This window comes from Salminus brasiliensis, chromosome 1 (genome assembly GCF_030463535.1).
Source record: "Salminus brasiliensis chromosome 1, fSalBra1.hap2, whole genome shotgun sequence".
Lineage (NCBI taxonomy): Eukaryota > Metazoa > Chordata > Actinopteri > Characiformes > Bryconidae > Salminus > Salminus brasiliensis.
Window position 1 is genome coordinate 65854012 of NC_132878.1, and position 288358 is coordinate 66142369.

Below are 288358 nucleotides of genomic sequence, written 5' to 3' on the forward strand. Positions count from 1 at the left end.
CCTCACTATTTGTCTGCACCACAATACCTATGGTCAAGTCGCTGACCACTTGTTGCTAAGTAGCAGCATCTTTGCTTCATTTTACTTTTTTAAGCAGATGAAACTGCTAACAACTCAGTATATATTTGCATTAATCTTCAGGATTACTGGACTTATTTCCTAAAGAATTAAAACTAAATTAGTCTCATGGAAAAGAGTTACACCTCAACACAATTAGAAGAGACCCAATACTCACCGTTACACATGCGTACCAATACACAGAGTTTTCCTTCAGCACAAACCAGTATTTCTTCCATTTATGCCCCAGGAAGCCCCTGTTCTCTCTCTTTTTGTACAGCCAGCCCTGACAGTCCACCTGTCCAAGGTCCTTCACAGACACCCTTCTCCGACTCATCGCAACATTTTCTACAGGACATGAGAACACATGTATGAGTATTTATATCTATACCCAATATATTTAAGTATACACTATATATTGAAGCTGTCATGCAAAAATTGTATCTCTACTTTAAAAAAACACTGAAGAAAAAAAACTAACAAACAGCCATTAAAAGAGGAGAAAACATTTTTGAAAAACAGTACTTTAGGAGTACTTTCCACTGTTTATTTGGATTCAAATATTTGGAGTTTTTGGTATTTGGAGTGTATAGCGCTTTTTACAACTGGCTTTGTCACAAAGCAGCTTTACAGGCATCCAGTAATTCAACAAATCATAAAACAAACATAAAGACAGAGGTGACCATGGCAAGGAAAAACTCCCTTTGGGCTGGAGGAAGAAACCTTGGGAGGAACCAAGACTCACGAGGGGAACCCATCCTCCTCTGGTCAGAACTATGTATAAATTATTGATTAAAAGACAGAATAATGCACAAAAATCTAGAACATCAAAGGTTCACCATTGTGTTTACAATATGAGGTCTCCCACGATCACAACACACAGCAATATCATTTAAATATCGCAATATAACTGGCGTTTAAGCGTGTAGGGTTTGATGTGCTTACCTTGACACCTCACACTGGGAAAGTCTTGCAGAGGAATCTCGAGTTGAGGAGAGAGGAGAGTAAAGGCAAACAGACTTTAAAACAGAGCAACACAGCCATCAGCCCACACAACTCACACACAGACAAGCACAATGGCATCGACTGCAGTTCAAGAGCGCACACACCACAAATACACACACACTTCCCCTCCCACAAGTCACACACATACACACACGCATGCATATGCACCCACAAAGTGTCAAAGCTGCAGCCATTCTGGACCCTCAAACGTACACCCCTAACCCCTGCCATCTAATGTAGCTGAGCAGCTATGGAAGCTCATGTACACTTTAGCAGTGAGCACAGTGCCAATTAGTGTAAGCTTCCATTACACCCATAGCTCCAGTGCAAAACTAAAAAAGCCTCAGACACCAAACACGTCTTAACTGACAGACTGACTGCATTTGGGGTAAAGAGTACATTTCCAACAAACTACCGCCCATTTTAGACATTATTAGGTGAAAGTCTTAACTGCACTAGCAGATTATTTATCAAGCACTGCGTGATGAGTAACACTGCCTACATTTAAGATACGTGACTGTAAACACTCACAGACTGCTCCATGTTGGTTTCTACTGGAGAAGCAGAAGGAGAAGTAAGCAGGTCCTGCAAAGGAGAGGTGAAGAATGTGTTTAGGGACACAGACAGTTCACCCCTATGCAATAGAAAAAAATGGAAAATACTATGCATCATATTTACCAATATGATTTTAATATATGTACATTTTTACACTATTCAGCTTATTTAGCAGAATTCTCCAATACTGTGGTTTGCACATAAATGAGGGCATAGGGGTGTCAGTAATACAATCAGTAGCTATAGGGGAGTTTGGTAAAAGTCAAGGTTTCTTCACCTACACAGGGAAATCTGCATGCATGGGTGAATATATTCAACAACTTTCCAAAATATTTGCTTTTATACAATCCATACATACTGCAATATACAGAAAAAGTATTATATATGTATTCTATGTGCATTCAGGTTCAGAAACGTTGTTGGTGTGCCTTTCAGTCTCAATGAGCAACATCTGAATAAAAAATGGTACCATAAAACAGAAAGAAAAGCTTCAGTGAAATAACAGTCAGTGTATTGGAGGAGAATATATTGGAATATCTGGTTTTGGGGTAAAGGCAGTGCGATGTAGGCTTTTAAATCACCCCGAGGATGCGAGGGACTGTAGGCCTCACTGAGCTGCTAGCTAGCAATACAACTTCACAGTTTGGGGAGTAACGGCATTGCTTGTTGATCCAGTAAAAGACATAAATGACTGAGATTACCTGCAACCAGCATTGGAATAAGTGCAGCTTCCAAGTTGTGTATAAAATCGCTCTCAAAAGCACTTTGGTGGTGGACATACTGAGTGACACAAATATACCTAGCTAGCTACTCCCTTTCATTCAGCCCTTCAGCCCTACAACTCTTCATCCAGGCCTCCGGAGGCTGGGTCAAAGGACAACCGCTGCTAACCTAAAGAGCTTTACGTCATTCATCTAATTATTATTGCAGATTTACAATATTTGAGACAACCCTCAGAAAAAGCCGGTCTACAAATTCATGTATTGGACCTGGCTTTTACTCGATCCTTTTATTTGATACTTCCACCGATCTTACACTGTACACTTAAAGAGCTTCACCTGTTCTCCCACTAGGGGCCACTGTTTCCTAAAATGACCATAAAATGCTTTTAAAAGTTCATATATATTAAAACAACAACAACAACAATAATAATAACAATAATAAACAATATATATATATTATTACAAGTTGTGTTTTGTACATTTATGTAGTTTAGTTCTTTTTTCTGATCTTCTTAAAACACAATCTGCAGGACTGCAGACCATCCTTTTCCACAAATAAACCACATTACATTTTATAGATTTTCAAAAAACTCCTGAACTTTACTTTAAGTTCATAATTATCCATCATGCACTGAACTCATCATGTATTCATCATGTATTATTTTATCATATGCATATGTAGCTTTCCATGCCTTCATGATGATTATAATGAAATATTTGTTTATTTATTTAAATATGTTAATGATTTATACCTTTAAGATAGTCCTAAGATAAGATAAGATAGTCCTTTATTAGTCCCGCAGTGGGGAAATTCCCAGTGTAACAGCAGAAAGGGATAGCAAGACACTCAGTTACAAAAATTTGGATAAATAATTTACACTATATACATAATATAAATAAGAATTAAAAATTAAAAGAGCAATAACAATATTATTTACAGCAAAAGACTCTTAATTGCACATGGGGGGGGGGGGTATTGCACATAGTATTCCCTGAACATGAACATGTGTGTGTAGAAAGATGGCAGATGCCACCACTGTGTCGAAGAACGTCCTCAGGAGTGCTCCCTGCACTCCAAAGGACCTCAATCTCCTCAGCAGGTAGAGTCTGCTCTGGCCTTTCTTGTAGAGTGCAGCAGTGTTGACTGACCAGTCCAGTTTGTTGTTCAGATGAACACCCAGGTATTTATAAGAGTCCACACTCTCGATGTTCATACCCTGGATGTTCACTGATGGAGGGGGGTGTCTGCACCTGCGGAAATCCACCACCAGTTCTTTGGTCTTTCCCTTTAAACCTGACTGTCCATGTGTGTGCATTACAACCTATAGGTTTAAACCTATATAGATAGTGTAAGCATAAGTCTAAGCATCTCTGCCCTTACAGATATACTGTAGACAGTTTTCCAGAAACATAATATTTAATTTAATTCTTTTACAATAATTATTAATAATGATGTGTTGACCACATGTGGGCAGTTGGTTAGTTGGTTAGTAAATTAAAATAAAGTGTATATGTTTGAATTTATTTTGTCAAAACAAATGATCTATTCATGATCATGTTTTAGGCTTCTTTATGGTAATGGGTTCCATGATTCAGTCAACAGGTGGTCAAATCTAATTTACCAGGACATGTGTGGATAGGGTGAGAAAGGTGTGAGACGTGCTTCAGTGTGTTCTTTTTATTTGCATAAAGGTACTGCAGCATTCAGTGGGGAATGGGCCCCTTGTTAACATAAGCAATGATATATATATATATATATATATATTACTTTATTAACAAAACACAGTGACGTAAGTCCATTTCCTCTAATTTGTTAGAGCTAAAGCTTTCAGATTATTGCATGTTCAATATTCAAATGAATTCCATATTACACATGCTAAACCCATGTTTACGAGTCGTTGCCTTGGGTCATTAAATCCTTTTCTTTCTTTTTTTTACATAGCAACTCTGAAAGGCACAGCAATCACATAAAAAAGTCTTCTAAACCTCTATCAAATATTTTACACTTTACAAATGCATATCCCTACACATATTCATACGCACACTTATGCACACTCATACATGTTCTGCATAGCTTATAAACTATTGTTTATAGTGTGCACATCTTTAAAATCCCCAGTGGCAAGATGTCTGAGAAATGATGTTTATAATAAACAAACATGCTCAAAAAGTGAAATCATTCCTTTTGGGAATCTGGATCCCATTGATACACAACAGACAACCAGTATTGAAAACATACATAGTAATTTTCCAACACAAATGAAATAACTTACTAATAACAACCGACACAGTCCACTTACACAGACAAGGGGGGAGATGCTTTTGACCTGATTCAGAATCTTTCTCAATGAAAAAGACAAGACTTTTATACAGCATTATTAACACCCCTGTGACTTTCTCTACAGTGAAAACCCTTTTGCAAGCATGTCTGTAACAAACCAGAGAGCAACTGATCTTAAACATAGGCAATAATTCTAATATGTCCCAGTATGAGACTTTTGTGGGATATAATATGATTGCTCCACCTACAGAACTGCGTCTTACACAAGTGTTAATATGTAAAGCTGTTTATCTCGCTAGTAAGAGTTTAAAATGTGAAAATGACAATTAATACTAATTAATAATTAATAATCCAGAGCTCTCCTGGAGCAAGGACAGTATTTCCAGCTCCCAACCAACACCTTAGTTAGAGTAAATCAGGTGAGCTGCTGGTGGAATTAAATAAATCCATACAGTGTCTGGAGTTCACAGAGAAGTCAGCAACCAGACCTGTGTTCTTCTGACCAACAGCACATTCTGACTACTGACCACAGACTTGATGTTTACTTGGGTTAGCAAAGTCATTCAGAGTGGGTTTGGTGTGAGACACTCCATTCTAGAGAAACTGAGCTGTTCACACTGATGGTGAATAGACCTGACATTCATCTAGATGCTCCCTTACAGAGAGTTCTAACGGAGGAAGGTTATGAATATGCTGCACAATGACAAACCACTGTTTTCCCATTGGCCATGGGCCCAAAGCCTTTATTTCAAAGCTATTTGTGGTGAAGAGATATGTGCAGGGTGTTGTAAGGCAAAATTCTATAGTGCTTTGTGGATGTGCCACGTGCAGCTTCAATGGAGGTTTTGGATAGTAAATCAAATGTCTAGATTTGTGTTGTAGTCACGGCGAAGCCTGGTTCCTATCACCACCAGTAAGTTTCTCTACATTTCACACCAAACCCCGATCTGATTGACACATGCATTTTAAAAATGAACGATCTGAATCATTCATGAAAAAGAATTCATTTAATCTAATGCTTAAAAGAAATGAAGTAAGACCATTTCTAATTATAGGATAGCATAGAAATATTAGACATATTGCCTACATTAAGAATCCATTCACTGACCAAGATATCAGATTTGCAGAGCAAATGCCATCAGGATTTACAGTAGAAGTAAGCTCTCATGGTACGTTCAATTATTAGAAAATAATAATAATAATAACAACAACAACAACAATAATAATACTGTATAGTACAGACGGAAGGCGCTGCATGTGATGGTTGACTGAAGGCACAGTAGCAGCACACACACACACACACACACACACACAAAATGATATCTTGGCAAGTGAAAGCATCTTTAATGTAGTCAATATATCTAATAGTTCTCATAACAGTAACTGCTGTAGGAATATTATTAGATAATATTTCTACATGTTTGCTCATACAATGTGTTATTTCCTTAAAAGCTCTTAGCTTTACTTCTTTTACTCAGTGAGAACTATTAAATGAATTGGCTATACAAAAATAACTCACTCAAAAACGCTATGTAAAAATGACTGGCGACTTCTGATGCTTTCACTTTGCTGAGATGTCATTTAGAGATGTCAGTGTGTGAAGAGTTTGAGCTTAGCAAGCCAGCTGCTGAACAGGGATGACTCTGACGGAGGTCGTTTGGAGCTTTTCGATGTTGGGTTTTTCCTGGCCACTGCTTCCTGGTACGGTATGGTAGCGCTGTTGTGCAGATCAGCATTGATGAAGCACTGACTGCCCCGGATGTGGTCGACCCCCCGGACCAGCCGTTCACCTGGGGGTCTGTACGGGACTGGGAAACATGGGGACTCTTCTGAGATGGTGGGGATTCTTTCATTACTCAGGTAGCGCCGCAATATGTCTTCATCTGAGAAAGTGACAAAATATAATACAGGTTAGTATTATATAGTATGGCCTTTTTTTTTTAAACACTTACTTCCACACATTGTCCACTGTATTAGACACACCTAGTTCCACACCCTGACCATTTTTGACCCCCCTACCTTGTACGTACACTATCTGTTCACTTCACAAGCTCCACCTACATAACTGCTCTGTTTTAGGTGTACACAGAATATAGTCCATTTGTTGTTGCACAGTCTATTAGCCCCCACTGTTAAGTTTTGACCACAATACTGCTGCTGAAAATATATTAAACACTACTAAAACAAATAGCATGACGGCACGCTTTAGCATGTGAACGCACTTTTATATATACATGCCCCATAAAGCAACATTTATGGCCTAACCGACACTGACCCTTGCTGTAATGAGTGATATATAAACAGAGTGCAGGAATGCAGAGCATTAGTGTTATGGGTTTTTCCTCTGAAAAGCTCAGTCTTAGAGCAGGAGACTAGCCATGTTTGCTTTGGCTCAGGTGAAAAACACAGGCAGGTGTTGCTGTTACCTTTTCTTCCGGTCGCCCAAGGCGGACATGGTGAGTGGGATAGGCCCAGACAGGCGTCTGCCGGCATGGACACAGGCCGCGGCTTTCCTGCAGCACACACATACACACACACGGTCATAATCACTCACCTCAGCACTACTCAAACATCTCAGCAATCTCATAAAGTTATCACAAAGCACAGTGATACTGTGCCTGCTTTTTCCCCACACACGTTAAGCAGACAGCATGTAAACATCAGCAAATTCTTATCAGTCCCAGTGCTGGAGGCTCATTCAATAGATATTTGCCTTGTTCACAAGTTCACAAAGAGGTTGAAAATAGATAGACCTGGTATATCGAATTTTGCGTGTTAGAGACAAATCTGGTGTATTAAAGATGGTCCTGGTGTTGTCTGGTCCTAGGAGGGGGACTCCGTCCAGAAAAATGTAAGCCTCCACCAACTGTTTTGCTATGAAAAAACAAATACCTTTTGACTTTGACTCTAACCCTAACCCTTTTGTCATAATTTTGACCACCATGTTTTAATTCCTTCTTATATCCTAATCTGTTCTCTCTGTCTGATGTGTCCAGCTCTTGTTCTGGACTCTTATTCACAATTCTAATGGTCTTTAACAACATAACCTCAGTGTAGTTTGAGACCAGTCTGATAACTTACACATGGCGTTTGCTGAGACTAACTAACTGGTGGGGAATAAACCTCTTGTTTCTTGTAATCTGCATTAGCCTGCAGTGCAAACTTTAGACCAAACATGTCTTGGCTCTTCAACTACATTTCTGTGGATAGGGGATGACTGTAAATCTGCTGTTTGCCTGAAATGATATTTTAACAGTAAAAAGGCTTTTGTGGTCCTGACCTCTAGAGGGCATGCGTTGGCGTAGTCTGGCCTGCGGTATTATGGCCTCTGGTGGGGGGACGGCGATGGCCGGCTGGTTTGTGATGTAGTCAGAGAGGTTAGAGCGCCGTCTCCCTGCCCGGTCCAGAGACGAGTTGGGCGATTCAGGACCTTTTGACCTCATTTTCACACCAGAACATGCACTGGGCTTCACATCTCTGAGGGGAGAGAAATTATTTAGAATAATTAGAAACCGTGGCTTCTGTATCTCTTGACCCATAGTTTGTGTTATCCCTCTTCTAGCCATTCATCAGCAGTCAGTTTCTGACCACAGAGACAATCTTGTAGGGATATTTGTGGGTAGTGGACCTATTTTTAGTCTAGAAATGACACACAGATGTGAGTTAAAACCCAGCTTGATACAGCAAAACACACACACACACACACACACAAACACACAACCATATACTACTATGCCACAAAGGACAATTCCAGCTTTGTTTCCCAGAAGGGTCACCCTGCAGGACAAGTAAAAAGTGAGGGTGTAAGCAGGGGGCCACTCACCGTGGGGCGTATGGCATAGCCGGGGGCGGGGGGATGTACAGGTCTAAAATTGCTGGCTTCTCTTTCCTAACACTGCTCTCAATGGGAGGTTGAGATACCTGGGCAGCGGGAGCATAAGGGCCATTCTGAAACAAAGCAATAACATCTGTTTCAACCGTTTCATCCTGAAACAGAGTTGAGCATTCATGTGATCTAAATGAAATAACAGCCCAATTACAAACAGCAGGACAACAAAAATATCTTTAATATATTAAGCATATCATCACTGTCAGGTAACCTTGTATTTCCATATTCAATCATTTTTGACATACTGTGCAATACTGGCATCAACATTTCATGATGAAAGGACCAATCGAAATGCTTCAAAATCATCTTTTTTACATTTCTTACATTCAAAGTTAAGGTTTTTCCCATCTCCTGTAAAGTTGCCAATTTGGACATTTGTTTTTTTTGCACAACAGTGACAACTAGTTTTAACAACTGCATTATTTATAAACCAGTGGCTTATTGCTCCTCAGGCTGCAGTCCAGAGCTTGACCTTTAGAAATAGATGTGTGGGCAGTAAGTGTGTTAGAAAAACAGTGGACCAAAACTAGCCATAATCAATGGCCTTCTGACATTTAAAGCAGAAACTTAATCAGATTTAAACACACATTCTGACATCACTGAAGTGTAGGTACCAACACACACTCCTATTGTGTTTTTTCCTCATGAGCCTTATGTAGACATGTGATGACAGTGTCAGGTTAGCACAGAAAGTGTGTGTGTGTGCACTGGTTTGTGATCATATGAGATAAAGACAGATGAGTGAGATTGTGTTCTGAGTTTGTGTGAGTCATGTGTGTGTGAAGAGTGCTATTGTTCTTTATTGTGCTGCACCTCCAGAAACCCACCCATTAACACACAGCTTGGGTGGTAGAGGATGTGTCTTTTCATGTCAAATCAATAGAAGGAGATAAGAAAGGCCTAAAAAATGCAATAGTCAGAGCATAAATCACTGTGTAATTCAGTTACACACACTCTGTAAATCAGATTATAGACTAGATTACAACAAGACTGTAGACATGATTCTTTTTTTGGATGACTAGGGTTGTAATGATTCACAAAAGTCATGATTGCATTTGATACATTACAGTGGTGTTTCAATTTGACCCATTTCTGACAGCAGCAAAAGAAAGGACATGCTAACCACAAGCTAATGCTGTTATGGCAGGGCAAGGTTGTAGCACCAAGCTACGGCTAATCAGAATTCAATACTCACATGGTACCAATCGGTCTACTTCAGCACTTCCAAGTATCAAATTCCATGGCATTCATTATGATATTTTAATATGCATGTACTCTGTTTGTCTGTAAGTCAAGTCACATTTTTTAACTTTACATAATCAGTACTTAGTAAAAGACAGAAAAAAAGAAAAAATAAATAACATAAAAAGACATGAAAAATCTAAGATCTAAGACCCCCAGTGAGCAAGCCAACTGTGACAGTGGCAAGGAAAAACTCCCTCAGAGCTGGAGGAATCAACCTTGGAGGAACGAGGACTCACAAAGGGGACCCGACCCATCCTCCTCTGGTCAGAACTATTTATAAATTATTGATAAAAGTTACCAAACCATCTATACTGTTGAACTGCTCTGATCATAATCATAATATAATAATCATGGTGTAGCCTAACTTAATATAGTCATGGCAGTGATGGTCAGAGTAATGAAAGTAATGTTTAGCATCTATAAGCCATTAAATCACTCATTCCAAAACTAGATTGATCCATGGAGGTCTAAATTATATTCCGTATGCATGCTATAAACGTCAGCTTCCCTACGATTAGTCTGCAGTTAGCTATTCATGTTGGTCTTTATTTCTGAGGAACCTACACTTTGTATGTGTAGCTAATATAAAGTACACTACAGCCTCAATGGTTAAGCATGTTAAGCAGTGTTTACCTGCCCAGCAAGGGGTTTCCATCGCAGGTTCTTTAACGGAGCAGGTGTGAAACTGCAGGTTCCTGAAGGCCTCTTCTTCAGAATTAGAACAACACCCCGTGGATCCTCCTTTAGCTTTGCTACTAGGTTTTTCAGCTGCCAGCCCACCTAACATAAAATAAACATATATAAACAGCTGCCCAATGAACACATGAAGCTATTCATGAAGCTTGATTTTTCATGACGCTTGATCTTTGCTCAGGTAGAACTCTGACATTGATGCTACTATCCTTTATACTCAACTGCTCCTGGACTGAACTCTTGGAGAGGATCATTCAGATTTCCACCTGACCAACCAAATTTTTGTGGGTAGGCGAATTGGCGTCTAATGTTTTTCTCTTACACTGGAGCTACAAAGCTAACAAGTAATGTTGGCTTATCCAACCAATTAAGGACACAATTTAGACTCACAATATAGACTCACATGAACTGTTAGAACTTGGATGTAGTTTTGCATGAAGCTGGTAACTGGTAAACATATCTTTAGCTACATTCGCCTGCACCAAAAGTACAACTAGACACCGAACATGGCTGATGGGGTAAGAGAAAGGGGAAGATATACATTTATAGCTAACTATTCCTCTAATCTATAGCTTTACAGAGTCATCAGGCCCTTCTAGTTTAATCTATGATATGATAATAGTGATGAAGAACAAGCCTCTATCTTGAGAAGTGAAAACAACTTAAAACCTTCCATTTTAAACTAGTTTTAAAAAATGTTAAAATATCACACAACCTATATATTGTTTTAAATAATTTTAAATGTTTATTAAAATGCCTGGAAATTTTAGATATATTAGATAGCCTGATCATCCTCAGAGGCTTTTTTCTAGCCTCCAGCACTCACCACTGTCTGCCTGTTGACCTGCACCACCTCGTCTCCTGCATGGATCCGCTGGGTCCTGTCTGCTGGTGACTGCACAGTGCAAAGAAAGAAAGAGAGAGAGAAAGAAAGAGACAAAGCATTATGATTAGAGCTGTTCAAAAAGGGATAAGACTGAGTTTGGTGCATTTTGGCAATTCTGCAGAGCCCAGCAACAAAAGCACATTTTCAGCTTTGAGTTATATTGTATAGCTATAATACTTAATGATTTCTCTCCAAATTCTATGTCATTTTTTAAGGGCAATGTCTATCAGCAGGTCAGGCAAGGTGTACACAACACATTAAGAACTCTAGACATTAGAGAATGGAGGCTCTGTGACAACTCCTAATAGTCATTCTGACAATTTGTAATCTGACATGCAAAATTTGGTGATCCTGTGACCTTTCACTTTAATTAAATTGTAGATGCCAGCATGTCTACACCGCCAAGGGGCGTGTGTAATCACACGACAGGGGGGCACCAGCTTTAAAACAGTGGGTTTGAAGCAGAATGATTTCACTCACATGTTCTGTGGTTCCTGTGATAACATGTAGCCCATCATAGGTGGACTTAATGTACATTCCCTGTGGAAAAACACACCCAAAAACAAACCGTTAGCTGTGGAATTACTGTTCTGAATTCTGTTAAGCTCAGAAACATGTATTGTGTAGGTCGTCACTCACTAGGCCCTCTCCTGGCTTGATGTTAGTGATGTGGACCTCCTCCAGACAGGCTGTGCGGCTCTTCAAGGGATCAGAGGTCATCCTCATGGTCGTGTCACAGATTCCAGTCAAAACTCGAGCCTGACAGTAATGGAAAAGGTGACAGTTTCCTCAACAATTCATGAACATGTGTTTCTTTGGGTTAGAAAACAACCTAAGAGATTACTTCAGTCTGCAATATATGATTTAACTGAACACATGCAATTTTTGCATCATTTTCACCATTAACATAAACATGAAGCTACACTTCACTCTAATATATCTGACATAGAGATGTGTAGTATCAAATGCATTTGTAGCCAATCCTGGTGCGTTTCTACATCTAACATACTCAGCAGTAGTCTGATGTATAGAAGAATCCGCAAAAGCAAATGAACGTTCAAGCTACATATTCCAAATAAAATCATCAGCCAAGATGTGCCTTACATTTTATGAGGGTAACATGTTATGAAGGCCTATACCTCAGAAATGGATAACGGTTTACTGCATAGCTAAAAACTGTAGAAAGTAGCAACATGAAGATCACTGGGGCAAATGTATGATGGCTTTGACAGGCAGGTGCAGTTATAAAGAATAAAGAATGAAGCAGACAGATGAAAATACTGAATAAATATGTACATTTCTGATGTACAGGATATACAGAAAAAAAAATTTTTTTTTTATATATATATATATATATATATATACAAATTAAATGAATATTTAATATTAAAAACTTTCATTGCTACATTAGCCTCATAGTTCTAGAGCAAAGCTATAGAAGCAAACTTCAGACACCAAACATGTTATGGATCTGGATGAGACTCTTCCTTCCTTTTTCTCATCAACATCTGCCATTAACTGTGATGTGGAAGAAAAGAGCATTCCTAAAATAAGCCTGAATGAAGGTTTGTGTTTGCTGGGCCTCCACAGGCGGAGTTATCTAACCACAGGATGTTCAGGCACTGCCCTGAGAAAAACATCCTACATCCTTCAACACTGATCACACAATAGGGAACGCACATTTCTGTACAGCTTTTCAAGAACAGAAGGCAGATCTGTGCCTTTACTGTGGATAGGAGAGTGTGTTTGTGTCACTGTTATGAATGCAGCCTGGGAAACTTTCCAATGACAGGGGAGGGATGTCCTACTCACCACTTCCAATATCTTCTCCTCCATTTCATACACAGTGCAGTCCTGTAATTAAAGGGAGAGAGTCCTCTTTGAGATGCCACAGCGCTGCATACTTCCCACAAGCGAACAGCGAATGGTAAACACATTAACAAAAAATGCCAAAATACACATAAACAAAATACCAAGAACGAATGTTTGAGGAATGTGAGCCCAATGGAGGCTGACAGTCTTGCGTTTAATAGAACAGTTAAGGAGTTTTTTATTTCAAACTAGAATTGTTCCGCAATCTCAACTAATGCACTTGTTTATGCAGTTTCTGACACTGTAAAACACTCTAGAAATAAACTCTTTAGCGGTATGTTTGACTGTTTTGCAACAGTGAGTCATTACTGAAATATCATTCCTTCTCAGCTTGCAGCTATTATTGCCATAATAATAGCTATTTAACCACACTACTAAAGACAGTTATTATTAGTGGTTTAATAATGAATTACTTCAGTACCTATACTAGTCAGTATCAGCACTGGTCCAGTAATGTCCAAACTCAATGAATTGCATATCGGAAGAAAAAGTATAATCCGATCTTTTACACTAAACTATGATGTAAATGCATGCTCCAGGTCTACATGCCAGACTTTATACCTTACATCAGTGTGACTTACAGTCAGATATCCTAGGGTAAGGATTGTTGCTTGTTATAATCCAGTATGTGTATCTGACTGTAAGTTACACTGATGTAATGTATGAAGTCTGGCATGTAGACTCAACTAATGCATGAAGGTATGAAGTAAATTGCTCATCAAAACATGGTCATATTTGTACAAATATCTAAATTCTGTTCTGTTCGCAATCTCAAATTCAGACATGTTTAAGTAGTCTAGAATCGCCTGAAAATAACAGGTCATGTGTGACTGTCTCTTATCAATTCTTTGGAATTTGTAGGCGAATAAAGTTATGTGAAACTATCAAAAATCCCACTGGGCTTTAATCCCTCTCCAGTAGTCGTAGTAGTCGTCTCTGCAGGGGGCAGAACAAGTGTAGGCCCCAGACCTTTTGTACAGTGGTGGTGAGCTCCAGGCACAGCTGGATGATCCTGTTCTTGGTGGAGGTGAAGTCACTGATGCCCGTCAGAGGAGTCCTGACAGAGGAAGAGAGAGAGAGTGAGAGATGTGATTAAGTCTGACTGGCCTCTCTACGCCACAGAGAGACATTCCTGTCTGAGCTTCTGCTTGTGGAATGTCGTCTCAAGCCCCAGCAAGTAGTGTAGCGCATATATAATGGATCAATCAGTATGTCAGCTGAACATCTGCATTACTTCACTTTTAAAGACTGTTTTGAAAAGGGGAGATTGTGTTTTGACTGCATAGAAAAACAAAATAAAGGCTCAAGCAAATGACATTGAAAAAGACTTGGGGAGCTTGATACTTTAGTAGAAAGGCACATTGTTCTTCCAAATACAGGCCACTTTATTAGAAACACCTACGTTGTGCTTCCACTCACTGCCCACTTTGTTAGAAACACCTATCTTGTCTTTACCCTCACATGGCACTTTATTAGTAACACCTATCTTGTCTTTACACTCACGGGACACTTTATTAGTAACACCTATCTTGTCTTTACATTCACAGGACACTTTATTATAAGCACCTAACTCGTACTTTCCCTTTGTGGCCACTTCTTTAGAAACCTGTTTTTTGCACACATCACTGATAGGTAAAAAAAACAAGTCAAATATAGTGATCTGAAACTGCTGAAGTGCTAAAACACATGGGCTACAGTTTTAACAGTGATGTACCGAAATAAAAATGATAGTAGACCAAAACCAAGAAAACAAGAGATCTTTTTGTTTTTTATTAACACTTTAAAACACTGTTGGGCTTAAACAGCATCCCACATTACCAAGCAGAAGTTGAAGTATTCCTTTTGACATTTGTCAAAAAGTTCTAGTTGTTTAGACATAGCTGATCCATCATCTTTTGTTTTTGCCAACACCAAGGACAGCAGTAATTATGAAACTACTGTCATTCGTATATAGCCATCACTGATGACCAGAGCAGGACAGCAAAATAATATTTTAACCAGTATTTCTGATTGCCCCTAAAAACTATACCCTATAAAACTATAGGTGGAGAAGATTTCTAATAAAACAGACAGTTGGCTAGTACATGTATATTTGAAAGCATAGCCGTTTTGTTCATACCTGTCCAGCCAGGCCAGCATGCTCTTGGCTGTCCCTATAAGCTCCACCACCGCTGTTAGGAACTCATTGGGGGGTTTGCTGGAACTGCTGCTGTCATACGAGGGATTTTTCCTCCTCTCTGACGTGCAGTTGTGCAGGTTATAGGACGCTGCCCTCATCCGGCCAACCAAAGTCTTCAGGTTATCAGTCTCCACCCCATAATTCTGCAAAAAGAGATTCTTATCAGTCATTACAAGAAAATCAAACACATTAATGACTAATCTCGAACTAATCTTACCGCTATCAGCACCTTCACACGCATACCAGACTTATTAAAGTATAAACCCTTTCTTTTGTGAAGTACCTTTCAGCACATATTCCACTCCAGTGCGCATTAGCCGACTAAAGCAAACACGCTCTCTGGGCAGTAACAGTATGTGACAGCAGACTGAGCTACAGGTCATTCTCATGACCCTGCGGCTAAAAACCTCGCCGCATTCCAGCGGACCAGCCAGCGGCCAGGCAGACGCGCGTCTATCACCTGACTTCAAAAGAATTCCAGCGTCCCACCTCCTCCGGCCTGATCAAACTCTGCTTGATAGGCAGCATGAGAAAAGTCAGCAATACATGTTTGTTTTGGACTGGTGTATATATTTATTATTTGGTTACGTTAATGTATTTATATAGTTTATATAGTAATGCTTCTTTTTTATCAGGGAGAACCTGGATGGCCTTTCTCATCTGCTGACTCCTGTTCAGAGGTGTGACGAATCACAAAGTAATTTTGGCTTTTATTTGAAAGTATGTTGTGGTATTTCTTTGTTTGTATTAGTGACTTTTTACTTTGACATGTTCTGTTTGTATTAGTGACTAATTTTAAACTGCTCAGTAAAAGTTGGACAGTAATAGTGGAGTCTGTCATTCTGAGGCTGACCTGCTTGAAGAGTTCTCCTTTTCACACTAAGCCTGTGTCCATATGAGACTCCCACACCTCACACTAATAAAACTCTGCTCTCTGCTGCACCAGAGTGATGTCACTGTAGATGTGGGCCGTGCTCCATGTGTTGCCTTCTGGCTCTCGTGGCTCAGTGTTTACGAATCGTTTTTTTTTTTATGTAAAAAGTAACAGTGGTAGTAAAACTATATTCCACACTACTGTGGTCATGGGTTTGGCCTAGTCTTTATACTAAACTGTAATGGTAATGGTGTTTTACAAATAATAGCCTACATATTACCACAATTAAACTTAATCTGGGACTAATAAACTATATTTTAGATATACACGTCTTGTATGATAGTGTCCTATACAATTATATTATTTTGTATCTGCAGTTTTACTGCCAATCAGATCACTTTCATATATGTTTACTAGCTGTTTTGTTCTTTTTAAAGCTACTAAGCTTTTAAACAAGGCCTTATTAATGAACATTTAAGATGATCATCTAAAAGTAGACCATGCTATTCTCTACACAGTTAACACCCAATGCAAATGTGTGCTGTGTTTTAGGACAGATTTTCTGATATCCCATACAGCATTTATAACTGATTTCAGACCATACCGACACCCATGCATAATATGTCATATCTAATACAAACCTCTGTCTTGTGCTTTTAATCCCTGACCACTTCATGCTGCACACCTACTGTATATGTCCACTTCAAGAGCTGGCGTGTTCCTTTTAATGTCAGATTTGGACAGGTTTGGGTACGGTTTTAAGATACAGTCAGATTCAGACAGAATTTAGTTGGGAAACTCTTGAGGCTGTTCAGACTGCATTCCCAGTCTTGCTGGGGTACAACTCGGCAATGAATAAGGCTTTTGGGCTTTATTTAGTTTTGGGTCGGATCAAAACTTTAGTCTGTTGTCATTCCCACTTTTAGCCCTCGGCTAGCCCATTCATCATAGGTCAGGCTTTAACCACAGGATGCTGTTAACCCAATTTTACGGGTGATTTGGGTGATGGACTATTCTCAGCACTACAGTGACACTGACATGGTAGTGGCAAGAACCCTGAGAACAGAGCTCATCCACTCTTCTCTCCAGACTCTAATGTGAAGCATTTATTATCAGTGCCTCCTCCTAAATGAACTACATGACAGAGGTGTGAATCCAACCCAAGACAGGACGGGTCTGTTAACACACTGCCACACACAGCCTGACTGAGAGCAAACATTCTGCTGTCACTGTTAGGGTATCTGTCTCTAACACACACACAACCATCCACATACAAACACACACACACAAACCATGTAGATGTTCTAAACCGCTTTATCCACAGGCCATTACTCAGAAACATCTGCAGTCAACTACGGGGAACACTGTCATGTAAAGCGATGGAACTTTGGCACCTTATCTTATATGTCGTCAGTTAGTTAAAACTGTGTGTAAAGTTTGCTAATGCTAATGTAGCCTCACACTGTATGACACTGTAGAACAAGAGGAAGAATGCCGGAGTAACTGTACGTGTATTCTCGAAAATGAGTACTTATATGTTCACTCAATTACCTGTCCAAGTTAAGAAGCATATTAGTAATCAGAAATTCATATCAGTGTAATATGACCAGCTATGCTAATGTGTGTTTGTGGAAGGACTGGTATCAATTGCACAATCCAATCATGTCACACACCACCAACAATTTCCCATATATAAACTTAATATATATAATCTTAAAACAACTCAGTGTCAACGCTCTGTACCTAAAACACCAATATGTAGCAGCTTCACCTTCACCAAAATCATCAATGTGATGCTACACTGTAATAGGGAGAATAAAGTCCCTGCCATTGCCATGCCTGGCCTGCGGCTAACTACGCTGTGTAACTTTAATGAAAGTTTTATTTTAAAATCTAAATATGTTAAATCCTGTGATATTACTAATATTACTAAAATTATTAATATTACTGAGACCGTCCACATGCTTTTTTCACTTTCACATGCAGATTTCTGTCTGTGTTCTGGCCTCCCGTCCACATGTAAACACTGTTTTTTGTTAATTGAAAACTGAGCTTTTCAAAAACGCTCTTCAAAATGGAAATTTTTGAAAACTCTCTTTTCAGTGTTGTGTGGATGGAGAAAATGGGGACGCTAATGAATGCATGTTTCTGGCTGAATCTCAAACTCCTCATTAATCCCTATATAGTGAACAGTCTCTCTTCATGAGGTACTGTCGTCCCATACAGGGCCAGCATGCTCATGCAAACGTTTTCATCTCTGAGTGAATGGAAAAAATGGAAAAACGGATTTAAAAATATTCAAATACATGTGAACCGGGTCTAAGTTTATTCAGAAATGCATGTATAAAGCGTGTCACTGCAGGGGTGCTCAAGGCACGAGTAGATTGACTTGCAATAGAGTAAAAGTGAATTACACTGAGGGGGGAAGCCAGGAGCAAAATAATACCCATTCTTGCCTAATGCTGCTTAAAAGAGAGCCTGTAAAACTGCTACGTAAAAGCTGACTGAAATATTATTATTAGTCTTTTACAAGCTTTAAATGTGTGTGTTTAATCTGGAACGACCCAAAAATGTTGCAGTGCAGTTGTTAGTTTAGCACTAACTAGAATCCCCATACTGGTTAGCAACATTAGCCTCATAGCTCCAGTGGACACACCTCAGACACCAGACACATCTCCACTGGTTGACTGCATTTGCTGGTAAAAACTGAGCATGAGTTAAATTTTATCCAAACCATCGCTGTTGTACAAGTGTGTCGAAGCTACATGCAAATAATGGGGTAAGGGCAAAGAGGACCTATTAAATTAGGAATGTAAATCTAGACAGCAGCTGTATGGGGACAGAGAAAGAAGTACTGACCACCAGTCCAGTGCTCACATGAGCAACACAGTGTAACAGGCAGAACAAATCATCTGACTCTAACGGACGGAAACTGCAGGAACAATGGCATGACACGTTTTCCTGCCTTTGCACACTGAACATATACGTGCATGTGTGTGTGTTAGCAGGGTGGGGGGTTTTCTGACAGGTGGGTGGGTCACATCTGTTTCCTGCTCTCCAGGAGATATCTTCCAGAACATTCCTACTGCGGCCTCATTCCCTTCACCCAGAGCATGTAATGTCTATTCCAGCTACATATTACTGCACCCTGTTCATTTCCTCTGCACCTCTGCTGTGTGCCTTCAGCCTTACAGCCACACAAAGATGCCCCGGGGAAATGTAAAGAAAGGTTTGTGGGTAAAAAAATCAATGCATAGCACCCATAAAATACCCCACACGCCATGTAATAGACCATTCCAACTGAACTGAGTACCTTCTGAACTGAGCGTTTTCGTCTGGGCAGGCATAACACAACTTTTTGAAAATGCTGACATCATGCACTGAACTTGCAAGTGGTTGTTGCAAACTAACGCCTGGGTCTACTGTTATATTACACCGTCACATAATAACATATTGCGCTCATATCTGAAAAAATTAATAAAAATTCACCTTCAGTTTCAGAGATGCCAGTGTTACCAAGACAGTGTAAAAACAACTTTCCAATATTTTTAAGTAAAAATGTTCCAGTGCGTAGTATCAGCCAATAAAGACTCGATGTTTGTGTTTCTATTAAAAATACAGCCCCACAGTTTAGCTGCTGCTATTTAATATTAAAATAAAATTACTTCATTTTTAGGAAATAGATTATATAATGAGACTGTAATGTTTTTTGGTGGAAACCTTTTTTTATAAAATGACCGGACCAGATTGGCCCCCATTATGATCCACTCATGTTGTTTATATAATTGTTAAATGATGAACCAGTCCGTAAATAACAACATAATGATTTTGTATGAATCAGCCAATCAAATCCCACACTTTACACTACAGAACCCGGGCTGTGAACCTAATTGAATAGTGCAATAGAGCTATTCTGAACAGCAGTGTATCCTGATATCACTCGTGATTGGTTAATGCAGTGCAACTCCTGCAGTCTTGCAATATAAAGCCCTCTTGTCTGTGCTCCTGTCTATCAGCGCTGAGTTCATTCAGTTCAGCTTTACAATAGAGAGTGGACACTGATAACTCCAGCTAACCGGCTAATGTTCTTCTACAGTGAGCTGATACTGTATGCTATTCATACTGCATACAGTATCTACACAAAGCAGCAGCAAACACTGGCTTACACTCAACACGTCTCTCACACACAAACACACACATCTACACAGATTCAAGTGCCAACCCCCACATTATGCGGAGGGCATGTGGTCCCTTTACAGCTGGAAGAGGAGGAGGTCCAAGGCAAAAGCAGGAAAACAGAGAGAGTGAGAGAGAGAGTCAGCTGACTGGACTTTCTGGGAAGTCCCTTCTTTCCCTTTCTCTTCCAGCCTCCACCTATAATTTAGACTATATACTATAAACACACTATACTGTGTACTCATCCATAATAATAATGACAAATGTACATCAATAACAGTAAGAAGAAATAATATATTGGCAGGAGAAATTGCCTTAATCTTGTCAATATATGTAATTCTTCATATTCTGAACGATGAATGAATGTATTTCTCCATGCTTTTGAGAGAATTGAGATAATATTACAGGTTATAATTGTAAAACTACAAAAATGACAAAATACAAATGCCAGACAACTAAAACGGGGGGCAATTTTAGACCATTTTAATTATTTCAGTTATTGGGCAGTTCAGAGGGGGCATATATATATATAATATGCCCCCTCTGAACTGCCCAATAACTTCTTACATTATACACCTCTTGAATACACCAACATTCCTGATATTATAACCCCCCAAGCATCACAACTTTGTACAGAAATGCGGTTTATAAAACCCTCCAACAGCACATGAGCATCAGTGTACACTTCCACGTTCAGTATAATATAGTAAAATATCATTTATGTTATGCACAAAGGACTTTAGGCCATAACGCAGCACATGATGATAGCTGAACAAGCAAAGCATCTGTCCATAGCCATGGTAATGGCAGCTTTCTCTTTCCACTGGAGAATCCTAGAGAGTCTCATTGTTTCCCCATGTATTTATACCCTCTCTTAGAGCGACACTTTGTAATGAAGTGTTACTGTGGAGGCACTGGACTGGGAAGACCTACTTTCTGATCCTCCGGGGGAAACGTGGCCCTCTGCTTTATGGTGTTTTTTATGTTTTTGTTTACTTTGGTGTGCTGCTTTGTCACTGTACTGCCCTCTTTGTTAAGGGGGCTGCAGGGGGGACCCAGCTTTTTGTGTCCGCACTTGGCGCCCCTGAGATCAGCCAGTAACCACAAAAGCAAGTTTATTTAAGATTAGTTAACAACTCCACATGGTTTGAGTTGTGTGTGTGTGTGTGTGTGTGCTAGTTGGTGGGGTTTAAGCTTGGGGTTTTACTTGTTAGCTACATTAACCTCTTAGCTCTACTACATGTCTTGGCTGATGAATCACATTTTAAATTATCAAGTGTTAAAAGACAAACTAAGCACTAATCATCTTTTCAGCTGTTCCCATTCGTTACCTACAATAACAAATTGTCTGAGATGTCTGATGGTGTGGAAAGGAGTATGTAAAAATATACACAGTGACCTTGTTGTGAAAACAAGTTACATCTGCCTAAGCTACATTTTGGTGAATGCATTCCTGAACTTTTAGTTAAGGAAGACATTTACCACCTTCTACATTCCACTCTAACCAAACCACGGTTCTGATACTGACCAGAGCACAGAGCAGGTCCACAGCCTCCAGGATGAGCTCCTGGTGTCCAATGCGACTCATGGCCAGGTCCTCCAGGTCCTGGTGAGAGATCTTTAGCAGCTGCTCTCCATCAATCTTCTCCTTCTCAAAGTTCGGGATGTACTGCTGGAGACTGTCGTCCAGTCCTGAGAAGCAGAGAGAGAAGGAGAAATCACACAGGGGCTCTTTCAGTGAAAGTGTTGACGGACTTGCCTATTTTGACACTGTTTGAGTTTGAGAGAGCAAACACTGGAGCACTAAGTCAACACAGGGTCTTTACTCAGACCTGACGACTATCTGACGAGTATCTCACAAAGCAGCCCATACAAAAAACACACATAAACATATAAGAGAGTCTCTGTCTCCTAGTGTATGTATTCACAACTTTCATACTCACATTATGTCAAAAAATAAAAAGAATGACACTAATGGAGCATTGCTGTAAGGATTTGATTGTATTGCAGGACTGCATGCTTAACTCAAATCATAAAAGTATGGCTGGAGCACCATCATTCTAGTGTACACAGTTTCACTGCTCCACTCCTCTAGCCCACACCTGCCATTAGGCATGGTGCCAATAGGTTCATGTTGATCTGCTCCAGAGAGTCCTATTGTATTGACTATTGTATACTTCTCAACAGGAACTAGACAAGCTGTCTGTGTCAGCAATATGTGCAACTTAAAGTAGCTGCATGCATTTGGACATACCATATGGCACTTTATTTATTATTATTTTTTTATTTATTAATTAAATTCTAATTAAATTCTAGTTTTCTTGTCTTTGCAAACGACTGTATAATGATGGATTTCTAGTTTAAGTTGAATAGCTATCAAAGTGTAAATACCCTGGAATGTCTTTTCACGTTCCTGATCCAGAAACCCAAACTCATGGCACAACTGTCAGTGTAGTTCACACATATGAAGCTGTTCACACATACCTGCAGAAATACACACATGGCTCATTCATTCCTTGAGTGCTGTTATGCTCCGTTGCTACGTAGATGATTTAACAACTGCTCACTAAGTTGCTCTAAAGGTGCAGAAACAACAACCGTAGTGTTTCCAAACGCTGCTCTTCAACACCATGCTCACACAAAGAGCACACGTGTTCTGTTTGTTTGGCCTGCAGGACGACAGATGGCTGTTGTGTTTCCCAAGCAGAAGTCTTTTACTTACTCCTTCTGTCTTATCTGCCTCTCCTAACTTTAAAATGCTAATCGGCGTAGACCATATTTGATGTCTGTACATTTTGTTTTTGTAATTTATCTTACATTTCTGCTGAGATGTATATGAGAAAGACAATCAAAAACATGGGGAAACATGGGGTGGCAGGAGAGTCCACCAAACTTTTTGTGTGTACATATCTATGTTTACACATGAGTAATGCACCAAATGGAGAGGTAGTAGCCCAAGATTATACAAAGTTGGCCCTAACTGGTGACACATAGTGGAGCCTGGTTCCTGGACCAGTTTTCATTTACGGCATTAATCTGAGTTCCATTAGTGGATTTCCATTAAAAAGTAAAATACATTTTTAACATATATTCGTCAAAGCTGAAATATCTGATATAAAAAAATCAGTTTCAGTTAAAATATATAAAATATTTGCATATTATTATACATATAAGAGAGTCTCTGTCTCCTAGTGTATGTATTCACAACTTTCATACTCACATTATGTCAAAAAATAAAAAGAATGACACTAATGGAGCATTGCTGTAAGGATTTGATTGTATTGCAGGACTGCATGCTTAACTCAAATCATAAAAGTATGGCTGGAGCACCATCATTCTAGTGTACACAGTTTCACTGCTCCACTCCTCTAGCCCACACCTGCCATTAGGCATGGCCCTAACTGTAAAATACATTTTTAACATATATTCGTCAAAGCTGAAATATCTGATATAAAAAAATCAGTTTCAGTTAAAATATATAAAATATTTGTGCATAATTCAGTCATTCCATCATATAGGCAGCTAAACTCAATATTTTAAGTCATAATTTAGAACCTGAAGAAACCAATTTTAAAAATCATAAAAGAAAAACTAAATGGAGCACAAAGCTTTTTTCCTTGGAAGTTAATTAATTTCACGTATGAAAACATACTCACATCATACACATATTAATGTTCTGTCTGCACTGTTCCTATAATGTGTTACTGTGTTATGCTGCTGAATGCAATATTTTCCTATCTATCCATCTATCTATCTAATGTCTTACATTACACAACTGTCAGTTTTCACTGGTAGAATTGAACATGAATGTTCTGATTTTGGTATTTATTTACAGTTAAAACATTTACGTTTCTAAACTATTCTTTATTTACTAAATATTTACCATTTCATTATTACAGTGGAACTCATTTTAAATGCATAAACATCTAAAGACACTGAGCTGCAGACCAAAGACACTGAAATGGAAAGCTTAGAGAAAGTGTTGAGGTCATTTATCTGTCGTATATTCTGTTTACGGCGGTGGGGGGAGGGATCCATGCGTCTTTCTGTCTGCTGCTGCAGTGAGAGCAGAGTGAATGGAGCCTCTTTGTGGGGGGTAGACTCTATTTCTCCTAATCAAAGGCACAGAGAGAGACAGGGGGGTAAGAGGGAGCAAAGGTCAAACGCTGCCAAGCACGGCAACCCCTCTTTCACCCAAAGGACAACAGCTGCATTCTCCATCCTCAGAAAGAGAGAGTTCCCAGCAATAGATCCATTAGAGGCAGTGCAGCCACGCTCTACTGATACTACTCTATTTTCAAACCAGGGTCATTTAAAAGCCTATGTTGGCTAAAACTAATGACCAGAAATATTTATTTAGTCCATTTGTATATCCCATATGTTTCTTTGTAACTCAATAAACATCTACAACTGTCAGTCTAGTAGCCTGTTAGCACTTCACTAGTTCACTACAATGATGTGTGGCTGTTGAGCTAGCCAGAAAGTTTGGCTGGTATTTGTTGTGTTTACCACCAGTGGGAGCCTGGCTTGTTTAGTTTACCCCCACTGGCTTCCCTCAGTTTTTGTACTCCTAACTTTAACCACTAAGTACACTGGCAGGGTGTTGTAGGTGTGAACGATCTAATAAAGAGCAGGTCCATTTGTTAAACTTGCTCCCTCATGTATCGTCTGTGATGGCACTACAACACTGAACCCAAATGGGCTGATCATTTACTTTGTATAAGGCTAGTGAATCTAGGTAGCGTTCTGCAAACACAGCGGCACACAAAATACTACAGAAATTTGACAAGCTTGTTTTTTAGCTTGTTAAAAAAAAGGCTACATTGACTAACATATCACAATTGTTACCTTGTACTGGCCCATTTTAGGTACACGCTGTATTTTACTGGCGCTTTAGCAATGGGCTTTGTTGCCACTTTAGCAGGCCCATTCAGCCTAAGTGAATAGGCCCTTGGTGATTGCTTGTAAGTGTGGCTCTCCTGTCAATTCTCTCTTGAATATGTGACTCCTTCACTGTTAAAAACAGTGAGGTCCACTGGTCTAGAGCTATGGCAGTTAGCTTGCAGGTTTCCATTCCAGCACTTTCATTAGCATGTAAAATCCACTCTCTCTGCACTCGCACTGCAATGTAACTGAGTAACCAGTCCTTTTGTCGGAATGTAAAACCTTGCCAAACGTTCCCACGAGATGAGACTCAAACCCAAATGTGGTTTTTTGTACACCACCTAGCTTAAATCAGCTCGCCGGCTTGGACCGTGCTTCAAAGCCTGAGCATGGCATGAGAAAATGTGGAAGTATGTCTCAGCATCAGTGCTGTCTGCTTGAGAACATTCCCGCAGATGTGATGGCACACAGCTCAAACAGCTCAAACTGCAGCGGCTAAGGCCGACTCGCCACATTAAGCATTAACATAGAGCCCTTAGTGCATGTTAATAGAGCTGGGCAATATGGAAACATTTTATAGCACAATATTTAAAGATATTTCTTTACAATATATGATATTTATAGCAATATTTTATGTAGACAAAATGCACCAACAGCGTAAATGTAAAAAAAAAAACTGCTATCCAAATACTCTCCCATACTGAGTACTGTGGTTTCTACTCAAAATATGCTGCACTCTTTTAAATTAAATAAGACAGATTACACTCTTTGTAATCTGTAACTATAACGTGCAGTAAATCAGTGCTCTAAAAGCATATTGTGTACCACGATAATAAAAATGATCACGATGCGAGAAAATGTTGTCATATTACACAGCTCTACATGTTGCTATCAATCACACAGGTGGGGAGAAACTGAAGAAAGAGTGACTGAAGAAGGTGATTTTGTTTGGCCACGTAAAACCATCCCTAAATCCTACTTGACATGAAACATCTTAGAATATGTCAGCCAAATTAATAACTGAATACATAGTATTTTTTTCAAATTGTAACTTTTGTTGGATTTGGTTACCCTCCTGTCTTGAGCACCATCGTCACAGTATCTTTCAAAGGTGTTGTTATATGATGGAACAACAGGGGTACAGATAGTAACTTTACTCAGTAACCCTGGTGGGGCTCTGTTAAACTTACTGATCAACATCCTCCCCATACTCCCTTTAAACCACATCCAGTTTACTAACAAGTACAAAACATGGGTGTAGCACAACCACCCCACTGTAACAAAAGGCCTCCCAGTCTTCAGTTACAGTTCACTCTTTCCCTCCCTTTCACCACCACCCCCTCCATCCTGAGCTCTCTGTTTCAGAGTATTGGCTTGTTGCCTTTCAGCAGTCAGTAGTCTGGCAATGGGAAGGTTACTGTGTATACAGTCAGTAGCACTGTATCAGGCTTTAGCTCTTGCACCAGCTCTTCAGGGACCTGAGGAATGTTTATTGTTCTCAGGATTTGTCTGAAAATGCTTTAGTGTTGAGTAGAGGCATACTCTTTTTTTTTTTGCTGCGTTATACTCGTACATGAGTGTATTCACATTGTTAATAGTAGAGCTATGATATGATATTTTGTACTGCTTTATTTATATTTGTACTCAACTAAGACCAACTTCATTTTATAAACACTATATTTATTTGTATTTTCTGTCATGTCTCTACTCAGAAAACGACACAGACCAGTATAGATGGTCACCAGCAAAAAAACAGCATTTTGGCTGACCAGCGGGACCAGCACCAGACCAGCATCAAATGAGTAATGCTGGTCTAAACTTTTTTTAGTGTTTGTACGTAGAAAAGGAGATATTTCACAATGATTGAAATATGATGAAAAACTATTTATGTGTCAGTTTTGCAGAAAAAATATTATACAACAAAAATCTGCAACCTGCAAAACAGAAAAGAGTCATAGAGGCAGACTGAATTCTGTTGAATTTCATACAAATAATTAGAGACCTATGTGATAAATTAAGAGGTACTGCAGTAATAATAGCAGTGAATTAAATTACTAGTCCTGAGTCCCAAATTCCAGCGAGTGAAGCTCACTTTTAACCTCTCAAAAAGCTTATGTCCTGCCAGCAGGCCAAAAGTGTTATTACAGACTTCTAATAGCACCACCAGTTTGTCCAGGCATCCCTGTAAGTGGTTAAAAGACTCCACAAACAATATAAAAATACAGAACAAATGTGGCCTGGAAGCAGTCTCAACTAACCCTTGACTAGTCATATTCTTACATTTGCACAAAGGTGGACTTGTGTCCAGTCTGATTGTGAAGAAAGGTTAATCTTGTAGGAGGAGGCTATAACACTTAGCATTTATCCACTAGTTACTAATGAGAGAACTGATCTACATTAAACCCTTGGTACCTTTCCTTCTTTGTTTCTAACAGAATGCAGAAATCAGTTGGAATCCAGCTAATTAAAACGCACCCACTATTACTGCACACATTTATCAAAAATCCACCTGGTCCATCATAATAAACGTATTACTGTTATCTACTGTTATCTATATAAAATGGCTTCTAAACAGGTCTGTACTGAAAAGCCTGACTAAATATTGTTACTGATGCCGTTAAAGCTATACAACCACACCTATATAAACACTACATTCATTAAATACATTACCCAGAACAAATGGTTTAATGCAGTATTTGGACACCAGAACAACAGAATATCCAGCACAGACACTGTTAATCACTACCAACAGAAAGCAAACGACATATACAATATCTAACTGCCAGGCATTTACATTCAAAAACACAATAACAAACAACCCACTGTGCTGAACAATCCCGATCCTTCCTGTGAGACTGACTTTGCTATTTGCTATTTTCTGCATTTGTTAAACACCATGGCATACAGCAAGTAGGAATACACAACACAATAACTGTTAATCTATTGTAAAACTAAAACTCTGAAAAGAATGTGCAATAAGTACTTATAAAACTGTCACATTAAATATATACTCTAATTTAGATGACGCTCTCCTGATATTGTGTTTCTGTATTCTCTTACTGTTTATTGTTATCTCTCTTATTCTGTTTCTCTATGGCCTTCTCATGCTCTCCTCTCTGCTAGTGAAGGAGATTGATGTGATGACCACAGAATGGAAGAACTGTTTGAAATGCTTTTTTTATCGACTTTCTAGCCTGTTCTTGTTCCTCCGGGTCAGAGGGGAGGGGTAATGAGGTAAATATTCCCTCTGTTGATCCCCAGGCTCTGGAATGCTGTCCCCGGCCAAACTCCACTTATTCACAGCTCAGACGGCAGAGCACGTGCCAGAGGTGATGGACTGATCTGGGTCCAGTCCAGCTCAGTAACACCACACTGCTTGCTACTCTCTCTACTACCGCCATGAATTATTCAGTAACTCTTATGAACCATTTGGTAACTACCATGAATTGTTTAAAAAAGGCTGTGTTGCTGCTACACATGAGCTACAGTGTGCATGGCCATTACTACTTGGGCTTCTTGTCCTCCTTTTTAGCTTTTCTATGTAGACAATTAAATATTTTCCCCCTTTTTTGGAAAGAAATGTGCATTTTTTTCACACTCAACCACTGATTTACATAATTTAGTAACCACTATAAATTTCCCAAAGACTTCCAGGATTTATTCAATAACCACTATGTTAATTATTCAGTACCTATTGCAAATTATTTGATAACCACTAAGAATCATTCCTACAATAAATCTTTCACTAACTACTATGAATTATTCTGCAACCACACCAAATAATTCAGTGACTTGAATCATTTTTTCCATAAATTATTCTTTAACCGCTATGAATGATTTAGTAGCTTACTACAGTGAATTACTGTGTAACCACTGAATTATTCAGTGACTTTAATCATTATTTGTTAACCACTATGAACTTTTCAGTCACCAAAATGAATTCTCCGGTAACTACTATAAATTATATACTAACTAACCACAGTAAATTACTATGTAACCACTCTGAATTATTTTGTGACTTTAATTAACTTTTTGGCAACCACTATGAATCATGTGCCCTTTAATATTTTAAGGAGAACTTGTCCCCCTCAGCAATTTACTCTCCAGACTGCTTCTTAAACATTAAATGTTTGTATTATAATTGCTTATGATCATTAAAAAATATGGTCAAGCATATGGTGTGTTTTTGTTTGTGTTGGTTTAGCTGGTCAACTGGCAAGATCAAGCTAATTGGTTTTACACAGCAGGTGGAGCACATTTCCTCATTAAGGAATCACAGCAACAAAAAATGAGCATAAAACACAGTTTTAGTACACTTTTATTATTACAATTTTCTAGCATGACATATGCAGCATAAATTATTATTTGCTCTAAGTTGCGTCCTTCATGCAGTTGTGAAATATTGTGTGGTATATTTTGGCATAAAAGCTGCCAGAATGCTAATCTGTGCTATTTCAGTGTATTTCGCACCATTGGCACCATCATATACACACTGCTTAATATTCAGGATAACACATGTGTAATTGGTCAGCAGTGTGTTCCCCCTCGAAGGTGTAATGAAACCCATGTCACAGCTACTATGTATTCAGTGACTCCCATTAATTATTTGGTAGGCATTATACATTATTCAGCAATTACTCTGAAACTCATGTGTAAGTTCTGTTCTATGGGAGTGAGGAAATGAAGTACGGGCCCACCCACAGTCCCTTCAAGATAAGTTAAGAGAAAGAAGGTTGTAGAGGAGAGAAGAAAGTACAGACAGTAAGAGAATGAAGAAACATACAGTTTAAGAGCAATAGTTTGGACAGAAAGAATTCCCTTCTCCCTCAAAACAGGCTGCCATGTGTGTTCCCTGGTCCAACTCCAGCAGTGACATAACAGCAGCCTGTCTGCTGGATCACACTGAATTGGAGCTGGATGACTGTAATACGTTTGTTCACCTGACAGCCAGGGAAAGGCATTACAATTACAGTTTCCAAGTAAATCCCACCAGCATTTGTAATCCATATTCAACTACAGAAGACTTGGCTAATTTTGATGCATAAAGATTTCTAAAATGCAAATATTGGCAGTAAACTAACTAATTTATTACTGTAGTTAAAAAAAAACAGTCAAATGAATAAAATGCAGATATCTGGAATTGGTCAAAAACGCCACCTCATTTCAGCTTTAAATATCAGACAAATCTAACCCTATTTTTGAAAAAAAAAAAAATGATCAGCCAATACGCATGGTGATTACATTTTATAGTAACAATGCATATTTCTGAGCATATCAAATTCTACTAATTTACTCTATATCAAAAATGATAAAGCAAACCCATCCAAACTTTTTTTGAAAGGTGTAAAAAACGACAGCCTGAACCACTGTGACACACCAGTCTGTGCTAATGACTGAGGTCAACATGAACAGGAGTCCACGATCCCAAAAATGAGCCCTTCACCTATTACTGCAGGACCCTTTAACCCTAGATAAAGCCCACCAGTAAGAACTAATAACTCATCCACCAGCACCTGCTGGAAACAGCTGCAATTCAGGTCTTAATACAGCCCTATTACTGACTGGGCTTTCTATAAGAGTGATTATGTTTAGCTAATGCTAACTTGAGGAACCACTGACAAGTTAAGGGTCATAGTTAAACTCCTCAAACCGAGGAAGAAACTGATTAGTGCTGAAGCTTAGCACATAGCTGCTCTACGCTAACAAAACCGTTTAGTGCTCTGTATAATGTTTATAGCAGATGTATTTGGGGTCAAGTCTTTTTCGGTATTGCTGAAGTCTGCATTAGTATTTTTACGCACTGTTTTGAGTCCAGTGTGGCAGCATCTTTGAGATGGCCTGCTTGTATGGGAACTCTGTAGATGGTGCCGGCCAAGTCGTACTGCCCAGCTGTCATAATCCACATGATAGAAATAAAATCCTGACTGATAGAATTACACCAATACAATGGTAGAACTACACCAAGGATACATGTTACACCACTCCCATTTACTTGGATACACCATACCCAGTGGTATGGTTATGTTACACCAATTTCCATGAGTACACTATACACATTTCTATGGTTACACAACACCTATTTCCATGGTTATGCAACATCTATTCCTATGGTTATGTTACATTAATTTCAATGGTTATGCTGCATCTGTTTCCACGGTTACAGATCACTTATTTCCATAGTTATAATACACACATTTCCATGGTTACACCACACCCACTGGCACAGTTACAACGATTTCCAAGGTTGTGCAACACCCATTTCCATAGTTATGGGATAGCAGTCAATTTGGCCAAATTGAAAAAATAAAAAAAAACCCAAAATTAAATCATTACAATTATTCAGTATTTCAAGCATAATGTACTATACTGTCAGTGTTTTCATGTCAAGTTTCTTAAATCAAGATGTGATTTTTTATTTTTGGGTATTAAATTCTGGGTATTACATATCTATTTTCTTTTTTATTTATTTGATACATCCACACTAATTATTTATAACCGTAGGCTATTCTTTTCTATCTATGTCATAGAATAATTCTTTAAATTTATCTGGAACAAAATGTGGCTTAATATTATTAGAAATAATGAAAAAAGACTTTGAACAGAAATCTATCACAGACAGAAAGCGCCTGCAGCAGCTTTGTAGTTTCATCGTGCATCATCTGTGTTTATGCTCTATGACTGCACCTGTCAGGAGAAACATGTGGAGAAACAAGTCTGCACACGATCACACTCTCACTGCTAACTGTAGCACCCTCAAACACAATCTACTGCCGCTCACACTCTGAGCTGATCTACAACATAGCGTAACATTTGAAGTTTCTCACTGTAGCTTTTCAATGCAGTAATAAAAACACCTGCAATGCTTTAGGAATTGGTGTAGGTTTAGTCAACTTTAATAAATGCATCAATGCATACCCAATAAAATAGTAATGAACCATAAGCATGGAAAGTAGAGTCTTTAGCAGGGATATAAAACAGAACAACAATAAATAAAAATATAATAAAATAAATGTGTATAATGTGTGTTTAAGTGCACAATTTCTGTTTTCTTTATTCTTTGGTCATTAATTATGTCTTCATCTTTTCTACCGTTATTGTGCATTTTCAGACTCAGGGTGTCCTATGAGGATCATTGGTTTTAAGTGACTGTTTCACTGATTATAGCAAGAAACAATTCTGATCTTTAGTTTTATACAAGTTTTTTCCTAAATGCTAAACTACTGTTAAAAGCACAGACTGGAGCTCCAGTGTGTTCTGAAGCTGCATTGCCTGCATATAGTTCACTTGTAAATAAAGCTGGTCTAATTGGAAATAACACAACATTTCAGTGTGTCCAAGTGTCTCCAAACATTAACAGGCAGTGTATGTAGTCATGTATATTCCGTTTATGACTCACTAAAGGGCATGTAATTTATGACCATATGGGTAGTGGTTGGTTTCGGTTGTATTGTTTACTTGTGATTGCTCTCACTTCTCCACTTAACGTGCGTTTACTGCCAGGACCAAAGTTCAGTGAAACTGCATTTGTTTGTCACGTTTCTTTGCTGATAATCCACGGATTACCTAAAGATTTGCTAAATAGTCAAACAACTGGCATTTTCAGGGCTTTTACCCTATATATTTCAAACTGACACACCTGGAGAACACCTTCATCCCCAGGTTCATTTGCACATGAAAAAGAATTTACCATGTATTGGACAATCTAGAGCATTTAAGCATTCCTGTATTTATATTTCTCTTCATTTATTTATCTAGGTATCTATTAGGGGTGTAACAGTACGTGTAAGGAGGCTATGGTTTGGTGCACAGACCAATACAGCACACACAATTAGGGCAAATACGGTCATTTCACTTGCCATGCTAAAATTAGCCAGATTATACCCAGTCCCTTTTATACACTTTCAACACATACAAATCAGATATGATTTTAGCATGGCAGAGTTTTTTAGTCTTTTAGCCAACCTAACAACAGTTGCTATAAAAAAATACACTTCTGAGCAGTGAGCAGTGCATGGAGAGGTCAGTTCATCACGTTTTGTACTTGTTAACTGGATCAAAGGCCCGACTTCACTGGACCCGTGTATCCACTGCTTCACAGTCTAACAGCCTACTTGGAAAGAATGCTGTAATATTGAATGTCCCTGTGTGCAGTCAGACTAGTACTCGGGCTGAGCAGCAGGTGTTGTGTCTGTGTGTGATGTAAGGAGAGAGTATCGATGGCTGTAGAATTTGCTGCGTCAACACAGAGCTGAATAAAACCATGGCTCAGCAGATTAAAACCTGCTGTTTACTAAAGATGTGAGCACACACCATTATTTAGCTGATCTGAGACCAGCCAGATTTCATGCAGTCTGGATGTGTTACAGAGTTTTATTGTGCAATATTTTGTCTACAGGTCTACAGGCATGGCAGTGCCTACTCTCAGCCTCCACATTCAGTTGTGCTATTATTGTCTCATTAGACAATAAAAAAGAGTGTCAAGAAGATCATTATTAGATGTGGGGAAATTAGTGGAGGCACTGATCTGATGGCTTTAATGGGGTCCAGAAGTTTCTTGTTCTCTGCACTGCTCTGAGATCTGTGCAAAAGGTCAGCCCAGTCAGTATAAACACTGCAGGCTGCTGAGCTTTGTGCACTTTGTATTGGGTCAGCTTCATTGTTTGGTGCCTCTGCTGAACACAATGCATTTGTGTTAGGTATGAAGGCGGTGGGAGTAAAGACCACAAACACCACCCTTCATTTATTTAATGTCCAGTCAAAACAGCCATTTTTCAGCGGTAAGAAAAAAGCACAAACATGTTTAACAGAACATTACACTAAAACCTCAACAATTAAATGTAATTACAACTAAATTAAACATAATAGAATGTTTTAGTATTTAGTGCAGCCACTCTTTACCCTCACGTCAGTCTGCATTCTTTTCAGGAGACTCACTTTCTGTGTTTTTGCAGAAATCGGCAGGAGATCCAAAAGTTTAGTCTTTGAAGTCAGAGCACTTGAAGTCCTCTCAAACACCTTCAATAATGCTGGAGTCTGGACGTCTTACTTTGTCCAGTAACAGCTTCTTGATCCTTTCATCATTTTAGACCCACAGTACTGAGTCGTCTTCTCACAGTGGAAGGATGAACATAAACACCTGTGGACGTTTTCAGGTCTGAAGCAAGAGCGGAGCTTGGTTTTCTCCTCAAATACTGTATCTGATGTTAATCTGACGGGGACAATTCTGGTGTTCTACCAGGTCATGCACGGTTGTTAGGGGTCCCATTTTCTCTGTATCTTTGAATCACTTATTGAGCTCCATTTTTCATGTAACATTCTCTGTCCCAGTGCAAGTGTATTATCATCTTATATATCTTATATATACACCTAACAGCACTATTAATGAGTTTTATATAAGGGTTCATGCAGCTGAATGTGCCTCAATGTGGAAACGAGGCTGAGAGACAGGCAGATGCATAAAGTAGAAAAACACCCACAGCACTTTAGGCTGAAGTAAAATCAGATGCTACTACGTTTTCTTTATGGCACTATTTGCACTTAACTGACATGTTTTACACTACAGGCAACTACAACTAAGGGCATATGGCATTTACAGCATGTGACACATTGAGGCCCATGTTGTATTAGCAGCAGTTGAATGCAAACACTACATGAAAGAAACCCTAAACAGGTCACACATGTTCTCTTTTTCTTAATAAACAGGAAATCTAAGCACAAAGGAAAATGAAAGAGAAAAGTCTTGTCTGTCTGAGTCTGTGTTACCGAGGAAATGTTTGGGGACCAACAAATAACAGCAAATTTCATGCAAAATTAGCTTTCTATGTGGAATATCCCAGCAGAGAAGAGCAGGCCAGATTCATAAGGTCATATATACATATAGTCACATGCATAACCTGACCTTTCCTCAGTATGTGGTCCAAATATTTATAAAACTGTAGCTGTTCTGCTGATCTTAGGCCCTATAAGAATGCTGTCTGTAATAGTCTTGTTATGTTTGTAGAAAATGTGTGATCTCCCAGAAAACTCTGCATGACTGACTTAAGTATGTGGTGTGCAAAAGCCTGGACTGGTCAATTCAGCAAGTAAGCAGAAATGTGCTCTAAAAGCAGCAGGAAAAGGCCATATTTAGTGTCCTGTAGAGGGTTTGCTCACTTGTCACTATCCCATTTGGACAGGGAGATCCAAACTCACAACTGTACACAAACAAAGGTATGTTTCTGAAGAGTTTACTGCATGATAGGAAGAGAAAAAAAGTGCATTGGAGGTACATTGTCCCACTGATGCTGAGCCTGTGCTCTGCTCAGAGTGCATTAATGCTTGGCTTGACCAGTGGTATCACTATAATGATCCTATTTACTATCAACTTACCCAGCAATTTACCATCAACAGCAGGGTCAGATGTTTCTTTTTCCCTAAAGATTCCCAAGCAGGTGAAAGTGTTTAAGATTTAAACCACATCTGGGAGAAAGTGTGGTCATAGTACAGCATGTGTAGTTTACACAGCCACTGCTGAGAGCACTGATCTTAAACAATTTAGGGACACCACTCCTTCCACAATTTGGACCCAAAACCAGTAAAACACTGAGAGAAAGTTGACTAGTAAAAGTAGAAGACTCATACCTCTCATCCAGTCCACCACCTGGCTTGGTGTCCACTTTGTTACTGGTTCCATTTTTCTTGTCCCTGACCCAAAACAAGCTGACCACAGACGGATCTACTCCTCGTGTGAGATCTCTTCTGTCATTGTAGGGAAAAACAAGGAGATCTGCGCCGGTGGGCTCCAATATCGGTCCAAGTGTATGTAGCCCACGCTGCAGTCAGAGGAGCTCCGTGCTGGCTGGGCTGACTGAGCACTGTGGAGAAACTGCACGAGTTAGCTGCAGGGCGGATCATGTTACAGCGTCAGGTCAAACTAACTCGGGGGGGTGACCACTCACGCTCACACTGGGCAGCTTCACAATACCCACTCCAGTGGGCAGTTTCTCACAGTCCAGTTTTCTGTCTAATTTCCTCTTTTTTTCGTGTGATGAATACCACCCTATAAGTAAATTAATAAAATATGCATAATAATGAACAAATCAGTTATATTAAGCAATTAATTAATTAATTATTAATGAATCAATGAACTTGATTATGAACTCTACTGCTATGTTCCTGACTTCAGTTCTACTACTGATGGTGGTCTCTCAAAGGAAATAATAAAATAAAAACAATAAAAATCAAATAAATAATTTCAGTGAAATGAAAGGGTTAAACAAAGATGTAAACAAAGTCATTAGAGTGATTTGGTGTAAAACTCTTCCCTGTGGTTGTAAGGGTCGAGGGAAGCTCCCTTACTCAAAGGTATTGCATGAAATGACTAAAAGAACATTTGACTGACTATGAGAAAACATCTGCTGATGTTGAAGGGGTCCATGCTGGGAGTTGTAAGGGAAAATAGTGGCCTAAGAATATGTGCGGTTAACTGTTTCACAGGTTCACTGGTGGTTTTGGATGGTAAATAAAATAGTCATATGTGTGTTGCAGTCATGGTGAGCCCTGGTTCCTGTCAACAGCACTGCTGTAAAGAAATCAGTAGGTTCAGGAGTCAGTAGGTTTCTCTACTGTGAACCATTTCACACCAAACCCCCACTCTGAATGACTGTTTACATCATGCAACAATGTCTTGAAATGTCTTGAAAAAAAAAAAAAAAAAAAGGGGGGGGGGGTCTCTTTTACATCCACACATGTATCACTTTAACTTGGTTTTCACAGTGTAGACATGTTAAAATTAATGCATTTTAATAAAGCCACCCAATAAAACAACTAGGTTTATTTCACAACTTAATTCCTTATAAAGGGATTCAATTAAATAACTTCATATTTTAACAAACACTAGTTTAATAAAGTAGCACGAACCTGGTTTAATAATCTATTTATCTTTAAATTCCTTCTGCTAAAAGCCAAGCAGATGAAAAAATATTTGTGAGTAAACCTCATCCGTCTGTATGTACACAACTATGCATTTATTAAAATGGCCGAGACCCTTCAATATAACTGTGGGTTGGGTAAACATAGCTGAAGTTTCTACCCCATTCTAAGATTCACCTCCAAATCATGCAGCAATGACAAAATGACACTTTTAAAATGTGAAGTAAACAAAAATGCCTTTTTAACTACTACTTATAGCTTTAACTCATTTCAAAGTAGCTGGCTGGTGGGTGTTACAGTTATCTGTTTGCTTGTAGAAGTGTGACTGACGGTTTATGTGAGATTTATATTCTCTGACAGGCAAATTTGGAGGTTCACATGATGACAGGCTGCAGCTATATTTGTGTGCTGGGTGTTACCTTTGAGTTTCCTATGGGAACACATGCAGCAAGAAGAGACACAAGATATGATGTAAACAGGATTAGGGTAGCCTTTGAAAAATGTGAAAATTAAAAATATATAGACATAAATAAATCAGGTTCTGATTACTTTATTAAGCTCATAATCAAGTAAATATAGTCAAGTAAGTAAACCCTTTAGAAGCACAAGGATTTCTGCATTGATCTGGTTGTTATGTAAGTCACAGCTGTAGTCAAACACAATCTAACTAAACTAATAACATACAGTAGGTGTACTCTTCATGTCTTTTATCCACAGTGCAGGCTAGAAAAAGTAAGTCAACCCAAGTAAGAATTTTTATTGACTCCTCTTTGCAAGCATGCATAATCTTTTTTAGATCATGCCACCGAATCACAATAGGGTTGAGGTCAGGATTTAGACTTAATTCTAAAGCACAAAGATTTTCAGTGACAACCATTCTTTAGTTGGGTCATTGTCTTGTTGCATTACCCAGCCTGTATTCAGCTTTAGATCATTGACTGCTGTCTTTACATTCTCCTGTAAAATAAGTTGATACACTTTTGAATTCATTATCGCTCAAGGCGCACAGGTCCTGAGGCAGCAAAGCAGCCCAAAATCATTGGGAATGAGGTTTTGATGTTGGACAGATAAACAAAGACTTTTTAGATTTTAACAGGATGCCAACTCCTAAAGAGAGTAGCATCAGTCCTTAATATTTTTCCATTTGTAGACAATTGGTCTAACTTGGCCTTTTCGTCCTTGCATCTCATCTTTCCTGGAGATTTACAGATTCGTCAGGAACCAGGCTTTATGTCCCTTCCTTTAATAGACAAAGTGCCTGTGAAACCCACAATTCCAATGAACTCTGTAAGAAGTCATTAAGACAGAGTTTCAACGTTTTTCTACCCTGCACTGTGGATATTTACTCAATGTAAGTATCCACATATACGCTATATCAATGTGCGTATGAGTTAGATTGTGTTTGTCTATGACTGAAATAGAAGAAACTGAAGCATTAAAACAAATAATGCTACCTAATCTACTGGGTGCAACTGGGTTCTGTAACCGGAATCTGAGTGTGCCACATTGAAAAAGTCCTACAAATCAATATTGTCCATATTTACACAAATGAAATGCAAATACACATTATTTATAAACAGGTTACTCTGTAAAAGTTTTTTTTTTTACTGAGCAGTGTTGAAGTTGAAGGCCTGCTAAACACTTCATGTTTTATTAAACACTGCCCTCTGCTGGACCACAATGGTAATCAAATGTGAACCTCACAGTCTCTTATGGGAAGTTACTCTAGCGTAAATGTTTTGATCAAGCAGATTAGGTGTATTTATCACATGCATCTTTAATTACTAAGAGGGTTCAACCAAACAGACTAACAGAATAATATTTTTTTCATCAACTAAAAACATTTGTCACTTTCCTGCTAAATCTGCTATGCATATACGAAATATGTGTGGAAATAAACCTAAACTAAAACAAACACCTGACTTATAAGCATGAAGGAAACTGATACCTTTCATTAGTCTGAACTCTGCAGTGCAGCAGAATTTGACCCTAGTAAAAAAAAAGAGATTATACTGTGTATATAATGTTAGAAACAATAGAAAACAACAGCATGAGAGAATCTGAATTGAAATAAATGCATTAAACAATAGGAGACTATGGTGTTTGGATAAGGCAAAATATGTAGCATTAAAACACATTCTGATTTTAAACATCATGACTTTGATTTAATCAGAGCACCCATACGCTGAATTAAGAGGAGATTTCAATGAGATAACATTTACATGTGCATCTTCTGTCTGCTTCTTGTTGCCACACTCTTGCCTGAAAACACTGTAAAACATGGTTTGTCAGTTCAGCCTAAGAAAAGGACTTAATGTGGTAACAAGTAGTTAAAAGTCAACTAAAGTAAATTACATAACATTTCATTTTTTACATAACGGTTCGTTCAAAGTATTTCAATTGCTTGTTACCACATTAAGTCATTTTTCAAGTTAAATTGATGAACCACTTTTTGTTCACAGTGTATTACCACAGATACCACGTATTACCACAAAACATGGAGCATTAAAACACTGCTTCAAAGATAAAAGCTTCCAGCTGCATACACTGCTCTTTGTGACCAGGATGAGGAGCAAGCCTCCACTATCTCTGCATGTTTTGCATTTAATAACACAGTATTTCCACTTTAAACAAATGTCACCTATATCTCAACACACTGATCTTCTCACAGCAGGACTCTGCTGACGGAAGAGTGTATCATGGTAACCATCAATGTATTATGCATCAAGGCCTTTTACAACAGGTATCAGTGCTGAAATGATGGAAAGGAAGCTAAAGGTCATAGAACACCATCACATCAACACCGGCATTAGTAATTAATGCGATTTAACAATTTTTTTTTTTTTTTACAGTTAATGGAGTAAACAGTTTTTATTATAAAAGGGCCCATGAGTACAAATGACCTTAAAACAACAAGCCTATAATAAAATGATGCCTTTAAAGATATCAAATTCAGCAACTACATGATTGCAAAATTATCTTTGAGGGTTCTGTAGTAAAGGCAGTGGTTCTACAGAGACTTAAATAACCATTTGAAATGGAGGTTTATTGTTTTACAAGTCAAGGAACCCCTATAGGAATTCTATATACAACTGCAATATAATATGTTTATAGATTTCTAAATACTTTTCTGGCAAAAGATAAACTAGAAAATGTGTCAGAATGTTTGTGTTGATTTCAAATCCAAAAATCAAATCAAACACTGTTATGTGGCTTATTACACACTAAGGTGTATTAATCTAAGTACAGGGACTTTTGTAGAAACTGGTGGGGATATTTCTTTGGTAATAGAAGTTTGTAATTACACTTTTGGCCCGCAGCCGGTTCATAGGCTTTTTAAAGGGTTAATAAGTGAACAAATTTTTAAAAAAAAAATGCTCATTCACACTTGACCAGGAGTGTCCAAACATGCATACAACTGGTTATAAAAACTGAGCGATGTCCACTTTTATCCCAAACTGTGTAAACATTTCAGAATAAAGGAACATGTTATTACCAACAACTCACTGCAGAGCTCCTAAGAGAATTTTTAAATTAAGTAATTGAGTTTAATAGAGCTTAAGTGTGACATACCTAAATCACGGTGTTACTGTCTACAAATATACAAAAATATAAAAATACTGTCTAATATTTACAAATCCATTACATACACAGATGTGGTTAAATTACAATGTGTAAAATGCAGTATTTTTAAAAAATGTCATGCAAACCCCCACACTGCTGCATAATTAAATCTGCAACTGCTTCAATTTCAGAAAAGATTACATTCAACAATAGTAGTATTTCATAAATTACATATATACTTTCACAAACAATCCTCAGTATTGTAATCAGTCTATTTTTATAGAAATATTATGATTCATTTCAGAGTGATCTAAGTCAGTGGTGAACCTTGAGACTTTCTAACTAAAATCGAAAAAATAAATCTAAGTGAATCTAACCATTGTCCAGTCAGGGATTTACAGTCTTGCTACTGAACAACACATGCATTTGATGTATGCTCTCCAGAGCTCATCTGTGCTTCGCAGATAGCAACCATCCATTCCTGCTGTTCCTCGGCTGAGCCAGCCCGCAAGAAGAAGATCCTTTTACTGTTTTTTGGTGTTATAGTCCAGCCAAAACGCCCATCGTCCTCCAGTGCCTCAACCTGAGCTCCGATCAGGCTGATCATCTTGGCAGCTGCCTAAAAAGGGAATTGTCAGTTAATAGTGAAAAGAGGTGAGTAGATTTGGAATCAATGTTCTCAATCATATGAAACCGATCATGCGGCAGAGGACTGTGAGATGAATATAACTGTAGTCTTCTGCAACAGTCAAATAATCAAAGAATCAGTAGAAAGATATGAAGCAGTAAAAGTGATTCTGCAGGTTCCAAATCTGTACTGCTTTGAGATCAGTCACACAGCCCAAGTTTATCTTATACAGACAGTGGAAAACTCTAACAGTCTAACAGACTTCAGTTCATGTGTTAATAGATTCTGTATGGACTAAGAAGTTCCACTACAGTTTTAGACTTTACTCAGTATATCATTATAAACCATTATAGAACTTGGAGCTTTTACGAGTACTTCCCCATGTGTTGTTTTTAATTGTACATTTTGAAATATAAATATATTTGAAATTGTATATATTATTTTTTTATAAGAGAAATGCAGTTTTCCAATTTAGAATAATTAACAAAACCATATTATCATTTAAAACTATATTCTGCACAGACTGCATTAACATTTCACATCCAGTGGTTTTAACATTTGTTTGGAAACCAAAATAATACAGATGTTGGATGTTTTGTGACCCTTTTTCTGGACCTTTTTACTCTCTACTGAAGAGCAGGTGTTATTTTCAGATTTACAATTACCCCATCTTTCTTAATTAGACTGAAAATCTAGATTATAATCAAAGTATGTTTGTGTAAATAAATAATTGGTCATGTTGAGATTGCAATGACTATAATGCATTGTAATCTTTTCTACTGTATACCATTTTTGTTGCTGCTGAGTGCATAATTTTAACAATCATGCAAGCAATGAATCCTTTCTATTGCTTTTAATTGCGGTCATCTTGTCTTTGGTTTTGGACAAACCTGTAATCTGTAACCTGTAAATAAAGTAATAAAGGTTTCATTCTTCTTGAAACTAGTTTCCCTGGAAAAGAAACCGCTCAACATTTGAGAACATTTCAGATTTTTCCTTATAATGGGTTTCAGTACTGCTGAATGTAAGTATTAATTCATTTTTAGATTGCATGATTATTAGTTTGGCAGGACAGAGAGCTCATAATAATGAGAGACTGGTGCTCCTACATGGTTGTTTAAGTACATCCATCCATGTCCTCATCAGACTGGACCCTTGCTGTCCAGAATTCATCCACAGTGTTTGAGTGTGTCACACTGATCAACTGTATTTTATAGATCGGGAAAGTAGTTGGCACTAATTTGAATTCTTGAGATAATTGATAATATCAGTTATTGGCCCACAGTTTGTAGAGGGGGCGTGGACCCCCCCCCCCCCCCCCCCTTCCGCGTGTTTCCTCCTCCACAGGTTAAACCCACCAGGATCTGAGGGCATAGCAACATAACAACACTGCAGCAAGAGAAATATAAAGATGTTTATATTTGGGGCCTCATAAGTACCCTGTTAAAGAAAGAATTTCATAATAAAGTTGATGTCTACCTAATCAGAGAGTAGCTGCGATGTGCGGATAAGCTGATAAGCCCTGTTAGCTCCGTTAGCTTAACTCTAAGAACCTGTAGGCACCCGCTGCTAGTAACCCCGCGCTAGAGAAGTTACTAGCTAACCTAGTTACCTTCTCGTTTCCGCCGTAGAAAAGTTTGGATTCCTTTATCTGAAACCACGCTGGCCTCCAGCGACGTGTAAAATAAGTTTTCTTGGACAGCCATCCAGTTTTGCCTCCTTCTGCATCCTCTAATCGCTTTTCAGTCGAGCCGTTAGAGGTCGCAGACACTACAGCCATGGCTGTGGTAGGAAACACCGCTTCCCACCTGTTTTCAGGGAGGTCCCGCCCCTTGAGTTGTGATTGGCGTGTAGGTCATAATACTGCACTGCGATTGGCTAGTAGGTCATAGTGCTGTACTGTCATTGGCTAGTAATTTCTACTCAGTCTCATGCTCTTGGGGGATTTGTAATTTTCTGAGTGTATATTTACAACACTTACACCGATTCAGATTTTATCTACAAATGTCTTATACACAATGTTAGCGTTAGAGTTTTAATTGCTATTTATTTATTTATGTATTTATTTATTTAATGTCTGTTCTATCTAGATATTGTGTCCAGTTCTACTCACTATCTGAGACTCCCCCTGTCACAAGGATGCCTCAAGTGCTGGGAGAGTGAAGCCTAGCGTGTACATCCTCCAAGGCACATAAGGCCCCTACCGCAACGCCACCGGACAGATGAACGTGCTTGGAGGAGAAACACTCACGGTCAGTTCTTTTACATCAGTTAACAGACGCCTGCCCTGAGTGATGGGGGAGAGGAAGGACCATTCTACCCCCCAGGGACTCCTGGCCTCCGATGACTGAGACATCACAAGGGATCAAACCTGCAGTCTCCTGATAAGACCATGATTTAGATGGAGCCCTTTAAAGAAGACTTCTTCAGGAATCCTGTTAGTATGTAAAATGATGTTGTGTGCTTGCACTGGACTCTTACCGTTCATTTGGAAAAAGATGATCAGTAAAGTCTTTGGGAAGTTTTTGATTCATTTTAGACATTTACATCACTGTTATCACCTCGCTCAGTAGGAGAAAGAGATGCTGCAGCAAAAACAGAAACCTGTCAGAGAGTGTACACAACCGTGCACAAGTGCATTCATTACAGTATATACACCTCTGCCCTGAGGAAACCATTGTTTTTAATAACATAAACCAGTTTATTGTGGATACATGTTTAAAAATACTATGTGCAATACCCCCCCCCCGTCCCACATGTGCAATTAAGAGTCATTTGCAATAATCTGTAAATAATATTGCTATTGCTTTTTTACTTCTTATATATATTGTGTATATAGTGTAAATTATTTATCTGTACATTTTTGAGTGTCTTGCTATCCCTTTCTGCTGTGACACTGTGGGACTAATAAAAGATTATCTTATCTTAAAAAGTTTCCATTATTATGACAGATCTTTACATCTTCTTAGCTTCAACTAATTTGTAAATAAAAATGATGGTTTAATTAACATATAATCAGAATACATTGTGCTGATCGAATATTGATGCGGATCTCGGTTCAAATAATTAAATAGATAATTACAAAATTTTAATATACACAGTGATTATTAATGTGACAAACGACAAAATGCATTTTAAATATTTCTTCCTTTTTTGGTAAATTGTATATTGTTATGTAAGTATTAATGTGGTCTGGTTATCGTTATATTAATTCATTTAATTTTTTGATATTCCACAAAATTAAATAATGAACTGTTTGTTTATTTTGAAAGTGTATTGTATTATTTATTTATTAATTTATTTATTTATTGTGCTGAGTGTTGTTTTATTTATGCATTCGTTCATTTATTTATTAGTTATTCTATTGAAATATCTGTCTGTAGTCTGTGTTTTTTGGGGGTTTCTTTTGACACAACATAACAACCCGGTTTTGCCGGAAAATAGGTGGGAACGAGGAGAGCTTATTGCGGCTGCGCAAAACAGACTCGCTTAGCTCTGCCTGCTGGGAAATGTAGTTCACTGTAATTCGCCGTCGGAGCGAAAAAACATCTGAACTCACACTCCCAGAAGCGTTTGGTCCGTTTACCACTTTGTACACATTGGTAGCTTCTGAAAGAGGAGGGAGAGCGAGCGAGAGAGAGAGAGAGATAGAGAGAGAGAGAGGCAGAGAGAGAGAGAGAGAGAGAGAGAGAGATAATAGGACACGCATGAACTAAAGTTGTAGCAGCAAGAAGTTGTAAACCCGTTTTTGCCCGCATGCACGGTGCGGAAAGTAAAACCTCAGCTGAAACAGTGAGCGATGCTAAGAGGCTGCTACTGATCCTGACTTTATGAATCGCTGGACGAAATTTGTGAAGACAGAAGAGTGGCCTGTGGAGGAATTCTGCGTATAGAGAAGGAAACCCGCCCTGTGAAGAAGGTAACTAACGAAGAACTGTCTACTTCTTCTCATCAACAGTTAGTGACCTTCTGCTTTCATTATGGAAAAGCTGAACATCTCAGGTTCCTGTAGTTTGTGCGAAAAGCTTTCTTCTGAAACAAGCAGACTGAGATGAGTCCAGATGTGGAGACTGATGTTGTTCCGAGCGGCTCTTTGTAAACGCGTTACAGTCGTTTGAATGGGCTTGTAATGATGGATGGCACTGATTTTATTAGAAGATTTTTATGTTATAAAATATGTATATAGAACTGTTGCATTTTGCATATGTTAATTTATCCTAGGCAGTCTAGCTCTGCCCATTCTTGCTGAAGTTATAAGGAGTATTTCATCCCAGACTGCGTTTTGAATGTTTTTGGGCAGCCAATCAGAACATCGGCTCATTTACATATTTGAATCTTAAAGCCACAGGCTTTATAAGAAATAAAGAGAGGGTTTTAAGTTGCTGTGTAAACATAAAAAAATGACTGTTTTGGTACATAAAACAACAAGAGAACAACAACAAAAAATGATTAATATGAGCTCTTTAACTGTAGCTATACGAGTCATTAATGAGAAACTACATTTATAAAAATGTATTTGTTATTTTTTGCAGCATTCTTTGGCAAGAACTAAATCTAGGATTGTGCCCCTCGACTGGCAGACCTCTGTGATTGGATCACAGCGCACACTTTTGGTAGGAATATTCGCCGCAGAAGGACTCAGGTTTCATAAGCATGTTATGAATCCATCAGGGTGGGAGCATTGCTGGTGCTAACCTGAATTTCATCCAACGGCAAAGTGGAAAAACGACATCACCGACATAAACAAGTGAAAATAGGTGGAACGTTCACACAGGCATGTTAAAAGCAGCCTAACTGCAGCCAGGCTGGTCTGAAGTCATGGAGTAGCACCCTGTGCTATGTCTGTGGAGTTTGGACATGTTTCAGCTCTCATGACCCTTCAGCTGCTGTTCTAGTTTCAACACAAGGAGAAATACGTCGAAAGAGCACAGATGTCTACCTGCAGCAGCTCGTCCCCACCATCTTTTCCGAGAGCGTTCGGCCTGCCCCAGCATCATGCGGCCCCCCTGGGCCCTACGCCGTCTCCCAGTCCGCCTGCCACTCTCTCGAGCCGGCTCTCCAATGGCAGTGTGAGCGCACCCAGCCCAACCAACTCGAGGGGGTCCTTCCATGGTGTTTCCTTTCTTCTGCAGATCGGACTAACCAGGGAAACTGTTAACCTGGACGCCAGCGATGTGTCCCTTTCAGCGGTGAAAGATCTTGTGTGTTCGATAGTCGACCAAAAGGTAATTATACACGATCATGCATGGATGCTGCAGATTGCAGACTACAGTTAGTACTGGGCAAGATGTGTATGAGATACACCTGCTCATCCAGTGCTTCTTCTGAAATCAAGGCTATTAAAGGGAGTGTGTCCCCCTTTGCTGCAGTAACAGCCTCTCCTCTTCTGGGAAGGTTTTAGTGGTGGGCAGTGGTGCAATATGGGTACATTGCTGTGAGCATTCGTTAGGTTGGGAATTGCTTGAGGTGGACAATATTGTGTAAATAACACAAATCACCTTTTTAACTAATAACTTTGAACGGACAAGAAACTGTGAAAACTGTGATACATTAATTTATTTATATATATTTATACAAAACTCTGATACATTTATTCAACATTTCATACTCTACGCTGCACTTAATCCGACTAAACAGAACTGATGATGCTCTCTTTGTAATGCAGTATGAAGTTGCTCTTCACAGCATCCACAGTATGCTCGGAAAAGGAGACTGTGAACGTATTTGGCAGCTCAGCTTAACCCTAGTGTTGACATCATACATTCTTTGCAAAGTATAGGTATTGGCATATCCTTTACACTGGTATGGCACTAAAATCATGCTTATTTGTGGCAGAACATGGAGTCATGGATGTCTTAGTCATATTTTTATGTTAGTCTTTAGCCTAGACAGGCTACTGCGCTGCTACACGTACACAAAGTTGGTACTGATTTTATTCAGTTCTGTTTTTACTATTTTGCACAATGTAGTTCTTATTAAAAGTGAATGAATGTCCCAAAATAATAAGCTGCTGTTTACTTACAAAAATAGGGTTGAAGTTCTTGAAGTCACTAAACACCAAACCAACCATTAATTACTAGAGTATTTATTGGATTACTCTCTACTATCATAAACACCACACCAGCTCATCCCGGAGGTATTGAGTGGAGCTCCATCACTCAGAGAACGCAGTGTCTCATTCTATTGTCAGTTTTAATAGAAAATTAACTAGCGAGACAGGGTGTCTGGATACCTTTGGCTATATAGTGTAGGTCAGAGCGTTATATTCAGGACAACATTTTGTTCCGTGATACAGGATTCAGTATCGTAAAGCACTAGCTATAACCTGTTACCAATATCATTAATAATGGTTTACCAGTTTAATTATCAATTGTTAAATAATGAATGAATAAACCCCCCTCATTAATATTGTAACACAAATGAAAGAGCAGTAACAGGCGTGAATTAATATTTGAGTGCAAGTCACCCTGCATGCAGAGACATCTGTGACGTTTTTCTGTTCATCTCCTCTTACAGGAGATAACAGATAATAAGCAAATACATCTTTATTTAAAACACTCCTCTGTGATTGTGTTATCTGCCTGGGTCAGTGGCTGTTTATCAGTTTAATTTTTTAACCAAAGTCATTTTTCTAGCCATGTGATAGTGTTTCAGTGAAAATAATGTTGGTGTTCATCACAGATTTGTAGACTCGAGGCGTTTTGATGAACTTCAGTTGCTTATAGGAACAGAGCCAAAGAACACTTCAGAAGGTGCCTTAAAAAGGTGTCCAGTGCAGTGCAGTGGTTTGTAAAATGCATAGTGTCATAGTGCACAACTAAGGTGCAGTTGTAGTCAAATTTTAATCAAAAGGAACCTTATTAGATGTGGAAATATGACTTTTTACAAATGATTTATTTATTTATTAAAATTTAACCCCAAAACACTTTTCTGAGCACATCTTGGATATTGTCAGTAGGCAGAGAACACTGACCCAAACTTAATGTTTTATTACAAAGAGAATCAGTTCAGTTCATTTAGAGTATAAAAATACTGACTCTGCTTTTATTGGCTGGTTACAGCCTAGACGGCTGACCAAAGCCACAGATTACAGCCTAGTTCTAACACTATAAAAAAACACTATAATAATCCTCCAGTCTTACCGGATAGTGTTGCTGTCCTCTCATTGTGTCCTCTAAGTGCGATGTGCTGCTGAAGCAAGCTGAAGAGATGGTAGCTGCTTAGCTTTTTGTTAAGCCGGTACTTTGCCTATTGATGTGTGTTTAGCTCCGGGTTGGTAGTCAGCAGAGGTGGTCCAGTTTTTAAGGGAGGGAGCGAACACTAGAGAATAAAAAAAATAGTCGCATCAGCTAACATTTGCTTTTAGCCTAGTGTGGGTCCCCAGTTGCTCCCTTCGGCTTTCGTGCGTTTGAGCAGACTTTGGCCTAGCTTTCGCTAGTGGGCTGGCTGGATGTAAATTCTAGGGATGAAAGTATAATATGTAAAGATTGTAACGAAACAGCTTTGGTGGTTCCGGATATTCTTTTGAAGCAGGAAACATCAGAGGTTAAAGCTATGTCACTATGCCAGGATAAACTCAGTTTAAGGTGGTTAACGTGGTTCTCAAATACATGATGAAGACATTTAGACATTTACTGGACTTAAACACATCCAAATAAATGAACGTCTTGAATGAAGTCCTGGCACAGTAACTGAATAAAGTAACCTACTAAAATATTAACCTGAATATTTTAGAAGGCTAAGCAGCATTTACATGACATATAAACAGCTGCAGAGTTTTTTTTTTGGTGGTGGTGTTGTGTGTTTTGGGGGGGGGGGCAGTTTCAGTTTCTGTTATAAACCAGGTGGTTCAATGAGCGTTTTTTCTGCGTATGTTTTGACACTCCTGGCCCTCTCTGTTGTTTATGGCAGGGCAGGAAAGCATGGAGACCAAACGGAATGATGTCATATGCGGGTCAAAACATGACCTGCATCCTGTGTTGTTGTGCTTGTGCTGCTGCAGGAAAGGGAGAGTCACTGGAATGAAAGTGTTTGGTAATTCTGGCCAGTTTGTGTAATAAATAATGACTTTGGCTTGTGTTTGACCTTGTGAAAAGGAAGGGTCACTCCGTTCAGAAGGGTTGAGCCCTTTTAACATGAAGTGGTCATCAGAGAGAGCTGCAGCCTGATTCCAAAAGGTTACATGGAACTACTGTTGTACCACTGCGGGTATATTATCCTGTTTCTCTGTAAGCATATTGTTATTGCTACACCGCCCAATATGATTCACATATGTGTCAGAAGTATTTCAACACTGAGCTGTTCTTTCTTAACATTTCTTGCTCACATGAGCCATGCATAACCAAAATCTACATTGCCTTTAATATTTTTTGAAAATAATAATTTTTTTCTGAAAATAATTGAAAATGGAGTATTGTAATTGGTTGCGTTATTTAAAATCGACGGAGCTCAAAAACGAGGTGCTTTTTTATTCAGATGTATCACTTAAGCTGACCATTCTGACTGTCATGCTCAAACTATACAAACACACAGCTAACAACACCACATCACACAGTGTAAAGTTGTGCTACTTCAGATTCATTCTGTCTTCATTCAGGATTAAACTGCTACATACAAGCTCACATTAATGGATGTATTTCAATGTGTTTCAACATATTTAATCTAAAACGATAAAAAATTGTTCATGTGTACCAGCATTAGCTTAGCATCTATTAGGGGCGCTACCAGAAATGAGCATTGGGCCATGTTTTGACATTTATGGCCCAAACCGTTGTTTTTCTTAAAATTTAATGCTATATATATATATATATATATATATATATATATATATATATATATATATATATGAATATAAAGAATATGTTTAAAAAAACAAAAAAACAAACCCAATGTAAGCCAATGAGCTACTTGTTGCTATGAAATTTGAATCTGACAGTGACTGTCACTGTGTGACTTTACTGCTTGTTGTTGTTCACATGCTCTGTATAATTAATCCAAATCTCTGAAGTATACAATTGGCCAGTTTTCTAGACATGCTGATGATATCTGCCCAGGAGATTGCATTGCGGTGCGATACTATCAAGATAACGATTACATATAATATCATCCACCCTTATATTGAACCTGTGTATTTTTAGGGTTTTGGCTTTTTCCAGTGTAGTCCATGTACAATGTGTGTGTGTGTGTGGGAGGGAGGGGGCAGTCCCTTAGGTCTACAGGAAGTCAGGGGGAAGTTCCCCTCCCCTGCCGGTCGCCGTTCTGTCCCGTTGGACTCCAGCAGACCTGAATCTGAGTATGCGGAGCGGAGAGGAAGAGGGGAAGAGGAGGTGGGGAACTGTTCAGATCATAGTCGTTTGGTGTGGGACATCTGGGGGGGAAGGCCCGCTTACTCAGCTGGAGGTTTTATTACCTCAGCAGCGGGAGGAAATTTCATATGAAACTCTTTTACTCAGACTCATATTTGAGTGTGATTGTGTACGCACTGCTTCTGGGAACAGTTTGAACAGTGTTAGACTTTGAAATGATTGAAATGCACGAGGTCTGTGTACAGCAATGACAGTTTAATTCCGTGTGACTTCCGTGTGTCAAAAACTGGCGTCAAAGGTTGGCCTTAGTTTTACTGAAGCAGGGGGCGAATATATATATATATATATATATATGCACACCATCTGGCCCTTCAGCTGATCCAAAACACAGCAGCACGACTTGTCTTCAGTGTTCCTAAGCTCAGCCGTGTCACTTTGTCTTCTTCACCTGCTTCCTGTAGCTACACACATCAGATTCAAAACACTGACGCTGACCTACAAAGCCAGAAATGGACCAGAGCCTACTTGACCCACGGTCCTTCAAGAAACGTTGAAGACAGGCACCTACACCTTTTCTCTTATGGCATCAAGGTGCTAGAACCAACTTCCTCTGGATGTCTCACAGCTGTGATTTGCGTGCTGTCTTTAAACTGCAGCAGGAAACTCATGTCTTTCAAGAGCACTAATCTTGCACTTATTGAAGACCTGTGGTTGCACTTAAAGTCATACACTGTCATAGTGTAGTGTATGTATCTAGTTGAGGAGTACTGGCCATCTTTTATAGCTTGGTATCCATGATGACTTAAGCTTAGTCTTTGGACTCTACAGAAGCATCATTGGGTGCACACTACCAGTGCTTTGGGACATGCTTTAGGTCTAGCAGAAACATGCTTGGATGACTATAGCTGACCCTTACTATGCTGGACATCACCTCTTCTATATACATTTGTGGCATTTGGTCTGATGCTTTTAGGTGAATGTAGTGTTAGCAGTCTGGCCCAGTGACTATTATTGGTGTAGCATGGTGTGGTTGTCTGGCTAGAAAATTGAACACCAAACTTCCACACCAGCAACCACCTCCCAACCACTTCCCTCTGGTAGAAGACTCAACACTTTCAAAGCCAGTCCAACTAGACATCTTATTCTCTCGAATACTTGTCAGCAGTCTGTGTACTTGTCTAGCTTGTTTATCACAGTACATGTTGTACATTTCACAAACATGTATCTCCATTTTTGTCTGTTGTTTTAAGTTTCTCCATGGTTTGAACCGTGTAGCTGCTCTGTACACTGTGCACACTGTGTGAAGAATGCTGGATGAATGGAGCAATAGAAATGCTCTAAATTACTTGGAATAAGGTCTTATTCTACCTTAACTTCCATTTAAAGTTAAGAACATGTTAAGTCACCATTTTGGAGATTTCATTGGACAGCAAATCTGTCAATTTCGATTCTTTATACATGTGTCGTAATGACTGAAATTAAGTGATTCAGATTCTGTTTGTTGTGTTTAGTGAATACGTGAGGCTCTGTTTCCCTCACTGACATGCTTCTTGTGCCAGCGTACTGCTGTCACTGATGGCAATATGATAAGCATCAGTAATCTCTCACATGTTCTTGCAACACACTGAAAGGAGAATGTAGGTTTTGTAGTAGCTTGAGGATAAACACTCTGAAACGAGGAGTTCACCCAAAATCCCATCTGATCCCTGTTTTCTAGATGCACCACAGTTTTTAAGGCCAATATATAAAGTTTCAGTATTTTTTGCTTTTTGCCTCATCAGTGACTGTAATAATAAATTATGTAGGATCTATTCATTTATGTGTAGCATGAAGTCCTGCTTTTCTTTCAAAGCTCTACATGTTGCCGTTGTGATTTAGTTCATATGTTTGATTCATAGGTTTCATTTGGTTTCGTAGTTCATGGGTTTTGTAGACGGGGCGAAATAGAGCACGTCAGGATTTTTAATTGGCTCGAGAAAACCAGTTTGCATCAGTGAAACACACCTGCAGTGGGATTTGTTGTAGAATAGCAGTAGCTGGTTAGCTTGTTAGTAACATCAGGTTTGCTGTTGTAGGCTGTGGAAATACTTCATACGAGAGCACAAATCAGAGCTCATTTCCACCAGGACATGAAGATTTCTCTATGGAATGCCTTTGATGTGGCTCCCCGAATATGGTGATAGTGATACTGAAGTAATATGAAAAACATAATTGAGAGTCCATACCATATACATATGTTGAGTAAGATAAAGCAAACCTGGTATAGAGTAGGTGCGTAGAGCTCTTTGAGTGAAAAGCATAAAAAATCTTTTTCCTTGTCCTGTAATGGCAAATAATGTTGCATTAATCATCATCATATAGCACTGAAATTGCATGTGTGTGTAAAACTTAATTACAACAACTTCATTTACTGGAAACCAACAATGGATTTAATGCATTTTGTAACCAAACTCTTCACTCTGGTTTGCTAGCATAAATAAATATAGAAACCTTAGTATGATGTGGTTTAAGATCACCCTGTGTTATTTTGACCAACAGTATTTCCGTTTGCTGGATGACACAAATGCTTTAATTTGTACAGACACCCACAGAAACTCATCAGGAGCATTTGAAGTTGATCGTGTGTACAGTGTATTCACGTAGTGTTAAAGTGAAATGGTGTTACAGAGGTAGTAGTGCTGTGGTTTAATTGTGTTACAGTGGTAGGAGAATATAGTGTTACAGTGTAATTGCGTTACAGAACAAGGAGGATATGTTGTTACAGTGTGTTACAGAACAAGGAGGATGTATTGTTACAGTGTGCTACAGAGGAAGGAGAATGTATTGATACAGTGTAATTTTATTACAGAGGTAGGAGAATGTAGTGTTATAGTGTAATTGTGTTACAGAGATAGGAGAATGTAGTGTTACAGTGTAATTGTATTACAGAGGAAGGAGAATGTATTGTTACAGTGTGTTACAGAGGAAGGAGAATGTATTGATACAGTGTAATTTTATTACAGAGGTAGGAGAATGTAGTGTTACAGTGTAATTGTGTTACAGATGAAGGGGAATGTAGTGTTATAGTGTAATTGTGTTACAGAGATAGGAGAATGTAGTTTTACAGTGTAATTGTATTACAGAGGAAGGAGAATGTATTGTTACAGTGTGTTACAGAGGAAGGAGAATGTATTGTTACAGTGTAATTGTATTACAGAGGTAGAAGAATGTAGTGTTACAGTGCAATTGTATAACAGAGGAAGGATAATATATTGTTACAGTGTGTTACAGAGGTAGGAGAATGTAGTGTTACAGTGTAATTGTATAACAGAGGAAGGATAATGTATTGTTACAGTGTGTTACAGAGGTAGGAGAATGTAGTGTTACAGTGTAATTGTGATACAGATGAAGGGGGATGTGGTGTTACAGTGTAATTGTGTTACAGAGGTAGGAGAATGTAGTGATACAGTGTAATTGTGCTACATGGGTAGGAGAATGTAGTGTTACAGTGTAATTGTGATACAGATGTAGGAGAATGTAGTTTTATAATTTACTGGTTGCAGCTTCCTGTGATAGTATCAAAAAAGACCAGTATTTTAATATTGTTTATGATTACCAAAACATTTATCATGTAGTCTTTCTTCTGACCACCAGGTAAAGTCTAACTGAAACTAGAACAAATGGTATTCCCCTATTTCATACAGCAGTCAAATAAGCCTCTGTGCTCCAGCAGAGAGATTGTGCTGCCTTTACACTTTAAATAAAGCCCTAGGTGTGAGAGAGCACACTGTGTTGGCCTACACATTAATATGCAATACAAGGTCATTACCTGTTTAATGGGTAAACTGCTCTCCTGGAGAGTTTGGAGAGGCTGAAGTCTCATGTGGTTACTGTAGCAGGAAATGTGTGTTCACATCTACATCAGATTGAACACTGTCTGTTCAGTGGAATTCAGTGTCATGTGTTATTAAAGATAGTGTTGAACATAACTGCTGTAGAAGACATATAAGATATATAAAGTATGTTTTGACCCCCTCCCAATCTGATCTGAGTACCATAATGCTATAAAGCAGCAGCTATAAATCCAATCCAATATGTGTATTTTTACAGATAATAAAGCCACATCATTTAGATAAAATAGTGTATTCATAATGTGACTGATTCTGGACTGATTGGTTTAAGGGGTATTTCATAGTCTGTGCTTATGCTCACATCATTTGTGATATGTGCATCGTTGTATAGCCTCTGAACTTTTATGTTTTGAGATACTTATGTGAAAGGACCAGTTTTTATTATCGTAGATTTTCATTTCTTATTCTTTGCCTCTTGAATATGAGGATAGTGACCTGGAGTTGCAAAACAATTAGGATTTCTGGACCGAATCAAAGCTCAGATCTACATTAAGCTCATTGTTTCTCAGGGTGAAAATGGCATTTTCAATTCCTCTCTTGGAGGTCGCTTCCTCTTATTGAGAGTGATAAGTGTTTCTGGAGAAGAATGTGCTCACTGTAGTGTATATGTGGCGTAATGTGTTATGGAGGCCCATGGGTGGAGGAGGCTTCGGTATTATGCGGAGGACGAGGTCGAGACAGGAGACGGCTGGACCAGGCTTCAGGATCTGGGTCACAGCAAAATCACCATTGTTGAGCGAAAGGAATTGTTCAGTGAAAAATCTAATTGATTTCTTCCGACTGTAGTCAACCATCCAATACATGTTTGGTGTCTAAACTTTGCTTTATTAGTTTTGTACTGTAGCTATGAGGCTAATGTAGCTTAAAAACAATGAAAGCCTAAACCCCACCAAGAATCATGGTAATATGTACATACTAATAATAAGACTCATGCTAGCTGCATGTCAAAATCATCGACATTGCTCTCTGATAGACTTGCTTATGTGGTTTCTCACACTGTATGACTCACTGTTATCTGGAAACATGGACAAACATGCATACAAACAGTACCAAACAGTAGTGTTAGAGAGAACACTATGTCACAGAGTACCAGAAACCGGCTATATTCGGATTAAGAATTTTCCGGATTACTGAACGAAGATGAGAGAATTTTTTTGTTTCATTGCTTGTCACCCTGCAGACTAACTAATCTGCCCTTTGCTATAGTTAGAAATCACTGCCACAACATGCCAGTTCTGAGTACTCCAACAACAAAGACCGTTCTGTTAAAGAACAACTACCCCCACCAAGATGGAACATATGTGTGCCTTTGCCAGTGTCTTTCTTAGTAAACTATGAATTAGGCCTGGGATATCGGCCAGGCTAATTCTGAAGTGGTTTAAAACATCATATTGACACATTTCTCCCAGATGTAGCTGATCATCCAACACATGTTTGGTGTCTGAAGGTTGCTTCTTCAGTTGCGCACTGGGGCTTCAAGACAAATGTACTTTGCCTAATTCATTCACACCTGAATCATTACCTCAAACCATGTTGAACTGCAATAGACCTGCTCATGTGATTTTTCATGCTGTATGACACACATTTATCCATAAAAGCAGACAAAAGAGTGTTAGCCGCACTCTCTATGGAGCATGAATTCTGCCTGTAGTTTTATAGATAAATGTGTCACACAGTGTGAACAGCTTTGACCGATCGTTTACATTCGGGGTACATTTCATTCTTTACCTGATTATTCCTTTAGCCAGTATTACCTGAAAACACAGATGTTTGTGTGAGAAATGGTAAGGAAATGCTGATAAGAAACACACACTTTTTATTAATCTGAGGGGTCAAGTCGAAGTGAAAGAGTTTATAAAGGCGAGTGAGAACAGAGGACAACATAGTCTGCAGAGTTAGAAATGTTTTGACTGGTGTCAGTTCAGGCAGATTCTAGCGGTCTGTGGATTCTTGATGCTTTCAAAGATGACCGGTTGTTGCTCTGCGTGCCAATGTGAAACAAGCCCTCTTCACAGTGGAGTTTCTGTCTGTGTGTGTGCGCCTCGGACAAGATACTTTTGTTCTTGCCGATGGCCACGAGGCATAAAGCCACTGGGAAACAGCTTCATTCTGGCTCAGTCCACCCCATGCTCTGCTTTCCTGCTCTCTGCATGACACACGAAAAGACACCCAGTGGCTTATGCAGTTATGAACTGGAATAGGAGTCATAAACTATCATTAATTAGGCAATCAGAGATGTCCCAATGTGCATTTATGTTTGGTTCATATCAAATACATGATATACATGAGTAATAATTGCTTTTAATGAATACTGTTGTCTTTAGAGTTGTCATTAGGAATGATATTAGTAATAAGGTGATCATTTTCGGTTACAGTTAATTGAGTAATCAGGGATTAAGGAATGACCTGGTCAATAACAAATTATGTGGATAATAGGGATGTAATTATACACTAAATTAGATACTACACTGAGATTAGAAACTAGATGGCATGTATACTAGGGATTGCCAAGGAGACTTCTATTTTTTTGCTTAGCCTTTTATTCAAGTAAAAGGTATATTTTGTTATTGCTCAAGTAATTGATTAATGTCAGTCTTTTTTGACATACCCCCAAAGTCATGTACCACAGTCTGGGATTTCCTGCTCTACACATTTTTAATGCGTCACAAATAGAGTGCTTTAATATGTGCCTTGTGTCCACATGTTAATGATAATATAGTAATGTTTGCACCATACACACAGCTCACATATGTTTTCTAGGGTCACACAATTTTTAACTGTATTATATTTTAAGTTAAGTAAGATTTTTGATATTTTGTAGATAAGCCCAAAATCCCCCTAAAATCACAACCCATAGATTTGTAGTTAAAAGCCTAGTCATTTTGAGTGTGAGTGTTTGTACAAAATAAGCCTTCTCTGCCCACTTTACTGTGACAGGCTGTTCCCGTATGCATAGTTTAGATCTCTGACAGTGGTTTCCGTGAAACAGGGCAAATAAGAGAGCCTTTGGAAGGAACTTAATCACATTGTGGCGATACTGTAACTATAACTGTAGATACAGGTTTTTAACTGTGTTTTGTAATTTCACCTTTTAATCCAAAACATTAATAATAACATGCAAATCAGTTATTGGTATTGTGATGTTAAAAGTGATTAGTGTCACAGTAACACATTCTCTCATTCAGAAATGAGGATTACCAGCATGTTTGACAGTTTGTGTGAAATGTGGCATGATTGCACTTGTCCCTGATTTGCGTGTGCTGTTAATTCATAACAGAACACCACCTTGCAAAAACATAACACTTGGACCGACTGATCTCACTGTCAGTAAGAAGCTGAAATGGATTGAATATTGTGTCCAGCATCGTTTATATTTTTGGTGACATAAGCAAGGCGTCAACACATTCTACACAAAAATGAGAGAGGTTTGGATTGAGCGTCCTGACAAACATTACAGCTGCGGTTGAAATACTGTATGCTGTATAATAGGCTATATCCACTATTGTGCAGTGATTTTGAAAGTGGCTCAGCCAGTCAGATGAATAAGATAAACTATGATTTAAAAGAAGAATTGAAGCCACACACTCAACCTTACAGTTTGTGTCAAATGCTGGACTACTTGTGATTCGTTTTCTTTCACTTTTCTTTTGCCATTGTTTTCAACTTTACCAAGCAGTACTTCTGTTTTTGGGGTCTGTAGCTCAGATTTTCGGTCTTTGACGTAGCGTGCCAAAAGCCGCGGAACGCTGGTCATGAATATGCATTAGCTCATTAACATGTGAATATTGATATAATTTTACAGAGAATATGTAAAAATGCTTCAGCAGTAAGAGAGAGTGGCTTGCTGATCAGCACCACAATGATTTTATAAATGGGTCTTCGTTACTGTGCCACATATGTTGCATAGCACATAAGAAAACCGCCTTTCAAAAGGCTTCATTAAAAAAAAAATAATGATTGATTCATTGAGAATGTAAATTTTATTCATTTTGTGTTGAGAAATCGAGTTTCTTGAATGATTCAGCCCTATTGAAGTAGTGAACACTGTTGACTGTTTGTCCCAATTGACTGAAACTGGAGAGAATAGTGTGAGCACACAATTGTAAGTGTGTGCATTAGGCTGGGAAATTCCCTGTAGGCTGTCACACACCAGCTGTTCAAAGTCATTGTTTTGAAGGAAATCATTTAGCATAAATTAAGTAAATGCGCTCAGCTCAGTTTCACGTGTTTACAGGTCGGATGAACTGGTGTTCTTTGTTTTTTAAGGTGTTGTGTGGATTCTTCAGATGCAGACGCCAACCCATGCTTTATGCCTCGAAGCTTGTTTTAATTGCTGTCTTGGACTTGGACTTGGACTTTTTTTGATGTTCTTGGTGTTCCTTCATCGTCTGAGAACACAGTACGTCACTCCTGAAGAATGGGCTGAGTTGATGTTTCATTTAGCAGCTGATTCACTTCTGACCATTCCTGTTCTGGTTCAGTTGCGTTGACTCCTATTGACTATTCCACTTCCTCACGTTAATGTTGAATTAGGTTAATGACAACGTGAATGGCCAGTAAATGGGAAAATCCCAAGGTCAGGAATGTTTATATTAACTTGCTCAGGTAGCTTACAGAAAAATGAAAGTCATTTATGGGAATAAATAGCCAACAAATAACTAATCCACTTAGGTTAGGAAATCTAGTGGTTTATGGGTACAATAGGAAGTGCATTTCTGAGTTTTGGAGCACTAAACGACTGCATGCATCACAATAAAAAAGGACAGATTTAGACTAATTATGGAGAGCCTGTTACCAACAACAGCTACAACTACATAAACAACATAGTAGGAATGAGCTGATTGGATTTTAGCTTATCACACTGTACTATCTTAATGTATTAATCAAGGAGGTCTGGGTCAGCCCCTTATCACCTTCATCATCAGTATGTGAGGAGTGGTTCAGCCATGACTGCTTTTTTCAAGGCTGCCAATCAGAGCTGAGGTCATTTACATGTTTCAGTCTTCATCATTAGACATAGTTACAGAAACAGCCTATGTAATTCTAAGGGATAAAGAGTGGTTAAAACAATGGAAAATGAATCATAAATGCATTTGCTAGATAAAATCATGCATGGAATAAAAGGAGATCAGAAGGAAACATCAAAATCCAATTGTCACAGGCCCTAATTGAATTCAGTAAACTATGTTAATTGCATTAAAACTAATTGTAACTTTTTTATGTTTCACTGTTGTTTATGTGTTCCAACTTCTTTTCCATCATTTGATGCCTTTAATATGAGGCATGTAGCTTGATTTTAACAGCACTTTGTCCAGTAAATATTGCGTAGTCTTGCTGTATATTTCAGCAGTGTTTGCTGAGTGCTACCATAAATGGAGTACCACAGAAACTCCACTATGAAATATCTTCCTATTTTTGAGCCAGTAGGTGTATGATGAGGTCCTGTATGACCAGACAACTCCTCCTCTAGGCTCTTGCTCTTTCAGATTGATTGGTTAGCGTGCTTGGTATTATTTTTGAAGTGTTCTGGGTGCTAACGCTCTGAATTATGTTGTGGTCTGATAACCCTGATTCAGAGTCCGGGTTAGGGCTGGGTAGCCCAGGTATGGCACTGTTGTGTGCTGCACTGGCTCATGACTTTGGCTTTCATTGTGTCTCTTTTTTACCACAGAGTGTAGAGGACCATTATGACCATGTATGGTGGTTGGTGTGGCGCAACAGATAATACCACTACCTGCTAGTGAGCTACCTCACCACGTGGGAGACTGGGGTTCGATTCCCAGTCTGGGTGACTGTGCTGCGCTACACCAATAAGAGTCCTTGGGCAGGACTCCTAACACTACATTGGCAGACCTCTGTAATACGAGTAACCTTGTAAGTTGCTCTGGATAAGAGCGTCAGCTAAATGCCATAAATGTAAATGTAAATGTAAATGTTGAGGACTGCATTGTGTCATGAAACAATATCATCCTCAAATGAAGCAAGGTTTCCGCTGTGCAATCTTGATCGTGAACTAAATGTTCACTAAATGCTTTTTAAAATAGCTTATAAATAATGTTTTATAATACTATATTTATACTTGATGTAGTTTTATGTTGATCTAAATCCAAGACACTTTCAACAAAACAGCCATGCTTTTAATGCGTTGTGTTTCATATATATTGAAGATATACTGTTAATATATTTTGTTGCATTTCTAATCTGTAATATACTGTGTATTTAAATATGTGATGGATAGGGGTGTAAGAACATATTGATTTATTGAAGAATCATGATATGCTTTGTAATACTGTGTCGATTCTCAAAAAACAGTATCAGTATTTAATTAATAGTTTATATTTTGAGTAGTAGTAGACAGTCGTTCATTTAGTGTTTTGTTTAAACCCTGACTGCTAGATAGCAGTGCTGTCTTCAGATCCTGTTGTTCTGTTCAGATTTTATGCACATAGGTGTTTATTTTTTATACTATGACTGTTTTCCTAAAATTACATTTATAAATAATTGCATTATATCATCTTGCTTATAGTATCACATACTAACATATTGCAATTGAATCATGACCCTGTATTGATAATAAATGCTATTAAGAATTCTTTAAGCAATAAACAGTGTTTCAGTGTTGGTAGAGCAGGGCGATTTGGTAGAAATATTATATCATGATATTTAAAGACATTTTCACTTTACACAATATTTATCACAACATTTGATTATGCAGATTAAATTCACCAGTATCTGCGCATTTTAAAAACTGTTAATATGCTCTCGCATATTAAGTACAGTTCAGTTTATTCTTTTTTTTTTTCCATACTCCCTCCAGTTAAACAGGACTAATTACACTCTCAACTATGTACTTATAAATATACGTAGTGTGTCATGATAACATTATCAATTATTATTATTATCAAATATTGTCATAAAGCCCTCCCTATATGTTGGTCTATATATAACTTATATATTGGTGTGTTTCGAATTAGAGATGATGCCATAGATAGCAGATACATCTGTCTGTGTGTGTGTGTTCTTATCAGTATCTGTCTGAGTAAATGAAGCCTATCTGCGTACTGCAAGAGCATATGGGGTTTGGAGTTAACTCAATGTAGCAGCAGCTCACAGTGGTGTGTATCTAGGTAGTCTATGTAGTTTCCTCATGTGATAATGATTTAGAGCTTAAAAGAACATTTATGTTTTTGCCCAAAACATCTAGAAGAACATCTAAAGATTCTCACCATTATCTACTACTATTAGTTATAAAACTAATGTCTAGTGTCTTCCCTGTGATGAACAGCAGGTTTTTCTCAAAATTGGGTTGACAGAATTAAGATGTTAAAATTGAGATCTGGGGGAATTTGCAGTCCAGAGCAACACCTTGAACTCTTCATCATGTTCTTCAACCCATGCTTGATCAATGTGTGTAGTGTGGCAGGACCATTTTCCTACTGAAAAAGTTCACTGCCATCTACAAAAAACCCTGCCACTGCCATGATGTACATTGTCTAGGTACTTGGTGTGGTTTAGATCAAATTGTTGCCAATGTAAATGGCTGGACCCAGAGTTTCCTCGCAGAACACTGCCTCCACTGGCTCCTCTGCTCACCACATGATGTTAAACTCTGATCGGTTTGACTCAGATATATAAAAGCTCTCCAGTAGAACCTTTTCAGTGTCTGCTGCTCCACCCTGTAACAAAAATAAAACTGATGTATAAAAAGCCCTTTCATTTGACTGTGGGTGTGTGCATTACATAAGCCCCTCCTCTTCCCCTCCACATTACTCTTGTTGGGCTGTATGCAGATGCCTTGTTGACAGTGGTGTCCACAAAACATGATACATGGGACCCCTGGACGAGATGAGAGTTGTATATTTGTAGTAATTTTACATTTCAATACTCTCTTTTAGATTTAAACAGCACGGGGGGTGGGGGGGCGGGGTGACAGCAGGGAGTGTGTGTGCTGTATACCCCAATGGCCTGGGGTTGTGGGTTCGATCTGAGAGAAATTATGCCCATTTTAACATTACTTTCTTATGGTTTAAGCTATATAGAAAGTTAGCAAATGGTAATCTTACTCCTTTGTTTGTATGATGATTACTTTTCGCCTGCAACTGTGTGTGTGTGTGTGTTTCCTCCGTGTATTCTGTATTCTATAGTGTAAGAAAATACTAAAATATGGAAGTATTGCCATATTATGTTTTGAAGAACTGTCTTTTCTCACACAGTATAGATTTGATCTGATAAGTAGTTTACATGTAAACTTTTGTTGCAGACAGTGGTTCATTTTGTGGTGTGTTTAAACTCTGATAGATCGAACCCTAGATAGCAGTGTTGTACCTTGTCCTCAGATACCACTTGCATAAATTGGCAAAAACGTCAAATTGGCTATGCTGAACTGCCCCTAGGTGTGAGTGAGCGGGAGTGTGTGGTACCCTGCGAAGGACTGGCATCCTGCCCAGGTGATATTTCTGCCTTGCACCTAATGTTTGTGGGTGGGCTTCTGATCCACCATGATTCTGACCAAGAAGAAGCGCACAAGATGATGGATGGGTGTTTCTATATGTATATATGTTTCTATATGTTTCTAGACGTCCCTTATACCTTAATGTGAAGTAATGTTGGTGTGTTTCTTTGTACTTTATAGTCACTTAGTGGAGTTATTTCTTGTGTGGGTAAACTGGTTCGGATCGTGTGTGTATTTGAACAGGAGCCGCTCAGGCTGTAAAGCTGTAAGCATTTATCTCTGAGTGTTGCGTCTCAGACAGACATGCAACCTCGTCCTGTATGAGGGCAGGAACTTCGGGGGTTTGGGGTCGGTGGGAGTCGTTACAAGGAAAGCTAAAGACACCCAGCTGTGTCTGCTCTCAGATCAGCTTCCTGTTTTTTTCCTCTCACACAAACCCAGAAGGCTGTGGGGGGGTGCAGGAGGCCGAACACGGTGCCGTTTCCGCTGCTGTGAGATCAGCTGTTATTCAACTCCTCAGAATGCTCTCACCTTACGCCTGACAGGAAACACACTACACCCTAAACACGGGGACTCCGCCAGTTCAGTTGAAAAAACAAAACGATGATGAATGAATGCACACTGCCTACTCGTATACTCTACGGTTTTATGGAATTATGTATATGATAATAACTTGCACAGTGTAGATTTAAGCATTATTAGACACCATAATATTTTTGTATTATATGTTTTGTTTATTATTTCCTCATGATATTGCAATACGGTTTGGATAGGAGGACTGTGCTAGAGTGGGGTATAAAAAAATGTAGTGGCTCTTTGGGTGTGTGGAGGGGCGTTTAGAGTTTGCTGTGGAAAAACGAAACGTTGCCTGATAAAGCCGTTTTTATGAATCCGCTGCTTCAGCTTGGGTATATGTGCACTTGACTCCCATCTGATTACGCACAGCTGGAGGTTGTGTGTATGTGTGTGTGTGTGTGTGTGTGTATGTGAGGGTGTGTGGGCGTTTTTTTTTTTTTTTTTTTTTTCTTTTTTCAAAGAGGTTGCTGTAGTGTGTTTCCTCTCTTACCCTTGCAGATGGACGAAGATGCTGTTGCTATTGGATGCAGGTTGAGGATCTGTAAGAACTGAACTAAAAGATACATTGGTCTTTGTCTTAGTCATTAGTCCTATGTAAAAGTGGGCAGTATGGTACAAATTTAATGTTAAGGATGTACAGTCAGGTCTAATACTTGGAAAGCGACACAAATCTTGTGATTTTGCCTCCACCTCCACACCACCACAGTGGATTTGAAATGAAGCGATCAAGATGTAATCGAGGCTACTGAGGCTTTCAGGTACTGAATCCTCTGTAGGGAAGCTTAAGGGCTAACAGAGCTAAACTATGTTTCCTGCTGATGAGGATTTGTCGTCTTCCATGAAAATGTATTTTATCTTCATGGTAATTTGTCATTAAACATATTTCCACTGTTTCTGAACCAAATTAAAATCCGGAAGATCACTTAACATATAGCTAGTACCAGTTAGAGTGGTTAACATCCAGCCAACATCATCTAGATGGGTTAACAATTACCTAACATCAGCTAGAAGAGTTGACATCTAGCTAACATCCGCTAGCGTAGTTCACATCTAGCTTGCTAACTTCAGCGAAAAAGTTGAACATCTAGCTAACATCAGATAGAAGAATTAACACCTAGCTTACCTCAGCTAGAGAAGTTAATATCTAGCTGACATCCAACTAACTTCATCTAGAAGGGTTAACATCTAGGTACCATTAGCTAAAGTAGTTCATGTGTAACTAACATAAGTTACGGTAGTTAACATTGAACTAACGTTATAGCTAGAGTAGTGACTGTGAGCTACCTTGAACGGTTAACCCATTGGGTCAGACCGTTTTATCTGTAATGATGCTTAAGAAACGTCATGCTATATGTGTGTGAAATAAGACTGGGGACTGGCAATCAGCTAGAGAAATGAACATCTATCTAACTTCAGAAAGAAGAATTAACAGCTAGCTTACATTAGCTCAAAGAGTTGATATCTAGTTAACATCAGCTAGAGAAGTTAATATCTAGCTAACATCAACTAGAAGGAATAACATTCAGGTAACATCAGCTAGAAGAGTTGACATCTAACTAACATCAGCTAGAGAAGTTAATATCTAGCTAACATCAGTTAGAGTGATTAACATCTAGCTAACATCAGCTAGAGTAATTCACATCTAGCTTATTAACTTCAGCTAAACAGTTGAACATCTAGCTAATATCAGAGTACGGTACGGTACGGTACATGAATGATAAATAAACCAGCATGATATCAACTGAAACACATTTAATTAGATGTTACAGTTCTACATGTGTTTCATTGAAAATCATTGAAAAAATGATGCTTAAGAAACGTCATGCTATATGTGTGTGAAATAAGACTGGGGACTGGCAATCAGCTAGAGAAATGAACATCTATCTAACTTCAGAAAGAAGAATTAACAGCTAGCTTACATTAGCTCAAAGAGTTGATATCTAGCTAACATCAGCTAGAGAAGTTAATATCTAGCTAACATCAGTTAGTGTGATTAACATCTAGCTAACATCAACTAGAAGGGTTAACATTCAGGTAACATCAGCTAGAAGAGTTGACATCTAGCTAACATCAGCTAGAAAAGTTAACATCTAGCTAACATCAGTTAGTGTGATTAACATCTAGCTAACATCAACTAGAAGGATTAACATTCAGGTAACATCAGCTAGAAGAGTTGACATCTAGCTAACATCAGCTAGAGAAGTTAATATCTAGCTAACATCAGTTAGTGTGATTAACATCTAGCTAACATCAACTAGAAGGGTTAACATTCAGGTAACATCAGCTAGAAGAGTTGACATCTAGCTAACATCAGCTAGAGAAGTTAATATCTAGCTAACATCAGTTAGTGTGATTAACATCTAGCTAACATCAACTAGAAGGAATAACATTCAGGTAACATCAGCTAGAAGAGTTGACATCTAGCTAACATCAGCTAGAAAAGTTAATATCTAGCTAACATCAGTTAGTGTGATTAACATCTAGCTAACATCAACTAGAAGGATTAACATTCAGGTAACATCAGCTAGAAGAGTTGACATCTAGCTAACATCAGCTAGAGAAGTTAATATCTAGCTAACATCAGTTAGTGTGATTAACATCTAGCTAACATCAACTAGAAGGGTTAACATTCAGGTAACATCAGCTAGAAGAGTTGACATCTAGCTAACATCAGCTAGAGTAATTCACATCTAGCTTATTAACTTCAGCTAAACAGTTGAACATCTAGCTAATATCAGAGTATGGTACGGTACGGTACATGAATGATAAATAAACCAGCATGATATCAACTGAAACACATTTAATTAGATGTTACAGTTCTACATGTGTTTCACTCATTTTTAGTAAAAGGTAAAGGCAGCTAAAAACGAATTCTGCATTGTGTTCAGCAGGTAGAAACAGGATGCATATTCATATTCAAGTGTGTTACTCTTACACACACATACACATTTTCATGCCTGCTCACACACTCGACTCTGCCCTGTATCCATTAGCTCGGTTTTAATGCATCAAGCGCTCTCGTGACCGTCAGTGGAGCCTTAGTCAGCGTTAATGGATTTAATGACCCTTTCATTTTTCAACCTGAGCTGAACAGCTCGTTGATTATTATCAAGGACCAGAAACAGAGCCGTTTTTCTTTCCTGCCCAACCACCTCTCGTTTACCTCTTGGAGACCCTCTGTATGTGTGTGTGTGTGTGTGTGCATGCTATCGTTTTGTGAGCATGCTACTACCATGGAAACACAGGCCAAAGATCAGGTGAAGCTTTCCTGGGTTTCCAGGTAGTTAACAAGGCGGCAGGGTGAACTTGGCTCTGTTTGGCCTTTCTGTTTGGATCTATGAGGCTAACGTATCTGACACGACATGGTCATTTCAGTTAGCGAGCAAGAGCTTCCTCACAGCTTGAGTTTTGTCTGTATCTTTGTCAATGCTTACAGACAACGGTGTGTCATACAGTGTCCAATTACTTAGTGTCAGATTACTTTACAACTTGGCACACTTTGAGGATTTGGTGATTTAGGCACGCAATTGTTGGCTGTAAGATTACATTTCATTGTCGCTCCATTTCAAAATGAAGAAGCAAACTTTAGACAGCTTGCTTTGTCTTGTCTTGTCTCGGCTGATCGAATATGTTTGGGGTGAAGTGGAGCTCTGTGTGGGTTGATTTTTGGACCACAGCACAGTTGTGTGTAACTAAATCCATTATCTTCATCTACAGCAGCATCTGTCAAGAAGAGTGGATCTACTAGTGCCAGCAGGTTGAACAGTCAGTTCTTAAAGGTGATGAGCTAAAAGCAGGAAAGCAGGAAAACTGCATAAATATATATTTATGAAGATAAACATGCTAATATCTAGAATATCTTATCTTTCAAAAGTGATGATCAAATCTTTGGAAAAACATATTGTAGTAAATTACCGTGTCAATCAACCAAAGCTTTATTCTTCTAACTGTACTAAGAGTACAGTAATTGCTCTGATAACTGGTTTGCTATATGTGTATTTTGCGTGTATGAGTGTGTGCAAAAGTCTGGGCTCTAAAATGAAAAATAAATAATAATTAAAAATGACTTGGAATACACAGGCAGTCACTAATAGACTCTAAAATAAAATAATATTGACATCGGTAAAATAATAATGGATATAAAACACTAATGAAAAGTGTATTCTGTGTACGTCTATTAGTAGCAGCAAGTTGACCAGTCAGTCACCTCTTGAAGGTGACGAGTTAAAAACAGGAAAGAAAAGCCGGCATAATAATCTGAGCCACTTTGACAAGGGCCAAATTGTGAAGGCTAGATGACTGGGTCAGAATCTGGATCTCCAAAAACATCAGGCAGGTCTTGTGGGGGTTGGTTTCTGGTATGCAGTGGTCAGTCCCTCCCAAAAGGGCTCTAAGAAAGAACTGGTGTGAACTGGTGACAGGGTCATGGGCACATAAGGCTCATTGATGTGATTACATGAAGGCCCATGCTATCGTCTCAGTGCCACTTGAGTCCATGCTTTGAGTGGTCAGATCTGTTGTGGCAGCACTATGGGGACATACTCTAAAGTAGGCTAGTTAATATTGGGTGCCAATGTCATGGCTGAGTGGTGTATATTAAAATAAAAAAATTAATCGGCCAATATTATTGGTCATTAAAATGTTTTGCCCCTTAAAATTGGTATTGATATTAGCTATAATATCAGTCTCACCCCTAGTTTTTTTTATCACAATATCACACAATTCACTACTAGTGCCAGGTTTTCTACAAAAACATGCAGTTGGTAAGTCCTCTACGAGTACTGATATGCTAGCTTGTGAGAAACCTGTTTTATTATGTGGAGTTTGATCTCTTTTTCTGTGTTTTAAGCTAGCAAAGAGCTAACATTAGCATTTCTATGAGATATTGAATCCAAGTGGGCCAGGACCCAGAAACTACGTAACCCAGAGACCTGCTTTACGCATGTTGTTTCAGTAGGATGGTTGAATGCTCCAGAAACATAGACTTCTCTGCTGGGATTAGGCTGTTTTGCTCTTACTTTCTGATCTGAGATCAGTTCAGCTAATGCAGTAATGCTGTAGGAGCTAAGGTTATGGTTATTTTGTGGCTCATTCGTAGACTAGGGATTATCCCAGGACAGACGACAGAACACTATTATACAATTCCCAGCAAGAGACGGAGTTTGATCCACCAGGCTTTTAAGTGATTAACCGCTTAGTGGAGCGACTGAAGTGTTTTTCAGTAATTGTAATTTTTTAAATGGAGTCGTTTTCAAAGCGCCTAACCCATAGCCTTCCTTCCTCCGTTTGGAAAGCTAAAATGAACATGTGGGATCATTGTGGAGAATGGCAACATTGTTAACATTTCCTACTACACCTGCTGTTCATCCATTAAATAGAAAAATAATGATGTGCCGAGTAGAAAAACGAGCAGAGGAAATCTTCGTTCAGTGTGTTCTGACATTACTGCAGGTAGACCTATTGCAAAACCTGCTCAACCAAACCAGCACTCGTAGCTGCCTGATTAAAGAGGGCTGTCAGAGTCTGTTGAAAAAGTAGCACAAATACAGTGTGCTTCAGATTGCTCTCTTTTCTGGACACACTGGACACAAATTGTATAGAAAATAAATATGCATATATGTATATATATTTCTGAAGATAAACATGCAGATGCAGTTTCAAAAGTGATGATTAAATCATTGGAAAAACGTATAGTAGTAAATGACCGTGTCAGTCAGCCAAAGCTTTATTCTTCTAACTTACATCGAGTACAGTAATTGCTCTGATAATGTGCTTTATGTGTATTTTGTGTGTATGCATGTGTGCAAAAGTTTGGGCTCTAAAAATCAATGAAATTTGTCATTTATTAATTACATGTAATACATGGGCAGTCACGAATAGAGTCTAGATAAAAAGGCTGACGTTTAAAAAATAAAAAAGCATATAAAACAATAATCTGTGTCTGTGTATGTCAGGTTCTGTTGTACCGTGAAAGAGAGCAGTGAATATACAATATACTAATATTAATATATAATCATGCAAATGACCTGCGAATCACTGCTCATTTATTCTAAATGAAATGTAGCAGACGTGCCTTATTTTGTGGCAACAAGTTAATGTAAGGAAATTGTTTTTATCAATTACTTTTAATAGAATTATAGAGTGGACTAAACAGTCCATAGAAGCATAAATTGAGAATTGTGTGTGTGCTGCTTTGGACAGAACATGAACATATATCCTGTTACACTTAATGAATAATATTCACTAATATCAGATGAACTAGTTAGCAACGGGCTGGTTTGACATTACAAATAAAGCAAGCACATCGAAGCACGTTAATTGCATTGATAAAAAGCTAAGCAGAGAGTCTCACTGCCATAAAACCACCAGCAGTTGCATCAGCAAGAGATCTAGAATATGATTTCTTCTGTTCAAGTTTAAACTTTGATCCATGATCCCACACTTGATTAATGAGCGTTGCACATGTTAAACAATCGGAGGTATATTACGTTTCATTTCTCTTGATTTGAGCCTTAGATCTAAGTATACTAAGCTGTGGCTCCCTTACAAAGCACAGTACACTCCCCTCTCTAGAGACTGCTACACCGCTGTGTGTTACTTATCACACTGTGTTTCAGGATTTCAATCATAATTTCTCATTTCTCATATCATTATCATGAGATCCAAGTGGACATCAAGTGGCCCTACTTTTGTGCCTGTGTCTCATGTAGACACAGAAACCTGACTCAATCAATATCATATATTGATTGAGCTTATAACTAAAGAATTCCTGCAGATCCTGGTGGAGGAACTCCACGCCGTAAATTCAATGCTACGATGGTGGCTTTTTTGGGGTTATTTAATGTGTTGATGTGGGGAGGAGAGCTGAGGCGTTGCTGTGGGGTCTCTATTGTGCCTGTGAGTTTTGTCTCTTCCAACTGAACCTCCTCCATCCTGGAGTCTGGCGTCATGGCGACCGGAGATCCGGTCAACTGTGCTTCCTGTTGTGTTTTCCTGAGCGCTTGAGTGAGGTGACAGATTTGTAAGGAGCTACAGAATGAGCTCAATCACTTTCTACTCCCTCATTTCCTATTCGTCTGTTTTTACTGCATCGTTTAGTGGAGCACTTAGGGATTAGGCCGCGTGTGCCGTAACCCGTAGTCTGTAGTTATTACTGTTGTTTTGTTGTGTTATGCATGCAGGTTACATTACATGATTATTTAAAGTAGTTACTAACAGTATATTAACAGTATTGTGTTGTAGCGTTTACTGCACGTATCATTTTATATTTAAATAATATTTATATAATATTATATTATAATATAATATAATTTAATGTTTATATAATAGAATATTAAAAAGGCCATCCCTACTCTGAAAACATCCCTTCTTCCTCACCGGTAAATCAAGAGCAGGGAGGAAAAGCACACTCCTATATTACTCCTTTACTTCTATACTCGTCTTGTTTATTAGCTTATGGCAAATGTATTAGCTTGTGGATAGTTTATTAATATACAATATTGTGCTGTTGTAATGTTGAATGTTATACATTTAAAAAACAAATAACATACTAAAGATAAGTCACAGCACTTTCTGTAGTTTCTCTGCTTGTTTCAGTAAACTAGAAATAATTTGCATGATTTTACAGTAGGCTTCTGAAATCGCGGGTCATATCTGACACTGATGGTTAAAGCATGCTGATGTTGAGGAGCATTTTTCTTTCATTTCTTTGCTACATGGAAAATTTGGTTAGCTTAGCATCTGCAGCATCTCCAGCAGCTATGCATGCACATGCAAATGCTGCAGTGCACCCAATCTCAGCTGAAGGGAAAAAAAAAAAAAAAAAAAAAAAGTATTTCGCAAATGCTACTTCCTGTGCACTCTGGGTGGCATGGTAGATTACTTCCCCAACAATGGCACGAGTGACACGAGATTAGAGGTAGTGGCTGGTCGCTACACTGAGAGCTACCCAAGACCCGACCCCAAACCCCAGCAGTCTCTAACCAGGCCAAAGATAAAGGTTCAGTCTGGGCCTTACAAGTGATCTCATCCCTAAGTGAAACAGCCTGTGTCACACACAACTGAATTCTCCTGTCTTTTTTGAAGTACGTTTTGTGTAATATGTCAACTTTGTTTAATTTTCAACATATTGTGTTCTCTCCTCAGTCCATATATGGAAACCAAGCTGCAAAAGCAAACCGTTGCAAATGTATTCTTTTTTTTCCCTACAAAAACGAATGTTTTTACATACAGTATGTATACGGCTCTTCCGCCTACGGCTGTTTAGCCCTGCCCGCTCACACTGAAGTTATAAGTGTTTCAACCCAGACTACTTTCTGAGTTAGGAACAATGCGAGGCTGTAAATCAGAATCACAGTCATTTGCATGTATTTTTCCTAAAGGAAAAATAATAAAACAGCCTTATAAGACTATATGAGGTTGAATAATAGTCCTGTCATTAATATATCTTAAAAAAATACATAAAATACTGAACCCTTTAGTAGGTCTAGTGATAGTCAAGAAGAGCTACAGTTCTGAAGATTAATACATGGCTTAATACATGAAAGGAAAACTCCCCAAATGTATTTCAAATTCAAATTCAAATTTTATTTGTCACATACATAGCTATACACAGTATAACTTGCAGTGAAATGCTTTTTAGACAGTCTGCCCACATCAAAGCTATACAATAAAGATCTAAATTTAAACTTAAACTAAACTTTAACTTAATGAAATAAAGTGCAAAAGTGCAAAAAGAAGATTATTAAAATAAATCAAATAAAAGTTACATTTAAGTTAAATTTAAATTAAAAATAAAATATATAGATATATTTAGAAATATAGAAATATAGAAATAAAAGAAGCAAGAAAATATACAGATGGAATAGTGTGTGTCTGTATATATATATATATATATATATATATATATATATATATATGTATACATATGTACATATTTATCTGTATGTGAGTGTATGTGTGAGTTAAAAAGAAATATTTGCGTTTTTGTCTGTAGTGAGTTGTCCGTGAGCCATAGTTGTGTATTGTAGTGAGTGAGGGTCCAGTTTGTGTATGTAGATATTTTAATTTAGTGTCCTAGTCCCTGTCCCCATTCAGGGCACGGATGGCTTGTGGAAAAAAGCTCCTCCTCATTCTCTCTGTGTTAGCCTTCAGGGTTCTTAAGCATTTCCCCGAGGGCAACAGAGAAAACAGTCCATTGTAGTCAGCCAATCAACTGTTTTTACACTGTACGTGAGTGTAATGATGTAAAACAGTGGAAGCATAGCTAAAAACAGTTCTAGCATTCTTGTGATGTACGTTTGCCCATATTTAAAAATAACACTGTGTCAATGTCAGAAACCACATAGGCAAGTCTATTAGAGCTTTCTGAACAACTCAGCAGGAGTTGAGGCGAGTGTGTGAGGGATGCGGTTTCCACGATGCCAACTAGTAGGGTATAAGCTTTATCGTTATTTGTTAACTGGGTGTTTCATGAATAAGCTGCCATTTCGTCTCTGTAATTCTTGATTTTCTTTTTTGAACACCGATGTAAGGGCATTTCATTATGTATCACCTATCCAAAAAACTATATTTCATTATTATTATTATGCAGATATATTTTCTTTGTAGATGATTTCCTGTTAAACATTTAAATTATTTGGAATATTCCAAATGTTTTATAGGGTGAAAGTGTTCAGGTTAGAGGGACATACAGGGATGTACAATCTACATTTTTATGTATTATGAGTCTTTTTCGGCAATGAGATTCACACATTAATACATAAATAATTTGTTTTAAAATAAGTGTTTTGATGATTATATTTCAAGGTAAAGTGTAGTTTGTGGACTGGGCCAGGCAAAAATACAGTTTGTGGTGCTGTAGATAGGTTGTTATTACGTCATTTCTCTGAAAAGGGCACATAGTGTGTTGTGTAGGATATGGTTAAAATGTCTTTTTAGCATTGTTCTCTTTTGGCACGCTGTAGCATGTGGTGTATCGTTTGTTTACAAGTCTCCAAATTACATTAGTTGATTCTTTCTGCCTTTATAATCCAAAGCTGAGAGCTTATACAGCCATCAGGGCATCCAAAGCTTGACCTGGATTTAGTCACAGATACACTCTGGCAGCTGCAGGAAAATCAATGGACTGTCCTGGACTGTCTTTGCTGGTTTACTGTATGAGGCTGCGGAAGGGTTTAATGCCCTAGCTGGCCACTAACAGCCTGAAGTCTTCAACAAGTGTGTTTTGTTGCTGAGGGGATGAAGTAATGATCCCTCCTCATGCAGGACCGGTTTAAATTTACATTGTTACATATTTAATGCATAATAATGCTAAGTGTTGATACACTGTTTCCTAACAGTGTATCATATTGTACACAATTGTATTACAGCGTATTGTGTTGTTTTGTACTGTTTATTTGTATCAAAACTATGTTAGCTTATGGCTAAATTAACTTGTGTCTACAGCAGATCAGGGCACTATGAAGTCCAGTTATAAGATATTGTACTTCTAAGCTAATAGGATACTGCTACAAATTCTTTAATAAACGGAAACACTAATAACATAAATGTACACATTTGTGCACACATGCCTACTTACTTATGCATATTAATTGAAGAATTCTTTTTGTACCGCACCGCTGCTGTAGTCCTCCAATGTTAACTCCAGTCCTATAATCCATTTATAGACAATATATATTGTCCATCTGTTTAAATGACCTAAAATCCATACAAAAATTACACATCTTATTTATTTACTCATACATTCCGTATGTTTATACATTCCATATGTCTATATTATATTATATATATTAGGGATGGGCAATATGGTTAAAATACTATATCATAGAGCTGGTTGATATGGAAAAACTTTATATCATGGTATTAAAAGACAATATTTTACAATATACAATATTTATCGCAATATTTTGTCATGTACACAAAATGCACTAACAGTGTACATTTTTAAAAATTGCTTTCCAAATACTTTCCAAATGCCAGCTCTACTATATCACAATATTAAAGGTATTTTTTCTTGATATATTTATCACAATACATGTGATCACATACTAAATATATCAGTTACAACAGATTTTTAAAAACTTCTATTCAGATACTCTCTTATACTGAATAGTGGGTGATTCTGCTGCACTTCATCCAGTTAAACCAGTGTAATTACACTGCTGATAATGAAACTTGCAGCTGATAATTTTTTTAAGCACTAACAATATCCTCAATATGCTCAGAAAAACAAAATTTATCACAAAACCATAAAATAACGTCATATTGCCCAGCCCTGGCCATTGAAGAACAGGGTAAAGGAGGTTACCAATGTATGCAGAGAAACAGATGGACTACAGTCTAAACCTATAGAACTACAAAGTGCTCATTTCCTCGATTCTTCATTTCTTCTGTATATTTTGTGTTGCACAGCTGTTGAGAGAAATGACTTGAGCCTCACCACAGGCGTTCAGTGTATAGATGTTCTTGGCATATTATACATATGACAAATAAAACTTGATATGTAGCTCCAGCATGGCTAGTAGACGCAGAGTCATTTTACATGGCTGACAACCATCATTTCAGTTAATTAAGTGATAACTGAAACGAGCGCTAAAGAGTTCCATTATTAGGCCGCATATTAGCTGTAGCATTTAGTGTACTTTGTCAGTCGTGAGGCTATAAAACATTAATGCTGCCCTGTGGAGCGTGGCGTATAGTGTGTCTGCTAGTACCAGAGCTGCCTTGAGTATGTTTCAGAACAGTACCTTTCATTGTGCTGAACAAGGTGTGCCTGTTTCGCTGCTACATATATTGAATGATTTCAGTAAGTGATGTGTTGTTTTAGTCTGTGCATCGTGGCTTGTGGTACTGCTGTGTGTAATTATACACAATTCGAAATGATGCTGCTTTGTTGGAGCAATGCTGCCCTGTGCTGCTGACAGACCGTCCAAAGCCGAGGTTTGGTGTTTGTAGTTGAGTGGCCCGCTAGCCTGTGCTGATTGTAGAGCGTTTGCCGAGCTTCAGGCATTATTGATGACCAAGGGCAGATGAATGGCTGGCCTACTAATGAGGGGCTGCCCAAGGCTTGGGTTTCCAGCTTACACTCTTTCAACCGTTCGCACAATGCAATGTTTTCCCACACATTAGCGCTGCCAGGTGTATGTATTTCACCCCATTTCTACAACATCCAGTTTCAATTTCATTCCATTTGAACAAATTCAAAATGGATACTGTTATGAATAAACTAGGGATGCACCAGTCCAGCTTTTTCAGTTCCGATATCGATACTTTGCATATCAGTCGATACCCGATACAGATCTGAGACCATTGTTGAATTAATAAAGCGTATACCTCACCATGTGGGACAGACTTATTTTAAAACTATTTATTTGTCAGTAAAATAAACAATTGTGCGGGATCAAAAAGGAGTCAAACTTCCTAAAATATATTAAAATAAATCAAATGTATCAGCCAAAACTAAAAATAAGTAGCTTTACTTTGTCAAACACTCAAACAGTGATCTTATTTTTAAATATTTCGCATAAACAGTAATTTTCAAAATAACATCTAGTAGCTGAACCTGAGAATAATTAAGTAACTTGGTCAAACATACAAGCAGCAATCAAAAATTGCAAACATGCACATTTTTAGTGCAGTCTCACACCAACAAATAAAGTGAAAGGATTGGTTACATTGATTGGCCTAATTATCCGATACCCGATCTAGCTAATTTTGTTAATATTGGGACCAATATCCGAACCTTATATCGGATCGGTGCATCTCTAGAATAAACAAAGACAGACTGTGTCATTGATGCAAAGCAGTCTTTTTCCCTGTGGTCATTTCCATGTCCTAAACCTTTTGCCTGTTCATGAGGTGCTTCAAATCTAAAGCCAAATAAGCAAGGCAAGTTTAAACATTTACTTATTTGATGGTTTATCGAAATGTCAGAATAAAGAAAGAAATGCTTTGATGAGTTCAGATAACCTTCAGACCTCCTCTCCCCCAAATGGAACTCCCCCTGTGTCGTTTCCGACTGCAGTGTGAAAAGGCTATATGCTGACATCCAACCTAGTTTTGTAGATGAGAAGATCTTTTGATTTTCTGCACGATATATCTTTTCAGTATCGCCATAGTAATGTGTGGCAAGTGGAATAGTCATAGTTATTTGAGGTGCAATGTCAAATTATATTAGACAATTCATGCTACATTTTTTTAGCTGCTTGTGCAAGCCGGAATCCCTCACTGTTCTTATTTTTCTCAAGTAATTTTACTCAAATACTGGATACTTTGAGTGCATTACTAATATCATGACATGTTAGATCATTGACTTCTGATGACTTCTGGTGAAAATTCCTGTATGTTTTAATACCACTGTAATATATATCACAAAAAAGAATATTGCAATGACATTTTTTCCAATATCGTGCAGCCCTAATTTGTGGATACTGTCAAATACTATTGCTGAACAAACATCCAGATCAAACCTTTGTATCTCTAACATGTAAGCTAACTTTTCAGCAGAAGGAGAAGAGTTCTTAAATGTTACTATGATTATAATGGAATGTGTAATACAGCAGAAATATTACAATACTTACAAGATACACTACATGAATATTACAATACTTTTTAATATAGTGTAGCTTCTATTAACATTATGCTATTAACTCAACTGATTATGGTTATGGCACATCTTATTTAGAAGGATATGTTCACTTATGTACGCTTATGCTACTGTTCCTTCTGTTGCTACTGTAAGAGTGTACAAATATGTTGTTAATATTAATGTTATTATTGCGTTCTATCCAGGATGATTCACTTTGATTAGATGAACTAAGCTGTGGCTGAAAACCAAAAAGGAGCGTAATTGCTTTGGCTCACTGTGTTCTCTTTATCCCGTTCCAGTTTCCAGAATGTGGATTCTTTGGCATGTATGACAAGATCCTGCTCTTCCGCCATGACTTAAACTCAGATAACATCCTGCAGCGACTGACGTCAGCTGAAGACATCCACGAAGGAGATTTGATAGAGGTGGTGCTCTCAGGTGAGTGGCAGCAAGCTGTTTATTCTGATTGGAAGAAATGGGGTGGGTAGGGTTTTTGCTCCTTTTCTGAATGATTGTTAGGGTTGTTATTTTACCATCTTGTATACATTTATCAACCACACTGAAGTCTTAGTACAAACCCATCATTTATATCTGAAATTTGAGATATATTACTAGGGTTGCAAAGGGGTGGAGAATGTCAGGTTTCTAGAAATCATCTGGGCATATGCTGTAAATGTGATGGAGGCTGGACAGTGAATGCAGGGGCTGTGCTCTCAGTAGCCTTTCAGTGTGTAATGAAAGGCAAGCTGCCACTGTTGGGCCCTTGAGCAAGGCCCTTTACCCTCTCTGCTCCCCGGGCGCTGGAGTTGGCTGCCCACCGCTCTGGGTGTGTGTGTACTTACTGTGTAACACGTGTGTGTGTGTGTGTGTGAGTGTGTGTTCACTACCAGATGGGTTAAATGCGGAGGACACATTTCGCTGTACAGTGTACACTGTACAGTGACAAATACGTGTACCTTTACCTTATTTTAGCCAAGATTGTGCTTCAGTATATATCTTGCCAACTATATGCAAGTTTCTCACCTTTAGCTTCAAATACTTCCATTTTATTTCCATTAATTACCCATAATTCCAATAATTACCTGTCCCAACCTTTAAAATTCCTGGAATTTTGCAACCCAATTTATTACTTTATATGTCATACTGTTCACAATATTTAATACTACTAAGTGTTTAGTTGTCTAAAAGCTCTAGAATAAATACCAATAACTCACTGCTGAGATGCATCAGCCATTGCACTAGTGCCATGCACTGCTGCTTGGTTAAAACCGCTATTTAGCAGCGTGCTCAAAACCGAGAGAAAGATGCAGACTTCAGCACATGCTTTGGAGCAGCATGAAATCTAGCACATTCACTACTCTATATTATGACTTGTGTACTGAGAATGCCTACAAAAGAGCACAAAGCCATCTGGTTAGTTTGTTATGCACATATGAGATTCATTTAGTGACTTTACTGTAGCATTGTAAAGTTACTGGAAGCCAAATCATCAAAGAGGTCAGTCAGATTGGATTACTGGATGTTAAACACACTGAAACTGTAATTTTTAAAGGAAGTATTATCACCTCTAAATAAAAAAGACCTCTTGTAAACATAAAGAAGAAAAATGTTATGTATATTCAGTAGTGTAGAGGGGCATTGATGTGTCTTGAGTGTAAAATGTAGCAAACTATCACAGGGGTGGTACCATCAAGGATACCAGGGTCTTCAGTACTTGTAGATAAGGGGATATGATGGTATCATATTCCTTTACAGTTGTTTTTATTCAGTTGAATTAGTTAAATGTAGTAAACCTTTGAGGAAAACATGTTGTGCTAAAGGCATTTACACTGTTTGTACCCTGGTGAACAGAAATGTACATAATTTTTTTCTGACTGTATCAGTAGCTCTTCCAGTAACATTTGTATTTTCAGTTGATTTTAAATATAGAATTTTATCATTGATTTCATATTGATTCCAAAAGAATCAAATTCGTTCATGATGCATTGAATTATTCCCTAAATATTCATGGTCAGATTGAACTTTTGTAAGGTCAGAGATTTACACAAATGAGTAGGTGTGTTCATCATTTACCACTGGGGCTGCATATGGTGGATAGTGCTCTTCCTTATACTGTAGTTTTACTAGGAAAACAGCTCCAGGCCCTTTCAGAGTATGTGATATGATACATACACACACACACATACACACACACGCACATACTTACACACCTGAAGCTGCTGGTTAGCTGCTCGTTTCCTCCTGCTGTGCTCTGGTGTGGTCGTCTGTTGACGACGTTATGTGAAACTCAACCAACACCTGAGCAGCTGTGGCTTTCATATTCATACACTACATATATGATGCTCTCCACACAGAAACAGCACTGCTACACACACATACATACACACACACACACACACACACACCACTTCCTCTTCATGCAAACTTCTTCTGGTGCAGGGCTGTTGCATGGTTTAATTTTGTGTATGCATGACCGCAACAGGCTTGTCTCCAGTTCCCTCTCTCTCTCTCTCTCTCTCTCTCTCTCTTGCTGGCTGTAAAGGGTTGGCACCTCTTCTAGAGCTAGCATGTGAAAGCTCCTCTGATATAAACCAGCAGTGTTCACCCTTTAGAACCAAAGCCTTGAAGTGGCCACCTCAGCAAATCTTTTTATCCACAGATGCCAAAATTCTACGTTTTCTTTTTTGATACTGGTACTTAAATTCCTGTCCAGAGAATCGGTCTTCTGCCTGTAACCCTTTAAGGCCCAGGTCTTTTTATTCCACATTGGGTGTATTTGCGTGTTTGCAAGGCAAAGTAGTGAGCCATTCCTGGCATTTATACTTGCAGAATACAATGAAATTGTTCTCTTTACATATACCAGTTTAAACCACTAGAGTCAGAGGACAATGTCAGCCATGCTACAGTACCCCTGGAGCAGAGAGGGCCCAACAGTGGCAGTTTTTTTTAACCTGAGTATCGAACCCATAATTCTGTGTTGAATAGGCATTGTATCTACTTCTCAACAGAATAACCAAGCAACCAACGAAGCATCCGATAATACATAGCACTAGCAGTTAAAATGATTATCGATGCTGTTGTGCAGAAACTTCATATCTCCAAAATGACTCCTTTACAGACCAAGAAAAAAACCCTCCTAACTTTCTAACAGCAGTACTAATTATTTTTGCTATTAACTGCTGGTGCTATGTGTTTTCGGATGCTTTGTTGGTTGCTTGGTTGTTCTGTTGAGGTGTATTTACAGTATTTAAGGTTTTTATATACAAACATACATACAATGTATAGATATGTACACTTGCATTATTGCTGCCATGCATAAACCTTGCATCTTTATTTTTATCGTTCTTTACTTTTTGATAGAATGAAACTTTAAGTAAGAAGGTTTTTTTGTTTTGTGTGACAGCGACAACATATTATATTACTACTATTTTTACTACTATTATAACAATTTACTGCTAATAGTAAAAATTATCTAGGAATTCTCCTAGAAGTAATTTATCACGTTACATCAAGGTAAACAAGGACCCCATTTTTGGTAAATAGTGTGGGACTGCCTCTCAAAGTCGATACATAAAGTAATTTCTTGGATCCCGTGAGAACTGGTAAAAGCCTCTCTTTCAGACAATCAATCTGCTCTTCTCCACTAATAACTTGATTTCTCGACGCCCTCGTTGTATTTCTGTATTTGCCATGTAAACAACTTATAAAGGAAATACCCACTCTTTTATTTTAATGTTGCATTGGTCTCTCAAACAGTTCTGAAGTAAATTCTAAATGATTAAAGTTAAAATAATTGAAACTTTTTATGGTACTTAAAACCTCATAACCCACAGATGTCATAAATAAAATACAAGAAAAAGTCAGAATATAAACAACCTAAACATTTGGATTTACAGTTAGTCAAAGGGAAATGTACGTATTGTTGCACCCAGACAGCAGCAGTGTGGTCTGTGTCCCATGGCTTGTTCTCTCTCTCACCTTCCTCTGGTGCCTCCTGGCCACTGGCCTTCAGCCTTGCCAGCAGCTTCGCCTCACACTCAGACGGATGGCAGAAACAGATAGATGTTGTTTTTGAGCTGTGTGCTTTGTGCTGGATGGTAGCTAGTGAATCACTGTGACCCTGGCTAACAGACTTTTGTTTTTAAGCGAATGTTAAACACAGGCTTTAGTTTAGACTGTGAGTGGTTTTCCCACATATCTAATACGTATCTGAGCTTTTCCTGGAAGTGTGTAGAGAAACAAAAAAATAATGATAATAAAGCCAGACATTTCCAGACCTTTCAGGTTCAGTTTGCTCTACATTTATATTCCAGGTTAGCAGTGCAGGCCTTTCAGCAAAACACTCATACAACTAATAGCTTAAAGCATAAAAATGATTTAGCTCAGTCTAGGCTCAGAAATGTGATTAAATTACAAAAAAACAAAAAACAAACCAAGCTGGTTTGGGCATTACAGTGTGTCTGTACATTTGAGCCTTTTTCAATGACTGAAACTCCTGTGAGTTAGCCCTTTTAACCCCAGTTAGTATATTAGCACTTTCTGTTCACTAACTACCCAAGCAGCAAGCCACAAGAGGCTGTACATCATAGTGATTTTACCACCATTAATGGGTGTTGTTAGGTGTGACATGAACAACCATAATAATAGTAATACTGACCTCAATAAACAGTGCTCAAATACTTTTCATTGTATACTTTTTTGGTATGATCATTCTTAACATATTATGTACAATAACAAATTATACAGTGCTGATTTAAGTGACGCTCCAAATAAATGATATCACATTTAGTTATGATATCACATTTTGAAACACCCATAGAAATCCATTTTAGATTGAATATATGTGGTATCATATCCAAGATTATGAATGATATATATTACTTTATTATAACTTTAATTTATAATAACACTTCATAATGACAGTAGTTTTTAGGTCATCTATTAGCCGTGACCTCATAAATAACTTATCATGAACTAATGAGGTATTAATATATTTTATATCATTAATTAACATATTAGCATTCATTTGTAAGCCTTTACTCAGTCATGTTTTATAAATGACTCTGTATGTTATGTGTAAATCGTTTGCGTTCCCTTATCTAAAGTGATTTCACAGTATCCTATTTCTGGCTCCACCCCTCCTGTCTTTTCCCTGGCCATGCCCTTATCATTAATGTTTCCACCTGTGTTTAGTTTGTTAAACATCTCACTGTACAAGACCTCTAAAGGTGGTATCTTTTAAGTATAAGCTACACATTGTAAAGTGGAGCCACTGTGCATTGAACTGTCTGGTCCAGCATCTCCCACAGGTAAACGGCATTAGTTAATTATGAACTGCCAATAGATGTCCCATAAACAACTGTAAAGAACAATAAAGTGTTCTTAAAACAGCACACAGCATGAGTATTAGAATGTGTGTGTGTGTGTGCGAGAGTATTTGTGTGTGTGTGGTTATCCTCATTTCTCCGCACCTCTTATGTTCCTCGGAAGAATTCCCCTCCTCTGAGCGCATTCCTCTGAGCACATTCCTCTGAGCGGACGTTTCGGGAATTCGGTTGTCATGGAGCTGTTTTGTGTCTGAAGAGTCTCTCAGTGTTTGGCTTATTGATTACAGAGAGAGAGAGAGAGAGAGAGAGAGCTGCCATGTTTTAAGCAGTGCTGTACAGTGTATCAGAAGTTCTGGGGCTGTTTCAATAGTATGTCCGGTAAACTAGGCCTATTACAGGATTCAACTAGTAAATCTCACTTAATCACACGATTTAGTGTAGTTAGTTACAGCCATAGATTAAAAGCAGTATAATGGATAGATTAATATGCATATTTGGCCTTTGGATGCAATTCACTGAGTGTATTTTATTTTAAGCGATGCTGTCAACAAGGGCTGCTAAAGTTATAGAAGTCACCACATGCATGATTCCTGTCTCACTATGAGAGCTAAGCGTCCTTTTACAAGTTACATCACAAATGGCGATAATCGGGGTCCAAGAGAGAGTACAGGCCTATTGCAAATAGAACACAAATGATGGGCATTTCCTTCATGTCTTACATTACTTCTTTCTGTCTGTCTTTTACTAATTACTAATTATGTAAAGCTGCTTTGTGACGACAACAGTTGTAAAAAGCGCTATACAAATACTTGACTTGACTTGATTTTGGGGATTTAGAATGACCCTCGTTTATAATAATGGTTTAGGGGGTCCTAAAAGTAAAGCCTAATTTTGTGAGCACTGACCTTGACTTTAATACGGAAGCCATGCATGTTTAACAAATTAGTAAAAATACCTTGAATTGGCATAGTTGCCAAACTCAAATAACTGAACAATTCTACAGCAAGTACTTGTTTTCCTTTTCTTTATTCCCAGGGTGCACCAGAAGGCTTCATTTCCATTCTAAAATAGTTTATATAGTAAAATAGTAAAAGAATTTCACTTGAAGGAAAGCCCCAAGACTCCTGCCTCCCCTGCACATCACTGTTTTATCACTGTCCATAAGTTCCATAATATCTGAAATGATCAGCCTTGTAATTGACTTGCAACTGACTGTAAAAAAGTGTTGTCTCTATAACAAGTGTATTTTATGTATTTTATTTATTTGATCCCATTAAATGGGAACTGTGGTCCCATTACAGACTCTGTTCATCTCCACAGGTCAAGGGTGCCCTAACTTTTGCATACATGGTAAAACACATTCACTGTTAAGATACACAGTTAACACAGTTTACTGGGGACTTTTGTACAGTGCTGTACATAGGTGATGATGATGGCGATGATGATGGCTGATGACTGATGATTGATTGATGTGCAGTGTATTGTGTCAGGCTCATGTCACCCCTGAGGCCTCGAAACCTTGTCCTAGACGTCTAAAACATCATTGTGACAATGCTAGGGGCACACAGAACTGTCCACTTGCTATTAATATCATAAGTTACACAGAGAATACAGATTGCCCTGCCTTGGTCACTCATTGTTGCAAACTGTGCTTTAAAAATACACCAAGACTGTTTTTCTGAAGAGAAAGGAAGCCAGCAGCTAGAAGAAAGGCATTATTATGGCTTGATTATTATTAACCCTCCATTAGAGGCTTTTAGGGGCAGTTTCTCCCATTTTTCTTAGAGCTAAATTGAAGGGAAGAAGGGCTGATTTCTTCTATTGAGACACTCAGGCATGAGGCCTAAGATGTTTCTTATAAAGTAGAAACGGTGCAATTACAGTAATTACAGGAGAAATGAGGTAGTCTGTAAATACTTTTGCAGTTGAGTTTGATGATTGTCTGAGTGAAGGACGACGAGAGACCATATCTTTAGTGGCTGCTGTGTATTTCCTGTTTTTTTTTCTCCCTCTCGGGCTGTTTTCACACCTAGTGTGTTTGCTAAAGAGTTTGACCTTTGTGACACCGTAATTTAGATTGTGTTGCAAGCAATAGTTAAGCATACCAGGTTAGTAGGTTCCAATCGATATATGATTTTATACTGATTTGAATTTTCTGTTTCGATTTTATACTGTAAGGGTTTTGCTAAATTGTGGTTTGATGACTGCTATGATCAGTTGCCACACTTGATAACTCAAACAGCAGAAACTCACAATCTTAAACAACATTGATATTGTAGCACTGAAGGTGGAGTTATCTAGATTTTCTATGGGACTGGTTTCTGTTTATTACCTCATAATTCTCTAATTGATGTCGTATTGCATCACACTGAATAGTTGGACTACCATGTTAGCTTGTGGCTAGTGTGTTAGTTTGGGGCTAACATTCTTGCTAAAGCATTAAATCAAGACATTAATACAGCAGAATTTTTTGCATAATTTTATAAAGGTGTTTGTGTGTTATTACATTATTCACTTTCAATTCAAGTTTAGTGTCATTATACTTGTACAATGCAACGAAAAGAATGTTCAGCTAAGTCTCCGATGCAGAATAGGTAGGACATACAGTGGTGTAAGGCAAAAAACAAAAATGGGACAGGGTGCATAGACATAGACCTAGACAGTGTATATAATCTAAAGCTAATTTCCCAAGAGATTGAGCAGTTATAGTTAGGTCCAAAAGTATTTGAACAGTGACACAGTTAATGAACATTGTTTTCTCAGTTGCTCAGTTGCTGCTTGTTTGTGGTGTTTGTGGTTTGGTTTTTGGGTTGAGCTCAATCCCTTTGCCTCTTGGGTTTTTTGTGGTATATTTCAACTCTGTCCATTCTGTCAGTTTTGCAGCAATTTTGCATGCCTGGATGAGAGCAGAAAGTATAGCTTTAAATAAACAGAACTCATCCAGATACTTCTATCAACAGTCATATCATCAATAAACACCCGTGACCTAGTTCCATGCTCAATTGAATAGAATAGCAAATCCCTATCATCCTTGTGTGAAAGGCAGTGGCATTTGCCACTGTTTTGTCCAGCCATTTAGTGTATTTCAGTGTGGCTTGATGAATTCCATTTTGCTAAGGCTCATACTCACTCATTTTTAACAGCGTTATTTTTTGCAGCGCTATTTTTTTACAGTGTAACTCATTATTTTTTACAGCGTGTTTTACTCGTAAATTTTTACAGCGTGTTTCTTTGTCTCTCATTCAGCAGCTCTGGCCACTGTTGAGGACTTCCAGATCCGTCCTCATGCCCTGTACGTTCATTCCTACAAAGCCCCTGCCTTCTGCGATGACTGTGGGGAGATGCTCTGGGGGCTTGTACGGCAGGGCCTCAAGTGTGAAGGTGAGTGCTGCTGACCACTGAGAAGACCTATGACCACTGACCACTTATTTCGTGACACAGATTAAGACTATGTTAATTACCTAATCTGAACAGGACTGCAGTAGCTTGATATTCTAACGCGATTATTTCTTTCCATATTTTAATTCTTGATGTTGAGTGGGTGGGGCCATGATGTTACAACTTTCTGAGATTAGGTTTACAGATTTAGACCAGTTTGTAGAGAGAGTCTAAACAACAACAGCTAGTGAATGATATTATAGTTCTGTAGTAACAAGCAGTTGCACTGGTGCATTTTAATGATTCATACATTCGCACCAGGTTGGACACCCCTGGTCAAATTGCCTGTTTTTTTGAGTGATACGTACACACATTTTAACAATAAAAAACATAAGCAATGTGCCATACACTTTGAATACCCCATAATGGAGTATTCTAAGGAAGGGTACGGCACATTGCTTCTGTTTTTTTTTATTTAGCAAATAAATAGAAAATGTTTCTAAAATGTGTTTCCTTTAGAGAACTTGGATGCACTTAGAAAACCAACACCACATGTTATTTGAACACTTTTTCATATGTCTGTACTTACTGTATTTTGAAAATGTCTTAAGATATAATTAAAGATACCATCAAATAATATATAAATAAACAAACTAACAAACTATAGGCCATATTCATAAAATCGGGTAATAACAACATGCAAATGTGTGGCATGACATTTTACTTTATTCATTTACGATTGCAATTCTCAGTGCTCTGTGTTCTTTTTACTGCTGCAGTATTTTTATACATAATCTCAGTGACAGCCATTTAAAACTGACATGTTCATGAGCTCATGCAAATGAGTAAACAAGGCGCAGTGTCTTTGTCAATGTCAAAATGGGCTGAGAATCAAGTTTCTTCCGATGACTCTTCCACAAAGGTTATATTTTGTGCAGGTGTGGCTGCACAGTAGAACAGTGCACCACCACTCCAGAATCTGCTAAATCTTCCTGAACATCTTCCTGAACATCATCAGTCAAATCACGGTGATTTGCATTTCTAGCTATATTCTGAACAGTTTTCTTCCAGACCTCAACCTGACCTCCACACATTCCTGTTAACTGCAATTTTTTAATAACATTACAGACGAAGGAAAGAAAAGAGAGGAATCAGCTGCCTGAAAATGCTTTGCTGTCTTCTTCTAGTCTTCTTCTGCTTTGTGGGTGTCAGTTATTTACATATTCTGAGTGTCAGGCAGCTACTTAGAGGAGGCCATGGCTGCTGATTGTTGGGACAAGGTTAAAGGAGCCAAGACAAGGTTTGCGTCAGCTTGCCTTGCCTTGCCTAACGACGACTGTGAACAAGCCACAGCCATAACAAGCTAATTAAGCTCTGAGACATTGGGAAAAGTTATTCAGGAGCTTAAATGTCTTTGTAAGAGAACAATAATTCACTAAGCTTGCTTAAGTTCCATCTTTTAACTTTCTGCCTTTTGGCAGTCATCATCAGGTCATCTTTTACTTTCTTAAGTTTTCACAGTAACAGAATCTTTGACCAGGGATGCCCAGACTTTTGATTGATGCTGTATCTGTCATTAATCTGATTGGTTAAAGCACATTCAAGCCATAGTAAGGTGTTTAATATTCAGTATGAATTCTGTATAAATGCACCCTTAAGCTTTTTCCTGTAAGACTCTTCTCAGGACCTGTAAGATTCTTCTAAAGAAAGTAAGAAGAGATGCTGTAATGTTTACCACAATGCTTCATCTAAACAGTTCAGAATGTGCTATTAAATATAGCTTCCTCTGTAGAGTAATAATAATAAGTGTGTATCTGTGCTCATCAAGAATAGCCTGACACACCAATCATGTTTGAAAACGTTTTGGTAAAGATCATTAAATCCATTTGCTGTCCTACAAGGTCATTTGTCCATCAGACAGTTCTACAGTATTCTACAGACAGTATTTTTGTGCAATGCTGTGGTGTCACGAATCACTAATGGCACATGCAAATTAGAGAAACAGGTGGTAGTGCTACATGTCACGCAAACAGCAAAATATGCCAGTAATCTCAGTTAATTATTGAGCGTATTACCGCGTCACCATTTGCTCCTAACGTTGCAGTGTTTTATGAATCTGACACAATCACAGTCTGACTCTAACAAGGACCCGTTTGCGCACCTACACAAAAACAGGTGTTTGATTGGAGAGTGCCTCTAATGATGTGACTTAACCAAGAGGTTAGGCTTTGGATTATATTTGTCTCTAAATCTGTCTCCAAATGTATGAACCACAAAACTGGGCCGTATTAAAGGACCGCATCACTGTCTGTCCTGCCGTGAGTCTCTGCGAGCCTCCCGGTGCTATCCTGTTCCTGAGCTGCAATCAAAGAGACAGTGCTCCAGGACGCTTCCCCTGAGTGGGTGGGTTCCTGCCTGCTGTTTTCAAAATGGACAAAGCTTTCATGTCCTGCAAAGCCACTGTTATGTGGAGGTCATGCTAAATTTAAGAGGTGGATCTGTGGGTGTATTCGCCTCAGTAGGTTTGTTATATCACCCTCTCGATTAAGCGTCCGTTCTATTTCGACAAAAGTCGTCATAATGGCTTATTTTATGATGGAGCAATTATAGCAAGTGCATTAAATTGCAGTGTTCCATCCGCTGAAGGCTTTTTGTCCTAATTACGAGTGTGTGGTGTTTGAGAAAGAGCCGGAAAGGTGACCAGAAGGCCACTAGTGGGGGCTGATGAGTATTTGTATTTTATCCTGTCATCTGTAAACAGTTTCATAATGCAGCATGTATGGCACTAAAAAGTGTATTAGCCAGTTCTGTCTATATTAGGTGTAAAATGCTTTGTTTCTAATTGTGAAACTGAAGCAGTAGTACTGTCTATGGATTGCGCTGTGATGGAGCACAGTGGCGTGTACATGACTAATTTAACACATTCATTGTTCATGCTTTTCAACTGCTGCTAATAAACCACCTGTATCTATATCTGTTCAGTCAGAGCCTGTACATTATAGCATGTTTTGTGTTGTGTGTATATTTTTACTTCGTTTTTTTATTTATTTCATAAAATATTTTATGCTTGAAAACCATTGATTATCTTCATCTACGGTGGCATCTGTCAAAGGGTGGATATAATAGACAGCGGGTGAGAAGTCAGCTTTTGACGTTTGTGTTAAAAAACAGGCAAGTGGAAAGGGGAAATAGGCAAGTGTAAGAATCTGAGCCGTTTCGACAAGGACCAGATTGTAAAGGTTCAGAACACCTCCAAAACATCAGGCAGGCCTTGTATAGATATACAGATGTAGATAGACAGGCCTCTTGATTGTGTTTGTGATTTGAGGACTGTGAGCTCAATGATCTTACTCTGATTGTGTTTGTGTTTTGAAGGCTGTGGGCTCAATTATCACAAGCGCTGTGCATTTAAAATACCCAACAACTGCAGTGGAGTGCGAAAGAGACGGCTGTCCAACGTGTCCCTACCGGGTCCATCTCTTTCTGTTCCTCGGCCCGTGGTCACCGAGAGCGTGGTCATGTCCCCTGAGGAGGTACTCTCTCCCACTTTCTATATTTATATGTATACAGTATATATGAACGGATATATGCAGCAAACCATAACAAGAGAACATTCATATTAGACTGATGGAAAAGTTGAAAAGTTTGGGAACAAGATTCTTTGGACAGATTAAACCAAGTACAAGTTGAGTATGGAGAATAAAAGGAAGGGTTCATGAATTTAAGCATGCCACATCATCTGTCAAACACAGTGTAGACACGATTATGGTGTGGGCATGTGTGTCTGCCAGTGAAACTGGGTTCCTTCTTTACATAATTAAATTAACATGGCAGTCGTAGATCTAATCGTATAGATCTAATCTCTGTGTAGCTCTGTTATGCAAATACAGCTTGTGTATAGTTCCTAAGTTCCACTAAGGATTTCTTGATAAAACCAAAGTTATTTTTGCCATGCTGTGAATTTGTTTAGGAACAAGGCACATTATATGTTACAAGTAGCATTTACAACAATACAAGCATTATCAGGGACATTAGCACTGGAACATGTCAGCAAAATATGCAAACTTGCAATAAGCTACCATCATTGACCTAGACGTTTGTATGACATATGCATGTTTACTTGAAACAAACAGCCACTGGTGCTCTCATCTCAGTGTTCAATGATCAGTGATGAAAGTTGGAGACCCTTGGTTCAGCCTGTGCTACTGATTCATATATGTGCCAAAAACAAATAAACAAACAAATGATCATGACGTAAAAATAGAACATATCATCTAGAAGTACCATAGATGCCATATTTCTCTTAAGATATAACTATAACTGTGAAATTGAGGGAAGTGAAATTTTATTTCTACTTCATCTTCGCCTTCACCTTCACCTTATTCTACACCTCCTATCACTCTCTCAGGAACCATATTGCACTGATTGTACTTAATTCAGATGTGTATATCATTTATAAAAGAAATGATTTAGTATTATTATAATTACTCTTTTTACTGTTATTACTCACTGTTATATGATGCTTTTCCCTTCCGTCACTAACGGCTCTTTTGAAACTAGTATTTGTCTGTGTATGACTCCAATTATTATTGATCTGAAATGATCCAGTAGGCTGGAAGCATTTTATAACCCTCAGTAAAGGTAGGCACCAATTCTTTATAGTTTTACCCACAGTACCCAATGTTCCAAGTGTCATTCGTAATGCCTTTTTTATTCCGAAGGTTGTACAGAACTCGTCATGCAACTGCAGCTTTTTCTGATCCTTTGTGGCTGGACCGTCTCACAGTTTCCTTCATTCATGCATTCACTGAGCTCTGAGTGGATGGACAGAATTTGAATCTTTTAAATAAATGAATAAAAGCAACATAAAAAATCATCATGATCATACAGTCAGACTCAGTCATTATATACAAGATGATATAACATCACACTACAGATACTCATTACAAAACTGCACATTGTATATTTACCTACATGTTGTGAGAGCTTTCGCTAAGGGGTTGTTTGACAATTAAAGTCTGTGTAAGTCGAATGTACTCTGTTTGATGTAATGAAAATGTGTAGCAATGAATTGAAGTTAATAGAGTGGAGCGTTCATAATGTGTGATTCTTATCTATACCCTCTTTTTCTCTCTCTCTCTCTTTCTCTCTCTCTCTCTCTAACAGAGGCCCTTATTGGAGGCAGGGAAGCGGATTCCATCATGGAGCGGCCGGCCAATCTGGATGGAGAAGATGGTGTTGGGGCGAGTCAAAGTACCACACACCTTCAACGTGCACACGTACACACGTCCGACCATCTGCCAGTACTGCAAACGTCTGCTCAAGGGCCTCTTCCGGCAGGGCATGCAGTGCAAGGGTAACACACAAATTTTAGATTAGACAGTAGTAGTGGAGAGTGAGACACAGCCTAGCCAGTTTTTGCTACATGTTTGAGCAAGATGAATGTTATTTTTACACCTTGACCAGCTTTTCTGTGCTACAAAATGAAAATGTAAATATTTGTTTATGAACGGATGAACCATAAGCGGAGATTGTAAGTGGAAGTCATTGTACCAGGCTTAGATGCATGCATCTGACAATTGGCAAAAAGTATTCTGTAGTTAAAATAGGTCAAATATGTATAAAGGTAATCTATAGTCTATAGTCTATCTATAGTATTTACAACATGCTTAGTATGTAATGAATCTGTATAGAAAGAAACTAGGAGTGGATCAGACACAGCAGTGCTTCTTTAGTGTTCAAACACCTCAGTGTCACTGCTGCGCTGAGAACAGTCCACCAACCAGAAATATCCAGCCAACAGCATCCTGTGGACAGCGTCCTGTGACCACTGATGAAGGACTAGAGGATGACCAACACAAACTATGCAGCAACAGACAAGCTTCTGTCTCTGACTTTACATCTTCAATGTGGACTAATTAGGTATTGTCTATAGGTAGTGTAATTAGGTAAGTGTCTAATAGAGTGGACTATGAGTGGACACCATGTTTAAAAACTCCAGCAGCACTGACGTGTCTGATCTACTCAAACCACCAGTGCAACATACACTAACACCTCCACCACGTCAATGTTACTGCAGTGCTGAGAATGACCCAACACCCAAATACTGGTGGTCTTGTGAGGTCCTGACCATTGAAAAACAGGGTAAAAGGAGGTTAACAAAGTAAAGAGAGAAACAGGTGGACTACAGTCTGAACCTATAGAACTACAAAAAGTGCTCCTATATGATAAGTGGAGCTGATAAAACCTTTGTAACCTTGTAATCCTAAAAGGACCATAGAAATTCACTTTATTGTGCATAAATAAAAAAAAAGATTTTGTAGCTCATGAACACACATTTGTGTCACATTTGATCACATTTGTGTCACTGTTTCAGATTGCAAATTCAACTGTCACAAGAGATGTGCTTCGAAGGTACCAAGAGACTGCCTGGGTGAGGTTGTGTTCAACGGAGGTAAGCAACATTCGCTTCTAACAGAGAGTTGAAACTGAAGTTAGCTGTATAAATTAGCCGTTGGCTAAGTACTAAACAGTGTGTGATGTCACTCTCTCTCTTGGTGAATCATTAGTTAAAACAGAGGAGTACTGTTTGAATGTATGTGCATTGAGCTAGATTGTGTACATGTCTGTGTGTGTAGAGCCAGCAAGTCCAGGTCCTGATTCTGAGGTCACTATGGAAGTGGACAGCAGTGATGCGAACAGTGAGAACAGCCGTGTTATGGACGATGCTGAGGAGGTCTCCACTCCGGAGGATAAAATCTTCTTCATGGACGCTTCTTTCATGGACGGGGAAAAGGATGAGGAAACGGTGAAGGCTATCAGGTGACAATCTCTTCCCTCTACTCACTGTTCTGTGTCCTTCGGCACAATCACTGTTCTGTTTTTACAGACACTTTCCACCGACTCGTATTTCCGAAGGCCTGCATTAGAATTTGATTAAAAAACCAGGGTGTGATTCTTGTATATAGACATGGTGACAGTAATGCAGCACAAACACCACAATAAAACAGAATACAGTACAGGAAATACTCTAGTCAGAGATTTGGCTTCTGTGTGTGTGTGTGTAATGTGTGTTTGTTATTCTCTGACATACCGTCCTCTCTGCAGTCCATCCACCAGCACTAACATCCCTCTGATGCGTGTGGTTCAGTCCATCAAACACACCAAAAGACGCAGCTCCACCTTGGTGAAGGAGGGGTGGATGGTGCACTACACCAGTCGAGACAACCTGGTGAGACTTACACGCAACTGCAGTGATGCACACTGATAGAATACAGCCTATATATTTAAATACACAGTTAGCCAGATTCATAAAATGCCTGTCGGATGTAAAGAGAGCGCTGGTATGGTTTACGGTTTGAATTGTGTGGCATAGTGCCTAAACTGGCAACAGATTACCTACGTGCCTTAACATTGGGCCTCATTCACCAGCCGTTCTTAAGAAGACATTTCTTCAACAAAAAAAACCCCAAACAAACACTTAAGCAGTTTTTATGAATATTTTCACATTCACCAATGTTTTCTTATTTGGCATTTGTTCAATTTATGAGGGCAGTGGGATCCATCACTATAAGAGCAGAGCTGTGAAAAGTTCTGCGATTTAAAAACACACATGAATCTGATATAGACTTTTTGTTAGAGAGTTAGAGAACATATTTAATAAGTAAATTCATTACATGACATTTGTCAGTGCACTCATTGGTGATTTCATTGGTGTATTTCAGAGAAAAAGGCATTATTGGAGGCTGGACAGCAAGAGCCTGACCCTTTTCCAGAATGATTCCGGTGCCAAATATTACAAGGTAAAACTGTCTGTCTTCAGAGCTACAGCAGGAGTAAATTCTCTCTGTTTTGTGTTTGTGACACACAGGACAGCGTGGGTCAGGTGTGTCTTAATGTCTTCACTATGTGCTCAGAGTACATCCGAAATGAACCTGAAGCCAATCACACAAACCACTAAGAGCTAAACTAGTGTTTAGGTTTGTAAATATTTTATAGCCTCCTGTAAGAGTAGTGAGCTGCTCAGGTATGGAGACAAAATGTAATTTAAGCCTGTGGTAAGAGGGGGAATGGAGATGAACTTTTACAGTGAAAACAGTAGCAGTGAGTTTTAGGACCTCCAGTCCATGCTTAACAGCCGTTGCTGTGAAGATGCTTTAAAATCTGCCGTTATCTGAAAGCTCCATTTCACCGTAGAATGGTGCTGCAAATGGTGTAGCAGTTACGTTTAAGGTAATTACCACGTTTCAGCCAACTTCAGCCTCCAGAGTTTTAGCTCAGCGTTTCCTGTGCGCTCCAGAAAAGTACATCTTTCAGATATGATTAGGCCTGTGTAAGAGACACCTGACAGGCTGAATGTTGTGTTATATCTATTTTAACTAAAAAAACTTTATAAAAAAACAGCAGGATTTTGTATCGCCAATACAAGCTCTAATAAAAACTACATTCTATTATATATTCATTAATTATACATATTACACATATTTCTACATATGCAGACAGTAGGGAGCTAAAGTGGATCAGGTAGAAGCATTGTAATAATGCTTTGTAAAAGTATGAACAGTAGGTGCTTGATGAGATTTTCTAGAATACGATGTCTGAATGGCAGTGTTGTCGGCTTTACACCCCTAGAACTGTATCTTTATGAGTGTTAATTACATAATTTTTAAAAACTTGAACAAAGATGATCTACATCTGTGGTGGCTTCTTTTTTGGTTCTGGCTGTAATTGTGGAGCTGCAGAATTGTGTGGGGCCAGTCTGATGGACTCTTCGAGATCTATTTATATCATTCGCCTACTGCAACAGTTAAAATATCCAGACTGCTGTCTGTCTAAGACAGTTTTTACTCTTCTCCTACAGACAGGCAGGGCTATGGGTGGACACTCTCTCTCTTTCTTTGTCCCTGCGTACCTAACTCCACCCGGCTCCTATATCTCTCCCCCGCCTGACCCTTTTTTTCTTTTGTTTTATGTGAGTAAAACCTGTGGCCTGTCTGAGCTATTCACAATGTGACCCATCCTTTGTGTGGTCTTAAAAAATGATTGTTTCGATTGTTTTGGCCATTAGGCTGCTTTACCAGGCAGATAAAACCTTACTGACTGTGATTTTGGATGTTAATGTCAATGGTATGGCAGCGGCACTGGTGTGTAGTGTAATGCCTATGTATAAAGTTAAAGACTTCTTTACAGTGGTGATGATAGGAATCAGGGGTCACCATGACAAGAACCCAATATCCGTTTTACCATGCAACTACTTTTGAAAACCACCATTGAACCTACACAAGTCCTCTATTTTGCCTCACAAAATAGAATATATGTGCATGTACCTCTCAACCATGCATGTATTAGTGCTATTAAGGTGTTTTTAATTAGTTGTTTTATCAGTAAGTACCTTTTTAAATATTTATAACTATTCAAAGATCTATTCAAAAGCAAGTAATATTTTTTCTTTTAGAAGCTTTAAACTCTTCAGACATCTGAGAGACATCATTCTATTCACCACCACTGTAACAAAATCTGACCCAGAAGGATACATTCAGACAGTTTCTCTAGAACGAAACGTCTTACACAAACCACTCTGAATGACTTTGTTCACATCCATTAAATTACATGGACACTGTGAACACAGATGGAATTAAAACCCTTAATCTCTAAGGGTCTGTACATAGGTCCACACAATTGCATACTAAGTGGCTTACATACTAGTTTCACAGTTAATTCATTGTAGTCATTAGATAATAAGTGGAATAAAAGGAGTACTAACTGAGTGGAAGGCCTGCAGTTTAAGGGGTTAAGGAATCACATAAGCTGAGGGTGGGGGTCTCTCCAGCCCAGGCGGGGTTTCTGGTTGTCCTCCAGCGTGGCTCGTGCCTGGCTCTGTGGAGTTTTGTCCTGCCCTGTAATCAGGGCAGCTCTACCCTCGCCCTGCAGCCTGTCATGTGGCACTCTGGGCAAACCACAGGCATCACAGCCCAGCCTGAGCGCAGGCCCCAAAGCTGCAGCCTGAGTGTGCGTGTGTGTGTGTCTGTGCGTGTGTGTGTGTGTGTGTGCGGTCTGCAGGCCGCTTGCCTCTGATTGGCTGGCCCAGAGTTCTGCTCCACTCTTAAATGAGTTTCTCCTCATGGGTGGGTTGGCCTGAAGGAAGGATGGTGGAATTGAGAGCAATTGAAAAAACCTTCAGTTGATTTCTGCGAAGGAGAGTGGAGCAAAGAGAAAGAGAGCAAAGAAAGAGAGTGAGAGAGGGAGTTTCAGAAGGAAAGCCCACTGAAGAAAAGTTGTTTCAGTGGAGAAGTGGAGTCTCTGTAGCTTCTTTTGCTGTGGATTAGATTCTAGTAGAACAGCTTTCTTTCAAAAGACACACTGGACAAAGACAGCTTAACCCCAGCTGGCCGTGTGTGTATGTGTTTGTATTTATTTACTTTACTTTTTTTGTAATTCTATTATTTAATGTTTTTAGACATAACTAGATCAATTAAACCAGCATTGTTTTTAAGTCTATAGATTATTGCAGATTCTTCTGGTAATTTGCAGTATTGACACATCATTGAGTTTCTGTGTCTGCATGTGTGTGTTTCACAGGAGATCCCCCTGTCGGAGATTCTTCAGTTGGAGTTTGCGCGGGACTTCACTAGTCTGGCTCAAGGGGGAAATCCTCACTGTTTTGAGATCATCACAGACAGCATGGTTTATTATGTTGGGGAGAACACAGGCAACCTACATCCCAACCCCGGCCTGGCGGCGAGCGGAGTGGGCCTGGAGGTGGCTCAGAGCTGGGAGAAGGCCATTCGCCAGGCTTTAATGCCCGTCACCCCACAACCCAGCGTCTGCAGCGGCCCAGGACACGGCAAGGACCATAGTGAGTAACTAACACGCACACACTGCCTCAGGGGCTATAGATCTATTGGTGATTGATTAGTGTTATTTGAGAATGCTCTGATAATCAAATGATTACTAAACTAGATTGTAATCCAGTATGAATCTACAGTGTGCAGTGCACCCTTTGGGATGAATTCATTCAGCTACTTTGCACCCATTGCTGTTGTGTAAATACACACACAGTTTGTCTAGTCCCTGTAGAGAAGTATTGCCCAAAAAATGGGACTCTCTGGAGCAGATAAACATGAACCGATTGGTACCATGATTTGAGCTATAGTGCAGTGGAACTATGTTCTCTGGAATGATGGGATGAGGTGGGCTGGTGATCATCCAGCATCCTGCCCTCATTAGGACTGTCGCTGAATACAGTCAAATCCTCAGAGCAGTGCTCCAGAATCTGGTAGAAAGCCTTCCCTGTACAGCAGAGACAGGGCAGAATAACAAAAGCAGAATAAACTCTTTCTTAATACCCTTAATTTTAGAAGAAACAATGAATGAGCAGGTGTCCCATTATTTTTGTCCTTTTTGTGTAATTAGTGTGGAGTGATTTTAATCCAGTATTTATCTGCAGTGTGGATCATTTTTAAAGTCTAGCAGTAATAAGTGTGAAATAATTTGAATCCAGTATGAATCTGTATCATGTGTATTTTTAGCAGTCTAATAATTGTAGAGTGCGTTTGATCCAGTATAAATCAGTGTTATGTTTAGTCATTTACTAGAGTCTGACTAATATTTTAGAAACATAGTAAAATAAACACTTAAACTTTCTGTGATGTGAAATAGCCCAGAAAGTGAAAAATCTATTCTTGGGAATAAAGAAGCGCAGAAAGATGATGAAAATTGAGAAAAACATCAGGCATCAACAGGTTAACATGTTCACATAACCTCATAGATGACCTTTATGTGTTTGTATATGAGAAAGTAAAGGTTAACACCTATTGACATAAGTGTGAAGACTTAAACTGTAGCTTTACGTTTCATCTGGCGTTTTAATGATGAGTCAAGGGGCTGCAGGGGAGAAGCTTATTTCACCATAGAAAATCCAGATTGCTAAAGCGGTGGACAGACAGCCTTAGCATGCCTGGAGGAGAACACTACTCACTCAGCTCCACCCAGAAACACTGCAGGACTACAATTACATAACAGCACACCACTCCCTCCTAATGAGCTGCTCTCATACAGCAGAATTCCATCCACTTTTCTAAAGTTCTGCATAATTATCCAAGTCATTGTGAGTGGGTTTGGTGTGAAACGCTGTTCTGGAGAAACTGGTGAATGGATCCAAACATAAGATTTGAATTCCTCATTTAGATCCCTCACAGAAACATATTATATGAAATGGGTTTTTTGTTTCCCAATAACTTTTAGAACATTACATAATAATAATAATGATAATAATTAAGTACTTTTCATATACAGTGCTTAAGAACAGAAGGTAATAAAAACAACAATAAGCAAAACAAAAACAGTAAGACAAAGATAAAAGAACATATTCAACTCACATGTAGATTCACTGGTGGTTTTGGACAGTAAATCATATGCTGCGTTCATGGTGACCCCTGGTTCTATTCATTGTGAGCCCTGGTTCCTATCACAACCACTGTCAAGAAGTCAGAGTCAGTCATTTTCTCTGCACTGAGTAATTTCACACCAACCTCACTCTGAATTAAATTTGGCCTTTTTCAACCTGGATTTTATAGAATACTCCACAATCTGCTGCATCTGTAGCTCATAGCAGACACGTTCCATGTGTTTCTTTGTACTAAGAAAGAAACACTAGTCAACTTAACCTCTTAAACAGCCTAGGTCCCGACGGGCAGAAAGTGTTATTACAAACTTCAATTACCAAAGAATAGCCCCACCAGTTTCTACAGAAGTCCCTGTAGTTACTGAATATTACGCCATAGTGTGTAATAAGCCCTGTGAAAATGAGAGTGAAAATGGGGCTTTTTGATCCTTTGATCTTAAGCTAAAGGTCTGGCAGGTAAGGATTAGTTAGAAATATTGTAGTGTGAAGCCCAGTTCACACTCATCCAGTATTGAGTATTGAGCAAACCATTGTTAGAATTTTTTTAACATCAATCCAGTGTCCACACTGTACTAGCAGTGATAGAATCATGATTAGAAGATTCACAGGCCAGTTGAAACTTCAGTCACCTAATAACTGAAGTGGTTTAGTGGCATTTCTTTGGTTTATGTCTTCATAATATTTAAAGTAAATGAGGTTTAGTAAAAACTGAAAAACATGACCTTGATGTTTATTTGATACACTAAAATATTTAATGATTCAAGTGTGCCAAGATTTAAGAATGAAATCAGTACTATTGCTTTTTAGAAGAATGAAGAGTGAAGAATGGTGTGTTCATGTATTTTATCGAATTGCCACCACTGCACACATTTTAATCCTGTGATCAGTTCATTCAAAGCAGTGTGGGATCTATGGTATCACTTCTTTACCTGTTAGTCTGAATATACTTAGTCTTCTAAAACTGGTTTGAGATTTTAAACCTATACCCTCTTAGAAAAAAGAGGACTCTCTAAGGAGCTATTTCTGCTCCTCAAGGCACATACAGTGTACATTTACCTTCGAAGGTACAACGTCACCTAAAGTCTGTTTGTGCTGCTTAAATGAGTTTCACATTCTTCCATGGGGTACAAATTTGTACCTTTCTAAACGCATAATTTTAATAATAACCTAAATTCAGGTTGTGTATGGTACAATTATGGTACAGTTAAGTTTGGAAGAGGCAACAACCTCAGTAACAGCTTTTGTATCCTGAGAGGTACAGTTTAGTCACCCTTCATTTATTTTTTTCTGATAGTGTCTGAAAGTTCACACTGATCACACTGCCTTTTATTCTAAAAGTATCACCTTTTCATATTATGAGCTTGGACACATTTAAGTCCCTTGGTCTACAGAAGCCTCAAGCTTTGACTCGACTGTGGCTCTGTTCTGCCTCTCCAGCCAAACCAGCAGTCCAGCTGCCGTCACTGCCTAATAGTTGCTGGATTAGATTCATACCTGAACTAGAAATCTGCAAACGAAGTCAGCATGCTTAACAGAGTAACTGCAAATATACAGTGTATTTAAATTTGCCCTCTCCATGCACTGGGAGCAGCATGCTAATGGGGACTGCTCCGTCCCTAACCTTGACCTAGTCAGCACTCTGGCAAAATCAATAGTTCCCACAGTCCATTCAATATTACAGTGGCCCTGCCTGCCCTGTAGAGTAATTACCATGTGGAGTGACTGTCATTTTTGTTTCGTAATGTTAATTGATTTCTAGTGACATTCACAATTGGTTGTTAGATATACAAATGAAGTGTGAGGCTTAGACATTGCACTGATCCCATTGCTTTTTGTGTCTCAGGAAGACATCTTCACATTGCTTTAGTCCAGGAGATCCACATCCTTAATTTAGCTTTTCACAGGCACAGAGATCAGAGCGGTTCAGAATCAGCCAATACTCAACTTAAAGTACTTAACTGTTGGAGTTGGGGGTGGGGGTGGGCACAAACTGGATCAGGACATCTGTAGTAAATCTGCAGCTTTCCTCCTTCTTGATCACAAACTGTGTGTCTCAATCTACTGTAACTTGACTTATAAACAGAGAAGCTGTTCTTTATTATATTTGTCCTACAAATGTTAACAAATACAGACAGATTCCATTAACACATTAAATGTCTGTGTGACACTGTGTATTTAAAACTCATTAAGGCGGTATGTGTTGTTGGCCCGGTTTGTTGTCTGGTTTGTTCTCTCAGTCTGCTACTGAACACAGCTTTAAACGCAGCCATGCTCTGGAAATGTCAGACAGGCATGTAGCTGTGCGGATGGGCTACAGTGTACAGAGCTGGCACTGGACTAGCTTTTTTAGCGAAAGGCCATTAACTCTTCGCTCTCTCATAGAAATGTAATGCTTTTGTTTTGCTGTTCTCATTTCATTACGCATTTAATGATGTTGTAATGCAATAAATGACACTTCCATTTGATTTACAGCATGTGTTGACAGATACAAAAACTGATTCTGCACCTTTGACTATATTTTGTTTGTTTTGATGTCAAAAGAAAAGATACATTTTATTAGAATTACAGACAATGAGAAAATGTTCAGCAGTTCAACTAAAATGCTTTACTTACTGTGATAATTTGCAGATAAACATCTTTGAATTTTGCTCTTTTTCCTCACAGAGGAGCTTTCCATCAGCATATCAGTATCCAACTCGCAGATTAAGGAGAATGTGGTGAGTAAATGCTTTATAGTATACATAAATGTGTAGTTGTTAAAATGAGTATTCAGTGATTATGCCACCGCAGTCTTTGAGAACTGAGTTGATGTTGCTAGAGAACGGTCTATATGATCTGCAGATGATCATTTTCTCCGAAGACCTGAGTATGACTTGTATGAGCCGCTGGCCTTCAGAGTTATTTACCTTCATATTCCACTACCGTCCAGTGTTAAAGAAACTTGCTTTAAGCAGTATCTCACTGAATATCAGTTCTGGTTTTGATTTGTAAGATTATTTTGCACATACAAAGCATAGCACTGGAATTTTGTTTAAAATGATTATTGTTATTTTATATTTTATTACTCACTTATCTAATATTTTTGATCATTTGTACATTGCTGAATGCTTACATATTTATGTAAGTGTGTCATTTTATAGCTACAAGCTAAAATCAACAGTTGTTCCAGCTGTAGCTTTCCAAAAGCTTACAATACAGCAGTGTGTCATTTTTTAAAGCTGTATCATGGAGCTGTACTAAAAAGTGCTTTTTCCCTTTTAAGGATATCAGCTCAGTGTACCAGATCTTTGCTGATGAGGTGCTGGGATCGGGACAGTTTGGGATTGTGTATGGAGGTAACACACATTCTTCACTCCACAGGGGGAACCTTTTTAGTGCCTTTAATAGGTTCTTTAATGTACTGTTTTTGGACATGAAATGAAGAATGTATGAAGAACCTATTCAAATTTTGAAGAACCTTCACATACTGCAATGGGTCTACATTGTTAGCATACACTGGGTTCTTATTTGAAAGAAAGCTGTTGTTTATTAGTTTGTTCTAAGCTAAGGTATTTTCTTTGGTTTTAGAGTGAGTGGCCTCCTCCCTCGCCGTGGCTTTTAGGAAAGCTTGCTTTTCTGTCTGTGTGACACATATAAACTTTTATTAGTGGAATTCTTCTGTGTCACCCTGTTCTCTTATCCATCCTCTGAATACTTGCATTCAGAGATGGAGACAGACTGCCACTCTTCTAGGCTGTTTTTGTTTTTAATCTTTAAACTGGGTCTGTTTGTGTGGCTCCACACCCCAGTTTCTCACAATCTATGCAAATTAGAGGTCAGCGCTAATATCTGATATCTGATCTAAATATTTATGACATGTAAAAAATTGGGAGTAAATCTAATGGGATGAGTGAGCATTACAGATGAGTAGAACATGTATTACTGTAGATTTGAAAATAAAATGAAATTTGAGTGCAGCAGTTCATCAGCACCTAACCATTCTACTCTTCTGGAGTTCAATTAATAAATATACTGTATATAGAAACACAGTAGCACACAAAAGGCACCAGGTCCACATGTTGACCCATTTTACTGATCAGTGTGGACATGCAGCTCACACACTACTCCGTGGCAGATTTCAATGGGTTACATAGATAAAACACATATACACTCTGAATCACCAATGAGTTTATTCACCAATCAGACATTATGGTTGATGGGTTTAAACTCTGCTTTACTAAAGCTTTTGTTGTTTCCCGATTAAAGGCAAGCACAGAAAAACAAAGAGGGACGTGGCCATTAAAGTTATAGACAAGATGAGGTTTCCCACCAAGCAGGAGAGCCAGCTGAGAAATGAAGTGGCCATTTTACAGGTAAAAATACAGAAACGGGCCTTCTAACAGAGGTCCGTTTTGCCATCTGGAATCTTGCATATTGGATCCACATCAGATCTGTCTGTTTGATATGATGTGTAATGTGATTATGCCCAGTGTTGTGTAGTTTGTGGTTGAGTGCAGTGCAGTGAGTGTTTACAGACAGAGCTGAAGGCATCTGTGAACCAGCTGTAAGCACAAAGTTGGCTTAATATTGAAAACGTGTCTTTCCCTCTCTCTCTCTTCATTTCTCTATTTCTCTCTCCCTCTGTCTCTTTCTTTTTTCTCTATTTATTTGTTTATTTTTTTTCTGTCACCTCTCACCTTGTGTCTCATTGTCTTTTATCACATTTCTCTTTCTTCTCTCTTTCTCATATTCTGCATCACAGATAATTGTAATAGTCAGTAATCGTCTCTCCCTCCCTCCCTCCCTCTCTCTCTTTTCTTCAGAATCTGCACCACCCTGGCATTGTAAACCTGGAGTGTATGTTTGAGACTCCAGAGCGGGTGTTTGTTGTCATGGAGAAGCTCCATGGCGACATGCTGGAGATGATCCTCTCCAGCGAGAAGAGTCGACTTCCTGAGCGCCTCACCAAATTCCTGGTGACCCAGGTTAGTAACCAGCTTTCCCGAAACAGCAATAGCTAAGTTTTCCCCCCGCTTCCCATAACGGCCGGCACACAGAGATGTTTCAGCAGGTTGCACTCAGTGACCTTTGGATAGGCTTTGGATCTGGGTGTGAACTGGGATGTGAAACTTGCCAGTGGCTTTTAAGTCAGTGGTCATAAGCAGTCTGAGCTTTGCTTCTTAAGTTTTGCACTGGAGCTACGAGGGTCATGTAGCTAACAAGTAAGGGAAACTTATACTCCACCAGTTAGCATGGTGCTAACCGCATGCCTAAATCATAACACACTTACTTTACACCATGTGGAATTGGTAAGAAATCTCCAGCAGACTTGCTTATGTTGTTTCTGACACTGTATGGCATTCTGTTTTCAATAGAATTGGACAGGAACATAAAAGACTACATAATGCTGTTTAAGACCTAACAAAGAACTACCCAACATCTTTAGTTAAAAAAATTGTTGATCTGTTTTTGTCTCAGATTCTGGTGGCTTTAAGACACCTCCATTTCAAGAACATTGTTCATTGTGATTTGAAGCCAGAGAACGTGCTGCTGGCATCTGCAGAGCCTTTTCCTCAGGTGAGCACAGTCACTGTCCTCATATACAACAGACAACAGTACAGTAACAAAAAAGAGGCTCAGATCCACGCGTGTACACACAGGGCCACACAGGACATATACATTTTATATTTATATAAAGAAAGGAGGCAGGTTATGATGGATGCAATTGCAGGGTGTATTTTTTAGCAGGCTGTACAAAGTACAATTCAGGGTCCAGTCCCTAAAGAACAGAAAGTTGGTTGAACATAAAACAGAGAAAAGTAGATATTGGTATGATTAAGGGAGCTAATGGCCACTAAACTGAGGGGTGGGTGTGTTTGTGTGAGTATTTTTGGGAGCTTAGGGGTGGGGCTGGTGATCTGGAGACCAGCAAATGCTACAGCTGAATAGCAGAGCAGTCCTGTGCAGCCTGACAATTTCAGAATATTAGTAGAACTCACTAAAAATGCAGAGATATTACATGTCTAGAATGAGAAATAAAGTTGTGGAAAACGACTGAGAAAGCTGCAAAATATGGAGAATTAAGTTACAATAGAACCTTAATTCTTCCTGTGATTACGGTTGTAAGTCGCAGGGCAGACAAATTAGAATGATATAACAGTATTTAATATATACTACAATTAAATACATATTATAATAGTATAAATATTACAGTATATTTACAATGCTGCATGATGATATTAGTGTATTTTATTTTCTCTCAAAACTAATTAATATTATATATATTATGTTTTATTAAGTGTAAATTTACACAGTCTTAACTATAAGACTATTAACATTGACTAACTATAACATTGCCATCCCGGTGTGTGACTATAGGTTAAGCTGTGTGACTTCGGCTTTGCACGGATCATTGGGGAAAAGTCATTCAGGCGGTCAGTTGTGGGCACTCCAGCATATCTGGCCCCAGAGGTGCTGCGCAGTAAAGGCTATAACCGTTCGCTGGACATGTGGTCAGTTGGGGTCATCGTTTACGTGAGCCTGAGTGGCACCTTCCCTTTTAACGAAGACGAGGACATTAACGACCAGATCCAGAACGCTGCCTTCATGTACCCGCCCAACCCCTGGAAGGAAATCTCTGGGGAAGGTAGGAGGGTACAGCGGGTGTGCCTGCATGATGGCTATCATTTTAACCAACGTGGGGGAGGAATGCTTTTTTTGCATGTTAAAGTGTACTTAAGTGTAATCAAGTGCAGCTTAAAAGATCTATGGTTAAGTATTTATATGACATTTTGACATTTTCAGCATGTTATCTAGCACTGCTAAGACTAAATATGTACTGCGTTAAATTTTATGTTATACATTATATGTGTGTTTCCTGTTGTAGTGTTATGTAATTAATATCATATTTATCATATTAAGTTATATTGGTATAAATAAAGATCAGCTAGTTTGGCTGGAGATAAATATAGCAGACGTCGTGTCTTTTAGAGAGAAGGTTTGCTCAGTTCTTTTTTGTTTCTTACACAGCAATCGACTTGATCAACAACCTGCTTCAAGTGAAGATGAGAAAGCGCTACAGTGTAGACAAATCTCTCAGTCATCCATGGCTTCAGGTACGGACACACTATTTATCAGGAGTGTAAAGACAAGGTGTATGTATAGCAGTATATATATATATATATGCATTGAAATATTTGTTTGCCGCTCACTGTAGCAGCTGTTAGTCAGACGCTCAACATTTTACAACATATGTTTCATATTGTAAAAAGCATTACAATAATAGTTTGACAAATTTCTGTAGATCAGTCATGTTTAGTGTCGAAGTTTTGGAAATATGAGCATCATGCTAACTGCCTGACTACGTTGTAACACACACTCCTTAAACTGTGTGTGTCAAAGTTGTTTAGTTTCTGCTGACACCTATTAGACTGTTAGAACTATACCATCAGTTTAGGCCATAAAAGTCAAAAATCCTTTTGAAAACATGCACATCAACATTTTCTGGTCGTTCTAGATTAAGCACAGATATTTTCATGTGTTTTATTTGAAGCTTACACTGAACATTAACATATACATTTATTTTGTCTGTAGCAGTTCTTTCAGTAAAGAGTGCTGGCACAAACACTACTGCTCGCATTCACAGCCAGTGACATACCTGCAACTACCAGATTTATGGTCATTTGATACTGTGAACAAGATAATGTATTATTTACACTTACGTATTAAAACTGACCAGTTCAAACGCAAAGTTCAAAGCTTTATATCTTTTATTTTTACAGTTATTTACTACCTAGTGGTCAACTGGAAAACAGAAATGGACAAAAGAACCAAATAATTTAGGCTTAAAAATAGTTTTTAGATGCTTTCTTTTGGTGTGCTGGGAAATTGCATTAAACTGATTTACTGATCCAACCTATATACTGCAACAAAAATATTATAAAAAAAAAGATTAGAAATTAGAAAAGCATTTATTCATGTAGTTTGTAAAGTCCACAAGTGTGTGGTTTAGGACGCAGCCTCTGACTTACTTTTTTGACACTATGACACAATGTAAGAAATGGCTTTACTGTTTTCTCTCTCAGGACTATCAGACATGGCTGGATCTTCGAGAGTTTGAAACTCGTAGAGGAGAACGCTACATCACTCACGAAAGCGACGACGCACGCTGGGAGGAATATGCTGATGAGAGGCATCTGCCCTATCCAAAGCACTTCATTATGGCGCCTAACCTGGACGACATGGAGGAGGACCCCTAGTGGCCAGGAGGACTTCCTGCACCTGTTTCTGAAACAGACATAAGGGCTAATTCTGCTCTGAAGGTGCTCTGGCCCTTCATCCTCGCCACTGCAGACACTGGGAGTATGAAGTGGAAAAGTACTTGCCGTCGTGTTCTGATGAAGGACTTTAAAGCGAAAGGGGGCAGAAAGTAATTACCAACATAGCAGCTGTGAAGAGTAGCTCTGCAACGTGGGAAACCAGGACAAGGGCACAACGCTGGTTTTCAGGTTGTTTTCCTTTCATTACATTCCAGAGACATGACGTGGCGTGAGGAGTGTTTGGGAATTCTCCTTTTAACAGTAATAAACATTTGCACTGCCTCTCCATCCACAAAAGGCCCTATGAGTTTGGACCAAACCCAGGTTAAGAGGACTAAATGGGAGCATTGTAGCCTGAAAAGCTATATTATATTTTTCTACTTTCACTGTGAGTGTTACACAACTGCAGACGTTCGATATTTTACACAATATTGATATTTTAAGTTGTTTTTTCGTACAGAAAGTAGTGTGCTGGGGTTATGGGAGGAGTATTGATTCTGAACTGGAACACAAATGATGTGTAAGCAGTTTCTGTTACTTCTGAGATAGTGAAATGAAGAAAATTACAATGATAAAGGCCATCTCAGACATGTACCCTCATGTCTGGAAAACTCTCAGTTATCCCTGACATAATATTATTAAGCATTTAAGATAAACTACCAAAACATCAGTGCTTTTTTTCTGTTAGATATAAACACATTTGCTATGGAAGCCCATTTCCGCCAACTGAAAAAAGTGTAGTCATAATAACAGGAAGAGTAGAAATACTTATTGACTTATTATAATAATGACTTAATTGACTTAAATGACTTAATAATGACTTAATAATGACAATATTTCACAAAGAAAATTACTCTTAATTGTGACTTAATATTTCAGAATAATGAAAGTAATAATAATGAAAGTAATAATATTTCATAAGTAAGTCAAATATTACTTATTTATGTTATTATGATCAGACTTCAAATTACCATGAACTAAGTCAAAATTGAGACTATACCTCATTATGAGATATATTATTATTATATCTCATTATGAGAGTGAGATATATTACTAATTATTATGACTACAATGTTTTTCAGTTGATAGCTTATTTTTTAAGTGGTGCAAACATTATTCAGTACATTTAGGGGCTCATGAAGTTAACTGATGACTCCTGAACAGAGCTATGATTTGCTATCAAGTTCAGAAATCATCTTTATTCCCTGCAGCTGAGATATGAAGACTACAAAGGAAACAGGATTTTGGACTGAAACCTGAGAATCCTCGCACTTTAAACACTAGGAATTGGAAATCCTATCTTTTGGTTTGGTAATTTGGGAAGGTGATCATTAAGACCAGAATTGTGACAAATGTTTCATTTGTTTAGTTTGATCTGTGCTCTGTTATGGACTTTTTTATGTAAACCTATTTTATGTAGGTTATCAATGGTATTTCGACTTGAGTTGCCACACATACTGTGGGAGGTTGCTAATGGTTTTGTGATTGGAGTGCAGCACTTTCACAGAGAAGTGTGACATATTTTTTCCTTCAATTTTTAACACTGTAACACCTTCCCATGGAAACACCCACTTTATTGAATATATTCAATATGTTCTATTTACATTTTAGAATATATTGCAATACATTCCTTCTTCCTTTGGGGGACAAGTCATGAAGTTGAAGTGCCTCTTACAGAAGTGTTTTTGTTTCTTGTTTCATTTGGAAATCAATTAGTGAACTTCCACTTTCCGGTTTCACGTGGTGATATGTGATTACACAGTTTAAGGTCGTCCTGCTGCTTTAGTGTTCCCTGTTGACATTTACTAGCTTACAGACAGACATTACAAACCAAGTGTAAGCTGTTTTGGGGGGTGTTTCAGCTTTTACCTCTGCCTTGCATTTTAGTTAGCATTCTACTTACACTTGGGCCATGTGATCTGTATACTGTACCCTTAAACCCCCTTTAATATTATTAATTATAGTATTACATTTTTGTCGACAATTTTTATTCAATCTATTATGACAATGAAGGATCGCTTCAGCATTCTGAAGCCCCTATCCACTGGTGAATCCAACAAATTGTGAAGAAAATGCATCAGCATTTTAGCAAAGAGAACTGGGAGAATGGCTGAACTAATTAGTTACATTTTCATTCATTGTGTGTCATGTTGTGCACCATGTTTCATTTGCCTGTTGTTTTTAGGTTGTTTTTAATGGGAGCCACTGCCTAAACCCCAAATTTAGAGGAATGTCATTACAATGCTGACGTGTAAAAGATGATGCTAATTTAACATACTTATTCAGACAGTATTAGCTAACACAGATGTCACAGTTAAATTGGTGTGGATAATTCACGAGGGGTGACCCTGAGGATGGAGAGGTTTGGGAGAATATGCTGTGAGGTGATCTCATGCTTTAGGACAATGTGATAAGCTGGTTGTGGGGTAACACATGAGCTTATGAAGGCCACCATTTTTGTAAAGGTGATGATGACGTGCTCCTGAGAATCATTGTTAGTCTGGGTTGCCACTGGACTGGCAGCAATCACTGTTTTGTATATTTTAGTATTCACATATCTAATAAAACCTTCCTCTTTACAACTCGGTAGTGTTTATTGCTTTGCGTAAGTGTGAATGAAGTGTGGGAGTGATGTGACAATGATATCTTTATTGCAGTAAACATTACCTATCAATTTCCTGAGTACATTGCAGGTATTGCCAGTATCGCAATATAGAGCGCTGGATTTGACCTAACTGACCTTTTGCAAACCTTTGATGAGTCCCAACTATAGTAGTTTCAATTGTTATGTTTGTCATAATTGGAAGCATCTGCAGCACCACAAATAACTGTAGCCTTATGCTGCAGTAGCAGAAAGGAAACTTTAGAAGCAATTATTGAATCTAGAGATTGAGGAAACCATGATCATATTAATCAAAGTGGCATGTTTTGTGTCTAATGGTTAGATTTGTGTTAGAAAAGCTGCCTCTTCAGATGAGCTAATGCTACAGCTAATGCTGGGGCAAGTATAAGGAACTGACATGCTGAAAAGGATGAGTTGTCTTTTAAACCAAGTCTTTAATCAAGACCTTAATCAAGCTTAGCAAATACATCAGTTTCTCAAATAAAGTTGAGCCTATCTTATCTTTGTATCTGTGAGTGTGGTTTCCCGTGTGGTTTGATCTCAAACCTATTCAGCTTTATGAAAGAAATGAAAACATCATCCTTCAGATGACCTGACAGTTTTCCTCACTCGTCTTAGTGAGACTATACTGTTCTCACAGCATATTTGTTTTCACTTTGTATAGTTTTAGCCAGTACACAGGTCAGTCTTAAAGGAACAGAATCCTGCTTAAGACATTAAGAGGAGGTTTGAAAAAAGTGTCATATTAAATTTTCTGGTCATAAACTTACATGAGCATTTCAAGGTGGAGCCTAATTAAATTTAGGATATGGGCCACATACAACTACTTCAAATTGAGTGATAAGTAGATCTGTTACAATGATAAAAGTAAAATTGTTGAGTCTTGCCATTACTAGAGGACGGCTTCAACATTAAGACAAGGTCCACGAGGATCCATGAGGCTAAATCGTTCGACAACTGTCAGTGACTATGGCTGAGGTCTTTTAAATGGAAGATGACTGTCTATAGCAGAGAGCAGCTCTGCTCTGTGGTTACTTTAGGCTGCTCCCCATGGGCCTCATGTTAAATGAACGGCGAGGATTGTGGGGAAGAAAGCAGTACTGCTGGGTAATAACGCAGTGCCTGCATGCCAGTTTTCCACGGGTATGAAGCAATACTGTCTTTAAGGCTGAGTCTGTGTGACAGAGTAGAGTATAAATCATATAAATGATCTTACCGTTGCTTTTAGTTTTAAAGGCAACACAACTTCCATTCATTGTCTGATAATAAAGTGTTGGTTTTGCCAAAATTCCCAGAATTACTTCAAACTGCATTAATTAAAGTCAAACAGATTTGTTTATGCTATAAGTTCCTTGCAGAAAGTGAGGTCTGCTATTAGTATTGAGCGCCGTATTGATGGGAGGCCCTGTTGTAATGCTATCTTTTAATTGCTGCTGAAGCAGTGAGGAGCGTATATGTTTGCTACTGCTACTGCTGTCAAGACATAAACCAGCATTCAGTGGGTGAGTGTATGTGTGTGTGAGCTCCCTAATGCCACTCCAACTAAATGACTAACAGATGTGGTGACTCCACGAGGGCCAGTAATGGTTTCCACCCGCAGCAGATGAAGCCGGGGGCTCCTCCACCTCAGCCAGACCAGCTCTCTTCATCTAAACGTTGGAGCCGTAGAAGCTGAAAGCTTCGTTCATTTTAGTTGCTTCACATTTTGACTCAATATTTGTTTTTCTTTTTGCTCCATATCATGTATATAATTAAACACTGCACACATGCTTACATTTTATTCATGTGTATATCATAGCACATCTTCTGTTTGCATGAAAGTAAGTAGTATATGGTGTCCCACAAGGCTCTGTTATGGGACCAGTACTATTTTCCTTACATATTAACATGGGATTAATGTAACATTGTCTGCTATTCAGACAATAAACAACTATATCAGCCAAATCAGATGATTTAAGTAAATCTGAACATTGCCCTAAGAACATTAGTGATTGGATATTGAATGTAAGTCCTCCTCTTTTAATGTGCAGCACAATTCATGTATTGAGGTTCAAATCAAGTTAGAGTGGGTTTGGTGTAAAAAAAAGGGAATTCTAGAGAAATTTACAGACTCAGGTGTCATTTACTATCCAAAGCTCTACATGTCTTAAAGGTTAGAGGAGGGCTGGTGTTGGGACCAAAAAGTTGCCAGACTGGCTGCAAGTTTTTTTTCCTCCTCCCTCAACATTCATGACTAAACTGCCCTAGAGCAAGGCACCTAACGCTCAACTGCTCCCTGGGTGCGGAGGTGGCTGTGTCTTCCAACATATAATTCACTAGTGTGTGTGTTCACTGCCATGGATGGGTTATATACGGTGGCTAAATTATGTTGTACTGCTACACAATGTCTATAAAGTATCATCTTAATCAAGTAGTGGCAAATATGAAAAAAAGAAAACTGCTACCTAGAGATTAGGCCCAAACCTTCTCTAAGCTATCACAAAAGGCCTAAAGCATCATATATAACCACTATGTGTAATAATCTGTGAGGGAGCTTTTAGTGGTATTACATTTTTATTAAAGATTTGGTTCCATTCACTGCCACTGTGAACCATTCTGAGGCTTTTTCTAAAATGCTGCATTTCACGTTACACCACTCTGAATGACTGTGTTCACACCGCAATTATGCTGACATTTTAGAAAATTGATGAGATTACCCTGTAAATGCAAAAGGAAAAATCTTGCTGTTACTATTGACTCTTGACTGATTACACTTTTGATTTTAAATCATAGATAAGAAATATACTCCACATTATGTGAATAAACCACTTGATGCCTACAACACCACTAGGTCGGACTAGAGGCAGGAGTAGAAGAAGTAGGAGTAAGAGTAATGCCTTACTGTCTGGATGTTCCAGTAGGTGCATAATTAAAGTCCACTTAGTCCAGTCTGCCAACAAACAGCCATTTCTAGAACATTTGACCACGTTCACCTTATTTTAATGACACTGAATCAGCTACCTGATGATTTCTGCATTGATTACTTACATTGAAGTACTTCTTTTGGACTTTCCACGGCATATGCATAAAGCCCTTACCTATTATTGTTACCTGACAAGGTAAAGTCTGTTTGTCTATAAAGGTGGAGTAGATGATTTATTTTAGAAATAATTTTTATGTCTTGAAATACTTGAAATAGTGCATCTTGATAGCAAACAATACATGAAATGCCACAGGAGGCCACAGGACTATAAAATCCCAGTCCAATTCACTTCAATAAAATTAGCAGATGGTCTAGCTGCCTGTCCACCTACCCACTTCATGTCCCTGCCCACATGCTCATGCTCTGCACGTGTAATCATTTGCCTATGTGTGAAGTCTGGCATTCGGCTCTACACACACACACAAACACAGGTAGAAAGCTAGGCTGACAAGAATGGCAGAGAATGTCACACAGGTACTGTACTTTGCTAATTACTTAAACCAGTTCAATTAGTTAAACTCAAGATTCTTCGAGCTTAAAACGTTTAACAGGAGAGGTTTGTTGATTTCAGATGGGTGGCATCACTTTATATTTTGCTATTTTTTAAAATTATTTTGAGGGCTCAGAGTGGCTCTGCGGATCAAGATGCTGCCTTTATGATCTGAGCATTGCTAGTTCTAATCCCAGGGCATGCAGTTTTCCATCCTTAGCCGGAGCCTGAGAGAGCACAATTGCCATACTCTCTCTGAGTGGGTAGATGGCGCCCTCCCTCCAAATCACTCCCAATTTGATGTTGGCCAGCACGGGTGTCTGTTAGCTGATATACATCAGAGCTTAGGGACCTGCCGCTTTTCTCTGAGCGCGTTGGCTGCCTAATTTAGGCAATTGGCCATATAAATTGGGGAGTCAAATTGGGGTTAAAAAAAACTGATTGATTTTTAATTCATTTTAATCAATCAAACCCAAATAGTTGTATATATCATTAAAAAAATGAATTTTGTTAGTCTATATTAGCATTGAACTAGACATTTTACAAAATCGGTAAAGTAGCCAGCTAGCTTATATTTGTAGATTTGTAGTTATGAAAAAGTTTCTTCAACTTTTATGCCTTCGAAGCATGGATTTGTTGACAAGAATTGCACAGCTCTCTCCAATGCTCTGTGTGTGACTAGTCAGGCTATGCACATACATGTGTTCTAGGTAAGTGACACCGAAAGCTGAAAGTCCTGAAGGAAATGTTTAAAAACCTTTTTTAATTAAAGAAAAAATGTTTTACACCATAAAAACTTAGTCAGACAAGGAACACTAGTGTAGTCACAGTGCTCAATTCAACATACAGTCATGTGGGGAACAACTTGACATTCAACCCTGAGTCAGACAATCATAATCTGTGTGCACTCTAGGAGACAGCAGTCTTTTCCGAAGCAGGGCAGTCAATAGAGAAACGTACTGCTCGACACATGTCCAGTTTCTGCCTCAGAGTGGAGAACTAATGAGTCTGAATACATTTTCCAGCCCGTATTAGTGCGGCGTCCCTCACTGCAGGCCCAGATGAGTGAATCCAGCCACAGGCAGTGGCATTTTGCCTTTCTTTATCCTCTTTAGCCCCTCTCCCTCCTCCTGAGGCTCAGCCAGCCGGCTGTGGGAGAGCAGAGAAAAAAACTGAAACCTGTGGCCCATCCTCTCAGGGTTGGTCAGCATGTCGTAGCTTTGGATGAGATGAGCTCGTGTTGAGGCATCATGGCAGTTTCTCAACAAGACCTGAGGGAGTAAAAAAAAAGACAAATTTAAATGTAATGGTGACATGGGTGCGTTGAGAAGTTAATTGTGGATACAGTATGTCAACATTCTAGACACACTTGATATATACATTTCCATCTAAACGCTTAGTTAGGGAAACTTAGCCTAAGAAAAGCCCCTTCTGATAATGTATCTGAAAGCTCCAAAACTGACTACAGCAGGCTTCTATAAAACTGTCAAGTTGCATGGGACTGGCATATTATAATATTTGTATATATTTATCTCTCCCCATATTGCTTTTACATTATTGAAAAGTGATTCCAAACTTTTGAATGGACGTGTATATGATTTTCTACCCTCTTACCCAAACAAAACAGATTATTCTAGTATGGGTAACACAAAGTGTGCTGGACAGTCTGCAGGTGATTATTCGGTCTCACTTGTAAACGCGTGTCAATTCCCATGTTCTTCAGAAAGGCTCTTTGTGTGATTGGTCCCAAACAGACGACTTCATCTCCAGCCATTGTTCTCAGGTAGCTAAAGTCTACGTCTGCCGTCAGGTCCGCGGTACCAGGGGCCAGTAGAACATTGTGCAGCTTATGGCCCCTGAAGCCCTTCGTAAGAAAACACCTTATTGATTTCAGTACTCCAGATGTACTTAGGAACTCAATCTTTGTCTAACTGGCTTGTTTAATACTACACCTTTACAACAGCTTATTAAAATGACCAAGTCCACGTAATATTTTCACTTAATTAGTATTAGAACTTAATTCATGTACAAGTGTGTCTATTAAAGATTACTTGACAACTCAGTGTGCTTTGAGGAGAGTGTTTATTGATGATTTATGCACCATGCTAACTGGTAGGGTATAATCATTACTTATTAGCCACATAAGCTTTTATTCCAGCTAATGTATTCCATTACTCCATTACTTAGTCACATTAGCTTTGAAGGTCCAGTACAACAGAAGTAAACCTTAGACATTTTAGATACATGTCTTGGTTGATACATTCTTATTTGTATTAAGAGGGGAACCTTTTAAAGCAATTGTAAAACAATTTTACTGAAATATCTCTTTAAACTCCTCATGTTCACATTCTGCTATATGTGCTGAATGCCTACACAAACACATACACAAACCCCTGCTTGTTAAACACTATGGCCACCGAGGCAGATTGGCCACATTACGCTGAGTGACCCATGTCCTTACACCCAAGGACATCTGACCTCAAGTTCCTCAAGTCACAGGCAGAGGGCAAAGAGGGCAGACCAGACTCAGACACACTGATAAACAAACTACTGCTGGGGCGTCATGAAAAGGCAAGGATAGCTTTACACTATATCTAGAAATTATGAATAAAGCTTACTCTGAAAGTGTCTGTCTTTGTCCCATCATGTCCGTAATCTGCGATCATTGCTGCACCGCCGTCCTCCACAATTCGATTGGCCAGCTTCTGGACAATGATTCCGCTGTCTGGGCAAACCTCCACGTGCTCTCGCTTCTCATCTGCCTGTAGAATAAGAAGCAGTAAAACAAACAAACAAACACTTAAAACAAACAAACATTTAAACAGAGCTTTGCAGTGAAATATCTATTATAATATCTACAGTTTTTCTCTTTACCTCAGGTGCATGTTGGGTGTCAGAGTATTGCTTCTTATTAGCACAAAGCTAATTACACTTCAATTCTTAACTTCATTCTTTATGTGTACTTTACTCTCTGTTTACAGACAACAGTGGGTCAGACAATGTGAGAAAAAATTGCAAAGTCTATTATAAATTTCTAAGGTGAGTGTGTGATGATTTAGGCATGCCGTTAGCACCATGCTAATTGTTTTACATGTAATTCAACTACTTTTCAGCTACATTTGTCTCATAAGTCCAGTGTGAAACTAACAGGGAACATATCACATTGTGCTGTATTATATCGTACTGTACCACTGTATCATGACTAGCTTGGGCCCTACATATTCGCTTGTAACTAGACTGTTAGCTTTGCAATGTTGAAAGCTTTGATAAAATAAAGCAGGATGTCTCCTGAGAGGCTCCCAAGTGGCGCAGCCTTCTAAGCACTGGACCCATCATTAGAAAACGCCCATGGCAGGATTCCCAGAGGGCATAATCGGCCTTGCTTTCCCCCCCAGACACTCAGGGCAAAGCTACCATGTGCAGGTGTCTGCTGATAGTTGGTGTAGTTGATCTAAGTATGTTCAGCTGTCCAATGATGTTGCAATAGCAGCAGTTTGAAAAGATTTGCTGAACGTCACATCACCTCCCCAGCACTGGTAGTGTCATGTGGTAGAGGGAATACTAGCTACTGGATGGGAACTGGAAATGACTCAAATTGAACCCTATTTGAAAAGAGGTAGGGTTCCTTGAGGTCAGAGCTGGGCAGGAAAAGGACATTTAGAGCCACACTCCTGGCAATAAAGCGTGAGGCATGGCTTTTACAGCAGGGGTTTCTCCCAGTCACTGCACACATGATGTAAACCTCTGGCAGCCCAATCAAAGACTGTCATTTTCCCCAGAGAAGCCAGATCAAACACATCTCTAAATGTATAAACTGTATAAAAGAGGCAAATTAAAGCCAGATGGTGTACGGGCAGCCTGATTTCAGAGGAAATCTCAGTTTTTTGCTGTTTCTCTTGCTAATGAACCTCAGAGGTTTACTCACACACGTTGGCATATGTGTGTTATTACAAATTGTACTACACAACCACCATGATAAAGGTTGCAATCAAAGTTTTTAATAGAATTAAGAGATAATAAATGTATTGAAATAATTTTAATTTGCAAGTCCTGTGCAACTCCACAGGTTTTAGATAAAAATGCTAAGCTGCACACCCACATACATAATGCCTTGTTTTTGTATGTATGGGAAGTTGGTGATCGCATTTGAAAGCACATAACTTGCAGATAATTACAGTATGTATGTATATATCTTATTTAATTCATTTCTTGATGTTTCTAATATAATGATTCCACTGCAAATTCTTGTAACACAGTCTGAGCACTCACTGGTATAAGTGTAGTGGAGGCCAGTGTAGGAGCAGGGAAAACCACAAATCTCAGCTTCTCTGGATCCTCTGGGTCAATATCAATCATCACCTCTCTCCAACCCTTCTCTGTTTTCTATGAAACACAATCAAGCACACTGACCCATTACACTTTTAAAATTAAATGTACCCTTTTTATTTCATGTCACTCATGCCATAGACAAACCACAAATAAGTCAGATAGGCCAGTCGTATGCATAAAATTAGGTTTGCAAAATTAGATTAGATTAAAGTTTTGTAGATGTAAATAAGTCAAATCGTCTACAAAGACAGTTCTTCACAATTTAATTTAAAATGTAATTAATCATAAAATAATTAACCCAAATAAAACATTAGAAAATATAATAAAATGTTTCCCTCTTTGGAACGAATTAGCACACAAAATTATCCTCTTCTTATTATTATGTTGTTGCTATTGTTTATTTTTCATTTTTAACCATATATGTTTACACAATCAAACAATGGAATGTTACCTAAATTGTACTATAGTATACAATCATACTACAAGATCCCCATGCCTTACATACCTGAAACTTGTGGATGGGCAAAGCATCAAAAAACTCATGGGCCAAGAATATACTGAAACCTGTTGTTGTGAGAAAAAATACAGTTATAATGAGAACCAGTATATATAAAAACTTGTTTGTTGTAAAAGCTCAGTATTAAAGCATGTGTACCTCTGGGGACATCCTCTACCCTGTGGTACCATGAGATTGGCAGACCGGTACGTGAAGTTCCAGTACGATACACTCCTTCATCCTCACTCACACACACCTGAGTGCTCTCTCCTGCCAGACATTCAGCCTGGACCTGACTTAACTTTGGGCTGACCTCGACCAGGTGGACAGACACTGCTGCCCCATTTAGAGCTGACTGCAACTGCCCGAAAACCTATAACGCACACATGGGTACGCATTTTTGTACCTTGTATACATATACTGCATGCAACAATACAGCTGTATACAATGTCTGATGAAATTATATGTATTGTTCATTTCTTGTGTAAATAAGCTCACATTTTGGCATGGCACACTTTATACGTTATGTTTTATTTTTTTCCCATATAATCAGTTCAAGAAATAGAAATTGTGCTCTGCAGAGAATGAAGGTTAAGTTTGTTTCCAGTAGAGAATGTATATTTATTTTCACTCAGGAAACCAACAAAGCATGGACTATGGCTGTCCAAACATTTGTATACAACTGCATGGTCCATTTGTATTTTATATACAATGTCACTGTGAAACTGAGTAGTAGTAAACGTAACTAATGAAACATAAGACACAATATTATTCAGCAAATCCTATTGCACAGTTACTCAAAAAAAAACAAATAAATAAAATATCAAAATCATCAATGTGGCTTAAGAATTGCAAAGGCCCAGGTATTTCTGACATGGTCTTAGGGCTTGATATATAAAAATGAATCAGGCCTGAATTTGTACTATAATCTGTACTTAGGAACTGAACCAAATTTCAAACCTTAAGCTGACACTCGGCAACAATGGGCTCCTTTAAGCAACTGCCTAAAGATCTGAGGATGAAAGTATGCCCACAAAGCAAGGGAAGGCTATGAGAAGGCAGTCAAGCATTTTAAGTTAGCAGAAAATCAAGAAAACTCTCAAAGAGAACTGCTAATCTAAACCAAGGTCTAAGAACACCTTGACAAATGTGAAGCATTGGAGTGGTAGCATGCTTTGGGGTTGTGTTTTACAGGTGCAGGAAATACAAGATTCTACATAACACCACCATAGCCTGGATGCAAATGGCAAACCACCAACAAAACATCTGGAACTGAAAATAGAAGGGCATCTACAGCAGGATAATGATCCAAGTCCACCTCAAAATCCACCCTGGACAACCTGAAGAGATACAAACTGAATCTTTGGAATGGGCCTCAAAGTTCCCTGACCCAAACACCATAGGAAATTTGTGGATCGACCTTAAAGCCACTGTGAAGCTGATCTCTTAACATGATGTATCTGAGTGAAACAGGATATGTCAGCAGGAAATTACTGTGGACGGGACATGATTTTATTTATTGAGATTGATTGGATGGAGAAAGAAAATATGTATATATGAGTTTCTGGTTGGTTAATCCACAACATGGCTAAACAGTGCCCTCTACTGTTCATTAAAGTCTGAGAAGAAACACAGTTTAAACATTTGTCTGTTTTTAAATGTTCAGTACAGACTATTCCAATAATTAATGAAGGATTTGCACAGAAAGCTTCAGCATGTTTCTACAAATGCTACATACAGACATACGCATGTTTCTGTGTCTTCAGCTGTTACAGGTTAACTACCCATACATACAAAACTGATTAAAGAATTTATCTCAGTGTAAGGAACTGTACAGTACTTACCCTGAGAATGTCACTAGTCAGGGAACCTCTTCCTGGCCCCAGTTCTACAAGTTGAAATTCTTTGGGTTTTCCTGCAGCCATCCACTCACTTACACACCAGATACCAATTAGCTAGACCAGGAGAAACAGAGAGAGAGAGAGTTAGGGGGATTTGAAGCTAAAAAAGAAATTACAGAAATTAAATTAAAAGAAATTAAGTGTATTTTTTGTTTAACTTTTTGTAATATGTTTAACACTGCTCTAGGGGAAACCCCTCCTTTCACAGATTCTCTGATATTCTGAAGAATTCAGTCAATATTGTGTAAGCCTTCATTCAGAGTATGGCTTGGAGTCACCATGACCACAACACAAACGTAACCAATTTATTTACTATCCCAAAATACCATTGAAACTGTGACATTTTATATGTAATGCTGATAATGATTAATTTGTGAGTTTTTTCAGTGTAATGATTAAAAAAAATACACTCAATATCAAAAAACTATTGTTACACAATGTTGTTTATGTATTCTTCACATCAGACCGTTCTGAATTAGGGATCAACTGTTTTTTTTAGGGTCCATAGCAATTATTAGTAATCAAGTATAACAATAACAGAGATCTGGAATTTTTGAGAATTCTCTTAATCACAACTTGCATTAAACCGTTATGAAATAAAGTGCTATACAGGTCGACCGCTACACTGAATGACTTTGTTTCCCCCTAAACCAATATTCAGACATCTCTGAATCTGTGAAAATCTGATATATACTCACCTCCCCAAACATCTGGCTTATTTCTGGTGATGTGATAAAATCTCCATCAGCTCCCAGCATGTCATTCTTCACATAATATCCCTATTGATAAGAGAAGTATCAAGAAAAGTAGTGTTGATACTAAAAGTGAATAAGTGTACTAGAATTCATCTGTAAATGTTCAAAGACGCTCTGCAGGGAAGTAATTCACCTTTACAGAGCTTGTCATGAGAACAGGAGAAAAAGCAGATTCTGTGACTTATGTGACCCCAAAGGAACTGGACAAATTTTGAAAAGTATACACATGTATGGGATGTGACAGATGAGGCAAATGTTTACAAATTACAGATGTAAGTACTGTCCTCAAAACTGAATGAGTAAATTGCTACATACCGTAACCGGGTTGGTCAGGACCTCTCGCATGTACTCGGCTACTGTAATGGGTCCAGTGGCTGTGATCTTGGAGATCAGATGTCTCAGCATGGACGGGGCAGTCCGGCCCTCCACTGAGGACAAACAACGTCTGCTCTGCATCCCAGTCCATTCCCCTGCAAGAGATCAAATACTTACTTTGTCACATCTTTTCAAAATTATACATAAATTAGTGTTTTTAATGCATTTTTGGCTAATGCAGCAAAAACAATGTAACCCAATGGTTTACATTGGGGGGTGTGTCTCTCCTTGACGTATGTATGTCCGTGTAAGGCATGCTGGGTATTGTAGTGAGAGAGCACTGACAGATTTAAACACAAAAAGGGTACAAAGTCGGGAATTTTGTCAAACTGATGAGAGATGCACTACTGCATAACTGATTATTAAATGCTAGCTTTAGGCTGAAATCTGAGGGCGCTAATGGAGGGGGGCACCCCTTCCTGTCAGCCTCGGAGAAGAAGCTGTTGCGGAGTACAGAAATCCTGGGGACATTACTGTGGTATTCAACTAGACCCCACTTACCCACTGCACTCTGCAGTCCTAAGCTGCAGTCCAGCACGGGAAGCCCCTTGACACCCGGCATGGGGGTAAATGCACGCGCACAAGTCCTGCTTATACTAACTACCTTGAGCAGTGTCCTCATTTTGAACTGAGCGAGCTAAATTAAATTCAGTTAAAGTCTTTCTCAACGAATCTGCAAAATAAGCCAACGCGAATGTATTTTATAACAACCACTGGCTCTTCTACCATTGCAGAAAAAAGACGGAGAGTTAACGGTCATAAAATGTGTACAAGTAGGCACGTTTCACCCCTCAATGTGTGGCCATTGCAAAGTTAGGCTTGATCTCAAATAGCTCCATATTCCCTAAATAGGGTACTGTGTGCGTCTTGAAACTATAGTTTCTACACTCAAAGGGTGCACTTAATGCACTCACATAGAGAGTCATACCGTATGTGAGTCAGTCCAAACTAGTTTTCTATTAGGCATATGCTACAGTATCTTGATGCAGAAGCTAATATTTCTTTATTTACATAAAGTGCACTTAATAGGGTGTAGGAAGCCATTTGAGTTTAACCCAAAGATTATGATTGCTCCTCGATGTGACGAAAGATCCTGTTATTCAACAAAAATATAATATCAGAAAAAAATAACGCTACGGTATAAAATACTCTGAAATGTTTTTCTAAACACAAAATATATAATGTAACATGATACAAATGTATGGTTAAATATAAAGTTACAACATAAGTATTAATAACCTGTAACAAAGAGACAAGGCAGCAGACTTTCATTTTTTCCCTACCTTCCAGGACCTGCGCCTTTCCAAACCCATGTTTCCAGCATGGCTGCGAAACGCAAACAGATGCCGAAAGCCGTGAGATTCGAGGAGGATGAAGAGGACACGTTTGAAAATGGCAACGATGAAGCAGAAGAGGAGAAAGAAGATGGGGACGACGAGTTTACTCTGGATGATGTCCTGCGGATGGGTGGCACCAAGGTGAAGATTTTTAGAGGAGAACACGACTGGCTAGCTAGGTCCATGCTAACAGCTAGGTCCATGCTAACAGATCATCTCCACACGTGGAGAGCTGAATGTAGGCATGGGATACTGTAGAAGCAGTTATAACTGCCACTATTTACACCATATTTATATCATTTATACTTTATATAAAATCTCTGATCCTGTGTTAACTTGAGCGATGATAAAGTTGGCTTCTTTTTAATGGATGTTTTCAGTAGATGTAGCCTAACCTGTGCACCATTAAAGATGAAACTGAAAATGCCACTTACATTTAAAATTGGACATCACATTAATGATGATAGTAATAATAGTTTCAAATACCTAAAAGCAAGACATCTGTAAGACACCACACACCTTTTATTTTATCATGAACAGATTAGGTTAGTAGTAGAAGTAATGCTATTTTTCTTTTTGAGAGATATATATTATCATATGTATTCATTTATTTCATTCATTGTTGTATCTGTTAATACAGGCAGATTATGTCATGCTTGCTGGTATCGACGACAATAACGAGCTACTAAATGGTGGAAAGAAAGGTGCTATTGATGATTTGGAGGACGGGGAACTAGAGACATTCATCACAAAGCTGGGCATCCGTGCCTATTTGGATAACCAGGTCATTAAGGGTGAAGACGACGAAAGCGACAATGAGGGTGAGCAAGAGGAGAAACCCGCAGAAGCTTTGGAGAAAAAGTTGAACAAGAAAAAAGAACCTGCCAAAACAGAGCCTGCCAAGACATCTGCAGCCAAGCAAGACTCTGAGCGCAAGAAGAAGGATAAAGAGGCTAAAAAAGCTGCAGCTGCAGGAAAGAAGGCCAGGCAGAAGGCCAGCCTTTTTGAGTTTTACCCCAGACAGTCACTCTTGATCAAACCTGGTGGGAAATGGTACGATATAGAATACACTTCAGAGAGCAGCTCTTCAGTTCAGGATGAATCTTTGGTTTCTCAGTACAAGGTTTTGGCTCAGAAACTCTTTGAGGCTGAAGCCGAACTTTACAAATCCAAGAAGAACTTTCAAAAAGGAGCCAACACGGCCTGGATGAAGAATGTCGTCTCAACTGGGACTCTCGCTGACAGGATGGCGGCTATGACTGTTTTGATCCAGGATGCTCCTGTGCACTGTCTGGAGCATATTGAGAGCTTGGTCACTTTGATCAAAAAGAAAGGCAGTCGCAGGGAAGGCCTGATGGCACTGGATACCCTCAGGGAGCTGCTGTTGTCTGACCTTTTGCCAGAAAACCGCAAGCTTCGTGCCTTTGCACAGCGGCCTTTCGATGAGCTGGAGGAGAGAGCCAGCGGAAACCGCGACGTCCGAGACCGGAGGCTGGTCTTTTGGTACTTCGAGCACCGGCTGAAGCTGCTGATGGCAGAGTTTGTGGTGGCTCTGAACACTCTGGCTCATGACTCTGTCCTGGCCAACAAAACCAAGGCGCTAACCACTGCTCATGAGCTTCTGTGTAACCAGCCCGAGCAGGAAAAAGCCCTGTTAGCTCACATAGTCAACAAGTTAGGAGATCCTGAGTACAAAGTGGCCTCCAAAGCATCATACCTGCTGGAGACACTTCTTCACAAACACCCCATCATGAAAGTGGTGGTGTGCACTGAAGTGGAGCACCTCATGTTCAGACCTAATATCAGCTCTAAAGCTCAGTACTATGCCGCCTGCTTCCTCAACCAGGTGTTGCTGAGCCATGAAGAATGCGACCTGGCCACTAAACTCATCACTATTTACTTCACCTTCTTCCGAGTCTGCGTTCAGAAGAAAAACGTGGATTCCAAGATGCTTAGTGCTTTGCTGACGGGAGTGAACCGGGCATATCCATATGCAAAGGTGGCTGACGAAAAAGTCCGGGAGCAGATGGACACTCTGTTTAAAGTGGTGCACTTAGTGAAGTTCAGCACCGCTGTGCAAGCTCTGATGCTGCTCTTTCAAGTCATGGACTCTCAGCAGACGGTGTCTGATCGCTACTATGTAGCTCTTTACAGGTAAGCACCAGCAGAATGACTCTAACAACAGTCTGAATTATAAAGAAGTTCTGACTGTACAGCAAGACTGGCTGAGCCATGTCGGAAGCTGTTTTTAAAACATAAACACACAGATGTTATTGCATGAATTTACTGATACTAATTACATGATTTTTAAATTAGTGCTAGAGACCAAGTATGTGTTTCTTACAGGAAGATGTTGGATCCAGGCCTGGCCGTATGCTCGAGACAGAGCATGTTCCTTAATCTACTGTATAAATCCCTGAAAGCAGACATAGTTCTGCGGCGGATCAAGGCCTTTGTAAAGAGGCTCTTGCAGGTCAGCTGTGAGCAAAACCCCACGTTCGCGTGCGGTGCACTCTTTCTGGTGTCGGAGGTCATGAAGAACAAACCTGGCCTCAAGCTTCTTCTTAAGGAAGAAGGGGTATGTTATGTTTTTGTCACCACATTTAATTGATCTAATTAGTAAATTGTTCATTCTGTTGCAAATTGTAGATATATAAAAAATGTTTATGATCGGACGATATTGTGATTAGTGGCTGGCTAACAGGATATTCCAATGACTGGCCTAAAGCATTAGTACATTTTTCAAGTTTTCACTGAAAATTTAAATCAATAAAATGAGTTTTCTGGTTCCTATTTGGTTCTATTTATGTGCATATGTAATGCAAAGAGAGCAAACCATTTTATTGGTTTAGACTTTCCAGTATTTCCAACATCAAGGCTGTCTTATGTAATACCAAGATGTTCATTTACAAATATACAATACTTTAGGATGCTGAAGAGGAAAAGTTTCAAGACCTTAAGGGTTTTGAGGAGGAAGATGATGAAGAGAGGTTTGTGGATGCAGATAAAGCTGAAGAGGGACAGAATGAAAAACCAGAGCAGCCCAAACCAACTGCATCGTGGGTTCATCACCAAAACCTGGAGGGTAAAGTGGAACAGTTCTAAAACATGGTTTTGTAATGCTGTTTGATTTAATTCAGTGTTTTGCTGTAGTTCGTAGTCAGGCATGTATCTGGCTTTGAGAATTCAGACTTATGTGTATGGAAATCTAGATAGTGTCTCTCTATTTCTAAAAACACCTGTTGCTGTTTCATTAGTTTTTGTTTGTTTGTTTTTAAAACAAACCCCAGTTTAGCCGTTTAGTATTTGAAGGCTGCACATGCAGAAATGCCAAGGACATAAAACATATTGATCCATGGTTTTAATTATGTTTGTGTTGCGCAACGGATAACGCCAATACCTGCCAGTGGTATATTTCTGGTCCGGGTGTCTATGCTGCACTGCATCAATTTAGGGTCCTTAGGCATAACTCCTAACACACACTGGTCCACATCTGTAATACGAGTAGCCTTATAAGTCGCTCTGGACAAGAGCGTCAGCTAAATGTCATAAAAGTACAATATGTGGATTTTCCTTTTTTTATTTATTTATTTATTTTTTTTTTTTAATGTAAGCACTATATTTCTGTACAGGTAAGAATATAAAGATATACGATCCCATTCACCGAAATCCTTTGTACTGTGGGGCAAACAACACTACACTCTGGGAGCTGCAGAAGGTACAGAACTTTTGTTTTATTTATATTTATTGTGATTTACTTTTTAACATTTTTGGATCAGACAGGCAGACATTCTTGTAGCTTACTGTGGTATTTTCTCTTTTGTAGCTCTCTTTGCATTTTCATCCCTCTGTGGCTCTTTTTGCAAAGACCATTTTGCAGGTGAGTGTTTATATGTGCACAGACCAGAAACTCTACCAACTCTATTCTCATTCTCACTCATTCACACTGATTTGCTTGCCATCAGGGAGAGTTCATCCAGTACACAGGAGACCCTCTGCAGGACTTCACACTCATCAGATTTTTGGATCGGTTTGTGTTCAGAAACCCTAAACAGATGAAGGGCAAAAGTGAGTCAAATATTTCTGTTTTAGGTATAGCTAATTAGTTTTACAAGGGAAGGTGGGTAGTGTCATTTTATCAAGCTTGTCTGTAGTGATTACCACATGTTCAAAAAAAAATCTATGCACAGAATGTGTGAAAGCTCATAAGGAGAAACCAAGTCCATTTGTAACATTTACTCAGAATATCCTTCATCTAACCATATATTGAGGTATGTGAATGCTGGGTGATTAGCGCAGGAATTTATTATTCAGTCATTAATACAAAATGAATTTATGTTTGACATTGTATGTTGTACATTTGAACATGCATGCCAGCTTGATCTAGGCAACAGGAAAAATATGTCCAACTAATCTCGTACCCTAGGCCTTACCATGTCCTTACCAAGCTGGTCAACCCCTGAACCTTAATGTCCGAACCACCATCTCCTAATATATGAATGAATACTGTTTTCCACATACTTCCTGGGCAGTAGGCTTCAGGTCGTCAACATCTGTGGAGTTTAGGTGGTTAAAATCTCTTTGTTTACAGAAAACACAGAGGCCACTGTGATGCAGCCAAAGAAAAATCAGTTCATGAATAATGTTCGGTCATTACCTGGTGAGTAAAGAAATGCAGAGGGAAATAAAGGTTAAGAAAAACATTAACATGTGCATGTATTTATTTATTTATTTATTTATTTATGTATTTATTTATTTATTGTTTGTTATTATTTTTTTAACAGTAAACTGCAAGGAGTATTTGGCCAAAGAGGAGAGTCAGATCCCTGTGGATGAGGTGTTCTTTTACAGGTGAGCTTGTTTAACTTGTTTAGCATTAGACTGACATAATCTTGTACCTTTCTAATATTGGTAAAGTTTGTAAAGTTGTTCAGTGGTAGATCACACTACGCGTTCAGTGATTGTAGGCTGATTTGATATTTCTAAAAGTGCATTTTTACATTTGAAAATGGGTGTAAAAAGAAAAGTGCATTTCTCAATGAGTGCATAGGACAGAACTCCCGGACAGCCGTCAGTTACAGCCTAATGTTTATTTGTTTAAACTGGGTGAGTTTAGTCCGCTATTTAACAGTCTGGGAAACAGCACAAGAAGCAACACAGCAACAGATCGGTTTGTCTAATATGAACATAAGAAACATGCTGTTCATCCTCCTCTGTTCAGGTTCTTTAAGAAGCATGAGGCAGAGAAGCTGCAGAAGCCTCAGAGAGGTGATGATGAAAGTGTGGAAGATGTGGACGACGATGAGTTTGACAGAATGCTTGGTAAGTACAGCAGGAGTGAAAAGCAGCATTGGAAAGCAGGATTTTCTCACTGTGGCCAGTAACATTAAAACTATGTGTGTTTTCAGACACCTTTGAAGGTGACAGCTACTTTACTGATTTTAAGGATGATGACCTAGACTTTGCTGGGTAAGTGACTTTTACTGTCTTTTAACTACTGAAGTAAATCCGGAAACGTCCAGAGATTTAGTTTTACTCTTTATTTTGAAGATATGGTGTGTAGTATCCATCACCTATGTGTTGCAATTGGCAGATTTTCAGCAAAAATACGCAGCTGACTTTTCTTAGAATCCACAGTGCACGAATAAAGCCAGCGTTGTACTTTGCTCCGTGTACTCAGTCTGCTCTGTCCCCTGGTGTCTTTTTAGAGTACAGACTTTAAACACCACTAACTGGATACTCCTCTTGAGAGTTCTCATTCAGCCTAGTACATTGAGCATCAGAACACCGCAGTGCTAACAAACACCCCTAATGGCAAATGAAAAAAACAGCAAATGGTGAAAGTAGTTCCTACAGTTCCACCTTTTCTCTTTGACTTTAATGGATAAAAACATTGCACCAAATGGTAGAAATGTTTTTGACACTTTATTTGGGCTCAGTTTTGCCAAAAGGCATCTTGGTGTTAAGATCATCTGGTTGATTGAGGGTAGTGTATACTTGACTGTTTAAGAATCAACAATTTTTAGATCACTTTTTTGGGGCAAAATGTTGTGATTAGTCTACACACATATTATTTTCTCGTCAGTAGCCGATGGGAAAGCCAAGTAAAAGAAAATGCACAATTTGTGATCTACACAACATTACTGATGGAAGCATATTAATCGTGACTCTTTTTATTGAATTTTCTCACAGGACATAACATTACATAAAGCTCTTGTCTAAGTAAAATCATAAAGCTCTTGTCTGAGTAAAATCAGACAGAAACTGTTCTTTTGGCAGCAATGTTTAAAAAGCATTCTGGCCCAGACTTGGATTTCTATAATGCCTAAAAGTGCTACATAAATAAATTTTAAATAAATTAATTGATGCTTTACTACTTGATAATTTGCATAAAGCTGATGCATCTCTTGCAGTAATGTGAAGAGCAAATCCAAGAAAGGCAAGAAAGGAGAAGACTCTGACCTGGACACTGATGATGACCTAGATGATGAGGAAGTCTCTCTGGGAAGTATGGATGATGATGATCCGTTAGGAGATGAGCTGGAGGAGGCGGGTGGCGAGTTTATGGACCCTGATGGAGAGGACGAGGAAGAAGGTGTGTGTGTGTGAGATCATCTCTCTCATTAAAAAAATGTGTATATATAATTTTCATAATTCAAAGTAATGTGTTCAATGTTTTGTTTCAGTACCAGAGCTGGAGGATGGAGATGACTTTGATGGTATGTCCAATTCTTTACAAAAAGTATATTTCTAGTAGTAGTAATTGTGGTCATTGATTAAATACATGTGCAGTTCATGAATCCACCATCTTGTTTGTCATGTAATTTGTTTAGATATGGATGATCCATCAGAAGTAAAACTGAAGAAGGGGAAGAGGAAATCATCAGAGCAGCTGGATTTCTCTGGGTCTTTTGGTGAGCTGAGAAATATTAGTACTTTCAGATTCTCTCCAAGGTGTATTGAAGTACACTATGTTTAGAAATTTCCAATGACATCATAGCAATAGCTTATTGCATGAGCACTCCAAAGGCAGTTTGCTTAATCTGCAATGAAATTGTGGCCATTATGAAGAGTGGTAACGTGAGTTGCCATCAAGACCAAACAACGTGGAGGTAAGAACCACACTAATCAACCATCTTAAATTACTACATTAAGCAGCACCGAAACGCACTTGCACATGAACACAAGTACCTCCGTCTGGCTGGTTTCACCTTTTGTTTTCATGTTCAAAGACTTGGTAACAGAAACATGGTGTTATGTCTCCCTCTAAATTGCACATATGCTCCGTATTTTTGACCTCTCCTGTGGAATTCATTAAGCTACTTTAAGTTGTGCCCATTGCTGAGACATATGTGCAAATGGACGCACATGCAACATCCAATACTAGTGTAGTTTTGAACTTTGTGAGGACTGTAGGTTGGTCATCTGCTAATTTTGCGGGATGTATGGGATTTATATCGCTCGTTGGTCATCTATGGAACCAGTGGAAATTTATGTGGACCTATAAGATACATATGAGTAGCCCAGGCTTAAAGTTAGGTTTCCAACATCATTTTGAAATTGGTGTATATTAACCCATTTATTTTGGGGACAACAAAAAGCTTGTTGAATAATTATAAAAACAAATACAAAAAATTATACTGCAGTTAACTATCTTTATTTGATTAAACATTCATTCCTAAACAGGATTTGGCTTTGTTAGTCATTCCCTTTGAAATTATGAAATTTATCTGCAACCAATTTTTTTCTACTATTGAAACAATAAATAAAACAATGATTAGTTAAGAAGCACTAAATGACACTGGGTGAATCTAATTAATCTGTGTAACAGTTCCTAAAATGCTTTTAACATGACCACTACACTTGTGTTTTTCTTTTGAATCCAGGAAAAAAGAAGAAAGGAAAGAAGCATGATGCAGCTATTTTTGCATCAGCTGAAGAGGTAAAAGTCTCCGCCTTATTATTCTACAGCTTTTGGGAGTCATTATACAGAATATACTGAGTATATATGAAGGATACCCCCCCTACCCCATGTGTTCATAATTAATGTGATGTCTCCTCTGCACTAGTTTGGGGAATTGCTGGATGAGAATGTGGACTCCAAGTTGGACAGCATCGGCATGAATGCGATGGCCAACAAAGACAAAGCCAGTGAGTATCGAACAGACAATTGCAGTATGCGAGAGAAAAACACAGTTCATGGGTTAAACACTCTATTTATTCAATTGACCAGATGCTAGCCAAGATCCTCCTCAAGGGTAAAGTCACGTACTGGTCAGTAATGCTGACAGACGTCCAGGTCTGGTCAGCATATAAATAATCAACCATTTATAATTAATTTTACAGCTGTACTTATTGATGAATTTGCTGATCATTTATTTTATCCATTTTTTAATTTTATTTCTTTTTAAATAAACAGTGCTTTGACATGATATAGGTAAGGCTCTACTGTAACTAAGCCTGCGCTTCCGTTTTTTCCCTCAAACAGGCATCAAGCAGCTGAAATGGGAATCCAAGCGTGATGACTGGATTCAAGGACGTGATGTAAAGACGCTCCGGAGAAAAAAGGCCATGTTCAAAAAAAGGAAATCATTTGGAAAGGCCGGAACAGGCAAAAGGACTGTTGGCAGAAAGAAATGAAGAGTCTGTCATCCCATGTGTGTGTGTATCCATGTGCATTTAATCCTTCTTGGACCATGCTTCCTGATCTGCTTCCCGGAGGCCATAAATTCCAGACCACTCGTTGGACTTGTAAAAAACTGAGAGAAGGAAGAAGTTATATACATCAGACAGTTCTCACATGTGTTTAGTTGCCAAATTGGTGGCAAATGTTTCTAATATGGAGTAAACTTACACATAAAGTGCATTTTACAAGATGTTATTTTACTGATTATTTGATGCTGCAACAAAATGCAAAGTATAAAGCAAAATGAATATTATTGATGCATAGAGTATCAGTCGTTCATTTCAGCATACCATCGAGAACTGGTGGAAAGTATTTGTTCATTGTGCCTCTGAAATCTGGGAGAAGGAAAAACAGTGAGGTATTTTTTTGTTTTACTTAATCGATACAAGAAGAAAACCATTCTTAAATGATTCTTGTAATGACTTTTACCTCGGCTGGAGTTCATCTTATGAAATATCCCGTATGCTGCAAACACACCAGCAACCTCCAGAATAATAATTCCTTTGAAGATTTTTTTGGCCAAGGGCTCCATGGTCTTGGGGGCCATCTGGAACAGAGACACACGCATTTACAAAACCACTTCACAGAGCTGCTGTGAAGACAGCTACCACTCAAGAACCTGTAGATTTCTTCCTTAAGCCCCATTCTCTAAACTTTGACAATAAATAGTAAGCAAAGTACCTAGCTCCCTCTCCGGGCACTGTAATAACTGCCCACTGCTCTGGATGTGTGTGTTCTCACCCCCATTTTTGAGCAAGTGTGTTTAGTGGCCGTAGGACTGACGTTCAATGGGAAAATGTGAAATGTTTCTAATTCTAATTAATGAGACCACATATTCAATACTTCATCATCACTTCTTAATTCTTACCACCTATTGGTGGCATGAGCCCGTTCATCCAGAAGAGCCGAGGAATGACAATCCTGAACTTTGGGCCTGTGAAATCTTGCTTTTATGAAATACCAAGTCAACCATAAAATTCATTTACATCCACCAGCCTTAAAGACACATTAAACTGCAGCCTGTGATATTAATAAGGAGAGGTTGAAAATGGCAAATGAATCCCAGTGCAACACCAGATCCATGTACCTCAAATTATAAATATAAATAAATAACCGCTTTGTTAACTATAGCTAGATGTAGAGCTAGTGGTCACCCAGTCATGTCTGAGTCTAAGTTTAGTAATCTAGCCTTTTTTATTGGGCAAAAATGGTGCCAGCTAAACGCTCATATCTAGCTGTGAGCTGTATAACGTAAAAAGGCACAGAGACCGTCATCACTACACTGCCTTCTGAGACAGCATGGGCAGCAAGGCATCAAGTCAGCTAGCTAGCTACCTCCATATTCACACACAGCCGGTGTTCAGACAGGTCTGGAGGCATGCTCCCATTGATAGTGTACATTAATGGGTCTAACTGCCAAGCTAAATAAACCAGTGGGTGGGATATAGCGATAGGGAACACTCGAGCAAATTAACAGTGAGCTCAGATTGTAAGAAGCACACGAGAAAAAAAAATATATATATATATTACCACCATGAAAAACGCTGGAAGACATTCAAAACTGTTCCTAGGTGGGATATATTGATGGGTAGCACATTTCGACAGAACACCGGATTTGAGCTGTGCTGTCTGTAGACTGTATTAGATACATAAACTCATAAAGAGGAGCGTCTAATGTGGTTCTGGGGATTAACAAAATCAGGATATTGGCCATTTATCGTTTCTGTGCTTTGTGACCAAAGAGCACAAGGCCGAGATAAAAACTCGAGATACCCGTAGTTCCTTAAACAGCCCCTGCAGACTGTAGCTGATGTAGCTACCACTTAGGGTGCAGGCGGAGGATATACAGCTCAGGAAACTTGCCCAGCACATCACTATATCTGCTTTTTGCAGAGACAGTCATGTTTAGTCTATGCTGAACCAGTCTTTTATCCAGTGACGTTACAGAGCACACCGCCCAACTTTGCTTTTCTGCCCCGGACTCACACCAGGCACTGGTTAAACTCTTCTAGATCTGACTTACATGTGTAAAATAAAAATGAATAAACTCGACATTGTGCACGTGGACTTCAGCAGGAACGCTGCTCTAACACAAGCACACTCACCTTCACGCTTTCTTCACCTCACCCGACATACAGGATTACGCACCCCCGCCTACGGAAACACTGCCGGGCCAAAATACATTGGAAACGAGCACTTAGATTTCTGGTTTTAGAAACGCGATAAAACTACTGCCACATGTAGCTAACAATCCCGCAGTGCACCCGAAAATATAGTGTACAAAGGATGTCCACTAAACAGACATGCAATACCGATAATCCATCACTCTGATTGCTTCTCTGAGGAAGACTGACGTCCAGACTGTTTACGTGACGCACTCCGCTGTCCCACAGCTGTGCCACACACACACACACACACACACACACACAGACAGACAGAGCGATGTGTCCAAAATCGTTCACTACCTATTGATCTGGGTTTTCACATGTAGTGTATAGTGAATAGGGCACAGTTTCAATGGTGATGGATTTACCATTAACACCCTTTAACTTTACATTTGTTTTATTTTTATTACTATTTTTATTTTTCATTCTCAGATACAGGGTATTTGCATTAAACAAATATTGAAAAAAGATACATGTTTTATGTATTTTATGTTTTTTGTACTTTTTAAAAATCATATTTATATACATAAGATACATATATATATATATATATATATATATATATATATATATATATATATATATATATGTATATATATATATATATATATATATATATATATATATATATGAATATGGTTTATCCAATGAGCTTTTAGTTTTAGCCAATTACCTTGATGAAGACGGCACTTTTAGTAACTCAGTAGGATGGCCAGCAGGTGTCGCTGCAGGAAAGGGATTTGTATTATCCTCATTTTTATAGCAACTGTACATACGGAGTAACTTGATAGTAATATGATTGTGAAGAAAACTACATTGTCTACATTGTTTGTTTGTTTTGCTTAGTTCAATTCTAACAGTCTTTTTTCGGTACATTTTGGATTAAATGGACAATTCCAGAATATGAAATCCAATTATGTAATTTGAAGGTGGGAAAACTACCATTGTCCTTTTTATAAATGAATTTTGGATCAAAACGTTGCCTGATCTTTCTCTTTTTGTATTTGTTTAAGTCGGTGGGATACTCAAAATGGTTTAACTAATTCTTAGAAACTTCAAGGTGACAAAGAATGGATGCTGTAGAACCATCACCATTTGGTTTTCATAAAGAGCCATGTTTCAGTGAAGTTTGTAAATGTCAAGAACCTATTTAACAGAGCTTAGTAACACAGATCAATCATTGATCAGCCTAGTGATTTATCAGTCTACTTTGATGAAAGCTCTACTAAAGCATGAGTAGACTGAATCACTGTGCTGATCAGTTATTTACCTCAGTGTTACTGAGCTCTACTAAAGCATGAGTAGACTGATAAATCACTGTGCTGATCAGTTATTTACCTCAGTGTTACTGAGCTCTACTAAAGCATGAGTAGACTGATAAATCACTGTGCTGATCAGTCATTTATCTCAGTGTTACTGAACTCTACTAAAGCATGAGTAGACTGATAAATCACTGTGCTGATCAGTTATTTATCTCAGTGTCACTGAGCTCTACTAAAGCATGAGTAGACTGATAAATCACTGTGCTGATCAGTTATTTATCTCAGTGTCACTGAACTCTACTAAAGCATGAGTAGACTGATAAATCACTGTGCTGATCAGTTATTTATCTCAGTGTCACTGAGCTCTACTAAAGCCTGAGTAGACTGATAAATCACTGTGCTGATCAGTCATTTATCTCAGTGTTACTGAACTCTACTAAAGCATGAGTAGACTGATAAATCACTGTGCTGATCAGTCATTTATCTCAGTGTTACTGAACTCTACTAAAGCATGAGTAGACTGATAAATCACTGTGCTGATCAGTTATTTACCTCAGTGTTACTGAGCTCTACTAAAGCCTGAATAGACTAATAAATCACTGTGCTGATCAGTTATGTATCTCAGTATTACTGAGCTCTGCCAAAACCTAAGTAGACTGATAAATCACTGTGCTGATTTGTTATTTATCTCAGTGTTACTGAGCTCTACTAAAGCATGAGTAGACTAATAAATCACTGTGCTGATCAGTTATTTATCTCAGTGTTACTGAGCTCTACTAAAGCATGAGTAGACTGATAAATCACTGTGCTGATCAGTTATTTATCTCAGTGTTACTGAACTCTACTAAAGCATGAGTAGACTGATAAATCACTGTGCTGATCAGTTATTTATCTCAGTGTTACTGAGCTCTACTAAAGCATGAGTAGACTGATAAATCACTGTGCTGATCAGTTATTTATCTCAGTGTCACTGAACTCTACTAAAGCATGAGTAGACTGATAAATCACTGTGCTGATCAGTTATTTGTCTCAGTGTTACAGAGCTCTACTGGAGCATGAGTAGACTGATAAATCACTGTGCTGATCAGTTATTTATCTCAGTGTTACTGAGCTCTACTAAAGCCTGAGTAGACTGATAAATCACTGTGCTGATCAGTTATTTATCTCAGTGTTACTGAGCTCTACTAAAGCATGAGTAGACTGATAAATCACTGTGCTGATCAGTTATTTACCTCAGTGTTACTGAACTCTACTAAAGCATGAGTAGACTGATAAATCACTGTGCTGATCAGTTATTTATCTCAGTGTCACTGAACTCTACTAAAGCATGAGTAGACTGATAAATCACTGTGCTGATTTACCAAAACTGGTAACTTTACAGGACAAGGAAACACACTTCCTAACTTTCAATGGACGTCAATATGAAAAGGGTTTTATATTAAGTCATTTTGGAGCATTTCTATTTATACAGTTATCAATAACTGACTGTCAAATTGAAAAAAGATCAGTTATTTATCTCAGTGTTACTGAACTCTACTAAAGCATGAGTAGACTGATAAATCACTGTGCTGATCAGTTATTTGTCTCAGTGTTACTGAGCTCTACTAAAGCATGAGTAGGCTGATAAATCACTGTGCTGATCAGTTATTTATCTCAGTGTTACTGAACTCTACTAAAGCATGAGTAGACTGATAAATCACTGTGCTGATCAGTTATTTATCTCAGTGTTACTGAGCTCTACTAAAGCTTGAGTAGACTGATAAATCAATGTGCTGATCAGTTATTTATCTCAGTGTTACTGAGCTCTACTAAAGCATGAGTAGACTGATAAATCACTGTGCTGATCAGTTATTTACCTCAGTGTTACTGAGCTCTACTGGAGCATGAGTAGACTGATAAATCACTGTGCTGATCAGTTATTTATCTCAGTGTTACTGAGCTCTACTAAAGCCTGAGTAGACTGATAAATCACTGTGCTGATCAGTTATTTATCTCAGTGTTACTGAACTCTACTAAAGCATGAGTAGACTGATAAATCACTGTGCTGATCAGTTATTTATCTCAGTGTTACTGAGCTCTACTAAAGCATGAGTAGACTGATAAATCACTGTGCTGATCAGTTATTTATCTCAGTGTTACTGAGCTCTACTAAAGCATGAGTAGACTGATAAATCACTGTGCTGATCAGTTATTTACCTCAGTGTTACTGAGCTCTACTAAAGCATGAGTAGACTGATAAATCACTGTGCTGATTTACCAAAACTGGTAACTTTACAGGACAAGGAAACACACTTACCTAACTTTCAATGGACGTCAATATGAAAAGGGTTTTATTTTAAGTCATTTTGGAGCATTTCTATTTATACAGTTATCAATAACTGACTGTCAAATTGAAAAAAGACAAGATAAATAGACCCCTTGAAAGTGTATTACACTGGGTCCCACTACCATTCTGCCAAAATAGTAATTTAGTACATTTTTAAGGCCCTGTCAGACCCTAAAACACGTACAGCGTCCCTCTTCAGCCATCACTAGTTTTTTAAAATGTTCTGAACATCCCTCTCTCTCCTCTCCCTCTCTCTCTCTCTCTCTCTCTCTCTCTCTCTCTCTCTCTGTGCATGTGTGTGTGTAAAGGGAAGGGGGATTCAAAGCAGTAAAAGAAAGTTTAGTGCTGGCTCTCCCCCACCAGGCCACTGTTTCTTCGTATTGTGTTTTCTCCACGGGAGGCAGTGTAGGTGTGTTTGTGTGTAGCTGCAGGAGGCTGATGGGGTCCTAATCTGAAGGGTGGCCAGACTGTGGCCTCTTCAGTGGCTGGCCTGTTCGCTGTCAGACCTTGTAAAGGCCAGATTTATAAGGATCTTGTAGGGGTGTGCTTGAATAAACAAACACAGACTGGGCAGTGGTGACATGATCCTCTGGCTTTGCTGACTCAGATCAGGACCTCACACTGTTTCCCTATAAGCTGTGAGAAGTCCATAAGAATAGGGATCGACTGACTGGAATACACATTGAAAAGTCTGTCCACATTTCACATGACAATCGTATTTTAAAGCAATAATTTGGAATTCGTAGTTTTTTTTTCCTACACTATATATTTAAAAACTATATATAAAAAGCATTTTTTAAATAATTATGAAAAAAGTGATATATTCAAGTGTAACTGTAATCTGCTGTTCAACGTGGACATTTTTTTTGTTGTTTGTTGTGTATTGTGATCTGCATTTGTGGGTTTGATTAGATGTTCATCATTGTTGCTGTTTTTTTTCTTTTTTCTATAGGCATATTTGGATGCCAGCAGAAAGTACTTATGAAGCAACAATACAGTCCAGGACAGGTGCTTGCGAGGGTTCACGCAGCATCAAGCTTATCCCTTTGAAAACAAATAGTGGTAATAGTGCTATTGACTCCAGGTCCTATACTACCATCATTATCCCCTGCTCTAGATTTTTTTTCGATTTCTAGGTTACTCACGCTATACTAGTTATAAAATATTCCTGGCAGTGCTACTGTTCCCAGCCCTGCTGTCTGCAGTCTCTCGTGTGTACTTTCCCACTCGCCCTGCCTGGCACATTCCGGATAATGCCGGACAACTGCAGCAAACCGGATTGAATGGCACTAAAAGGGAATTCCACATATTGTTCAAAATGTAGTGAACAATTCAATAGTTGTGATTAATTCAGTTTAATTTGGTGTAAAATGATTCATTGTAGAGAAAATGAATTTATTGGTGGTGATAGGAACCAGAGGTCACCATGACCACAACACAACTATTGTGATTCACTATCTTAGTACTTGAGTTTTGCATGTAATGCTTATTGAGGTAAAATAGGTCTAAATAATAAGTCTGAGCAAATGTGGATTCTTTGGGGACTTTTTCCCCCAAAACACTGTATGTGCCCCTCCGCCATGGGTTTTAGGAAACTTCCCTTTTTCCATAGCACTGCTCCAAAGAATCCTTATGGGAACCTGATTTTAAGACTGTGTTGTTTATATGTGTCCCATTGTTAAAGCTGTAGGTGTTAATAGTTTTTTTTTTTTTTTGAAAATCTATATTTTAAACCAATATGTTTCCAACTTGTGTCAACTGCTGGTTATGGAAAATCACTTATTGTGTTTGTGTGTATTATTTTACCATTATTTTAGACAATAAAGGATATGGCAGGATGCTGCTCTGTTTTGAAATGATGTTTGGGAATATAAAATGGTTGGAATGTTCTAGTGTAATGAGTAAATACATTGGCATGAAAAAATGCTCAATTGAGCTGAAGGGATCTTTCCTATTTTCTCGGGTTGGCTTTATCAGCTATTAGCTGTGGCCAGCTTTGGTCAGGCATATTAGATGAACCCAATATCAAACTGCATGTTTCCTTTATTAGAATAAGAACGTTCTGTTAACACAGTGTTTTATAGTATATAATTATAGATTAACTAAACAGTATGACCATAGAGACTAAGCAGTAAACATGTAAACACTGGACAATATGGAATAATAAAAACAACACCCATCTTAGTCCTCAGCAGCAAGATCATTTGTATATGGTTGCACTCAGAACAAAAAATCCAAAAAGGTCAATGTGATTTATTGTAACAGTAAACATTTCTACTGTTTGTCAAGAAAATGAAACATGGTGTAATAGGCAGATGTATTTTTGAAATGAAATAAATAAAGAAATACACATAGATATATATTTAAATGATACTCAAAAGGAATGTAACTGATTGAGGACAACAAACATTACATTACTGACATAGCAAAACCCTGATATGATCAACATTAACCTTTTCAGGACATGTTCATGCATTTTAAAGCGCTGCTGGCAAAAACTATAAGCACACAATGTTTTGACATGACAGAGATGATGAGTTTCAGTACGTCTTGTTTTGCTGCAAGATAAGAGTGTGTTTTGTGTTTGAGTTGACCCTTTAGCTTTGTTTCGAAACCGCTGAACCTCAGTGTTCAAATCACTGCTCCCTATGCCCTCGACAAAAAAGGACATGTCAACAAATTTCCAAATACAATCAATTGGACTTTGAACCTGAAGCTAAAAATGTTTCCACTTGAGTTAAAATACAATAACAGTGATTAAGACTGAGCACCATATAAAATTCACATATTGGTTGACATTTTTCAACATGGTTTCATTTAGCATTAAACAGTCCACATTTAATGTATGTAAATGCATGATGAGACCACACTTGTTGACAAAAAAATGCCAATCCACATTCCTCAGACTGAAGGCTTTAACAGGATGGGACAATGCTGAGTGAAAGATCCTACTGCAGCTTAATGTCTTCCTGTCATCCAAATCCTTATGAGAAATAGTTTTGGCACAAATCTAATAAATCCCTGTTCTTTTGATTAGTGCATGTGTACTCTGCAATGGTAAAGTGTGTACAGCTCTGAATAAAATGGACTTTTCATTCTCATCATATTCCCTCATTTTGGTATACATCATAATCTGAGTCTGCACTGGAGTCACTTATTTCTGAAGGTTAATTGAATGAAAACTATTAAGTGACCATTTTCAGACAGTCCAAATCCAGTCCTAAAATAGCACATATAGTTTACACATAAAATGGTCAAAAAACACATGCCTGTGGGGCAATAGTGGCTCAGCTCTGGGCTATTGATGACAGGGTTGTCAGTTGGGCTTGGCAAGCTGCCACTGTTGGGCCCTTGAGCACCTTTAGCTTTTATATTCACATGTTTATATGTTTTAATTTCAACATACCTAACCCAGATAATTAGAGACTGCATATGCTAATTATCTGATTTCGATGTGTTAGGAATTGCAACACAACAAAGCATCAGTAAGAACCACAAGGACTAAATTTAAAATTCCTACATTAATGTTGGGCCCTGTATGTTAGAAATGTATTCAGACCAGATCCAGTCTTTTCCAACTCCAAACACACCAGGGCCTGGCAATGGGGAGCTATAAAAAGGGCTTTTTTGCATCTGAAACACCTGATCCAAGCAGTCAACAACACTGAATATCTGTGCTAGGAGCTGGGATAGACTGGTTGAATGAGATTCTACAGTCCCTAGATGGACTGGATGGGTTTAAAGAATATGTGTACACATTTCTATACTATTTCAACTCCAAACACACCCGAGCCAGGTACGAAGGTTCGTAGGTAGAAGGTTGAGAATTGCTAATGGAGTCCAGTTCTCAGTCCATGTTTTTTTTTTTTTGAGGAAAATAAAACATGCTACCCAAACTCTGGCACAGCTGCTCCAAATGACAAAGAAAAGTAAGGTTCAGACATTCTGGCAGATGGGATAGAACAAAATTATGGACTGGCAGATGAACCCTCCAAAGACTGGATTATTTTACAGTCGGTTTGGGATGGAAATATAAAATGTGGACTGGCTTAGCATCCCACAGGAGGGGACTGTGAAACATTTTAGTAGCTTATAAGTAAGTGCTACAGGTGATTTAGGAGCGAGGAAAATGTGGACTTCACTGTATTATAACACAACGGATCTGTTAAATTTAAAACTGGAATGCAGACTCTATTCAAGAGCACTTGATTATCTGGTTTAGGTGTGAACCTGAAGCCGTAAAAGAAAATATGGAAATATGAACGTGCGGAATGACTGTAGGTCCTCTTGATTACGTGACTCAGGTGTGAGCCTGGAACTGGGGAAAAAGCAAAAACATGAACTGACCGGGGTTCCCCCAGGACTGGATTGGGAAAGCCTGCAGCAGCCCTTAGTGCTGTTATCACCTCTTCTGCAGAAGCAGCAGCAGTATTAACCCACGTCACTCTGAGCCTGTTCCTCGTCAGCAGAGGCGCAGCGCAGTTTCAACTCCCACATGAGCTGCTGCTGCTGCTCACTCAGCAAGCATAGCCAAGACTGCTGCCCACAGATCCCCCCCACAACCTGAGGGGGTCTTTACAGTCTGTCTTCACCCTCTTAGTCTATCCAGTGTCCCGCTGTGGCCTGTGAAACATGCTGGGTGCTGTGAAAATGGAAGGACACGAGACCGGACACCCAGACTGGAGCGCCTATTACGCAGAGCCAGAGGTGGGTACTTTTTATGTATTTATTTCCCTCCTGTCTACAGTTCAATATTGGCCTTGAGATAATATTAACTTTGCGATCAAATATTGACTTGAGGCGCCTCCAGACCCCCTCCGAGCAAACTGGCGAGGACCCACTATAAGAGGACTACAGACATTTCTGCATACTGACTGCTATTAGAAGATGTGTTTATTCATTTTACAGAAAGAACAAAAGTAAAAACCAAGTGTTATGAGTGTTAAGTTATGTATCCGTTTAAAGTGTCTAAGCATCCGTTTTTATAACGCAAATTGAAAACACGCATTAAATATTAAGTGTTTTAAATGAAGTTCGTACTCGCAGCTTTTAGCGACTTTGTTATTTAATAACACGAATAAGCATTTTAATAAATTGATTAAATGATAAAACGGTTTAAAAACGGAATGAACGCTAGGAGCTCTCAATCACATTTTAAGTGCATTGAACAGTAACTGTTACTGTAAATCCTCACAAGAGCGAAGTACATCAACACAATCATTGTCGTTCCGATTATTTAGTTGCAATAATTTGAGTGATATATTTGATCCATTTAGATAAATACCAACAACGTTTGCCATTTGATCCGTTAAACAATTTTAAACTCTTGAGCTCGTGTTGCCTTAATTTAATACATATTTTTATTGGTTTTTACTTTTCAAAGTGAACTCGAAAATATGAAATCCTTAAATATTATTATTTATTATCTTTATTATATTTAGTTTATATTTCATACTGTATTTCATATTGTTTATACTTCACACTTCCATTCGTGTTTGCCCTTTATGTCCTTCATGTCACTGTGTGGTCATTTTTGGAGACTATTGATTGTTTAAAAATCAATGTGCTGCTGAGTTTGCTTAAACAAGTTAAAGAAATGAACGAAAAAAACATATTTGAATGAAGCAGAACTCATTTATATTTAGCAATTTGAGTAGATTTCAGTTTGATGGGATTCCATGGGATCATCCTAATGCAACGCATTTTCATTTCTTTATTGTAAAAGATCTAAAACAGATGCCAATTAGTAAGTCTTTGAATTGTTTTACAGGGAAATCGAATAAAATAGTCATTCAGCTACTGCATGCTTTAAATCATCTAACGCGCTGTGACAGTAAAACTAGCAAAATAAAGCACCGATTGAAAGTGAGACTTGTCGTCACGTGTTAAAAACACCTATTGTATTATTTCTATCTCAAACACAAAGAGTGAAAAAAGTGAAATTAAAGATAAGACGAAGGGTAATCTGTGAATTACACCTTTGATTAAATATAACCCATAACAGTTGCCAGAACCAGAACCAGAAATTCACATTTCCCGGTGGATATTTTATATGTGCACTCTCGTCAAAGTCTGTCTGTGCATAACTGGTAGAGAGATGTGAAGAACCCGATAATCATACAAAGAAGCATTTGATAATCCAAAAGGGTTCTTTGGGTTGTCATGGTTCTATAAGGAACTGTTGCCTTCACTAAAGAAAACCCTTTTTTTTTCTAATTATTGTTCAAATATTTTTTGAACAATAATGCAGAATATGCTGAATTTAGTAATCAAGGGTCATTGGACAGAAATAAATACTGGCCCCCAAAATATAATTTTGTTTAGAAGTTTAGAATAATTCATGTACAGCAACATATAAAGGTGTCACCTTGGTTCCAAAAAAGCTTAAGACGTTGTGGTTGAGAGTGTGCATTAACCATCACTTTCTCTTTTCAGTGCTACACCACCGTGGGAACTATGAGTAGCGGACTGGGGATGACCTCAATGGGTTCCTACATGGGCGTTCAGGGCCTGAGCTGTGCTGCTAGCTCAATGAACTCTGTGCCTTACATGAACACTGGAGTGAGCCACCCAGTTTCAGGTGGTTCTCCAGGCACCATGGGTGCCAGTCTGAATCCCAGCATGAGCCCCATTAGTGGCGGGTCACCAACGCCAATGAACTCCCTGGCCTCCTACTCCAGCATGAACGTGGTCAGTCCTGTTTATGGCCAGGCCAACAGACCGAGGGACCCCAAAGCCTACCGAAGAAGCTACACACATGCTAAACCTCCATATTCCTACATATCTCTGATCACCATGGCCATCCAGCAGTCTTCATCAAAAATGCTGACGCTAAGCGAGATCTATCAATGGATCATGGATCTATTCCCATTTTATAGGCAGAACCAACAGCGCTGGCAGAACTCCATCCGCCACTCGCTGTCCTTCAACGACTGCTTCCTCAAAGTGCCTAGATCACCAGACAAACCAGGCAAAGGTTCTTTCTGGACACTACATCCAGATTCAGGTAACATGTTCGAAAACGGCTGTTACCTGAGGAGGCAAAAGCGATTCAAGTGTGAAAAGCAATTGGAAAAGGAGTCCAGCAGGAAAGAAAGCGAGGGTCAATCTTCTAAAGATTCCCCTCAACCCAGCACACCCACCAAGGACCATAAAAGGTCAGAGGCCAAAGCCAGGCCGGCTTTGAGCCCAGAACAACCAGAATCACCCGTTCCTCTATCACAGCAGCACCATCATCACCAACATCACGTTTCTCACCCTCAGCATCTTCATCCTCACCCTCATCCTCTGTCTCAGCACCACCCACTTCACCATCATGACGCACCGCTCAAACCTGAGCATCATTACTCTTTCAACCACCCCTTCTCCATCACCAACCTAATGTCTTCAGAGCAGCAGCATCACAGAATGGAGCTGAAAAGCTATGAGCAGGTCATGCAGCACTCCAGCTATGGATCGCAACTGTCCAGTTCGCTCTCACTGGGCAGCATGTCAGCCAAAAGCAGTTTGGAGCCCCATAATCTTCCCTCAGAACCTTCTTACTACCAAGGTGTGTATTCCAGGCCCATCATGAACTCCTCTTAGCTTTTCTCATAGACTCTGCTGGACGGATGTTCTTGCTGCAGTGTGCTGTACATTTTGTAAAACTTCCAGTTCCTGTGTTTTAGATATCAACATGTCTAGTGCTCTTCAGCCTCTTTCCAAGAGTGGAAAACTGGACTGAAAAGACTCTAGTTGTTTATTTTATGTTTTGGTAAAACTGTAATTTATGGCATTTTAATTGTGAATATGAATGTAGTTGAGAAGTCATTATTAAATTCACCACTGAAGTGCTTTTTAAATGTGTGCATTGTTTTTGTCTTCTTTTATTGTCATATTGTAAATGGTGGTGGTCAAATATTTAAGCTGAAGTTAAGCTAGATAAAGATATGATTTTAAATATCTAAGAATTGTATAAATATCTGCATAAAACATAATTCGAAAGAGATTTCACTGACAAATATAATGTAGAGTGAGATAATATTTGTTATTGTAATTGTCTATGATTATTATTATTATTATTATTATTATTATTATTATTATTATTGTGACATAACAATAACAACAATATAGATAATAATATTAAATATTTTGTGCGGTGTGTTAAAAAGTAGGGCAGTGCTCTGGGGTTGTGTATTAAATTAAAATAAAACGCGCGTGAATCATTGACGTCACTTATTTTCATTTCATTCAAATTTAATTAGTATTGTCTAACCTTGTATGTGTGCGCGTGATCATATGTGTGGTGTGTGGTCGCTTTGCTAATAGGAGAGTAAAGGGGCTGTATTACAGGATCGGGAAACAATGCGCTATCATTTTTCGCCATATTCGTTTCTAACGTTAACGAGAACGCATTTGCACAAAAGTAAAATAATAACAACGAGAACAACAACAGCACTAATCATTGACGACGATGATGACAAGTGTTATTATGATTATTTTAATATGTTCGTAGACCTGGAATATATAATAATTCGTTTTCATTATCAAATAGTCTAACTACAACACAGAACATTGTTTTCTTACTCATCATCATTATCATCATTTCGTCCTCTTCTTTTTCTTTTTATTATTGTTGTTATAATAATAATAATAATAATAATAATAATTATTATTATTATTATTATTATTATTATCAATTATTTTCTGGGAAGCATTTTTGCAGGGAGAATATGTGAGGTGATTACATGTCTCTGGTTTCTGGTTCATGTTTGTGTTTTTAAATACAGCTGCAGTCAGACCCCTGCAGTAAAATGTAGTAACAGGAACACCTGACACTGTAGATGTGCTGTAGGACATCCTTTTTTGAGCGTTATGAGCTTGTTGTTATTGTGAGATTGATCATTAAATTCTTCTTCTCAAAATCTACAAGAACACAAACTGCATGATCTACATACACAGGAAAGAAGAGCAGCTTTTATTCAGCAGATTGAAAGTTGATCGGGTCACAGTGATCCATCATTAAACCCTGAATCTATGAATCCATTTATGGCAGGATTTCCATTCCATTCCAACTCCTCCCTGTTTACTTCAGTTCAGCTCAATCTGCCCTGATTTTATTCCATTAAGTTTTATTTAGTTCAGTTTCATGAGTCCTGAGCTCTGAGTCCTGATCTCTGAGTCCTGTGCTCTGCGTCCTAATCTCTGAATCCTGAGTCCTGAGTCCTGTGCTCTGAGTCCTGCACTTTTGAGTCGTAAATATTGAGTTTCTGGATGGAGGTGACATAGTGCCGGCTCTGTCTTTTTGACACTGCAGTGAGACATTTTTGTTGCTGAGGTGGTCTTTCATAGCTAGTCACTTTGCCTGTGGACAGCCGTCTCACACTGTGTCAACAGTCGCCACTGTGTGTGTGTGAATGGCCTGAATACTGAACTAAAGCTGACCTTTCAGCTCTATTTCACATGAAGAGAGAGAGAAGAGCCTTTTACTGCAACGAGACACACACACACATTGGACAAACAGGGAACTCTGCCATCCATCAGTAAGTTTAGCTGATGCCAGGTAGTGTGTGAAGAGTGGCACGGGTGAATGTTTTGGGAAGTACCAGAAAGAAAGCAGTAGAAAGACTGTAATATTCCATAAATAAACAATGAAACCACTACCAATAATATAAATCAGCCGTAACATGCACGGCAGGTATAGTAAACGTTATGTGTCAGAAGCACCTTTTGATACCTTAATGAACCTACATATGTTCAATAAGTGCAGATATGCTCTATAAGAGTCTAAACAAATGAAAGAGTGTTCTTAGAACCATACATCAAAGTCAAGAACCACATATAACATCTTTAACTGGTCACCTATTGGTACCCTTAACCCTCATTTTTTTCTTCTTGCTTTAGGTAAGCATTTGTGCATTAGGTTGTGAGCACTTGTTCAACATGTTGACCTGTTGAGATGATTTAACTTAAAAATACGTAAAAAAAAAAAAAAGATTTACATGTTTGTTTACATTCTTATTGTCCTGAAATGCACTGTGTAAAATAAATTTTGTAAAATTAAATGTATTATGTTTGAATCTATATTGTACATGTTCGTATTGTATATAGTAAGTATAAAAAGAAAACAAAATGACAAGCAAATCTAGAATTTTGAATTTTTGGTATGTTTTGAATCTTTAAAAGGACTCTTCATTTAGCATTTTAATGTCCAATTACTGCATGTTGATTGCTTTCTGATTAACTCACAGCAGACATGGGGTCTTTTTAAGCATTCTCATATGTTCTAGTCCTGCTTAGCCCCATCTGTTTCCCCCAGTAAGAGCAAGACCCCCAAAATAAACACTCGCCCTATAAAAGCCCTGTGATCAATGAGATGGTTAACACACTGGCCTTGTAAAATACATACCACCCACTGTTTTTCAACCCCACTGCAGCAGGCTGTACGTAAAATAGAAATTTTATTTCCTGATATTGAAATAGCAGGGAATGTTGAAAGCAGTGATGAGAACACAGGCTAAATTGATTATGTGATAGTCTTTTTTCTATATAATTGTTATTTTTAAGCAGAGATGCAGAGGTCTGTATTTGACATATTGAAATTCTGAAGAGCATTTTCAATAGCAATGAGATTAGGTGTAGATATGTAGCCTTTTATGGTAATGTTACAAATAATAAAACTACATATATTAACCCAATTAATGCATTTCCTCTCAAAGCAGTAGCAGATTGGGATAATTGATATGTTCAGTGTAAATGCTTTAGTTTTTTGCCTCAAAGTAATTGCCTATGAATAGACCTTTTGAATATTGTCCTGTTATAATTTGACAGAATTAATGTTATAGAACAAGACTAACGTATTACAAACTGTGTAAGATTTGAGTTTTAAGAACTGAAGCAATCCCCCTGAAACACTGTTAGTGAGATATGTTTTTCCCCAGTGCAGCACTGTTCGTCATAAATAGACATGCACTGATTTTTTTCTCTAAACATTCATGGCATTTCTGCTAAAGTTTGAGATGTGTTCTCCATGCATTTAATAAACCTTTGGACTTTAAGGTAATGGTGAATAGGTTTTAATCTGCAGGAACCAGCTTGCTGAATGGCCATGATTAAAGTGGCCAGCCCTCTCAGCTTAAAGCTATTAATTCAGCATCCTGACATAAACTCTGCTGTCCCTTTGACAGCCTGGAGACGAGGCTCCAAATGCTAGATCTCCTGGGAATGGGGAGGACGGCAGGCTTCTTCTGCGGACTGTTTGCTCACCGGCCCTCCACGCAATCTTCCCCAGGCCGAATGAAATGCAAGGACACAAACAATGTGCCGAGGGAAGAATGGGAGAGGGGGAATGAACAGTTTGGACTATTTGCTCAGCAGAAGGGCAGCCACAATGGCATGCCAATGGCTTTCCCATGAATCAAGAACGGCATCTTAGGCCTTTCTTTTGTAGGCGCCGCTTTTTCCGCTGCGAGGACCCACAGCTTCCCTGAACCATTAATACCCACTTTCCATCACACTGCAAGGTCATGTGATCACATCTGGATTCACAGCACTTATATTGTGTTGGAGAAGTTAGTGGCCAAGAAGCATGGCACATTGCCAATACCGCAGGAAGCACAGTATAAATTGACCACATCCACACTTTGCCCACAAATGAGGTTGGACAAACTGAACATTCAAATCTTTTTCAATTTAATGTTAAAATGCAGATATTTGTTTTAATAATTACTACCTAACACTGAGTTTCCAATTTTGTATGCAATGCTACCAAGATGCACTCTATTGTTATAGCTTTTTAAAGCTAGACAATTACAATTAAATAGACATGAATTAATTAAAGTGCTGTAGTGCCTCTATTGTGTGTCAAAAAAAAAATGGCCTGAAACACTGCTTATAACTACACTCTTAATGGGCGGATCTTAAACTGCTGTAGGCATCAAATTGGTAATCTGCAGGTGACATCAAAAAACAAAGATTAAAAACAACAAAAATTTTTTGATTATTATTGTTTATATAATTGTTGATTAAATTTATTATTTTTGCAGCTTTGTTACCATGCATGACTGTATGTACTGGGGAAGTAATGGTATGTTTTGAAACTTGAAATAGGATACAGGTCTTTAAATATTAAATATGCCAATTTCCAATACAGCCTTTAGCTTACATCATAGCACCAACTGATGGTTAGTTGAGACAGAATTATAGTGAGTAAATTATATTGTAATTTTAAAATGCGGGGATATATGACATTGTGATCAATGTTATTGCACTGGTGTAGCACTGGTGTAACATTCTTAAGGTGTTTAGCTTTCATAACACAAGCATCCTTGAATGTCATTTTTGCTGAACCAAAAACAGCATGATAGAATGCATCAAGGATTTTCGGGATATATGGTGGACATGTAGGCAGAAAAGTTGTGCATTAGAGTTAATAAGAACAAGACAGAATCGGGAACTACCATTTGTTGACTAAAAAGGCCAGTGTAAACATTTCAGAATCAGCCACTGAATAATCTCGTTTTGTACCACAGTATAAGCTGGTTTTGTTCTTCCATAGGCTCATCCTGAAGAAAGCGCTGTATGGCACTCAGGGTGGCCACACACTGCGTCTGAAGGGCAAACAAATTGACTCTTTTTTTGCTAAGACCCAATTCTGGCCTCCAGCACAGCACACCCTGTGCATATTCGTAGATATCCTTCTACTGAATTCTTCTAGTTTCTGCAAAAAAATCGATTGTACACAGTTTCTCCTCTTAAACTAAATGATAGCACTCAGTCATGACAGGTTTGGTGTCTGAAATCCATTAGCTTAGAGCTAAAAGGCTAATGTAGTTACCAAGTAAAGGTAACTAATATCCCCAAATCAGCATTGTAAAAAATATAGGCTTGCCACAAATTGTCCTGTGTGTTTATGTTTTGATCATGGCTTTTGACACTGAATAACATAACATTGTTATTGATAAACATTGATAAAATGACATTACATCACAGAGCTAAAAACAGTAGCATGTGCCATCCTGAAGCCTGAATGTGCTGCATTCACTGTGCTGCATCAACATAATAGTAAGCTTATACAAATTAATGATCAATGATAAGCATCTATTTGCCAATGCTGAAATGTAAAATCTTAAGAGGGGTTCTTCATTGGTTCTGTAGTAAAGGCAAAGGGTCTACATAGAACCATAACTCCTAAAAGAACTGTTTGGATGCTTAACTGGTTGCTTGCCTGGTTAAAGTATAATTTGAATTGGTGGATAAACTTTTGAAGATGCTTACGTATAGAACCTCTTAAAATTGTTTCATATAGCAACAAAACGGTTTCTCTATTAAGCATTTACCTTTACATTTACCTTTACATTTACATTTAAGACATTTAGCAGACACTCTTATCCAGAGTAACTCCCAAGTGTGCTTCACTGTTTAACCTTAACTAGTTTGTTTTGGCTAGGATCCAAAAGATCCCTCTAAGCTTGGATGCTACTATATACTATAGACAGTATGGAGACCACAATCACAGTCTTCAGTCTGCGTTTAAAGACAGCGAGCACCTCTGCCATTTGGACACCCAGGGAAAGTTCATTCCACCAGGACAGAAAAAAAGCCTGAATACTTATCTTTTGTTGGTCCTAAGGGACGGCGGGTCAAGCCGAGCCGTACTTGAAGGTCGAAGGGCTTTTGGTGCAGATTGGCTTTTGACCATTGCCATCAAGTATGGAGGGTTTCTTGACTTTGTAGGCCAGCGTCAGGGTTTTGAATCTGATACAGGCAGCAGCTACAGGACACCAGTAAAGAGAATGCAGCAGAGAAGTTACATGGCAGAACGTTGAAACGTTGAAGACAACCTGAGCCGCTGAATTCTGGATTAATTGCAGGTGCCTGATGGTACGCTTAGGAAGTTTGCAGAAGGGAGCTGCAGTAATCAAGTCTTGAAGTGACAAGAGACTGAACAAGCACCTGGGTGGACTTTTCAGAAAGGAAGGGTTGAAGTCCTTGAATTTTGAAAAGAGAAATCAGAGTCAGATTTGCAACATGAGTTGAGAAAGATAACTGGTCATCCATGAGCACTTTTTCAGTACTATGAAGAACTCTTTTTGCTTACAGTGTATGCAGATTCTAATGAAATAAGTGAAAAATACAACTTCAATATACTGTAAAGTGTAAAGTGGTGGAGAGGAATAAAAAGTACTTAATACACAGATAACTGCATTATTACACCGACTTGATAACTTCAAGTTGCTCATGGCAGTGAAACATCATTTTTCTCCTGATCTCATTGATTGGGCCATTTACCTCTCTGAAATCTCTTTCAAGAAAGTCAAGAGCGACTCAGTTGCAGTTGTGATGATTGCAATGATACTCTAACAGATCAAGATTAGCCTTTTAAATCTATGGGCTAATCAGATGAATGTGTGAATGCGTTTCAGTTGTTCATGACTTGCCTTTGTGAGGTAAAAGTAGCACCACAAGTCATGCAAGTAGTGACACACATCATAATCCTTGTTTATGAATGAGAAAATGTGTTATGAGTGGGCGTCCTTTAGCTGATGTTAGCTAACTGGCAGTTCATTCAGCTGTTCAGTGATGTTGTGTTAATAGGATCTTAAAAAGATATGGGGCTACCTCTTGTGTCTTGGAGGAAGCATGTGCTAGCCTTCGGCCTCCCTGCACTTCATCATCATCATCATTTTCATTATTTGATAGGAATTTGGGTAATAATTACAATACTTAATGTATCTCATTGAAAGTGTCATGTTCCTACAAAGTAAGCTAATAGAGCCACATTTGCTGAGAACCCTGCAGATGTTTGTTCTCTGTTTGTAAAGGGAAGTGTGAGTCGGTGTGTGTCTTTGCGTGTGTGCCTAGAGCATGGCAGTCTTGTCTGCCCCATGCCTCAGTGCTACTGTGTAAACCTTCTGCTCGCCAGCTTTCAGCACTTTTTCTCTCTCCTCAGGGTTGAGAGAGGAACTGCAAATGAAGCCTTCAATTTTAAGCTTATTTGGCTTCCACAAGAACATGAGCTATAAATGCATTTTTGCTCTAATATGTTTAAAATCCTTTGTCTTGTCAGATGAGCATCATGTCATACCCCAACATAGCTTTCTTTGAATTATATTAGTCTCTTTAATACTTAGTAATCACACTTCTATTTAAAGTACTAAAGTGAGGATAAAACAACTTCTTATAAATTACATTCTTGCAAATGTGATACCAATGGTAAGACAGCAGAAGTGTGTTGTCTCTGTCTGCTTCCAAATAAAATCTTCCAATCGTTTCCAAATTCTTTTAAAATCAGGCATAGAATCACACTAATCCCTCTCATTCAATTAAAGGATGTTGAATGAAAAGCTATGAGCAGACCTGTCATTGCTGGTTATAGTCTCTTTGTGCTGAATTTGCCATAATTTTCCGCTTTGAGAGCTGAGCTGTAGGAACTGGTACAAAGCACAATGCCTCGCTGGGTGTGTATGGAGGATGACTCAGAAACGTCTCAGCTTGTTTCTGGGTCCAAGATGCCGCCCTCTCTGAACCTGTTCGCCTCTGGGATTAGACTGGCATTAACATAGTCTGAGATAGAGTTAAACAACTGGCTCAAAGCAATAGTTTAGGGAAAAAAACAACACTTGCTGTTTTGGTTTTGTACTTGTGGCTAAGACCAATTGAAAATCATAAATATAAAGGTAGGTGGTACCTTGGGGAGCAGTCTTTGTAGCTAGTAAATATGAGTGGAACAGACTGAACCAAAAGCTACAAGCAGGTGTTAAACTGAGCCAGTGCATGCCAGAGAGGAGCTCCAGCCTCTGGCAACTGGCAACTGAATCTGGGATCCATTTATCCAAGTCCTTTTTGATATGATAAACTTCATGGACAGATGACCTCTAAACAGTTACACATTTTTACACCTCAACAAAGTGTGTTAATTTTGGCCACATGTTTACACAATCCTGTGATTAATCTGAAAGAATAGTTTAAAAATAGAAATTCACGTTTAACAGTAAAAATCTGATGAACAGATTCTTTATGCTGTTCCCCTCTTGCAAAAATTAGAACCAGATGAATAATCTCAAACTTTGAAATGCTTTAAGGCAAATTGTGATTCACATATTAATGCTAACTGGTGGTCATAAGCTATGCTAACTGGTAACATAATTAGCATCATCCAAACTACATTATCGTTAGCTACATTAGCAACATGGTGCAAACCTTACACCTTAAGGCTGGTTTAATGCAAGTATGTGAGTTCCTATTATGTCCCTCTTTGCATATAAAAGCAAATTATAACAACTTTTTAAATCTTCAACTCTCATGCACCCAATTAGCTCTAATCTCACACTCTCACACCACACTTGCCATTTCTCACACATTTTAACAATCCCTCATTTCCCTCCAAAACAACCTATGGATGAATTTGACCACTGGTAAAGTTTCCTGCTGCTGGTGCTCCAGATTACACTGATTACAAACATGGAGAGCATGCTAACTAGCTAGTCTATCACAGACGGTTCATGTTGGCTTTAGATCAGGGTGAGGGACTGTTACCCATAGCAACTGTAAAACCACTGAGGGGCCTCTCATGTACTGAACAGTGCACTCCTGTGCGCAGTGTTCAGTAAATACAGGTGAGAACTGAAGGAAAGTAAAAGGTATTTAACAAGACTTCAGTCAGTGAACTAGTGGCCAAGTAAACTAAACATCACACAATTCTTTGGAAGACTGGAAACCCTAAAGTTGACTAAACTTGCAAATTTCGTTATAGATTATTGTGCTAAGTTCTTTTTATCTAAGTCTGCTTACAAGCTTTTATGGGTTGTGGTAAGTCATTGCTCCGGTCTTTGTCTGTCATGACTCTATCCCCTGTGTTTTGGTTTGTTTTGGTTTGGTACTCCAGTTTCCAACCTCCACACAAAATTACACAGTAGGTGAATTGGGGACACTAAATAGCTATCTATGAGGATGTAAATAGAAAAATTAAAAAAGCTAAATAAATAATTCTGTGTAAAATATTGCTATGTAATAGCACTCATGACAACAAGAAAAAAGAAATAGAATTAGGATCTCATAGAGCAAAAACTATTTTAATAGAAATACAGTAATACAGTGTCAAATTACAGTGTAGTACTAAAAGATTTGTAAAAAACAAAACAAAAATGATCGTAGCCATACAAAAAGATTAGCCACTAACCATACCATAGCCCCATTAGTGCTGACCCAACCTGATTTTCACTCCAAGTTAGCAGGCCTGATGATAGGGAGGTTGAGGACAGAGAAAGAATTTGACTAAAACCTAAGACAATAAAGCTTAAGGTTGTGACCCTCCAGTGGCACCACAGAGGCATGCAGGCAATGTTTAACCAAGCAGCCATCCATCTCTTACCTGCTCCTTTAAACAGCCACCTCTGTCTGAACCACAGCCCTCCTAAAACTCTGATTGACCCGAGTGTAGAGAGCCAGTGTGATTTGCAGGGAGCAAATTCAGTCTTGTCTCATGAATAAAAAAACAAGAACAACAAAAATGATAGTTCTTATTGATCCAAATGGCAGAAATGATTGCACATATTAATTGGGTTCTGCATTAATGTGCCAAGTACTGTAATTTAAAGGTTTTACTGTACAGAAGCATCATGCATCTTTTTACACAGTACTTAAACCACAGATTTCCATGTTAAATCATGGAAAAACAACGCAGTGGCCACTGTATTTGCATTCCTGTGCAAATAAGATACAGAGCATGAATGCTCCCGGTAGTCCCCTTTTTTGAGTAGTCACTTAGTTCCTTCCATAATGGACGATGTGAAGCCTCCCACTTGTTATGCTTTAGCAATTACATCATCAAACAGTAGCCAACAGCTAGCACTGTTTGTCTAAAGAGTCTCTGGTTATGCACATTCTAAGATTTGGCATTAAGTCAAGTCAATTTAAATCAAATTTCTTAACAAATTAACAATTTGACTGATGTTTTTACAAAGCAGATTTCAGAAATCCAGAAATAAGAGCAGGGGCTGGAGGAAGAAGCATCAGAAGGAACCAAGACTCACAAGGCCACTCCTCATCTGGTCCACCTATACTCTACCTATAACTGACTAATAAATGTAGGAGGCTGCCCTAAAACTATATACATTTATTGTTATACACAGCTGTGCAGATTATTGTATTGTATGTGCTTAGCAGTAGTAATAAGAAGGTTGACTCAGTCTGAAGGTGTGGAGTGTAGCAGATGCTGTGAATGTAGGATAGGCAACTTGTCTGGGGAGGTAACAAGAGACCCTGATGGTCAGGCCATCAGCATTAGTCCAGACAGGTGGGCAGTCATTAACTTGGAAAAGAGTAAAGAGATTGAATTAGATCTAACAGGTCTAAATAACAGAAAACAAACAGCATATTACAGACCTTCAACACTTTTCGGTCTACCACCATAATCAGTGTGACTCGAGTGATTTACCTAGCCCTTCTCAGCATGGGTTAAATTGTGGTACTACTGTACAGGTCAAGAGTACCCATCAAGAAAACTTCTGTATGTAAAGGTGACTGAACAGATTTAAGATTTAATAGCAAATGGGCAAGACACTTAACCTAACATAACTCCAGCATTAGTGTCTAATTTTGAACAGAAATGGAGGAGCACTGAAGTCAATGCTAACTTTTCAGTCTTAATAAATAGATAGATTAGGTTAGCTGGTTCAAACCAGCACTGGTCAAAACCTGAATACATAGCTAGAGGGTCTATCTCACTAACTTATTGGAATGGTCTAAGTAGTTTTACCAATAATTAGCTGTCTTCACGTTGCTGACGACTGCAAAGTACTAAAACTGTTCATGGATTAAAACAGTTTCAGTGTTTTGTGTTAGTTAGCATCTCTAACACATCTTTCTTTTTCTTTTTTTCATTTTCATCAGCTCTTGCATCCTCAAGTACAGCATCATAACTGCACTTGTTCTTGTAACAGTTTTGTTTTGTGTCAGGTTAAGCACATAAAAACATTATGTTGGACCAAAATACATGCAAGTATTCATACTGAAAGTAACTTTTCATTCAAATTAAATGGTAGTAAAGGTGTCAGTGTGCTGCAAAATCGCCAGATGAAAGCTGGTAACCAACTGATTAAGTCTGAAAAATGCAATTGTGAAACACCTTGTTGATTTGTACCCAGTTTTTGCCCCAGTTTGGTCTTGGCTAATGCCCGCCTGATAGCTGGGACCCCTAGATCACACAGTGCTGCTAATACATGCTCTTTTGGACCCCTGGCCATAGATGGGGTCATCATCTGTTGTATAACTTCATTGTATTTATTATTAATGACTGCATGCACATAAAATGATTGCACAACACAAGAGTTTACAAACACAACAATTTGCTGTCTCTATAAACAATCTGAGATTTCTGGTCAATACATAGATGTTTATATGATCTTAATAAAAAATAAATGACAATCCATGTAATATATACTGCACTGTGTTTGTTACATAGTACATGTAGAATATGTGCTTAATGTACTTCAAAATGACAAATTGAGTATATTTAAGTGAGAGAATAAAAAAAAGGTTGTCACTCTTCCCTCTGTGTCTCAGAGAGATATTGAAGCTGACAACACTCGCGGCATACGTTGCGTGTTGCTTGGCAAACTTTATGGAAGTAACTCTTAACAGCATATACAGTAAGCCTGTGTTTAATAGAGAAGGCCAGTGGATTCTCTTAAAGATCTAAAGAACAATAAACTGTGATGAGCATGTGTCTGCCTGTCTGTGTAAACACTGTTGTCAGGAATATAACTGAAATATGCTCATAAATACTACACACAAAGCTTGTACTGAAGCTAATAACCATGGAAACCAACTCGACATGGTGCAGCGCTGATCAAACTGGATTGTACTCAAACAGGAAAGGTAGAGATTTGTTAAGCAGGCTACAGTTGACCTTTTTGACTTCTTCAGTGGTTCGAAAAACAGTGCAGAATGTTATTACAATAATTAGGCTTGAATATGCTACTTGAGGCCTGAAAAACTGTTTTACCATAGCTTGGAGCTCAGTGCTTATAATTTATTTTTGAATCAAATGCTGGGTGACAAAATAATGACAAAGAAGCACCCAGTGAAAATATTTCTATAGGAATTATTTTACAGTGGAGTTTTTCTTTAAATCCCTGTAATACCTTTAATACAAATGTTGTTGAATGCCTTAAAAAACAAAATGTAGCTGTATTAGTTATCCTGTAATATAATGTCCATGTTGTTTTAACTAATAAAACTATTGTTTCATATTGTAACTATTATGGTTTCTATTCTAAATTATTTTGAAAAAAAAACAAAAAAACAAATGATAGTAAGAGAAAAAGGGTATGTTTGGGCTGGGGATGCAGTCATTTAACTACTACACTACTGCTTGAACACTATTAGCAATATCCCTTTGAAACTCTTGAAAACCCTTTTAACCCTCATTTGAGTTACACTAGCTGAGCTGTAGAGTGTGTCCTCACTGATGTGTCTTTGACAGAACCCCCACCCCTCTAAATAGCTGTAAAAGATACTATAACCACAATGTAAATAAGTAATTAATACTAAATACTACATTGTGTTTGCTGTCAGTCTTACCAGCATTGCTCAGTTTATTCTCAGTATCAGGATTTGCAACACTGGTTCTAGGTCAGTGCAAAAAGAGAGCTTGTGTCCAGAGCTAGTGCATGGATAAATGATTGCCCAGCCACACCTCCATTCAAGGCTGTCTGGTGCAGACCTTATTTAAAACAGCAGTTTCATCACATCTCAGCACCCCCCCCCCCCTTCACCTTCTCACCTCAGTCCTATATGATTGTATTAAGGGTGAACAGAGGTGTTTGTTTCTAGATGGGTATATATTGATTGACATTTCACTGTAATGTGAATCTATTGATTGAAAATCATGGTTCCTCACACGTTCTGTGGTGTGACTTGGTCGGTTAGAGCTTGTAATCTGGGTTTACATTAACAGCTACTCAGACGATTAAAACGGAGAATCCAATAATTTACTGATCAGAATAAGCTGTAATAGGATCAGAATGAGCCAGCAATTAACTGACCTAAATTTATATTATACATTTAAGTATGAATGTCAGTAGTCAAAAGTAAGGGTTACATCATGATAAGGGAGTCATCATATCATTTATTTTTCCTATTTGTCATTTTTATTGAGCTCCAGAAGAGCTGAATGTTTATAATATAAACAATAATATATACAATAAATAATACTGTATTTGTAACTCGTCAGAAATGACTATTCTTCTGCAACGAGTCAGTTGGCGAAATATCTTTCCTTCTACATATTTCAATGTCGAAGGTAATATTTAAAAGTGGAAGCATTAGGGAGTGACAGATCACATAACCCTACAACGCGGTCGCCGAGTGCTGAGGTTCATAGTGCATAAACGTGTCCAACGCTCTGCTGACTCAATAACTGCAAACCTGCTGTTAGAGCTGCAAATGTGGACCAGCTCCATATTAATGCCTATGGATGTAGAATGGAATGTCATAAAAGCTCTTGTAAGTGTAATGTGTAGGTATCCCAATGTTTTTTTCATATTGTGTAGTACATAGCATTTCTATACTGTTACTGTCATTTCATTTTATAAATGTACTACAGATGTATTTCTTCGGATTGTATAGGGTGACACCTATAAAATCAGCCTTATACATGGTGTGAAGATTTCCTGATAAATGGGTTGATAGATGATGTCTTTGACATCACTAAATTACAAGTCAATTATTCTAGTTGTAATTTACTGTAATTTATTAGATATCCTTTCAAAGATATGAGATATTGTTGCAATAGTGATGATATACTATTTGTACTGTATATGTCTTAAGATGTCTTGTGACTTGCTACATCATATGTATCACATGTAGCTAGTCTGCAATATTAGAACACCATTGGACAAAGCTGAGGTGAAAATTAATCATTAACAGTGCTAAAAGCCAGGGCCTTTTGTATTCCCATGGAGCCTCCACTATCTTGCTTGCCATGTGACATGCTGGGGTCTTTTTTCTTGCAGATTGGGGAAAGCCAGTGAGCAAACACAGGTGTTTTGGAGTCAGCAGCGATGTCAGGGACAACTGCAAACATGGCCAGCAATGTCTGACCCAAAGATAGGCACTGTTTGCCACCGCTTCCTCGTTTAAGCCGGCGTTTCAAGTCCTGCCGCTTTTCTCTCCCAGACAGCAGCCATTCACATAGAGCACGACTGACAGCAGAAAGAAAGAGCGTAAAGAGGGAGAAAAGAGGGGAAAGAAGAAATTAGCACAGTGCAAGCACAGGCATGCTAACTCTTTTGAGGAGCTAGCAGTGGATGGTGAAGTGTGAGGGGAAGAGCAAACTAATTAATGGTGTCCAAACCCTCACTTTCCAAGACAAAACAAATTTATTTTTCTCAAGTGGGGCTATTTTGTTGACCTCTTGTAACAGGGGATGTTGACATGGGGGTTGAAGCTGAAGTAAAGTTGTCTTTACCGTGAAATGAGCATTTGTTAGTGCCACAACATCAGAGTGACGAGAAGAAATAAAGTTAAAAAAGAAACATGAGAGACTGATACTCACATATTGTTAAAAGACTAGAAAAGGTGTTGTGGTTCAGTTAAATCAAGCTTGTTTTGACAATACAATTAACACAACAATAAAAACACTTAAATCAAGAATGTAATGTACTAAAAGTTTTCAAACCAAAAGACCATAAGGCCTGATGTGAATACACACTTAAATTACTCAGAACTGTATATCTTACAAAATTAGTCTAATAATAGATCAGACAAATACACTTGAGACACCCACCGTTGAAGTGTAATTATAATTACTATAATTTTATTTCATTGTATTTTATGTTGTAATTGCATATTGTATTTTAAATTTATTTATATTTCAGTAACATTATTTTATATTTACAGCCTATAAAACAAGAAGGTTGTACTTTAAAAATGTGGGTCATATCACGTTTATCCCTATAAATAAAAACATAAAAAAAGACATTTATTCTTTTCATAATCTTTGGCCACTTCTGTTTAACTTGTGACATATGGAATATTCCAAATACTTCATGAGTGTGAATGTGTTCAGGTAACAGGGTTGAGTGCATGTTGAGGGGAACAACTGAAATGTACATTTTTCAAAACCTATAAAGGATGACTTGGATGAATAAAAGCAAGATTTTGAACTATTTAAGGTATTGGTGTAGAAATGCTAACATTTAAAATAATTAAACAATTTTCATGATTATATTTTAAAGTGTAGTGTGGCTATGACAGGCTGTGATGGAGGATTTTTATTAATGCTTTCAGTTATACATGGAAATCCCCTTCCCATCTCCTCATCCTAAAACATTTTTATTAGTAAGTGAAAATAGACCAATATGTTATTCAGTTATGTGTTTTTACAGATAAACAGCAATGAGGCAAAAGAAAATGGACAAGGATAATTGTCAGTTCTAGACAGGCCTCCGCAGGAATGGCCCGCCCTGCTGCATCAGATGAATGAGAATGGCACTGAGAACAAAGAGGATCAGTGAATCAGTGGCTGTATGCAGATCACACTGTGTTACTCACCATTCTCTTCTTCGTTTGCCCTAAGCTATGTATTTGTATACTCTGACTGCAGTTACTGAGAGCACCTCCCACTACATGGAAAGTATAGATTAGAATGGTGAAATAACTGACGTGATATGGAAATTAAATGTACTGTTTAAATGATTGTTTAAACAAACATCAAGTTAACACATTTTACCTCATATTCCCAGAAATGTTGTCTGGGAACAACAATGTTTGTTAATTTAATTATACACTGGAGCTATAAAGCTCCTGTGGCTAACTACAATAACGATAGCTACAACTTTAGCATTGCATTTGCACTAAGGAAAGACTACTTCAAATGGTCCATATAAAACTGTATTTTATTATTTAATGCTCTCAAACAACCATTTTGTCTTCTCTTTCTTCCTTAGAATGAAATAGTCTCATTCTGGCACTTCAGTAGGAAAGAGCAGGGCTGCACTGCTGTTGGCTAAATTGGTGGATACATATAGGTGTATTTGCTCTTAATACACCAAACAAACAGTAAATTCAAAGCAGGCTGTTTTAGAAAGTTAAAAACTTGTTACAAGCCTCTTACATTTGATTTTACTGGAAGATACATAAAAACAAGGACACTTTTCCCATGATATGGACCTTTAAATGTATTTCTTATTGGTTAAACCAATGCTTTTAATCAAGTTCTGTTTTACAGCAAGGCTTTGTAGAAAGCCTGTAAGGTAATTGCTGAAGCCTCCAATTCTCTGCTTTGTGGTGCGTCAGCATGAAAGACTTTGTAGGCTCCAGTAACCTGCGGCTTAACATCCCTTAACGCAGATGGCTCTGGAGATAAAGGTTTTGCTATTAACCTACTGCGTCGCCAGCTGTAGAAGTTGTCTGCAGGGTGAGAAGGAAACAAATTGAACAAAATGGTTTCCTGGTAGAGACATGACATCATCTACCTATAAAAGTGACCTGCCTTCAAAACTCTTTGATGTTTTAGAGGATAAAGAGCCCATGAATTTATATGCAGCCATTCAGATCAAAGCCAGTTTTGAGTTATTGTATCTAGTGAATTACCTGTCCATCAACAGACGCACAGAAAAAATCTTTGATTTGCTATAAAGCAATGGTTAATTAAAACACTTACCACCCTTGTCTTGGTGTGCCCTAAGCTGCACTTTGCATAACAGGCTTTTAATATTACAATTAGTATTATGACCTGATAATGTGGTTTCTGACTTGGTATGTGATCAACATAAATTGACAAATTTTTAGACAAACTTCAGGTATGAAGCTGACTGCTAATTCCCAATGCTGCTTCTATGTTCTGTGTTTAAAGATAATACAGTGTCAGAAACCACAAAGATAGGACCATATGCGATTACTTTACAAACTTGACAGTTTGTAGTGACAGCCATCATGAAGCCAAAACTTTGTCTATGCCTTCACTCGTTTTTGTAGATAACCGTATGTAATGTGGTATCAGAAACTACATGGGCAGGTCATGATGCTAATTGTTAGTCATAAGCTTTCATTATTTTTTATCTGCATTAATATTGCAGATTCAACTGTGGATAATTTCTGCCAAACTATTGCTTTAATAACACTTTAATAATCTTGGAATGATGGATCTAAGCTCAGTCAGTCTCTGATTATGCGAACATATCAACAGCCCATCACAGGAGGTTTGAGTGGACATGCTGTTGCTCCTTGTCTTTTCCTAACCTCTGTGTGTGGTCCTCTGTACTTTTTACTCTGCATTAACCTTTAACGGGACCCTGGTCAAGGTTCAAGTGCAGCATTTAGAGCTAGCCTTGCTGTCCCCCCTGTTGTGCTTCACTGAGACGGTGGCCCTGCAGTGAGGAGATAGAGGACTGATAAGGGTTAACTCCATTTTAGCTCAGCAGCTGCCATCGACAGTCAACACACAGCAATTAGTTAAGCCTCTCTTGGAAGCACGCTTGCCAGTGGGTGTGCATCCACAAAACGTGACCCCTTAAAGCACCCACCGAATCTTGGACAAAGTTATATTGTTTTGTTTTTGAAGGGATGAATCTGGGCAATAGCCTGAAATCATTGTCCAATTATATAACAGGTGCCTTTGAGCTCAGTCTGCCTAGTGATTTCAAAGTTAAACGTTAAAAATAAATTTCAATGGTGAAATAACTATTTTACAATGAAGTCAATTTACCAGAAGGGGCATAGTTAAATCCTTCTCACAAAACCGAAATAAAGATAAAAGATGCTGACTACTTAATCAGACAGCAGTACACAGATTGGGATACATTTTTATCCATTTATCTAAATGTATCCCCCTTTTTTGGGAGATTGATATACAGCTCAGGATAAATTAAGAGACCACACTACATTATCAGTTTCTCTGGTTTTACTATTTACAGGCAGTGTGTTTAGGGAAATTAACATTTGTGTTGTAGTTCATAAACCATGGACAACATTTCCCCTAAATTCCAAATAGAAATATTGCTATTTAGAGCATTTATTTGCAGAAATGACAACTGCTTAAAAACAACTGCTCAACGAATGCAAAGAAATTATTATAATAATTATAATGCAAAGACGTTATTATTCAAATTTAAACCTTAACTGTCAATCACAGCTTTCATGTCTTGGAAGACTCTCCACTAGTCTTTTACATTGCTGTTAGGTGACTTCATGCCATTCATAGTCTGCAAATTCAGATATATCAGCTCTGTTTGATGAAATGCCTGGAACAAAAGTGGTTATTAAGTTTTTTCAGAGCTGTAATATTTACATTTGTTCAGAAGTACTTCATAAAATGATTTACCATGAAGTATTTTGAAATACATGTAAATCATTGCCTTCAAATCAAACAGCAAAACTCAAAAAGCTGTCCTTTCAAAGCTGCCCTGTCCAAACAAACATTTCATTTCACGAAGAAGGGACCAAAAGACACTGTACAGAATTACTTGGAATAAAATGTCATTACATTAATATACATAACAGGTTTGAAGACAATTTCAAACAGGGAATCAGGATATATTATGACTATGATAATTGTAAATACATTGCCCTATCAAGATGCTATTGAAACATGGTGAGTGTGAGGAGGCCAGCTGTTGTGTGAGGTGTGTGTAGGCGGCAGCTGGGCTGGATCACCTGTCTCTCAGGTAAACATGTTGGCTCCTCAGCAGCTGCAAGGCAGAGCAGACAAAAGCTGGAAGCGTGCTGCGAGAGTGGGGGATAAAGAGTTAGCGTGAGCGTGACACAGTGAGGTATGCTGCTGTTAGGTAAACACACATCACTGAGCTTCTTCATCAGCACTGAAAGCCGCAGCCTGCTGAATGTGTCTCCAATGTATGTCCTGAAGAAACACCTGCATATGGACCCTTTTCATGTGCAGACTACTGGATGAGGCACTGTGGTAACATTAGTTGAATGCGAATGTGTAATTAAATTCATGTTTATTATTAAATGTTTTGGTGTAAAAAAAAACCACATTTACACAATTAACTGTCACCCCAAACACAGCTCATTAAGATATGTTTGGTGTCTGAAATTCACGTCTTTAGTATTACACTGAAGGCAAACGTAGCTATCAAGCAATGAAAGCCTAAACTGAACTGATTTGCACTGAACTGAACTGCATTGTGTGAATTGCCTTGTGTGAAATCACTGTGCACTTCATTGGGTGGTTAAGTAATCTCTAATACATTTGCATATATTATTTGTGATTACACAAGACACTTTTTAAAGAAGAAAAGGTATGGCATGATTAACTTCTGCCTTTGATTTAATCTTCATGAACCAGTATAGTTAATGGTGTTTTTCTATAATTTTGCAGATTACATTTTGTCATTAAGATGTAGTAATTTAATTGAGAAGTAGGAAATACAGCCTCTGTTGCTACTCGCAAATCACAATTTTTATAGCAAATCTTAATGCAAAAACAACATACACTAGAAAACTCTGAAAATATGTTTAAAAGATTAATGTCTGATACTCTCTCACATCTAAAGATTCAGATTCAGAACCTCCCCAAAAATCAAATCTATTCTTTTAGTTCTTATAGTTAACAATTTTCCCACTCTTAGTTCTAGAAGTTTAGTTCTGAGATATCTCTGGATCATCTTGCATGCACAGCTTGTTTAAGGTATGTCCATAAAGTTTCTCTAAAATAGCAACATTGACATATAAGAACAACCAGATTTGAAAAACAAAGAACTCTTTATTATAAAAACCAGGCACATAAATCAAAAGGGAGCAATTGACATACTGAGCCATTGCAGTTCCAGTGTGTTGTAGGTGGACATGCCTCATCTCTGTGTTCTGTCATAGCGCCAAAGTCATACTTTTGTCTGCTGCAGTGTCTCTCTCTTGCTGTCTTCAACCTGGACTCTGCCATTTAGCCTCACAGAGCTGTTTCCTTCCTTTTCTTAAAATAAATGACTTTATGTTCTGTAACAACTTTTACACTTTGGTTTTTTTTTGTGATGAGATGGCAGGTAAAGTTTTCTTCTTATGACCCTTCCATAAATATTTTCTTGTGCAAGCAACATGGCACCACTTGATTTCATGCAGATTCCTGGCAGTCATAAAAGGGTTTCCTGGCCTTTCAGATTTCATCCTAACCTCCACAGTTCCCCAGAACTGCCATTTCTTTCTAACATTCTGCACTGCAGAAACGGCAAACAGAAAATGCTATCTTCTTATAGCCTTTCCCTGCCTTGACAGTTGCTTTGAGAATACAGAGTTTGATGAGTGTTAGCAAAGGGTTTGAAGTGTCTTGAAAATTAGATTGTCATGACAGTTTGCTAATCACTGTCTGAGACCTTGTCAAAAATAATCTGAACCTTTGCAATGCTTGGTTTGACCAGATGTAAAAACAGGCCACAAACATTTTTTTTTGCTATGGAAAACAGAATAACTGCATTAGAATTTGATAAAGAATGCAAAAACGTATATTGAATATTAGTCAGAAAGTACATGATGAGTTTTTAAAAGCTCAGCTACATACAAATTTACATAATAAAAAAGAAATTATAATAACTAGCACTCAGTTGGATCAGGCTAACAAATATATTCGTGGAAAGGTTTCAGTTGAATCAGTTCATGTTAGTAAACAAAGTCTCAGTTGCATCATGTCCACTGACCTCAGTTCAGTGTGCAATCAACTGTCACATTATTGGGCTCATATTGAAAAAATGACAACAACAACAACAACTGATTCCAAAGAGCTACAATGAAAACAGGCTCATTGATTGGCCATTTCTCTTGGCTGTCTCGGACTGATGTTTAGACTGCATGTTTGGACGGTTTTGAAACCCATCATTATCTGACTATGATATAACACTTTTGAACCAACATTTTTTTTTAGCAAATGCAATGTTCCTATCTAGTGACCACAAGCATGTCTTTTAAATGAAATGACCTACAATATTTTTTCAAATCACATAAGAACACTGCTGTGTCAAATTACAGGCTGTGTGCAGGTAACAGGTGAGGAATCAGTCTGAGGCAGATAACAGTGAGATGTTAGATAAGAAAGGCATGTTAAGTATGTGACTGACAAAGTCAGGCTCCTACTGACCCATGTAGACAATAGACTGGTCAGGCACTCAGTTTCTGGGGCCGTTAAAGGATTGCTATCATGGATAATGAACTGAAGCTGTAAAATGTTCTGTGTTGGGTCATTGAGGTACATTGAGACCATTGCTGAGGAATGGTGTGAAGGTTGTTAAAGTTCTTTTATAAACAAGTCATTCAGAGGATTGGCAGCACCACTTTCTCACACTGAAGACCAGTCAGTGGCCATGTTGATTCCTGATGTCCTCACCAATAAACCCTGACCATTGATGAACAACAACTAAGGATATTGTGTTATACTACAGGTCTACTGAAGTAAACACATGGTATTTTTGGAGAATTATGTGTGTGTCAAGATGAAATAAACAAACAATCTATCTTCAAACTATATTTAACTGGTATTGATTGGTAAACCCTAATCTAACATTGCGTATATCATTAAATCCCACCAATGTCTCACCACTACCTGTAGGCATCAAATATATATTTGTCATCCTTAAACCATATAAACAACTTGCATATAGCAGTGTATTTGTTTGTATATGTCTATGAGTGTGCAAGTGTGTGTCTGGAAGTGATATGTCTGTGTGTGTATGTTTGTGTTTGTTTATTTGATTGTCCTAGGTCAACCCCGTCCAATGTGTCACTGTTTAAACACATGTAGTCATGGCATTTGCTCCAGGTAAATAGTAGTGGTTCCTGTACTGTCATCAACACTTCTAACCAAACACACACACATGCGCAAACACACACATACACACACACACTAAGCTTTAGCTTAGATTACACTCTTACATTAGAAAAAATAAACCCATTCAAAAGCTACTAAAACATACAGTATTTTTAAAATGAATATACAACTGAGTTCAACCATTTGGGCACCCTGGCCACATCTATTGTAACTATGTATGTTTTATAAATATTGTAACAAGTACATGTATTGTTGGTGTTCACAAAGTAAATAAGTACAACATCTACACTTCTGCACTACACTTTTATTTACTAGAAAAAAAAGTCTCATTTTTTCAGAAACAAATCAGAAAGTATGTGTAAAATGTGTCTACAATGTCATTTTCAATTTTTAAGAAATGTAAGAAATAGTAATAATTAATACTTAGCAAACGTTATTATAATTGACTAAAATTTTTAACATTCTAAAGTCAGTTTGATTTTACACCTCTAATCAACAATGAATAAGATAAGATAATCCCACAGTGGGGAAATTCTCAATGTTTAATTTTATATGAAATTATCATTGCATATTACAGTGTGACTTGATTTAAATAAATTTAGTAGACGCTATAATTATAAATATTGATAAATAGTCTTTTGTTATCAAATCTGCTGAATGGTCTCCTTGTTTTTACACACTTAATATTTTTCCCTACCTATAAAAGTAGGTAAAGGGACTGAAAGGACACCAAAAAGTTTGAATAGGTGAAAGGTGAATATATTTAAAAAGGCCTCCCCTTCTCTGTGATAGCTTTCTTTTCACTTCTGTGCATCTCTTAGCGAGAGCCTTGATAAAACAGGCTGAATCCGTGTCAACAGCACAGTGCTGGAGCTGCGCCGTGTGTTGGCTTACATTCTGTTTGCAATGTTTTCCTTTTCCTAAAGTTTGTCCTGGAAGCCAATCAGGCTGTGATAAAGCCTACTGCAAATATGAGGAAGTTCGCCATCCACATGTCAAGGTTTACTCAGTCCGGCTGAGGGTATATATGCACTGAAAACACAGCAAGTGTAGTTTTGGCCTTTGCAGAAAGATGGATCGAGATGGAGAGATTGGATGAAACAGTGACAGCCATGACTCTGTGGGACTGGTGTATAGCACATTGGTGAATTAGCTGGTGATGAGAATAATACTCAAGTAATACTTTTTTGTTTAATATCCACATACTGTGTAGTTATATTCCTGAAGGTTTAAATATCATAATCTAGACTGGTATTTTTTTCGATTTTTAGAAGTCATGGTCAGTACCCTCCTACTAACTAGTAGCTCCAGTCACATCCCAATCAACACATTCTTCACAAAAGAGAACCATTAATCATAAAAAACAATTCTGATAATTATTAAATAGTAACAATGTTGGCTAAAGGCTAAAGCTAAGTAAAATGAATATCTAAATGGGCTTATCTGTAGCTAGTGTGGCTTTATAATTGTCAAAGAATTGATTTAGGTTAGATAGTATTTGCCACTAGATGCAGATCAGTTTCCAGTATTTCCTGTCAGTCAGAAGAAACAGTGAACATAGTCACACAGTCTCACTACAAATTGATTAAAACATACTCACATGTAGTCTAAATGTATGAATACTTGTGTAACTACCCATACCTATGCTATTAGTGAACCATAGAGCTTGTAGACAGGAGACCTACCACTTGAGAGTCCTCTGGGTTTGTCACTACAGGGTGCTCCTGAATGAGTTAAAATGTTGTTTTTTTTTTTTTTTTTAGCAAAATCATAGTTTACATGTTTAATTTTATATACTGAAAAATAAACACCAAGCTTCTAACAGTGTTACAGCAATTTCATTATAAAGGGAACAGACAGAGGGGGTGGCATCCTCATTTATGTTTTTATTTGTTATTTGTTATTTGGAATCCAGGTACATCCAGGTACTCCTCAAATTGAGCAACAAACAGCAATAAATGAGAATGGTTTTGGTAATAAAGTCAAAGTCAAAGGAGTGGCTTTACATTATGCAAAATTCTTAATTTCTGTTTGCAATGTTACAGATGCTGAACTACATGCTTCCAATAGTGCTGTTTTTCCAAACAACATATAAAATGGTTCAGCATTGTGAAAGCTGACCAATGGCACAGGCCGATCAGCACTGATGGAGAACAAGCATCATCATTATTCATAAATGAGCTATTGCTGCTTGAGTAAACTAAGTAAAACATGATGAGTGCCTGTGTGTGTGCATGAGTATGTATGTGTGTATGTGTGTGGGGGAGCAGGGGTCGTCTGAGTCTGATCTGCAGCTCAGCATAGCTCAAGGAGATAAAGCCCCCTCTGCATACAAAGACCTTTTCTGACAAACTGCCCCCTTAAACACTACCCACCACACACACAGCAAATGCAAAGCACAAAGCTCCTCAAAGCACAGTAACTGATAGCAGCTTGCTCTTCATGAATAAGTCTTATATCTTATCTTAGGCATTGTTTAAGTGCAAATGTTACATTTTCAGCTTATTAAAGCCTGAGTGAAAGTGTTCAAGCTAAAAACAATAAATTTTAGCACAGAGTATGTCTGTGAAAGATTTTGAAAACACTTATGGAAAGGATATTTATGTGTGTAAAAGAAAGAAAATGATCGGCTAACTTAAAATTAATTGTGTAACTCTTTCTATTACTGGTAAATATCCTCATTTTTTACATGAACACTTCCACAGTACACTAGTGCTGCCTTCACGTTAACCTCTTCCAGTGGCCCACCCTTGCATGTGGCCCACCCTTCCATTCCTTGCTTTGATAATTGCTTACATATTTACTTTCATACGTCAAAATAAAAAGTGTTAATTAACACACTTCTCACACAGCTCCCATAGATTTTGACAGTTTTTGGTAAAAATCTAAAAAAAAATTCCTATGTGTTTTCTTTTATTTTAGTGGTCACATCCACTCTTTTTATTGGAAAATGCTTAGAACTGCTATTGCATTTTTAAGATCTGCCCAGAAATAATGTTCAGATCAGGGGATTTTGAAAGCCATTTCAAATGCTTCAGTTTGTGACTCTTCAGGTAGGAAATGGTGGATTTTGAGATAGGGTTTTAGATTTGGATTATTGTCCTGTTGGAGCCTCTTGTCCTGTTGTGACTGTTGTCACATTTTCATCCAGAATGTCATCCATATTCTTCCATGTACCTGCAAAGTGTATTACTGCAGTTTTTTGCTCAACACATACCATTGTTAGTGGCCAAATAGTTAATTTCTTCTACATTACAGTACATCACAGATTTTTTTGTATTTCTAGATGTTGTTTTGCTTCAGACATTGACATTGAGGTTTTTTTCTTTCATAATTGTGAAAGCAACGCTGCAGAGTAGAATAGTGCTCCGCCATTCATGTGGAGACTAAACTTTCCTACAGGACACATAGATGTGTTTGCTTTGTCTTTGTTTCCATCTTATAAGCATTTCTAAGAGTTTTCATATCTAAGAGTTTTCTCGGTATTACAAACTGGAAAGACTTTTTCATAGCCGTCTAATGTTTTGGAACATAAATTTCATTAATTTCATATCCAGATACTTAAAGGCCATGAGTGATGAGTTTTACCATAAGGTTTGAAGAGTCAGTGAATGTATTACTCTCTGGAGCTCATAATGAGAATTCTTGACCATCCTTACCAGTCCTCTCAAGTGAATAAAGATCTAACAAGTTATTTTAGTTCTGAGACTTTAAAGCTAAAATGTTTTCAAACTTTTGTACATGCCAATATTGCTATGTTTATTTATTTTAATTATTCCTATGTTTAAAAGGTTATGTTTTCACCAATTCCAAGAAACTTTCATATGTGTATAAAAAAAGAATATTTACTCTAAGGTGACTGACAAGAGGACCATACTTCTCTCACTCATCATGTTCTGCTCGCTCAGATTTTTGTCCCTCATTTGCTTTTTCACGCTACTGGAAATCGGGAATGTTTTGTCTTGAAGTTACATATTCATAATGATCTGAGATCAGCTTCACCAGTGCTAATCCCTACACTTAGATTTTAGAACAAGTGGTAAAACTGCTCTTCTATCAGCGAATCAGGACAGCTCCAGCAATTACACATCCTCGTGGGAAGCCTGGGTGGCCTTAGCTTTTGTAAAGCCTCCTCCATCTAACACCCTTAAGCCTTCATTTAGTGAACTAAGTCTGCTCTGACAGAGCTCTGAGTAACACTTAATCCCATCAAAACGGCCCGACGAGGAGCGGCCACACAATAAAAGCAACCAAAGCGACCTGTGCATTGTGCCGCTAAGGCAATGCTGGAGCAGGACTAGTGAAAGCTGAATGAAAAAGTGCTGCACTGAGCAGAGCAGACAGTGGAAGATGTGGACTTCATAAAGCCTTCGCCACCTGTGTGCAAAAACAACACACCATTTTTATATGCAACCGGGTTTTACCGGCTCTTAGAAACCAAACGAAAGCTGGAACACACACACTTCCACATGTGCCTGCATGCTCTGCAGCACAGGAAGCTCTTCAGGCCTAAGTTAAGAGGAGACACGTCAGACACAGAGGACTATTGGCTGCCTTTGAGTCTTGATTCCTCTCAGTGTTTATTCCTCATGCTGTCTCTCTAAGTGGTGCTCACTAAAGTGGAAGCTATCTTCTGCTGCTAAACCTTTGTGTGTGATTTTTTAAAATAGCTTTTAATTCTTTTTTACTCCCCTCAAGCCTTAATGTTCAACACTCAATATTTAAACATTAACTGCTGTGGAGCCTCAAATATTAAATTGAGTCTGAATGCACATGAACTTTTATCCCAACTTTAGTATTGTGGAAACTGCATGTCTGAATAATCTGTGAGTTTGACCAGTAATATGTACCAAATTTGCCTGTGTGGTTTCCAACACTAATCGACACATTGTTGTCTACAAACATGTACACACACAAGTACAGACTAAAATCAAACATAAAGATAGATAGATGAAAGAAGATGATATATAAGGGTGCCATACAGGGTCAGAAACCATGTAGGCAAGTCTGTTAAAACAACTTAACACAGTTGAATGCAAATGTGTGATGATTTAGGAATGCGCACTGCATGATATCACACAGCAGGCACAGGTCAGTTGAAAAGACGTCTTTCTCTCACATCAGATGATGATGGAAATTTGGTTGATTTGGGGAAGTTTTGTAGATAGCTGGTGATATTTCTGGAACACTGCTTTGAAATACTGTCTGGTGTAAAATATGTAGGGTAACACAGTTAAACACAGGACTGCTGTAACACTCCAAGGCTTATTATACACTAAGGCACATTACTCAGTAACTACAAGGGCTTCTGTACAAACTGGTGGGGCTATTCTTTGGTTATATACGTTTGTAATAACACTTTCAGCCTGCTAGTGGTCTACAGGCTTTTTGAGGTGTTAAAAGAAAATGTTACTTTTTGTGTATTTTTTTTACTTTAATCTTAAACATCTGGGGTATGACATTTCGATTCAGGATATCTGGAGTTATTTGGAGGACATTTCACAGACATGATACTTTATTCTGTATGAATATGAATCAGCAGGTCAGAAATCTCTTACAAATGATCGAATGTATGTTCTTTTAACTTATAAATGTAAGCTGATTCTTCTTTTGGTTGGGTTTTTATTCCATTAAGGAACTCCTGTTAAAGCGGCAAAAGATTTTAGTTATTTATTGTGTTTTTCACAAGAAGATTCTATTATGTAAACAGCATGAGTAGGATCATAGATGGAACAACAACAGACAACATCGGACACAAATCAAAATAAGACACATACAACATTACTTACTAAATAATGGGGTCAGAAAAACAAGGTGCAGTACACCCTTAAAATGCAATAATACAACAATGTTGCAATGTTGTCTTTTTCAGTCTTGCTTATTCTGCAGTCCCCAGTCCTGGTTTCTCTTCTGGAAGAACAGCTAAGAACAGTCCATTGCATTAGCCAGGATTATTTGATCATTATACACCTTTCCTTTCCGCTATTCTTGGACTTATTACCTTCCATGCCTTTTAATACGATGCGCTATTTCACAGGTTTTGCATTCGTGTCCTGTTCCCGAAAGGCCTGCTGCTTATCTGTTTGCCTTCTTTCCCCCACTGTCATCTAAATCTGCAGTATGGCACACACAGTGGAATTCAAATGACAGAACCATCCTCACTGAAATGTACAATACGCTCATCTGATATTCTGTTAGAAAAAAATCACTTTTGCTAAAATGAATATAATCATTTAATTTCAAACACATTGCAAACTCAGCACTGTTTAAAAGTACAGCTATTGTACAGCTATTGTTACAGTTTGGCTGAATGTTGATTAAAAGCTGATATTTCTAGATCTTTCAGTAATTACTACATCACTATTATTATATTACTAGAATAAGCAGCAATGACAGCCCTAACAAAATGCACTTCCTAAAATGACGAAACTCATATTGAAGCCCGGAATCTGCTATTTCTGTGGTTTCAGTCCCTTCCCCTTCTGCTCACTTGGTCTCCATGGCAACGGAAAAGCAGCCCACCAACGTATGTTTGCCTCCTATGAATTTCAGATAAGGCGTGATGGAAGTGGGCTGATGTGATTTTTTTTCTAATGCAGAGAGAGGGAGAGAGAGAGAGCGAGAGAGAGAGAGAGAGAGAGAGAAAAAGAGAGTGAGAGAGAGGTCATATTTTAATAAAGCAAACACAACCGAGCGACAGAGCTGACAGCTGTAAATGACATCGTCAGTGCAGAAATTATCAGCAGCTTTACAATCTGTTTACTCAAGGAGAGAGAGAGAGTGAGAGAGAGAGAGAGAGAGAGAGAGAGAGAGAGAGAGAGAGAGAGAGAGCATCACCCTGGGCACCTGTCCTGCCCTCTTTCATTTGTGCCTTTGGTGATGTGATTTCTGAGGGTGTGATGTGCTGGCAGAAGAAAGGAGAACTGGAGAAGTTGACTTTTCATTAGCTCTGTCCTCACAGCCTTCCACTTTTCAACCTTTTTCCTAAAACACAGGATTCAGGGAGTGACACAGCTTTAATTCACTTCTTTGCTTTAGGTGAGGGCAAGGTATTTAAATTAGTCCAATTAATTGATTACACCAATTAGCCATTTAAGTTATACACTAAATTGCCATTTTTTTTGCATAAACCTACTTTACTGTTACATTCAGTGGCCAGTTTATCAGAAACGTCAAGACGTCATAATCATAACCATAAAGTTACGTTTTTTTAGATGTCCAGTTACTGATCTGTTCATCAGGCCCCCACTACACTTATTCATCAATGAGACCACCACTGACCTGTTATTATTCGTTGGTGGTTCATTCTCAGCACAGTAATGACAAATCCCTGACACACATTAATGTATATGGAGATTAAACCTTTGTTCTGGGATCCCTTCTGTTGCTCCTCTCACTCATAATAATAATAATAATAATAATGTCAACCTTACCCTTACTGTCCCCTTTATCCTCCCTCTCTTCGACTTCCATAAAATGGCCCCCCACCCTTTTTGGAGGCTGTTTGAACGGTAGGCTCTGTGAGTGTTTGGTTAAAAGGCTGAATGCAAACCCTCCTAAAGAATAAAGCTAAGATTTACATATCAGCTTCAGCTCACACAGCCTGTGCAAACATTTTATTTAGCTGGGGTGTCATTTTATGATTTAAGCTGAATCAAACGCAGACCTTTTGTCACACACACACACTCACACTCGGCTGTAGGCCAAAGCCCTGAATGACGAGAGGAACAAATCAGTGCAAGCGAATCTGCAGTGCAGAAACTAATCTGTTCTCACATGTTTACAGGGAAATGGGCAACACATCCTCCATCACATCCTTCTTCAGACCATTTAGCTAAAGAAAATGAAATACAGGTAACAGAAACCAGCTCTACAGAGAAGAAAAGTTGAGTTAAAAAGCTGAGAGACAGTGTAAAGTATATTTATAGCACTCTTCATTGGACTCAAGAGATTTGTTAGTTTTTATTATGCTTCTGAATTTAATAAAGAGTGCCACTGATATGTAGCTTTTTCTTTAGTTTTTGAATCCCAGTGTGTAGAGCACCTTTAATATTTGCATGTTTGTCTCCGTACCAATAGCTCTCTGTTTAATAGTAAATAAACCTAAAGCATCATGTTCCAGATTAAATATTTTTTTCAAACATATTGCACAATTAAAACCTGATCATACTAAAGCTATAATTCAATGCAGCAATGTCTAGCTGTGAACTGTCAATAAAATGTTATTGAACATTGTTGTACTGTAGAACAAAAACAGTCTAATATAAGACTTTGAACATAGATGTCAAAGACAAAATACAGATCTGGTACAAACACTCTTAAGCTAACAGCTCCTTAGCTAACTGATATTTAGCACAAGCTAGGAGGATAAACTCAAATCTGAGTGAGCATGTCTGGTGACTGCTGTTGGAGAGACATTTAACCGGAATATGACCTGTACTGTTGTGTGTTACCTAGGACAGTAAAGTAGAAGCTGGATTTGGATTTGACTCTGGTCAGATTCATTCTCTAAAATTGTGGTGCATCTGCCCTTTACTTGCTTGCTATGTCAGTTGTAATTCTGGGCCTATCACAGTACAGTATACTTTGCAACCATATACAGTTAAATTCAAACATACCTCAAATGCAGAAGAAGAAGAAACCTTCTCGGCAAAAGATGAACAGCATTTCTATTTTAGCTTTAATGTTTAAATCCTAAATCCTTTTTTACATAGTTGTTTATATTTTTCTAGAAACATTGTGATTATATTCATAAGGCAAAATAAATTAAGATTTTAGAATTTAGCATGTACCAAGATGGCATTTTGACAGTCCAGGTCCTGTGTTTGTTAGCGTAATATTTCCTATTCTAAACTAAAAAGAAAACTTCAGATAACCTACTAAACATGTCTTGGCTGACTAATCGTGTCTTAGGTAAATTATAAATTATGTTCATTTAAACTATTCCTTTCATTCGAACTATTTAATAGTCTGAGAACACTTTCAATGTAAATCTTGGCTTTCTGACCATGATTTATTTGATTTGTGTTGTAAATATTTTGTATTTGGATTGTAAATATACAACCCATCACGCTTTCTTCTTATGTTGGGAAAAGAGTTTTATTAATGATATTAGAATTACTCCTAATATTACAAAGAGCAGAGATGGTGCAGATGCTTTAGTTTACCAGTATCTTTACAGAATTGAAATCTAACAGCCTAAATAACAACATATAACCACTGAATGAATTTGTACAAAACTGCAGCAGTCCCAAGAATACTGAAAATACATGAAATACTGACACACACATTATTAGATATCACTGCATTACAGTTCTAAGGCAAACTATGCAACCAAAATATAAAAAGAGCCTGTAGATTAATTCATTTTCTTCATCCATCCATTTTTTTTTAGTTGACGCTGTATTGACTGTAGTTGGCAGGGTATTCTTTAAATGCCAGTCTGGTATAAAATCCTCCAATTAATGTTGTGTTGCACTGATTAGAGAAAGAGAGATTCTTATTCCACCACCTGCTACAACGCTCTTATAATCCACTGTCTTCGTATGGCCTTCTGTGACCAAATCTATTACGGCTCTTTCTGCCAAAAATACTGAGCCATGAAAAGCTGAACAACTGGCAAACCACAGCTTATAGTGTACATCATGTAAAGATGACACAGGCATAGTAGTGGGAAACATATGATGAATAGATAAATCTTTTCCAAAGTCATCTTTCAAAGAGTTTGCTGTGGCACATTTATTATGACACATATACTTTAGGTGGCTTAGCACCGTATTTCGGTTTCCATTGAATAACTAGTCAATCTAATCTAATCTGTCTTTCATTACAGTGAATCAGATGAGCTGTTGGTGAAACTGAATAAATCCATACATACCAAGCAACCAAGCAACCAAACCTGTTCTTCTAACCAACATATCAATAACTTTATTGACCAACAGCACATTCTGACCACTGACTTTATCCTGTGATATTATTGGTCAGTCTTTTGGAGTGATTCTTGTTAGGAGAGTAATAATGGTGCTTATTCCATTTCTAGTGGACTGATGTAGTGGATTGATGGAGGCTTAATTTTGTAACCTTTTCCAGTCTGAGGAGCTTTTTTCTGAGGTCCTAAGAAAGTTCCTTCATCCAAGGCATAGCACACTTTTTAGACTTATGTTGTGAGCATCAGTCTTTAAGAGTAAAGACCAAAGTTTATGTTCTTGTAGTATGGAAGGACCTGCTTACACCTAAATATAAAATAAACTAACTTACTTTCTAGCAGTGTCGTACACGAAGGGTGAAAGAGACTTTGGATTCCCTTGGCCACAGCTTCAGCTATTTTGTTATGTTGTTGTGCCGCCTGCTGGTCACAAAGTGTAATTAATCTGGGGGCTAAGCAGCAGGATTCCTTTGGATTTTAGGCAAACTAACTTCATTTATTTAGTTCCAAGTACTTGCGTACATTTGGATGTTCATGTGAAAAATTTGTATGTCTAAAATTCTACCTTTATACAAAAAGGTTTGTATTTCTAAAATATCTATTTAAAATGAATAAAATTACTATTTCTGAAACCCACAGAAAATACACTAATACACTAGATACGCTAAGATACACTAATAAGCATTTTTGCCCTTCAGTCCTGGGTTTATTTAGGATGCTTTTTGGGGTTTAATTCTATTATATTCTGCTTCAGCTCCTGTACTGATTTTCTCACCTCTCATTATAAAATTCATTTTAGTTGAAAAGAATAGGCACTGAGGTACTCAAGTTTCTGTGCTGATAGATGATGAATGGATTAAGTTCCAGTGCAGTTCTAGAGCTTGTAGAACCTTTACTTCTACTTAAGGCATTATTTCAGACCTTCACTAGAGTGTGGTTTAGGTTCCTCTATCCACTTCAACCATTTTATACAGTATGCCATTATAACCATTATAATGTATATTTCTGGATTTCTCCATAAATAATAAGAAACTCTGTCTTACATTACACCTTAATAACCACAGGGCTGTTGTTGCTGGTCCAGTAAAATCTTGGCTCATAAGGAAAAAAGCTAGGAAAAGTTACTAGGAAGTGAATGCTGAAATTGTTTTTCCTCTATTTATTCAATCAAGTATCATCCACTCATGCGGAGCATGCAGATATGGGTTGACAGTTTCAGGTAAAGTTCCCATCAAGCATCAGAATGGGGGGATTTTGAGTGTGACATGATTAATAGTGCCACATTTGATCCTTTCTAGAAGGCTGATCTCCTGAGATTTTCAGCACAACAGTCTCCAGGGTTTACTCGGAAAGGTACAATAAATAAAAAACATGTGAGAGGCAGGTCTGCAGGTGGAAACACCTTATTGAGAGGTCAACAGAGAATGGCCAGACCGGTCAAGATGACAGAAAGGCTGCAGTCACTCATGACCACTTACCACAAGGTGAGCTGAAAAACTTGAACCTTAAGATGGAACAGCAGAAGACCACATCAGGCTCTGTTCAGCCTGGTCTTAAGAGAACACCTTTGGGATGTAGTAAAACGAGAGCTTGGCAGCATAAAAGTCCACCTGGAATATCTGCAGGAATTGTGCGACGTGATCATGTCGACATTAACTAGAATCTCAAAGTACTGTTTCCAACCTTGTGAAATTCATGTCACAAAGAACTAGGGGGGCTGTTCTGAAAGCAAAAGGAGGCCTACCCTGTATTAATAAGGCCTCTTTTACCAAGTCCAATTGAACTGAAATTATGAAACAATTCATTCAAGATAAAGTTATAATAACTATGAATATTATGATGCATTAATGTCCAAATGTAAAAAATGTTGTAGTCATAATTATTATATATTATTATATTATGTAATCATTATATTATTATATATAAGTTGTTCTCTGTAATAAAATCAAAGGTGTTTTTCATGAAACATGAAATTAATGTATTTTAAGAATTTCTAGATTAAGAATTTTTTTAAATCAAATCTTAAATCAAATCAAATCTATCTATCTATCTATCTATCTATCTATCTATATATATATATATATATATATATATATTATAATTGTCCGTATTATTTTATTTGGTAGTCATATTTATTTGCAACTAATTTTACACATACAGACTCCATCTCCATGTTTTGTCAAAAGCCTATTTTCTTTGTGTGTGTGTGTGTGTGTGTGTGTGTGTGTGTGTGTGTGTGTGTGTGTGTGTGTAAAATTATTAAATTCTTGGATTAAAATAAAGCAAAGCAAAATAACAGTTCAGAAAACAGTTCAAATAATCTTGCATATCAGCACTTCTGGACAAAACATGTAGGCCAGTAAATCAGACTGTGAATAGGATAAGCTGATTCCAGCTCAGGCCAAGAGCAACTGCCACTCATAGTAGTCATATCCCTTGTCCTTTCTGCAGGGCTGGACAGTGCTGTGTTGACTGCCAGTAACTGGTGAGGAAAACTCATCTGCAGGACTGAGGCCAAAGGCCTGAGGTAGACATGGGTGGCCATCGGCAGCACTGTGTTCATGTCTGAAATGGCTTTCCATGCTGTGGCCCTGTGCATGGGGCAGTGTGGGAAAGCACCAGAGACCCCTCCATGTGTATGTGATGAAGAGGACCATGGTGAACGCTCAGTCAGCAGAATGATTGAAGTGTATTTCTGGAAGATGTTTGGACAGTTTTGTCAATCAAGTGTAGATGAGCTGGCGTGTACAGGGAGGCAGCCGCTGTCTGCTGCAGAGATTTGGAATATGTCTTAGTTCTGCTTATAAAGTCATGAGCAAACACACAAGAAAACATACCTTAAAGCCATTGTGTACATACAGTATACCCATGTTACTGGTACATTTAAGTGAAGAAGTCAAATGAAAAAAAAACCCATATGTGAATAATTCTGTTCTACACCAAATGGGTCTATTTCAACTGCAAATCAAGTATTATCTTTTCCCCTCTGTCCTTTCCCTTTGCTTTCAGTATTTGAATTAGCCTTATTTTCCATATTTTGGATTAGCCTTGCTTTCTGTGTATATAAATTGGCCTTATTTTCAGATTTAATTTCAGTGTTTAAATTAACCTTATTTTCAGTGTTTTGATGTTTGCAGTCTTTGAATTATCCTTATGTTGACTACAGTGTTGAGGTTCCAATTGCACTGTATAGTAGTAGTGTGTAGTGTGTAGTTTTGCTGCTAGTTTTGCCTTTTCTGTTCCCACATTAGTCATTGTAATACCCGTATTAGTGGAGTGTCATGATACACTTGTGTGTTGAGGCTTCGTCTGAATATCTGGAGACATATTGAGGTCAGGGACATGCACATGTGGTTATTACAGCACATGTGGTTAAGAGCATGAGATCCAGACATGTTGATTTGGGGACAAAAGAAAGACATTGAGATAGCAAGATTATGTTTTTAATTACATGCATTTATAGAATATATATATATTATTATATGATATATTGTATATTATCATGAGCAGTTTAAAAAAATGAACATGTTCCCATTCAGGAAAAACATACATAGAATCAACTCTTTTTCAATTTACCATCTGCTAGCTTATGACCCACAACATTGTTTAGTTTTCTTGGCTTCCTGTGCTTGCACCGAGCCTTCTGGAAAAGTGAATGAGTGCCATTGTGGTTTGGGCATCCTGTGTCCCTCAGGTCAGACCACCACTGTCCAGGAGATGGGCCATGACCTCCAACATGTTAAAGCCACATGAGTATCCGATTGGCGTAAACACATCCAAGGCGCTAGCACTAAAACAACCAACAGCCCCAACTACGACTGCTCAGCGCTAGAGAGATTAGCAGAGGATGCTAATACAAACAGTGCTGGTGGATGTTAAATAAATACTTTGTTTGTGTTTAGGGGATACATACCAGGCAAAACATTTGATCTATTTTTTAGCCTTAGAGCTTGTAATGTTGTTGGCCCTGCAATTACAAAAAACATTTCAGTCAAAAAAAGAATGGAAAGAATTGTGCGAATAGCTGCCAACTACTGGCCCTAACTTAGGTCATCCCGCAGAGCTGGTGTAAATCACTGCTGCAGCCAGTTGGAAGGGAATATGATTATATCATCGCTGTGGAGCATGAGCTACTCTCTCTGCTGCCAGCATGCTCCAGGTGTTGTAGCCTACAGAAGCTCTCCAGAACACAGAACCATTCATAAAACATCTTAAATCAATTCAACGCAGCTGACCTGACATTTAAAGTGAAAGTTTAGTGGAGAAAATGATGGAATAATATCTTCTTTAGAAATGGGACATAGGCTGCATCCCAATTGCATACTACACACTAATACTATATATTATATACTACAGTATATACTATATACTACCTTAACAGTGCAGATTTGGCAGGTTAGTAAATGAAATATTAACATACTAAACCATTTTCTACTAACAGGAAGGGATAAACTGCAAGTTCTCCAGCCTCTGTTGCAGCTGCACTGGAATAGTTATCCGCCACTGTTTCTCAAATTTGTTCCAGACACAAGTAGCTCCTCCCTTTCTCTTATGCATTGCATTGTGGGATAATAGTGTTCATCAGTATGTGTCTTAGATGTTTGAGAATACTCAATTGTAACTTTGCCTTTTATCTATACTACATACCTTCATACTCAAATACTAGTTTGTATTAGAAATTAGCACACAATTGTGATACACAAATAATATCATACAATGTGAGAAACCACATATGCAAGTCTATTACAGATTGCAACTCAGAATTTAAGGTGTGTATGTTGTGATATAGGCAATATGTATGTGTATGTATATAAGCAATATTAGCATTGTAATTCCAGTGCAAAGCTAAAAAAAAAAGCTAACTTCAGCATGTTTTGGCTGGTTAAAACATTTGACTGTGTAAAAGGTAAACTACAATATATGTTGTTGGCCTTGACAAGATGACCACAAAGACATTGATGACAAGATGACATAAAGACAAGAAGTGAATATGTCTGCTAGATCGATGTGGCTGGGGAAATGGGTGGTGAAACTATATATTTACTGTTGTAGAAGATTTTTCTCAAATTTGTGCAGGAATAACATGTGCAATAAATTAATTTTCATGAATTAAGCTATTTTTTTCTTTTTCTCTGGGTTAAATATGTGTATAAAAAGACCATGTGATTGTGAAAGGCACTACATCAATAAAACATACACTAACTTCTTCCTACCTCAGATGTAGTCAATCTAGACTTGGCCACACTGGACTAGACTTAATCCATGTTCAGAAAATTAGATTCTGCACTCTGTTCATTATAAGGAAATAAATAATGACAGATTAGTTCCATAACAGTTACTGAACGTAACTTTCTGAACATAAGTTATGTGTAATTATATATGGCTAATTATAAAATGATTCATTTTGTTATGTGTTTTGTGTAAATTAAAATCCAATATGATCATAATTCACAACAAAACAGATGATAGCTGCTGCTGCTGCTGCTGCCACTGCGTGTGTATGGTGTAAAGAGATGAACAGATATGTTTGAGAACTCTGAGCATGTGGACTCCATTTGTGCAGCATGGTGCGAATGTGTGGGACAGAAAGCCCCTCGGTATCTCTCTATCCATCTGCTCAAGCCAAATTATCATATTCTCCAGACTCCAATGAGCATAAATCAGCAGCAGAAACACGGACACATTTTTTTTCCCTGGCCGTCATAAAACAATGATTTAGGGCCTTGGGCTGTCAAAACACAGCCCCACAGATTTCATCCAGCAGTTTGAGGAAGGAACACAAGGACTTCATCTCATCTGAGCAATTTATGGCCACTGAGGGAGAGTGGACCGATTAGGGCCTGGGCCACCAACAGACAGAAAAACAGTAGGAAGTGAAGCAAGCTCCATCCCAAAAACCCATGGCCTGGATATACCCATCAATCCAAAGAGTGCTCCATCACTGCTGCAGGAAAAGAAAAGATATATCACACATTTGGTGTGTTGGTATGAATTCAGGACATTCCACTGGGTTATACTGCATTTGTGAGTTTTGGAGTTTCAACATTAAATAGCACTAAAGGATACATACTGAATTAGACTCTAGACACCATGTGGGGGCCAAGAAAAATATACAAACGGAGTCACCTGGGCTTCAGCAGAGGTTTTTCTAAGGCATTTATTTGTAATTAGACAGAGAACAAGACTAGCCATGTGGGTCACAGTGAAGTGTCAGCAGTGGTGGAGGTAAATATAGAAACGTCCTACATCTGCTATGAGTGACCTGAGTTTACACTTTCATCTCATATGGTTGCAATAGTATACAATATAGAAAGGTATACATTTTAAGACTTGCTTCTATTTTATGTAATAAATTGTGTGTGTTAGCCTTATTTTTGTGTTTTGAAGTCATAATTCACTGAATTATAAAGTGACAGAATAATCAACATAATTATATTGCACAGTTTTTCAGCCATTATATCTCCCACTCTGTGTGGGTTTAAGTGTGGAATCTGTAGTACATTGCTTGATGGGTGGCCACACATCACCCATCTGATTGGTCGCCTCTTTGCTTTAATCTAATAGGAGAGTTAACATCAGTGAATTGATATGACAATTGCATGTGTTTGTTCACTTTATGGCACAGTATGACACTTTTAATTTCATGTTAAATATCTGCCTTAAAAAAACTCACAATTCTGCATGATGTCCAACTGTGTCCAATTATGTACAACTGTGTTGCTTTAAATGTCAGTACCCCCATTGTCCTTTGTGCCTGTGCACTGTAATAGTGACTCATATAATGTCAGAAACCACTTAAGCAAGTCTACTGGATATTATTGAACTCCACAAGGCCAGTATTTTCAAGCTACATTCTTTTACACTTAAATTATAGACATTAAACACGTCTTAATTGGTTGGCTGATTGAGGAAGGGCAGCCAATCAGAACAGAGGTCATTTACATATACACAAGGGATAAAGTGGTCATATTAAGTGGTCATGTTAAGGACTTAAGGAATTAAGACTTTTGTGTGCAATAAATCACACAACAGTTATATGTGGATTCTTTTGGGGGGGAAATATATGAGGGCTATATTTGTGGAACAGTGCAGATATGATTCCTCGTGTGCTTCTCTTTACATTAACTGAAGCCATAAATTAAATTCTCAGAGCATAAACCTCCTCGGTATGCAAAAGGGGAGGAGCCACAGCAATATTACGTCATTGTTGGGGTTGGCATTTTACTAAGGTGGAACATGAAGTAATTTGCATTTTATCTGACAGCGTAACCAGCTATTCCCCAACTGAGCCTCTTTATGGTGCCTTCTGGATGGGATTTCCCCTTCAGCATCTGCTTAATACCGTGTCCCAGAGCAATGATTAAAGGTGTGGTTGGGCTTTGGGCACTACTACAGCCGCAGTGCAGCATAAAAGCAAATGATTGAAATATCAGGGCTGGCAATAGAAAATGAATGAGGAGAAGCCACGTAAAGCTGGAGCCCCTCGACGGCGCACCGCTTTCTGCTCGCACTCCGCGGAGCGCTATGTCAAATGTGGAAAGGGTCCGGGCTCCGCGAGCCCCCAAATGAATGATAGATGTGAAATTTTCCCTCCAAACACAAACATCTTCAGTGATTTCAGCTGTAGACTATACACGCGGGACGGAGGGCGGACCACCGCCTCGGCCAAACAGGGACAGGATTCTTCTTCGTTTTTTCATCTATTTTTACAACTTCCATTTAATTCCCTCACCGATCGTTCAGCTCCATGTGAAGAAAGGCCGTGCAGGCCTCACAAGAAGAAGAAGAAGAAAAAACACACATGCTACTGCCATGCCTGCAGGTGCTTTTGTCCACCACAGCCTTTCTTACATGGTGAAGGAGCGCGCTGGAGAAAGTGCTTCGTTCAGTTGGCCTGATTTTTTCAGATATATGGAAGCACACGTGTACAAAACCAGTCTCGAGCAAATATATATATATATATATATAAATTTAATAAATGTGTAAATATGTGTGTGTGTGTGTGTGTGTGTGTGTGTGTGTGTGTGTGTGGAAATCATGTTCACATTTGAATTCAGTAATTATTACAATCATCATAGTGTAATGTGAAGCTTAAGCACATAGTTGCTGGAGTGACCAGTGACAGAATTGTTGAGTAATGGTGTAAAGAAGTGATTATCTGATTGTGGAATATTAAACATTAAATGAAGTATTCAAAATATTAAAAGTATTGAAATGATTCTCACGTTTTGGTAAAAATAAAGAAACAAGTGCACATAGCAAAGATATGAAACAGACATTTGCAGAATGTGTACATGTGTAATATGTGTACATGTTTTCAGTACATAGCACGTGTGTGTGTTATATGTTATATAATGTAAAATATATAAATATAACCAAATAAAACACATGTTAAATCGAATTGATTGAGATTGCAATATACACCGCAAGTATTTCCTAAAGAAGTATTTGATTATTTCCTAAATACTATGTTAATTTATGAGATTTACACCCCTGCTGTTGGTAAATGTTTTATAAGCCTGAAGAAGAGACATGAAGACACAACACACCAATGCCTGTGTGCTGCATTAATGAGCCCCAGCCTTCAGTGCAGACCAGTAAGACCACAAGTGATTTTCCAGAAGCTAACTTAACTTAATAGAGCGTTCAGTTTGGACCTGCTTGAAAAGCCCCTGCGTTTGGGTCTTTTTGGTGTGTTGGCCTTGTTTGCTCCATCAGAGCTGCTTTGTGGCATTTCTGCTGGTGGTCGTTTCCACATGTCTGCAAAAACAGGCAGGAATCCTCAGCTTTATCTTCACAGCTCTAAATGTGATAGCAGAATAACTCTGATCTTATAAGAGGTGCCCTAAAGTATCAGGATATGAGTCTTCTGGGATTTTTCATTGGGACTCAGTATGCAACAGACTGTGCAAGGAAAACCTGCTGCTGTTTCTGTGTCTGCATTCTTATGTCACCTGTGTTGGTCAGTAAAGTAGTTTTGGATTAGACTGCGCTGAAAAGTTTATTTTCATTTAAATGTGTGTATAATGTTCACATGAATAATGGATAATTTAAATTATAAATAATTTAATAAAGTATTAAATATTATTATGATTATAATTATTATTACTATTATTATGATTATTATTATTATTATTATTATTATTATTATTATTAACAACAATACTTGTTTTATTAGTAGTAGCAGTAATTGCAGCAACAGTACTACTACTACTACTACTAATAATAATAATAATTCGTTTAACTAAAAACAGGAGAAGAAACGTGTGAAAACGCCTAGCACAGTCTGTGCTGTGATTTCCCAATGAGCTTAATGTACCTTTGCAGCCTCAGCCACAAGGTGGCGATGTTGTTACAAAAGAAGACGTCTGAAAGAAGTCTACAGCAGAAGTCCGTCATGTGTGGATGTGTTTTTTTATTCGTGGAAATGATGCCAGGTCCTGAGGGAGCCTTTAGGCTATTTCTGAAGCGATGCCTGACCCAGTAGCCTGCGTGCGGCCTGTCTACCCGGCCCTCTTTTCGTTTGAAAGAGAGCAGTGTAGGAGACAGTTGCCTCAGTGCTGGGTAATGATGGCCTAGAAAGAGAGGAAATAGCCTTTGGTCATGTGGATGATGGCTCAGGGTTTACCTGTCTGACTGTCTAGACATGGGAAGAACATCTCACTTAACATCTAAATAGTCTAAGTTATGTAGGTCCTCACTCTTATAACTACAGAACTTACGGGTGTTGAGTGTAAGAGGAGGAGTGAACGTTCGGAGTTCAGGAGTATGAAGGATTCATCTGCAGTCTTGGTTTTAATGGTCAGCATTGTGGTTGTTTAGGGGAGATATAAATGACAACCATTTATATTATTATTATTATTATTATTATTATTATTATTATTATTATTTATTATCAGTAGTAGTAGTAGTATTAACAGCAGTACAACAGTACAACAGATCAAAAAAGGGTTATCTTATTAGCAATAGACGTTTTAATAGCAGTAATGGTAGTAGTAGTACCAGCATGAGCAATAGCAGTAGCGGTAGCAATAGTAGTATGAGCAGCAGTAGTAACAGTAGTTGTAGCAATAGTATGAGCAGCAGTAGTAACAGTAGTTGTAACAATAGTATGAGCAGCAGTAGTAACAGTAGTTGTAGCAATAGTATGAGCAGCAGTAGTAACAGTAGTTGTAGCAATAGTATGAGCAGCAGTAGTAACAGTAGTTGTAACAATAGTATGAGCAGCAGTAGTAACAGTAGTTGTAGCAATAGTATGAGCAGCAGTAGTAACAGTAGTTGTAACAATAGTATGAGCAGTAGTAGTAACAGTAGTTGTAGCAATAGTATGAGCAGCAGTAGTAACAGTAGTTGTAACAATAGTATGAGCAGCAGTAGTAACAGTAGTTGTAGCAATAGTATGAGCAGCAGTAGTAACAGTAGTTGTAGCAATAGTATGAGCAGCAGTAGTAACAGTAGTTGTAGCAATAGTATGAGCAGTAGTAGTAACAGTAGTTGTAGCAATAGTATGAGCAGCAGTAGTAACAGTAGTTGTAGCAATAGTATGAGCAGTAGTAGTAACAGTAGTTGTAGCAATAGTATGAGCAGCAGTAGTAACAGTAGTTGTAACAATAGTATGAGCAGCAGTAGTAACAGTAGTTGTAGCAATAGTATGAGCAGCAGTAGTAACAGTAGTTGTAGCAATAGTATGAGCAGCAGTAGTAACAGTAGTTGTAACAATAGTATGAGCAGTAGTAGTAACAGTAGTTGTAGCAATAGTATGAGCAGCAGTAGTAACAGTAGTTGTAACAATAGTATGAGCAGCAGTAGTAACAGTAGTTGTAGCAATAGTATGAGCAGCAGTAGTAACAGTAGTTGTAGCAATAGTATGAGCAGCAGTAGTAACAGTAGTTGTAGCAATAGTATGAGCAGTAGTAGTAACAGTAGTTGTAGCAATAGTATGAGCAGCAGTAGTAACAGTAGTTGTAGCAATAGTATGAGCAGTAGTAGTAACAGTAGTTGTAGCAATAGTATGAGCAGCAGTAGTAACAGTAGTTGTAACAATAGTATGTAACAGTAGTTGTAGCAATAGTATGAGCAGCAGTAGTAACAGTAGTTGTAACAATAGTATGTAACAGTAGTTGTAGCAATAGTATGAGCAGCAGTAGTAACAGTAGTTGTAACAATAGTATGAGCAGCAGTAGTAACAGTAGCTGTAGCAATAGTATGAGCAGTAGTAGTAACAGTAGTTGTAGCAATAGTATGAGCAGCAGTAGTAACAGTAGTTGTAACAATAGTATGAGCAGCAGTAGTAACAGTAGTTGTAGCAATAGTATGAGCAGCAGTAGTAACAGTAGTTGTAGCAATAGTATGAGCAGCAGTAGTAACAGTAGCTGTAGCAATAGTATGAGCAGCAGTAGTAACAGTATTTGTAGCAATAGTATGAGAAGCAGTAGGGGAGGAGTGAACGTTCGGAGCTCAGGAGTTCAGGAGTATGAAGGATTCATCTGCAGTCTTGGTTTTAATGGTCAGCATTGTGGTTGTTTAGGGGAGATATAAATGACAACCATTTATATTATTATTATTATTATTATTTATTATCAGTAGTAGTAGTAGTATTAACAGCAGTACAACAGTACAACAGATCAAAAAAGGGTTGTCTTATTAGCAATAGACGTTTTAATAGCAGAAGTAGTATTGTGAGATTTTGTACACGATTATTTTTCAGATTGTTTTCACTGAATGAAGCTTCTGTGCATGTTTTCAAATTTCACACTCTGTTCTTCATGCAGCTGTTGGCATATGTGCATGGGTGCAGTGGTGTGTGTGGTTTCTTTAGAATAGGAATTGTCACTGGTGGAACAAAACCTTGTTCCTGATCTTTTGGGTATACACTTATATACTATCATTTCATAATTATTAGATGTTTAATTAATCAACCATAATTAACATAAGAATATTGTTTCATAATATTAATGATATGCCAGTAGTCTAGCTGCATGTGAGCCCATATGAAGTACACTTAAGTCACATTACTAGATGACATTTCTATGATTACAAAATAATATTAAGTTTTTTTTATGAATACCTAAGTTAATTCCGAGCATTAAGTATGATTTAATCTAATTCCTGTTATGACCAGCGATACTGTTCTAGCCATTTAGGTTATAGGCTACTATTTTGCCATTTAGGCATTTACATATATGTAAAAACCTTAATTTCTTTGGTGAAAACCATACTCGTTATAATTTTTTTATTTACATTTGCAAGATTAAAAATGTCCTTTTTGTTGGATTTATTTTTTCTGTATTATTTTACAAATAAGCATGCAAATTTCAACAGAAAAAAAGACTACTGTGGCTATTGTAGCAGCTATAGTGTTAAATCATTTCATTCATGTTAAACAAATAATTGAACTTGATTGAAGTACAGGAAATGATTTGTTAATGTACACATTTCATTGAAATAAATTACATTATTTTATAGGCTTGATATTCAAATATTAAATATGTATTGATATATGTCATAACTCCTAGAATGGCCATAGCAGTCATTTTGACCATGTGAAATGTATATGCTTGTTATGTACAATACAGAAGAAAATGCATTTTCATGTTCAAATAAGTAATAAAAATATATTAACAAAATCAACACTTTTTATACATTTTTTATTATTATTCATTTATTGATTCAATTTCCACAAAAGGGAGATTCACCCAATATCACAATAAAAGATTTGATCAATAATGAAGATACATTTTATAACTAAATATATTTAACATTTTATACAAAATACTGAAACATATTTATAAGTACTGAAATGACATATTCTACAGAAAATAGATTGATTGAAATAGATGACTTTCTTAGTTGTCCAAGGAGGAAAAGTACAAAGGATATAATTTAATAATTTAATAATTTAATTTATTTAATGTTTGAAGGTGTTACCAGCCTTTAGGTGTATGGGTGATTTATACTGATAAATCAGGAACTTAAAGACAGAGATAGAGAGGGAGAGAGAGAGAGAGAGAGAGAGAGAGAGAGAGAGAGAGAGAGAGAGACAGACAGACAGACAGACAGACATACAGACAAATGGGCAGACAGGTGGACAGACAGGCAGACAGACGTTCTGAAGTCTTTTAACAGTCTTTCATTGTCAGTGTAGCGTAAAGACAGGGTGTGTGTGTGTGTAATCTCTGTTTCTTAAATTGCTTTTAAAAGCATTCACTTACACACCTCTCTTGGCTGAAAAAGAATGTGTAAAGAGTGTTTAATACAGCAATTAAAATTAACTCATTTGGAATGTTTAATGAGTCTATGTAATTAGAGATGTTTTAATGAGATCAGAACACAACACAGTTTTTAAAGATAGATGGAAATAATGGAAACAATAAGAAAATCATAAAAGTGTTATTCAATATCATGAAATAATTTAGATTCATAATGCATGTTTCTATTTAATATTGTCTGTCAGCACAATACATGACCAGATATGTCATAAATCCACTTTCATTTCATTGAAATCTAACCATGGACCTAATTCCAAATCTAATCCTAATCTTAACCATGGTCCTGCACCCAACATTGGTCCTAATCTTAACCATAACACAGTTCAGTATATTAAGAGTTGTTTACTCTACAGAGGTCTGTCCAAATTAAGCTGGACCAGGTTTTCTTGTAGAACATTTCTGTTGTGGCTCCAATCTAATTGTAAAAAACAAAAAGTCCTTCATGCGAAATCAGCTTTTAATTTACTTCAGTTGGCTGACTCATTGTAAAGTCTCTTAAGAAAAGAAAACAGCATGCAAAGTAAAGATTCTCAATTGGACATGGACCCTTAAATGTATTAAAAGGCATAAACACACACATACAAACACAACACACATGCTAAACATGTAACTCCCCTGAGCGTCAAAGAGGAAATCATTATAGCCATTGTAACTTTAAAGACTAATGAAGCTGATGAAATGCCTTATTTATTCTGAATCACCTGACTGAAGGAAGCCATCACTCTATTTGCTCTCAGGTCCAAGCTGTTACCCTTTACTCCAGACCCTCATGCTTTTCTTCTTTGCCATGCAGCATAAAAACAATTCCAGACCTCTCTCCTCATTTAAAACTGCCTTAAAAGTGTAGCCAAGTCATATGTTCACCATAAAGAGCAATGCTGAGATTCACTGAAACTTGGAAGTTTCTTTTCTTTACTTTTCACTTGGCTTTGAAAATGTGGGCTGAGCCATGAAAACTCAAAATATGAACACTAAAACGTAGTTAGTGTTTGCACCATTGATAAATCATGTTCTCATATGAATTTCAAACCATGAAGCTGGTCTTTTTTTTGGATGCTTTCTTGGGAAACTTCACGCTTGGCTATTTTATCTCCTGTTAAAAAACAGACCACGTTGCATTTGTTTAAACAGGTTTCTATGTGTTGTTTACACTTGAAATTTGACACATGCATAAATGAGAGAAAGAGAGAGAGACTGAAAGAGAGAGAGAGAGACTAGTGGGAAAAACAAGTATTGCCGAAAACTACAGTCAATTAATGAGAGTAAAGTGGCACTCTGGCCAAAATAAAAATGTGACCGTCAACCATCTACTCATCTTATACAGCGGTACCACAGTAGTATTGAAAGTGAGATCTTCCAGTTAAAGGACTAGGAAAACCACCTTCTGATATGTATCTTGAAATTGGGAGAATCTACATCAGCTAATGCAGAAGTAAATTTACTGTTAGCAAGCTTCATGAGCATGCCGGGGGTTCCCAACAGTTGTATGAAACTTGCATACAGTATCTGCTGAGTATTAAAGTGAGAAAACAATGATGGATGAAAGCAAAACAAACAAAAATAAATGTCAAACTAATAAGGCCATGGGTGTATTTAACAGAATTTTACAGTTAAGATATCTTAAGCCTAAGGGCAAGGAATGCCCAATAAGAATGTTAATGTAAATGTAAATTGGGCTTTAGCTATTTAGCTAAATTGAGAAATCCTGCTTTGTGAAATAACCAAAATGCAGCAATAATTTTAGGCCAAAAAAGCCCTTTTACTCAAGAAATGTCATTAAATACAAATGCAGAAAATATACATTTGGCTGAAAATATCTGGTGTATTCCCCTGAACCTTTTACCTATAATCTCACATCAAACCATGGTGACCTCATATCTCAGAGAGCACTGTTTGCATTCTTTGCCAGGTGGGTGAAGCTGATCATATGCAGCATTTCTAAACCAACACCAGATCACATACTGCTTTTATAGAGTTTATATGATGGCATATAAATTTCTGATGCTTCGGATTTAAAATGAAGTTTAACATTTTCATATATTGCACACACCAGTCCTGCACATTCCAGGCTTGGTATTAGTTATTCCCTTGGAGAAAAATAATAATAATAGAAAATCATAAATTCATAGTTTAACAACATTAGCCATGTGGTTTTGACCTACCGTAAATAAAACCAGACCCAGTTTCGGGTTAACCTGACTTGGGTTTGGGTTATTTATTATATATTTTTTATGATATTTTCCACAGTAAATGCATTACTTTGATTTTGTATTTCTTAAGGTGAAAGAAATAATAAGAAAATGTTTTAAATTGATGGTTTGATGTTATAAAAAATTGTATTTAAAAAGAATTAACAGAAAGATATTCAAAGTTTACCACACCATACAGGCAATATTCTGGTCTTTATCACAGCAAATGTGAAGAGAAAAACAGTGCCAGACTTGGAGCTTTTAAAATTGTGCCACCCAGGCTTAGAAAACCCAATTCAACCCTTTGGTATGTTTCCTAATAGCTGCAGTCAGTTCAAATCTAAACTCCATTGCATCAAACCATAATTATACTTGAAGCTTTCGATAAGGACTTAGCGAAAGCAAACAGAGTCTTCAAACAGCCTCCCATTAACACAATTAAATTAAAACGACTACATTGCTAAAGCACTGCTACCCACTGGCTGGCTCCTAAACTAATGGTTGTAGAGGTTAGGTAAACATGACCAAAACAACTGGAAACCCCCCAGTACTCTTTACAGTAGCTGGATCTAATCCCAGGAGAGCCAAGCCTCCACATTACAAGATTACAGTTGCAGACTTTTGCAATAATAAACATCAACCAGTCCACCAGTTTACCATGTCTTATCTGATAAAGAAATGAAAAGAAAATCTCTCTTTGCTCAGACATGAAAAGACCTTAACTGACTCGCTGTTGCATGGCACCATGTCAAAAAACTTGTGTGCATATAACATGTTTGTAACATAAAGTAATTATTGCAAAAGCCAGTTAATTGAAAAATGAAAATGTGTTAGTGCAATATATTTTATTCATGTACAAATGATATTTGCTATTGAATCGAATACATTCATTGCATAAATCCTTTTCAATGCAAGAACAGTTCTACAAGTACTACACAAGGACCCATCATACCATTTTAAAAGTATTTTCACCAACATTAAGCACGTACAATTACTTAAGGAAGTATCTTTGGTTGCATTTGGTGCTCCCTCTGGGCTATGTTTTAAGAAACTTCTTAATGTTACTAGAGAAGTAAAGGAGCAGCAAAGTAGACCAGGACCCATCAACCTCCAGGAAGCCTATTATTCCCCTTAGTTTGACTCATCCTGTCATTTTTTCCCCTCTGCTTGAGTGTGCTCCAGATCAAATGGTGTATTCTGAGCGGTGTGCATCACTGCCTCTCCAACGGTCTATGGCCACTGGGAATTCACGTCCGCTCAGCCAAGCTCAACAGCCATACTTGGAGATGGGCCTCAGATGTAAAATTGGGAATTTCCTGGATGGTTCCTGATAAATCTGTGTTCACTGATGTGGACTGGTCTAACATCAAACGTTAGAGCACAAGGGACTAAGGCCTCTGCTTCGTTGGTTGGTGGAAAAAGAAACTGGGTGACTGTTGAAAGATATAAAGAAGCCTGATAAAACTATGAGTATATTTTCTATAGACCTGCTCAGTCATTAGTAGTCCTGTAGCCATGTTAATATAGTGTTGTGTTACTATATAGTCATGTGATGTAGGACCGTGAAAACATTTAAACAACATTGGGAGTGGGATAGGTAATATAACTAAATAAATACAAGTGAGGATATGTCTTTTAAACATATTTATAAAATGTAATTAATATAAATACAAATGTCTTGTTAGAAAACAGTTAGAACACCCAATGCCCTTATAGCTGGTATTCATGCCCTTGGCTGAAATAACTTCAGTTAGACATTTCCTATATTCATCTACCAGTCTCTAACATCAGTTGAGAAAAGGTTTTTCCCACTTCTCAATGCAGGATTCTTTCAGCTGTGTGATGTTTCAGCTTTAGTTGTTTAGACCGATGGTCTTACATTTCCCTCTAGTACACTCTGATACAGTAAATCATTCCTACTGGATTCTGTGTTGGAGAGCTCTTCAGGCCCTACTGCAGAAAAGCATACCACCTCATCTATGAAACATGATGGTGAGGTGTTGTTATCCTCATTCATGATGTAACTGAATGATGGCACAATGAGTGCTAAGATGTATAGAAAAAAATCTGCTCTAGTTCCAGTAAATGGGCACTGCGTCATCCTACAGCAAGGTAGTAATCCGAACATACTGTTATGGCAACACAGGTGTTTAAGTAAAGTAAAGTAAGTTAAATGCCAGTCACCTGATTTCAATTTAGTTGAGCATGCATTCCATATGCTGAAGAGAAAACCTAGTGGAACAAGTCCCATAAACAAGCAAGAGCCAAAGATGGCTGCATTAGAGGCTTGGCAAAGCAGCACCAGAGAAGATACTCATCACCTGGTGATGTCAATGAATGCACCTATCATTGCTGTGTTCCAAACATTACGGTGCCCTAAACTGTGTAAAAAAGTGTTGTAATTTTAACATGGCGAAACCGAAATGTATAGTAAAAGTCTTGAATATATACTTTAATTACTTTAGATTGGTTTGATTTAAAATGTGTGGAGTAGCATATCTCTCTTTCTCTCTCTCAAATACAAATTAATCTTGGTTTTTAACATTTTAAACTCAGTCTGTGTGCTGTGTTTTCATAAGAACTGTGGTGGCCCAAATTCCCGGAAATAGTAGGAAGGCACTGAACTGGCCTGCATCTAAGATTAGAGTCACCACTGTGCCAACTGCCCGTCTAATACAGCCTGTAATGGAGCCGAGGCGTCTCTCTAAACCAACAACATCAAAGTTAGACTGGACTGTTCCCTGATAGCAGAATTATTTAATGCTTCAGTCTCGTTCTGTAATGAGTGGAGGGTGGGGAGATACTATCACCCAATCTGCCGTTATTACACTACAGCAGTTGGAACACATTTGTTTGCTTTTATCTGCAATAGCAGTGGCTTTAGGGTGCTCAAACATGTTTAAAGATCAGAGTCAAAAATAACGTTTTCAAGAGTTTCTAATTTGAGCTTCTGATGTTTCTTTTGGGTTCAGATAGCTTTAGGTGGCCAAGAATTGTAATTACCCTTAGTATTGTAACTGTCCTTAATAGGTTCCACTTAACCCTCCTTGTATTTGTTGTAATTAATGCTGATAAGACACACGTGCATGCACAAACACACATGCATGCTTTTGGTGCTCATTTGTTCCTTTTCACACTGCTAAAAATGCAATGTCAAGGTGTTTTACCATTGAAAATACTTCTGAGTAGTTTCTTGAGTAGTGCAATAATATTTTACAAATGTTTACATACATATTCCGCTAAAGTGCAACTGAAGAAATCATAACATTTGCACTAGCTGCCCTCCAATCTTTGGTATATATTTCACAGTTCACAAAGAGCTCCTGCCCAACAGTGATGCTGTTTCCCCAAATACACACAGCCTGGCTTGCCATGGCCTCAAAGACAAACTGAGACAATAGCGGCGGCACAGCATCCTGCTTTTCTCTCTTATGGAGCTTATATAAAAGGGATTAATGGAAAGTCCTGCAGAAACTGTATGAATTTCACTTTCTATTCAGGTTTTGGGTTAAGTTTAGGTTGTCGTTAGGTTAGGTTAAGGTTAGAATTAGATTTAGGTGTAGTAGGTTAAGTTTTGGTTAGGTTGACCTGTAGATTATGTTAAGTTTAGGTGTAGGTTAGGGTATAGTTTTTGTTCAGTTTAGGTTAGGTTAAGGTTAGAATTAGGTTCAGGTAATACATTTCACTGTTTGCTTTATAACATTTACTGCTCAAATTGGATGATTTCTGCATGTCTGGGTTAAGTCAGTGATTTGTGCATATATACAGTGGTAGAACTGTATACTAGTATACTAGTTTTAGTACACATTGTACATTAACGAATAAAGGTGCTACAAATGGTTCTTTGAGTGATGCCATAGAAGTACTACTTTTATTCTCTAAGGAACCATTTTTGTAAAAGAGATTTGTGACTGTGAAGAACCTTTAAATTGGTAAGGAAAGTTTACATCAAGAAAATGTTAGAAGTTTTCTCATGCTCACACATCTCTTTAACAAAGAATATTCTTTATTGAACAACAATTGATTTTTCTATTTAGGCATAGCACATTTACAACCAGCCCTCTGTTACAATTAACCTCACCTATGGGGTAAGTTTTAAGGTTTGCACAGGTTTACAATAAGTTTGTGTTTTCATTTGAAAAAGACGTGAAAGTTGTTCGTATAAAAATGCTAAATGTTTTACATTAATGAGCAGAAACCAAAGGTCATGTCTCTCTCTCCCCTACATATTTCAATCATGGGAATTCAATGCATTGCTTTTTTGGTGTATAGACACATACAGGCAGGAATTCTGGGAATGTGTAGGGTGCGAAATGAACCATTTTTGGGTTAACTTGAGAAGCGGCCTTTACCTTGAAGTCAACCAAATCCTGATTTCAATCTGCTCTGATAAGACAGACTTATGTAGAGCACTTTCTTAAGCCCAGGTGCTGGAGCAGAGGTAGTTTTGACAGGTTTTATCACCCTCATGGGCTGGTAATTTACCAACGGCCCTCAGCTCTCAGGCCTTATTATCTCTCTGCTGTGCTTACGAACACACAGGAGCAAGGAATGAGGGCTGTGTGTTTTCACACCATTTTACTGAGAGGAGGGGCAGGGACATCATTCACGTCATCACCTTGACATACACTGCGGGCAACACACACATACTAACACATACACAGATTAACCCCCTGTAGATGAGCTGAACCCTCAGCATGGTCATTTCTGCATATGTCTCTGTGGATGAGCTTGTTATGATTATGATTATGTAATTATGATGCATTATGAAGCGAATCAGTGCATCATGAAACCTCTTGCACTGTGTATTCACTTCAAATTGATTATTGTGGTATTATTTAAAATCATTGTTTAAAAAAATACATTAACAAATGTTAATGTTAAAGGAACTGCAGCAGGATCTGCAAGTCTGATATTTTTATTATTTTTATTTTTAATACATCATTTATTTGTTGCAAATATTTGGACACCCATGGCCAAATTACACATTACATTACATTTATTATTGAAAAGTAGTGAACACAGCATCAGTAGCTAATCAAACATAAAACACAACATGTTCAGCTAATTCTTCAGCACAGTTACTTTATCTTTTATAACGTAAAAAGTAAAGAAATATAAATTGTCAATGTCGACTGTGCAAGCTAAAATTCTTGCTCTTGGAATATTTTGCACTCTTCTTTGCAGAAGGCCTCTAGTTGTGAGATATTCTTGGGTTGTCCTACTGCACAGTTTGTTTAAGGCCTGTCCTGTTCTATAATGTTTAGGTCAGTGAAAACCAGTTTAGGTCAGTGAAAACTCCTGTAGTTTCTGTCTGCTGAGGTATTCCATTGTGGTTTTGAGGTATGCTTTCGATCATTATTTTGTTGTTGATTTTTTTCAGCTTTAACTATACATTTTTAATATTATGGAACAATATCTGTTTATTAGGATTTGCTAAATATATTGTATTTTAGGTTGCATTACCTACATAGTCTGAGTTACTTCTCATTTAACAAAATGAGAAAATGTGTCCTTTGGACACATATAGAAACATAGTAAGAAATATTATTAAATCATGTGTATGTAATAATCACAGCAATAACATGGGACTAAAAACAGCCTACTGTTCATGTCAACAGAGACTAAGCAATATTTATCAAATATGTCATTTGAAATATTTAAAATACAATAAAATAGATATATTTTATAATTATATAAATAATAATAAATATAATTTATTATTTGATTGAGTTGATAAAAAAGGCTTCAAATTTTGTGTCAAAATACTTAAATAGTGTTGTGAATGTGTCTGCAAACGTGGATTTCAAGTAGAGAAGAATAAAAAAAAATCTGAGTAATTGACTCTGGGTATCGACTTCATGAAGGCCCATTGCTTGGAATGTGAGAAATACAACATTTCCAGAATCAAACAGCTCTTTTTTTTAACATTACAAGTGCTGACAGATATCTGCAGTTCTGCTTACATGATGTGGACATTTAATTAAAGAGAGAGTATTTTTCTACTATCTGGTTTTGTTGTTGCTTTCTCTCATCTCATGACATTTTACTGCATGGTTGATTGCAAGTGCGCTGGTCATAGGATATGGCTGGAAAATATCAAGTTAGAAATTACAATTATGCATCACCAAAGACTTTTTCATCTGTAAAATATATCCATTTCCCTGGCAAAATTCCATTTCCAAAACCACCCACATATTTCGATTCCACTGCAGAAGCAAATGCTGCCAATAATTCTTTGACCATGATCATCTGCCCCATTGTCTGTCCTCTGAGAAAAGATAAGAAATGACTCTTGTGCCGAGGGAAACTAGTGTGAAACCTAAACAGGGGATATATTATATAAAACTTTTAATCTCTCATTGGATTGTTTGAGGTTAGCATATTAGCTCATCTGCACATGCTGTCATCACCTTCATGAGCTGCATGACCTCATAGAGCTGAAGTTCCTTATTTATGTTAGCTCTTTTGTTGTATTGATATTGGTCCAAACATTCGCTAATAATGCCTTTGATCAAGTATACAGAAAAGGGTGTATCTGTAGGCCTAGCATGTAAGCATGGTGAAAGATGTTTATGGTGATACAATAGTGTGTGAACTCAATGCTACAGTGTAACCAAAACAGCTGTGTAGTGAGAGATACCTGTAGTCCACAAGTATCCAGCCTCTATAATCCACCCTGACCCATCTTAAGGTCCAAAGCAAAGAGGCTTGATAACAATATAAGCTAATATTCAGCAGTCATTTTGTTACAACAACTATTAGAATGACTCCTTAGCTACCTACAACACTGGGAAAGTGAACACTGGGAAAGTGTTCAGAGGGACTACAAGACAACTGATAATGGATCCTATTTACATGTTGGACATTTACTCTCTGTGGCTGTAACATAGCACAAAAATAACTCACAGAAAGAGGTAGCCAGAGTAAAGTATTACCTTTAGTTTCAGTTGTTAGTTTTAGTGTTTCAACAAAGCCAAAGGTTCAAAATACAGTAGTATACACAAACTTTCTCATCTGTAAGGACTGCACACATTCAGACAGGCAATCTCTCACACACAAACACACATAAGAGATGACTGATTCATGAGCTATAGCTCATTAATGAATGACTCTGTGATCTACACTGGCTTCTCTTAACAGACATGCTGTTGGTCCACAGGCTTGTGTCAGTATCGACCTAATGATCTTGGGTGCATGCCAGAGGGGTAAAATTCACCCTCCTCGTTCCAGGCTTCATACAGATTTAACGAGTGAGACTGGAGTGACCCTTGGAAACAGCTTAATTGCCCTCTCTGGACCCTATTTCAACACTGTAGGGGTGGGTGGTCTGCCTCTGCCTATCCCATACATTCCATGGCAGGGTGTATGGTGTGTCCCATAAATGGGCAAAAAGAATAACAAATAAAGATTAGCAATGGCAAAAGCATATTGCAGTTGCTATACTTCATAGGTTAGAATATAGAAGATTCCTTAAGAGGCCAAGCAAAACATTTAGATGAACAGAAAGAATGTCTGATGTATACAGTCTACGATATTGCCCACAGTCTGTCTGTCTTTATTCAAGGGACATCTCCTCCGTTAGCTTTCTTTCTGCCAGCTGCTATCTTGTAAACCATAGCTTACATGGTAATTCTTTTGGATTTTCCATTATCAAATTAGACTAATAAACGACTATTTGGCATCACACACAAGGCCAAGACAGTTTCTTTTCTGCATCTCGTATAAATGATAGTATGCATTTGATGAATGGAATTGATTGCGGAGAGGAGAAGGTGATGACGGACTGAGGAGAGAAATGTTAAACAGAACTGAGGTGTCTGCAGCCATGTTGAGTAAAAGGGAGGTATGTTAACATCAATTGTTTGAAGATGTTCTAAGTAAAATGTAACATAAAAATAAATCCTTCTTTGTTGCATATCCTTTGAATGCAATTATTAGCTGAAGTCTGTGACTCAGACATCAGTAGGTGTCTTCTCTGGTGATGCTCTACCAGGCATGTACAGTCAACACAGGCTCTATATTTTTCAAATGCACTGCAAATTCACAGACATTTTAAAAAATGAGAAGTTTTATTTAAATAATTCACAGATGTGATGCAAATTCAGAAACTACATTTTATTAGGCTATTTTTAGGCATATTTAGGCTGTAATGATGATACAGTACAGTCCTAAAGTAAGCCAGAAACACTGTGCAATCCATATAAATAAGTAAACAAGAGCATTACATTTACATTTTACATTTACAGCATTTAGCAGACGCTCTTATCCAGAGCCACTTACAAAGTGCTTTGCTATTTACCCAAGAAAACCTCAGCTAGTTAGAATAGACTAATAATTCAAAGATACCTCTAAGCTTTAGACATTACTAAACACAATACAATAAGGTGACCATAGAACTATTCGTCCAAGTACTCTCTGAAGAGGTGGGTCTTCAGTCTGCGTTTGAAGACAGCGAGCGACTCAGCCGTTCGGACACCCAGGGGCAGCTCGTTCCACCACTTTGGTGCCAGGACAGAAAAAAAGCCTGGACGCTTATCTTCCGCGGATTTTGAGGGATGGCGGGTCGAGCCGAGCCGTACTTGAAGCTCGAAGGGCTCTTGGTGCGGATCGGCTTTTGACCATTGCCATCAGATACGGAGAGGCTGGACTGTTCTTGGCTTTGTAGGCCAGCGTCAGTGTTTTAAATCTGATGCGGGCAGCTACAGGAAGCCAGTGAAGAGAACGCAGCAGTGGAGTGACATGGCTAAATTTTGGGATGTCATCATTACTATGGCATAGTACTAAAGCAGGCAATTGCAGGACATTTTACAGTGTTATGAAGACCAGATTAATCTGTTTCTGTTGTCTGGAATGAGTGTCTGTTTTCTAGCATAACTAATTCAAAATAAACAACTGCCAAAATGTGTAAATTTATCATTAATAAGTAATGATAAATAATAACACAATTCACTATCTAGTTGTCTGACAGCTTGAGTAAATCCTAGCCACTTCATTCCTGAGTATAACCTCACCTTCTTATGATAAAGCAAAAACATTAAAACTGATTTCTGGGGAAAATATAAAAAAATGTGCAAATATTAGCAAAGATAAAACTGACTGTTGGAATTAGACACTGGATATTGACAGACAGTTTAGAGGAGAAAAATGAAATAAAGGTAAATGGACTGTTTTGTGAATTAAACCAATGAGGATGGGCACAGCTAGGTATCATCCTGCAACCAGCCAGTAGAGGCGCTAGACCTCCAGTGGCTTCGTTTTTGAGAGATGATGTGCTGTCCATGTTTTTCTACTGTCATTGGTTTGGACTGAAACACTCCATATGACTTTAGTATGATTAAGTAGAGCTAAACTAGTGTAAACTAAATAGTCAACTGTTTTTGAAGCTTGCAGTTTTTGAATTTCCATGTATAGACTGTTTCAACAGAGCAGAGAACTATGTTTTGAATTGTTTACAGTGTTAACACATATATTGTATTTTAAAATAGCAAGGAAATAGCAATTCTTTTTTTAGTGGCCCACTGTTTTATGTGTTCAATGGCGCCACTTATCTGCCCTTCTGTGCCCTGTAATAAAAGCAGTGACATTTACTGTACATACAGCAAGTGTCATTCATTTCAGCTGCAGTTGATCAGCCGCTGCGTTTACTGTCTGACTGCAGCTTTTACTACTAAAGCCTCCTTATGGTTCGGCTGCAGTTCATCTGAGCAGCAGTGGAGCTTTACACCTCTGGTAAAATGCATAAGAGAACACACATGCTTTGGCTGTTCATCTCTTCATGTGCCCTTTGTTTTCATATTTCTACAAACTGTTGCTGCCTGGGCACTTTCAGTGTTTCATTTTCAGTGTTTCAGTTGTTTCATTGTTTTATATAGAAGCACTTATTTTTCTGTTCTGCTTTTGATGTTAAAATAAGAGATATACGTTAAGTGTCATTGCTTAAATAAAAAAATAAAAACAGTCTGTATGTACTCGTCATTGTTTAAGGGGATTAACATGTAGTTAAATAGTAGCTTTTTCGAATTCTGTATTTTGCAGAATAGAATTTAATCACAGGTGAACATGAAGATATTTTCACTATAATTACAGTACATGTCTCAAAATGTGCTAAAACCAATTAGCAAAGCTGTAACAGGTTGACCATGAAAGGCACTTAACACTGTTTAGCCAGTAAAGCAAAGCAAGGCAAATTTATTTCTGGAAAACAGCAAAAGCTAATGAAAGCATCTTATCAGTGGCACAACTGAAAAGAGGTGTAGGAAAAGAGTAGGAAAGTAACCTGATAACGTGCAAGGTCAGTTTTAATTGTATTTCATTTAATGAGTGTAACTGAATTTCTTTTACTGTAACTGAGGAATTTTTATCACCTCTTCAGACCTTTTGATCAGCAATATTAACAGTGTTCATGGCAGAGTCCGATTACCAATCTGGTTATTTTGACCCCAATTAAGTCTTATTTGCAACAATGAAGCAAAGATGCAATGGTTATAACAAGCCACAAGGATAATAATGTTCAGAGCTTTTCTTGTTTCAGGTAATACTGAAAACCCTGAAATAATGTTTAGCAACTTATGATTGTACTACATACTGGAATCTGAAAGCCTATTGCTTTAAGACAGGGAGCATTAAATAAACCGTCTTCCAAGTTACTTCAAACTATAACTTTTATTTAAGTCCTTATTAAGGTCCTACTGATGTTCTGAGGGCTCTCTGACTGCTCTCTGATGGCTCTTTAAAGGGTTCTTTAAAGAACCATCTACAAGAGTTTCTCCATTACATTAGGTAAATGTAGGTAAAGAACATTCAAAGTTTAAACATTTAAAGAACACGTTGTTATAATTTTATCTATAGAAATCTGTTTGCTAGCACACCATATTTTTTAGTCTTCCTCAAAAATCACAATATCAAAAATATTGTCAATATCAATAATATTTTGAAAGTATCTGAAATACGTGTATACTTGTATATATATATATGTAATTTTATTTGGGTTTGAAAATGCAATGTGTAGTTTTTTCCCTGATACGTGACACTGTTTTGTTTGGATAAGTTTACACTCAATATAAAAATTATATAAATAAAAAAATTAAATATTTTAACCAACAAATATAGCTTTGAGGTCTTTACTAGGCAGCACTCTCCTTAACCCAGCTGCAGTCAAAGCTAAATCCAGGAGCTCTCATCACACGTGAGGTATGAATGTAATGAGTTCCACATTAGCAGCAATGCTATTTTGGATATTGTGAATTTAAGAATGTGAATATAGCCTTCCACAAAAGTAGGTGAGCACACGATATAGCATTTAAAATATGTGCTAGAAATCACCTATATCAGATTTTAATGTTATGTTGGTCATTATTTCTTCTGTGTAAAAAGAATTCTCTCGAATTTATGGCACCCATTCAAAACCGCAGTCCTTATTCTACATTTGTGTTGGCATCATGCATTACCTTTCTGTTTTTTTTTTCTTACAAACCTCACTTCAGCTACCACAGAAAAAGGAGTAACTTTTTATGATGGTGTCAATGAAATTCTGAGGCCAAGTTGAGGGCATGTTAAACTGGGAATTTCAACTACAGCTTGTCAAAGACGTACAGAAGCAAACTTATGTACATGGCTTCTGACCCTAGCTTCCTGTCCTAGAACTACTTTGTACGGTCAGAAAGTCAATAAACACCAGTGTTTGTATAAGGCCTCATATAATGAAGCTCCTGTTGTGTGTGAAAATGTCAACAAGTCTTACAAATGTTACATAGTTTAGCCATGTTAAAAATTGACTGGAACAATATAGTGAAGATAGGTTTATTGATAAGAAACATAAAAAGTTCCAGTCCTCCAGCAATCAATTAATAAAAGTTAATAAAAATCAGCATCAAAATGTTAATTATTTTTTGTATCACATATTATTAAGTTATGGATATGTGAGTGTTTCAGTTTTCTGCAAATCAAGAAAAGCAAAATGGAAATAATGTTAATAATGCTTTTCCAATACTGAACACAAAACCCAAGCAGGGTCTCATTAAATTATTTATTTCAACCTTATCTTCATATAAAACTTGGGCTGGTGTGGTTGAGATGGGTTTGTGTCTGCTTTCTTCCTGGCACTAGCAGAGGCGGTATGGGTCAGGGGCTTTTATGACATACATGTGCAGCTCATTAAGGTTGTCATAGGCCACAGCACAAAGATCCCCTCAACACGTGGGGTGTGATCACTACTTAAGAACAGAATGAACTTGTGAACTTCCACTTCCAGAAAATGCATGATCAAAGTCCATTTACCTTTATGTTCTTTATTAACTAACTGTGTTGTATAGTTTTACTCCTTAACTGGTCCAGACATCCATTCCTTACTGGTAAAGCCAAAGGGATTCACATGGTCCAAGTGTATCAAGATTCCATTAGTCTGGACTGTTAACACAAGGCAGGTTCGGTCCATGGATTCACACGGTTGGTACCAAATTCTGCATCCATGTGCTTCAGCTGAAATCGGCTTGTGCCCACTACAGCCTCAGCTTTCTGTTCTTGGCTGGCAGAAATTGAGCTTGATGAGGTTGTGTTGTGCATGCCAACATTATTTTCTACTTATGGTCAGCAACAATACAAAAATAAGCGATGACGTGTGGCAAAAAAACATCCCGCACACCATTATTAGCCTGCAGATGATGTGTGGGACCACAGTTGTATAGAATAGATGACTGAGTTACCGTAGGCTTTCATTTTCATCTGCAGAACTGTTGCTCACTGGCTGTTTTTTCTTTACATCATTCTGAGTAAACTCTAAAAAAATAGAGATCAACTGTAATACGTCTGGCACCAACATTCATACAATATATAATACACACACACACACACACACACACAAACACTCATTTAATTTTTAACATCCATTTTGTTATTTATCATATAGGATCACTGTATAGTTTAATAATTACAGACTTCTACTGGTCTCAGCACTGCAGTAACACTACATGGTGTGTTCAGATGAGCTTCTGTCTCTGCTCGTCTTCTACAAAGTGGACAACCTGGGTAGGGGTGTTTAATAGATTAAACAGTAAGTCGATGCGGTGTTTAAAAACTCCAGCAGCACTGATTGTCCAGCAGTGTCCGATTCACTCGAACCACCAGCGCAACACACTAACACACCACCACCATGTCAGTCTCACTGCAGTGCTGAGATTTGAACCACCATCCAAATAATACCTATTCTGTGGTGGTCCTGTGGGGACAAATGAAGAACATGTTGACAGGAGACTAACAAAGTACGCAGAGAAACAGACTGCATTCTGTAATTAATGAACTACACAGGGCTCCTATATGGTAAGTAGAGCTGATTGTAGAAACAGGGATGTGGTTAATGTTAAACTGTGGTTAATGTTAAAATTCAGAATTCATTATTCTATCAATGATGGCAAGCCATCCTGTCCTCAATGCAGTCCAGTGTTCTCCTGATACCTTGCAGACTATTACACACCTTGCTCTTGGTGTAATATTTGTTGGTCAACCACCCCTGGGGAAGGTAATAATGATTGTGAATTTCTTCCATTTGTACACAATGTATCTGACTGTGGATTGGTCCAACCTCTTTAAAGATGGTGTTGTAACCTTTTTCCAGCCTGATGAGCAGGACTAAATCTCTTTCATGCCATGATGCACTTTCACAAACATGTTGTGAAGATCAGAGTTTGATAGATCCCTATCCTATGGAACATGACAAAAACAATGAATTCAAAAAGGGCTGTTGATGAAGCTTTGTTTCCATAAATGAACTGGAGAGTGAATGGCATATGTTAAAATTTTAGCAGTATTTTTTATTTTTATTTTTTTTTTACAAAATAACAGTTCAGTCAAGTGTTATTTTTCCTGATATGGACACCTTTAATGTGTACATACTACTTCAAATTCTTACTTAAAAAATATGAGAAACATTCAAATGCAAACAGTTACTTCCCACCTCTGTCATCCGCTCTGACAGTGTGCTTTGTGTGTTCACAGTGAATAGCAGCCCATATTTCTACTTAGCCTCTCTCTCCCACTTCCTTTCTACTTTTTGTAACACACCGCATTTTCACACTTTCAATGCTATCGTATCAGTGGCTTCCCACAGTGCCACCCAGAAAGGCCGGCTCTGCACTCAAAACATCCTCCTCCACTGCACGTACTGAATGTACCCACATTTAGATATATCTTCCACACACCAGTCTGCACACAAAGGCTATTCAGCTCCAAACACACTTACTTTGCCCCCTCCTGGCCTTCAACACATTCAACTGGTACTCTCAAAAAGTCCACCGTGTATGTACATTGCTAATTATTATAAGGCCCTCATTGGGTTTTTCTGTTACCCTCTGTTCTGACCAGACCATCTTGATACCACCATGTGCCTCTGACTGTCTCCTGTTGTGCCAAAATGCCTAAATCTTCATGTGTTTTTTAATCTTCTCATTCTCTGTGATAAACTCCTTAACTGTAAATACTAATAAAGCCTCGCAATAATCAAGGAATTCTCATTCTTATCTTGTTTGAAAAACGGTGGTCTTTTGCCAATTGATATAACACCCTTTCTTTTTGTTATTAAGTGCATTAAGTGATCCAATGATGCTGCACAAGCAGCTTGAAAAGATGTGGTGGCGCATCATGTGACTCTAATTGGGTCACTAGTGGAAAAAGGGAAAAATGGAAATTTTGGAAAACTAAACTGAGGATGGAGGGAGAAGTGCTATATAAATAAATTTGTATTGAATTGAACTTTCCATATCAGTATTAGTATTAAATTGAACTCTGTCTCTATATATACATAGTTATGAATAAACAAGAGCACACAGTGTCACTAATATAAATCATCGCTCTGTTTACATAACCTTACTTTTTATTTTAGCTATACCCATTAGCTGATTTACATTAAAATTTAACAACGTGGATGTTCTAACATTAATTTAATTGATGTCTTTTTGGAAAACAAAAAGCTATTATGCTATATATGCTATGATGACTTTATATTTTCATATTTAATCTCAGAATGTACAATTTGTCAACCTTGTCGAGGTGGATGGGCTATAACATCAGAAGACTATGCTGGGTTGCATTTTTGTCAGCAAAGAAAAAGAAAGCTAAGGCTGCAGTGGGCACAGAATTCCCCAAATAATCAATGGGGGCCTGTCTTTAAGCAAATTATATTTTTGTCAAAGTGAACACAGATAAAAATCATCATCATTATCACTTTTTAAACCTGGAAATATCATATGTGCTGGTTTAAGAAACTGTCTAAAATCTAAAAAGGAAAAGTAATCAGTGCCTATGAGGCAGGGTACGGCTGCTATACAAAATGTTATTGTTATAAACATTTTGCAAAATGTTGTAAAACCTCCATATGATTGGCTAGAACAAAAGGTGGTACTGTGCAGCATTACTTACACAAACAATATTAATAGAGGAGTCATAAGAAAGAAACCTTACTTGTGACCAAAACTCATTTGAAGTGTGCTACATAATATTGTTTTTAAATAAAGCTGAAAAGTTTTATCTACTTCTGACATTAGCTGAAGTGTAATGTATTTTATTAATGAGAAACTGGTGTACTTATTACAATCAAATAAATTCAGTAACCAATTTTTCAGCATACTTTGCCAAAGACAATAAATAAAAGGTTATGGTTTACTGTAGTGGTTGGTATTTTGTTCTTGACCTTACTGGCCTTATGCACCTGAGTGCTGTTGATGTCTTAATCTTCTGCACTGTTCACGGAGGCTGAGCACCCCAGTATCAATAGACCAAATAATCTGAAAATATTTGTTTTAGGGATTAGGAAGCGAAGCTTTTAAGGCTCCTCTGAGAGTGAGGAGTGGCTTACTCACACTCACTCATCTGTCCACACAGTCAGCTCAGGTTACACACCTCTCCATGGTAACATCAGCTTGTCTGCACAGCCCTCATGCTGTTAACAATGACCTTATCTGCTCTTAGTCCATCCAAGCTGCACAGTCTAAGTGACAGCTAGATTCGGACAATTTTTAAGGGAAAAATGTAGCAAAAATCAACTGCATACAATTTTATCTTTAGCCCAAACAAAATCTATCAGCAAAGACATGTTTGTGGGCCTTATATTCGACATATGAGGTTGACAAGAAATTAATGCTTATATACAAAAATTTGCATTATGTAACCTGCATGCAAATTGTTACACACTCACCTCAAACCACGAGTTGTTAATAATCTCTAATGTGGTTTCTGACACTGTGTAGACAAAACGAAGTGGACAACTGTATGGACAAAATAAAGATGGTGGCAACTATTTCTATTAAGCTATATGGTATAGTTTAATACAGGTTTATAGATACCAGTGTGTCATAGAATGTTACAAACATCATAGACAATTCTAAAAGAGATTTTTTTTAAACAATATTGTGTGATTTAAGGCAAGTGTCTGATGAATTAGGCATACAGTTAAAAGGATTTTAAATGTTTAACCCCTTAATGCAGAGATTCTTATTAAACACTAAGGCATATCATTCAGTTACTACTGGAACTTCTTCACAAACTGGTGGGGCTATTCTTTGGTAATAGAAGTTTGTAATATCACTTTTGGCCTGCTGGTTGGCCACTGGCTGTTCAATGGATTAAAAAGAAGGAATACATGGGTAAACTCAGCAATACTCAAAGGTGTGGATGACAACTAATACTAGTTTAAAAAACGTTACAACAATTAGTCCTAGAGTTAGTTGAGTGAAGAAAACTGTTGAGGAGGTAAACATGTCATTGTCAGAGAGTACAATATAAAGATGCTATGAATGTAAATACAGGGGGTTTACCTCAAGATGCAAAACTCAAATTAGTCAAATTAGACCAGTTGGAATAGACTGCTACAAAACATCTAAAAAGCCTGTCCAGTTCTGAAACAAAAGTACTGATTTATCAACTCGAGTGTTGAGAAGAAAATGAAGGGTTCATGACCTGAAGACATACCCCATCATCTGTTAAACATTGTAAAGGCACGATTATGGCATGGGCATGTATTGATGCCAATGAAACTGAGGCATTGGTGTTTATTGATCTTGTGACAGCTGAAATAAGTATCAGGATAAATTAAAGTGTGTCTATATCTTCTTCTCTGATTTAGTCAAATGATGCAAAACTGATGGAATGGCGTTTCACTGAACAAATGTATAATAACGCAAAATATGATGTGAAAGCAACTCGATCTTCTTAAGGCAAACGAAAAACAGAATATTCTTAAATTCTCATGACCTCAACCCAAATGTGCATGCTTTTCACTTACTGAAAACAAAACTGAAAGCGTAAAGACCCACAAAGAGCAGTGGCTGCTATAAAGGCCTATAGAAGCATGAATGGAGCAAACTCTGCATTTGTTCATGACCTTCCAGACCTCAGGTACTCATTGACTGCAAATGATTTACATTACACATTCACTGAGGTACAATGTGGTACTAAATTGATAGATATGCAGAAATATTGCACCTAATATTTTACATTATCATAAATCTAAATTGCAACTGAGAAACACCAGATTGACCACCAAAAGACACACATAATATGAAATTTGCAGGATAGCACTTCATCCTTTCACCGCCTTATAGCCGTTCAATGCCAAAATCTGCATCATCTGTAGCCACACACCCAACTGAAAGCCCTTTTCCTCTTTCGCACAAACATATATTTGAGACTATTCATCCGTCAGTCACACACAGATAATAAAATAAAGTAAATGTAGTGCTATTACAATAATGCATAGAGCTTGATAATGCAAGGCACAGTTAAATTACTTATGTGTATTCATTTTTGCCCAGGGATTTACAAACCTAGGCTTTGGTTGTATTGACATCTACACACCTAAAGCTTGTTTCAGTAGTAGTACAGCATTTAGCTAATTGTCAACAGTTTCTTGCTTTGGCCACAGACACAGTCCTCAAGGAAGGAGTTTGGGAGATGTACGTATGTTGTGTCAGCAGCCGACTGGAGTGTGTTTGTGTGTAAGAGCTGTGGTCTAAACAGGGCTTGTGGTGCTCTCGTCCTGGGAGGTATATTCTTACAGACTGCTGAAGGCTATCAGCCTGTGGCATCAGCATTGCAATTGTAGAGTGACTAGGGCAAGGCAACACAGAACCCACCTCCCCCACACACATAGTACTTAAACTTAATACTGATCTTAACCTCAGGAACTAAAAATAAATGGTTTTGCACTTTCAGTTAAAACAAAGTGCTTTTGTAAAACATTTGCAGTGTCATGAGCATTTAATTTCCTCTAGGATGGTAGGTTAACTCTGTTGTCAGCTTTTTTAGGATCTTTTTGAAAATGTACAAAATGTCCACAAACAACCCAGCACACCAATCACTCTGGGGGTTGCACCTGGGAGGTGCTGAGAAGGAGCCTATTCTATATTGGCCACCTGAGTTGAGCTGTTTGCTAGACAGCCTAGTGGGTGCAGATGGAATTTGAGATTGCCTTCTATGGACGATGACAATCAGTCAGTAGTGCAAAATACATGCAGCTATTCATTTAAAATGTTATCAGCTGGCAGTGGTATTCATGCAGCTTTTTCAGACTACCACTACCATGACGAGATCAATAAGCAGCGTTGTGGCCCTTTTAGTTTTTCACTTTTCTTCTCTCTCTTTTACATTAGAGGGATGAGTTCAGTGGAGCTGCTTACACAAAAGAGCCATGAGACGTCCTGATGTCATCATGGAGGAAAAACCCGTCAGACTTGGCCCCACTAATGCAACACTATTGAGGTCATTGAGAAGTCATTCAAGAGAATGAAGAAGAAACTTGGCTTGGATTGTATGACAGGCTGGTTGAGTTTAATATTTATCATGTAGAGATCTACTGTACCTAAATGTAAACAGGGTACTCTTCCTTCTCGGATTATGTCTTTATGTCATGCCAACTTTGTCAGACAGATCTAGTTTTACTTTTTTATTCAAATTAATGAAATGAACAAAAATTGTGTTTACCCAAGTATAATGTAATCTAATAATATGAAGAACTCAAAAATCAAAATAGTTTGTAACGTTTGTTTCCAGAAAATGTTGCAGTGCTGTTGCTGAGTTTGTTGTGTTTGCTGTGGGGGTTCAGCACGTAAAAGTGGATAAAGAGACCGACACTAACAGAGAAGGCAGTTCATCCACTGAGCCACTGGAATACTGTTTAAAAAGTCATGCAGATAAGTTCTGTTGCCATTAGCATGGCGACAGTATGTATATTATGACATATCTGCAGACAGCCCCAACTGTAGATAACTACTGTGTAAAGTATGTACAGTGACTGGGAGACATTTTCATTTGAGTCAATTATGGACACATAACAGCTCTTGAGCCTCAGTCATTAAAGTTCTAAGTGTGTGTGTGTAGAGCTGGTTCAGACCTATGGAGGAGTCATGCATTAAGCTGGAATGCTGCACCATTTAGTCACGCCAGGGTAATCCATGATGCATACACACATGCACACATTTTTAGATTCATTGCATCCATAAACAAGTTTACTTACATTTGAAAAACATATAGTCTATAGTCTAATTTAACAGCACCAACACAACAAATCCCACCAAGACAGCATGACAATTGCCAGCATTACGCTTTAAGGTGGAGAGTATGAATAAGTGTCTTGTTTTGTAATTGTATTATTTAGGACTTTGTGATTTATCTGTTTATTTGAGCTTAAGAAATTTGACAATTCACATTTGATTGTCATATCCATCAATAAAGCATTGTTTAGCTAAACATTTTATTGTTTACTTCTTCTTCTTCTACTTCTTCATCTTCTTCTTATTATTATTCTTATTCTTATTATTTAATGAAATGCATTATATGATTTTTTTGTAGCTTAGTGTTCCTTAACATTATTGTGAAAATATTTACAGAGTTTCAGGTTTTACATTTGTTTAGAATTCCACTAACAAGGCCATTTACAATCAGTATTTTGTTAACTTATTTTAAAAATGAAAAAGTAATAACATACACAAATGATGAGTTATATAATGTGTGAAAATATTTAGGGGCTCATTCAGCCAGGTACTTTATTTCAGGCAATTCCCACATAACAAAAGGATTCATCAGACACTAGGTGCAGGACAAGGACCTCGGGTTGCTTTTTCCATGTGCCGTCTCTCTTTACCCATTAGCTTTAACAAAAGCAGACCAGCACACCTAAAGTGGCTTTGAAAACTGGACAATGTGACTGAGAGGAACAGATGAGCTGCGAGGGTTGACAGATCTTTTAGCTATCTGGCCTATCTCGACCTTTCTTGCTCACTTACATACACGCGCACATACACACTTGTCTCAGTTTTTGACTGAAAGCAGTTAACAGTGTAATTTAATCTTATTCAGGCCATTGGAGTGAATGTTGCCACCATTTCCCATGAAGTTCATCAGTATGATTCAGGCCAGGAAAAAATCAGTCCCATCTTGCATGTGAATTCGCTGCATTGCCTTACACGGTCTGCATATATTTATTTAATCGAATTATGACAACAAATATATGGTGTCTGAATTTGGCTGTTTAGTCAGCGTGTTCAAAATGAATCTTCTTTTTAGAGACTTCGTCAGCAACGTTGACTCGCTTTAAAAGGACCCCGATTGTCGCCACTTTGATCATTTCGACTAAAATAAACAGATTCCTGTTGCATAAGACAACTGCATAAGAAACCACGTGAAACAGAAAAATCTTCAGAAAACAGTTCCAGTTCTGTTAGTAGCAGTGAGACAAATAAAAACTCTCTACAGTACAGTTTTTCATCATTTCATTGGCGAATAAGTAATAAAGTAGTTAAGTGATATATTACCCGCCAGCCACATTGCTTTCTGCCAACCCCTGAGGGGCATAGTGTTTTGGGCAGGGCATCCGTGTGATTGGAGAGGAGGAGGGAACAAGGCGGGTAAAGTTGTAGGCTTCTGACCATCGCTTACCTTCGAAGAGAGTGGATGTTAGGCAAGTCTTTTTCTTGCCTAAGGAGCTTACCATTTGCCCAAACTCAATGATTTTTTAATTGACTTGCTTACGTGGTTTATGTCACTATATGACAAATATATAATCAAATAAAATACTATAGCTAAAAGCATCAACAGCTAATTTAGCTCAATGCATGTTTTAGACGTACAGTTTGCATGGACACAAACCTGGACACAACTTACAAAGCAAAAGTCTGATATCAAACATGTTTTAGCCTAATGGCTATATTTGGTGCAGGGGAATTGTGGATTTAATTTGTGCCATAGTCATTTCTTTAACCCAGTAATGCCCACATGTGGCTCTTCAACTTGGGTTTGAATGTTCCCCCAACCTGATCTGAAGAAAAAAAAAGTTTGTATGACTAGAATTATATCTTAAAATTGCATGTCATCACAAAAATGAATTGTGTTGTGTTGGATGATCACCCAATGGATGAATTCACCAAATTTCATCACTGTAGACCAACCAGAGGAAAACATCTGTGGCATTTCTCTTTATCTGGCTCAGTGCAGCTGTTGGACCTATTGGGCGGCTTAGGATTGGGTATAACAGAAATGTGCTCAGGCTGCAGCTGAAAAAGTCCTGCAAGATAGCGCAACATTGCACGATATAAGTGGGCATATGCGAAAACGAGCGTGTGTGTGATAGGTGTTGTTGAGGGCGGTAAGGGTGGAGCTGTGCGGCCGTGGTTTCATGCTCCGTCTGCAGTGTATCTGACGGCGCCTGAAGTCTGCTCCACTCCGCCTGACTCACTGAGCCCATGCATCCTGGAGAAGGTGCCGTCTGTTACATTTAATCATGTTTGACTTGGACGAGATTAATCATGTACAAACTCCAAGGTGTGGAGGACAATAAAAAACACAACATGGACGTGTACACTGTAAATACCCTGTAATTATCATGTCAGTCTGGGACACATCGTGTGTTTGAGATGTGTTATCAGCTCGTTCTGTCTCTGCTCATTAATCATTTAGGCTGAGAAATGACAGCTTTCTTTCAGACTGCCTTACACCGAACCAGCTCGCGTCCAAACAGCGGATTAAGATGCGCAGAGCTTTGAAGTCTCTTCGCACGAGTGCCCTGATCGTCGCCTTTAGTTTTGGAGAACAACAGCATAGCTCAAATTACATTCGCCAGCAGTCCAACTGAACTCAATTGAACTCTGAATTTAGTGCAACTAAGACTAGAATTATTTAACCAGGTGATTTTACTGTGGAGTGATATAGTCATTAGTTTGTAAACAAAGTTCCATCAAGTGATGGTTCTTCAAATGGTTCAACCTCTACAAACATGGTTCTTATTGGAACCAGAAGTGGTTCTTTTATGTCATTTATGATGGTGATGATGATGATGATGACGACAGTGATGACGATTTAGTCCTGTAGGTTTTTTTTCTTAACAGATTATATGTGTAAATAGTAAAATGGTTAAAATAACTAAATAATAAAGTGAAACAATCCACTGGGAAAATACACGAACAGCATTTAACTCCAGTGTGTATGCCGTTTTCACATAAATACACAAATGTTGTTTTCAGTTTACTTTTGTCAATAGCTGTGTTGTTGGTATGTTTTATCCATTTGGAGATGATGTACAGATATATTTAATGCAGTGCTTTATTCAGTGATCATTCAAGACGTATACATGAAAGGGAACCATGAAAAGTGTTTAGAACTCTATAGTTTTCGCTCAGCAACGTCCGCTGTGTTTCTATGTGCGGGAGAACTTGATCTGTTCTCTCAGCTGCTGGGTCCTAACTCCCACATCGCTTTTCCCTCCTGAATAGAGTGTGTGTTCGCAATGGTCTGCACCTTTTGTTTTGTGGACCTTAAACGGTGCACATACTCCATTGTTCGGTGTGTGATGAGGAGCTGATTATTTGTCTGCTGTCTTGCTGTGTGATGGCATGCCCTGCCTAAAATAGAACTGTTTGCTGTAGGATCAGGTTTCCCCTTCCCCTTACATATAGGCTACCGGATTTGTCTGAGCAAACGCAGGTAAGCTTTGAAGGAAGACTGAAGAATATAAGACTAAAGACTGACTTCCGACTGAATGAGTTAACACACCATTAACTGAGTTTTTGCTGCAGTTCAGTATATAATGGGACAAATGAGGCAAATCACCTGGTTGTACAGTAACAATAAATATAATATTGTGTATCGTTTTCAGTGTAATCAAATAATACGTATACATAATGTGTTTAAGTTTAGATTTTTATTGTTAAATAATTGTAGCTCATAGACCACATACTGATGTTGTCTGTGATTGGTTATGAAGTTTTATAATTTTTTGACCTATTGAATTCTCTTATACTTAACATAAACTCATTTAAGCAGGCTGTGATCGTTAGTCCAGCAGCAGAGCAATTATTATTATTATTATTATTATTATTATTATTATTATTATTATTATTATTTAAGTATTTAAGGTTTATCTTAAGGTTGATTATGAGGTTGGATCAAAACTTTACCTAAATAGGAAAAAATGTAAAAATCACCTGGTTTGCTGGTGTATGCTGTATAACAAGGCAATGTAAAGTGCAGCTTAAAACTAAACTAACACGGATTTAATAGCAATTTTCTTACCTTCAAATGTTTCTTTAAATTAGAGTGGAAACCTATGAAGCTGAAGGAGAATATATGCTCTTGGAAGGCACTCCTACTCGCCTTCAAAATGAAGGTTTTTTTTTTATTTCCATTAGTAAATGTGTTTTTATAGTCATGCAGGAAATGCAAGCTAATGATTCTATAACAAGGCAATTTTATACTCAACTAGCTATTTTTTTGTGTACATCAGATCCATGGACGCATAACCATCTGCTGCAGAAAATGTGTGTGAAATGTTGACAGAAGATACATATGAAAAATACGTCCCGGTCAATTTTAAGCGGTATATGTAATTACTTGGAGTGGTACATCATTCTTGTTAATGTAACTGTATATATAATAACTTCTAAAACATCAACAACAACAGCTATAATAATAATAATAATAATAATAATAATAATAATAATAATAATAATATGATATGTAAACATATATTTAGTATGCTATAGAAGTTCTCTTGTATTTTGTGTGAAGGTATATTACTAAATAAAGTTATTTCGTGTTTGTATTTGAGCTAAAAGAAGCATCCTTTGGAAAAGTAGATCATTATCTTACCATTATGTCCTCTAACCAGCTAAAGACGATTTAAAATGACCCAGCCCTATGTCAAATTCAGGTTTTGGTCCAGATCAACGTTTAAGTACCTGTTCCAACACAAAATGTAATAGTTTTTTAAAATAGTTTTATAAGTTATCCACTGAACTCATTTAACCCCTTTGATTAATCCCAGTCTGTATGGCACATGATTGCTGTAATTACAAGCTGTATTTTTTTTTCATTAATTAGTGGAACTGAAAATAGGATTTACTATATTAAAACGAACAGACGTCCGTAACTAAATAATAATAATAATAATAATAATAATATATAAAAAATGTTAACGCATATAATCAAGTACAAACAATCTGAAATATTTTCTTCCGAAAAAAGCAAGCACACAAATAAGTACATTTAATTAAAATTATTAAAATTATTAAAATATTAAAATTAAAATTTTTAGTTCTAACTAATCTATTAGTCAGTTTTCTTTTTCGTCTCTTGTAGCTGGGCATTGAGAAAACGAAAGTAAAGGATAAAACGGTAAAAAAAAAAAATAATAATAATAAATAATACACAGTAGTCAAAAATCACTTTCCTTAAACATGCGTTTATTAGACACAGTAGGATTTATAAAAAATAAAACTGGGAAGTTGTTTTTCTCTTTCATTCATACATTCTTGTAAGAGCCTACAGTTATTAGGCTTACATTTTTAACAGGAGACACATAATTAGTTACCATTTTTCAAATGAACAAAGACTAAAGTCCATATGCAACTTTTTATTTTTCATATTACCAATTTGTTCTGCTGTATTGTATTGAATTGTTATAAAAGAAGCGTTATTTATAAACAACAGAAAGAAAAAAATAGACAGGAAATGTAAAAAAAACTAATGGACTGCAAATATTGCAGAAATCACCTGTGATCATAAACTCCCACAGCTCCAGCTACCCATGTTAAATTAATCTCGCCTAATTATCTGCGCGTTTCAGACCGCACGATATGACAGCAATAACTTACTGCTGCCGCCCTCAAGCTGCCCCTTTGGACTATGTGAGTGCAATTGACTGTGGAGGGGGTTAGGATGAGGAGGGGGCTCCGGGCAGTCCGCTTAACACCTCCTGCTGCTGCTTGCCCACAGGACTCAGACTGGAGGGCTTCCTGTCCCCAACTGAAAATCAACACAGGCAACAGAATGAGCCCAAAAAACACTTTAGCTGAACTAAACCTAAGTCCCCTCTCTTTAAAATCGGCTGTTCTTTTTGGTTCATGTTTCTGACCAAATAAAAAGCATTTAAAAAATATATTAAATATCATCATGTCTTTTGACTTGACATTTACCACGTAACAGCAGGCGGCGCAAAATAATGTAAACCAATTAAATCAAAATTCACACTCTTCTCTCACCAACCGAAACGCTCACTGAGAGAAAATACGACAACAATAATACTTGTTTTAAATTCCGATTTATTATTTGAATATTGTGTTAATTATTTAAATAATTAAATATCTTATTTGTGTCTGTTTCGAGTAAAACACCTATTTAAATGTACCCACCTAAAAGTCAAGAAAAAAAAAATTCAGGGAAAGTCAATTAATTGCTATTATCTAGTATAACTAGATAACTACTTGTTATTATAGTGTTATGTAATTCATGTAATTTTAACAGATAACATTATCCATCTAACTGTAGAGTTGGAGTTTTTAAAAGCTTCTACATCCCTTGTCAAATTGCTTAAGTGTATAGCACCGATTATATAGCACCGACCGTTCCCACACTTTTTGTGATTTCCAAACCAATTTATTTATACTAAAGTGGTTCTGCTTATGTTCACTGTACAGTCATTGCAGTGATCAATAGTTCAGACATGAAAAGAAACCTCTTTCAGGTTTGAAAGTTACTTGCGCTTCTGCTCACCATTTAGAAAACTACTGATTTTGTAGTTGGCTGTAACCAATCATACAAATTCTAATTGACCAACATTATTATAAGATACAGATCACTGTTCGTCAAATCTGGATTAACCTATATGTCAAATATTTATATTATATATGAACATGCTGGAACAAAAAATAAGACCACAGAAATCAATCAAATTTGCAATGACGGAAACCCCATCGTATACTCTCTTATATATTACCTTGCTGAGTTTGTTATTCTCATATTTCATACTTCTTCAATTTCCTACCAGGTAATGCAAACAATTCGCCTGAATTAAGTAGTTACAACTAACTGCAAGAAAGTGCGGGAAATAATAGCTTAATATGTATGATTAATAAAGTCCAAATAATGATTGATAATGCAGATCCAGTACACTGGAAAATACTGGATATTTTACTCAATTGCTGGGTTGAATTAGATGGCTTCGTCGCCGCTATTATTTTTCGGTCAACTTTACATTTCTAACGGCATACACCAACTAAAAAAAAAGAGCTTTAGAAGTTTCACAGATTTAAAGTGAGGACTCCTCAGTAAATTTACTTACGTGATGATCATGAATATATTTTTTACAAAATAACTAACGTTTTCTGTTTTAGATGTAATAAATTAAATGTAATAGATTAGTCTGTAAAACTAAACTAAGCCTAAAATATACTAAAATTGGCATTACTATTATAATAACCCCATGTAGGTGTTTTTTATAATAGAAGAAGTTCTTCCTCTTGGTTTTGGAGCTTGGATATATGAATCGTGTTGTTGTAAATGGGCAAGCTTCAGTACTAAAGATTAATCTTTGGTTTTGAGGTGGTGTTTAGGGAATTTTAATTAAATTAGTTATAAATGTTAAATTAAATGGAAAATGTTACAATATTAAACAAGAACCACCATAACTCGGGATATCTGTATTGTATATTATTATTGTTATTATTATTATGCATCGATACATATGTATAAAAATAATATCACATAGATACACTTCATGTTGGTATGATCTTTAAGTATATAGAGGTGCAAGCTGCTTGATTGGAGCAACTCCATAGAAGAATGACTTTTTTCTAAAGCACCTTTCAACTGAGTGATTTTGGTAATACAGGTTCTGGGGTCACTCAATGGAGATTGAAGGTATCAACACTTTAAGGCAACCAATTTGGTGACAGTCAATTAAATGAGGCGCTAGTTGTGAACAGTCATGTAAATGATGATGTTAAATGTAAGACTGATATTAAATTATATACATGTCAGAGCAGCAAACTGTGGTTAAATTAAGGTATACCGTGTGCTGGTCGTTTGAAAGCCATGGCGCTGTGGAGGCTGTGACCGTGCTGGCCCATTGCACCCCCTCCCGTATGGCTTAGACCCCCTGAACTTTGAGACTGCCAATGAGGGGCATAGGTACCGGAAGCTCCACTACACGCGCTGACACCGTATTGGCTTGCTGAGTAGGCGCACGCGGGAACATATCCGGCAAGATTAGGTGAAGACTGTAGGTGAAGAGAAGAGAAAATAAGCACAATGCACTAAATGGAATGTTCTTCTATTTTTAGCAACGTTTAAACAAATTAGTTTTAGTATTACTAAATTAATTAGTAATATTTTTTTATTCCCAATTTAGTTTTGCCATGATATGTTTAATTCCACTAAACTTCGAATTATAACAAATTATGTTAGTGAAATTCATCAACACATAGTGGAAGATATATACTAAAGTAAAACGTACCTGATTGTATTTAATATCCGTATCTAGGTGTGATTTATCAATGCCATTGAGTCCGTGGGTGGAGGGAAATGCTGCTCTGTTTACACTCGCCCAGTCCTCCATTTTTGTCTGATAGCCCTCAGGACCAGCGATCGCTAAAGACAATTACAAAACATTAAATGTTAGTTCTGGTCTTACTTTGTATGTATACTGTACATACTGTAAAGTCAGACTATCGTCTTAGTCGACGGAGATGAGCAGCAAAACTGCGAACGAATCAGCATATGTTTAATACCTTGAATTAAGTATTTATGCTAATTATTAAATGTTTTCTGTGGATATTTTCTATCGTTATATACTCAATATACACTAAAAACGTTTTTTTTTTTTAAAGAAAAATGAAAACGTAATATTGGTCTTTATTTCACTTACGCCACCTTTATTGTTATTATTGTTTTCAACAAATTGTGAATAGAGAGAGAGAGAGAGAGAATTATAACATAAAACTTTACCCACATACTCAACTAAAAACCTAACTTTGCTGTGAAAAATATTTTAAAGTGCAGTTTTGCGATCACATTTAAGTGTAATGTAAAATACACTAATAAAATGCATTAAAATACATTTAAATTCGTTTAACTTATGTTTATGTCTTTTTGAATGCATAAACCCTAAAAGGAACAATTTCTCAGCGTAGTACAACCCTTTTTGAAACACGCTCTGTAGGCTCACAGCAAAAACTTTAATTCAGACCAACTCTTGTGTGGGCTTATTTTTACCGCTACAGTGCTGTGTAAACTTCAGACGTACCTGAGGGATCCATGAATGCTCGTATCCCCAAAATATTGCTGACAGTGTGCACAGAAGGCCAGGCCCTGGACAGTCCCACGTGACCCGCCGTCACGGCCACCCCAGGAGGGTTGCCCAGCTTGGCACTGCTGGGCGAAACGGCGTTGGGGTATGAGTACGGGTACACGGAGCTGTAGGGCAGCTGTGGGGGAGAAGGCTTAGCGCCCTCGTACTGACCCGGTTGAGACAGGTTTCCAATCTTATTCCTCAAGATTCTGCTGATGGAGCTGACTGACGGCACGTTGTATTTGTCACAAACTCCGTCGGCCAAGAGTCTGTCTCGTATTTCCCAGGCGAAAATCCCTGGATCTGACTGCTTGTAGTCCCGTATGCTCTTGACCACGTTGGGCGTGGTGACCCGTGGCTTGCTGCCCCCGATAGCCCCAGGTAAGATGGAGCCCGTCTCATTATAACGTGCTAAAATCTTGCTCACGCAGCCATGGGAGACGCGCAGCTGGCGGCTGATGTCGCACGGTCGGATGCCCAACTGCGCGAGCTCCACGATCCGGATCCTCACGGCGTTGGGCAGCGGCCGCCCGTTGACGAACACACCGCCCAGCTGATTCACCTCACCGTACGGCTGCTCTGCAAACACCACAACACACTGCTTTAGCGAATTGTGTGCAAAGAAAATACACGAGTTTACAAAACGCCTATATAATAACTGAGTTGAATTATTTGGCAATTGTATAAAGGTGCCAAGGTGCCATCGGATCGATGGCCTTGAAGAACCCCTTATGCTTCCCTCACACAATCATTGATCTGAGAAGAATGTGAGTAACCTTTTTTAAGAGTGTGAAGAACCACCAACCAGGTAAAGCATTTACTAGAAACGCTTGGTCAGGCAAAGAACCATATAGGAACCTTTTAGGGCTTTGTGTGAGCAATAAACGAATGTCTGCGATCTGTAGTTATGAGAGAGATTAACATACATTAATTTAGAACCCATAGACAACTATTCAGAGAATTTAGAGAGTTTAATTATACGAACAGAATACTAAAATGTTCCTGATGTATTATTAATGAAAATCTGAAGTGTCTCAGTTATTGCTGCATACAGTAGTGCAGCCCTAATCATCAAAGTACAGTTCCGACTTGATCCTTTTTTTGGCCTGCGCTTAAACTTTAAAACTCCATTAAGCTGATTCTCTACAATATGGGTTTATTAGACATAAAACAACTTTCAGAGTTGAAGAAATGTTCACATTCTATAACGCTAAAATTTGGGAAAGGCTTGAAAGAATGCAGTACTCTGTTTACTTACTGCATTCTAGTTATCGAGGACAACAATGATAATGCTAGTTTTCTAGTTCCTAGTTTTCTTTTAGGAGGTTTGAGCAAAAAACAAACCGAATAATCACCATTTCACCATCTAAGCTGTATCAACGTCATTAACATTAAACGTCACATTTTATTGAGCATAAAACAGTTTGTTGTTTAGCCTAAATACATCATTAATATGAATTTCGTTCTATTACAAACTACTGCAGCATATATCGGAGCAGCACTCCGTGCAAAGGTGCAGTTTATTTCTCTAAAGCTACAATATGCATTTGATGTACACGATGACCTGCATATTAATGACACCCTATCAAATTTGTACAAAAATCTAAATACACAGTATGATCGGATTTTCTTAAGAGTGACGTGGGTTTGAAAGTTTAGGCCTGGTCCTGGGAGACGCGCAGCAACTAGACAATGAAGCATCAGAGTTGCTAAATAATAAGACAACTATAAAACTGTCACTACACAGGCTTTAACGGAAACCATCTGCGTGATCAGCTAAATGTGACACACTTTTATATCTAAATTCTAAAGCAGACAATAATATGACACACGGTGCGTTACAGATAACACAAAAGTATAATTATATTGAGATCGCTCAACAAATTACTTATTTCATTCACCGTAAAGGAAAATGGTTGGAATTTTACCTCCAGAATTGTCAGTAAGCTGGTAATTTTAATACATGGGCTACAGTGAAACACCTAGAAAGATACACAAATTCAAACCTAGATTATGACGAAGTTACACTAAATGTATGTAGACAGAAATAGGAACAAGCAAGAATGCTGGGTTATACAGGGCCATTTTTAATGCACGTTATGAAACGTCGGTTCCCAGCATTTTAAAGAAGTATGCACTCTTACCCATTTGCAGGCTTTATTCGTTCCTCTAGTAAAAGCCCCGGTAAGCCCTACTACCCCTCCTGTACATTGGAAAAGCCGTTTCCCGGTCAGGGCCTCCCTCCTCTTCCTCCAACGGCCTTACTGAGACTCGATTCAGCACGCAGAAGGACTGCACTGATCTGTCCACAGACAACAAGTGGCCGAGCAAACGAAGGCGTCAGTCTCTCTGGCAGGGTTTCCAACTCCTCCCTGTTTCCACCAGAGGTCCTTCTCCTCTTTCCGACATTATATTCATGCAGAAACAGCAATGATCACCAGTTTACAGGACTGTGTGTTATTCTTTCCTTAAGAGAAATGCATTATCTCATTAAAGTAAAGTCTTCTTGTGACATTCGAGTGTTCTATTTGTATTCCTGTTCTAATCACCCTGTGATTAAAGAAACTTAATGTAGTAATAACTTAATGTCCCCCTCCTTTTGATTTGGTATTAGTATGTAGCCTAAATGAATGATTTATACCGATACCTATACTAATACCAGCAAGAAAGCACTCTATTTTAGCTAGTCATTAACGCGCCACCTATTTTTGTCACTGCAGTTTCAGTCAAGAACTTACTAACTTGAGCACTGTTAAAAATTGAAATACCCGCGGTCAGCCCGGGAGGTGTGCACTGTTGTTTGTAGATCATTTTTGAACACGAGGGTTTCTTACTTTATTATAACTGCGTGTGTTGTCAAATAATGCAAACAGTCATTTTTTCAATCGAAAAAGTTTTCAGGAGAACTTTAGTAAGGCAGGTTTCATGGAACTCCTCCTTCTGGTTGTCCGCGGAACTGCATTAGATGCTACTCGTTAAAGAAAGCCTCTGAACATAAGGTAAAATATGTTATTTAAATATTATAATAAGTTGTATTTAGAGATGAAATGATGACGAAGTCAAAAAATTATGTAAAATGTAGTGTTTACCAGGGTGTTTACAATGGTCATCAACCATGGCTTTAATTTAGTTTTTTTTTAATGAAATGATCTCAGGAAATACAACAGCGTATGTTCGTGTGTGTGTGTGTGTGTGTGTATGTGTGTGTGCATGTGTTAGCGAGTTCTTTTGCAATCATTTAAATTTGAGGAGGGAATTTGACCACTATTTAATTATGTTATATTAAATACACCATTCTCTATGAATAACACGTGGACAGCTAGATAACAATTCCTTAGTAATCACACACACACACACACACACACACACACACACACACAATTTATAACATGATTCATATTAATTTAAATTATTTTACAAATAATGAAATGCAAATTGACGTGACGTCATTGGAAGAGTTCATGGTCAGGTCATGAAACGGACATGCAAATTCCGAACTACATTCGACTTGCCACACTCCATGGTCTGAACAGTAGCTTCAGTCTCTTGACTGTTGGACTGCGCACTTGTCTCTCTGATAAATTCAGTTCTTAAAAAAGTTTTGTCAGAGAATTTGATTGCATTCAGCAACGAGAGCATCAGTAAGATCAAAGAGTTCTCACAGATGTCGGAGAATTTGATTGCATTCAGCAAAGAGGGCATAAGTGAAGTCAGGTGCTGATGCTGAATTACTTTCTTTTGAATGTAATTATTTTTAAACTTCACTCTAACTCACCTCAGACAACGCAGTTCCACTGCTTCACAGCCCAGTTACCCCTTAGGCCAACGCTTGGAAGTGATAGTCACGTGCAGCTGCTGATTTAACTCCAATGAATACTTTAAAATATTGTTATCTGATATTTTTATAACAACTACTAGTTATTTAGTTTAGTTACTTTATTTTATTATTATTTTATTTAATCATAAATAAATATTGTTATTATTTAATATATATATATATTTTAAAAAAATAAAATAGTCACTGTCAGGCAAAACCCTCATCTCTCCATTTTTTTGTTTTCTTTACTTTTTGATGTGAATGAAGCAGCTTCATTTTCAGTTGTTTCAAATTTCATAATGAAAGGACCAATATAAATTACAATAAATGGAATTGCTGTGAGCATAAAAAAATAAAAATTACACATTAAAAAAAGATATTTTAGGCAAGATTTCGTTTTATTTCCCTATTCTACAGTTTAAAAAAAAAAAGTAGTATCTAGTAAAAGCTAGTAGCTCTTGTCTTAAAACATATCTTTGGTCATTGCTGCCAAAACGTTCTATATCAGTCAAGTGTTTGTCGTGGGGACTCACCAGTACGCAATATCGGCACTTCTATATTTCACATTTACGTTTGTCCAGGACCTTTCCTAGAGTCTCGGGACTTCTCACAAGCTGCTGGTACTCTTTCCTGCAATCTCCACGTCAGGTTCTGGGTATTATAATGATAAAAATAAAATAGAATTATAATATAATGTATATTAAATTAAAGTCATCACAATGGCCCTAATATTAATATTATATCCGGGTCATTATGATGATATTACGATAAGAGTATTTATGAAGCTCTGAGTTGACCTGCAGTTCCTGTGCTAATAAATGCTAGATATATTAAGAAGTTACACTGCAGTGTACACTGCAGAATTATATCAGCAGGTAAATAGATGTGTAAGCTTTTACTTCTTTTCAAGAGTATATTTAGTTAATAATTATTCCATTGCAATACTTTAACTTGAGTAAAAATTAGGCTGCTCTACACAACTAGAGATTAAAGATAAGGTTCTTCCATTGCAGGAAGGAAGATACGTCTGCAGTGCAGATCTTGCCCAATTGCTCCCTCTTTTGGTCATATCTATGTACTGCATTTTATTAAAAAGTACATCTAATACATTCGTAATTTTAATTAAATCATTGTTATATTTTGGACAAAACTGTAAAGATGCATATTTACACTGCGTTCCAGACATTTTCATTATGCCATGTTAAAATAAGAGTTTAAACAATAACACACATACAAGGGAATGCTAATGATAATACACCAAACATGCTAATACACTAAACAGAGAAACAGAAAGTGGAAATTAACATAATGTTTTTACAGCACAACAATACAGCAAGAAACACATCACAGTTTTCCAGTCCATGTGACCCCATTCCAATTTATTTTTATCAGAAATGTTAGAATAGCAGTCCTGCACCACTAGGTGGACCCCCTTACCCATCTAACACTTCCAAAAACATCTGTTTCTGTCTAAGTCTATTCTGCTTCTAGAGTCTTGCAGTGTAATTCTGTATTCATCCCTCCAGCACACTCATATTTTTCTTTTGAAGGATTTGGTGATAAGATGAATATAATCAAGTGCATTAGCAGCAGCAGTTGAACACTACAATGCATGAAACAATACAAAAGCCAAAAAGACTGTAGAATCAGTATTATACAATTATACAATTTGGGGTCAATCAATGTGAATCCACCCAAGACTAAAAATTGTCCTCTATATGTCATGAACCAAGGAAGATTCTAGCTTACACATCTGCACAGTATCTATTCAGCATATTTACATAATTTATCTGAATGTATTAAGCAGCGATTTAATACAAGTTTGAGGTACAGTATAAAATAGCACCTTCAGCATGAAGATGCACTTCACAGTCTGTTATGGTGGTAAAAATATCATTCTTATTAATAGAGGATAAAATTGGACCAAAAATGTAACTTTGTTTATTTGAAAAAATCTGATTTATAGTTCCCTAGGAGCACATGCTGTTTCTATCAGACAGGTAAGTCTGAAAGCTTAAAAGCTGTTAAGCTTTAAGATCATCTAAGTTTTTATGCAAAAGAGATTGAAGTTTTTTAAATGTGACAACTTTGAGATAGGACATGACAGCTTTGATATTGGTCTGAATGTATTTTGGTCAGATGGTGTACCTCTTTCTTGGATTGGGGTTACATTTGCTGTTTGACAGACTCTAGGAATTAAACCCAAAGACATTTGCTACATGATTTGAGATGATTGGAGCAGCAAGCCTCAGAAAAAGGGATGCAGTTTATCCTCACAAGTTAATTTTCTAAAGTTTCAAACTATGGGGAAAAGGGTGTAGAATGAAATGAACTGTATGGCGTACATGATCAGAGAGGTCTACGGGAGGACCCTATGACTGCATGTTTTAATTAAAGTGTTAACATGTCTCAAATACTACAGATATGTGGGACCACTTAAGCTGAATAAGCCACAATAACTTGGAAAATGAATAGTTTAGACAAACACAAACTTAATTTGTGTAAGAATAATGTTTTGTCACATTTTGAGTTAAAGTGAATTGATTCAGTTATGTTGTATTAGCTGTGTGAACTGAGTTGCTATAATGAAATCTGGTGACCTTTGTGTGCCTTGTGTTAGGGCAGAGCAACATTGCTTAGTAAAATTTACACCTTTCCGATTTGGCTACTGGCACCATCCATCATGGGCATGTCTCTCCCCACCTCACTTACCAACACTGTGTAGTTCCCATAGGCTACCTTCCACTATGTGTTCAGTAGCAATGCTGCATCACTTATGCACTTCTGCAGAATTATGCTGTTAGCATTTGTCAGAATGGTAAGCAGTAATATGTCAGAAATTAAAAATGTATTATATTAATTGGCAGTAACTGTCTCTCCTAAGTGTAGTAATTAATGTAGTTTACTGATTCACTTTACTTTAAACTGCATGTAACACTTAATCCGTTTAAACAGTATGAAGGCATTTATTATCACAAAATCTACAACTGCAGTCTCCTGTTCAGAACTGAAGATCTTTTCTCTGCCACCAGTGAATGTCAGTTGTAAAAATTATGCAATTACTGCACATAAAAACTTTTTGCAATAAAAATATTGGATGTAAATCTATGGATATATCCATTTAGATTAAATTTGAACACTTCTGCGATGGACAAGCCAAGACTGACAATAAAGTCAATAACTACTGGCGAAATTGCATTGAGAACTTCTGTTCTTAAATGCTGTCCAGCATGTTGTGCCCCTTTACCATGGCCTCCTGGATTATCTCTGAATTCTCTGGTCTATATTTATATTTAGTGTGCTGTTCATTGATGCTTCTTTTTTACAGAAATACACTTCCATGCAATATACTGAATACCACTCACATAACAAACACAAAAGGTGTAATACAAAAAACTCGTAGACAAACTTCTTGCCCGCCTACTTTCTTTATTTCTGTGCACTTTAAACAAATGCAAAGTGGTCAAACATTATCCCACATAATGCCAGAGGCTTGAGCATGTGCCAACAGAGGAACGTATGTGTTTTTGTGTGTGTGTGTGTGTGTGGAAGAGGATGTGGCAGAGAAACCTAAGAAGGAAAACTTTGCACACATACTGGATAAAGAACTCTTGAAGAATCTTTTTTAAGTTATAAAAATCCTTTAAAAAGTCTGCCATTATATACATTTTATTTTATATTTTAAATATCCTTTATTTGTATCATGATATAAAATCTCAGTGGGTAAGTGTGACATTGTGTAAAATGACATTGTATAAGATATATTATTTTGTCCTCTCCAGATAAATACTTACCACTTTTTATTCATGCTTCCAGTCAGCAACTGGTTGATTTCTGATATAACAGTATTATACTGTGTGGTTTCCACATGTACTGAAATGATAATAAATACTCTGTTGTCCATTTTCTCCCAAGGTTTTGTGTTTTATTTGAGACATGTGTTAACCTTTAAAACATACCAAAAAATAATGAAAGCAAGTTGAAAGCAACAATGAATATTAAGTGGATCCCAGTTTGCTTAAATCAAGAAAAACTGTAAAGGTCTGGACCTTCTGGACAAGCTGCTTTAAGACAACGACTCTTATCTAAAGGGTCATTTCAATTAATCCAAATTAAATTGGTGTTTAATGTGTTCTGTCTTTGTGAAGCCACACTTTGGTCTCCTTGGATTAGATCAGTGTTTTTTCTCCACACAGCGTGGTGAAGTGTACAGGAGTACGTATTGCAGGTCTTACTTTAGGAGCGTCTGTGTGTAAAAGCCAAATAAAAATCTCGATTTCTGCGGAGCTGCCACCCTCAGACACGAATGGAGAAGCAGGTCCAGTCTATTGAGAGCACCATGACAACACGGAGCAACCTCAGATTTATCCCCCAGCTCTTAGGGCGCTTTGTGAGGGGCGTCAATCAGCTCCCAAATAAATGCAAAACCTGATCGAGCACAAAAAGCTCCAGAGCGAGCCGGACATTGGTCTGCACTCCTCCTATTGTCCCACAGCTTAGAAATCGGTTTGTATGTGTGTTTGCTTAGTACGACCACCCAGGATGGGCTAAAAAAGGGGGAACCATCCACAACCACATCACATACAAGCTCAGGACACAAAATTAAATAACATGAAAACATCCTGGAGTGAAATTTACAGTAAAGAAAATATATATCTGTGGAGCAATAAGGAAAATATATAACGGCTGTAAAACATTTGTGATATCTCTGACAATTACAGTGTCTAAACACACAATGACGCCCACAGGCCCAGTCTAGTGACATAGCATTAGCTATTTAGCACCCTAATTAAGCCTAATGAATAAACAATCTCGGTGGACATGCAATAAATAACTTTGGTTATATTACGCGGATACCAGAAGTAATGCGTAAGAGTGTAATGCCATCCAAACAAGATATAATAATCCGAAATAACTCTACATAATGACTATCAGTGCTACAAGAAGACTAAAGAATATTAATATTAAATAATAAATAAACTACTTAACAATAATTCGTTGCAAAGATGATTCGTTATTAAATATACAGGTTTGAATATGGTATTAATCATTGATCAAATCAAAATATCAGCAATAAGTTAAAACACAGGGTAAGGTAAGAGTGCTGAACAGATGGATATAAAAAAGTCACATTTACAGTGTTTAAACTTCACTCACAGTATTTATATTCCACCTGCAGTTTAATGAATATGTAAATTAAAGAGTTTGGCGCGGACAGGTTCCATCCCATCAGCACCATCAAGTACCAAAGGTGTGAATTCAGCGTGGACGAAAGGCCCTCAAGATCGGTTTAAGTATCAACAACACAGATCATATGACGTTCATTTAAACGACAGGCAGCCATAAGTGAGCTCAGTAACAGCCTTTTGTTCTTCTCCTCACAGGTCGCTCGTGATGTTTATGCCACTTGACTTAATCCCGTAGCAAAATATTGACCTAAAAGGTCTCCATAAATTGGCCACTTGCCATTTCAAACACATCTCATTTCAGCAGACAATCCATTACCAGCGATATATAATGTCCCAACCAATTGCATTTCAAAAAGTTTTTTTCTCTCAGCATAAGCACGAGCTAATTATTAGCAACAAAGGTTTCCATTTGTGCAGTGGACACTTCTGATATGTAAATCGAGGGCCAAATCAACCCTCAGTACCTTTCCGATTGGGTCACATCATGCCACACACACTCATTGTAGATTGAATGCATCAAAGCTAGATACTGTAAACCACAGTGATTTAGACCTGCCTAAAATAAAGCACTAAAAACCGTGCTCATCCACTTGACTCCAAGACCCGCCCTCGGTTCCTGTTTTTTGGCTGCAGGTTGTGATGCTCCAGTGTTTCTCAGCAACCTTAAAGACTCCATCAGTGTGGGGATGGGGGTCACTCTGGCCAACGTCTCTCCCTCCAACGCTGCTCGGCAAACCCATGCTGGATAAACCTTTACCAAAGGAACGGCGAGTGGACAGCATAACTCGGAGTATTCCCCCTTTCTGTTTGAATTATTTTAAGCGTCATTTGATGCGGTAACCTGTAAAGGTTGGAGCCTCTCTTAAACAGACTTGGCAAGAAGCAGAGCACGACCTCTAAAGGTCTTTAAAGATTTTTTTTTTTGTGAAAATGAGTAATACAAAGATGGGCTTCTCTGTGCGAGATATATTGAACTTGAAGGATGCGGATGATGATGATGATGATGAAGATTTTGGAGCGGAGGACACTGAAGATGAAGATGCACCCGCAACCTCTCGGAGCCAAGCAGACGCTGGGACTCAACCTCCAAAGAGAAATTCTTTTTGGATGGGAGCAGCGTATCAGCCTCACTGTAAGTTTATTCATAAACACACACGCACACACAGGGAGGAGTTGTTCTCCAGTCCAAAAAAATGTTCTATCTTTTCCATGTTCTACCTGGTTAAGATGAATCCCGTGGCATTAAGTGAAAATCGGATTGCTGCTGTGTCTAAAAATGGAATTGCAAAAAACCCAATATTTATAAAATGCTATTTTTTTCTCTCTATGTTGGTTTTTGTGTGCCAGCGACGATGTGAGTGTGTTCGTATATATGATCCAATAACTGTTCTCATCAATTTGCCCCGGAGCAGCCGATCCCGGAGACCCTGCAGAGGCTGAAGAAGGATCGCAGGTTGATGAGGCCAGGGCGATCACTGAGGGGCCCGAAAGGAAGAGGAGAATGAGGAAAAGGAGAGTTCTGTTCTCCAGAGCGCAGACATGTGAGCTGGAGCGCCGCTTTAGGCAGCAGAGGTACCTGTCCGGACCAGAGAGAGAACATCTCGCCCGTAGCCTGCGCCTGACGCCCACTCAGGTCAAGATCTGGTTCCAGAACCACAGGTACAAGATGAAAAGGGCAGAGAGAGGCCGGGAACTGGCCGTGCCCGTGCTGCTGAGAGATCACAGGACGTGTAGTGTGAAACCTCAGGACCTCATTGCCCCTCTTCACACGGGACTACAGTTTCCATTGGGTGTGCAACACTTCCATCCCGTCCACTTCAACACAGCCATCTGCTCGAGCCTGACTCACGTACAACCGTGGTCCTGGTGACTGGGTGGTCACATGGAGAGACTTGGAGAGATGCAGATAGACTCAAAAATAAAGGCCAAAGAGGGATTGGAGCGATGCCGCAGAAAAGACTACTATTCAGTTCACTCTTCGTTTGATGGCTAATGTAATGGAATATTTGTACGAGTGTATGTCTGGTCATGGAGTTTTGGATCAGATTGCGGGCTTTGAGCTTCTAGTTTTAGTGACCACCGGTAGGACATTTTCTACAGGGTTTTGCAACGATCTTTACTGAGAGCAACATTTGTCCTCTCAGTAGAACGAGCGTTTTCTTCGGCTTTTGGTATAGACTGAAGTTTTAAATAGTACTGATAAAAGACATTTGCAGACACACAACGTGTGATATGTTTACATGATTTTGTTTTCATTTCAAAATAACGCGAGCAAAAAAATCTGAAACGAGCAGTAATTTGCTAGAAAAATATTTGTGGAATTATATAACTATGAGACGTTTCACAAAAATAAAAAAAAGTTTTTTTTAAAAATATTTATAACAGGTGTAACTTCCTGTTAAATTTGTAGATGTTTTGTTTTATTCACTTTTTTCAAAATTACAAAACTTTTTCAGTTGATAATTACGGAGCCAAATGGGAAGTAAAGAAAGTTTTTTTGGGGAAGTAAGAAACAGTACGTTTTACCACAGAAGAAAACTTGGTAAACAACTGAGTAAATGAAATATGACAAAATCAAAAACGTAAAGCAACGAGTGAAATCTAAAACCTTATCCAAAACTGAATTAACACGTCCTGGCAGACAGAAAACAGGCCAAAGCCAATATTTTATGATTTGCATATTTCATTTTGGAACTGGCAGAATTTGCCATTGTTAAAACGTTGTTTTTCTCTCTCATTAAGGTAAGACTCTGTCTGAGAAATACCACTATGTATGCCTACACTGGTTAATCGGTTTCATGGTTGAACTGGTTGAAAAACAACTGCAATGCATTGTGTCCATATTCAGTTAATCATATTCCGTTCTTTTATGCTATTCTAAAATTTGGTTTATTAGTCTAAACTCTATTGTATGCACAATACGAAACAGAGAACTATTGTAGGCTCGTGTGTTTCAGATTAAGGTTATTGTTCCATCAGTTTCAGGATCAACCACACGATGGTAGCATTGTCCCACACTTCCAACCTCAGTGGGCTTCCGAACAGAAACAATAGGCAAATGTTTTAGCCTGTGAGGAACACAGACTGGACCTCTAATTTTGAGCCGTTACTTTAGGGAGTCACAATGCAAACCTAATTTGCCAACTTAGCTTAAAATTGTAAAAAGTGTATTTCTCCTTGATGCCCACAGCCAGCGAAAAGACTTGTACCAGCACACATGATTTGACATAATTCATTTGACAAACCAAGTGTTGGATGATAACTATAAATAATACTAGACTCATTTGAGGAGAGCTTTGAGAATGTTTTAATGAACACTGCAATGTAAAACTACTACTTTTTGTATAAATGTTATGTTGATTTGTAATGTTTTGTAATATTAGTGTTTTGCTGAGCCAATAAACAGTAAACTGAGCCAATAAACTGATTAGGAGTTTTTAAATTCTAATTGTCACATTCTTATGAATTTTACTTAACACAGTACTACGGGACCACCCTGAGTATACTTAACAGCAGCCTATTTTGTTAGCCTTGACATCCAAATGTATCTCCAGATGTCTGGTTAATTTCAACCTGTTGTATATATGAATGAATATGCTTAGGATGACCATGGTTACACAATCAATCAAACCACAATGTTTACATAATCATATCTTAGACCACATTTGATTTCATATATTTTTTTCAATGTCATAATTTTAGAAACCCTGTTTGACACCTTTAATTTTTAGGAGTGTACTGTTAACTGAGTGACTTCATACAACTCACTGTGATAATGAAACACCAGCAATCCTTTTGAAAACCTTTTGAAAGGAAAAAAAAAATACTTGAAAATGGCAGACATGACCAGAATATCAGGATGAGGCATGTATGAAGACAACATTGTGATTAAATATTTAGTGTGAGAAGATAAGAGATAAGATGAAATAATCCTTTATTAGTCCTACAGTGGGGAAATTCAGTGGGGAAGTGTCACAGCAGCAAAGGGATAGCAAGACATTCAAAACATAGATAAATTACCAATATATACACAATATAAATAATAAAAGTTAAAAACTCTGAGAAAAATCTATATTATTTACAGATTATATTTGCAAATAATTGCAAATTGACCCTTAATTCCACATTGAGGGACCTCTGTTCCCTGAACATGTGTGTGTAGTTTAAGTGTGTGTGTGTATGTGGTCCGCTGGGAGCAGTGCTGGTTGTGCAGTCTGACGGCAGCAGGAAGGAAGGACCTGCGATACCGCTCCTTCACACACTTGGGGTGAAGCAGCCTGTCACTAAAGGAGCTGCCCAGTGCTGCCAGAGTCTCATGCATGGGGTGGGAGCTGCTCTCCAGCATGGATGCCAGCTTGGCTGTCATCCTTCTGTCTCCCACCACCTGCACTGTGTCTAAGAAGCACCCCAGGACAGAGCCGGCCCTCTTTATGAGTTTGTTCAGTCTCTTCTTGTCTGCTGTCGAGATGCTACTGCCCCAGCAGACCACTCCATAACAGATGTGCATATTCCATAATCTATATTCTTTGAAGCAGGTCATTGATTGCTGCAGTCCATACTGAAAGATTTGTTCACTTCATCCTTTGTAGTTGTTGCAACTTCAGCAAACAAACTGTTGAAAGTACACTGCTCTTTATGTTTGTATTCTTTGTTGGTTTTTGTGTTTGTTGAATTGTCTAACTCACAAGAGTCACTCGTTTTGTGATGACATGGATAGTATTAATACATTAATTCTACTGAAAGAAAATGGCAGTTCCACTTGCTGATTTTGAAGAACTAGTGCCTACAAAGTGTGACAGCGGAACACATTCCTTTCTGTTGCATTTTGACACAGCAAAAAGACTTTTAATGCCTTATGCCTCCTCGAGAGCTGATGACCAATATACAGAAACATGCTGTCTCTGGGTGGGTAGGATTGCTGTTTCTCTCTAATTACCACTCAGCATGAGTTCTAGTCAATGCAGGCACCTGTTAGAAATTTTTTGTCATCACCAATTGAATGCTGGATAATGAAATGTTATCTTGAGAGTTATCAAGTGAACAGTCATGTGCATTGTAGCAGTATTGTGGTAGACTGCAGTCAGTCATGCAGAACGCCTCACCGTCATGCTATCTGACTAATGCATACCTGTGTGAGTTTTATTCCTTCACTGACACCCCTTCACTTTTAATGCCTCATGACTCCTCAAGAGCTCTTCATGAGCACAAGCTGTGTGGGTAACTGAATATGTGTGTCAGCAATGAGTGCGCTTTACATTAGCTAAGTTCTTAATGCTTTACATTAAAAGGGGTGCCTACAAATGGAATGAAGTGACCAAGATCTAATTGAAATTTCTGTTAATTTGGGAACAATTCACTTACAACGATCTGCAAATGTAAATATATGCAAAGAAATGTTCATCATTATATATTCAACATCATTATATATTTATTTACATAGGTAATTTATATGCATTCTCACTATCATCATTATCATCACAATACCACCACCACCACTACAACTAATGATAACGATAAATCAAGCAAATGTAATAAATATTTGATGCCATTTTAGTTGGTGATATGTGTTCACTTGGCCTAAAGCCATGTATATTATATATTTTTAATTTAGTTTATTAATTATTTATGTGCCTTAAAATAACAGAAAATGGAATCAAAAACAGAAAGAAATCATTTTGTCACTCTATACCATACTATTTTGATCATAGCCATAACATTTGCTCCACTGACAGATAAAATGAAAAACATTGATTCTCTAAATCTTCAGTGGCATCCATCAAAGGGTGGATATACTGTATTAGTATTACTGTATTAATATATTTAATATTCAGTGTGAGAAGTCCATATTCATTGAAGCAGGTCATTTATTGCTGCAGTCCATGAAATGTTTGTTCAATTGATCTTTTGTAGTTGTTGCAACTTCAACAAACAAACTGTTGAAAGTACACTGCTTCTTACGTTTGTATTCTTTGTTGGTTTTTGTGTTTGTTGAATTGTCTAACTCACAAGAGTCATACTTTTTGTGATGGCAACAGAAACAATAAATCATGAACAGCTATATTGTTACATCTCTTTTTTTTACTTTCAGCAGGTTCTGTTACATTGTTAATTGACATAATTCCAGAACTCCATACAAACAAATAACACAAATGCATAATTCATTGCAATATCTCAACCATGAGCACTTCATGTAAACAGTTACTCTGTAGCTTTTTTTACTTCCCCCTTTTCCAACAGAAACATCCAGAAAAATTACATTTACATTTAGCAGACGCTCTTATCCAGAGAAGAAAAGCCTCAGCTAGTTTGAATAGGCTAAAAATTCAAAGATACCTCTAAGTTTAGACTCTACTAAACACAAGTCAATAAGGTGACCCCTCTACTATTCACCCAAGTATTCTCAGAAGAGGTGGGTTTTCAGTCTGTTTTTGAAGACAGCGAGCGACTCTGCCGTTCAGACACCCAGGGGAAGCTCGTTCCACCACTTTGGTGCCAGGACAGAAAAAAGTCTGGACGCTTGTCTTCCGTGGACTTTGAGGGATGGCAGGTTAAGCCGAGCTGTACTTGAAGCTCGAAGGGCTCTTGGTGTGGATTGGGTTTTTGACCATTGCCATCAAGTATGGAGGGGCTGGTCCGTTCTTGGCTTTGTAGGCCAGCGTCAAGGTTTTGAATCTGATGCGGGAAGCAGCTACAGGAAGCCAGTGAAGAGAACGCAGCAGTGGAGTGACATGGCTGAACTTTGGAGACAACCCATGCCGCTGCACTCTGGATAAGTTGCAGGGGCCTGATGGTGCGCAGAGGGAGACCAGCCAGAAGAGAGTTGCAGTAGTCAAGTCTGGAAGTCACGAGAGACTGAACGAGCACCTGGGCGGCCTCTCTAGAGAGGAAGGGTCGAATTCTCCGGATGTTGTACAGGAGAAATCTGCATGACCGAGTTATGTTTACAACATGGCTTGAGAATGATAACTGATCATCCATGACTACAGTGAGGCTTCTGTAGAAGGAGTGACCAGTGAGTTCTCAAAGGAGGTGACAAGATTGTTTTTAAGTCCAGCAGTTCCCAGAATGTACAGCAGGGGTTAAGTTTGAGGAGGTGAGACGCCATCCAAGAAGAGACATCAGCGAAACACGCTGAGATGCGGGTAGAAACCTGTGTGTCAGATGGTTGAGAAGGATGAGTTGAGTGTCGTCGGCGTAACAGTGGCAAGAGAATCCATGAGAGGATATCACTTTACTTACTTTACCAAGAGAGCGAGTGTAGAGTGAGAAAAGAAGCGGACCAAGAACCGAGCCTTGTGGAACGCCAGTGGAGAGACTACAAGGAGTGACGTGTCCTCCTGCCATGTTACCTGGTATGAGTGTCCCTGCAGGTAGGCTGCAAACCACTGCCATTAAGAGCCGGTAATTCCAAGGCCGGCAAGGATAGACAGGAGGACCTTGTGGTCCACTGTGTCAAAAGCTGTGGAGAGGAGGACTGTCTCTCAAAAGTTCTGAACTGTATCTAAAGAAACGTATGGCAATCATTTAATAAAGAATCACTGCACAATCTGGCATCTCATATTACCATCTATTATTCTTTTCAGTTCTGTCACTACTATGTCTAGTCTGAGGCCTTACCATTCCGTACCTGTGTAAAACCCCATCAAATAGGGTTTTTACAGCAGGCAGCTTTCTGTTGCTTTAGGAATAACCAGGTAATGGCATCATGTGCTATAACTCTCACCTCTGAATTTGCAGTTAGATAAACAGTCCATCTCCCAAAAATTGGAGAAGTAATCCACATTTAACAAATGATCTTTGTTTTCAAAGACAAAGAAGTCTGGATCTACTTTAGCTCATGACCTGGTCCAGCCTCATGTAGATGTAATTTTCCTTTTTGCTGTGGAATATCCATTGACTGACATGTGTCACATTTGTCTACATATATTTTGATATGTTCACTTATACCTGGTCAGTATACAAATTCTCCTGAACGTCTTAGAAATCTTTCTACTCTCGGTGTGAGGAGTGTATTCTGTGCATAATGTCTTACGTATGGAATAATTGCTTCCTCTCCTCTAAAAACTACCTGGTAAGTCAGTTTATTCTAAAAGGTGTGGCAGTTTGCTACTTTTGAGGGTGTATTCTTTTTATTTGTTGGCCATCCTGTTTAAATTGCCTGGATGAGTTTCTGCATCTTTGCATCAGTCTCAGATTTGCATCAGTTACAGAACGGACTGTTTCCAGCCTCCCTGTTGAAGAATCTAATCAAAGTAACATTCTTTGAAGTCATTTTGGAGTGCTTGATAAAGGCTTTTTTAAGAATGTTTTCTAGTGGTTTATGAACACACTGTATTGTTACTTGATGACCATAGATGTAATGATGAAACATCTCCATTCCAAAAACTATTGTCAGACAATCTTTCTCTGTTTGGGCATAGCCCCTTCTCACTGCCACCACAGACTTGCCATTTTTTGTCAGAGCAGCTCCTATTCCTGTGTATGTAATGCATCACATTGTAGTGTCAAATTATATTCAGGGCTGTAATACTTCAGAACTGATGCCTTGGCTATATTAGTCTTTAAAGCCTTACAAATGTTTTCTAATACATTGGAGTTCAGTTTCATATGTTTATGAGTTAGTTGTCTCAGGATTTCAAAATCTTCTGATAGGTGAGTACAGAACCTGGACATATAGTTTACCATACCTACAAGACGTTGTACTTCTTTTACATCTGCTGTCCTTGGCAACTCTGTGACTGCTCATACTTTATCTGGATCATTTCTTTCGTCTTTCTGATGTCAGCAGATATCCAATAAAAGGAACTTACTGTTTTCTCAGGGTACACTTGTCTGCATTGAGCATCAAATTCAAACCAATTGAGATTGATATTTATTTTATGACATCTGTCCAAAAATTGTCTCCGTTTTCATGGGTTTTATGATGGCAACAGGTTCTGGAAGCTGTTCTGTTTTAACTGTCTTGTCAATCTCAATATTTGCCTTCCCGACATCTCCTGTGTACATATCCACGGCAACAGCACTGACATGATAAACCACCCAAGACATCAATCTGTGACTTATTACTCTTATTATTTTAAATCATATTTTAGTCTGAAATTGTTATACAAATAATATTAATAACACTAAACAAAAAAATGTTTTGAACATTTATTCATTGAAAGGCCTAAGCAGTCATTTTGACCATATGCATTATAAACAGCGTTTGGTCTCCCCAATCTAGCTGTTCATTTTGCCATACACCAGCTGTTCCAGATTCTAATGGTAGGTTGATTCAGTTGGCCAAATATGTAGGGTATTTAGAACACAAAAATAAAATGAAATATGAAGATGCATTAGACATCAAATATTATGAAGGCAAGGGATCCTGGGCTTTATAGTGTTAAACCTTTTAATTCAAGTAAAACAAAAATTTAACTTGACTGAAGTACAGAAGATCTTTTGTTGATGTCCACATTTAAATAAAATTAATTAAATGCTTTTTATAGGCTTCGTATGTGATTGGTAGGATCTGCCCATATAACATTTTAAATGTTTTTATTTCAGTAGTTTGAATAACAACTGATTATTAGTTATTAGTATTAATAACACTAATTGTTAAATGTTTCTATTATTTGTCTAATAAAACGTTTGGCACTTTTTGATTTTTAATATCACTTTTGGAAATTTTGACTAAGAAGGCTTTTGGCAAAATTGACATTATTAAAGTTCTGTTGTTCTTAACGTTTTTCTGGTCCCCCCCGGTTTCTCACAGTACAGTACACCTTTACACTTTTTTGTGACAAGATTGACAAATATCTTGGAGGAGGAACATCTGAAGCCTACAGCCTGACATCCTATAAATGTCATCTCGTAACTCCCATCTCCCCCCTTCTAACTCATCTCTCATTCCTGACACCACTTACTAGAGAGAGTAAATAAAGGTTTCACTCATTACTCTTTCCATCAATACAATAATTATAATAGTTACACTGTATTGTGATTTTTATGATTATTACATTATTATATGATTTTTTGCACACCTTTTTTTACAGTATAGCATAATTTTTTAGAAATAGTTCTGACCAGAGGAGGATGGGTCCCTCCCAAGGTTTCTTCCTCCAGCTCAAAGTACACAAATACATTTTGATTTGATTAGATTAAACTTATCTACTGCTGCCACCATGTTTAATTCTGCTGTCTACCACAATAAACGGAATGGATGAATAAATGATTTGTCTTGCTTACGTTATATGTATATAGTTACATGGCAACAAACTAGGACTTTCTGGCTATAGACCACTGAATTTGTGTGTCATTCTGTAGTACTTGTTATTCCCATATTTGGTATTCCAGGTCTAACCTTGATTTTCAAGGGCAGAAATGAATGTTGTTGTTGTTGTTTTTTTTTTAATGAGCAGTAAATAAACATGTTTAGAAAACTATAAGTTTTTTTTCTCTGTAAATGTTTTCTTACTACATCACTGGATTCTATGCATTACAAAGTCAGTGCACTGACTTGACATCAAGTGCGGTAGTCCAGTGGTATTAGCAAGGTAATTTTGAGAAGAAGTTGTTTACCAGGCTAATACATCAATATAAGCAGCTTGATTAAACTGCTGTGGTCACACTGATGAGATTTGCTGTGCTGGACAAGAACTAAACTGTTCAACCATCTTGCCTGCTTTTGACTCGAAGGCCAGCTTTTTAAACACATTGACCATCAAGGACCATCGTAGATTATCTGAAACCATGAAACCAGTTATCAGCAGAAGCTTGTGTTGTGCTGAATGTTTCAGGAAGAAAAATTATGTAGGTTATGATGCAGATATTTGTTCTTTATCTACTGCCTACCTTTTTTTAGCTTGCTTTCACAAGCCCTTACAGTTGACCTATACTCAGGCTACACTGCTTGACCACTAGATTAAAAGTGTTTTCATTTCTTAATATTTTTGTTGTTATCCTTAAAGAAAGGTGACAATCCACAAAGTGATGTGCAACAGCATTAGCTAGCATGTAGCATTAGTATTATGATTCAAGTATAGTGGCAATTCTGCCATTCTCCCATTTTACATGGGACAAATTGTGATAGCTGGGTCAGAGGATCTCCAAAACATCAGGCAGGTCTTGTTGGGTATGCAGTGGTCAATACCTACCAAAACTGCTCCAAAAGAGGGCAGCCAGTGAACAGGTGACAGGGTCATAGGCATCTAAGGATCATTGATGCTATTTATACCACAGGACACCTTCAGAGGTCTTGAGTGCATGCTCTGATCAGTCAGATCTGTTGTGGTGACACAAAGAGGACCTGCTCAATATTAGGCCCTTTTTGGTATTAAAAAATTATTTGGTATTGGCAGGTCAGTGCGGATATGACACATTAAATGTGGCAAAATTTAAAGACTGATATTAGGGATTTTGTGGGCTTGCTTGTCCAGAAGGCAAATCATAATATTCTCAAAAATTCAGCTAGCCTGATATGCAGAGAAGAAAGAAATATGGAGAAAGTGTTTATAATAGAAATATTGTATCACAAACAAACTAATTTCATAGAGAAAGAACTGTACTATAGTGACAGTATGGGTACTGTAAAACAATCTAACTCAATTAAAAGAGCAGAAACTGAACTATAGTAAAGTATGAGTACTGTATCACAATCTAACTCAATTAAAAGAGCAGAAACTGTACTATAGTGAAAGTATGGGTACTGTATCACAATCTAACTCAATTAAAAGAGCAAAAACTGTACTATAGTAAAGTATGAGTACTGTATCACAATCTAACTCAATTAAAAGAGCAGAAACTGTACTATAGTGAAAGTATGAGTACTGTATCACAATCTAACTCAATTAAAAGAGCAGAAACTGTACTATAGTGAAAGTATGAGTACTGTATCACAATCTAACTCAATTAAAAGAGCAGAAACTGTACTATAGTGGAAGTATGGGTACTGTATCACAATCTAACTCAATTAAAAGAGCAGAAACTGTACTATAGTGAAAGTATGAGTACTGTATCACAATCTAACTCAATTAAAAGATCAGAAACTGTACTATAGTGAAAGTATGAGTACTGTATCACAATCTAACTCAATTAAAGGAGCAGAAACTGTACTATAGTGAAAGTATGAGTACTGTATCACAATCTAACTCCATTAAAAGAGCAGAAACTGTACTATAGTAAATGTTTGGGTACTGTATAATAAGTAAGTAAAACACAACAGTGCTTAAATATGGTAGCAAAGAACGGTTACTTGAGTATTTCCCAGCCCTGCTAACAGGTTGGTAGATGAGTACACAAAATCAAAAGTAGATTGCTATTTATGTGCCTGTGCTATTTTAGTTTTGTGAATTATGCAGATGTAAATTCTAAATGTATAATTCATTGTTTTTAATCATGGGAAATCGTGCAGTCAACGAAGGTTTTTTGTCATTATTTTTTGTCTGTGAAATTAACATCGGCTTCAGGTCAGCTGCAGGGGGGCCAGGTGGTCTGGACCCTGCAGTTAAAGTGGGCTGAATGGCCTGCCTCTCCAAGTGCAGGGGGAGCACAGCTGCTTGGCCTACTGCACTTCACAAGAGCAGAGGATTAAAGAGAGAGAGGAAGAGAGAGGGCAAGCACAAGCAAAAAAGAGAGACAGAAAGAGAGAAAATAGGAGAAGGATATGGATTAAGGGGTGAGGTGGGACAGAAGGAAGACAACAAAAAAAGAAATGGAAAGAGAAATGTGTAGCTTAAACTAGTGTTACATTTAGACTGGAATGTGGCAAAGCTCCATGTCAATGTTAAAAAAAGGTATGTAAGGAAAAAAACAATACTGAACAGAGTAAGATAATATAATATTGGGTTGGTTTTAGATATGTTAGCTAACTAATATATCCGTTACTAAAAACAGGTGACGGATGGGAGTCATATTCCTGCCTTCCGCATCATTCCGGATAAGCTCCAGACCCACAGCGACCCTGATCAGGAATGAGTGGATAAGAACATAAATGACTAACCAAAGATATGTTTCAATTTCGATTTTGAGGGATCATAATAATTGCTGTTATAGTACCTATTTTAAGTGAAGTGCAACATTTCTTCATTTGTATCATTGCTCTTACGCAGAAAAATTGATATTTACCATTGGGTTTCTTACCTGCTGGAGTCTGTGGACGTTTAACATGTAAAAATTGGTCATTGGAATATTTGAACATTTTTATTGGTAAGACATTCTTGAGCGATTAATATAAAAACGACATGTGCGATCAATGTGAAACCTGAAACTTTTAGTTTTAACACATACATGTATTAATAACCAAAACGTAATGATCTGGACCCAATATGTGTTTTTAGACTGTAATGTAGCTAAAGTTAAAGAGTCCAAAAATTTATAGCCTCTATACCAAAGTCAAATCGAATTCAAAACTTACCTTTATTGTTTCTCAGTATCTCATCTTTTACAAAAATCTTCCTAACCTTACTTCAAAATGTAATGACTTTAGCTGCCACATAAAAAAACAGTTTTTTCAGAGTTTGTTTGCGTCACCTTGCACCAGCGGGAGGGGATAAACATTAATTAACCACCGTCACGTTTCGCTTCCCCCTCTTACCACTCCCACTTATCTTCCAGAGAAAATTCTGACCTAGCTCAGATAGTGATATGGTACTAATGACGTTCTTAAAAGCAATATTTTCATTAACTGACTCTCCCGCACATTCCTCCATTATGGATGTAAGAAATTATGGTGTAAAATCCCTTTCTTTTGAACAGTCGTCTAGATTAGATTGTTGTACTGTAATTCACACCCAAAGCTATATATTTAATGTTTCATTTTACCATTTAATTTCATTTGACACAGTTTTCTTGTTAAATTCACTATTTATTAAACAGACGTTTTACCTCATTCACGCAAAAAAACATGCATTTTCCATTTTCCAGAGTAAAAACATATTTTCTTTCTCCTGTAAAGTTGCCATTTTACGAGATATGAGGCTTTTGTGTGACATCGACGCAATGTTTCCTTGAAATTAAATATTTTATTCGGTTTAACCAACAACTAAACAATTAACAACACTACTAAATAGCACCTACAGGCATCTAATTTGAGATTCTAAAATATTTACCTCAAAGATGTGTTAATTTCTTTGCCAATGGCAATAATCACAAAGGCTAAAAGGTATTGTAACGTCTTTTATTATTTATTTTATCAACAAAAGGTTGATTAAATAAGGTACTAACTGTTCAATGGCTTTATTCTACAATCTATGTAGATAATGTACATATACTGTCTTTTACAATCTATCTCTATAGCAGCTTGCCATAGTAATTCAAGGGAAATTCATTGTGTTACTTTATTCCTGCAAAACGTAATATCAATCTGTTTTTGTAAGCGTATTGTAAAAATAGTAAAAATAGTTTTATCGTTTTAAAATTTTTGTTTCTGACCTTGTGCCTCAAAATGATCAGAAAGGTTTGAGTAAATGCCGTAGGAACTTATGAAAAGTGTTCATACTCACCTCCCACCATACTTAGATCTGTTTTAGGAGGGTCCGAACGAGGAGTAAGGGCACTGAGCAGAAACAGGTGAGATCATCTCTTTAACATTTAGAAGCAAAGCAGAACCTGTTTATTCCGAAATATCGAGCATTTCGCATGCTGTATTGTGTCTTATAGTGGCCTACATTGTTAGATGTTTTATGTGCATCCGTAAAAAATCAACAGCAGCTTCTTAAGTAGACCTGTCCTTCGTCTCATTAGTTCTATAATTCGAGGTCATAAATTCTGTCAGCTCAGCAGCTAGAAATCAATACGTGCAAACTATGGTTGCTTTGATTTAGAACTGGCTTCTCAATTTCTCTAAAAATTAAAATTATGGAACTCATCTTGGTCATGATTTTGTACTGCCTTATTGGATATATAATTTAAAATATAAAGTAATATTACATATGAACTATTTGCTTAAAATCGCAGAAATTTATGAAAGGGCTGTGGATTTCTAAAATTATTATTATTATTATTATTATTATTATTGTTAATTAAAAGTTCTGGAACCAAATGGATTTATCAAAACCCATTTGACACCCTTATTTTAATTTTGTAGAACACATTTAATGTTCTGGAATTGCGGAACCCATTATATCACATCATGTAAGCTAAAATCAGCAAAACAAAAACGTACATTGTTCACATAATTATTGTTAAAATGTTTTACTCTTAATAAATAAAGTTGAGTAATAGAGTAATTGTGTAATATGGCGTAGGAACGCCGTTTTATGTATTTGTTTTACGGAACATCAAAGCTTGGTTCTTAACGAAACCAAAAATTCAAATACATTTCTTTTATTTATTTTTATTAGTTTAGTCCTACTTTATGGTGTTATGTCATTCATCTCAATTGATAAATAAAAGTGATTCGCCTATATCCAGTTTCTACATTCAACTTCAACAGAATTGGGAGGTAAAATTGTTATTAGTGTTTAAGACTATTTTAGTACAAGCGTCAGTAAAGCAGTAAGTGTTTCGTTACATTAATTGAAATGGAGCGTCATCACAATGGTTGTATTGGCGTGCTTTTAAATGAATGGTAACAGTCTTACCTCCACTACAGTGCTACACTGAAAGCACAAAGTTAGGCGTAAGCTGTGTCTGCAACGTTATTTGTCAATCAGGCCGTCAGCAACAGGCTGATATATTCCTTTAAAATTCTCCATTAAATCCGATTCCCCCCAAAATGTCGCGGTCGTTCCTCGCAGCGCCTCGTTTTCTGGCGCCTTCATTAGCATCATCTCCATCCTTAAAGCACATTAATTGCGGGAGGAAGGAAGGCAGGCGCTGAAGAAAAGAGTCGCTCAAGTGGGCTAGCAGGACCTTTCACCCCATCAGCCGATGGTAGCTCCACACACACACACACACACACACCTGGTTTACTCCGAGACGATCAGGGGGGGGGGGGGGGGTAAAGAAAAATGTTAAGTTTGCAGAGTGCACGATGAAAAATATCAGCAATCAAATGATTTAATGTCGAACAGATGGAATTCATTTTAGCTGCTTCTTAGAGCATAGAGTAACAACAACAACGAGAGAGAGAGAGAGAGAGAGAGAGAGAGAGAGAGAGAGAGAGAGAAAATGGTCTTTTCCATCCACTTGAAAGTTTGGCCTAATTTCATAACTCAAATGAACTACAGTAAGCGATTAGCACAGTCTTTGAATTTAACCTATACTTTAAGAGGTCCATTAGCGTTTTAGCTCTCGGTCTATACACAGGTCAAAACTACACTGCCCCTAGGCCACTTTGTTGACCTCTCCAGTTCTCTCCCGTGTCAAAAGAATCATATATATTTATTAACGTTAACTTTTTTCAAGAAATATTTGTTGCTAAAATCGTTTTGCACTGTGCATCTACTATCATTTACTGAATCATGCCTGTGTCTCTGATTCGTACAATAATGTTATTACACTTGGGAAATTAGGGATTATATATTTTTAATTATTTGTAAACATTTTGATGCGATATCATTGCAAATTAAGGGCGCATGATAATGCTGGAATAGCACCCAGGAATACTTAGGATTTCTAGTTACCACTGTGTTTAGTTTTTACTGCATGTTGTAAAAATACATTACTTTTCCATAATGCCAATATGGATATATATGTCGTCCCAGATCAGTGATGATGAATTTGATGCTGCGTCTAGTTATGAGCTTCATTAAGCTGAATAAGATGACAATGTGTCTACTATGAGCTGATCTTTGCCTAAGCTTGACCACAGCCTTTTGAGCACAATAGTCTACTAGAACATAACACATGCTGCAAGTACATCAACAAATGATTAGGATTAAAAAATACTTACTTTATGTTTTTAAACCTATAGAGGCATAAAAACGAAAAGCACCGTCAATAATCAGCTAAATATTTGGGCTTTGTGAAGACAGTCACATGCTTTTTTCTGAAAAATCTAGTACGATCAAAACATAACTGTTAACATTTCCCAAAAAGGAAACAGAAGTAACAGAACTGTTACCTGACTTAGATTTAGAAATCCAGATGCTCAGCGTTCCAGCCAGCTATACATCAAATACATCTTAACAGGTCAGGACAAAGAGCAAACTTTCTCTACAGGTTAGCTTGCTGCTCGGTGTAGATGGCCTCTCCTCGTGTCCTGCTGCTCTTTGCAGACTGCCGCGTTGCCTGAGCTTAGCTGAAGGTAGTGGCCTGGCCATGCCCTCTGACTTCATGCTCCGTGAAGTTAAGAGGCTACCAGATTTGCATTAGGAAAAGCTGAACTCCCGCTGAAGCACTCTGTTTAAAACATCTCATGTTAATGACATCCCCAAAACTGTGAATGAGCCCAAAACTAAGCGACCATGTTCAGCTATATGAACCCAAAATGATTCGTGTACTTTTCGAATTTTGAAAGTCAAAAGACTGGTTGACTGGAAAATCTCCCCCAGCTCCCCCTTATCCCAAAAACAGTCAACTAATCAAAACTAGTTTTCTGGTTGCTTCTTTAGTTCTTTAGCTTCTTTATATGTAGTAAGTTTTGAGGGGCGCTATTAAACCCTGGGTTGAGGGAAGGTAAACATTTTCGTCAAGAACCAGCCTGCCGCGTTTGAAGTGCGGAGGCAAGTTGGCTTTTTTATAAAGATGTATTAATATTCTTATGGCAATCACTTGTCAGTTTATTTATTACCTGCATTTTATTTTTAATTATAACGTGAAATTTACACACTACAGTGTGCGATTAGTGTTTAATAACGGTATAATCATTGTAACTGTGGAATTACTTTGTTCAGTATAGTTAGTTACACATATCTGTAATTACTTGTATTCTATCCTACTTACAAAGTGCGTAAAACTACAGATCACCAATACGCATCACCCTTCAGCTATTTGAATCCGCCATCCCCATGTTTTACACCTCTGCCTGTCACTCCAGAGTGTGTAAACGTGATGCCATTTTGGTGTTCAAAATAGGACCCTAAGACATCCTGGATCATTCTTGTTTCATATGCAATATTGTTTCTTCAATTATGATGTTCAAAAAAAAAAAACCCTAACTCTGAATGGTCATTGTTGGCTTTGCGTAGGGCTCGTGGCTCCGCCTCCTGTTTGTCGCAAACCCATCGGTTGTGCTTGAGGCTCCAATGGAGCTGAGATAAGAGCGTCCAAGCTCGCCTCCCTCTCCAAGGCGCTCCTGCAGTTCCGAGCGCACCTCACGCACCGGCTTCTAAAGGGGCAAAAGCGCACCATGTCCCTGAGCCCCAAGCACTCGACCCCTTTCTCGGTCACAGACATTCTCAGCCCCATCGAAGAGACCTTTAAGAAGTTTGCGGGCATGGAGAGCGCGTACCGGCCGGCGCAGCACGCGTGCCAGGCGGCCATGCAGCAGCAGCACGGTCCCGCGGCCTCGTCCTACCACATGGCACCAGCAGTGGCCCAGTTCCCGCACGCCGCGGTGGGGGGGTACTGCAACGGCAGCATCGGCAACGTGGGCGAGCTGCCCTCCTATCAGGAGACCATGCGGAACGGAGCGGCCGCCACGGCGTGGTACGGAGGGAACCCGGAGCCACGGTACCCTACCAGTGAGTTGTCTTATCCACTGTGCTTTCTAGCTTATTATTGGATTCATTCACAATGGCTCTAAAATGTCTTTCTAGCAACAAAGTTTCTTGACTAGTGGATCCCTTTTTGGAGATAACCAGAACCACTTCTGTACAGTATACAAGTTCTGCGTCATAGAGATAGAGAGCCATTAGAACCCTTGAAGAGTCCACATCTTAAAGAACTGTAGCTCCAGCCGGCGTGGAAATTTTAGATGAAAAATATATAAATAAAATAAATAAAATAAAAAAATAAAAGTGTGGTCAAATTGAACATTTTGCTTGCAATTAAATTACACAGGCTTGTATTTTGTATCAGGGAGTTATAGCAAATCATTCAAATTGTATTTAGATTTAAATGCACATCACTGAATTCTAGTATTTTTAGAAAACGGAGTCTGATTAACAGGTGGACACTTTTTTTTACTATATATTGCGACTTTAAATGATAAAATAACGAAATTATTCCATTTACTTTTCCTAAATAAACCGTTCAGATATGGACCACTTTTTCTCTATTAAGTTTCAATCAAACTATCCAGTGCAATTTAATAACAGATTATCTTATTATAGGAGCGCAGTAAGCCAGTACAATTAAGAGCTCACCCCCTTGCACTCTTTCCAGTTTCCAGGTTCATGGGCTCCTCAGCGGGCATGGCGGTGGGCGCGCTGGCTGGGATGGACGCCAAGACTGTGGTCAGTCTGCACGGGACGCCACGGCGAAAACGGCGCGTGCTTTTCTCTCAGGCGCAGGTGTACGAGCTGGAGCGCAGGTTTAAGCAGCAGCGGTATCTGTCGGCACCTGAGCGCGAGCACCTGGCTAGCATGATCCACCTGACGCCTAATCAGGTGAAGATCTGGTTCCAGAACCACAGGTACAAGATGAAGCGGCAGGCGAAGGATAAAGCAGCCCAGCAGCAGCACCAGCAGCAGGACGGGGGAACCCACTGCGCCCAGCAGCAGCAGCAGCAGCAGCACTCCCCCAGAAGGGTGGCAGTGCCAGTGCTGGTCAAAGATGGAAAACCGTGCCAAAACGGAAGCAACGCGCCCACGGTTGTCCACCAGGGACAGAACGTGCCCGGTGGTGTGATGGGAGCGGTAGGGGGGCAGCACCAGCCCCCAACAGTGGACACACTAGGGTCTGCTGATGACCTAGAGGAGATGGCAACCCCCAGCCCGCCAGCCCTCCACATGACCGGCCTGCCGCAGACGGACGCAGCGCTGGCCGAATACACGGCCAACATGGTCAGCTCCAACCTGCTGTACGGCAGGACGTGGTAGACCCAGGATTCTTTCAGGAACTCTCTTTATGCCCTTGTCGATGAACAGAAAACTGCTCGCCGTGGGGAAAAACGCTCTGAAAGACTGGAGATCTTTGAGGAAAAAGTTCTAGGAAAAGAGCAACTAAGACGCGAAAGACGCGCTGCTGTGTAAATGTGTGGATTTTATTGGGGTTCTTTCTGAATAGCAGACTCGGACTGATTTCTATTAAAACTGTTTATGTGACTGTAGAGGAGGAGTGCCGGGCAGAGCCTCGCTTCTACACTTTGTAAAATACGACTTTTAGATTAACAAAGGAAAGGGGATGTAGGCTGCATATCTAACACTGGATACCGATTTTACGCTGTTCAGGTTTACAATCTTTTTGTAAGTTAAGAAATGGCTGTACAGTATGACAATTCAGCTTAAACAATAAAAATCCACCACGTGGACATTACGCTTTTTCTTACACCAACAGGAGTGTATGTTCGTTACTGTTACTGTCATTTTCTCTATTAATTATTATTAGTTAATAAACGGTCACCATTTAGACGTTTCGGTTAAAGAACTGCTGAGCGTTTCTATAAAAACACAGAAACCTTTAGAATCAGACTTCTAATTTATCCTTTTTTTAAATTATGAATTTATATTTAAGGCCCCAACTTAAGCTTTTTTTGGTATTAAAAGTTTGAGTACAGCATTCTGGACCAACTGTACAAACAATATTTCACTCACCACACAGTCGGTTTTCGAAATGGACCAAAAAAATGAATAAAAATGACGTGTTAACATAGCATTTATATTGATTTGTATGTATTTTAGCAGTTTTTAAACAATTTTAATTGTTTAGGGAAAAATTCAGTGTTTTTTCGTATTAGTAAATTCACCTAAACTCACGGACCATGTGTGATTATTTACACTGCCGTCCATCACAAACTTGCTTTTACACAGGTATGTGGAGACCTAAACCAGATTGTTTTAATTTAGATTACAGATTTCCACTAGCCCATTCCGGTTGACTATACTAGTCTCCTCGCTTCAGTTGGGACAAACCCCAATACAAGCAAACGTCTGAGCACATGCTAAACTCTTAATTAAAAGCTGTACATTTGGCGCACAGCAAAATGAACTGCATAATCCCACCCAGATCCACGGACTGGATGAAAGTTACAGCCTCTTTAAAAAAAAAAAAAAAAAAAAAAGACAACCTGCAAGATTTACAGAAATTAAACAATTTCGGCTCATTTGAATTCAAATCGATACCACTGTTCACTAAACTAATTAATCCATTCTCATTCAAGGGCAGGCTTTCATATCAGAGATCTACATTTATAATTGCCCATTAGGAGAATTTTATGAATATTCAGCCAGAGAGAGGAGAGAGAAAAAAAACAAAAACCACACAGCAAAAGATTCCAACATGTAAAGAGGATTTATGTCAAACATACAGCCAAAATATTTTTGACTGATGAAATGAGATTCTCCAGAGAAGTTACATATGAGCAATACAGGACATGGTGGCAATCTGATTAAAAAAAACAAAAAAACCAAAACAAAAAACCCTCTAACCCCTGTCCCCTTTACATATAAAAACAAAAAGACTGTTTACAGGCATGTTTATATTGAAAAAAAAAAAATAAAAAGTGTGAGTGTTTTGGTAAAACAATTTTCGTATATTTTACAAATCAACAGCCCACCAAAAAACAAAAGTTTGAGGGGAAAAAAAAAGAAAAAAAAGACTCCAATATCCCCAATACAGAAGGCTTAGAATTCAATTCCAGTTGTAGCGTCTCGTCTGTGGAGGTAGGGCAAAATTTCTTGCAGAATTGTAACCCTGAAAAAACAAAACAAAAACTGAACATCTTGAGAACCAAATATAAGTAGCAAGTGCATAATGACTAAACTAAAGCAGACAACCGAATTATTCTATTTCTTCTTTCCATACCTTAATCCACTGTGAATAAGCTACACATACAAAAGCACCCTGCTTCTTGAAATATATATTATAATATCTTTTGAAGTGGACAATTTAAACAAGCAGTGTAAATACCTCCTGTCTGCGGTCGTCTCTGCGCGGCGGGTGCTGGTGGTAGCCGCCTGGTCCTCCACGACCTCTCTGTGCATCATGTTGGTAGGCAGAGCCTTGAGCTTGCATTGCTCGGTCCCAACCATGGCCACCATGCTGGGGCCTGATTAGATTAAGCAATCAATAATAATGATAAATAAAAAAAAACAAAAAAACAATAACCCCCCCCCCCCAAAAAAAAAAAAAATACTCTTGCCTGAAAGATCACAAGTTATCTATGCATTAAACATGAAAATGCAGGAAACAAATACATGCAGTAAGTAGCAACAAGGATGACTTGTTTCCAGCAAAGTTACTAAGAACACCACAATTTGAACAGACAAACTGATTTGGATGGGAATTTTTGAATATTTGGGGAAATGTTAGTGTGTTTTTATGTTGGTGACAGATGTGTAATGTGCAGTAGAACTGCTTTACATATTATATTGTCAGACACACAGACATGCGGTATTTTCAGTTTGTTGTTCTCCGATTCCCTTTTCTAATCTTTAAAATCGCATACCATAGTGAATTTATTCTTAGTACCCCTAAATAAATACAGCGAGTAAAAAGAACAACGAGGTACTTAAAGTAGTGTAAAGATCAGCAATTCCATAACTGGGACCATTCCCGCCACTCCACCCCCTCTGCAAGACACTGCTGTACTACTTTTTAAAAGAATTCGGGAATCGAGCAGCATCTAATAATTGGGGGACAACGCTGAATCATTCCACTCTTGTTCTCTACCAGGCAGTGAAGTTAAGACAGCAACAGCATACTTTACATGGTTATTCTACTTGCTCTAGCCAGATCCATGTAAGGGATTTGACTGGGCAGAGAACTACTTTACAGCACAGTTAGGAATTTGTTTTTGGACCCATTTGGGTGATGACAACTAATTCAAAATAAATGCAGGGAAGGTTTATTTTTTTCTTCTGGGTCTTCCTCCCTCTTACAGAAGGCTAAAGAGGCAATACATTGGATTGTACATTACCTAGAAGTTTATTTACCAGGATTTCTAGAAAACATGAATAAACATGAGTTTTAAATTATACTCCCCTAACCCATTTGTTTACAAAACTACAACACAGTATGCACAAGTGCATTTCAGTATTTTTGCATCAGTATCTGTGCATCCATTTAGTATATTAGAGCATTTAATATTGCAAAAGTTGTCAATCTCTGACACTAGGTAGTGTTAGCCCAAGGGTAACACGATAGTTATGATGTCCTACATTCCAACATGTCGAACAGTAACATCAATCGTATCTAGAACCATTTGAACTGGGGTCAAAGGACCTCGTATAAACAAACGTTCACTTTGACACAATATTGAACAGTTCTTCTATTATACTATGCTAAACAACTGCTGTAATGTATAAACAATAAAAATATGTACATTGATAGACAAAACTACAACAGTCATTTCCTACTGCCTAGTTCCCCCGGGCCAACATTTCACATTTTTCAAACGAAAAAGTAACTCAAATTGCTTAATTAGCCACTATACTAGTTGATTTTTTACATATTTTCAGATAACCATCATTAATAACTTCTACAATTAATGCTCCAAACTGACACCTACAGTATATTAAATCATATGATGCATGAATTTGCCAACACTTTTATAAGAATACAATGTTCTGTCAAGGAGGTCATCAGTTTATCAACAGTCCCTGGTTTCCCAAGGTATAATGGAAATTACTTTGATACCCATGTATGTTAATATAATACATAAATTCAAAATCCTGGAAAAATCTTGCTACATTTGCTTACACATATACATGTTAAAACAAACAAACAAACAAACAAAAAAAACATACAGGATGGAGCTGTTCCTAATCATATTCTGGGAAGCTTAAAATGGTCAGTGTATTGCTTGCTATGAATACCAAGTCTACAACGTGGCAATACATAAAATACGGCACCTATACTGACTAATTGCGCCACAACAGAAAGAGGGAAGAAGCAGAAAAGAACACTAGCCATCCCTCATTACTCAAACATGTCACATTCTTCCCAATGCCTGCCTTAGCAAAAGGCAGTGGAATCCATAATCCCTTCTCCAGGTTTCTTATGCATTTCATTTGGGTCTGTCCTAAGTATTTGAAGAAACTGTGCACAGTCGCCACTAATAACTACTGACCTAAGGTGACATGAGCCTACAATGGGCCTGGCAGGCCTAAAAAGTTGAACCAAAAAGAAGCTGATTAGGACTTGAAGAGGTCTGGAGCCAGAATCAATGGCTAGTCTGTGAGACCACATTGGCCCAGGCACAGAAGAGATATTGGTGCAACAGAATTAGTGCTGCCTCATTAAGTCCCGCAAACCTCTTCAGGAGAAAATTTGTTTAGCCTGTCCGAAACTAATTCCACCCTAAGCCCCCCATGGAGCCTATACCTAGAGGAGGGGGGCTGTGGAACCAAGTATCTCTTGGGGTTGGGGGGTGGAGGGAGAGGGAAGAGGAAAAAAAAAAAAAAAAAAAAAAAGTGCAACTCCTCAATGTATTTTATAGATTGACAGAACACTACCTCTTACAACACAGTGATCAATTTGTTTAGTACACTTTCGCATATTAATGGCGAACGGTGTATAGATACTGCAGATGCACATGATAATAGGAAAAGACCTCGAAGTACAACGTTGTAAATGTACGTTTGCAGATGCATTGTGCAAAGGAGCTCTGTGATGACCTTAAGTAATATTTGTGAGATGCAACGTAGCTTGAATATGGTTAATATAGAGGGCAGACAAAGCCGTAAACTTACCTTGGGTACTGCTGTGGATGTGATGGGGGAGGTGCCCTTGGAAACCCATGCTGTCTGGAATCTATTGGAATAATTTTTAATTGTTAGTTGTGAAGCATGGCCTGATCACATGAATCAGAAGACATTGTTCACTGTGCTCTTACTAGACAGTCTTATTTGATTCATCAAGTTGCAGAATGATTCTAAAAAGTAGTTAAACAAGTACATTTAAATTAGCTTTGACCAATAAGAACAAACTACCAGGATCAATTAAAATAAATAAATCATTTCAGTGATACAATTAAAGTCTACAGCATGATTGCTTCAAATAAACAGTACTTTGAGGACATGGCATAGAAAAAAGGGGGAGGAAAGAAAATGCAGCATTTGCATTTCTTCTCCTACAAAACGAACTAAGCATTCATCTGGCGGCATTGTGGCGGGCTCAAGTGCTCTAGTTCCAGCGCTGCAAACCCTTCACAAAGCCACACTTTCAAAAAGTAGCAAGCGGCTTCTTCCCAATCTACCGTTGCCAAGGCAATAACCAGCTGCACAGCTCAGTCTTGTTTGTTTTATAGGGGCAGGCCCTGTGAGTGGCTGAGATGGAGAGGAAAGTGTGCGTGAGACAGAGAGACAGAGACAGACAGAGACCGCAAGAGAGAGAGACAAAAGCCTGTCATTTACAAACATGGGTTTCAATCTGCTGTTGAAAAAAGAAAAATGTTTCCATGTTTGCCATAATAGCAATCACACACCTGCAGTCGGGCTTCTGTTTACTTAAATAGCGCGCACAATCTAACCGCTCTGAAGACCTGAAGGCCAAACATCAGCTCCAAAAAGGTCACCAACTGAATTACATCAGTTCTAAGAGGCTTTATTCAGAGAGTTTGTTGGCCTCTGGAACAGCGCCATCTAAACATCTACAGCTATATGCAGACTTGCCTGCAGATGCTAGTTTGCTATAGTCTTTAACAGTCAATTGTGAAGATGGCATCCAATTATCTCTACATTTGGAAGTGTGGTCTTTTAAAAGTAATGACTAGCTAGGGAAAGGAATAAAACAAAACCTACCCCCCCCCAAAAAAAACAAAACAAAAAACAAACAAAACAAAAAAAAAAAAAAAAAAAAAAAAAAGAATCACCCTACCACACACAGAGGACCACCCACTTTTATCCCAATTATCATTTTACATCCCTGATGTGTTAAAACTGAATTGTTGATCATTCTGTCTTTTTAACATAGCTTTGTATTTGGATTTCATTCTGTAGTTTAATGAACCCAGACTACAGTTAACAAATGTAAGAGTATAAGGGAGCTGAAGAGCAGGTGACAAAGAACAAATAGGATTAAATCAACAATCCCTTGTAAACTGTCTTCTCATTAACTCAACACAAGGATTACATCGTCCCAATCCACATGATGTACTCCTGAAGCTATCCAACAGACCGCTCGCACAACAGTGGGGACAGCTGCAGTCACCCCTCAGCAAAAAGCTGTACAAAACCTCAGATTTGGGAATAGAGCTGTATACATGGGCAAATGCTAGTACTATGGTTCTACCGCTACATACTGCAACTGTAATTTGCCTTTTTGATGCCACATGCCTAAAGAACAGCTTGCATAATTTTTTACCAGACAAATGGACCACTGAACATTTCGAACAGAACATCTGACATTTGGACAGGACAACTCATAACTCACAATAACAGGTAAGCAATAATGATGCAATAGTGACAAGCGCAATTTTAGGTGTTAAGTCATCAGTAAAACAACAAACGCAAATGTTTAACTGCTCTGAATCAGAAAAGAGAAGCTGGTTAGCACTAGCTTTAGTTAGGATGACTGATCTGCTCCCCACAGAACAAATTCAAGCCTGGCTGACAAAGCACACGTTTAGATGAGAAAACCTCAGATTGAGCGACTGCTGTTTATATATATTATAAAAAAAATAAAAAATAAAATAAAATAAAAAATGCTGTACTAGTTTAGCCACCGCATTTCAGACAGTTAAGACTCAATTAGTTTAGAGTAATTGCTGAGCTACTGACAAAGAAAAAGAAAAACTTGAGCTTCTGAGAGTGAAGTCAAGCGTCTGGTGTTGGGAATAAAGGCAAATAGCCACAGGTTCTGCAGTGTTTGTAGTCATATAGCACTATCTAGCTATATTCTAGAGGAGTTAGCCAGAATGCGCAACACCACAGCACAATCCTTGTTCCAGTTGAGGCTCAAATTACACACGTTTAGAGGATAAAGCCTCATACCTGTGAGCGCAGAGTCAAGAGAATGGAGTTTAACTTTTCAGGCACATCTGAGGTTTTCTTAATTCTCCCTTTCAAACAAACTCAGTACATCGTAAACTTAACTAAGGTGGCCCAACCCTAGCTAAATTCAAAACCTATTGACCATGAAACTTCAGAAAGTGGCTTTAGAATTAAAAGGCCAAAAATCTATATTAACCTATTAGAACCTGAAACATTACTTATTTCGTTCAATACACGTAGCATGGTCTGACTTTACTCAAATCCAGTAATGCCCTACTTTACCACCAGCCGTTTCAATTAAAGCCAGCAAAAGTCTAAAGCCCCTACACTGATGCATCTCCACAGGAGGCAGTGGCACAGTGAAAAGAGGAAGTTAACTAGGGTTTCACCCCTCTCCACTGCACACTACTCAAAACACGCTCCATTAGAGCCAGCACACTCCCCGTCCAATACACACACACACAAATCTGAGTGTCAACGCAGCAAAGCTCTGCTGACTAAGTCAAAGGTCAGGGCTGCATATCCTTGGAAAGCTTTTGTTTTCGCAATGTTGTGGTGGGAAAAACTAGATGACTTTAAAACCATGAGTAGTCAAAATAATTAAACAAACACCTTAAATATACAGACACACAATGCACAAATGCATTAAGCTCAAGGTTCATTAACTTGGAGAGAAAAAAAGAAAAGACCATCTACAAGTGGGACCTTCAAATATAAACAAAGCAGGGGAGGATCTCTGCATTCATTTAAAAATGAGCCATTTTAAAAACTCATCGCTGCCATGTACACCATCATTTCCATTCAGTGCAGAAATTTAATTTCCTAGAGCAACTTGGCAAAACAATTACAGCACTTCCCCAAAAGAGCTAACAAACAACAGAATCAGTCAATTAATCCTAAGACCAGTATTTAACCATCTAGAATAATGGCAGTACCTCCTCTATTCTTGATAAAGCACATTTATATGCTGAACACACTATTCTATATGGTGTGGATGACTGTATTTGGTGTGGCAGTGAAACAAGTTGGAGGTGTAAAAGCAATCATGTCTGAGGCATGTCACCAATTGTAATTAGGAAATCAGCTGAAAAGATTTTTAAAAAAAATAAATAAATAATAATAAAAAAAAAACCCTCCCTGACTTTTCAAACTCAACTGCAACCTCAAAACTCAATGCCTAAAGTATGCAACAGAACATCTGGAAAAAGAAATTTCAACTACGGGCCTTCTGCAAGGAGGTTTGATTGGTCATGAACGACAGCAGGAAAATCTCATCCCATGAAAACCTAATAAACCTTTAAAACAAATGCACATTTGACCTTAATTTTAATAATACAAAAAAGGGAGTTATAAAATGTATATAAAATGCCTTTTGCAATTATTTTTTTGAAGGGCAATTATCTTGTTTCATCATTTCTATGCCCTAAAAGTTGGTCTATTCCATTTATGGTGAAATAACCATCTACCAGTCTCCGACATTAACTGGAAGGTTTTCCCACTCCTCCATGCAGACCTTTTTCCGTCGTGATATTTTTGGACTCAAATTTTCGAACCTGTTGCTGCAAAGCAGACCCAAACCATGAAATTCTGGTTTAGGTCCACTTTGCTGCAACAGGTTCCAAAAATGAATCCAAAATAAATGGGTTGTCTGCTGTAACTGTGCCCAAGAAGTTAAGCTTTGGTCTTTGTCTTGCCCTGATGTTTAATTTCTTGACAGCAAAGGTCACCTCCTTGCACACTTTTCATAAAAATGTAACTGTACATGCTGTACTTCGACATCGGCTGTGGTTCCGCTGTTGGCATTTTAGGATTGCTAGAGCAGCCTGACCTGGCCGTGTTGACAATTGTTTTAAACCTTCACCACTTGTAAATTATACAGACAGTAGATTGGCCAATTTTCTAGTTGTCCTGAGATGTTTTTAAATCGATTCCCAGACTCAAGTATGTACAAATCTTTCTGAAAGCCTCAGAAAGCTACATGGATCTCACCATGGTGATACCACTCAACAATCAATAGCCAAAACACAATAAAAATATATTGTAAAATTACGTCATGCAGACACCATTAGATTTGGCTCCTAAAGCCGTTTGGGATAATAATAGGGTCAAAAGAAGTCATATCTGTAGGACTTTGGGGAGGGTGAGGGGACCGATACACACACACACACACACACACACACACACACACACACACACACACACACACACACACATTTGCATTAAGTGCCAGCAGGATGGCCTCCACTCGCCCACAAGCTATCAGCAGCCAGATGAGATTATTCATCAACTTGCAAATTGGCACATCAAAGTGAGTATGGAGGAGCACAGTGTAGGGAAGCTGAAGTTACTGCTAAGCAGTACAGGCTCCACCGCCGGTCCAGATGGCTGTTACCATGTTTGAACCAATGTGCTACTGCCAAAAGGCAACGTTCAGAAATTTTCAAGCAGCGTCCAAGACATTACTGTGGCCAAAGACACTATATGGAATTTGGTCTCGTAGGCAAAGTAGAAGCTATTTAAAAGTTATTGTGAAGGTGGCCTTTACAAAATGATACCAGAAAATATGGAATCGAGACACTAATCAATGGCTTATTCTGGGCTGCTAAATAGGGATTGTCTTGAAGTTTGCAAAGTGTAGAACTCACGCTGGAATGGGGGTTGGTGGTCTCTGAGAGGTGGCCTGTAGTTTCCTTGATGATATACGTTGGGAGGTGGAGCATTGCTGTACTGACCAGCACGGGGTGGGCCTTGACTTCCTTGCTGATACCTGTTCACATGATGGCTGTTTGAAAAAGAAAAAGAGCAATCTTAAATTCTTTGCTTATTCATTAAATGTTTGGAACTGCTGTAATATATTCAGACAAAATCAACCACAAACGTGATACCAGATTGTGGTATGTTTTGTTTTTGTGGTTCATGCTACCCTTTACACAAAGACAATTTTTGGTTTTGAAAGACAAGCACCTGCCTGCATGGCCTAATCAAACTCAGTAATGGCTTTCATTAAGAAATTAAGCCTATGGTGGACAAATCTGCATACATCACACTTGCACAGCATCTTGCATAATTCATCATTTAACATCTAGGCCTGATGAATTTGCCAGATGTTTAATTAAAGTTTAAAGCTGCTATGTTAGTAGTACTTTTTTTATTATATAAAAAAAAAAAAAAAAAAAAAAAAAAAGGAAAGTGACTGAGCAAAAGAACAGATTGATAGCATTATTTTTTCAACTACAGAGACCACCTTGGTCTTTTAAATTATTTTGTCTTTTTAAAAGATATGTAAATATACATAATATTCACAACTACCCTAACGTCCTGAAGGCAGACTGATCCAGATGGGCTTGATGGCGGTTGGGGTTGAACCCCAGCTGAGGTCTCCATGGTCCACTATTAGACCTTTCCCAGTCACCAGGCTTTAACACTTTATTTGGAATCCTGAAAGTAAATAAAGAACAATCACATTACAATTAGTGTGTGTGTTAAATTACTTTAGCTTTTACAATTTTTACCAGCCATTCTCAAAAATGTGTAGCATTTATAAAGGAGGTGGAAAGCACCCTATTTGGTATGTAACAGTTTAAATATGCTGAGTGCATAGAATTATTAAAATGAACAGTGTTTCATTTGACAAACATGGGTCATGTGAAAGATTAGTAATGGGGGGTGGGGGTTGATATTCTACATAGAGATTTCACCATAATAACTGAGAAGAGACCACAGCACTTACTTAGCCCCAGGAAGGACAACAGCCTTGAACACATGACAGTCCTCATACTGTGGATCCTTGAATTTGATTCTGAAAGCCAGAAAAGCATAATTATATTCCCAACTACAGATCAAAACATTTTTCATTGAATTCCTCAACTGCGAAAATCTAAACCTGGGCCATCGGAATGCCACGTATTAGGTGTCAACCTGCTGAAACGAGGAAAATCGAGCAACAGTATTTCAGATAAATTGTACCAGGGCATAATATAAGCAACAGCCTTGTTCAAATTTTGCATTCAATGAGGATGACGCGACTAGATTCAGAAAAGGGATTCCACAGGAGTCAGGGTATAGTGGAAAACTGAAACAGCAGACATACTGCACAAGATCAGTTTATTTTTTTTAAATAAATATTCAAATGAGGTTACACCTTTTAAAAAAAATAAAGGTGAAGACGCGGACATGTCTTACCCCACTGCGCTGCTACACTGAATATCTCTCAACATTGGGATGGGAGATTCAACTGGTCTGTTGTGGAAGGAGGACAACTGTTAGATTTTATTCCAAACTCCACACAAGAGATCACATGTATAGGCAATAAATGAACAGTAAATGTGAAAAATGATTGTTCCTTACTTATCTGGTAGAATAGGATCTTCATCAAGATATAATGTACCTTGGATTCCATGGCACAGCTCTGGAGGAATTTCGGTGCCCTGGTTTGAAAAAAGTTAACAGAAATTGATTATGCTCCACCGCTTTACAGAAATGTTTAACTCAATTAAAAATATTTTGCTGGTCGTTTCCAGCAAACTATATAAAATAACATACCTCACGAGATTCTGAACCATAGAGTTCCTGAATAAAATCACACAGGGGGTGTGATTTCCCCACAAACACCACATCACTCCCCAGACTATTTCTTCTGACTGCAATGGAAGGACAAAACACCACATTGCACAATAATATATAAAACATTTAAAGACAGCCCTGGGTCAAATATGTCCAAACTAAATGCAAACAAAATTCAACATGATTACTTTTCAGGCGGCCAACCTTTTTCTGTACGGTTAGTATTGCTGTTTTTTTTTTAAAGCATTGTCTTACTATACATTTATCAAACAGATTACCATAACCAACGTCATTGTTCCAGCACTTACTTTCTTCTGTGCTTAAATCAGGGTAGACTTCTGCCAAGGCTGCCCGCAGCCTTCGTTCATCAACAAACGGCAACAAAGCAACACCTTTAGTAGAATAATAGATTTATTGCAATAAATTGAATAAAGTAATTAAGCTAAATTAATGCAGGACTTTAGAGCAGAATTTGTTAGTTACCCTGCCAGGCGTATTTCTTCCCATTCAAATCTATTGCAAAGTCATCAGGATAAAAGTCAATGATTGATGACTCCTGTTTGAGGCAGAAATGCAAGAAAATCTTAAGATCAATGATGGTCAACCAGATCAATTTGAGCATTTTATATGTTAAAGGCTCCTAATTTTAAGCACTGGAGTGCGCGCGCGCACACACACACACACCCCCCTACTTACAGGGTTGGTCATCAGTGCCCTCCATGTTTCGGGCAAAAAATTCCCACTGGCTGCAGGAAATACTCCCATTAGCTGTTCCAGAGGTTTGAACTACAAAAACAAAAAAACAAACAAACAAAAAAAAAAAAAAAAAAAAAAAAAAAAAACCACACACACACACACACACACACACACACACACACACACACACACACACACACACACACACACACACACACACACTGAGATGGGGTGGAACATGACACATAAACCGGGTGTAAATATGATCATAATCCAGATTCAGTATGACAATATTGCTTAGCAACAGAAGGTGTAAATTCAATATTACCAATATTATATAAAGCTAATTTAAATAGGATGTTCTGTAGAACGAACATTTACTAGTTAAATTTTTATGCATTTGAACAGTTTTAAAATAAATAAAAAAAACGCAGGGGGGGGGGGGGGCACAAATCTCCAATAAGCTACAGGTGTTATCATTCCACCTACAGGCTTGGTCTCTTTTTCAAACTCCTGGAACATGTCCTTGATGTCTTTGAAGTCAGATGCAAACGGTGCATAGTGGAATGGAAAGTACCACTTCCAGGATGCACAGCCCTGTGAAAGAGAAAACAGCCCTTTATCAGCTTTAACATTAGGTCCGCCAGCCATGTACACAACGGTTCATGAAAGTGGGGGTTACACACTTTTACTTTCCTTTAAAATACTACTGGCCAAGTTAGCCTCCTCAGTTTACATTCAGCTCGCATATTTGGTTCATCCTACTATTTCTTTCCTTTTCACACATCTGAATTCACCATGGGATCTTGATATACAACAACTGCTAAACCTCATTTCAAATACAACTTGAAAGAGGGACGATTGAATTGAGAATCGAAGGTTAAGTTTTACAATTCAAGAACAAAACCAGCAACATACACATGAACTTGCACGTTTTCTCAGAACATGTCATCTTACTTCAGCATGCAGGAAATGAACGCAAGCAAATAAACCAAGAATAAAAGCTTGTTTGTGAAACAAATGACTTCATCCCTCAAAAGTGCCTGATCCCTGGAGGAAGAATTCCCATTTCATGAAGGTGACCTTCACTTTTGAGTGGGTAGATGAACTGTAATTGTTTGTGGGGTTGAGGTCAGTTAATAGCAACCTCAGGCAGTCTAATACAAGTTTCACACTACTACATAGTCCTTGTTTCTACTTCGTTCACATTCACAATGAAAATTAATGTGGTCAAGTGCAAAGAAATACAGAGTCCCCCATTTCCATGCCTTTATTAATAAAATAACTATTCAGGGACAATCTCCTCGACCCCCTATGCAGATAAAAGATACCCTAAAATGGTTCAATAAAAATGACGTGGAGACCTGCCTACCACATTTACTCTTTAAAATGTACCCTCTTAATGTACTATTGGCTCTGTGCGCACGCGCGTTCAAATGTCTGGAAGTCAGGCTGCAGCAAATCTATGAATGTGTGTCGGAGGGCAGCAGACACGTCTATAGCAAGACCTCATAATGAATCCATTCAGCACGTCCCAGGGGAGCCCTCTCCACAGCCCAGCATGTGGAGTCAAACAAGCCCCAGTATGCTTACAGCTCCCAATTACAGCATACAAATCCTTCATCCCTGAGCCCTAATCAGACTGGGATCTGCTGGAAAGAATGGACCACTAATTATTGAATTTAAAGCTAAAAGATCAAGACCCACATTTACAACTGACTAGATAATACAGGTCCTCCGAAGAACAAGGCAAACACAGAAAAGGCTGTTTGATCCCATGAGTGGTGGGCAAACAGAAGGATGAGAGGCAATTCTACAATTCTATGCCTGGACATAAAGAAAAATGTATGATCTGTTTCATGGTACAACCACTGGTTTGGTAAAGAACCAATCTCTGATGGCATGAAATGCAGAAAACATGCACATAAAAATTCCATGTAGACCCAGACAGGTTACATAGGAATACATGATTTTGCATTGCTAACCAGAGGCTGAAGCGCACAAAAGTCAAGAGATGAATCTGTATTCTCTACTCTACAGATAACAATATAGGTACAAAAGAAAAAAAATACTATTTTTAAAATAATGACTAAACTTATATGACAATACAATAATGATAATTCAATAATGGCTAAAGCCCTCAAATGTTTTTTTGGCTCCAGCATTTTCCTGCAGTATTCAGCTTGCCGTTTAATCAAACAGACCTGGTAGTAGTATCTAAGAACCCAGCACAGGCCCTCCACATAAGACTTGACCACTTTTTTGCGAAATTCTTCATCAGTCTCGTCCACGTCAAACTTGTTCTTGTAATAACGCTGCTTCCAGCCTGCCTCCCATAACCTGAGGAAGATTAAAAATAAATAAATAATTAAAAAAAATAAATAAAAATCACTAAATAAGAGTGCACTGCAGCATAATAAACATATAGACTATGTGCAGAAGCAAAGCAAAGACGGTGAACAGAGCAGCTGAACAGGGGTGGAAAAGATAAATTATTTCCATTAACCTGGCCTGCAGTTTGAAGGGCTGGTTTTATGCATCAAAAACATGAATTTTCTTTCATGCATATTCACCTCCTCATAAATTTTCCAAACGTGACAGAAGCCATTAACAAGCAAAGAGAAACGCATTTTCCAGCTTAGAGCTGCGCTTGGCTGTTCTGGTAGGCTATGGAAATGCAGCGGCACTCCGCTCACAATCAAGGACGAATGACATCTGTCTAGCCAATCCTCTACATGGCCTCAATGGGCCAAGGAAAGCTGCCATGAATACCAATCTAGCCCAGTGGATTTAACAGCTTTGGTTACTGCATCACAGGAATTTTCAGAGAATATTTTTCTCCTTTCAATATTAATCACTGGCACTTGGAAAAAGCACCACCAGTACAGTTACGGGGGGGGGGGGGGATGTGGGGGTGGGGGAGATAACTGAAGGAGAGATTAATGATGTGTAATGGTGCAATCCAAGCAGCTTATTACCTGACATTATCTTCAGGCTCTGGCTCACTGTCGCTGTCTTCTGCTTTCCTCTTTACGCCACGGCTGTCCATACCATCACTAGTCCCAGCAGAATCCTAATACGAAGAAGGGCAGTGCCAGTATGATTATGCAAAAATTACTGTTGCATTGCAAAGAGACAAGGTCACTTACTAAGATCTATGTATTTGCATGCAATTGTCCAAAATGAGTGTGCCATATGAATAAGAAATCATTATCATACAGTTTGTTTTTGAAGGTTCACTCAAGTATGGGAAATACTTTTTGCATTTAACCTTTTTTTGCTAATGAAATAGCAGCAAAAGCCATCTTTGAGTATCAAAATCATAAGGATGCACTGAAGCCTGTCACAACAGTACAACTACAGTAAGTTTACACAGCATCATAGACTGCCTTAAGATAAGATCTTTTCCAGTCAGCGAACCAAACAGCAAATTCATTTGCACTTTTCTACAACACACTTGACAGTTGTTTTCTTGATTAAATTTGTCAAATCATATTGGAAAATAAACAGCACCACAACATCTGCATTTAACTCATTTTACTGCATTTGTAACAGTAGAAGGGAAAAAATAAGTAAAAACAATTGCAGATATAGGATGCCTGGCTGCCTGTATAATGTGAAATTACACATTATACAAACATACCTCATTAATGAGCAAATGAATAGAGGTGTTTACTTTAAGATGATCATGCACATTCACCTTCATCAAGAACTCCATTTACTAAACATTTTTTCTTTAGGAACCATTATCCTTAGTGGAGTTTTTTTAAGGGCCTTTTTACCTGTATGTGGGCAAGGTAAGATAATGTAGCTTTAATCTACACCAATTAAACTGGACAGGAAAAAAAAGAAACTTAAGTGTTACAAACCTTGCTCCCATTCTTCAACATGGCTTTCAGGGATGCAGCAGCATCCTGGGTGGGGAATGTAAAAGAGGGGGGGGTGTAAGAAAAAAAAAAAAAAAAAAAAACTTTCCAGAAGCATCATCATAAGACAAAATTCCGCCAATCAACAATAATAAAAAAAAAAAACACATTTAAAAAAAAAATAATAAAATAAAAAAAAAAGTACCTTGTTTTGCTGGTAACGATTTCCTTGCATTCTCATATCAAACGCAGCATGACGTGCATTCTGCACAGGCATGGGTCGGTCTCTGCCCCCCAGTGCCTGGGGGGCAAACTGACCTCCTGGGAGAAAAGCTGGGCCCTTCTCAGCCTAAAAGTATGCAAAAAGTATATTCATTTGTTTCCAAGTCCTCGTTCTGTGGACATTGCACATGTTCTCCTGCCCTCTGCCTTGAATTAAGCATAACTTAAGTAATACACTAATGTAAAGAGCTTGGGGTCTCTAGATTGGAGTTAAAATTCCTATGACATTGCTAGTTTTATTCCAGCAACCTCTATTCACCTCCAACCAACCCTACCCCCCCAGAGCAATTACAAAATCTCAATACTAAAGCAATTCAGTTAACTAATGTATGCTCTTTTCAATTACGTGTGCAACACACAACCATGTGCACTATTCAGTATAAGGGAATATTTCACCATAACCGCAGAATCAAATAATGAAAAACTGTATTCAGCAGCAGTCAATTAAATTAAATGACCTTGCCCGCAACCATATTCATAGGCAGCCTGTGCATTCGAATGCGTGCAAAGTTCAGAGGTTTATTCAAAACACCTTGACATAGCTTATACCACTTGAAACCTTATTTGAAATGAAAGGCACATTGAATAAATACAAACCAAGTCCACTTACTTTCAATCGTTTCTTCTTCTCCTTCATTCTCCTTTTAAAATTCTCCTGCAGGAAAAGTAAGTTATTTTAGTCAAGTTGCAGACAAACTTGTCAATGAACAGAACACAGCATTAACTGCTGCATGCCTTTAAAGTGCATTTTACCAGTTTCAACACAACTGCTTGTACTTAGTCAAAAGAAACATGCCTCATCATCTTTGCGTTTCTTGAAGATGTTGTCTTCAGCAACTCCAACAGCCTGCATTATGAGCTCTACCCGCTCCAGGTTGACAAAGCCATTCTCAGTGAGGTAACCCTACAAGAAACCACCATTCACATACTATTTATTTACCATGCTGAGAGAGTGGGCATGACCAAGCAACAGAAATGCACAAGAATGTGTTAATTACCCCAGTCTTATGCACAACATCTTTGTAAATGGACACAAGTCGATCAATGGCACCCTCCCTGAGAAGCAAACACACACACACACACACACACACACACACACACACACACACACACACACACACACACACACACGAGATGAGGGAAGGAATCTGAAAGCAATCAAATCTGAAGGACTACAGAAGGTGGTTGAGCAGCACATCCCACATCGTGGATTATTAAATAAGAAAAACGCCTTCAAAACCTTTATATACCAGAAATGTGAAGACAAACTGAAAAGAAAGGGTGGAAATTTGAGTGTGCAAATGAACAATGATGCATCAAATCGACTATTTACTGAAACATTTCAAATAAAGGTCCATTCTACTCACATACTACGCAGTGAATTTCTCTACTATCTATTTATATTTAATTTATCTAATATCTATTCTACACAACTACCATACTCCAGAACACTGTTTCTTGTAAAACACTCCCAACACAGTGTACACCACAGCAGCAGGTCGTCATTTTGACATACCTGATTTCTAAAGAGGGTAAATGGGGCAGGAAATCATTTCCCACAAAGAAGCACATGAAGACCCAGTCATCCACACTCCTCTCAAAGCAGAAGGGAAAAGGCAGGCTGGCCATAGTCAGCTCTCGTTCCAGATACTAAAAAGGAGCAACAACCATCAATGGCCAGAGCAACAACAAAATGATTCAAGGACAAATTAACAAATTAAATTAAAGGCATGAGCAGAAGCTCAGCTGGGAAAAAAAGGCTACATTAAACCAGTCAGTTTGCATGACTGGGTATTAACGTCAATTCACTGACACTACAACACTTGCACTTGTATATAAACTCACCTCTCTTAGAACAGACAGTCTAATGAATATAAATTCCTGTTCAGACACTGGGATTGTGTCTGCAAATTCATCATGCTGGAAAAGCAAGGTAAAAAGATATTTAACCAATTAGATAAATAATGCAAGAGCATTGATTTTGAGTGTCAAATAGCAAGTTTAATGACAACTGTAATACCTCTCCTTTCTTCTCTCTGGCAACTCCCTGGCAGTCTTTAAGCTCATGGCCAATTTGTCCACAAAGACCACATGGTCTAGGTTTGTTGGGCTTGAACTCTTCACGGATAATGGTAAAGTTGGGCTCATGTGTGGCCAGGCCCAACATAATCAGATCAGCTAATGAAGACAAGAAAGCAGCTATTTAAAGGCAAGCCTTACTGGCATAAAATGTCAACACATTCTCAATCTCTCATCAGCACAGCGACACCATGCAACAGATATTGCATTGAGGGGGTTGATATGTACTTTTTGAAGCTTCAATAAAAGATTTAAAGTGGACAAATCATTAAAAAAATAATTTTATTAAAAACACACATGTAGTACATGGTTGTAATAGTTTATCTGCTGAAGATTTTACCACAAAGCTACATACAATGGCAGCAAGTAGTAAATCCAATATTTTGCATTATGGAGCACACACACACTCAGTTGTTGAATACAAGTATGAACACATTAAAAATTAATGAGAGCCCTGGTAACATGTATTACACACAATGAATACCATTATGCATGCACACAAAGGCAGCTTTAGTAGGGATACTTTAGAGTTGCTAAAAGGAGTAAAAACCCCAAGCTCCACTCATAGACCACCAAGAGAAAAATTGTTCCTCATTTGTCCACCACAAGTCATCAATTGCTAGTCTTTATACTACATGTCCACAGTAATTGCTCCTATTCACAGTGGTTTAGTCAGACTGTTCCACCCATTACTAAACCAGTTCTATAAATCCCTCTTGAGCATCAGCAAGCGTATTACTGCAATTTACCTCCAGTGCGGAACAGAACTGAGGCACATTTGAGGATGAATTTCCATTCATTAAAAAACACCAGCTCATAAGTTTTAACTCTTGAAAGACAAAAGGGATGTAGATAAAGAATAAAAAAACATAATAATTCACTTACCATCAGCACCACAGAGACAATGATGTGTATTTGGGTCATGGTTTGGTTGAGCTGGGGAAAAGAAGAAAGAAACAAACAAAAAAAAACATTAGACACAGCCAGTGATCATGGTCTATGCCAAAATGGCATTGGCAGTAACAAAATCATTATGCTGTTGGAAACCTTTTTTTTTTTTTTTTTTTTTTTTTTTTAAACACGTCCTCCCTATTCCTTCTTATTAGTACCTAACTAATACTGAAGAACATGAAAGTTGAATAGGGAGCAGAGGAAATGTTGGGTGAGCAGTTATTAGGGAAAGAGTTGTTTCAATATGATCAGATTTGCAGATTAATATGGCCAGTAAAAAACATTTACTTGAAGCCACACCTCTTACAGTTTATACAATTTACACAATTAAATCCATGGCAACTCCTGTAGTGTGAGGATTAGCAACAAAATCTGGGAGTGGGTGTGCTAGAGTCAATAGCAGCCTAGCTGAAAAATGGTAAAGAGAGCAATGCGCCATGGACTCCAGAAACGAAAGCTACATCCGCAGAGCGCTAGGAAAGGCATAAGTGTCTATATCCTTAGTGCTTCAAGGGCAAGCAGGTGTGCAGTTTCCACATGGGTTTGCATGCATGTGCAAGATTATGCTGAATCACACAAGAGGTTATATTTTTCTAAATCCTGTGTGTGAGCTTGGCGACATCTGTGAAGATCTGACGTTATTGATGATCGATTAATCAGGTCGATTTTGGGCATTTTTTAGATAATCAATATCGGCCGATATTTAAACAATTCCTACAGGCAACACTGTGAGCAGCTCCATAAGTCTGGCTCAATGACTGTATACAGTCATTGGTCTGGTTGTTAGAGCATCCCTTGCGTCCATTTTGTCATTCTACAGGCAGACATCAGCAAATGCACAAGAACAAGGATTACAAACCTCCAACCTGTAGCTGCATGCCATCTCAGAGAACGGAATTTCTCCCTTTCAACTCATTTGTTACTGGCCTATCTGCATTCTTATTTGTAATGTTAGCAAGCCTTTGACCAGCTAAACTGGCTAGCTAACACTAGCATTTGTTACTGGCTGCTCTATGAAAGAGTTTACGGTCTGCATAATTAGAGCGATTCTGTTTTTTGAGAGAAAATGGCAATGATCTTATTTAGAAATGTAATGTTAGGAAGCCTTTTATTTTATGTGAATGGGAGTGTGTGTGTGTGTATGTATATATATATATACACACACACACACACACACTTATGACTAAGCAAGTGTCTTTGACCTGTGTACATGGTTAAGGAGCGTACCTCTCTGTCTCCTGATAAAATCCATGATCTTATGTTCCCCTTCTCCAGGAACACTGGCATCAGACAGAAAGACCTACAAATGAGATTAAATTAAAGTGCACAAACAGCCAAAATGTCACTCTTATTTAACAGATGACAAACTCCAAACCAGATGTATCCAAGGACTAAAAATTTGAATATCAAATTCAGCCTGTAAGTGCTGTATAACCTACTGTGATTGTACGCCATCCAGGATCATTGGACAACCTATCTGCAATATAATATCGCAAGCACTTGGCCAAGTTGTCCATGAACTCTGTGCCCTTTAAACAAAACAAAAATAAGTGACACTCCATAATGTAGTCCAGTTTAAAAAGCAGCATAAACTGAATTATAAAGTGCAAAATCTCCTCCTTTACTAAAAATCCACATACATATACAACTAAATTTGATGTATGCAAATACAGGTTGTCTAACATTACACCAAATAATTAAAATGAGGATTTAGCAGACTTACTGGAGTGATGCAATTGCTGTCAAATCGTTCTTTGATTTCCTCAGGTGGCAGGTACCCTCCTTTAAATGGAGAACTGCTTTTAGTTTCAAATGCACCAATTAAAACCATTTAACCATACACAAAGTGTGGAATAGACAACCGTCCCTGCCAAATTACCACCAAACATGCAGTATTTGAGGATATTGTCTGTATTATATTGTATTGTGATAAATTCTGTTATCGTGATACACAATATGCTTTTTTTTTTAAGCATACTGAGCATACTGTTAATACTTACACTGATCAGCTGCAGGTTTTATTACTAACAGTGTAATTAGACTGGTTGATTTGATGAAGTTCAGCAGATGTTGAATATAAATCACTGTATTCAGTACGGGAGAGGATCTGAATAGTAGTTTATAAGAATCTGTCGCTACTGATGTTTTTAGTCTGTAATTACATGCAATATAGTGTATCGAGAAAAAAAACAACTTTAAATATCATGTTATTTTTATTATTTTTTTAATTACCCTTTGTCATGTGTCTATACCTTATTAGCTTTGAAATGTATTTGTACAATAATGTAAAAGCTGTTAGTAGTGCAATGAGGCAACACTTAAGAAACCCAAACCATAAGCCTACCCCTCTGAAAAATCTCCTCTCTCATCCTCTGTTTTTCGTCAGCAAGCTCCACCCCTTCTTTGGAGGCTCGGAATCGCCTGGACCGCTGCTGGTTCATTTTGGCACGAGGAGCCTTACAAAAACAACATGTAAAGCAATCAGCTTTTACACACAAAATACAGCATGTTTACTCATGACAAAGCTACAAATGAGATCATAAAAGCTTACAACTCCATCAATTGCCATGTAAAGAACTCTTCTTGGACGAACAATGTTGAAGAGCCGATCAATGTATTCGAAAATGGCAACCATCATTTCATCTTCATTTTTGGGTGCTGGCCTGACGGAAGTACAAGCAGCAAAAAATAAAGGCCAAAGTCCACAAAACACCATTTTACACTATTCACAAATTCAAATACTCACTTGTCTTCAGGATGTGTGCAAGGGTGGATGATGCCATTCATGTCCAAATAGAGGTTGTCAAACTCCACCTCGTTTGGGTTGGGTTTACTGGTGTCAACTGGAATTCGAACTCCATTGCATTCCTTAGACTAAAAACATAAGCCAACGTTAGACACTTTTCCACTGCAACAATGTAAAGCAAAGCAGAGAGGGGCATCAAAGGCTCTTTTAAGAAAAAAAGAATTGTATGCTTATGCGTGCGATTTAAAGGAGTGAGACAAAGGGAAAACCAAAGTGAAGAGCACATAGATCAAATAGGGCAACTGCTGAAACTGTTCAGCCTTTTCTAAAACCAAAACTAATCTTAGAAACTAAGACAGTAATTTAACTCAGCCTTATGGCAGATTATGCCCCCTAACAGAAACAAACACCATGTTATAGCAATAAGAGTCCAAGGACAAGACTTTTAATCCTACAACCTGGAACCCCTGTAACATGACATAGCAAGCATGACTTCATTGGTTGACTACATCTAGGGTAAAGGGAAAGGAAAACACGTGATTTTTGGCTTTAACTATGCCATAAGTCACATTTAATGAACACCCATCAAAGTTTAAAATATTTATTATGCTCACCAATAAGGGATGTAACCACCTGTGAACCTAATGGGAGACATGGACTCTATTTATTGCACATTGCACAACTTGCACACTACCGTCATTATTTATTATTCTCTGGTCTGTACTGTGTTGTGTTGTCTGTCCGCACTTGTTTGTTTGTGTTGCACTTGTGTTTTGTATGCACTGTCTATGTTGCACCATGGTCCTGGAGGAACGTTGTTTCGTTTCACTGTGTACTCTGTATGTAGTTGAAATGACAATAAAACCCACTTGACTTGACTTGATGTTTCTTCTACTGATTAACATTTCAAAAGCCTTCATGACTGGGTTTAGTTCCCATGTTAATTCACTGAGGGGAAGCCTAGGGTACTTGGATGCACTTTTCACTTTAGGGACATATCTAGCTACAACCATACTAGGAATCATATCAGTCTTGGCAGAATATTGCTTTAAAAAAAGACGTTTGGACTGAAGCAATATTTGACTACAAAAGTAGTGTACATTTGGACTATTTGGTATCTGCAGATACAATTATGGAGATGTGGCTCAGATCAGTGCACCTCTGGATCAGCAGCTACATGCTACTACATGCTGGTGTGCTCTCTGGTGGCACCGCGGGGACGGGAACGTAGCTATTATAGATACAATGACACGCGGAGAAATTGATTACTCGCATAAAAAAAAAAAAAATCATCAATACTTCTGAAGCACAATTTATCGTAGGTGGGTTTTATTAGCTAGGTTTTTCCTCGGATTACTTCTCACATCTCAAGTTTTTCATCACTAAATAAATAAATAAAGCGAGTCCCCCCCCCCCCCTACCGTTAGCTAGAGAGTAGCTAGCTTAGTTTAGTTGTGTAAGAGACGGCAGTCGTCATCCGCTAGCAAACAGAAACGCGAATTAGCCCGTTGAATTAACGGTCCAGCTAACTGGTTTAATCATGGCTTATGAGTCTACCGAAATGTATGTTGGCATGTCGCTTAGGTGTTTGTTAAAGTGAGCGTGAAATTCTCAGATACGACATCAGCCTAGTCTCGCTAGATTTGCTTCTGATGGCGTTTAGCTTTAGTGGCGTTATTACTAGCAACAGCATTAGCTTAGCTTACCTTCTCCTCCACACAGTGGACAATTATAGACGGATATTTTCGACTCAGCCAGCGGAAAAACGCGGGCACTCCCATCTCCTCGCTAAAAACGAACGAATAAACTGAACGGGGGCTTTAAAACAATCGTGTTGAAATTTAAAACCAGCTCGTGAGGAGTGAGAGTCTGTAGCGCAGCGAAGCGGCGTGCTTAGCTCAAGAGCTACAGTTCAAACACAGCCTGGGTTTATTCCGGTTCACGAGGAGCATCAGCGGACTCTCCCCGAGAACAGAGCGCCCCCCACAGCCTGAAAGACGTGCCTGCCGTGACACATTCATCAAGCTCACCAATTATTTCATTAGACATTGCGAGATCTTACCCTCTTACCCTCTTTATAGACATAAAACACCTACAACTACTTGTCTACCCACATACATTTACCCAAATTAGCCGATCATTGTAGAAATCAGCATCTCTGTAAGTGAACAATGTGCACTGTGTTCATATTACCCGTCTGTCTGTCTATATTACCTGTCTATATTTGGGCAGAAGTTTATTCATTGTTTCTTCTGAAATCAAGGCAATTGAAAAAATGGTGCCAAAAGGTCTGTCTGCTCCAGAGAGTCCTATTATATTGGCTGTACTTCTCTACAGGTACTAGACAAGATGTGTGTGCATTTGCACATTTGTGTCAGCAATAGGTGTAACTTAAAGTAGCTGAATGCATCCACAAACATCTATCTATCTATCTATCTATCTATCTATCTATCTATCTATCTATCTATCTGTCTGTCTGTCTGTCCGTCCGTCCGTCCGTCCGTCCGTCCGTCCATCCATCCATCTATCTATCTATCTATCTATCTATCTATCTATCTACAGTGCTCTCTATCTATCTGTCTGTCTGTCTGTCTGTCTGTCTATGATGCTGGTATGGAAAATGTATAATATCTTGGCTTAAACTTGACTTTGGTGGTTACCTATTCATACAATAAGCGTGCTTTGCCTGTAGAAACATCATATGTCATCATAAATCATCAAACATCACATATTCTATTTACAATGGGTTTGTTTTTCATATTTTTACATCACTTTTACACATGAATTCATAATTCATATAAATAAATATGGTTAATCTCTCTTTAGTAAAATCTCTTTATATTATTGTTAATTACATTAAGAATGTTTTACCCTTTTCTTTAAAACTACCACTTTGGAGACACATGTTTGTGTCAGGGGCATACACCTGCTTTTACACATTTTATGTCATAAACAGAGACACAGCTAGCTTTGTGCAATGATGAACAACTGATTGTGTTTTTAAAAGCCTGAAACTTGTTACTTAGAAACAATGTAAAACCACTGAACTTCAAAACCAAACTTTATCAGTGAAGTATAAAGCTGACAGAGCAGAGAGGGAATCTGTGTAAAAGAGTCTGGAGTGAGGCTGTGTAAGTGAGGCTGGTGGTCTTTTTCAGTCCAAGGTCTTTATACGTCAGTTTCAGAATAACCTGACTGGATGATTTGACAGATCACTTGTGGACATGACGGGGGAGTACAGTCGCACAGTCAGCAGTTACAGCTGACAGGTCATACACAAGCACAGGCCTCTCTAGTTCAGAGACCTCCAATGCATGAGATTAAAAATACACCTTCCAAAGCTCAAAGCTTATGTGCACAGCTGCAAGGTATTTTGCAAATGTCATGAAAACCTTACAAATCCAGTACATTTTCTATTAAATCTCTGTTTTGAGGTTCTACATTTCACTATTATTTACATCCTCTTTGTGTGTTTGATGTTTTCAGACAGGAAAAAGTCTCGTTTATTGTGTTTTTTCATAGAAAGAATGTCACTTACATTTTTACCACTCATCTTATTTCACAGGTATGCCAATTAAATCAGACAGACAGTTCATGTGCAGATCAGTGGCATGGTCGTGTAGTGAATACAGGGCTAATGCGAATTTACTACATTCCTAGCAGTAAGCTGATGATTTGTTAACAAGCACGAGGTTATATATGAGCTTCTTGGTATGAGACCCATTTCTATGCAGAGGTTTTGATGTGCTTGATGCATATGAAGAGATCAGTTCATGTCTTCATTCTCTCTTCATAAGTGAACAGTGTGCACTCTCTCTATGTTACTTTTACAAACTTCGGTGACTAGCATAGCCACTGATACTGATTTCTTCTGCATTAGCTGGCTAGTGGCTAAAGCATTGTAAAGCAAGAGACTGCCCCACAAATAAGTGCTGGTAGTTTTTAAAAAACTTCACCCACCTTCAAGATGCATTATCAGAATTTTTGTTTTCCAAGTTATTAAACTAGAAAATCTCACTTGGAGGACTACTGTGGGACCACCATGTGATGCACGTGTTTACAACAGAGAAAGTGATGGTTCCATTTTTCATTTTGGCCAAAGTGCCACTTTAAGTCAATGATGGATTCTTAAAGTGTGAATACTGGTGAGATGCAATCTCTAACAATCATGTTAATTGTAACATGTTTTGCAATGACAGTACCCACACAATACTAAAACTGTGCACCAGCCACGACTGATGTGTTATAACCTCTAAAAGCATGATGTTCTTTTTAGAGATGATCTGTTCAAGGAATATCTACAACAAAACCTGGGTTAAATTTGATGTAATACTGTTGAAGTAGCTATCTAAAATTAAAACAGGAACAGGGGATATGTAATTTGTTAACAACATTAACACTGTTTATAGCCTTAAATGTTTCCTTGTCACTTTTAACTCGCTCAATAAAATATGTGGGCAATTGTATTGTATTTTATTATTTTATTTTATTTGTGCCTCATAATGGCAGATGAAAGGCTCGAGCTATGGAAATCAACCATTTATCTCATGGTTTGGAGGCTATCAGAGAATACCTTCTGTTAAAGCTGAAAATTGCTATAGAACAGCATACTTACATACAGCATATATACATATTAGCTGAAAAACTGGATCTTTTTATGAAGTACTTCAAAATGTGCCAAGGAACCATTGCAGTAGCTTGAAATGTTTAAATTGACAGAGATATGTGTCAGCACAAGAGCAAATGATTGGCTTTAAAAAACTGCATGAGTGAAATGGTAAGACCAGTCTTAAAGTGTGCTGAGTTTATCCACTCAAAGTTTGACTGTCCCCTTGTGGCTTCAGCTGGTAAATGTCTAATAGCACTGTCGGCTGATGTATATTCCACCCAGTCTTATTGTAGTCAAATTTTTGTAATTTTTACAAAAGTGTGTAGAGTACACTAAGGAGATAAAAGTTTTGTTTTGCCAGTGAAAAGACTGCAGGAAAAAAGTCAAAATAACAAAAAACAAAAACAGATTGAGTAGAAGTATAAAAGTAGCAGCTCAAAACTAAGGACTAAGCATCTTCTAGACCTGCAGTGGAAATTCTTAGTCCATCTAGTTTCTCTCAGAAACTGAAGTCTGTTACACTTTTTTCTTTTCTTTGTTCTTTATTTTATTTCTTTTTTTTTTATTTATTTCTTCTGAGAAACAAAACTCTTAAGCTCCAGAGTAAATCAGTTCAGGATCTGAACAAACACCACAGAACCGAACTAAACACAGAAAAGGAGATAGGAACTTAATGCATTAAAATTGAACTAGCTAAACAGTAGATTGCTTTCTTTACTTATAATGAGTAGAAAAAAATAAATACTACTTAGGAAAAATACAAATACGCTAATTTTGTTTATGGAACAGAATAAACCTAGATAATATTTTTTGCTCATCTCTCATTACAATAAAATATTTGGTAACTTTGAAATCTTTTTGTGTTCAGTGGGTTCAGGCTAGTATGTCAAAGATTTGAAAGATTTCGACTGGTTCATTCTGTTTTGTGTGAGAGCTACAGTTGAAGCAAGTTCACTGACAGTTTTACATCAATTTTCATCAATTTCTCCCTACACTCATCCCACTGCATTCAGCTCCAGTCTCTAATTACCAGTCAGTGTTCCAGGATTTAGAAAAAAAGGGGGCAAAAAGGAAAAGAAATATCAATTTCTCATTTTCAAGGCCATAATAGAGAAATGAGCACAGATAAATGTGCTAATGGCCACTGTTTTGTGCAGGCTGAATGCATTAAATCTGCGAGCTTTATTTGCCATGAATTCATTACAATGCAGCCCAGCTCTCAATACTCTTCCACTGCCATTCACTGGAGCACTGCAATTGGCCAATGAGTGTTCACAGACTGTAGGCAACATTCAGGAAACATCTCAGGATAGGAGAGTAGATCTGGGATCAGAATTCCTATCATTTGTTTTGATCTCAGTCAACATGTATGAAGAAGCTGTGCTGACCCTGAAACAGCCAGCACGCTTTGTGAATTTAGGTCCAGACCCTCATTCTGTATTCATAACGTGTAACACTGGGACAATGTGTCTCTCAAAGGCTTCTGAATGAACAACCTTAATACTCATGTAAACAACTGGAGACCAATTACTTAATGAATCGGCCCTGTACATAATGAGCTCTTTCACAAAGGAGCATAAATGCATTCGCTCAACATGGCAAACCCGTTGTCACTTTGCCTCAGTCTACTGCTTCTGGCTGCAAAGCAGAAGACCCAGCAAAAGGCAGTGAATGCCATTTATTTCTATTTACTTGTACAGCTTGTTTTTTTTTAAATAATTTATTAAGATGTCAAATGTTGATAAACATACAGGAAAACTGTAAAGAATATTTTTCTATCTGCGACAATACATTTAAGTCAAATTTAAAAAAATGTATTCTTCTACTTCAAGCTACACAAATGTGGTATCTACTGACAATTTCAGCGAACTATAAGTTATTCATATAATTTAATTAATATTATTAATTTTCTCCCTCCAGCAATAACTTTGATTTGACAGGATTAAGGTAAATATTTAGGGATAATGACTGAATTATATTGAATGGAATTGCATAAAACAACATGCGACTGCTCTAAATTAAATTAAATTGAATTAACTACAGATATTCACAGCAAATGGAATTAATTTGGCCAAATTATTCCTTAGCATTTTAGATCACTGAGTGTGTTTAGTCTTTGGGATATAGCATATTATCACAGTTGTACAATACCCTTTGAATGCAACTCAGGAGAAATACAAATCAGTCTTAACTGTAATGGTATAAAAAAAAATGAGTGCAGTTAATTTTGGAACATTTCTATTGGTCCATTCATCAGGAAATCTTGACACAATGCAAAGGACAACAATGTAAAGAACATTATCCCATTATCCCAAGCAAAGTCTACCAAGACTGGGTTTTAGAGGACGCCCTGGAAGATTCTGGAGTGGCCGTTACAGTCACCTGACTTGAACCCCATAGGAAATCTTGTTAAGATCTTGGGCTAAGTTTCCTCAGGCACACTGCCAGATAACAGGTAACAGGTAACAGTGTTAGCTTCGTGTTTGATTGGTTGATAACAAACAGCTGAACATTTTTACATTTTGCTAATAAAATTGCATTGCAATGAGGGTTATTATTAATATTTTTAATCATTTAATAATGTAAGTTTTGTATTAACACTTTTAGTTATCACATTGTCTCACTTCTGCACTGCTAGTATGTGAAGCAGAATATTGGATGGATCAGATGTCTAATGGTTAGAGAAGCAGGCTAGGGTAAAAGTCATCAAAGATATGATAGAAAGTCCAAAGATCTCTCTGATCAAAGAGCTCTCTGAGGCCTTTAGAAAGTTGTAGATGCAAATAGTTTTCAGAACAAGTAGAAATCAGCTATTTCGCTGTCCGGAAAGAAATTAACAAATGAAATAACTGCAAACGTGGCCAAGTTAGGCCATTTTGGCAAATTCAGCCCAAGACCAAATGGAAAGGTGGGTAAAGAAGTGTCAACAGGACAGAACACAAGATGTATTTAAAGTCCTGGTCTATGTTCTCTGACCAACAATTTGCTCTGAAGATTTTCTGGTGGTAAAGTTAGCAATGTTAAAATATAATACAACATTCTGTAATAAAATTGTATGTACAAAATTCTTTAGGACTAAAATAAGTAAAAAATATGCACGATATAATGACGTTAACTTAAATAACATGAAGAGGGGAGGTGTTAGTTTTACGAGGGGAAGGATTTCTGTCCTTTTTACAGGAGGTGGCATCATCTAAAATAGGAGTGAAGGCTTTCAAGCTTATCTCAAAAGATCATACGTTCAATCCATGTTTTCACATTCCATTTGAGGTTTGAGACTCTCCCTGTCCTCTCCCTGAGCACACACGTTTGTCAAGGGAGTAATACTGTTTCTAACAAGCTTCTGGAAAACCATTATTGGGCCACTATTACCACTCTTCTCTTCGATCCCTTGATTAGCAGGCCTGTGTGTCCAAAAAGTTTGGGATGCCTCAACATGAAAAGCTTAAGATGAATTCCGACAGCACAAAAGATCAATTTACACCTCCGAGGCTGAGCCAGGGTCTTGAACCACAGGCCTCTTTGAGGATGTCTTTGAGGAGGAACCTCTTTAAGTCTGCTTTGTTTAGCAAAGAGAATGAGAACCGGGGCAGGCCGACATTCATACACAATTACGGTTAGCTTAGCTATCAGTGTAGAGGTTCCTGCACATCCTAAGATATGCTATTTCATCTCCTATATTTTTCTTTGCATGTTTAAAGCATGTCCTTTTATCATGGTAAGTATATTATAATGACGTGCTAGTGCAGGCTAGTTACACCTTCCCAATATTCACATCTGCTGAAGCCTATTGTCTAGCCACAGGGTCTATTTGACCATTACCATGCTTACTGCTGGACAGCATTAAACAGTCAGTAGAAATTTCTATTTCTAAAATTTCCTTCTGTTAAAGCCTGTTTTGATATGTTATTAGATTTAAAAATAGAATACATGTTGATGACAACTGATGGTTAAAGTGCTTCATATAACAGTGTGCTAAAAACCAATAATTGACTAGATGGCTCACATGAACATTTTCTAAAATCAAAATATGTCTTTTATGGTCCATCATTTAATAATTTGATATTTGATGATGGTACAAGACAACGGTCTCAATAAGGAGTTTGTCCCCAGAATATGACAAATGAAGCTAAAAAAAGCTTCTCTCTGACTCACAATAAGCTTGCAAATTACCTAGCTTATAGCTCTATCCACTTTTGAGTATCATGGATGCATTTGCTCAGGGCTTTAGCGGTTAAAAATAATAAGATGGGCATTCTCTTTGAAGTAATTTTCAAGTGACAGCTTGATGAAATATGTCTTTTATTACAAAACCTCACATTTCAAAATGGTAGATATATGTCATATTTGTTTTTTGTTGTTTTTTTTGCTATTGTGTCAATTTAATGTATGTGCAGTTGTTACACAGATGTACAGTTACACGGTTACACAGTAATACGAACACAGGTTTGGTTGCTGATTCGACTGTGAACTCCAGTCACTGTATAAATTTGTTGAGTTGGTGTGGTTGGTGTGGCGCAACAGATAACACCACCACCTACCATTGCGTTACAACAACACCATGTGGGAGACCAGGGTTCGATTCCCGGTCTGGGTGACTATGCTGCGCTACACCAATAAGAGTCCCTGGGCAAGACTCCTAACACTCCATTGGCCCACCCCTGTAATACGTGCAACCTTGTAAGTCGCTCTGGATAAGAGCGTCTGCTAAATGCCATAAATGTAAATGTAAATGTAAATGTCCACCAGCAGCTCACCTGATTTACCGTAACGAAGGACTGACTAGATAAACCATGTGTTGTATGATAACTGCAAAAAATGAACTGAACTTCATCTATGAGAGCTTTGGAAGTGGTTAAATGTGGGTATAGTGATATGAATGAGTTATGATAATGTTTACTAATGAATGATAATGTATTATTTAGGTTATTTACAATGTACAATCTGTTGTAACAAGTATAAATATAAGAGGAAGGGTGGATGGAGGATGTACTTTCATGATCACCAAAGGAAAAATGTATCTGAAAACGTATCATAACTGGTTGAAAACATTACACAGAACAATTAAGTTAACAAGGTCACAAGATTTCAAGGTCTCACTGCTTGGTCTGATGTATGTAGAAACGTAGGTAGGAATGGAGGATATCTCTAATTTAATATATATATATATTTATATATATTGATATATATATTGGTATTATTGGCATATAAATTGGCATATATTATTTATTGGCATTGCTGATTTTAGATCCCAGTCACTGATTTAGTGGATCCCTCAATGGATGTTTGTGAGCAGAATTATTAGACAATAGCTCCACAAAAGAAAACTCAAGTTTCTCTCTATATGTCCCTGATGTACATCTGCCCAGCTTGCAGATACTCTCACTGATATCTTCAACATCTTCAAGACCACCACTCTTATCCCTGTTCCAAAGACTTCAGTGTCCTTTTTATTGTACTGTTGCACTCACCCAACAACATGAAGTGCTTCGAGAGGCTTGTCATGAGGCACATTGAGAACTATCTGCCCCTCCACTGCGGCCACTGCAGTATGCGTATCGTAAACCATTCAGCGGATACACCATTTCCATCACACCTTGATTGGGACACATGTGTTAAAGTCCATTGCTGTTCATTCAGCTGACTCATGATTGCGCTTAAAAGTACAGTTAGAATCTCATCATTAAGGTTGCTGATGGCACGACTATCTCTTCACTCTGTAAAAATAATCCTAATTTCATGGAAAATAACTTTTAAAAGTAGTATTCTTTTTTATAAATATGAACAAAATCTTGTAGAAATTTAAAGTAAATTAACATTTCCACTGTAATATTAAGTATTATGACAATAAATAATTACACATTACATCTATTTATGTATTACAGAAAAGCATTTCTGCTTTCTTAAATTACTATCTATATATGTACAATTACAACAATTATCTGTAATTAAGCATGCCTCTTTGTTCTATTTTTAGGGTAAATTTAGTTTGTAAAAAAGTTTGTAAAAATGTCAAAGTAAGTTGAAAAGTACTTCAAATTCAGTGGGAAAACAATATATTTATACAAATATATTCAAATATATACAATTTTCATTAAAGTTTCTGCAGAGAAGCACTGTTATTTTACAGATGTTCCTGAATTATGACATTAGACAAGAATCAAACATTTGTTACAAAAGTAACAACACTAAACATCTTTTCCATTGGTATGCCGATATGGTATGCAGTTGTATTAAATGGAATGGTTGATTGGCCTCAGTGTTGTAGGCTGTAAGAGCAAGTTACCATGTTCTAAGTGCTGACTCTTTGCTGGCTGTGTTCACAGTGTTCATGCTCCCACATTATTATTTGGTCAGTGTTTGACAGCGTTTGTTGCAGAACTTTTATCCTTATTGAAGGTTATTGATTGTAATAATTTAATAAAATAAAAATAACAGCATTTTGCTGTACAGCATTTCACACCCCCAATCTATCTCCTCGCTTTCACAGACAATGTTTCACACACAAATACTACCTTAGTACTTGCAGTGCTATATGTGCTGACTGTGAAATACCTATGTGAACTCTTTCATTTTTATCATTTGCACTTTCTTTTCTCTCTGTTTGTTATCTGTGTTTTTGCTTCTTTATGTAGTCTTACACAGTGCTGTGTGTTTTTGGGCCTAGAACATTATTTCTCTTCACTGTGTACTTGGTTGAAAAGACAACAAAGCCTCTTGAACTTGAATATAAAGTTCCTCTGTTGTGTGTTTTTTGCCATTATGCATAAGTGTTGCAGAAATGCCTACAAGGAGCTGTCTTGAGTTACTGTGACTTCATAATTAAGGCCACCACAGGGTCATAACATTTGTATATCTGTTTGAGACGGCTAACATATTTCTTTATGCTCTTTATTTATGCTTATCTTTCAGTTACTAGTTCAGTAAGTCAATCACATTCAATGTACTACAAGGTATTATTCAAAATGAATTGCCAGACATAGGCATTCCTTTTTCTGTCAAGGGCCACATTGTGCAGCAGGGCTTTTTAAAAGAAAAATTAAAAAATAAGAAGAGGAAAAAAGTCTTATCAGATTTGAAAGTTCTATTATTATCAACCAGATATTGCTACCTTGCCACTGTCTGAACAATATCTTCCATTTCAGAGTTACACACTGTAAAAAAAAAGCTGGACAAAGATATAAGGTATGAAACATGCCCAAATTATGTGCTGTTTTCTTTTAAATGGAGCATAATTGAAAAAAAGGTATACAATAAGTACACAATATACAGAGGATCTAGGGTTACAAAATCCTCAGACAGTATATATTTGTTGCTCAATTATGACCAAAACTGTAGTGACTGCATTTTACCTTTATTCAACAAAACACGACAGAGCCACAACTTATTGTTTAAAAGAAGTCCATTTACGGATATGCATGACGTCCTAACTAGCATAACTAGCTAACAATAGCATAAAGTGGCCAGATAGCAGAGAATGTCTCTAAATTTCAGTGCATCGCTAAAACTAGGATCTTTTTCCTTCAGCCTAATTGAAAGGGGTGGGTTGAAACACAGCTCTAAAGCACTCTTGGTGGACGCAGAGCAGTTTAATTGGGCTAAATTGATGTGAATTGAAAGCACTCTGTTAAAAGCAAGATACCACACTGGCAGGCGGCCTGATATGGCCACTAATACGCGAGTGTGAGAGCCCTTAGCCTCCCATTAGCATGGAAATGCAGAGAATGAGCATCCAGCATAAAGGATTTTAATAACAAACACGTTTTCCCCCTGTTAGCCTCTAGCTTGAGTGGGATTCAATTATTTTTTGAGGCCGTATTACCATGATGTTGTCCGGAGGTTCATTTTAACCAGTGTACATTAGCTTATAGCTAACTGTTGTGGAAGTCTGTTTTAGTGTGATGTGTGATTCGTGAGGAACCTAATATGTAGCATGTCTATAGAGAGGCTAAAAGTATTGAATAGGAATATTTATTAGGTGAAGGTGACATGAAGTGTCAAAGTACAAATTTGATAATCCTGAGCATGCAGTTAAAACACACAGATCCTGGGGAGGGTCTGAGTAGTCCAGTGGTCCCACCATGATCCAAGGATTGCCATGGGTAACGCTGTCTGCTATGAACAGCCAGAGCCAGAGAGAGCACAGTTGGCCTCTCCAGGTGAGTAGATGACTATTTCTTTCCCCACGTCACATCAGTGTGATTCTGGCTGGTACAGGTGCCTGCTAAGTGACACTTTCCTCCAAGTGTGTCGGTTGTCCGGTGACGTTTGATTCGTGGCAGTTCAAAAAGAGGCTGGTCGCACATGTGTCGGATAAGACGTGTCAGCCCTCACCCTCCCAGTGTCAGGAGCATTACATGTGAAAATCTAAAACCTCTTCATTAAAATAAGAATGAATAATAAGATAAAAGCATGCTACTCCCAGCAAAGTTTACCTACAATTTACCTATTGTAGAAAACAGTATTGCAAAGAAAAGCGTCTTGATGAGACTCATCTCTTCCAAGAGTATTTAAATCAGCACTTTATTATTAACACATTATTAAGGCTTACAATTGTACGTATGTCTTATTTAATTGACAAATATTCAGACAAAGTGTATAGTACAGTATTTTGTATCTAGGTATACACACTGTCATTTGCATTTGGCAGCATCTAGCTTGAGGTATCTTTTGAATTCTAGCCTATACAAACTAGCTAAGGATGTTTTCTGAGTAAATAGTGAATTCTGAAGCACTTTTGTAAGTCACTTAGGAAAAGAGTGTCTGCTAACTGCCTTAAATATAAATGTAAATGATAAATATTAGCAGAAAATATTTTGTGAAACCATAGCAGTCATGTACAGGATGGATTCTTGGTCAGAGAATCAGGAACTGAAACATTGCAGAGAAGAGTGGCTGCCCACTCCAAAATCTCATTTACTCCACTGCACAGTCACGGCCATTGCAGCAATGCCTGATTCAAGGTGCCATTGGGCCGGTTCAGTTGGTTGCAATGTGTTAACCTGACGCAGGAGAGCAAATCCATTTGGCTTTTCTTTTCTATTTCAGCAGAAGTGCCTCCGACAAGAGGCTTCTGGACAACGCAATGACAAGCTGAAACATATAATTTCTAGAGGGTTATGTGTCAATTTACACTTTATCTCTTCAGTGCATTGTGTTCTGTTGGTGCATTAGGCATTTTCAAACCTCATGCTGGTTTTTGTGAGACAGGAATGAAGACAGTGTCAAACAGTTAAAATGATACAGTATGTTGTGTTGAGCAACTGTACACTTAATGTCTTTGAGCTGAGAGCTGAAAGTAGATGGTAAGATGTATGAACACATACTGTTCTCACACTATGAGATTTATGATTGGTGTCTATTTTTATGTACACTATAAATATACACTATAGAGTAGTACACTATAAAGGTACACCTATATTGGTGGGGTATGTATTTATATGGCAATTTATTGGAGTGTACAGGATCTTCTTTATTAAAACTTTAGTCATATATTGGTAATAGCATAATAAATAATAACTTCAGTACCCTCCATTTGAGAAATTGGGGTTGGATTCTCCCAATGGCAAGCACGCTGACTTATACCAGTAACTTTTTGCGGTCTAGATTGTCTGTAGATTGTTGTCACAGCATCACACTTGAAAATGTCCTTGGTGAAATATTCACCAACTGAGAAATAGTTTATTGTAGAGAAACAAATCTACTCATATTTCTTTACAGTGGTTGCGATTACAGGAACCAGAAGCCACCATAACTACAATACAAATATAGTGATTTTATTTACTATCCAAAACCACCATTGGCATTTTAACTCCTTAGACATCTGGTTCCATTCACCACCACTGTTTCTGTAGAACAGAGCATGTCAATGACTTTCATGACGTTCATGTCACAACCATTTGATTTAACCAATAAATATAAAATAAGTTGAAGTTGTTTCTGTATCAGTTTAATAATAGTCTGTGTGTACTGTTTCAGTTACATATATAGCCATACACTGACCTGATAGTGAAGCCAACAGAATGATAGAACTGTACACATTTGACCTGGTACCTTTACAATAAAAGGTATTGACACATGTCAATGTATTTCACTATTAGCATTTAGCAGCAATAGCATGTAATGTAATGTTTACATTTGTAAACCTATTAGGGCATGTATGCACACATTGACTCATGTAGTTAATGGATAGGCTAAAGTCAATAACTAGCAGCTGCTACCCCCCACCCCCTTCTATCTACATGTTTGTGATGAGTTTAAAGGGCAGTGCAAACTAGAGGATGACAGAAAAGGGCATTAAACACAGAATTCTTCCTTAAGAGGGGCCACACTTCAGTGTGGACAGAGCAAATATGTTAAGATTATGTGTTAAACACAAACAGCAAACATATATGTGCTCCTGAGGTGGACATATTCTCCCTTAATCCATACATACCTTTTAAATTCTTCACATAAGAATATTAGTATGAATGCCAGCATCGCAAATCTATACATTCTTGTATCACATCTACAGCCATAGATGTGCTGCCACAAATAGCAATATTGAACATCAATAGTAAAACCTTGCCGTATGCCCAGTAAATAGACCTACATATGGGAAGCACAATAGCCTATTTGAGCAGCTTACAGCTGCAGAAGCTTTTCTTCTCTAGGGTTTCTGCTTAAGCCAGTTGGCCTTGGTGAACAAGGTCTTTCTATCATCATCAAAACAGACCTGAGCCTGAATGGAATGGTAGGTCATAAAGAGTTTTTGTTCACACCGACTGGCCACTTTATTAGAAACACTTACTTGGTATCCCTTGCTGGTGTGCAGTTAGAGAGCTTTTCTAACCTCATTTTAACTTTAAGTTAGACTCCCCATTAGCATATTCTCTAATTTAAATAAATGGCATCTTGAAGAGTGAAAGAATCTTAAATATTGTCCTCATATTTAATATTTCTCATTATTATATAACTGTTGTATGACTGATATTCAATGCATCGCAACATGTTTCATAAAATGATCTTATGACAATTATCTGCCAGAGGAATATACATAAGGATATACAACTATCTCACCATGAGAAATATTTGACATATTGACTAGATTTAGGAACCTTTCACTTCACATGCTGTTAAGAGGTCTGGGCATGATTTTTAACATTAACGACCATCAGCTTTAACCATGTGTCATGTCATCTTATCGTGAGTTCATCTGGCCTCAAAAATCTCATCAATCTCATCATGCTGTTTGACTTGCAATATTTTTTAAGAATGCAAATGGTTATAGTGCATAAAAAAATTGTTGGTTACATTGCTTCATTATTTGCGTGCATGTTTAAAAGATATTTAACTAAATATATGTATTTTTCTCTGCAGCACACCTGCAGTCATTATTCTTTATGTATTATGCATATGCTCTCTGCTTCCACAAGCAGCCAATAACCTATTGACTCGGCCCAGGTCTCTCAGCGAGCGATTGTACCCACCCGCCCTGACCTGCAATCTGTTGGCTATTTGCCCACTATGTCTGCAATGCTGCAAATGTTATTTCGCCCACTAATCACTTTGCAGATCACACAGGACATGTGGAATATCACAGGCAAACCTGCCTTCTGCAGACCTCTAATCCAAATTCCAAATCGAGCAAGAAAGTTCATCAAGTAAAGCATCATATATTCAATCAACTTTCAACAGTAGTCTCCTTAAAATACATACCGTGACACAATGGTTAACATAAAGTACTACTACTAGGTCAGCCAGTGCAGCCATCGCTGCAGCATCCGAGGAGCATCCGGGAGAGTGAAGGGCCTTGCTCAAGAGCCCAACAGTGGCAGCTTGCCAAGCCTGGGTATCAAACCCACAACCCTGTCATTATTATAGTAATACGGGAAAGCCAAAATGGGATGTCATCTTATAATGATGCTTATAAGAAGAATAAAGAATGAAGAGCAAATTGAAAAGGAACGTATTACTATGTATTAAATTATGTAATTACATTTAGTAAAACAGTGCTTTTTTGGGTAACAGTGTTGTCACATTGCAGCTTTACACAGATCCAAGTCCAAGTTATTACTAAGCAAGCCAAGGCAAGGCAAGAGAAATAAAAAACTCACTCACACTGAGAGGAAAAAACCTTGAGAGAAACCAAGACTCAAAAGGGGAATCCATCCTCCTCTGCTCCTCGGTTTTGCTTAACCACCATGACCATACTCTTCTAAAGATTAGAGATGTGTAACATTGTGTAAGTCAGTGATGTCTGTCCTCTCTTTGACCTTCTTTTATGAAATCTAGTCTGACATCCTTCTGTTAATCTTTGCCTTTTGTTTAAAATTCTAAAAGTTCTTAAGAGCTCTCCCACGCCATCTCAAGAGGCATGAGAGTAAACAATGACACTGCTAAACACATTTTCATATTTCATAAACAGCTTTAGGATGTGGTATAATAGGGCTTGACTAAAGTTGACTTGACACTGAGAAGCGTGCATTACTGAAGAGCATGTCGAGAGTAAACAAAAGAAGAAAATCCACCCATCATAGATGAGAAGAGGTGGGCAGGAACTCTTCACTCTGCTCTTTACCATAAGAAGTACCTGGCACTA

At 38.0% G+C, this 288358-nt stretch overlaps 12 protein-coding genes across 14 annotated transcripts in view; 5 read left to right on the forward strand and 7 right to left on the reverse strand.

Moving 5' to 3' along the window:
• The window catches only part of ipcef1 (interaction protein for cytohesin exchange factors 1), a 9582-nt gene extending 8467 nt beyond the window's left edge, over nt 1-1115 (reverse strand). Inside the window, exons 1-2 of the mRNA XM_072686836.1 lie at nt 1003-1115; nt 236-405 (exon numbers count right to left, since the gene is read on the reverse strand). Coding sequence (XP_072542937.1) covers nt 236-394 — 159 coding nt within the window. The 5' untranslated portion in view covers nt 395-405; nt 1003-1115. The remainder of the gene's footprint in view (nt 1-235; nt 406-1002) is intronic.
• Nucleotides 1116-3959: 2844 nt separating this feature from the next.
• On the reverse strand, nt 3960-36159 carry cnksr3 (cnksr family member 3). The gene is made up of 13 exons (XM_072686825.1): nt 35939-36159; nt 21963-22126; nt 15325-15527; nt 14175-14262; nt 13146-13187; nt 11973-12092; nt 11814-11873; nt 11274-11342; nt 10388-10534; nt 8444-8568; nt 7901-8097; nt 7047-7133; nt 3960-6503 (listed from the first exon to the last, which is right to left on the reverse strand). The coding sequence occupies exons 1-13, from the start codon at nt 35988-35990 to the stop codon at nt 6211-6213; spliced, it is 1647 nt and encodes a 548-aa protein (XP_072542926.1). The 5' UTR covers nt 35991-36159; the 3' UTR covers nt 3960-6210.
• Nucleotides 36160-40151: 3992 nt separating this feature from the next.
• On the reverse strand, nt 40152-43200 carry LOC140552115 (PH domain-containing protein DDB_G0274775). Its single transcript, XM_072676148.1, has 2 exons — nt 43033-43200; nt 40152-41411 (listed from the first exon to the last, which is right to left on the reverse strand). Exons 1-2 carry the CDS (start codon nt 43198-43200, stop codon nt 41199-41201), a joined length of 381 nt encoding a protein of 126 aa, XP_072532249.1. The 3' UTR covers nt 40152-41198.
• Nucleotides 43201-45095: 1895 nt separating this feature from the next.
• Nucleotides 45096-109218, forward strand: LOC140561616 (serine/threonine-protein kinase D3-like). 2 transcript variants are annotated; one of them, XM_072686847.1, is made up of 19 exons: nt 45096-45339; nt 45953-46645; nt 77531-77669; nt 85805-85939; nt 89312-89469; nt 91103-91292; nt 92313-92390; nt 92575-92758; nt 93044-93167; nt 93661-93738; nt 96515-96791; nt 101004-101056; nt 101602-101674; nt 102585-102691; nt 103142-103303; nt 103797-103895; nt 104697-104964; nt 105348-105433; nt 106403-109218. In XM_072686847.1, exons 2-19 carry the CDS (start codon nt 46352-46354, stop codon nt 106574-106576), a joined length of 2679 nt encoding a protein of 892 aa, XP_072542948.1. In that variant the 5' UTR covers nt 45096-45339; nt 45953-46351; the 3' UTR covers nt 106577-109218. The 2 variants fall into 2 exon arrangements, with proteins under 2 accessions (XP_072542948.1, XP_072542955.1); XM_072686854.1 differs by having other exon boundaries at nt 85808-85939.
• Nucleotides 109219-113487: 4269 nt separating this feature from the next.
• Nucleotides 113488-121342, reverse strand: ndufaf7 (NADH:ubiquinone oxidoreductase complex assembly factor 7). Of its 2 annotated transcripts, XM_072656596.1 has the most exons (10): nt 121069-121342; nt 120508-120662; nt 120136-120216; nt 119381-119491; nt 117696-117909; nt 117546-117604; nt 116981-117094; nt 115330-115473; nt 114402-114575; nt 113488-113982 (listed from the first exon to the last, which is right to left on the reverse strand). In XM_072656596.1, exons 1-10 carry the CDS (start codon nt 121187-121189, stop codon nt 113758-113760), a joined length of 1398 nt encoding a protein of 465 aa, XP_072512697.1. In that variant the 5' UTR covers nt 121190-121342; the 3' UTR covers nt 113488-113757. The 2 variants fall into 2 exon arrangements, with proteins under 2 accessions (XP_072512697.1, XP_072512698.1); XM_072656597.1 differs by lacking the exon at nt 114402-114575.
• Nucleotides 121343-121862: 520 nt separating this feature from the next.
• cebpz (CCAAT enhancer binding protein zeta) lies at nt 121863-130843 on the forward strand. Its single transcript, XM_072686866.1, has 17 exons — nt 121863-122045; nt 122545-124058; nt 124251-124482; nt 124833-124989; nt 125537-125622; nt 125731-125784; nt 125870-125972; nt 126496-126564; nt 126689-126755; nt 127126-127226; nt 127313-127373; nt 128318-128499; nt 128591-128623; nt 128738-128818; nt 129791-129846; nt 129974-130055; nt 130393-130843. The coding sequence occupies exons 1-17, from the start codon at nt 121890-121892 to the stop codon at nt 130542-130544; spliced, it is 3186 nt and encodes a 1061-aa protein (XP_072542967.1). The 5' UTR covers nt 121863-121889; the 3' UTR covers nt 130545-130843.
• Nucleotides 130101-133101, reverse strand: LOC140561644 (protein CEBPZOS-like). The gene is made up of 5 exons (XM_072686877.1): nt 132903-133101; nt 132696-132755; nt 131020-131137; nt 130881-130925; nt 130101-130663 (listed from the first exon to the last, which is right to left on the reverse strand). The coding sequence occupies exons 3-5, from the start codon at nt 131135-131137 to the stop codon at nt 130584-130586; spliced, it is 243 nt and encodes an 80-aa protein (XP_072542978.1). The 5' UTR covers nt 132696-132755; nt 132903-133101; the 3' UTR covers nt 130101-130583.
• Nucleotides 133102-140877: 7776 nt separating this feature from the next.
• LOC140535204 (hepatocyte nuclear factor 3-beta-like) lies at nt 140878-143995 on the forward strand. Its single transcript, XM_072656598.1, has 2 exons — nt 140878-141050; nt 142779-143995. The coding sequence occupies exons 1-2, from the start codon at nt 140976-140978 to the stop codon at nt 143925-143927; spliced, it is 1224 nt and encodes a 407-aa protein (XP_072512699.1). The 5' UTR covers nt 140878-140975; the 3' UTR covers nt 143928-143995.
• A 72674-nt stretch (nt 143996-216669) lies between these two features.
• pax1b (paired box 1b) lies at nt 216670-222894 on the reverse strand. Its single transcript, XM_072676286.1, has 5 exons — nt 222826-222894; nt 220039-220684; nt 219250-219383; nt 218806-219013; nt 216670-216761 (listed from the first exon to the last, which is right to left on the reverse strand). Exons 1-5 carry the CDS (start codon nt 222892-222894, stop codon nt 216670-216672), a joined length of 1149 nt encoding a protein of 382 aa, XP_072532387.1.
• A 7125-nt stretch (nt 222895-230019) lies between these two features.
• nkx2.2b (NK2 homeobox 2b) lies at nt 230020-230959 on the forward strand. Its single transcript, XM_072656599.1, has 2 exons — nt 230020-230218; nt 230484-230959. The coding sequence occupies exons 1-2, from the start codon at nt 230020-230022 to the stop codon at nt 230957-230959; spliced, it is 675 nt and encodes a 224-aa protein (XP_072512700.1).
• Nucleotides 230960-247300: 16341 nt separating this feature from the next.
• nkx2.4b (NK2 homeobox 4b) lies at nt 247301-248933 on the forward strand. The gene is made up of 2 exons (XM_072656600.1): nt 247301-247634; nt 248278-248933. The coding sequence occupies exons 1-2, from the start codon at nt 247301-247303 to the stop codon at nt 248931-248933; spliced, it is 990 nt and encodes a 329-aa protein (XP_072512701.1).
• Nucleotides 248934-250325: 1392 nt separating this feature from the next.
• Nucleotides 250326-273079, reverse strand: xrn2 (5'-3' exoribonuclease 2). Its single transcript, XM_072686887.1, has 31 exons — nt 272876-273079; nt 271170-271297; nt 270975-271086; nt 270768-270879; nt 270147-270205; nt 269863-269952; nt 269651-269723; nt 268358-268408; nt 267414-267571; nt 267239-267313; nt 266910-267043; nt 266392-266449; nt 266190-266297; nt 266004-266048; nt 265317-265460; nt 265115-265159; nt 264224-264318; nt 263450-263585; nt 261735-261842; nt 261246-261335; nt 261033-261105; nt 260858-260941; nt 260529-260626; nt 260334-260413; nt 260169-260225; nt 259717-259785; nt 259296-259424; nt 258632-258768; nt 253746-253806; nt 250963-251101; nt 250326-250746 (listed from the first exon to the last, which is right to left on the reverse strand). Exons 1-31 carry the CDS (start codon nt 272948-272950, stop codon nt 250684-250686), a joined length of 2886 nt encoding a protein of 961 aa, XP_072542988.1. The 5' UTR covers nt 272951-273079; the 3' UTR covers nt 250326-250683.
• Nucleotides 273080-288358: the final 15279 nt, after the last annotated feature.

Coding starts and splice junctions, on each gene's coding strand:
- LOC140535204 (XM_072656598.1), top strand. CDS start 140,976: ATGCTGGGTGCTGTGAAAATGGAAGGACACGAGACCGGACACCCAGAC. Junction 141,051..142,778: donor CCTATTACGCAGAGCCAGAG/GTGGGTACTTTT, acceptor TTCTCTTTTCAG/TGCTACACCACCGTGGGAAC.
- cebpz (XM_072686866.1), top strand. CDS start 121,890: ATGGCTGCGAAACGCAAACAGATGCCGAAAGCCGTGAGATTCGAGGAG. Junction 124,990..125,536: donor TCATCACCAAAACCTGGAGG/GTAAAGTGGAAC, acceptor ATTTCTGTACAG/GTAAGAATATAAAGATATAC. Junction 125,973..126,495: donor TAAACAGATGAAGGGCAAAA/GTGAGTCAAATA, acceptor CTTTGTTTACAG/AAAACACAGAGGCCACTGTG.
- nkx2.4b (XM_072656600.1), top strand. CDS start 247,301: ATGTCCCTGAGCCCCAAGCACTCGACCCCTTTCTCGGTCACAGACATT. Junction 247,635..248,277: donor GGAGCCACGGTACCCTACCA/GTGAGTTGTCTT, acceptor CACTCTTTCCAG/TTTCCAGGTTCATGGGCTCC.
- pax1b (XM_072676286.1), bottom strand. CDS start 222,894: ATGATCTACAAACAACAGTGCACACCTCCCGGGCTGACCGCGGGTATT. Junction 220,685..222,825: donor CAATTTTTAACAGTGCTCAA/GTTAGTAAGTTC, acceptor AATTCGCTAAAG/CAGTGTGTTGTGGTGTTTGC. Junction 219,014..219,249: donor CGGATATTAAATACAATCAG/GTACGTTTTACT, acceptor CTTCACCTACAG/TCTTCACCTAATCTTGCCGG.
- LOC140552115 (XM_072676148.1), bottom strand. CDS start 43,200: ATGGCTGTAGTGTCTGCGACCTCTAACGGCTCGACTGAAAAGCGATTA. Junction 41,412..43,032: donor TCTACGGCGGAAACGAGAAG/GTAACTAGGTTA, acceptor TTCCCTTTTTAG/GCAGCTGCCAAGATGATCAG.
- cnksr3 (XM_072686825.1), bottom strand. CDS start 35,990: ATGGAACCAGTAACAAAGTGGACACCAAGCCAGGTGGTGGACTGGATG. Junction 13,188..14,174: donor TCACCACCACTGTACAAAAG/GTCTGGGGCCTA, acceptor CTTTAATTACAG/GACTGCACTGTGTATGAAAT. Junction 11,343..11,813: donor TCACAGGAACCACAGAACAT/GTGAGTGAAATC, acceptor TGCACTGTGCAG/TCACCAGCAGACAGGACCCA.
- xrn2 (XM_072686887.1), bottom strand. CDS start 272,950: ATGGGAGTGCCCGCGTTTTTCCGCTGGCTGAGTCGAAAATATCCGTCT. Junction 271,298..272,875: donor TCCACTGTGTGGAGGAGAAG/GTAAGCTAAGCT, acceptor TTATGTTTTTAG/TCTAAGGAATGCAATGGAGT. Junction 268,409..269,650: donor TTTTATCAGGAGACAGAGAG/GTACGCTCCTTA, acceptor TCTTTTCCCCAG/CTCAACCAAACCATGACCCA.
- ndufaf7 (XM_072656596.1), bottom strand. CDS start 121,189: ATGAGGACACTGCTCAAGGTAGTTAGTATAAGCAGGACTTGTGCGCGT. Junction 120,663..121,068: donor AGGACTGCAGAGTGCAGTGG/GTAAGTGGGGTC, acceptor GATCTCTTGCAG/GGGAATGGACTGGGATGCAG. Junction 115,474..116,980: donor CCTCCACTACACTTATACCA/GTGAGTGCTCAG, acceptor CTTATTCTACAG/GCAGATGAGAAGCGAGAGCA.
- LOC140561616 (XM_072686847.1), top strand. CDS start 46,352: ATGTCTACCTGCAGCAGCTCGTCCCCACCATCTTTTCCGAGAGCGTTC. Junction 85,940..89,311: donor GCAGGGCCTCAAGTGTGAAG/GTGAGTGCTGCT, acceptor TGTGTTTTGAAG/GCTGTGGGCTCAATTATCAC. Junction 91,293..92,312: donor GCAGGGCATGCAGTGCAAGG/GTAACACACAAA, acceptor TCACTGTTTCAG/ATTGCAAATTCAACTGTCAC.
- LOC140561644 (XM_072686877.1), bottom strand. CDS start 131,137: ATGGCCCCCAAGACCATGGAGCCCTTGGCCAAAAAAATCTTCAAAGGA. Junction 130,926..131,019: donor TAAGATGAACTCCAGCCGAG/GTAAAAGTCATT, acceptor TCCTTCTCCCAG/ATTTCAGAGGCACAATGAAC. Junction 130,664..130,880: donor CTTTCCACCAGTTCTCGATG/GTATGCTGAAAT, acceptor TCCTTCTCTCAG/TTTTTTACAAGTCCAACGAG.
- nkx2.2b (XM_072656599.1), top strand. CDS start 230,020: ATGAGTAATACAAAGATGGGCTTCTCTGTGCGAGATATATTGAACTTG. Junction 230,219..230,483: donor GGGAGCAGCGTATCAGCCTC/ACTGTAAGTTTA, acceptor AACTGTTCTCAT/CAATTTGCCCCGGAGCAGCC.